Source organism: Bufo gargarizans, chromosome 4 (genome assembly GCF_014858855.1).
Source record: "Bufo gargarizans isolate SCDJY-AF-19 chromosome 4, ASM1485885v1, whole genome shotgun sequence".
Taxonomy (NCBI): domain Eukaryota; kingdom Metazoa; phylum Chordata; class Amphibia; order Anura; family Bufonidae; genus Bufo; species Bufo gargarizans.
Genome location: NC_058083.1, coordinates 206,745,970 through 207,034,327, shown reverse-complemented (window position 1 = coordinate 207,034,327; position 288,358 = coordinate 206,745,970).

Below are 288,358 nucleotides of genomic sequence, written 5' to 3'. Positions count from 1 at the left end.
GGACTTTAATAGCGTCCTGGGTGCCATAGTAACACTGAAAGCATTTTGAAGACTAATCCGTCTTCAAATGCTTTCAGTACACTTGCGTTTTTCCGGATCCGGCGTGTAATTCCGGCAAGTGGAGTGCACGCCGGATCCGGACAATGCAAGTGTGAAAGAGGCCTAACATCTTTTCCACGACCACAAGATGTGTCTTTCGACATGGTTGTTTATGAAATGAGAAGCAACTATTTGCACCAGTTGGGGTTAAATAACTTGTTGCCAGCTGAAAGATAATCGCCCATGCAGTAATTATGCAATAGGAGGCTCATAGCTATTTGCTTAGTTAAATCCAGGTGGCGACTATTTTTTTGGACAGGCAGTGTATTAATAACATGTCATAAAGTAAGCATAGTTCCTTATATACTGAGAAGACAGATATAGTTGTACCATGTTAATGCAACTTACAAGATAACTTTTAATTAGAGTTGAGCGAACACCTGGATGTTCGGGTTCGAGAAGTTCGGCCGAACTTCCCGAAAATGTTCGGGTTCGGGATCCGAACCCGATCCGAACTTCGTCCCGAACCCGAACCCCATTGAAGTCAATGGGGACCCGAACTTTTCGGCACTAAAAAGGCTGTAAAACAGCCCAGGAAAGTGCTAGAGGGCTGCAAAAGGCAGCAACATGTAGGTAAATCCCCTACAAACAAATGTGGATAGGGAAATTAATTAAAATAAAAATTAAATAAATAAAAATTAACCAAAATCAATTGGAGAGAGGTCCCATAGCAGAGAATCTGGCTTCCCGTCACCCACCACTGGAACAGTCCATTCTCAGATATTTAGGCCCCGGAACCCAGGCAGAGGAGAGAGGTCCCGTAACAGAGAATCTGGCTTCATGTCAGCAGAGAATCAGTCTTCATGTCATAGCAGAGAATCTGGCTTCACGTCAGCCACCACTGTAAGAGTCCATTTTCATAAGTTTAGGCCCAGCACCCAGGCAGAGGAGAGAGGTCCCGTAACAGACAATCTGGCTTCATGTCAGCAGAGAATTAGTCTGCATGTCATAGCAGAGAATGAGGCTTCACGTCACCCACCACTGCAACAGTCCATTGGCATATATTTAGGCCCAGCACACAGGCAGAGGAGAGAGGTCCCGTAACAGAGGATCTGGCTTCATGTCAGCAGAGAATCAGTCTGCATGTCATAGCAGAGAATGAGGCTTCACGTCAGCCACCACTGCAACAGTCCATTGGCATATATTTAGGCCCAGCACCCAGGCAGAGGAGAGAGGTCCCGTAACAGAGGATCTGGCTTCATGTCAGCAGAGAATCATTCTGCATGTCATAGCAGAGAATCAGGCTTCACGTCACCCACATAGCAGAGAATCAGGCTTCACGTTCATGTCTAATCTGGACAAGGGACGGACAGATCCTGTGGGATCCATGCCTGGTTCATTTTTATGAACGTCAGCTTGTCCACATTGGCTGTAGACAGGCGGCTGCGTTTGTCTGTAATGACGCCCCCATGCCGTGCTGAATACACGGTCAGACAAAACACTGGCCGCCGGGCAGGCCAGCACCTCCAAGGCATAAAAGGCTAGCTCTGGCCACGTGGACAATTTAGAGACCCAGAAGTTGAATGGGGCCGAACCATCAGTCAGTACGTGGAGGGGAGTGCACATGTACTGTTCCACCATGTTAGTGAAATGTTGCCTCCTGCTAACACGTTGCGTATCAGGTGGTGGTGCAGTTAGCTGTGGCGTGTTGACAAAAGTTTTCCACATCTCTGCCATGCTAACCCTGCCCTCAAAGGAGCTGGCATTGACACAGCTGCCTTGGCGACCTCTTGCTCCTCCTCTGCCTTGGCCTTGGGCTTCCACTTGTTCCCCTGTGACATTTGGGAATGCTCTCAGTAGCGCGTCTACCAACGTGCGCTTGTACTCGCGCATCTTCCTATCACGCTCCAGTGCAGGAAGTAAGGTGGGCACATTGTCTTTGTAGCGTGGATCCAGCAGGGTGGCAACCCAGTAGTCCGCACAGGTTAAAATGTGGGCAACTCTGCTGTCGTTGCGCAGGCACTGCAGCATGTAGTCGCTCATGTGTGCCAGGCTGCCCAGGGGTAAGGACAAGCTGTCCTCTGTGGGAGGCGTATCGTCATCGTCCTGCCTTTCCCCCCAGCCACGCACCAGTGATGGACCCGAGCTGCGTTGGGTGCCACCCCGCTGTGACCATGCTTCATCCTCATCCTCCTCCACCTCCTCCTCATCCTCGTCCTCCTCGTCCTCCAGTAGTGGGCCCTGGCTGGCCACATTTGTACCTGGCCTCTGCTGTTGCCAAAAACCTCCCTCTGAGTCACTTCGAAGAGACTGGCCTGAAAGTGCTAAAAATGACCCCTCTTCCTCCTCCTCCTCCTCCTCCTCCTGGGCCACCTCCTCTTCCATCATCGCCCTAAGTGTTTTCTCAAGGAGACATAGAAGTGGTATTGTAACGCTGATAACGGCGTCATCGCCACTGGCCATGTTGGTGGAGTACTCGAAACAGCGCAACAGGGCACACAGGTCTCGCATGGAGGCCCAGTCATTGGTGGTGAAGTGGTGCTGTTCTGTAGTGCGACTGACCCGTGCGTGCTGCAGCTGAAACTCCACTATGGCCTGCTGCTGCTCGCACAGTCTGTCCAGCATGTGCAAGGTGGAGTTCCACCTGGTGGGCACGTCGCATATGAGGCGGTGAGCGGGAAGGCCGAAGTTACGCTGTAGCGCAGACAGGCGAGCAGCAGCAGGATGTGAACGCCGGAAGCGCGAACAGACGGCCCGCACTTTATGCAGCAGCTCTGACATGTCGGGGTAGTTGTGTATGAACTTCTGCACCACCAAATTCAGCACATGCGCCAAGCAAGGGATGTGCGTCAAATTGGCTAGTCCCAGAGCTGCAACGAGATTTCGCCCATTATCACACACCACCAGGCCGGGCTTGAGGCTCACCGGCAGCAACCACTCGTCGGTCTGTTGTTCTATACCCCGCCACAACTCCTGTGCGGTGTGGGGCCTGTCCCCCAAACATATGAGTTTCAGAATGGCCTGCTGAAGTTTACCCCGGGCTGTGCTGAAGTTGGTGGTGAAGGTGTGTGGCTGACTGGATGAGCAGGTGGAAGAAGAGGAGGAGGAAGCCGAGAAGGAGGAGGTGGCAACAGGAGGCAAAGAATGTTGCCCTGCGATCCTTGGCGGCGGAAGGACGTGCGCCAAACAGCTCTCCACCTGGGGCCCAGCTGCCACTACATTTACCCAGTGTGCAGTTAGGGAGATATAGCGTCCCTGGCCGTGCTTACTGGTCCACGTATCTGTGGTTAGGTGGACCTTGCTACAGATGGCGTTGCGCAGTGCACACTTGATTTTATCGGATACTTGGTTGTGCAGGGAAGGCACGGCTCTCTTGGAGAAGTAGTGGCGGCTGGGAACAACATACTGTGGGACAGCAAGCGACATGAGCTGTTTGAAGCTGTCTGTGTCCACCAGCCTAAATGACAGCATTTCATAGGCCAGTAGTTTAGAAATGCTGGCATTCAGGGCCAGGGATCGAGGGTGGCTAGGTGGGAATTTACGCTTTCTCTCAAATGTTTGTGAGATGGAGAACTGAACGCTGGCGTGTGACATGGTTGAGACGCTTGGTGACGGAGGTGGTGGTGGTGGTGTTGGTGGTACATCCCCTGTTTGCTGGGCGGCAGGTGCCAACGTTCCTCCAGAGGCGGAGGAAGAGGCCGAGGCGGCAGCAGCAGAAGAGGCCGAGGCGGCAGCAGCAGAAGAGGTAGCAGGGGGAGCCTGAGTGACTTCCTTGGTTTTAAGGTGTTTACTCCACTGCAGTTCATGCTTTGCATGCAGGTGCCTGGTCATGCAGGTTGGGCTCAGGTTCAGAACGTTAATGCCTCGCTTCAGGCTCTGATGGCACAGCGTGCAAACCACTCGGGTCTTGTCGTCAGCACATTGTTTGAAGAAGTGCCATGGCAGGGAACTCCTTGAAGCTGCCTTTGGGGTGCTCGGTCCCAGATGGCGGCAGTCAGTAGCAGGCGGAGTCTCTTGGCGGCGGGTGTTCTGCTTTTGCCCACTGCTCCCTCTTTTGCTACGCTGTTGGCTCGGTCTCACCACTGCCTCTTCCTCCGAACTGTGAAAGTCAGTGGCACGACCTTCATTCCATGTGGGGTCTAGGACCTCATCGTCCCCTGCATCGTCTTCCACCCAGTCTTGATCCCTGACCTCCTGTTCAGTCTGCACACTGCAGAAAGACGCAGCAGTTGGCACCTGTGTTTCGTCATCATCAGAGACATGCTGAGGTGGTATTCCCATGTCCTCATCATCAGGAAACATAAGTGGTTGTGCGTCAGTGCATTCTATGTCTTTCACCGCTGGGGAAGGGCTAGGTGGATGCCCTTGGGAAACCCTGCCAGCGGAGTCTTCAAACAGCATAAGAGACTGCTGCATAACTTGAGGCTGAGACAGTTTCCCTGGTATGCATGGGGGTGATGTGACAGACTGATGGGGTTGGTTTTCAGGCGCCATCTGTGCGCTTTCTGCAGAAGACTGGGTGGGAGATAATGTGAACGTGCTGGATCCACTGTCGGCCACCCAATTGACTAATGCCTGTACCTGCTCAGGCCTTACCATTAGGGATGAGCGAACTCGAACTGTATAGTTCGGGTTCGTACCGAATTTTGGGGTGTCCGTGACACGGACCCGAACCCGGACATTTTCGTAAAAGTCCGGGTTCGGGTTCGGTGTTCGTCGCTTTCTTCGCGCTTTTGTGACGCTTTCTTGGCGCTTTTTGAAAGGCTGCTAAGCAGCCAATCAACAAGCGTCATACTACTTGCCCCAAGAGGCCATCACAGCCATGCCTACTATTGGCATGGCTGTGATTGGCCAGAGCACCATGTGACCCAGCCTCTATTTAAACTGGAGTCACATAGCGCCGCCCGTCACTCTGCTCTGATTAGCGTAGGGAGAGGTTGCGGCTGCGACAGTAGGGCGAGATTAGGCAGATTAACTCCTCCAAAGGACTTGATTAACTGATCGATCTGCAGCTGTGGATCATTGAGCTGCTGATCCTCAATTGCTCACTGTTTTTAGGCTGCCCAGACCGTTTGTCAGTCACATTTTTCTGGGGTGATCGGCGGCCATTTTGTGTCTTGTGGTGCGCCAGCACAAGCTGCGACCAAGTGCATTTAACCCTCAATGGTGTGGTTGTTTTTTGGCTAAAGCCTACATCAGGGTGAAGCTGTCACACCAAGTGCATTTAACCCTCAGTAGTGTGGTTGGTCAAGCTATCACACCAAGTGCATTTAACCAGCAATAGTCTGTTCATTTTTTGGCCATATACTAAATCAGGGGCAAGCTGCGCCCGTCACCAAGTGCATTTAACCCTCAGTAGTGTGGTTGGTCAAGCTGTGACACCAAGTGCATTTAACCAGCAATAGTCTGTTCATTTTTTGGCCATATACTACATCAGGGGCAAGCTGTGCCCATCACCAAGTGCATTTAACCAGCAATAGTGTGGTTATTTTTTGGCCATATCCCAGTCTAATTCTGTCACTAAATCCATACCGGTCACTTAGCGCCTAAATACTAGGCCTCAAATTTATATCCCGCTAAATCTCTCGTTACCGCTGTCCTGTTGTGGCTGGGAAAGTTATTTAGTGTCCGTCAAAGCACATTTTTTGTTCTGGGTTGAAATACAATTCCCAATTTAGCAATTTAAAAATTTAGTGGTTTCTGCTGTATCAGATCTATTTGAAATCTATCCCTAAAAGGGTATATAATATTCAAGGTGCACATAGGGTCATTCAGAATAACTTCACACACCCGCTACTGTGCATTTCCAAGTCTAATTCTGTCACTAAACCCATACCTGTCACCCAGCGCCTAAATACTAGGCCTCAAATTTATATCCAGCTAAATCTGTCCTTAGTGCTGTAGCTGGGCGAGTTATTTAGTGTCCGTTCAAGCACATTTCTTGTTCTGGGTTGAAATACAATTCCCAATTTAGCAATTTCATAACTTAGTGGTTTCTGCTATATCAGAGCTATTTGAAATCTATCCCTAAAAGGGTATATAATATTCAAGGTGCACATTGGGTCATTCAGAATAACTTCACACACACCCGCTACTGTGTATTTCCAAGTCTAATTCTGTCACTAAACCCATACCTGTCACCCAGCGCCTAAATACTAGGCCTCAAATTTATATCCTGCTAAATCTCTCGTTAGTGCTGTAGCTGGGCGAGTTATTTAGTGTCCGTTCAAGCACATTTCTTGTTCTGGGTTGAAATACAATTCCCAATTTAGCAATTTCATAATTTAGTGGTTTCTGCTATATCAGAGCTATTTGAAATCTATCCCTAAAAGGGTAGATCATATTGAAGGTGCACATAGGGACATTCAGAATAACTTCACACACACCCGCTACTGTGTATTTCCAAGTCTAATTCTGTCACTAAACCCATACCTGTCACCCAGCGCCTAAATACTAGGCCTCAAATTTATATCCAGCTAAATCTGTCCTTAGTGCTGTAGCTGGGCGAGTTATTTAGTGTCCGTTCAAGCACATTTCTTGTTCTGGGTTGAAATACAATTCCCAATTTAGCAATTTCATAATTTAGTGGTTTCTGCTATATCAGAGCTATTTGAAATCTATCCCTAAAAGGGTATATAATATTCAAGGTGCACATTGGGTCATTCAGAATAACTTCACACACACCCGCTACTGTGTATTTCCAAGTCTAATTCTGTCACTAAACCCATACCTGTCACCCAGCGCCTAAATACTAGGCCTCCAATTTATATCCTGCTAAATCTCTCGTTAGTGCTGTAGCTGGGCGAGTTATTTAGTGTCCGTTCAAGCACATTTCTTGTTCTGGGTTGAAATACAATTCCCAATTTAGCAATTTCATAATTTAGTGGTTTCTGCTATATCAGAGCTATTTGAAATCTATCCCTAAAAGGGTATATAATATTCAAGGTGCACATTGGGTCATTCAGAATAACTTCACACACACCCGCTACTGTGTATTTCCAAGTCTAATTCTGTCACTAAACCCATACCTGTCACCCAGCGCCTAAATACTAGGCCTCAAATTTATATCCTGCTAAATCTCTCGTTAACGCTGTCCTGTTGTGGCTGGGAAAGTTATTTAGTGTCCGTCAAAGCACATTTTTTGTTCTGGGTTGAAATACAATTCCCAATTTAGCAATTTCATAATTTAGTGGTTTCTGCTATATCAGAGCTATTTGAAATCTATCCCTAAAAGGGTATATAATATTCAAGGTGCACATTGGGTCATTCAGAATAACTTCACACACACACGCTTCTGTGCATTTCCAAGTCTAATTCTGTCACTAAATCCATACCGGTCACCCAGCGCCTAAATACTAGGCCTCAAATTTATATCCCGCTGAATTTGAATACAATACATTGGGCCAAATAATATATTTGTTGTTGTGGTGAACCATAACAATGAGAAAAACATCTAGTAAGGGACGCGGACGTGGACATGGTCGTGGTGGTGTTAGTGGACCCTCTGGTGCTGGGAGAGGACGTGGCCGTTCTGCCACATCCACACGTCCTAGTGTACCAACTACCTCAGGTCCCAGTAGCCGCCAGAATTTACAGCGATATATGGTGGGGCCCAATGCCGTTCTAAGGATGGTAAGGCCTGAGCAGGTACAGGCATTAGTCAATTGGGTGGCCGACAGTGGATCCAGCACGTTCACATTATCTCCCACCCAGTCTTCTGCAGAAAGCGCACAGATGGCGCCTGAAAACCAACCCCATCAGTCTGTCACCTCACCCCCATGCATACCAGGGAAACTGTCTCAGCCTCAAGTTATGCAGCAGTCTCTTATGCTGTTTGAAGACTCCGCTGGCAGGGTTTCCCAAGGGCATCCACCTAGCCCTTCCCCAGCGGTGAAAGACATAGAATGCACTGACGCACAACCACTTATGTTTCCTGATGATGAGGACATGGGAATACCACCTCAGCATGTCTCTGATGATGACGAAACACAGGTGCCAACTGCTGCGTCTTTCTGCAGTGTGCAGACTGAACAGGAGGTCAGGGATCAAGACTGGGTGGAAGACGATGCAGGGGACGATGAGGTCCTAGACCCCACATGGAATGAAGGTCGTGCCACTGACTTTCACAGTTCGGAGGAAGAGGCAGTGGTGAGACCGAGCCAACAGCGTAGCAAAAGAGGGAGCAGTGGGCAAAAGCAGAACACCCGCCGCCAAGAGACTCCGCCTGCTACTGACCGCCGCCATCTGGGACCGAGCACCCCAAAGGCAGCTTCAAGGAGTTCCCTGGCATGGCACTTCTTCAAACAATGTGCTGACGACAAGACCCGAGTGGTTTGCACGCTGTGCCATCAGAGCCTGAAGCGAGGCATTAACGTTCTGAACCTGAGCACAACCTGCATGACCAGGCACCTGCATGCAAAGCATGAACTGCAGTGGAGTAAACACCTTAAAACCAAGGAAGTCACTCAGGCTCCCCCTGCTACCTCTTCTGCTGCTGCCGCCTCGGCCTATTCTGCTGCTGCCGCCTCGGCCTCTTCCTCCGCCTCTGGAGGAACGTTGGCACCTGCCGCCCAGCAAACAGGGGATGTACCACCAACACCACCACCACCTCCGTCACCAAGCGTCTCAACCATGTCACACGCCAGCGTTCAGCTCTCCATCTCACAAACATTTGATAGAAAGCGTAAATTCCCACCTAGCCACCCTCGATCCCTGGCCCTGAATGCCAGCATTTCTAAACTACTGGCCTATGAAATGCTGTCATTTAGGCTGGTGGACACAGACAGCTTCAAACAGCTCATGTCGCTTGCTGTCCCACAGTATGTTGTTCCCAGCCGGCACTACTTCTCCAAGAGAGCCGTGCCTTCCCTGCACAACCAAGTATCCCATAAAATCAAGTGTGCACTGCGCAACGCCATCTGTAGCAAGGTCCACCTAACCACAGATACGTGGACCAGTAAGCACGGCCAGGGACGCTATATCTCCCTAACTGCACACTGGGTAAATGTAGTGGCAGCTGGGCCCCAGGCGGAGAGCTGTTTGGCGCACGTCCTTCCGCCGCCAAGGATCGCAGGGCAACATTCTTTGCCTCCTGTTGCCACCTCCTCCTTCTCGGCTTCCTCCTCCTCTTCTTCCACCTGCTCATCCAGTCAGCCACACACCTTCACCACCAACTTCAGCACAGCCCGGGGTAAACGTCAGCAGGCCATTCTGAAACTCATATGTTTGGGGGACAGGCCCCACACCGCACAGGAGTTGTGGCGGGGTATTGAACAACAGACCGACGAGTGGTTGCTGCCGGTGAGCCTCAAGCCCGGCCTGGTGGTGTGTGATAATGGGCGAAATCTCGTTGCAGCTCTGGGACTAGCCAATTTGACGCACATCCCTTGCTTGGCGCATGTGCTGAATTTGGTGGTGCAGAAGTTCATTCACAACTACCCCGACATGTCAGAGCTGCTGCATAAAGTGCGGGCCGTCTGTTCGCGCTTCCAGCGTTCACATCATGCTGCTGCTCGCCTGTCTGCGCTACAGCGTAACTTCGGCCTTCCCGCTCACCGCCTCATATGCGACGTGCCCACCAGGTGGAACTCCACCTTGCACATGCTGGACAGACTGTGCGAGCAGCAGCAGGCCATAGTGGAGTTTCAGCTGCAGCACGCACGGGTCAGTCGCACTAAAGAACAGCACCACTTCACCACCAATGACTGGGCCTCCATGCGAGACCTGTGTGCCCTCTTGCGCTGTTTCGAGTACTCCACCAACATGGCCAGTGGCGATGACACCGTTATCAGCGTTACAATACCACTTCTATGTCTCCTTGAGAAAACACTTAGGGCGATGATGGAAGAGGAGGTGGCCCAGGAGGAGGAGGAGGAGGAGGAAGAGGGGTCATTTTTAGCACTTTCAGGCCAGTCTCTTCGAAGTGACTCAGAGGGAGGTTTTTGGCAACAGCAGAGGCCAGGTACAAATGTGGCCAGCCAGGGCCCACTACTGGAGGACGAGGAGGACGAGGATGAGGAGGAGGTGGAGGAGGATGAGGATGAAGCATGGTCACAGCGGGGTGGCACCCAACGCAGCTCGGGTCCATCACTGGTGCGTGGCTGGGGGGAAAGGCAGGACGATGACGATACGCCTCCCACAGAGGACAGCTTGTCCTTACCCCTGGGCAGCCTGGCACACATGAGCGACTACATGCTGCAGTGCCTGCGCAACGACAGCAGAGTTGCCCACATTTTAACCTGTGCGAACTACTGGGTTGCCACCCTGCTGGATCCACGCTACAAAGACAATGTGCCCACCTTACTTCCTGCACTGGAGCGTGAATAGGAAGATGCGCGAGTACAAGCGCACGTTGGTAGACGCGCTACTGAGAGCATTCCCAAATGTCACAGGGGAACAAGTGGAAGCCCAAGGCCAAGGCAGAGGAGGAGCAAGAGGTCGCCAAGGCAGCTGTGTCACGGCCAGCTCCTCTGAGGGCAGGGTTAGCATGGCAGAGATGTGGAAAACTTTTGTCAACACGCCACAGCTAACTGCACCACCACCTGATACGCAACGTGTTAGCAGGAGGCAACATTTCACTAACATGGTGGAACAGTACGTGTGCACACCCCTCCACGTACTGACTGATGGTTCGGCCCCATTCAACTTCTGGGTCTCTAAATTGTCCACGTGGCCAGAGCTAGCCTTTTATGCCTTGGAGGTGCTGGCCTGCCCGGCAGCCAGCGTTTTGTCTGAACGTGTATTCAGCACGGCAGGGGGCGTCATTACAGACAAACGCAGCCGCCTGTCTACAGCCAATGTGGACAAGCTGACGTTCATAAAAATGAACCAGGCATGGATCCCACAGGACCTGTCCGTCCCTTGTCCAGATTAGACATTAACTACCTCCCCATAACCATATATTATTGGACTCCAGGGCACTTCCTCATTCAATCCTATTTTTATTTTCATTTTACCATTATATTGCGAGGCTACCCAAAGTTGAATGAACCTCTCCTCTGCCTGTGTGCTAGGCCTAAATATATGCCAATGGACTGTTGCAGTGGTGGGTGACGTGAAGCCTCATTCTCTGCTATGACATGCAGACTGATTCTCTGCTGTCATGAAGCCAGATTGTCTGTTACGGGACCTCTCTGCTCTGCCTGTGTGCTAGGCCTAAATATATGCCAATGGACTGTTGCAGTGGTGGGTGACGTGAAGCCTCATTCTCTGCTATGACATGCAGACTGATTCTCTGCTGACATGAAGCCAGATTGTCTGTTACGGGACCTCTCTCCTCTGCCTGTGTGCTAGGCCTAAATATATGCCAATGGACTGTTGCAGTGGTGGCTGACGTGAAGCCTCATTCTCTGCTATGACATGCAGACTAATTCTCTGCTGACATGAAGCCAGATTGTCTGTTACGGGACCTCTCTCCTCTGCCTGGGTGCTGGGCCTAAATTTATGACAATGGACTGTTGCAGTGGTGGCTGACGTGAAGCCTCATTCTCTGCTATGACATGCAGACTGATTCTCTGCTGACATGAAGCCAGATCCTCTGTTACGGGACCTCTCTCCTCTGCCTGTGTGTGTGCTGGGCCTAAATATATGCCAATGGACTGTTGCAGTGGTGGCTGACGTGAAGCCTCATTCTCTGCTATGACATGCAGACTAATTCTCTGCTGACATGAAGCCAGATTGTCTGTTACGGGACCTCTCTCCTCTGCCTGGGTGCTGGGCCTAAATTTATGACAATGGACTGTTGCAGTGGTGGCTGACGTGAAGCCTGATTCTCTGCTATGACATGCAGACTGATTCTCTGCTGACATGAAGCCAGATCCTCTGTTACGGGACCTCTCTCCTCTGCCTGTGTGTGTGCTGGGCCTAAATATATGCCAATGGACTGTTGCAGTGGTGGCTGACGTGAAGCCTCATTCTCTGCTATGACATGCAGACTGATTCTCTGCTGACATGAAGCCAGATTCTCTGTTACGGGACCTCTCTCCTCTGCCTGTGTGTGTGCTGGGCCTAAATATATGCCAATGGACTGTTGCAGTGGTGGCTGACGTGAAGCCTCATTCTCTGCTATGACATGCAGACTAATTCTCTGCTGACATGAAGACAGATTCTCTGTTACGGGACCTCCCTCCTCTGCCTGGGTGCTGGGCCTAAATATATGCCAATGGACTGTTGCAGTGGTGGCTGACGTGAAGCCTCATTCTCTGCTATGACATGCAGACTAATTCTCTGCTGACATGAAGACAGATTCTCTGTTACGGGACCTCTCTCCTCTGCCTGGGTGCCGGGGCCTAAATATCTGAGAATGGACTGTTCCAGTGGTGGTTTCAAAGGAAAGGACCGGCACTTCGCTGATGTAGATCACAATGTAGATTTATTCAGTCACATATTCAAAATGGCATAGTGACGCGTTTCAGCACAGATGTGCTTTCATCAGACTGCATAAAACATCTTACACTCCAGCTATTTATACATAAATGAAACACAAAGGAACTGACATCATCAAAGAAGCTCCGCCTCCCTCATTAAATAAAATTTGCATATCAAATAATCGCAATGAAAAATTCGCATTGAAAAATTCGCAATTGAAAATTCGCAACTGAAAATTCGCAATTGAAAATTGAAAATTCGCAATTGAAAATTCGCAACTAAAAATTCGCAACTGAAAATTCGCAATTGAAAATTCGCAAAAAACATATCCACTCTATACTGGCGAAGATTTTCAGTCACATAGTCCATTCTTGCAGTGATTAATCACGCTGAAGAAAAAAAGAAATATATTTATCAGATTGCATAAGGCCGAATGCCTTATAGGAAGCAGGACACATTGTACTCACGATTGAGGCCCCTGGGCTCCATTGTCTGAAGACGATGGATCCAGTAAGCCTCCCTTTTCAATAACAATTTATTTCTGTCACCCCCTCGACGGGGTAATGATACACCTTCAATAATCTGATACCTCAACTGCGAGATGTTGTGTTTTTTATCATAAAAATGAAGGGGTATTGGGAGTAATAAATTCTGTTTACGGATAGTAGATTTGTGTTTACTTAGTCTGTCCTTCATTCTCATTGAGGTTTCCCCCACATATAGTAATCCACATGGACATTTAAGAATGTAAACCACAAATCTACTATCACAAGTGAACGTGCCCCTTATTGGAATATTTTCACCTGAGTGAGGGTGGGAGAAACATGAACCCTTTATAACGCTGGAACAATTGACACAGTTTAAACAAGGAAAAGTGCCCCGTCTAGGTGTAGATAAAGTACTCTGTCCTCTTTCTATTTTATTACTTCCCACATCCGCCCGGACTATTTTATCCCTAATATTTTCTGCCCGTTTATAGCATATCATGGGTGGCCTCTGGAACTCTCCTATCCGTGGATAGGACTTAGATAATATGTGCCAATGTTGATTAACAATAGTCCTAAGGCGCTGGGACCAGGGATGGTATTTAATCACTAAGGGGATCCTTGTTTCTTTCTTAGTTCTATCTGGTGGTGTAATCTCAGCTTTATTACGCTGTATTTTCAATAGATCAGGGGGGTAGCCTCGCTCTCTAAATTTATTGGTCATATCGTCTAATCTTGTTTGACACATATCCCTATCACTAACGATCCGTCTAACCCTCTGGTATTGCCGCCCTGCTTCTTACTAGAATTGTTCCAGTGGTGGGTGACGGGAAGCCAGATTCTCTGCTATGGAACCTCTCTCCAATTGATTTTGGTTAATTTTTATTTATTTAATTTTTATTTTAATTCATTTCCCTATCCACATTTGTTTGCAGGGGATTTACCTACATGTTGCTGCCTTTTGCAGCCCTCTAGCTCTTTCCTGGGCTGTTTTACAGCCTTTTTAGTGCCGAAAAGTTCGGGTCCCCATTGACTTCAATGGGGTTCGGGTTCGGGACGAAGTTCGGATCGGGTTCGGATCCCGAACCCGAACATTTCCGGGATGTTCGGCCGAACTTCTCGAACCCGAACATCCAGGTGTTCGCTCAACTCTACTTACCATCCTTAGAACGGCATTGGGCCCCACCATATATCGCTGTAAATTCTGGCGGCTACTGGGACCTGAGGTAGTTGGTACACTAGGACGTGTGGATGTGGCAGAACGGCCACGTCCTCTCCCAGCACCAGAGGGTCCACTAACATCACCACGACCATGTCCACGTCCGCGTCCCTTACTAGATGTTTTCCTCATTGTTATGGTTCACCACAACAACAAAAATATTATTTGGCCCAATGTATTGTATTCAAATTCAGCGGGATATAAATTTGAGGCCTAGTATTTAGGCGCTGGGTGACCGGTATGGATTTACTAACAGAATTGGACTTGGAAATGCACAGTAGCGTGTGTGTGAAGTTATTCTGAATGACCCTATGTGCACCTTGAATATTATATACCCTTTTAGGGATAGATTTCAAATAGCTCTGATATAGCAGAAACCACTAAATTATGAAATTGCTAAATTGGGAATTGTATTTCAACCCAGAACAAAAAATGTGCTTTGACAGACACTAAATAACTTTCCCAGCCACAACAGGACAGCGGTAACGAGAGATTTAGCGGGATATAAATTTGAGGCCTAGTATTTAGGTGCTGGGTGACCGGTATGGATTTAGTGACAAAATTAGACTGGGATATGGCCAAAAAATAACCACACTATTGCTGGTTAAATGCACTTGGTGACGGGCGCAGCTTGCCCCTGATGTAGTATATGGCCAAAAAATGAACAGACTATTGCTGGTTAAATGCACTTGGTGTCACAGCTTGACCAACCACACTACTGAGGGTTAAATGCACTTGGTGACGGGCGCAGCTTGCCCTGATGTAGTATATGGCCAAAAAATGAACAGACTATTGCTGGTTAAATGCACTTGGTGTGATAGCTTGACCAACCACACTACTGAGGGTTAAATGCACTTGGTGACGGGCGCAGCTTGCCCCTGATGTAGTATATGGCCAAAAAATGAACAGACTATTGCTGGTTAAATGCACTTGGTGACGGGCGCAGCTTGCCCCTGATTTAGTATATGGCCAAAAAATGAACAGACTATTGCTGGTTAAATGCACTTGGTGTGATAGCTTGACCAACCACACTACTGAGGGTTAAATGCACTTGGTGACGGGCGCAGCTTGCCCCTGATGTAGTATATGGCCAAAAAATGAACAGACTATTGCTGGTTAAATGCACTTGGTGACGGGCGCAGCTTGCCCCTGATTTAGTATATGGCCAAAAAATGAACAGACTATTGCTGATTAAATGCACTTGGTGTGATAGCTTGACCAACCACACTACTGAGGGTTAAATGCACTTGGTGACGGGCGCAGCTTGCCCCTGATTTAGTATATGGCCAAAAAATGAACAGACTATTGCTGGTTAAATGCACTTGGTGTGACAGCTTCACCCTGATGTAGGCTTTAGCCAAAAAACAACCACACCATTGAGGGTTAAATGCACTTGGTGACAGGCGCAGCTTGCCCCTGATGTAGTATATGGCCAAAAAATGAACAGACTATTGCTGGTTAAATGCACTTGGTGTGACAGCTTGACCAACCACACTACTGAGGGTTAAATGCACTTGGTGACGGGCGCAGCTTGCCCCTGATGTAGTATATGGCCAAAAAATGAACAGACTATTGCTGGTTAAATGCACTTGGTGTCACAGCTTGACCAACCACACTACTGAGGGTTAAATGCACTTGGTGACGGGCGCAGCTTGCCCCTGATGTAGTATATGGCCAAAAAATGAACAGACTATTGCTGGTTAAATGCACTTGGTGTAATTGCTTGACCAACCACACTACTGAGGGTTAAATGCACTTGGTGACGGGCGCAGCTTGCCCCTGATGTAGTATATGGCCAAAAAATGAACAGACTATTGCTGGTTAAATGCACTTGGTGACGGGCGCAGCTTGCCCCTGATTTAGTATATGGCCAAAAAATGAACAGACTATTGCTGGTTAAATGCACTTGGTGTGATAGCTTGACCAACCACACTACTGAGGGTTAAATGCACTTGGTGACGGGCGCAGCTTCCCCCTGATGTAGTATATGGCCAAAAAATGAACAGACTATTGCTGGTTAAATGCACTTGGTGACGGGCGCAGCTTGCCCCTGATTTAGTATATGGCCAAAAAATGAACAGACTATTGCTGGTTAAATGCACTTGGTGTGATAGCTTGACCAACCACACTACTGAGGGTTAAATGCACTTGGTGACGGGCGCAGCTTGCCCCTGATTTAGTATATGGCCAAAAAATGAACAGACTATTGCTGGTTAAATGCACTTGGTGTGATAGCTTGACCAACCACACTACTGAGGGTTAAATGCACTTGGTGACGGGCGCAGCTTGCCCCTGATGTAGTATATGGCCAAAAAATAAACAGACTATTGCTGGTTAAATGCACTTGGTGTGACAGCTTCACCCTGATGTAGGCTTTAGCCAAAAAACAACCACACCATTGAGGGTTAAATGCACTTGGTCGCAGCTTGTGCTGGCGCACCACAAGACACAAAATGGCCGCCGATCACCCCAGAAAAATGTGACTGACAAACGGTCTGGGCAGCCTAAAAACAGTGAGCAATTGAGTATCAGCAGCTCAATGATCCACAGCTGCAGATCGATCAATAATCAAGTACTTTGGAGGAGTTAATCTGCCTAATCTCGCCCTACTGTCGCAGCCGCAACCTCTCCCTACGCTAATCAGAGCAGAGTGACGGGCGGCGCTATGTGACTCCAGCTTAAATAGAGGCTGGGTCACATGGTGCTCTGGCCAATCACAGCCATGCCAATAGTAGGCATGGCTGTGATGGCCTCTTGGGGCAAGTAGTATGACGCTTGTTGATTGGCTGCTTTGCAGCCTTTCAAAAAGCGCCAAAAAAGCGTCACAAAAGCGCCAAGAAAGCGACGAACACCGAACCCGAACCCGGACTTTTACGAAAATGTCCGGGTTCGGGTCCGTGTCACGGACACCCCAAAATTCGGTACGAACCCGAACTATACAGTTCGAGTTCGCTCATCCCTACTTGTAATATAAACAGTTACCAATTAATCCAGAGATTGCTTTCTCATGGCCATGTAATGAATGTTCAATCTTAGGGTTTGGCCACACGTTTTCTGAAGCAGTCTTGGAAGCCAAAATCGGGGATGAATTATTTACAGAGAAAAAGTACAAAGAACAGATACTACGCCTTCTCTTTTTTAAATTCACGTCCGATTTTGACTTCCAGGAAGCCTGACAATGTGGCCATACCCTTATAATGTTTGTTTCAATAGGTGTTGAAATTTTGCAGTTCCTTAAGTGACAGAGTGTCTGGAGAAGTAGTGAACGGGGTCTATATGTGCCCAAGGTTCCTCACTTCTGTCATTTAAAAAGCAACCAGGGAAAGGTTCAGCAGAGGTCTACGCAGACCTCTCTGCAATCCGGGTTTTGGGCTGTCAGTTAATCACGACTCAGGTGTGCTAGCCTGATATAAGGCTGGGAATAGAGACACGTCTCTCTCTCTCTCTCTCTCTCTCTGCCTGGGGACAGAACTGCTTGGAGTCTCTGTGAGTATAGCAGGTGGTACAAACAATAGGGGTATGTTTGGTGTCCAGTGTTAGGCTGGCACCAGGTTAGTCAGGAGTTCCTCATTGTATAGTTAGAGCTGGACAGGCATAGAATTTTGTTTGTTTATTTTTATTTTATGTACCACCCGCTGGCAATAAATCTGGACAGTTGATGGAAAACTGAGGTTGCCTGGAATCTGTACTCAAGAGAGCGTGCTCATCGACCACCCCGCTACCTAACTCTTACACTTATTAGTCAAATTGACATTTGCTTTCACATTCAAAGATAGTATGAAATCCTTAGTGGATTAGTGTGTTGCAGCTGCAAGCAAAACAAAACGTTTTTTAGGGCCCATTCACATGACCGTGCAAAACAGACATCACAAGGCCGTTAACCCTTCCTGACATCGGCCTTAATAGTACAACAGATGTTGGGCCTTTAAAGATGGTTCCCACTCTGGAGTGGAGAGAGTGCCATAGCAACCGGGTGCCTGCTGTTTCACACAGAAGACCGCTGAAGTTAATGTCCGCAATTGTCGGCAATGCCGACCATGTATATTTAACCTCTCGGGTGCCATGGTCAAATGTGATCATAGCATCTGAAAGGCCAAAAACCTGGAAGGAGAGGGCATCCAGTTCCAGTGCTGGGATGTAGGCTGGTGAGTGAAAAAGCTTGCCTACCCTATCCCACAAAAGCCAGCTCCGCTCCTACATACCCGAAATTTGGGGGACCCTACTTGAAGGGAACAGTTTTTTGAGACATCCTGCATCCCGGTCAGTGGACCAATATCTCCTACAGAGCGATAGCCATGTAATAACCAGAGGCAAACAACCAGTAGAGGCCAGCATGCATAGCAAGATGGCGGAATCCCACCCTGCTTCACAAACAGACCAAAGATCTCTCAGCTGGATCAGGCTTTCTCAGCTGGAGGAGCTAACTAATGCGTCCGGCATAGACTACAAGTCCTTGGCTATTAAAGTGTTGAAGCGCCTGGCCCCCCGACATTAGAGAGACTTTAATATGTTGTTGTCCTCTCTGCAGCAACTGCATGACAAGGTGGCACAGCATGACACACGCATGAATGAGTTGGAGCAGAGAGTATCTTCCATAGTGATGATCGAGCACCAAAGTATTCGGGTGTTCGGCCTGAACACATTGCTATATTCGTGTGCTCGGAAGTCAATGGGAGACAACCAGGCAGTGTCACTACCAGAGCTTTGAGACGTTCTCACAGCTCTGTGTCTCCACCCCTGTGATGATGTCACTTAGAGTTTGGAGGTGTTCTCACTGTTCTGTTTCTCCGCCCCTGTGATGAGGTCTTTACTCCCAGCTGTTCCTCCTGCGTTTGATTTCCCTGCCTTTAAATCACCCCTCCTCCTATTGCAGGGCGTGGATTATATTTCTCTTTTCAGTTGTAGCTCTGCCTTGAGTATCTTCACTTGTTAAGCTTTTAGTTCTCTGGACCTGTGTTCTGTTGCTGCAAGCACTCCGGATATTGCCAGCGGCCCTTGGATCCGTCTTCTCTGCGGTTGCAGCTCCATCAGCTAAGTGTGCAGACATTGTTGTGTACCTGGTGATTTTCTGACTGGATCTGAGGTGGCCACGGTTCCCTCCATATTCTGAGCAGGGCATCGGTGGCCGTGCCCCTTCCACTATTGTAGGGGTTACAGGGCTCATCAGTCTTAGGCACGCGGGCATGCCTCGTTCCACCACATGGATCCGGGCATGTGCTTTAGCAGCATAGGGAGAGTGTTGAGGGTCTGACAGGGGTCACCCTTTCTCTTCCCTAGTTTGGGTCCGGTCAGTAGCTCTTTTTAATGTGTATGCTCTTGTTACCCTTAAACAGCCGTGACATTATAATCCACCAAAACCGTCCTTGTTGACATGGATCCGCTTTCTGGCTTGGTTGACCGCATGCAGGGTCTTTCTTTGGAAGTAGCGGATCTCCGTCAATCTGTGACTCAGCTACAAGCATTGGGCTCTGCTCCGGCTCATGGAGTCTGTTGCGAGCCAAAGGTCTCACTTCCGGAAACGTTCTCCGGGGGCAGTGAGAATTTTGTTCGCTTCAGAGAGGCATGTAAACTCCATTTTTGTTTGTGTCCCCACTCCTCTGGTAATGAGGAACAGAGGGTGAGGATTGTCATCTCCCTGCTCAGAGGTAATGCTCAGACTTGGGCTTTTTCGCTGCCATCAGGGGATCCTTCCCTTCGATCCGTGGAAAGATTTTTTGTGGCCCTGGGGCAGATATATGATGACCCGGATCGTGTTGCTCTGGCAGAATCGAACTTACGTGTTTTATGCCAGAACAAACTGTCTGCGGAGCTTTATTGTTCTGAATTTCGGAGATGGGCAGCTGATTCAGGCTGGAATGATGCTGCACTCCGAAGTCAGTTCTGTCATGGTCTCTCAGAGGGTTTGAAAGATGCCTTTGCTTTCCATGAGAGACCAACGTCCTTAGAGTCTGCCATGTCGGCCATGGCAGACTCTAATATAAGGAAGTATTACTTTACTGAGAGAGTAGTGGATGCATGGAATAGCCTTCCTGCAGAAGTAGTAGCTGCAAATACAGTGAAGGAGTTTAAGCATGCATGGGATAGGCATAAGGCTATCCTTCATATAAGATAGGGCCAGGGACTATTCATAGGATTCAGATATATTGGGCAGACTAGATGGGCCAAATGGTTCTTATCTGCTGACACATTCTATGTTTCTATGTCATTGGCGGTACGCCTTGACAGGCGTCTAAGGGAAAGATACAAGACCTCTCCGTCCAGCCATTGTCAGTCTAGGGGCAATGGTGCGGACTCATTCAGTATGCAGGGGTCTCATCCTGTCTCGCTCCCCTCTGAGGAGGAGCCCATGCAGCTAGGCCGACTTGCCCCTGATAAAAGAGGATTTAGTCCTCAGAATATGGTGTGTTTTTGTTGTGGGGGCATAGGTCATTTGGCAAATGTTTGTCCGTCTAGGAGATTCCTGAACTGTACTAACAGCGATAATAAGAGAAAAACCTCAAGAGGTAGATCATCAAGTTCTGCTTCATCTGCTACTTTGGGCAAAGTTGATGTGGGAATTGATGCTATTCCTCTGACCTGCAGTTCCCATTTTCTCCTGTCTGCCAGGGTGGCGCTAGAGAGCAAAGTCATTCCTTGTGAGATTTTTGTCGATAGTGGAGCGGCCGTCAATCTTATTGACACTCAATTTGTAGCCTTGCATGGTTTTCAGGTTTGTACATTAGAAAAGGATATACATGTTTTTGCTATTGACTCTGCCCCACTCTCGCAGAGATCTCTGAAAGGCATTGTTCACAATATCCGGCTAGCTGTAGGTGACACTCATGTGGAGGAGATATCTTGTTTTGTCCTTAACGGATTGCCTTCTCCTCTAGTTTTGGGGCTACCCTGGCTCACTAGACATAACCCCACTATTGATTGGCAAGGAAGGCAAATAAATGAGTGGAGTGACTTTTGTAGAGAGAATTGTCTCACAGCGACTTTTGCAGAGGTGTCTACTAAAACTGTGCCATCATTTCTCTCTGATTTCTCGGATGTGTTTTCCGAGAGTGGTGTTCAGGAGCTACCTCCTCACCGGGAGTTTGACTGTCCCATTAACCTCATTCCCGGCGCCAAGCTGCCAAAAGCACGCCTCTACAATCTCTCACAACCGGAAAGACTCGCAATGCGAACCTATATCTCCGAGAGTCTCGAGAAGGGGCATATTCGTCCCTCAAAGTCACCTGTTGCCGCGGGTTTTTTTTTTATTAAAAAAAAAGATGGCTCTCTGAGACCTTGCTTAGATTTTAGGGAGCTGAACCGTATCACGATTCGCGATCCCTATCCCTTTCCTCTAATCCCGGACCTCTTCAACCAAATTGTTGGGGCCAAGGTGTTTTCCAAATTGTATCTGAGAGGTGCGTACAACCTGGTCAGGGTCAGAGAGGGGGATGAATGGAAAACGGCCTTTAATACCCCTAACGGGCATTTCGAGAATCTCGTTATGCCTTTCGGCCTGATGAATGCTCCGGCCGTCTTTCAGCATTTTGTTAATAGTATTTTCTATCATTTAATGGGGAAATTTGTATTGGTGTATCTTGATGATATTTTGATTTTTTCCCCTGATGTTCAGACCCATCAGGATCATCTTTTTCAGGTCCTGCAGATACTGCGGGAAAATAAACGGTATGCCAAGCTGGAGAAATGTCTTTTTATGGTATCGGAGATTCAATTTCTGGGTTTTCTCCTCTCTGCTTCTGGTTTTCGCATGGATCCGGAGAAGGTCCGTGCTGTGCTGGAGTGGGAGCTTCCTGAAAATCAGAAGGCATTGATGCGCTTTCTGGGTTTTGCTAACTACTACAGAAAGTTCATTTTGAATTATTCCTCTATTGTCAAACCCCTTACTGACATGACAAAAAAGGGGACGGATTTTTCCTCTTGGTCGGAGGAGGCGCTTGCAGCCTTTTCTAAGATTAAAGAAAGTTTTGCGTCTGCTCCCATCTTGGTGCATCCCGATGTTTCCTTACCTTTTATTGTTGAGGTGGATGCTTCCGAGGTGGGTGTGGGTGCAATTTTGTCCCAGGGCCCCTCTCCTGCCAAATGGCGACCTTGTGCCTTTTTCTCTAGAAAACTCTCCCCGGCAGAGAGAAACTATGATGTGGGAGATAGGGAGTTGTTGGCCATCAAGTTGGCTTTCGAGGAATGGCGCCATTGGTTGGAGGGGGCCAGGCACCCTATCACCGTTTTTACCGACCATAAGAATCTGGCGTACTTGGAGTCGGCCAGGCGTATGAATCCGAGACAGGCCAGATGGTCTCTGTTCTTCTCCAGATTCAATTTTGTTGTTACTTTCCGCCCTGGGATCAAGAATGTGAAGGCTGATGCTCTCTCTCGCTGTTTTCCGGGAGGAGGAAACTCCGAGGACCCGGGTCCCATTTTGGCAGAGGGGGTAGTTGTTTCTGCTCTATATTCCGATTTGGAGGCCGAGGTCCAGGCTGCCCAGACTGAGGCACCTGCCCGTTGTCCCTCCGGGAAGTTGTTCGTGCCTCCTGAGCTACGTCATAAACTCTTTAAGGAACATCATGATACGGTTCTTGCTGATCACCCTGGGAGTAGAGCCACGGTGGATCTCATTGCTCGGAGATTTTGGTGGCCGGCTCTTCGTAAGTCTGTGGAGGGTTTTGTGGCGGCTTGTGAGACGTGCGCTCGCGCTAAGGTCCCTCGTTCACGACCTTCAGGTTCCCGTTACCCATACCTTCCCGTCCTTGGACACACCTGTCCATGGACTTTATCACGGATCTTCCTCGTTCCTCGGGGAAGTCGGTGATCCTGGTGGTCGTGGACCATTTTAGCAAGATGGCTCATTTCGTTCCTTTCCTTGGTTTACCCAATGCTAAAACGTTGGCGCAAGCTTTTGTCGACCATATTGTTAAATTGCACGGCATTCCCTCTGATATTGTTTCCGATAGAGGCACGCAGTTTGTGTCCAGGTTCTGGAAGGCTTTCTGTTCTCGTCTGGGGGTTTGGCTGTCCTTCTCTTCTGCTTTTCACCCGCAGTTGAATGGTCAGACTGAGCGCCTCAATCAGAATCTGGAGACATATTTGCACTGTTTTGTGGCAGAGAACCAGGAGGATTGGTGTTCATTTCTCCCTCTTGCTGAGTTTGCTTTGAACAACCGTCGTCAGGAATCTTCTGATAAGTCACCATTTTTTGGTGCATACGGGTTCCATCCGCAGTTTGGGACATTCTCGGGAGGGGCTCCTTCTGGTTTACCTGAGGAGGAGAGATTTTCCTCGTCTTTGTCTACCATTTGGCAAAAGATTCAGAGTAATCTCAGAAAGATGAGTGAGAAGCGTGTGGCTGATAAGAGATGTGTGCCTGGTCCGGACCTGAATGTGGGTGATCTGGTGTGGTTGTCTACAAGAAATATTAAACTGAAGGTTCCCTCCTGGAAATTGGGTCCCAAGTTTATTGGGCCTTATAAAATTTTGTCAGTCATCAATCCTGTTGCCTTCCGCCTTGATCTTCCACGGGTTTGGAAGATACATAATGTATTTCACAGATCTCACTTAAAACCATATGTCCAGCCCACGGTACCCTCCTCTTTGCCTCCTCCTCCGATTTTGGTAGATGGCAATCTGGAGTTTGAGGTTTCCAGAATTGTGGACTCTCGCATTGTCCGCGGTTCTCTTCAGTACCTCGTTCATTGGAAGGGTTATGGTCCTGAGGAGAGGATGTGGGTTCCGATGTCGGACATTAAAGCCACTCGCCTTATCAGGGCATTTCATAGGGCTCATCCTGGGAAGGTGGGTCCTGGGTGTCCGGAGTCCACCCGTAGAGGGGGGGTACTGTCACTACCAGAGCTTTGAGACGTTCTCACAGCTCTGTGTCTCCACCCCTGTGATGATGTCACTTAGAGTTTGGAGGTGTTCTCACTGTTCTGTTTCTCCGCCCCTGTGATGAGGTCTTTACTCCCAGCTGTTCCTCCTGCGTTTGATTTCCCTGCCTTTAAATCACCCCTCCTCCTATTGCAGGGCGTGGATTATATTTCTCTTTTCAGTTGTAGCTCTGCCTTGAGTATCTTCACTTGTTAAGCTATTAGTTCTCTGGACCTGTGTTCTGTTGCTGCAAGCACTCCGGATATTGCCAGCGGCCCTTGGATCCGTCTTCTCTGCGGTTGCAGCTCCATCAGCTAAGTGTGCAGACATTGTTGTGTACCTGGTGATTTTCTGACTGGATCTGAGGTGGCCACGGTTCCCTCCATATTCTGAGCAGGGCATCGGTGGCCGTGCCCCTTCCACTATTGTAGGGGTTACAGGGCTCATCAGTCTGAGGCACGCGGGCATGCCTCGTTCCACCACATGGATCCGGGCATGTGCTTTAGCAGCATAGGGAGAGTGTTGAGGGTCTGACAGGGGTCACCCTTTCTCTTCCCTAGTTTGGGTCCGGTCAGTAGCTCTTTTTACTGTGTATGCTCTTGTTACCCTTAAACAGCCGTGACAGGCAGCCCCTGCTCTGAAGAGGGGAGAGTGCCTGGTCCATTGGAAAAGGTCAGAAAATGACAGAAACACCACCAAAATGGATCGGGAACACCATGAGGATGATGTCTGGATGCATCTTGGACTCTTAGGTTGCTGCTGGGAACCATGTTGTTCGAGTTGTATGCCACTTTTACAGATTGACAAAAATACTCACAAAACCCCCCAAAAAATTAATTTTACAGCAAAAATTGTTAGGAAACATTCTTTCCTGTATATTCAATTGCATATAAAGTGCAAGTGCTGCAATAAAATTACAAGGAAGAGATACTCCAATGCAACCTGTATATCACTTAAAGGAGGGCCTCATTCACATTGTGGTACAATTGTTCATGTAGTGGGACTCCTACACTCATAAAGCATATGCACTAAGTGAAAGGGCTGCCAAAAATTACAAGGAACCAGCACTCCAAAACACCCTTTGTTACACATAAAAGAGGGCATCATACACAGCCTTGAAAAATTATGGTTGATGGCCTGCTGGTTACCCTCAAACATTTGGAGCAAGGGCCTGATCTGACTATCTAAAACATTAGGGGTGAGGGCCTGCTGCCACATTGGTGACTCTAGATAACCTCTGGGCGATTGCCCGTGACTGCGACGATCCATTGTCTCCCCTATCAACTTTCCATGTTATTTTTTGCGCCTACCATAGTGATCACAGGTAACGGGGAGCTTGAGAAAAGGATACCACATCCAAGGGAGGTCAATGGCTGAAATCTGATTGGGTGGAGAGAGTGGGTGAAGTTTATTAAGGCAGGAGGCGCACGGCAATTACCCACTCCTGACTCGGGGAGGTAGTGACGATAAATAACAATACAGGACTCTTAAGATGCCCTGTTATTGGAATGAGTAATAAAAAAATTACAGGGATTGTCACTGCTTTGTTGACTATAGATAACTTCTGCCTGATCGCACGTCCCCGTGATGTCCACAATTCATTTGGATATCTTCCCTATCAACTTTCTATGTTCTTTTATGCTCCTACCATGGTGATCATGGGTAACGGGGAATCAGGGTTACATGCCAGAGAGGGAGCTTGAGGAAGGGATACCACATCCAAGGGAGGTCAATGGCTGAAATCTGATTGGCTGTTGTTGCCTTTCCACTTTTTTTTTATGATTGTGAACCACCTAGAGAGGGTGGGTCAAGTTATTAAAACAGAAACATCCAAGGAAGGCATCAGGCGAGCGGCAATTACCCACTACCGACTCGGGGAGGTGGTGACGATAAATAACAATGCAAGACTCTTAAGATGCCCTGTTATTGGAATGAGTAATAAAAAATGTGGATATCTTCCCTATCAACTTTTGATTTTCTTGCTGGATAGTGTACTGGTTAAGGGCTCTGCCTATGACATGGAAGACCAGGGTTTGAATCCTGGCTAGGTAGGTTCAGTACTGATTTAGTAGGAAGTCCTTTGGCAAGATTTCCTAACACTGCAGGGAGCACCTCGAGCACGCCCTTAGTGGCTGAAGCTCTTGAGCGCTTTGCGTCCGACAGGAGAAAAACGCTATACAATGTTAGGATTATTATTATTATTTTATGCGCCTAACATGGTGACGACCGGTAATGGGGAATCATTGTTCGATTTCAGAGAGGGAGCCTGATAAACGGCTATGGCTACTACCTCAAAGCAAGGTAGCATGAGTTGTGGGCCTATAGGTGAGCTGACCCTTCTAAACATTATATGCTAGTTCCTGTGGGTGAGCTGACCCTGTAAAACATTTTATGCGATAGCCGGAAGCTGAGCTGACCCTCTAAAAGGTTCTATGCGAGGGCCTGCATGTGAGCTGACCCTATAAAAGATTCGATTTGCGGGCCAGCAGGGGAGCTGACCCAGTAAAAGATTCAAGTTGCGGGCCTGCAGGTGAGCTGAACCAGTAAAAGATTTTAGGTGTGGGCCTGCTGGTGAGCTGAGGTGAAACCGACAAATCCAACTTGAATTTGATGGCTGCATTAATCTGCAGGTGACCGTGATACAACTCCACAGATTGTTTCCATCTGCATCTTTCTAAGCAATCTGTGGCCTTAGTCTTTTATCCAGACTCAGTCATTGTGCCACTATATGGCCTCCTTATGCTGCCATCTCCACACCATGTCACCTTGCCACTCATTTTTATCACCATGCTGCTGCTTAAAAGGCCTTAAACTGATCACCAGGCCCACAATTTAATTAAGGTTTTATAATCGATAAACCCAACTTGCTTTTGTGGGCTGCATCAGTGGAGTAGCTAGAAATGACTGGGCCCCACAACAAATTTTTGAATGGGGCTCCAACCCACAGTAATTTTTTTGCGACCCCTTCCGTTCATGCTGCCCCCATTCCTGTGGCTAGTAACGATCGCTCTCTCAGACCAGGCTGACAGTTGTTCCATCAGTTTTATACACTGTCTATATTGTCACTGTATATAAATTCATTGTACTGTTGAGGGTGGCCCTAACCAAATCCTTTAATCCTGCTCCTCCTGGATGGCCCCTTCTGGGTCAGGGCCCCAAAGCTGCAGCTTCCCCTGCTTCCCCTATAGCTACAGCCCTGGTCTGCAATAATCTGCAGGTGACTGTGAAACAGCTCCACAGATTGTTTCCATCTGCATCTTTCTAAGCAATATGTGGCCTTAGTCTTTTATCCAGACTCGGTCATTGTGCCTCTATGTGGCCTCCTCATGCTGCCATCTCCACACCATGTTACCTTGCCACTCATTTTTATCACCATGCTGCTGATGCAGCTTAAAAGGGCTTAAAATGATCATCAGGCACACAATCTAAGTAAAAAATATCACATAAAGGAGGGCCTCATTCACATTGAGTTGTGGGCCTGCAGGTGAGCTGACCCTGTAAAAGATTTGAGTTGCTGGTCTGCAGGAGAGCTGAATAAGTAAAACATTTTAGGTGCAGGCCTGCTGGTGAGCTGACCCTGTAAAATATTATATGCAAGGGCCTACTGCTGAGCTGACCCTCTAAAACAGGGGCGAGGGCCTGCTGCTGAGCTGACCCTCTAAAACATTAGGGGCGAGGGCCTGCTGCTGAACTGACCCTCTAAAACATTAGAGGCGAGGGCCTGCTTCTGAACTGACACTCTAAAATATTAGGGGCGAGGGCCTGCTGCTGAGCTGACCCTCTAAAACATTAGGGGCAAGGGCCTGCTGGTGAGCTGACCCTCTAAAAAAAAATTTTGTTGAGGACCTGCAGTTGAGCTGACCCTATTAAAAAAAAATTAGAGTGGAGGAGATATATACAATCTGGATAAGGAGGAGAAAACAAGATTCAACCATATAGTTTTTTTTTGTGGTGGAAAAGGTGCATGGGAATACACTAAATAGTGGCGGCTGGGGACTGCGTACCGAGGGACGGCTGCCGACATCAGGCTGCGAAAGGCCTCAGTGTCCACAAGGGGAAGAGGATTCAGTGGTGTGACCCGCAGACCCATATTGTGGACCAGGGTGGATTTGATTTAAATCAAACTGATTTAAATCACGATTTAAATCACTAGTCAGTAAGCCTTGATTTAAATCATAGTTTTCTACATAAAGACTAACTCTTGCAGGTATAACTTATAATATGCAAGTAGATGAAGATTTTTAGAATAACTTTTCATATTAGTTTGATTTGGTTGATTCTGTATTCATAGGTTTGTAGTTAGGATTAAGGTCTTTTTCTCAACTCTGTTCAGGTTATAACATTTTAGCTGTAAAGAAGAGGCATGTGATCTCTGCTGAGTCAAATTCAGTTTTGAGAACTGGAAAAGTAAACCAAGCATCTGTGATAATATCTTGTAGGCAGAGAAACTGCCCAATAATCTTACAAAAACCTCTGGAAGAGCATGACATTGTGAATGGATTCATGGAATTTATTTATCAAAACAATTAAACATATACAGTGGTCCCTCAAGTTACAATAGTAATTGGTTCCAGGATGACCATTGTATGTTGAAACCATTGTAAGTTGAGTAATAGTGTTGTTCACGAATATTCGAATTTTGAATTTTTATCGCGAATATAGGTACTTCGAAAATTCGCGAATATTTCAAATATAGTGATATATATTCGTAATTTCGAATATTCAATTTTTTTTTAAAATCAGTACACATGATCTGCTTCTAGCTTGTGGGCCAATGAGAAGGCTGCAGTATATTTGACTTTAGGAGTAGTGTTGTTTTGGAATTTTCGAAATACGAATTTACGTAATACAAATTTTTTATTGAAACTTTTTCAATTTACAACTATTAGGCCCCTTTCACACGGGCGAGTATTCCGCGCGGGTGCGATGCGCGAGTTGAACGCATTGCACCCGCACTGAATCCTGACCCATTAATTTCTATGGGGCTGTTCACATGAGCGGTGATTTTCACGCATCACTTATGCGTTGCGTGAAAATCACAGCATGCTCTATATACTGCGTTTTTCACGTAACGCAGGCCCCATAAAAATGAATGGGGTTGCGTGAAAATCGCAAGCATCCGCAAGCAAGTGCGGATGCGGTGCGATTTTCACGCATGGGTTCTAGGTGACAGTCTATTCACTGTATTATTTTCCCTTATAACATGGTTATAAGGGAAAATAATAGCATTCTGAATACAGAATGCATAGTATAATAGTGCTGGAAGGGTTAAAAAAAATAAAAAGTTAACTTACCTTATCCTCTTGATCGCGTAGTTCCCGGTCGGTCTCTTCTTTAGCTGTGGGCTAAATGACCTGTGGTGATGTCAGATCACATGCTCCAATCACATGGTCCATCACCATGGTGATGGAGCATGTGATCTGACATCACCACAGGTCCTTTAGCCCACAGCTAAAGAAGAGACCGACCAGCAACTACGCGATCAAGAGGATAAGGTGAGTTAACTTTTTTTTTTTTTTTTTAACCCTTCCAGCACTATTATACTATGCATTCTGTATTCAGAATGCTATTATTTTCCCTTATAACCATGTTATAAGGGAAAATAATACAATCTTCAGAACATCAATCCCAAGCCCGAACTTCTGTGAAGAAGTTCGGGTTTGGGTACCAAACATGCGCTATTTTTCTCACGCGAGTGCAAAACGCATTACAATGTTTTGCACTCGCGCGGAAAAATCGCGCATTTTCCCGCAACGCACCCGCCTCTTATCCGGGCAAAAAACATGACGCCCGTGTGAAAGAGGCCTTAGACAAAGAAGATTATAGCACTATATTAGCTAAATTGCTCTATATTCGATTTTTTTTCAAATATTCGCTATATTGCTATAACTTAGTTTTTTCGAATATTTGTAATATTCTAAAACAAGAATATATAGCAATATAGCGAATATTCGAAAAAAAATGAATATAGAGCAATTTAGCTATTATAGTGCTATAATCTTCTTTGTCTAATAGTTGTAATTTTTTTCTCATCTGAGGTTCAGATTGGAAAAAAATTACAATTATAAAAAAAAGATTAGCTAAATTGCTCTATATTCGTTTTTTCGAATATTCGCTGTATTGCTATATATTCTTGTTTTAGAATATTATGAATATTCGAAAAAACAAAGTTATAGCAATATAGCGAATATTCGGGAAAAAAAACAAACAGAGAAATTTTGCTAATATAGTGCTATAATCTTTTTTTTATAGTTGTAATTTTTTTCCAATCTGAACTTCAGATGAGAAAAATTACAACTATTAGACAAAGAAGATTATAGCACTATATTAGCTAAATTGCTCTATATTCGTTTTTTATTTTTATATTTGCTATATTGCTATATATTCTTGTTTTAGAATATTACGAATATTCAAAAAAACGAAGTTATGGCAATATAGCGAAAATTTGTAAAAAACGAATATAGAGCAATTTAGCTAATATAGTGCTATAATCTTCTTTGTCTAATAGTTGTAAGTTGAAAAATTCGCTATAAAAAAATTCTTATTACGAAATTTCGAATTACGAAAATTTGCATATTACACAATCATTACCTTGCCGATTTTTTTTTGTAAAAAAAATATAATAGAATATAACGAATATTCGAATTTGCGAATATTCGACAAATATTCTACAAAATATTCGTGAAATATCGCGAATTCGAATATGACCCCTGCCGCTCATCACTATAATCTGTTCCACAGCCCCAAAATGTCATCCAAGATAAGAGAAAATGAAGATTTAAGAAAAATAAGCCAGATAAAACAAGTCTTTACATATAACAGTCTGGAATAGCTGCTAACTAGCTACTAATACAGCTATTTTACCAGAGAAGTGGACAAGATTCGTTGGGTCGGAGTCTGAGACATTGTATGTTGAGTCTGGTTTCAATATTGTATCCTGAGGCCATTGTATCTTGAGGGATCACTGCACAGCCTTATTCTACATAATTAAAAAAACTAATCTTTATTTCATGATGGAATAACCTTTGGATGGTAATATATTTTCCTCAAAAAGCATTTAATATAAAAAAAAATCTGATTTAAATAAAATAAATCTGATTTAAATAAAAATAAATCAAATTTTTTTGATAAAAAAAATCTTAGATTTTTATCCACCCTGTTGTGGACCCAGGCATTCGGACCGCTTGTTAGGGTGCTTGGATGCCATGTGGCGGATCATGCTGGTGGTGGTGAGGTTGCTGGTGTTCACGCCCCGGCTCATTTTGGTACGGCACAGGTTGCAAACTACCACTCTTTTGTCATCTGCACTTTCCTCAAAAAAGCGTCATACCCCATGCAAAGGTAGATTTACACATGGGGGTGCTCGGTGTAGCGGTTGCGGGCCTGTTTGGTGTGGGCCGACATTTCCCTTTTGCAACCCCACTGCCTCTTCCAGCCTGTTGCGGTGCTGTGGATCCCTCCCCCTCTGTACTGCTGTCATCGCTCGGCTTTTCACCTTCCTATATTGGGCTAGTGACCTCATCGTCAACCACCTCCTCTTCCACTTCCTCACTCTGCTCATCCTCCTGACTTGACCTAACTACAACATCAGTGATTGGTACCTGTGTTTCATCATCATCCGCCTCGTGAACGAATGATTGCCGTTCACCACCGTCATCTTCTTGAGAATGTGAAGGCTCAAGAGGTTGTGAATCAGGGCACAATATCTCAGGTCCCTTTTCAAGCGTACTGAGCGCGAGGGCCAAATGTAATAGTGGCGCTGGAAAGAGCTCCTCGGAATATCCGAGTGTGGGTTCACTCATTTGGAAAGCCTCTCCATGGTGGGAGGAAGGATGATCAGAGAGAGGATTTGGTTGACCAGACTCTTGGCTACAGAGACTGGACTTAGTGGTGCTTAACCGACTGGAAGCATTATCTTGAGCAATTTAACTGACCAACTGTTCGCACTGGTCCGACTTGGACAGTGTTGTCCTACGCCGCCCAGCTAAGTTGCAGAGGTAAATAGATAAAATATCCTAGGGCGCAAGAATCCAGTCCAGATAGTAATAGTAAATAGAAACGTATTTATTGCAGAAGTACAACACGTTTCGGGGAGTAGTTCCCCTTCATCAGGTACATAACACTGCATATGAAATTACACAAACACACAGCATTTAAATACACACAAAAAATCCCGCCAAAGTGAAAAGTAGGCGGGGCTAAGAAAAGGGGGAGTGGTTGGTGGGGATGAGTCCCCAGCAGATGTGCATAGGTTTGATGTTCAATATATAAGGATATAGCAACAATGCAGAGGTACCATCATTGGTGGTGTGGTGAGGCCAGAGAAGTAGGAATGTTGTGCTCCGATCAGTTTCTATGCCTCTGATCAAGGAACGCTCGCACTGAAGGGGAAGGTCATGTGATCGGAACCCGGTCACGTGATCGCGGCTTGCCGGCAGCAGATAGTAACCTGGTTGCTGGGTAACCAGGACGCTTAGTGGCCGCACTGGTGTGTTGCGGACACAAGCGCAGCGAGGATGGCAGGGGAGGGAGGTGGAGTAGGTACTGCAGGGAGGGCGGACCTGTGATATGAAATATATTAATAGCAAGGGGGGGACTCTGTCGTTCTGTCCGCATAAGGGACTGAAGGGGGTAAAAAGAAGAGACAGTTATAACAGATAAAATTATGATAATGATGCATAATTGGTGCTAAAAGGATTGGATCAATCAATTCTGATAATGATAAAACCAATGATCGACAATGAAAAAGGGTAAAGGATAAGTGATGCATAATTGGTAATAGATGAATAAACATATAAAATAATTATCACCCATTAAGGGGTAATGGATTAGTGATGCATAATTGGTAATAGATGAATCAACATATAAAATAATTATCATCCATGGATGATAATTATGATTCATCATTATATCTGTTATAACTGTTTAACGTTTCTTTTCTTGTGTATTTAAATGCTGTGTGTTTGTGTAATTTCATATGCAGTGTTATGTACCTGATGAAGGGGAACTACTCCCAAAAACGCGTTGTACTTCTGCAATAAATATGTTTCTATTTACTATCACTATCTGGACTGGATTCTTGCGCCCTGGGATATTTTATCTATTTACCTCTGTATCCTACCACTTCTTGGAGACTTCAGGGATCTCCGACAAGAAGTCATCCCTCCACGGCTGCAGATCCACCAGCGAATCCAATACACGTATTGACAAGCTTTTACTAGAGTTGTGCCTACAGATGGCACAACCACAAAAGGTGAGCCCTGTACTGGAACCATTTATTTCATCTGTCTACCAACGGTATTACCCTATGGTGCGCCCTGCTTTATCTTTAACAGCATAAAGTAAATCCTGTGGATCCTGCGGCTTCTTCATATAAATGGTTTTATCACTAGATGTGTTGCAGATTTTTTTGCAATCCTCTAAAGACACAGTTTTCTGATGCAGGACAGTATATGTCACAGAAACACACAGAATATGGACACTATTTTAGGCCCAGATTATTGGAATCTGCGGTACAGACACTGTTTTCTGATGTAGTTTATATTTAACCACACAATGTATTGAAGCGCAGATCACACAATTCATGGATAACACCGTTGACAGAAAAAATGTGGACAGAATATGGGAGAAAAATTGTTTTCTGTATTATACATTTTTTCCCTATATCTAGGCCTGAAAACCACACAATGCATTGAAGCGCAGATCACACAAATCATGGATTAAACCGTTGACAGCAAAAATGTGAATAGATTATGGGATAAAAAATAGTGTTTTCTGTATTATAATTTTGACATGCTTGGTATTGCTGCACAGATGTCACAAGTCACTGCAGACATCTTCTATATAGCAAAATAATCGCTATTTCAAAAAGTATAAAAAAATAAAAAAATTTGAGTACGACTTTGCACAATTAAATTGCTGCCACCACACACAATAGTCCTTAAAATGACTTTTGCGTCTTTGAAACGTTTTAAAATTGAATAAATTGCGATCACAAACTCCCTACACTATCTGTCCCTTCCTAAGCGCAGCTCTTCCTGATTCGCAATGAGCCGAACCTGCTTCATCGGGTGCTATATAGCACCCGATGACGCGTTCCGGCCAGCCAATCACTGTAATGCCAGCAGCTAACATGGCTACTGGCATTACAGTGATGGCAGTACTTACCTGTACATTTATTGGCTGCTTAGCAGCTGCGAAACGTGCGGGGAGGAGACTCGAGCATGGCGCTCGAGCACATGTGGTACTCGGCCAAATACCACCATGTGCCGAGCATAGCGATGCTCGAGCCGAGCAAGTATTTGGCCGAGCATGCTCACTCATCACTAATCTTCAACTTCCTACCAAGACCCTTCTATAGCGGAGGAGTTCACACATCTTTGGACTGCACAGAGAGGAAGATGCATCGAGCCAGCAGCCCAACAGCGGAGGACCATCCCTGCATTCAACCCAAGAGTCCAGCATGGACGGCTGCTACAAGGAGATCAGAAGACAGATCTGAATCAGCCTGAGGGAATTGCAGCCTCTCTGTGGAAACTGGATCTGCCCAGGGCTGTCAAGTCTGCACATGCTTTTCTTCTTGCTTATTTATTAAGGTAATTTCATGGAATGTTAAGGGACTAGAGTTCCCACATATAAGGTGGATGGTGCTCTGGCACCTTTAAGACATATAAACCTGATATAGCCTATTACAAGAAACTCGCCTAGAGTCTAGTAATTTTGAGAGCATGAAACGGCTCTGGGTTGGTCAAATAATTGGCTCTGTGTCAGTGCAGCACAAAGCAGGGGTCTTAATCTTGACAAATAAACATCTCCTATGTCAGGTTCAGGGCCGTCTTTAATATTGATTGGACCCTGGGCAAAAATTTACTTGGGCCCCCTGGATCCCGCCTTCCCACACCTTAGCAGGCAATCACGCCCTCCACCACAACACACACACACACAAAAAATCCACACATCTGGTAGAGTGCAGTGAATGACTGTAAATACTTCCAGTTCTGAAGACTCCAGCGGCTCAGGATCAGTGCTCTGGGCAGCTGGGCTAAGGCTGGAAGTGGGCACCATTCTGCAGGAAGGAGACCAGGGCTCGGCTCACCCTAGTGTTACAGTGCACCCCAGCACCCCACAGTATGCAATATAGCACCCTATAGTATACAGCACCACACAGTATGCAGTTTAGCACCCCACACTATACAGTACCCCACAGTATATAGTAGAGCAGTATAGCAGCCCACAGTATACAGCACCTCACGGTATACAACACCTCACTGTATACAGCACCCCAAACTATACACGATACAGCCCCCCACACTATACAGTACAGCAGTATAGCACTCCACACTATACCGCACCCACAGTATACAGTATACAGCCCCCCACAGTATGCAGTACAGCAGTATAGCCCCCCCACACTATACAGGCCCCCCACAGTATACAGCCCACCACACAGTATACAGCCCCCCCACAGTATACAGCCCCCCCACAGTATACAGCCCACCACACAATATACAACCCATTACACAATATACAGCCCACCACACAGTATACAGCCCACCACACAGTATACAGGCCACCCCCCCACAGTATACAGCCCACCACACAATATACAGCCCATTACACAGTATACAGCCGACCACACAGTATACAGCACCCCACTATACAGTAGTTTACGGTATATTAACATAACAGCCCCTGTCACCTTTTTCTGATGTAATCTTTACACAAAAAAGCTCCACAGTTAACTTCTGCAACACTCAGTAGGACCTATGATGACCTCATAGCCATGTGACCAGTAATTGCTAGGTTACTGGTCACATGGTAATGATGTCATTAAGGTCCTAGATCATAACTCATTAAGGTCCTAGAATCCCTAGATCATTAACACAGTACGATCATGATGCCTGTGTAGCCGACAGCCTGACACCCGGGGCAGTAGCTAGCAGGGCTCAAGAGGCAGCTGCCTTGGGCCCCCCAGGAGCAACTGGGCCCAGGGCAGCTGCCCCTTTTGCCCCTTGGTAAAGACGGCCCTGGTCAGGTTCTTAGTTCTTCTGCAGATGATCAGGGTACAACTATCTCTGGAAATTCAGGGGACTCAATATAGTATATACAATGTATATGGCCCTCACTCGACCAATGCTTCTTTTATGATGTAAAAAATGCGAGGTGGAGAGGGAGACATTGAGACAGACTGCATTTGAGGCAGGACTACATTAATTTGGGAACTAATTGGGGCGTTTATTGCCCAATGCGGCAAAGGATGAAGATCACCACAATATAGCTCTACTTTTAGAGATCCAGAGGGTAAAGTGGTCACCAACCCAGCTCTTATAAACTCGATCTTAGGATTTTATTATGAGGACCTGTATAGGGATACACGCTGACACGCTATTAGACAAGGTTTTCCTCCCTTAGAAACTATGTGACACTGGCGCTTGTACTAATGACTATATCTATCTGTCGCTGCGGTACTGCTGCAATACCGCTATTGATGCAAATAATGTAAAACATCAAAAAGTACAAATAGCTCCCGTACGACACTAACCTCATACCTATTAAGATAGCTTAGATAGAGGTATACGTGCGTACACAGCATGAAACCAAGTATGTAACTTACTGAGCTCTGCTGTCACTCGCTGCTCGTGTTGCTGCTCTTTTGTTTATTGGTGCTTCTTATCGGGGTGAGATATAAGGTCCTATAAACTAGTGTAAAATAGAGTGTGCCCAGGCCGTTGGCACCACTCTACAGTAGGTCCTATCCGCTTACTCACGCTCAAACTGAGCGCCTAGTGACGTCACTTACTGAGTACGGATGCTTGAGAGTGTCAAAAAATGTGACGCGTTTCGGATACTACGATATCCATCGTCAGGTCTGTACACTGACTCTCCTGCTATTCCTTATATAGGCTCCTCTTCCCATCCTATTTTAATCCTTAATGCACCTTGCACTATCTGATACTTAGAACTACTTTATTTCCTCATTCAAATGCAAATTGTTCAATTTCTGAATTTAACCCTGCTGGTATTAGTGTATTCATGCTGAAAATCCAATCTGTTTCTACTTTGGACATTCTTTTTATATAGTCTCTGCCTCTTTTATCTCCCTTTACTATTTCAAGTCCATTAAACAATGTTCCATTGCTCTGTCCACCATGTTTCTCTTTATAGTAAATAGCACAGCTTATTATTGTAATGTAGCGTTGGAGAACTCGCCAAACTGTGGAATCTTATAGCATTGTTACATACCGCTTTTTCTGATCTGCTAGGACCAATAAAAAGATCCCTGGTTCTCCGAGACACCATAGTTTTTTTTTTTTTTTTTTTTTTTTTTTTTTTTTTCTTCAACAAAAATTTATTAGAAAAACACTACAAAACATTTTTTACAGACATTTTTACAATCTCTCAATTCTTAGTGTCCCAACTAATTATATATAATTATAATTTATTCAATTCATCTTTTCTTTCATTTAGAAAACCCTCCCCTCCCTCCCCCCTAATCCCTAATCTGTGGTGCGTCAAAGCAGGCCCCCCGTAAATAAACCAACTTGACCTCGACTAATCAATCAATCTTCCAGCCATCCCATATCTTATTCCACTGTTCCTCAACCTCCCTCCGTTTATATAAAATTTTCTCGTAGTTTTTAACCTTATCGGTTAGGTTTATCCATGTGTTGATGTCTGGAGTGGAGCGGGCAAACCAGGTCCGGCTGATCAGTACTCTAGCCAGCATCAATATTCTACTCAGGAAGATCTTTTGATACTTATGATTTTTTAATTTGGAAAGATCATTAAGCACGAATACTTGTGGTTCAAAAGGAATTCGAATTTTTAATTTGTAGATAATACAGTTATTGATGTTATTCCAGTAGTTGGTGAGTTCTGGACAAGTCCATATCATATGGAGGAAGTCCGCTCCTACAGTGTCACATTTGGGGCAGTTGGACATATCTCTTAACCCACATTTATTCATCCATAAGGGAGTAATATATAATCTGTGACAAATACAGAATTGTATTAAAACATGGTTGAAGTTCTGGGATACTGAAACCAAATTCCCAAAAATATTCTCCCAACCTTCTACTTGTAAATTCGGACAATCCGCCTCCCACGCTTTTTGTCCTGGTGAGTGTGTATCACTAAACCGTGCCTTAAGTAATAACTTATATATATTTGAAATCTTTATTTTAACAAGTGCACCCCCTACCCACTCATTCAAAAAAGATAAATTATCTATATCCAACAATCGCTTATCATCCAAACTGGATAATACAGATCGCAGTTGAAGGTACCTAAACCATGAAAGATTTGTTATATTATGTGTCATTTCTATAAAGGATTTAATTTCTCTATCTTTAACTACCTGTGAGATATATAAGATTTTATTCTTCTGCCAAAATATGTCAGCTGCAATATCATCTAAGCTTTGTAAATAGAAATTATGCCAAAGAGGCGTAAATGTGAATGAACCCTTAACCTTCAACCATGTCCTAGTTGTATTCCACATTTTCAAAAGTAGATTAATAGTTTCTCTATAGCCGTGCTCATAACTCTTCAATAAACCGGATTCCAACAAAGTAAAAATATTATTGTGAGCATGTCTAGTTACCAGCTTCCTCAAGAGTGCGCTGTTCTCTGATTCATAACACCACAATAGCTGAGCTGCAATAAAGTACCCTTTAAAGTAGGGGAGATTTAAACCCCCAGACTCCACGGATTTATACAAATATTCCAACTTAATTCGAACTCGCTTTCTTCCCCATATTAAATCATTAATTATTCTTTCAATAAGTTTAAAGTGTTTGTCATGTATCCAAATAGGTGTATTCCTGAGCACATAAAGAAATTGTGGTAATATCACCATTTTAACTAGTGAGATTCGATCAGCTCTGGATAGGGGAAGTTTCAGCCAGATTCCTATTTTAGCTCTGGTCTTTACTATTATGGGAATCAAATTAAGTTGTAGAAAATTTTCAACCCGAGGCGATATAGTCAGACCCAAATATTGGAAAGTATCAACAATATCCAACTGTATAACAGGAACCTCCTTCTGTGGCAGAGGGTCTATTGGGAGCAGACTGGTCTTGGCCCAATTTATACAAAGACCAGACACCTCGCCAAATAATTTAACCATATGAATGATCCTAGGAAGAGTAGTTTCCGTATGATCTATAAAAAACAGAACATCATCTGCATATAATGAGATGCGGTCTTGTGTTCCTAACGTACCGAATCCTTTAACCTGATCATCTTGCCTGATGGCCATCGCAAGGGGTTCGATATAAATATCGAATAGCAGGGGAGATAGTGGACAAGCCCTGGCGGGTGCCTCTCTTTAAATCAATACTGCCGCTCAGGATTCCATTAAGACTCAGTTTTGCCCTTGGAGATCTATACAGTAGCTTAAGAGTGCGTATAAATCTTTCTCCAAAGCCCATCCTTACAAGAACCTTCCAGAGGAAGCGCCACTCCACCCTGTCAAAGGCCTTGGAGGCGTCCAATGACAGGATGGAGCGGGCAGTCCCCCCCGGGGCCTGAATATTGGAGAAGAGCCGGTGTAAATTATGATGTGTACCCTTATTTTGGATAAAGCCGCACTGATCCGAATGGACAATGGAGGAGATGACCCTGGAAAGCCTTGTTGCCAGGACCCTCGCAAGGAGCTTTACATCTGCATTGAGCAGTGAAATTGGTCTGTATGATTCTAATTCTAAGGGGTCCTTGTTTTTTTTCGGTATTAGTATTATTATGGCCTCCATCATTGAATCTGGCAGCATCCCATCCTCCACTGATTCAGCAAAGACCTCCAACAGTCTGGGAAGAATGCAGTCCCCATATTTGCTATAAAATTCATATGGAAGCCCATCTGAACCAGGGGTGGAGTTAGCCGAGCATAGTTTAGTAGCTCCCTCAAGTTCCTGCATTGAGACCTCCATTTCTAGTGCTTTCTTTTCCGACTCAGTAATAGTTGGAAACTTGATCCTATCTAAGTAGAGATCTATCTTATCATCTGTGATGTTAGAATCAGCTTTATACAAATCAGTAAAATAATCAAGAAAGGCCTTCTCCACCGGGCCCTGTGTGGTGACTATCCTACCATCACTCAAACGAAGTTTATCTATATGTTTTTTGGGTTGTTGATTGGAGATTACCCTGGAAAGGAGTTTACCAGGTCGGCCTGATTCTGTAAAGTATTTTTGCCCTTTAAAAAAAAGGTTCTGTTGGGCCTTATCCAATAAAAAATTAGCATATATTTGTGTGGCTCTTTGCATATTTTGCCTATTCCTCTCGGTCTTGTTCCTATAGAAGGATTCTGTTGCTAACACTGCGTGTTCTTTTAGATTTTTCTGTTTCTTTCCATATTCCTGTCTAAGGTTCGCAATGTTACTAACCATCAATCCCCTCATGTACGCCTTGAAAGTATCCCATACTACTTGAGTTTTTGCTGAACCGTAGTTAATTTCCCAGAATCGACCTATTTCGTTTTGAATTGTTTCATGTGTCTTTATAACTGATAACCAATAGGGATTTAATCTAAAAGGAGATTTTGGTATATATCTTTCCTGAGATAAACATAATTCAAATAGTATCGGAGAGTGATCAGATACTGACCTTGTTTCGTATTTCATTCGCTTTATCTGATTCACATATTTACTATTTATCAATACAAGATCTATTCTGGACAACGATTTACCTGCTTTACTAAAGCATGAGAAAGCCCTTTTCCCCTGTCCCAGATGTTCCCAAGCGTCCTCAAATCCAGCCTCCAGGCAGAACCGTGCCAGGGGGGACCCCTGGACCGGACTGTCACTCCTAGCACTCGTAGAAATCCTATCACGAAGAGGGTCGATAACACAGTTAAAGTCGCCAATAATCAATGTTGGACATTCTGGCCATTTATCCATAAATAATAAAAGAGAATTAAGAACCGAGAAAGAAAATGGCGGTGGAATGTAGACAAAGGCCAAAATACATATCTTCCCTCCTATCTTACAGTATAAGAAAATAAATCTCCCCTGTTGGTCGACAGAGGATGCCTCACAGACGAAATCAATAAGTCTGTGTATCAACACCGTGACACCTCTCGAATAGTTGGAGAGGGTAGAATGGAACGTGTGCGCAGCCCATCCCCTGTCGAGCACTCTAGTGGTCTCCTCAGTAAGGTGGGTCTCTAGCAGGCATACTATTGCTGGTAAGTGGGCCTGTGTCAAGTCAAAAATCGCTTGTCTCTTGCCTCTATCCCCCAAGCCACGTATATTCCACGCAAAAATTCTAATCAGCGTCATCAGGAAAGGTCAAAATGGAGAAATAGAAGAAAGAAGAAGAAAGAACCAAAAACCAAAAAAAGGGAAACCACACCTACTTTGACGCACCACAGCCCAGCCCCACCTCCCCCCCCCCCACCCCCCGCCTACAAGCAATCCACCACATTTGTAGTAGATTTCTTTCCTATGACCATCCCTCCCACCTTCCCCCCCACTCAGCCATCCTCATTAAGAAGCAAAGGAAAAAATACATTTTGGGGGTATAAGCCCCTTGTAATACTAATTATTCCCACCAAAACATAACCCAATTGAATTATCAATTGTTTCGATCAAGCCAGTCCGCAGCTTCTTCTGGGGTATCAAAAAAAAAGGTTTTATCATTAAAAACAATCCGCAATTTGGCTGGGAATATGAGAGAATATTTAATATCCCTTTCTCTTAGCCTCTTTTTAACGATCATAAATGTGCGTCTCTTTTCTTGTACATCTTTCGAGAAGTCGGGAAAAAAAGCCAGTCTAATCCCGTTATATATAACCGGTGGGGATTCCCTTGCCCTTCTCAGGAGGATATCTCTGTCCCCTGAAGTCAGTAGCTTGGCGAGGAATGTCCGAGGTTGTCTCCCTGGAATTGGTTTTCCCCCTGGGACCCGATGGGCTCGTTCAATCATAAAAAAGGAAGAAAATGACTCCTTCCCGAAATTCTCAAGGATTAACTTCTGTATAAATTGGGTTGGGTTTCTCTCCTCCACACCCTCTGGAATCCCAATTATTCTCACATTATATCTTCGTGACCTATCCTCAAGGTCCACTAGCTTTTTCTTCAAGAGATTATATTCTGATTTAAATGTAGATAGTTCCATATTTGTTTTTTTGGATTCCTTCTGTATAAGGGTGACGGAACTCTCAAGGAGTTTAACTCTATCTCGCATTTTGGACACATCATCTTTTATTAATCCGACGTCGACTTGAATAAACCCAAGTTGGGTTGTAACAGCTTGTATTAGATCCCCATTCTGTTTTACCGCTAACAGTATTTCTTCTAGCGGGGAGGAGTTATCATTAGGGATGACTTCCCCCATTATGCCGTCTTCCTCTTCGGGGTATCTAGAAGCTTTTTGTAATTCTGTTACAATCACCTCAGAATCATCATCATTTTTTTTTGTGGCAAGTTCCTTTTGTCCGCCCCTCGTATTAATCCTCGGAGATCTCAGGAACTGGTCTATTTTAGTTGTTTCATAAGTTTTAGACCCCGATTTCTGACTTGAGTGGTCAGCCGATCGCCTGGGAGCTTTTGGAGCCATGGTCGGTTCCTTGGTATTTTTTTTTTTTTTTTTTTTTTTTTTTCTCCCCTTTTCCTCCTTCTCCCTTCCCGTCTCCCCTCCTTTTCTTTATTCTCTTTTTCTTCTCCTCCTTTTCTTTTCCTCCCCCTTTCCCTGTGTGTTTTTTTTTTTTTTTTTTACCTTTTTTTTTTGTTTTTCTTACTCTCCTTTTATATTTGTATCTCTTCTTCTCTCTTTCTTTGCTCCTTCTCCCTCTTTCGCCCCCTTTTTTTTTTTTTTTTTTTAACCCTTTTTTTTTTTTTTTTTTTTCCTTTTTTATACTTTTTTTTTTATACTTTTTCCACTCTTCCACTTCCACTTTCCACCTGATACTGTATGGTTTACTACTTTTAATATTTGTAGGGACCAAGTGTGTTTTTAGGATGGTGAAGTAGATTTTAGTTAGTAAATATCATCCGCAGGAGAGGACGTATAGGAGACAAAAGGAAGGGGGGTAACAAAAGAAAGGAACAATCTCACCGGGTTTCAACCTTCCCCAGGATCAGAGACTCCTCAGAGACACCAGCAGCCAAAACGGAGAAGCCGAATATCCAGCAGCCTATCAAAAATAAAGTTTTATAGGGTTGATCCCAGTATTACAAAGACACAGTCACAGGGAGGTTAGTCACGGCAGTGACAGGGAAGCAGATCAGTGAGAACAAATGAAGGGAGAAGTCGGCTGTAAGTCGGACGATCAGGTAAGAGAGAGTCCCATAGATATTTCAACAGCCCGGCCTGATTCTTTTCAGCCAAAAACGACACAGCATAATTTAATCAGAACGGCACAGGGAGAGGGACGGGAGATCAGCAGAAATCAGCAGGTCTGAGGACCGATACATACAGTGATGCAGGCAACAGAAGTGAGGATCCAGACCCGTTCAGCGATCCAGCGATCCAGCGATCCAGGCAAATCCAGGCGATACCGACTCCAAGTTTCCACAGCGGGATGGAGAGGAGGGGAGAGGATCGACGAAGACCGGGGGAAGTATAAGCCGAGATGAACTCCTCACAGGTAGAGCAGACGGAGAAATCGTCGGAGCGGCAACATAGAGAAAACACGGCCGAGGAGCGTTACAGAGACGCCGAGAGATCCATGCGACGCCGGAAGCTCAGAGCAGCAGCAGGACAGCTGAGCCACGGGGGAGGCGGAGAGCGTGACGTACTCTGCCTACGTCATCGCGTCAATCTCCTCCGAGACACCATAGTTACCTGGAAAGTGCTGAGAAACAATGGGCAGACAGAGGTGGCAGTACTGAATTGTAATATAGTAATCTCTGCATATGGTAATGGTTAAAATTCCATTACTCCATACAAATTGCAATCTAATGATTGCATGTTGGAGTCTACTTGGGGACCTTAAAATAAAGTTAAAAAAATATATAAAAAATAAAATCGCCCCCCTTGCCCCAAAATAAAAACAAATGAACAATAAAAAAAATCATATGCATCGCCACATACAAAAAACACCTGCACTATTAAAATATTTTAAAAAATCCCATACAGTGAATGGCATAACTATGATGCTTTAAGAATCAGCTAGTACATATGATCTTTTTTTTATATAAATTGGACTGCAAGCTGGCTTCTGCACATTAGAAAAAAAAGGAGTACTATAAATTTAAATATTGATATGCAATGCATAGCCTCAACTGAACTGATGTGATTGGTTGGCTGCAGCAACGTAACGCACAGTACAACACTAACTAAACTGTGTGTCCCTAGCTAAAACTTCTTTATCAATCTATTAAATCAATCTGTCTAACTAAATCCCTAAATGTGGTTTTACACTAGCGGACAATAATCGAGAAGGAAGTGTTCCTTCCTTACAATTGCCTGCTTGTCTGTGGAGGTGAATAGCTGCATTTAGATGCAGTGATTACCTCCATTGTATAGAGATGAGCTATCGCTTGACCTCAAATAAATTAATTGTTTCTGTGCAGCAGATCACTGTTCACAAAGCATGATCAGCTGCCTGGTAATAATAATTGTAGTATCCGCATGTTCGTTAAATTGTTCGTCCCAATAGTTGGCCTGACAATTGGGTTGTGTAAATGCACCTTAAATCTTTACCTATTTAGACCCTGAACTTCATACGAATTGCAATCTAATGATTGCACCTTGGAGTCCACTTGGGGACCTTAAAAAAAAGGTAAAAAAAAGTTTCAAAAATATAAAATAATAAAAAAAAGATGAAAATTCTAATCACCCCCCTTTCCCTAAAGTAAATGAACAATCAAAAAAATCATATGCATCATTAGGTCCAAAAATGCCCATACTATTAACATTTAAAAAAACTTATCCCATAACGGTGAATGACGTAACGGAAAAGAAAATCAAAATGGTCAATTTGCAGTTTTTTTATCACTTCACCTCCCCACAAAAAAAAACTACAGATCATCCTGCAAGAAAATGAGCCCTGACACACCTTCGTAGACTTAACTATAAAAATGTTATGGGGTCAGAATATAGCCAGAAGATGAAAATAAAGTAAAAAAAAATAATTCAGTATTAAAACACAAGAAAAACTATACAAATACGGTATTGCCGTAATTATACTGACCTGGAAAATGAAGAGCACAAGTCAGTTTTACAGCATAGTGAACGCCGTAAACACAAAACCCATAAAACTGTAGCAGAATAAAAAAAAATCCAATTCCACCACATTTGGAATTTTTTTCCAGCTTCCCACTACATTGTATGTAATATTAAATGATGCCATTAGAAATTAAAACATGTCCCGCAAAAAAAGTCCTCGTACAGCTATGTGAATGGAAAAATAAAACAGTTATGGCTCCGGGATTGCAGGGAGTGAAAAATAAAAACACACAAAAATAGAAAATTGGGGGAGGTTTAGCCAGCACAACCCTGTATGCAGGTGCAGATTGCTATGGTGAAATACAGATACAAACGCAAAAACACAAATGCAATCGCACTCTGCAAACCAGCACTCTGCCCTGCCTCTATGCTGAATGTTGAATGAGGCATTGGTGTACATTTTGGCCAAAGCGTAATAAGCCACTCACCACGTCAAGGTCATCTCCATGAGTGGTTTCTAACACTAGTTCCTACCTGTTATGGGCTATGACAGCCACACAAAGTAAGTCCAGGGAGCGCAGGTACAGCATGCACGCCAAGCACACTCTGCTTTTAACCCCGTCCAGTGACATTACAGCTTTCATCGGATCCAGGGATGCAAGTACCAACATGCATGCTGAGCCCACTATATATATGTCAGAAATGGGTAAAGTCTACAGGGCTATTCACATGGCAGTTTTTTTTATAGGTAGTGAATATCGGCTATAAAAAAATAGGACATGTCGGCCAGGTGGACCCCAATAAAATCAATTGGGCCATTTTTAGTGGCCGTTTAGACAAGAGTGCACATATTTTTTTTTTAATGGCCCTTGATGTTAGTATACAAAATAGACAACTGCATATGTATACAGCTGTGTAAAAGTAGGGCACACAGTGAGCAATTTCAAATGATTTTCATAATGCACATAATGTCCACAAGTTTTTACAGAGAAATAACTATGTTGAAGAATCATATCCGAGTCTCTCGTAGACTGTCTGCCTGTTACTTTTATTAAAAACGGTATATATATTTTAAATGATTTTTTTGTTCACCCAATTTTTATTTTTTCAAAAAGTTGAAATTCTCTAAAATAAGTGTGATTTCAGGAAAAACATAAGTAGCAGACTAAAAGGGCAATGGGCACCTATTTCTTGCCTAGAATTCAAACTAGTATTTAATCGTTTGAGAGTGCCAGGAACAAAAAAGTAAAAATAGTTATTAGGGGCTTTATGGAAACTATAAGAATGAACGGAAAGCCAAATAAGAAAAAGACAATTTAGGGTTGGCTAGAAGCCTGAGATCTTGAAATAATAAAACTCAAGTAATGTAATTTGTGATCAACGAAAGCTGTCAGAAACCCTGCTGTTCATTTACTTTTTAAGTGTAGGTTAAGCAGCCTAGAGAGATTTATCACATCTCTTGTTTTTAAACACTTCAACAGCTCATTGTACATGGACAATTTTTTTTCCCACAAGCATAAGCCCATAGTATGTACAACCTATAATTCTTTTTCATAGCTACTAATGGTACCATCACAAAAGGAACCTGGAAATTTGCATGTCAGTACCATGAATATTGAAACAGTACAGCAGTGGTAGTGAGCTTAACATGTCCATATAAGCAGTATTGCAATACCAGGATCTTGGCATTATAATGGGTCCATTTTTAGATGTCCACTTATATTGATTTTAGAGAGTCTAGTCACTTTTTTCCACACTAATGTCATGATAATTGCCAACATTCCCTTTTTTAACTTCGAAACAATGAAACAACCAATCAGATTCCACCTTTGATTTTCCAAAGGAGCGCTGAAAAATGAAAGGTGGAATCTGAGTTTTCCTTTACACTGGTTTTGATAAATCTCCCCCAAAGCTCGATTTTATGCTGTATGTCATAAATGTAGTCAATTAGTTATGCGCACATTTAGAGTAGTGTTTCCCCCTTAGTCCCTCATCTTAAACACTAGTGAAGCCCCTGTAGTGGTAATAAAAAAAAGTAACCCATACTTAGTCCTGTTCCCCCAATGAACAGAGAACATAATGCTGTCTCCAGCAGCAGGCATGAGGCAATTATGTTGTCGAACCTACTGAGCTGGACAGGAAAGCACACAGGCTGGAGAATGATCCAGGGATCATCCTTTAAAATGTTTACTCTCCTGCCAGCTCAGCAGGTGCACAGTCTGGGGAATGTCATAGATGACAGATACAGAAAGTAATGATTAGGCTCCATTAACAAAACCTTGGGGCCACCATGCCCATGTTGTGGACCGCAGGCCATGTGCATTCCACATCGTGTAGCGGACTGATTGAATCAGCAAGATGTGGTGAAAGATAGGACATACAAACTTCAAGGCGGTGGCTCACTCAAGACGAGATTGTGGAACAGGTGCTGCTAACCCAAATTGGAGGGACACCAACCCTCTAGTGGTAATTGTTAGTAAGAAAGCTAAAATTATGGGCAAGCACACTTCATTTGGACTGGAGCTAGGCTGGATCACACACCTGTAAAGAAGCACCTCCGCAGTTACAAGCATGGCCATGCTATAAAATCGGACTGAAGGATTGTTGAAACGATCGGAATTAAGATCATTAAATTGAAAATATATTTACCTTCCTACTGTGTTGGACGATAATAACGTGGACTAAGCAAAACTGAAATCCCGTCCAAACTCCCGCGAGATCTTGGGTAAGTTGGCCGGAGGAGGAAGGCAGTGTCCCGCGCTGCTCGATCCTCGCTGAAACAAGCCGCCAACATTAAGGAAGGTAAGAAGACTCAACTTATGCATATAGTAACCATAATTGACATGGGACTGAAGCAAGTGTAATAGTCATTGGACTGTATTAACACACAAGACCAACACATAATACTTGTGAAGTACTAGTGCTACTGGAAACCTCACATACAGCAAGATCCTCAATATACATTTTTACTTACATGTGGACTCATACCCCCATGGGATCGTAATCATTATAGAGTACTCCGGTATAGTACAGCTAGCCAGATACCGCAACGTACATTGTGCAAATAAGGAATTATTCCCACCAATGTACTTTATCTTCGTGGATTTTCAGATTTTTTAGACTGTTTAAAGTGTATTATATTTTTTTTTGTGCATTTTATTGAATATTGTCTTACTACATTTTTATCATATTATACACATGTCTATTATAAATACTGTGATTTAATTAAATTTTACAAATCCTAAAAGTCCAAATGAAGTGTGCTCGCCCATAATTTTAGCTTTCTTTCTAAAGATAGGACATGTTCTATCTTTTGCGGTGCAGAGGCACAGACCCGAAAGCACACGGAAGGGCTCACGTGGGTTTCTGTGTGCTTCCGCAGTTTGAGGTCCACAAAATGGGTGTATAGGCCCCATGATCATGTGAATGGGGCCTTACTGTGTGTGTGTACTGGCAGATGAGTGCCCGGCCTCACAGCCCAGGCCCCTCTGCAACTGCTGGCCCAGTAACAGCTATTGCTGCTGCTATGGTTGTAGTTCAGCCCCTGTGCTGTCTAGCAATACCCACAACAGAGGACTGTTCAAAAGAGTATCCTTGTACCTGCTGTAGGAAGTTACAAGGGGTCTTCATTGATGGTAGGTATGTGTTACAGAAGTTCCTGGCCTTGGTGAAGTAAGAGCCGGTATTTTCATTTGTCAGCAGCAGCTAATGCTGATTGACAATTTTGCTATTTAGTATGGCTGTAAATAGCTTAAATAGCTGATCACAGCTGGCTCTTATTAGGAGTAGTCAAAGTGCTGGGTGGGTGACTACTCCCCACGTTCCATGCCGGGTTTTGACAGCACCTGGCTATTCCTAAAAAGGCAGCTGGGCTAAGCAGCAGGGAACGCCCTGTGTGTTGTGATCTGAGCCCTGTGCTAGGCTGAAAAGCTGAGACCCGTGCGTTTGGAGAGCAGGCCACCTAAAGCCTGCATTTAGACTGAGGGAGGCAGAACCGCCAACAAGGTGACGTTTTTTGTTATGCATGAACTTTTTACTTGGTGTGAACAAACACCAACCCTGCAAAGAGTGATTTTTGTTTGACCATATGTGTGAATAAAAACAGACATTTGAATAATAAACTTGTACTTTTCCTCTGTACTGCACCCGCTTATCGCAACTACCAGAGTGAATCCCCACACTGCTTACTGCTTCCAAAACTTTGTTTCAATACTGTACGGAGCAGGAGCTCCATACAGTATTAGAATGTGATGGCTCTGATGAGCCAAAGTTATTGCTTTGCGAAGTCTCGCGAGACTTCTCGCAATAACTTCATAAATTAATTTCTACTGTAAAAAAGCATTTCCCAAACTCAGGTTCGGTTCCAAGTGGTACCTTGGAACCGAACCCGAGTTCAGGAAATGTTTTTTTACAGTAAAGATTAAATTATGAAGTTATTGCGCGAAGTCTCACAAGACTTCACAAATCAATAACTTCGGCTCATCGGAGCCAATACATTCTAATACTCCTGCTCCGTACAGTATTGAAACAAAGTTTTATGCGAATCGACTTTAGATGTTTCATCCGAAGTCGATTCGCTCTTCCCTAATTATAAAGGTCTAACAGTTAATGCGTCCACATTTTTCAGAGTTCATAAAATATTAATTAGTCTTATGCACGACAAGTGAAAGGGTCTACAAGCATTTGCATAGTAATCTTCAGTTATGTATAGTGCAAAATCTCTCCAGTGAAACTCAGAGTTTCAAACTTTCATCCCTGAATGAATTCTCATGCTAGATATAGGTGACCTGATGTTTTTAATTTCACAATATAATCACATTGAGCCCAAACAGGTAAAACCATTAAACCAATAAATCCATTCTTAAGGGCCCATGAGTAACTGATATTTTTTTCTGTGGGGCTGTAGGGCTATATGTATGTATTCATAACTTGTTTGAGTTAACATTGTATGATCAAGATTGATTGCTCATTGATATCTTTCAGACTATGCAGTGTGGACCAAAATATCTTTCATAATTTTGTAAAACAGACACATTCATGTTTGTTCTCTGTTTTTTGTGGGGGTTCATCTTCGTTAAAATACATATACGGATCAGCCATAACATTAAATCTACTTGCCTAATATTGTGCACGACCACCTTGTGCTGCCAAAATATCTCTGACCCATTAAGGCATGGAATTTACAACACCTTTGAAGGTATCAGTGACCAAGATGGTAACAGCACATCCTTTAAGTCATGTAAGTTGTGAGGTAGGGCCCACAAGTATTGGACTTGTATTTTCAGTACCTACAGTGGGATGCGAAAGTTTGGGCAAGCTTGTTAATCATCATGATTTTCCTGTATAAATCGTTGGTTGTTACAATAAAAAAATGTCAGTTAAATAAATCATATAGGAGACACACACAGTGATATTTGAAAAGTGAAATGAAGTTTATTGGATTTACAGAAAGTGTGCTATAATTGTTTAAACAAAATTAGGCAGGCAAATTAGGCATAAATTTGGGCACCACAAAAAGTAAATGAAATCAATATTTAGTAGATCCTCCTTTTGCAGAAATTACAGCCTCTAAACGCTTCCTGTAGGTTCCAATGAGAGTCTGGATTCTGGTTGAAGGTATTTTGGACCATTCCTCTTTACAAAACATCTTTAGTTCATTCAGGTTTGATGGCTTCCGAGCATGGACAGCTCTCTTTAAGTCACACCACAGATTTTCAATTATATTCAGGTCTGGGGACAGAGATGGCCATTCCAGAACGTTGTACTTGTTCCTCTGCATAAATGCCTTAGTGGATTTTGAGCAGTGTTTAGGGTAATTGTCTTGTTGAAAGATCCAGCCCCGGCGCAGCTTCAGCTTTGTCACTGATTCCTGGACATTGGTCTCCAGAATCTGCTGATACTGAGTGGAATCCATGCGTTCCTCAACTTTGACAAGATTCCCAGTCCCTGCACTGTCCATACAGCCCCACAGCATGATGGAACCACCACCATATTTTACTGTAGGTAGCAGGTGTTTTTCTTGGAATGCTGTGTTCTTTTTCCTCCATGCATAACGCCCCTTGTTATGGCCAAATAACTCAATTTTAGTTTCATCAGTCCACAGCACCTTATTCCAAAATGAAGCTGGCTTGTCCAAATGTGCTTTAGCCCACCTCAAGCGGCACTTTTTGTGCTGTGGGCAGAGAAAAGGCTTCCTCTGCATCACTCTCGCATACAGCATCTCCTTGTGTAAAGTGCGCCGAATGGTTGAACGATGCACAGTGACTCCATCTGCAGCAAGATGATGTTGTAGGTCTTTGGTGCTGGTCTGTGGGTTGACTCTGACTGTTCTCACCATTCGTCGCTTCTGTCTGTCTGAGATTTTTCTTGGTCTGCCACTTCGAGCCTTAACTTGAACTGAGCCTGTGGTCTTCCATTTCCTCAATATGTTCCTAACTGTGGAAACAGACAGCTGAAGTCTCTGAGACAGCTTTCTGTATCCTTCCCCTAAACCATGATGGTGAACAATCTTTGTCTTCAGGTCATTTGAGAGTTGTTTTGAGACCCCCATGTTGCTACTCTTCAGAGAAAATTTAAAGAGGAGGGTAACTTACAATTGACCCCCTTAAATACTCTTTCTCATAATTGGATTCGCCTGTGTATGTAGGTCAGGGGTCACTGAGCTTACCAAGCCAATTTGAGTTCCAATAATTAGTTCTAAAGGTTTTGCAATCAATAAAATGACAACAGTGCCCAAATTTATGCACCTTCTTAATTTTGTTTAAACAATTATAGCACACTTTCTGCAAATCCAATAAACTTTATTTCACTTCTCAAATATCACTGTGTGTGCCTCTTATATGATATATTTAACTGACATTTTTTTATCATAACAACCAACGATTTATACAGGAAAATCATGACGATTAACAAGGTTGTCCAAACCTTTGCATCCCACTGTAACACAGGTGTTTGATTGTATTGAGATATTGGGAAACTGAAGGCCAAATCAATATCTTGAACCCTTTATCATGGTCGTCAAATCATTTCACACTCCCTTTGCCGTGTTGCTTTCAACCCACAATGCATCCTGAGCCATCTCTTCCCCAGGTAAGTGCAGAAAATGTACCCAGACATCATTTTGGAGATGCTGTGACTGAATCATCTAGCCATCTCAATTTGGATCTTGTAAAAATCAATGAGATCCTTATACATGCACATTTATATAGCCCTTGCTTTCTCACTTGCCATTTCCACTTAGCAGTCAATGTTATTCACTTTACCTGTCAGTGGTTTCTTATGATATTTAGCTGATGTAACAATTGGTTAGAGATATGGACTCACTAGGTCAATAATAGACTTGGCTTAAGTCAAAACCAGGGACTCTTATGTAAGGGATTTGTTCTTCACCTTTAACCCTTTCACGAAGGTATGGACTTTCCATAAGATGCAGGAACAAACACACATAGAAGCAGACTGAAACCAATTAGACCTTTTTGCTCAGGCCGAGAGTGGTGTGGGAAGTGGCCTTAAGAGGCTTTAAGCATGTGGGGATCATGGGGAGGCAGGAACACTTTAGTGTGCACTACACATTTAAGAGACCAGAAGACATTACATGTGCACAGCCCAGGAGCAGAATTGTGTAATGTAGAAGGGGAGAAGCAGCCAAAGCCAGAATGCTGGTCACTGGGAGCGGCAAGTTTCAGGGACAGACCATGGATTTTTTCCTCAGGTTTTCTCTCTTCTAGACCAATTTTTTCATAAAATAGAATTACTTGCTTCTAGATTCCTTACCCTCAAAGATTTAATTGACCTAATATTCAGCATCTGGACGGGTTGCAGAATTCCTGAAAAAAATGTTAGGAACAAGCGGTGAGAGGAGAGAGACATTAAACAAGGTATCCACAAAGATAAGAGAATACAAATTTTACATAACACTGTTTGAAGATGATATATGAACCCAAGAAACAAGAAGTAAGCTTGCAAAAGGGAGGGATATTGAGGTATATGTGCTTGTAAGAAAGCCAAATTCTGTCACCAGGTAAAAACTGAGGAAGAGGAATGCACTTTTGGTCCTTGTTCTTCTTGTAACGAAGGGTGATTTTTTTGACAGATTACCAGATAATCATCTTGAAAGGAATTGTCTGCAGGTAACTCTGAAGTAGCAGAACATGGAAGAGGCACTCTGGATTGTTGTCCAAAAACAATGTAAAGGGTTAATGCTTCTGTATTTTCTCCACAATTATTAAAAGCAGACTCTGTCCAGGAAAGTAAGTTCACCCAGTTGTCTCACTCAGTGGAGAAATTTCTAATATACTCATTCTGTTTGACATATGCCATATGATATGCTAATGAAAGGTATGTCAGTAATTTGCAAACTGCTCAACAGATCTTGAAAGTGAAGTATGATTTCAAATGGGGGAATGCCAAGACTATGGAGGCAAAGATGTGTTTCATGGAAAAGGAAGACAAAGTTGTCATAAAAGGTAGACCACATAGGGAATAAAATTAGACATTTTGGAAATGCTGTTGACAACCATCCATATCCGTAACCAGTCCTGGAAGCCCATGTTTAATTCATGGAAATATGGGTCCAGTGTCTGTCTGGAATAGACAGTGAATTAAGGAATCATGGAAGTTGGTGAGATTGTTTTAAGCGCAGAGTGAAAAAGCTGTCACAGTGTTCTTTACATCCCAAGCCAAGGAACTCACAAGATCCTGATTTATCTACATTCCTGAATGATCTTCAGACTTGGAAGAATGTCTTCAAGAAAGTATTTTTCTTAACCGGTGAGGAACAAAGATTTTAACTGGGGAATATCAGTAATGTTAGTGTAGCTGAGAGAGTGTATTTTGGATGGATGATAAATTGTGGTTTGGGAATTTGATCTTTAGACTCAAAAGATTGAGACAGGTCATCTGCCTTTAACTTCTTAACAGCCAGCAGTAGTTTAAGATGAAATTGAATCAAGAGAAAAATAATGACTAACAAGCTTGTCGATGGTTCAAACTATGTGTGGTCTGTAGATAAAGCATATTTTTATTATTGGTGTAAATCATTATTACATTACAGGCCTTTTCATCAGATGTCTCAATTTTTCTTGGGCAAGATTAATGGCTAGCAGTTCACAATCTTCAGTTCTGCAATATGTTTCTGTCTTGAATGCTGCCTCCTGGATGTGACTAGTGATGGACGAACATCTGACGGGACGGTTCGCGAACCACAAGTTCGCGGCAGGTCCCATTCATTCTAATGGCAGGCAAACCTGAAAAACCTTCAGCTCATATTTGCAGCCAAGAAATAATTACTAGAAGTGCACAAATAGTCCCACAACATGGACAGTGACATACCAGATGTATTATTCGAATTTGTGATCTCCATTCATTATTTTTTTCAATGCGAAATATCAGCAATATAATTTTCGCGTAAGCGCATGCGCAAATGCACTATACAGTACCCAAATGCACTATATAGAAAGTATATTGGTATATAACACCCTGCTTCAATCAGTTTTTGGCGGGGACGACTGGTATATCACACCACTAGAAATTATTTGTTCCAATAACGCTTGTCCCTCTATATACCTGCAGTATCGCAGCAGAACCGCACACAACTGCCGCACAATACATATGCACTATAATATACTTTCTAACATATAAAGTATATTATAACATTGTATAAGGAAGGCAATCCATTAGAAGATACATAAAGATAAAATGTAACCTTTAATAATGTTACTATGAGGGACCATTCACACATCCGTAAGTGTTTTGCGGATCCGCAAAACACGGACACCGGCAATGTGCATTCCGCAATTTTTGCGGACCGCACATCGCCGGCACTATAATAGAAAATGCCTAATCTTGTCTGCAATTACTAAGTTCTATTTTTTTGCGGAAACGGAAGCACGGATGCGGAAGTGCAGATCCGCAAATGCGGATGTGGATTCACAAATGCGGATGCGGACAGCACATTCCGTCCCCATTGAAAATGAATGAGCCTGCACCCGTTCCGCAAAATTGTGGAACGGATGCGGACCCATTTTGCGGATGTGTGAATAGAAAGATTTCCCTCAAAATGAAAATAAATTAAATTATTAAAGGTAAGCAAAAAGCATAGATGTGGTAGGCAATAACAAGTGCTCAGCGGCACTAAATCAGGTGCTTGGCGGCACCAAATCAGAAACCATATGTCATACCACAATCCGGGGGTTCCAGTGCACATCGATGAATCCCGGAGGGAATGCAAAAAACATCTATCCCTGGGCTAGATGATGATGTAGTATTGAAGGACAGGGTGGACAAATGCTATTGCCCTACAGGGGGGTGCTATTCTGGCCCTGATAGCCTAACCACAGACCACCCGCCCTGATAAGAGCGACCCCGTCCGGAACCTTACCCTATATAAAATGGCCCTAGTAAGCCCCGAGGCCCCTGACTTCCAGGTGATCACTATATAGATCTATGTGTTTTTGACTCCTTATAAAAGTATTATTATAAGTATATCGCACCCCTCTGTGTATCACACCTATCGATAGCACACCTATACCAGTCCTTAAAATTACTTTTGTGGCCCTATTAGCTAGCGTTTGGTGTCCCTAACAGCCTGTCCCTGCTCCACACAGCAACCTCTCCCTACACTGGCAAAACACTGAATGTAAAATGGCGGCCAGATCAGGTTTATTTATAAGGTAGGGGGTATGTCCATGTGCTGAAATGTCTCAATTGGCTGTCCTGTACCACCTGATGGATGTGTCATGGGTCAAAGTTCTTCACAATGTAAAAGAATATGGCGGGTGCGAATATCTCTATATGCTCACATGTTCGGCGAATCACGAACACGCAAAGTTCGCCGCAAAACGACCGCCGGGCGAACCGCAAGGCCATCTCTAGATGTGACCCCTTTCCTGATGAGGGCTGTGAGGGGCTTCTTTAGCCAAAAGAAATAACCCATGAACAGTAGTATGGAAATCCCAGGAATCATAGAATAAAAGAAACAAAGGATATGGCACTTAGACTGAATCTCACATCAAACATGCACATTAAGTGATTAACAACACTTTATGTACTGTATGTACAGAAAAAGACTAACATTTGGGCAATCCATGATAAGGTTAAATACACGACAAAGAACCACAAAAAAATTAATGAATGAATACACTTGACCTCCCAACAAAAGTACTCAGTGCCAGAAAAGAAAAATCCAAAGCGGAGATGCTATTAGAAATGAAATGTTAATAAGTTAATGTTAATAATATGACCAACAGCAAGCAAAAATGGACAGTAAATAAAATATCTTGTAAGGGGATTCATAAACCATACCTCCCCCCCCCCCCCCCCCAATTATTTTTGGAACTGACTGGCTTTCTCAGGGGTCTCAGGAATCATTGAATTGTTGACCCTGCAGACAAGGCCATTTGAGTACAGCAGATATTTCTGGATTTATCTTTGAGACCTAATCAGATATGATAAGATGGCGTAGACAGATACAATTGAAAATGTATTTTTCAAGTTTCACAAACAGGTGGTTTTCATGTTGTTGCTGTAGGACAGTTCCAACATGCTTGGAATGAGAGGAACGGAAAGATGATAATACAAGGATGCCATTTAGATAAACCATCATGCAAATATAGAGGAGGTCTCAGAAAATACAAATGTAGCTAATGTTATTGTGACTGGCTCAATGCGTTAACGTAACAAAATCACATTACAGTAATACAAGTCAGGTTAAAGTCATCATTCTGGTGCACCAGAAGTCAAGATAATGATGGCTACATCTGTAACATTAACAAATTATTGGTAAAATTATTACAAAGATCAACAAAGTTGTTAAAAATGCTTATTGCATGTGTGTTCTCTCTAGCGAATGCAGATTAAATTTGGCGAATATTTTGTAATAGGTTGAATAGTTCAGAGACTAGGTTCTCTTTAAACCACTGTCATCTATACAGGGGCACAAAGTCCCATCCTTCTTCTCCACAAAGAAGAATCCTGCTCTTGCAGGAGAGGGAGATTTCTATATGAAGCTTTTGTCCAATTTTTTTTCTGCTATAATGTCCTATGACCACAATTCCTTGAAGGACAAAGGATAGATTCTAGCCTGTCACTTGCTGAGAATGTCACCGTAATCTGCATAAACTAGGCAGGGACATATACTCTTGAAGTGGATAAGGTGGATGGATAACTGGTAGGCAATGTAAGAACTCCTTTCTTTAATCTGTCAAAAACAATCGACATTCCATAAAAGTAAAGAGTACTTCCACATCTTGAGAGGAACTTACTTTTCATTTAGCTGCAAGGCTTGATCTAATGTCCTTCATAGAAGGCAAAAACAGAATATGATATCTAGAGATGAGCGAATTTTTTTTTTTATTCGATTCGGCCGACTCTCCGAATTTTCCGAAACTATTCAATTAGATCGGAATTTATTTGCGGCGAATCGTGTTAAAAAACAGCTATTTCCTGGCTGCAGAGAGCCTGTATAGTGGTGTAGAACACTGGGCCTTGCATAGGGAGTGTGCTGTGGTAGTGAAACAATACTGTGAGTCCGTATGACTTTCACTGCACAATTCACTTATTTGGGCAGTCAAGGGGACAAAACTGACCAAATAACGCAAGTATGAACTCAGCCTTACAGGTCGATGTTAGCGCCAAGAAGATCACTCCTTTTACACCATCATCAGCTGATTCCACATAGATGTCTACAGAACCTGTTCTATTAAACGCTTATACAAGTAGAGCCCCCCGACAGAGTGGAGAGGGTATCAGCAGTAAGTTTGTGTTGACTTCACTGATTATTTTGCCCTTACTCTGATCCGTCAGAACAATAACCCCCTAAAAACAGATCCTGTCTGTTGAGCATTCACCTTCACTAGTTAGCATTTGGTCAGTAATCCATCAGTATTGCTAATAGAAAAACAGGAGTGGATCCAAATTAGAGATGACACGTGAATGGAATATTTGCATGTCTTCTGTATTTTGTACCCACTTATAAGGCCAGTATACCCCTATGTGCTGCTATGCCTACTATACCGGTATGTGGCTGCAGCAGCAGCAGCATGAGGAGGCGACAGAGTGGCACAATGACAGAGTGTGGCGTTTGCAGCAGCAACATGAAGAGGCCACAGAGTGGCCCAGTGACATAGTGATGAGGTAGCAGTAGTAGCATGAGGAGGTCACAGATTGACATAGTGTGGAGGTGGCAGCAGCAGCAGCAGCAGCAGAGTGACCCGGTGACAGAGTGAGGAGGTGGGTTGCAATAACAGTACCCGCTGACGATGGTGGGGGTAAGAAGGAGCACTTGGCATCAAATGTGTGGCATCAGGCGGGTGGCAGCATCAGAATATTAGCTGAGGCAGGTAGCCAGAAGAAACCGGTCTCCTTTGTCAAGGTTTGGGTGAGGCAGCATGGATGATCTAATCTGATGCATCAGGCATTGGTGGGTGGAAATCTTTGCTGATCCACGCCTGATTCATCTTGATAAAGGTCAGTATTTCCACATTTTGGGTGGACAGGCGAGTTCTCCTTGGGGTAACTATGGCCCCCGCCACACTAAACACCCGCTTTGATGCCACACTACTGGCAGGGAAGGACAACTTTCCCAGGGCAAACTTGGCCAGTTGCGGCCACAAATCCAGTTTATCTGCCCAGTAGTCCAGCGGGGGGCAGGGTGCAGTCCAAGTATGCCACCACCTGCTGGTTCAGGTTCTGCTCTATGTCTAGCTGCTGTTGAGTAGTTTCTTCACTATGCGGGTGAGGAAAGCTGCTAATCAGTGACTCTAGACTCGGGCTGCTGCTGATGGAGCTGTTATTGCTCCTGCCACCCCCTTTACCCAGCAGCCATGGCAGTGGAACATGAGCGCAGAGGGCCTACACCGGTCAGACCTGCGAGAGGATGGACGATGGCGCAGATAGGCAGTGGCCAACTGACTACATAGGATTTCTCTATAATAGTTCAGTTTATCCTCCCTCTCAGCAGGTTGTGGTTATGTTAAAATAAGAATATATGGTAAAGTCCTGGAAGGGGTGTATATATCACCCAGGTTCCACAACTAGGTGAGGTAAGTAAGATCCAGGATGGTGCTGGCTTCAGCAAACATAGTTGTTGAAGCTATTTTCTTTAGTAGTTCATGGGCTGGATTTTATTGGACTGGGGAAGGTAGGCTTGGAAATGGGACCTCCGCAGTCCACCCCATTCCAGGGTCTTTTTCCCCCTAAGTCTGAGGGATCTCCAGGTGTGTCATCTGGGATCGTTAAGAGAAAATAAAAAAACCTGTCCCAGGCTGTCAGTCTGGGGAAAGTTACAGTTGCAAGAAAAAGTATGTGAACCATTTGGAATGATATGGATTTCTGCACAAATTGGTCATAAAATGTGATCTGATCTTCATCTAAGTCGCAACAATAGACAATCACAGTCTGCTTAAACTAATAGCACACAAATAATTAAATGTTACCATGTTTTTATTGAACACACCATGTAAACATTTACAGTGCAGGTGGAAAAAGTATGTGAACCCCTAAACTATTGACATCTCCAAGAGCTAATTGGAGTGAGGTGTCAGCCAACTGGAGTCCAATCAATGAGATTGGAGGTGTTGGTTACAGCTGCCCTGCCCTGTAAAAAACACACACCAGTTCTGGGTTTGCTTTTCACAAGAAGCATTGCCTGATGTGAATGATGCCACAAAAGAGCTCTCAGAAGACCTACGATTAAGAATTGTTGACTTGCATAAAGCTGGAAAGGGTTATAAAAGTATCTCCAAAAGTCTTGTCTATAAATAGAGAAAGTTCAGCACTGCTGCTACTCTCACTAGGAGTGGCCGTCCTGTAAAGATGACTGCAAGAGCACAGCACAAACTGCTCAATGAGGTGAAGAAGAATCCTAGAGTGTCAGCTAAAGACTTACAAAAATCTCTGGCATATGCTAACATCCCTGTTAGTGAATCTACGGTACATAAAACACTGAACAACAATGGATTTCATGGGAGGATACCACAGAGGAAGCCACTGCTGTCCAAAAAAAACATTACTGCACGTTTACAGTTTGCGCAAGAGCACCTGGATGTTCCACAGCAGTACTGGCAAAATATTCTGTGGACAGAGGAAACCAAAGTTAAGTTGTTTTGAAGAAACACACAACACTATATGTGGAGAAAAGAGGCACAGCACACTGACATCAAAACCACATCCCAACTGTGAAGTATGGTGGTGGGGGCATCATGGTTTGGGGCTGCTTTGCTGCATCAGGGCCTGGACTGATTGCTATCATCAAAGTAAAAATGAATTCCCAAGTTTATCAAGACATTTTGCAGGAGAACTTAAGGCCATCTGTCCACCAGCGGAAGCCCAACAGAAGATGGGTGTTGCAACAGGACAACAACCCAAAGCATAGAAGTAAATCAACAACAGAATGGCTTAAACAGAAGAAAATACGCCTTCTGGAGTGGCCCAGTCAGATTCCTGACCTCAACCCGATTGAGATGCTGTGGCATGAGCTCAAGAAAGCGATTCACACTAGACATCCCAAGAATATTGCTGAACTGAAAAAGGAATGGTCAAGAATTACTCCTAACCATTGTGCACATCTGATCTGCAACTATAGGAAACGTTTGGTTGAAGTTATTGCTGCCAAAAGAGGTTCAACCAGTTATTAAATCCAAGGGTTCACATACTTTTTCCACCTGCACTGTGAATGTTTACATGGTGTGTTCAATAAAAACATGGTGACATTTAATTCTTTGTGTGTTATTAGTTTAAGCAGACTGTGATTGTCTATTGTTGTGACTTAGATAAAGATCTGATCACATTTTATGACCAATTTGTGCAGAAATCCATATTATTCCAAAGGGTTCACATACTTTTTCTTGTAACTGTATGTCTGGACATAAGTCCAGGAGGCTGAATGCCATTCTGACAAAAGAAAAGCCTGATGCCATGTGTGACCTGGGTTTAATAGGTGAGACATATACTGACCTGTATTAGTTAGTGCTCAGAAGAGCAGGATTTGTTTTGTTTTTGCCGAAAGTGTAAAGGCTCTATATTTTGCGCTTTGTACCACAATAAAGTGGAACCTTATTTGAATTTTATCCTGTTGTCTGCACACAAATCTGTCACCGCCACCCTGCTTGAGCGAGTAATCCCTGACAATTGGTGGAGGATGCGGGTAAAAGCAAGTTGCTAAGGGAAACGGCGTGGCAGTTGGTGCTTTAATGTCCTGGGGGAAAGCTGCAGCTGCTGTGCAACGTTCATCGGATATAATGGAGGAAATGATGAAGATGTTTTTGCAAACTAATGCCCAGCAACAACAGAGGCATGATCAGGTGTCACCGCCAGTTCTGTGAGAAGGTCTGACAGACGTCCTTCTCTACCTCTTGCATGATGTTCTTTGTTTTGGTTTCACTTTCTCATTTCATTTACTTCTCCCAGGTGTCACCTATTTACACTAATCCTCTTTCCTTTATATTCCCTCCCATACTGCCTCACTTTGCGGTTTTTGCTACTTCCTGGATTGAAGTGTTCACTGCTGGAGGCTTTTGCTGCTGCTTGTTCAGATAAGTACTTTCATGTATTGTGTTTCCTTGCTGGCTTGATTCTAAGTGACCCTGACTCCCTCCGTATGAAGTGCAGGGAGCCGGTGGTTGTGTCCCCTCACTATTATAGGGTTTTCAGGTGTCACACAGTCTTAGGTACGTGGGAATACAATCATCTACCTTTGAGACCCTTGTATGTGCTTAGCAGTCAGGGTGAGCTCTTAGGGTTTTATAGGAGTCACCTATATGCTCTTTAGTTTGGGATCAAGTCAGTCGGACGTTTTATTCATAACTTCCAGCTATCTGCAACATCATCCGTGACATCAGGCCATGGAACAGCAACAGAGGAGACATGAAGAGGCCTTACATGCACAACGGCAGGCTCAGGTGGAGGCCCAGGCCCAGCAGCAGGAAACCAATCACTAACTGTTGGAGCAGGTTGCTGTATTGAGAGAGACTGTTATAGCTCCAGCCAAACGAGTGGAGGTAAGCCCCCTAGAGACTTTTAATGTAAAGAGGGCTGTGCAACAGGCCTTGCAAAAACTGATGGCGACATCGAAGCCTACCTGACCGTGTTTGAGAGATTGGAAGAGAGAGAGAGAGAGAGAGAGATTGCCAGTATCAGAGTGGGCAGAGGTCCTTACACCCTTTTTGTCCGGCGAACCACAAAAGGCCTACTATGACCTCAGGATGCAGAATGTTCAGGACTATGCTAAATTAAATATGGAGGTCCTTGCTCGCCTAGGTGTTACACCCCGTGTTCGTGACCGGAGGGTGCACAAGTGGAGCTACACCATGGATAAGCCTGGCTGTTCTCAGATGTTTGACCTCCTCCATCTAGTGTGGAAGTGGCTAGAATCTGAGTCTTCTACACCGGCCCAGATTGTGCGGAGCTGCAATGGTGGGTCGGACATGGAGACCCCAAAACTGCAAATCAGCTCATCAACCAGGTGGAAAGGTTCCTGGCGACTGAGGACTCCCTCCATGATGTCCCTTCCGCACCAATGCCTCCTCGGAGTACCAAACCCGTGTCATCTGTGGGTAAGAGAGTTCCGGCTGTAGGGGGTATGTGGAAGGGTGCAAGAGGAAACAAGGCTCTAGACGTTGGGCGTGGGCCTAAGACTGAGTCCCACGGGCAGTATGGTCCCGGAGAGGTCTCCCCATCAAGGAGACCTGGGATGCTCCAGTGCTGGAGGCGCTGTGAGTGGGGACACATTGCTGCCCATTGCCCTTTACCTTAGAGCCCATGGAGTGTGCAAGTAGCCAGAGACAGTCGCTGTATGCGGTGCCAGTGTGTACAGCCTTACCAGGACTAGAGACTGAGCTGCAGATATGCACCCTGGTGATAAATGACTGCTCAGTAAAGGATTTGTTGGACTCCAGTAGCCTGGTCACCTTAGTGCATGCCAGCTTCGTGGCTGGGAATTATGTGGCGGAGAAAAGTGTTAATGTGCTGTGCATCCATGGTGGCTCAGGTTAAGCTGGAGACTCCGGCTGGGACTGTAACCTATGAATATGGGGTAGTCAAAAGACTTATGCATGACGTAATATTGGGCCGGGACTTCCTATTATTTGGAAATTATGGGGGAAGAAAAACTCTTCTGCAGCCAGTGCAGAAACTACTGCAGAATCTGTGTTTTTTTGCCCTTTAAATAATCATTCCTGTGAGTTGGCCATTGAACACAATGGTTTAAAGGAAGTGACCACTGAAAACAATGGAGCCGATAAGGTGCAAAGAGAATATGTCATGTTAACTGAAATGTCTATTGAAAATGTGGGGTTATGTGACCACGTACCTGATGATAACACTTTTACATTGCAAGTGTTAGCTGGGGAAGAAGAAGCTTCCCCAATCGGGGGAAAATTTGTTGGACTTAGAAGTGTCTCGGGGTAACTTTGGTACAGAGAAATTGAGAGACCCCACTCTCATGAGTGCTCACAGAATTGTTACCGTGATAGATGGTGTACCACAGGAACCAGAAGCTGACCAGAAATGTACGCATTTCAGCATATGTGGAAACATACTGTATCGAGTTACCAAATGCAACAATGAAATTGTGGAGCAGCTTCTGGTGCCTAAACCCTATAGACGTATGGTACTAGACCTCGCACATAACCACTTATTTGGGGGTCATTTGGGTGTTAGAAAAACACAGGAGAGGGTACTACAAAGATTTTACTGGCATGGAGTGTACAAGGAAGTAGAATTATACTGCGAGTCTTGCCCCACCTGCCAGATAAGTACCCCGACCTCATTTTTCTGGAGTCCCTTGATGCCTCTTCCCATCATTGGGGTTCCCTTTGAAAGAATTGCCATGGATTTGGTGGGTCCCATTGTTAAGTCAGCTAGGGGACACCAGTATATCTTGGTTGTGTTGGACTATGCCACACGGTACCCGGAAGCTGTACCCCTACGAAACATTGCATGGAAAAATATTGCCTGAGAGTTATTTTTCATGTCCTCCCGCATGGAGATCCCCAAAGAAATCCTCACAAAATCAGGGTACACCTTTTTATGTCAATGGTTATGAAAGAATTATGCAAATTATTTAAAATCACCCTATTGCGTACATCCGTGTACCACCCCCAGACAGACGGGTTGGTCGAGAGATTCAACAAGACCTTGAAACAAATGTTAAAAAAAGTGGAAGAAAAGGACTGCCATTGCCTCTTACCTTACCTTTTCTGTCATAGAGGTGCCCCAGGCTTCTACAGGGTTTTCGCCGTTTGAGTTACTATATGGCCAAATTACTAAATGTGGCCAAAGGAAACCTGGGATACCGAGGCTACTCCCTATAAAAGCATCATCGAGCATGTGGCTCAAATGCATGACTGGATTGCGACCGTGATGCCCATAGTTAAAGAGCATCTGCAAAAAGCTCAAAAGGCCCAAAGCAGAATATATAACAGGTCAGCCAGGATAAGGGGCTTTAAGCCTGATTAGTGATGAGCGAGCATGCTCGGCCGAATACCTGTTCGGGTCGAGTATCGCTATGCTTGGCTCATGGCGGTACTCGGCCGAGTACCGCATGTGCTCAAGCGCCATGCTTGAGTCTCCTCCCCGCACGTTTTGCGGCTGCTAAGCAGCCAATAAACGTGCAGGTAAGTACTGCCATCACTGTAATGCCAGTAGCCATGTATGCTGCTGGCATTACAGTGATTGCCTGGCTGGAACAAGTCATCGGGTGCTAGATAGTCAGGGAGAGCAGAGCGTAGGAAGGGAAAGGCAGTGTAGGGAGCGAAATTCTCAGTTATTTTTGTAAGAAAGCTTTTCAAAGACCCAAAAGTCCTTTTGGACTACTGTGTGTGTGTGTTTTAGAGTAGCAATATATTTTTACCTGCGCTAAATTGATCAGTCTCAGGGACATCCGTGCTGAGGAAGGGACAGTGCAGGGAAATTAGCTGGTTTTACTACCAAAAGCTTTTTAAAGACCCCAAAGTCCTTTTAAGGACTACTGTGTGTGTGTGTGTGTTTGACAGGAGCAAGATATTTTTCTTTAATACCTATTAGTGACATATACTGTACATGATCCGCAGACTGTCTTTTTGTGTAAATTCAAATAATCAGCGCCACATTTATTGTCTATAGTGTGCTTTAATACACATCCGTGATATATACAGTACGCCATCCGAAAACAGTTTCTTTAGCTAAATTTAAATAATCAGCGGCCAGCCCTCATCTACTGTCTCTGTAGTGTGTGCGTGTAATACACATCCGTGACATATACAGTACTCCATCCGAAAACTTTTTCTTTAGGACAAATTTAACTAATCTGGGCCTAATCTAGTATCTATAGTGTGTGGCTTTCTGTGACATATACAGTACGCCATCCGAAAACTGTTTCTTTAGGGCAAATTCAAATAATCTGGGCTTAATATAGTGTCCATAATCTGTGGTGTTCTGTAACCAATAAAGTACTACATCAGAAAACAGTGTCTGTATTGCAGATTCCAATAATCTGGGCCTAATATAGTGTCCTTATTCTGTGGGTTTATGTTACAATCTGTCCTGCATCCGAAAACCGTGTCTTTAGCGGACTGTAAAACAATCTGCGCCACATCTAGTGACAAAAGCATTAATATGAAGAAGACAAGCACTAAGGGATGGAGAAGTGGGCTTGATGCTGATGGTGCACGCAGAGACTGTGGCGCAATAAAAATGTGCCTGCTGCCAGTGCACCGAAGAAAAAAAAACATCCACTGTACCCAGCTTCATGTCCAACTTAGCTGGGCGGCACAGGACAACATTGTCTAAATCAGACCAGTGCGAACAGTTGGTTAGTTGGATTGCTGAAGATAATGCTTCCAGTCGGTTAAGCACCACCCTCTCTTCCACCAAGTCCAGTCTCTGTAGCCAAGAGTCTCGTCAACCAAATCCTCACTCTGTTCATCCTTTCTCCCACCATGGAGAGGCTTGCCAAATGAGTGAACCCACACTCGGATATTCCGAGCGGCTCTTTCCAGCGCCACTATTACATTTGGCCCAGCACGCTTGAAAAGGGACCTGCGATATTGGGCCCTGATTCCCAACCTCTCCAGCCTTCACAGTCTCAAGAAGTTGTCAATCACTGAGGTTGTGGTTAGGTCAAGTCAGGAGGATGAGCAGAGTGAGGAAGTGCAAGAGGAGGTGGTTTACGATGAGGTCACTGACCCAATATGGGAAGGTGAAAAGCCAAGCAAGGACAGCAGTACAGAGGGGGAGGGATCCGCAGCACCGCAACAGGCTGGAAGAGGCAGTGGGGTTGCAAAAGGGAGAAGTTGGCCCACACCAAACAGGCCCGCAACGGTTACACCGAGCACCCCTATGCGTAAATCTACCTTGACAAGGGGTAGGTGTTCCGCATTATGGCGCTTTTTGAGGAAAGTGCAGATGAAAAAAGAGTGCTAGTTTGCAACCTGTGCCGTACCAAAATGAGCTGGGGCATGAACACTAGCAACCTCACCACCACCAGCATGATCCGCCACATGGCATCCAAGCACCCTAATAAGTGGGCCGACTGCCTGGGTCCACAATCTGGGTCTGCGGGTCACACCACTGCCTCCTCTTCCCCTGTGTTACGCACTGCTGGCTAATCCCCTATCAAATGCACAGGCCCGGATGCCCCTCGCCCTGCACCTGGACCTTCGCATGAACCATCAGCAACAACATCCACTTCTCTGTCCTAGCGCAGCGTCCAAATGTCCATAACACAGTCATAACCCACTCACAGGCCATAGCACTAAATGCGCAACTTTCGAAATCACTGGCCCTTTGAAATGTTGCCATTTAGGCTTGTGGACGTTGAGGCATTCCGCAGCCTAATGTCGGCGGCCGTCCCTCAGTCCGCAGTCCCCAGCCGCCACTATTTTTCACAGTGTGCCGTGCCCGCCTTACACCAGCATGTGTTCCTGAACATCACCCGTGCCCTGACCAAAGCAGTTACAGGGAAGGTCCATTTAACAACGGACACATGGACAAGTGCTGGGGGCAAGGGACGCTACTCAATGGTAAGGTGTGTAAAAGGGTTGATGTTCCTAGAGGGATACACCAAATGTAAAAGGATTTAGGAAAAGTAGAGGAATGGTCAAAAATATGGCAACTAAAATTTAATGTTGATAAGTGCAAGATAATGCACCTGGGGCGTAAAAATTAGAGAGCAGAATATAAAATCAGTGATACAGTCCTAACCTCCATATCTGAGGAAAGGGATTTAGGGGTCATTATTTCAGAAGACTTAAAGGTAGGCAGACAATGTCATAGAGCAGCAGGAAATGCTAGCAGAATGCTTGGGTATATAGGGAGAGGCATTACCAGTAGAAAGAGGGTGGTGCTCATGCCGCTCTACAGACCACTAGTGAGACCTCATTTGGAGTATTGTGCGCAGGACTAGAGACCATATCTCCAGAAGGATATTAATACTTTGGAGAGAGTATAGAGAAGAGCTACTAAAATAGTACATGGATTACAGGATAAAACTTACCAAGAAAGATTAAAGGACCTTAACATGTATAATTTGGAAGAAAGACGAGACAGAGGGAATATGATAGAAACTTTTAAATAAATAAAGGGAATCAACAAGGTAAAAGAGGAGAGAATATTTAAAAGAAGAAAAACTGCTACAAGAGGACATAGTTTTAAATTACAGGGGCAAAGGTTTAAAAGTAATATCAGGAAGTATTACTTTACTGAGAGAGTAGTGGATGCATAGAATAGCCTTCCTGCAGAAGTGGTAGCTGCAAATACAGTGAAGGAGTTTAAGCATGCATGGAATATGCATAAGGCCATCCTTCATATAAGATAGGGCCAGGGGCTATTCATAGTATTCAGTATATTGGGCAGACTAGATGGGCCAAATGGTTCTTATCTGCCGACACATTCTATGTTTCTATGTAATGATTTTCGGAAGCTAAATGAGGTGTCAAAATTTGACGCGTACCCCATGCCCAGAGTAGCTAAACTGATTGAGAGGCTTGAGAAAGCCAGGTACATCACGACCCTTGACCTTAAAACGGGTTATTGGCAGATAAAATTGTCAGATGAGGCTAAAGACAAGAAGACATTCTCCACTCCAGTGGGGCTGTTCCAGTACACAATGATGCCGTTCGGGTTACATGTAGCCCCTGCTACATTTCAGAGGTTGATGGACCTAATCTTGAGGCCACATAGTGACTAAGCTGCTGCTTACCTGGATGATGTGGTCATCTTTTCACCTGATTGGAAAAATCACCTCTGGAAAGTACAGACCGTTATAGACTTCATTAGTGAGGCGGGCCTAACCATAAATCCTGAACAGTGTGCGGTAGGTCAAGAGGAAGCAAAATACCTGGGCTACATTATTGGTAAAGGGCTGGTTAAACCCCAGGTCAATAAAGTAGAGTCAATATGGAACTGGTATAAGCCCTTGGCTTGGCTTTCCTTGGCATAACTGAGTACTATCGTCGGTTCATACTGAATTTTGCCTCAATTGCAGCACATTGACGGACTTAACTAAAGGTCCTAAGTCAGTAATGGTGAAATGGACCCCAGAGGCAGAAAAGGCTTTTCAGGGCCTAAAGTCAGCCCTCTGTCAACAACCAGTGCTCATTTTCCCAGATTTCAGAAAAGAGTTTCTGGTACAGACTGATGCGTCTGATACAGGCTTGGGAGCGGTCCTGTCACGAGTGGTAAATGGGGAGGAGCACCCAGGGATGTACCTAAGCAGAAAACTGACCCCAGCAGAGAAAAATTACGCCATAGTGGAATAAGAATGTCTAGCCATTAAATGGGCACTGTAATCTCTGAAATATTATCTGCTGGGTAGAAAATTTGTCTTGGTGACAGACCATGCTCCTTTGGCCTGAATGAAGAAAAACAAGGAGAGAAATGCAATAGTGACAAGGTGGTTTCTCTCCTTGCACAATTTCAATTTCAACGTAGAACATAGGCCGGGGAAATTGCAGGGGAACTCAGATGCTTTGTCCAGGATATACTGCATGGTTTCTAAAAGTGCCCAAACCTCCGGTCTGGAGAAGAGGGGGGATACGTGGTAATGTGAACATAAGAATATATGGTAAAGTCCTGGAAGGGGTGTATATCTCACCCAGGTTTCTCAACTGGGTGAGGTAAGTAAGATCCAGGATGTTGCTGGCTTCAGCAAACATAGTTGCTGAAGCTATTTTCTTTAGTAGTTCATGAGCTGGATTTTATTGGACTGGGGAAGGTAGGCTTGGTAGAGGGACCTCCCCAGTCCACCCCATTCCAGGGTCTGTTTTCCCCTAAGCCTGAGGGATCCCCAGGTGTGTCATCTGGGATCATTAAGGGGAAATAAAAACCTGTCCCAGGCTGTCAGTCTGGGTAAAGTGATGTCTGGAGATAAGTCCAGGAGGCTGGCTGCCGTCCTGACAAAAAAAAGCCTGATGCCCTGTGTGACCTGGGTTTATTAGGTGAGCCAGATACTGACCTGTATTAGTTAGTACTTAGACAAGCAGGATTTGTTTTAAGTTTTTGCCAAAAGTGTAAAGGCTCTATATTTAGCAGTTTGTACCACAATAAAGTGGAACCTTATTTGAACTTTATCCTCCTGTCTGCACACAAATCTGTCACTGCCGCTCTGCTTGAGAGAGCAATCCCTGACAGGGTGTAAAAAAAGTCCCCCATTTTGGACCGATAGCAAGAGTCTAAAATGGTGAAGAGCCAGTAGTCATCCCTCTGGTGAATGGTGACAATTCAGCTATCACTACGCAAGCAAATGAGCATGCATCGGGCTATTTGCGCAAGTGACTTGGAAGGACTCCCTGCCTCCATCTCCACTGCATACTGCCACAGTGTGCCTGGGTCATCTGCCTCGTCTTCCTCATCTCCCTCTTGTTCTTCTGGCTGCTCCTGCTCCTCTTCCCCTGTCACCTGTGTAGAAAAACCACCCATTTCGCTACACATTGCTTGCGCTCCAATGTCCTCCTCCTCCTCCAGTTCAGCTCCTCCTCCAGGGCTCATGTGGCTGTGAAATGTAGGCCCACATCTCCAGTCCTCTAACCAGCCAGATTTACCAGCATCTTTTCCAGGATATGAATCAGTGGAATGACGTTGTTCATCCCGTAGTCCTGGCGACTGACAAATAAAGAGGCCTCCTCAATGGGCATGAGTAAGCGGCAGGTGTCACGCATGAGCTGCCACTGGCTAACATCAAAGTTACACAGGGGAGTGCCTCTGTCCAATTGGATCATCAAGAAATCGTTTATGGCCTTTTCCTGTTCGTATAGTCGGTTCAACATATGGAGTGTAGAATTACAACAGGTGGAAACGTTGCCTATGCATGGGGGATGCCATTCTGCCGCTGCAGCTCAAGGAGGGTGTGCTTGGCGGTGTACAAGTAAGTGACTGAAGTGCATGCAAAGTTTCCTGGCCATTTTTAGGATGTTTTGCAGATGGGTGGAAGACTTCAGGAACTGCTTTACAACCAGATTGAAAATGTGCGCCATGCAGAGCGCATGGCTCAGCCCTCCTTGACGCAGAGCTGACACCGTTCTTCCCGTTGTCGGTCACCATGGTTCCGATTTTAAGTTGTCGCTGAGAAAGCTAGGATTTGATTTCTTGATGAATGACACAGAGCAGTTCCTCCCCTTTGTGACTCTGTTCGCCCAGGCAAACGAGGTGCAGAACAGCATGACACCGCCATGCCCTGCAAATGTGGTACGCTGGAGGAGCACTGTGAATTGTCCCTGCAGTAGAGGCTGAGGACACGGTGGAGGATGAGGAGGCAGAGGTGGACAGTGTCGCAGGACCAACGGTGTGAGAACATGGAGGTGGAAGCGGCGTCATCTGGCCAAGTTGCTTTTGTGGCTGGGGAGGAACCACATTTACCTAGTGGGCTTTAAAGGACATATATTGTCTTTGACCATAGTTACAGCTACTGACCAATTTTCCCAAAAAAAGGCTGTATCACAAACAAATTTCCCCACTGAATGGCTAATCAATGAATTGTTAGTCCCTACGGAAGATACTCTTCAATCACCCATCAATTTTCTCCAAAAAGGCTGTTTCACAAAATAATTTCACCACCAAATGGCTAATCAACGCAATTACTCAGTCCCTACAGAAGAAAGTCTACATTCACTGACCAATTTTCCCCAAAAAGGCTGTATCACCAAAAAAATTCACCACTGAATGACAATGTAAATTCACAGCAGAATGGCTAATAACACATACTTAATTTTGCTATTAATATAGCACAACAATATCTGTATGACAAAGTAAATTCACCGCAGGACAGCTAATAACACGTACTTATTTTTCCCATTAATACACCCCTACAATGGCTGTATAACAATGTCGGTTCACTGCAAACCGGCTAATAAGACATATTCTTTTTCCTATTCATATACCCAAAAATAAATAAATATAACAATCACAATTCACTGCAGAATGGCTAATAGGACGTACGTATCTATCCTATTAATACACCCCGTAAATGGCTGTAGTAGAATGGAACTTCAATGCTAAATGGCAAATAATATATTTTGTTTGCTACTAATAAACGACAAAAAGGGCTCTTATTTTCTCACTTCACCACACAACAGCTAATAAGCCCTTTTTCTTTTCCCCCACTAATACACACCAAAAAAAAAGCTTTAGAACATATAAATGCGGCTGTGAACAGCAAACAATATTTTTCTTTTCCACTAATACACGCCAAAAAAGGCTATAATTTTCTTACTTCACCACACAACAGCTAGTAAGCCCTTTTTCTTTTTCCCCACTAATATACACCAACAAAAAAAAGACTTTAGAACATATAACTGTGTGTAACGGTCTTTGTTGTGCGCCGTGACACTTTAGCCGTACATGCTGGTTGCCAGGGGCAACGCGTTGTTGTCACAGCATGTATGGGCATTTCTCCCCTTCTCCTGGTTCCCTCCCTGTATGGTGATGAAGGGGTTAACTTCCTGGATGGGTGTGGCAACTAGGGTTTTATCATCTGTGACTTCCAGGCTGGAGTCAGTTGTACTCCAGCCTTTGTTTGTGCTGGAGCTTTGATCTTGCCCTGGGTGTGTTATCTGCCCAGTCCTTGAGGTCCACATAGAAGAACATCGATGTCTCTCTCCGTTCTCATCTATGTCATCCTGTTGTCTACCTTCTTTTCACTACCCTTGCATATGTTTGGTGATGTTTATGTATGGGTAGTTGTTGTCTTGTCTAGTGGTTGTTACATGTCTTGTCTGTTGGTGTCTGTAGTCCAGCATGTTTGCTAGACATGTTCCCTGTGTGTTGTGCCTCCGGAAGGGGGTCTCAGGGTTCCCCAGAGCAGGAACCACAAGTCAGTGTGCAGCTCTGCCAGGGGCCGCCATGCATTCAGTCCACATGGGGCTCCAGTTGTGGTCGTAGCCGTAGCAGGTAAGCGCGCATTGTTTCTGGGCTCTTATCTGCAGATTCTGTAGCTGTTCACTGCCTGTCCCTTTCCTTGCAGCTATGCCGGTGAGACTCCTGTTCATCCGTGTCTGGTACGAACAGGTCGTCTCTGCCCTTTCTCTATTTTGAGGGATTATCAGGGTGATTCAGGGTCCCAGGTTCCTGGGTATGAGATGTCCTACCTTTCAGCTCATACAGTTAGGAGTCAAGGCAAAGATTAGGGAAGCTCTAGGAGGTGACCTGCTCCCTTATACTATCTTCCTGGCCTAGTTGCTATCCCGTCTGCTCCTCATTGTATGGTGGGGGGTTTCCCCCACTCCCCACCATGACACTGTGGCTGTGAACGGAAAATATATATTTTTTTTTTGCCACTAATACACGACAAAAAGGGCTTTAATTTTCTCACTTCACCACACAATGGCTAATAAGCCCTTTTTTTTTCCCTACTAATACACGCCATAAAGAGGCTTTCGAACAGGGATGGCCAACCTGTGGCTCGCCAGCTGTTTCAAAACTACAACTCCCAGCATGCCCAGACAGCCTACTGCTATCAGCCTATAGCAGGGCATGGTGGTAATTGTAGTTTTGCAACAGCTGGAGAGCAGCAAGTGTGCCAGCCCTGCTTTAGAACATATAACTGCGGCAGTGAACGGCAAATAATATATATTTTTTGCCATTAATATACACCAAAAACGGCTGTAATTTTCTCACTTCAACACACAATGGCTAATAAGCCCCTCCCCCCCACTAATACACAACAAAAAAAGGCTCTAGAACATATATATATATATATATATATATATATATATAAAGCGAAGAAGTAGGACTGCACTCCAAATGTGGTAAAATAGCAGTGATTTATTCACCCATAATATGGCAAGTCTTGCGACGTTTCGGCTCACAAGAGCCTTCCTCAAAGTTTGAGGAAGGCTCTTGTGAGCCGAAACGTCGCAAGACTTGCCATATTATGGGTGAATAAATCACTGCTATTTTACCACATTTGGAGTGCAGTCCTACTTCTTCGCTTTGTACAATTTTGGGGTTTGCCGCTGCCCTGCGTTGGACCTGCACCCACACTCTGGTTGGTGCTCCCATTGGACTTTTCTTTTTCTATATATATATATATATATATATATATAACTGCACCGCACAAGGGCTAATAAGACTCCAATAACAAGAACGGTTTGCTGGAATTACAGAGGTAATGCAAAACCTGAAATGAGCAGCAGTATAATGGCAATTTGAATCCGAAGTCAGTGCAGCAAGGTGTAATAGGATTGTTCCTATTACCCAGGCTGTAAACACCCCTATTGAACACTGTTCTTCTTCAAAACTGTGGAATAATTCCTCCCTATCCTTTCCCTACACTTTTAATGCTCTTTCCCTGAACTTCTATTGAGCAAAATATAAGTTTTTAAGTCTTTACTAGCACTGTCCTTAGCGCCTGCTAACGTCTCTCCCTGCACTAAGTACACTGGAAAATGGCTGAATCCAAAATTGCTGAGTTTATTTAAAGGGCTGTGACATCACAGGGCTTGCTGGCTGCTGACTGGCTGCATGCATGGCATTGTGGGTGATCCCTCGTTCCCAGAGTTCTTTGCTCCATGTCCATGTGCAGCAGCCATTTTAGGGAAAAAATCTGATTTCTTACCACGAAGCGTAAGGAAATTCGGATTTGGCACAAATCAAATAATTCCTGAAATTCGGATCGAATACCACTTTGTCAGCTTCGATTTGCTCATCACTAATGATATCATAAAAGCATCGGCAGCCACCATTACCATATTTATACTCTGTCAAGAAATCTGGTCTCTCATACATACTCTTGGCCTTCTCTTCTACAGAATGAACACATTTAAATTCATTACATGTAAATGGCTGTACAGAGGTGCTTTCAATGTTAAGGACTCCACAAAAGGACATTCATTATGTGAGCATTGTGTACATTTGAGATGGCTAGGCACATTCAGCTTCAATATAGCTATGTGCCAGTTTAACCATAGGTTACCAAACGATAAGCTTGGTGCTTATTATGTTATGTGGCCTTTGAAGGCCGCCTGACAAGCTTTTTCTAAGTTATTCACTAAGTGAAGTGTACAATTTGTGGTTAACCTGTGGTGTAAAAGCCAACAGTGTCTCTGCTTTTATCTAACCAAAAACAATTAGACTTGGATATGGTACACTCGGTAATTGAAATATTAAGTGAAAATAATCTGATTCTCATAGTTACAGAATTAGTAACATTAACCTCTGTTTTTTCCATTTATAACCCAAGACAAGTTTAACATAATATTTTGTAACAGTTAACATTTTCCAGGAGCTTTTGAGATCCTTAAAAATATATCAGCTCAGTTATGTGTTCATTTTAAAGTTTCAGCTGTTTCAGATAAATACAGTTGAGAGATGGAGCACAAAAATCCATGTGAATGAGGCCTTACTTTTATTTTCAATAAGCGTTGATTAATTGTCTAAATAACAAGTCTCAATCTAGTCTCATTTTCATAGAAACCTATAAGAGGCCCTGGAGCCAGGAGAGAGCTCAGGTCACTTATTTGCTCTTATGTATTTTTTGGCTTCTATGATTAGTCTGTCTAAGCAGAGCAAGAGACTATTTTCGGGCACTGTGTAACTGTATTATCTGCAAACTGTGTGGCACTAGTATGTGAGCACTAGATTAATTCAGCACTGTAAAAACTCGCAAAGTGTAGCTGCATGTCCTGCCAACGGCTGCTAGGCAGAGGCACCCTGTCCTATCCGCTGGCTGTGTTGGGTTGCTATAACAACTGGTGGCCACCCCATCCAGAAAAAATGATAAGCGCTAATCAATAACTTATGCGACCCAAAATTGTCCTATTAGAAAGTATGAATTGTCCCACGTAAAACAAGCCCTCATAAGGCTACACTGACAGAATAATAAAAAAAATCATGACCCATGGAATGTTGAAACCTAATTTTTTTTTCTCCAGAAAATTGACTTTTATTGTGCAAATGTAGCCAGGGGCATTGCTAGGTTAAAACATTTGGGACCAGGACCCCTGATGTTTTGTCCCAGGCCCCGAATGTACTGCCTGCCTGCTAGATACAACTGTTTTGCCATCCTCAGGACGGCAATACAATTGGATCTAATGCTCTGCAAGAGCTGAAGGACCTGTGATGACATCACAGGTCATGTGATCAGTGCTACATGCAGTACCTGAAAAGGACCTGCGATGATGTCACGGTAATGTGACCAGTGCAGGAGAGGACGGTTCAGCAGTGAAGAGAAGTCCTGGGACTGTATGTTAGGGATGAAGGGAGGGAAGTTATTTACATGGGACAGTAGGGTGGAGTGATGTTATTTACATGGGACTGAAAGTTGAGGGAGTGATGTTATTTACATGGGAATGCATGTTGGAGGTGGCTGGGACAGGGTGATGTTATTTACATGGGACTATATGTTGAAGGCGGCTGTGGAAGGGAGTGATATTATTTACATGGGACTGAATGTTGAGGGGTATTGTGATTTACATGGGACTGCATGTTGGAGGTGGCTGGGGAGGGGGTGATTTTATTTACATGGGAATGTATGTTGAAAGTGACTGGGGAGGAAGTGATGTTATTTACATGGGAATGAATATTGAGGGAGTGATGTTATTTAGATGGAACTGTATGTTGAAGGCGGCTGGGGAGGGGGTTATGTTCTTTACATGAGCCTGTATGTTAAAGGCGGCTGCGGAGGGCGTAATGTTATTTACGTGGGACTGTATATTGAGGGGGGCAGGAGAGATGGTGTGATATTTACATAAGACTGTATTTTAGAGGGGGCTGTAGACAGAAATAATGCTATTTACATGGGACTGTATGGTGGAGGGGCTGAGGAATTATAATTTTTGAGGACACTAAATGGAAGAATATAACTACAGGGGGCACTATAAATACTGGGAGGGCATTAGGGCGAGCATTAGAACAGTAGGGGGTGATATAAATACTGGGGCACCTCAGGGTGAGCATTATAACAATAGGGGGCATTATAAATACTGAGGGCACTGTGAGGGCATTTTAAATCCAGGAGACATTAAGCGTTCTTATTACTACTGGGGGCTCTATAGGAGGGACTAATAGATCCGCATTATTGCTACTAAGAGCACTGTGCGGGTCTTATTACTACTGAGGGGTAAGTAGATAGCTTTATTACCACTAGGGGAACAATAGGGGGGCCTTATTTCTACTAGGGGCTCTAAAAGGCCCCTTTCACACAAGCGAGAATTCCATGTGGGTGCAATGCATGAGGTGAACGCATTGCACCCGCACTGAATCCGGACCCATTTACTTCAATGGGGCTGTGTACATGAGCGGTAATTTTAATGCATTACTGGTGTGTTGCATGAAAATCGCAGCATGCTCTATATTGTGCATTTTTCACGCAACACAGGCCCCATACAAGTGAATGGGGCTGCATGAAAACTGCGGATGCGGTGCGATTTTCACGCATGGTTGCTTGGAGACGATCGGGATGGGGACCCGATCTTTATTATTTTCCCTTATAACATGGTTATAAGGGAAAATAATAGCATTCTTAATACAGAATGCTTAGTAAAATAGTGATATATAAGTAAGCAGGCACACTCTGATTTGGGTCTGTCTAATAATTTATTTCTAGGATAAATATGGAGTGTAAAATATATTAAATTAATGTAACAGTAAAAATGAGGAGAAAACTGTAGCATGTAGTATTAATGGATTATATTCTGCTGAATGTCCTTTAATAGATAGTAGTAATTCAATGTAAAGGTAGGTAGATTGTCACTGAACGGTTGTCAGCTGATGATACTAATAAAAGTAATGCGCTAATTAAAAATGTAATAAAATACAAGATCATGCGCTAATAAAGGAAAAAACAGGAAAAAGTGATTGTTCTGATTCATGTAGTTTTGTATAGAATAGTCTTCTCATGGAGTTGTCATAGAAATAGTAGTCTCAAGGTGGAAGGTATCTGGTGGATAAAATAAGGTAAAATAATGCGTCTTTTATCCTTATCCCCCTATGTATAAGGTAGTCTTTTTGTGGGGTAATGTCCTCTGGAAAGGAGGTGAATGAATAAAGATGGAAAATGCGCCTTATTGTGTAGTCACCGCTATGAGAAGAAATATGGAGTGCCTTATTGCTATATACCGCTCTCAGTTGATTTCCTTGGAGCCACATACATTTGTGATTATATATATAGCAATGTAGTTATGTACTGGGCTGTGGGAAGAAGGGATGCTCTGTGCCTAGGTGCGGCGTCCCGCACTGTCTTTGGCTGCAGAGGTCACTTACCCTTCACCCGGCACTGCTGTGTTCAGTCTTCTCGCGGTGGTCAGCTCTCCCTGGGAGGCTTTCTTGAATCCAGGTCCGTAGTCGGCGGTGTGTCTCACGTTGCCAGGGACGCCGGGGGGCGTGGTTCGCGCGTCTGGAGAGTGACGTATGTTGTCACGTGATCGCGATTTTCTCCCGGCTCGTTCTGAATGTTTCCGGCCTGTTCTGAATGATTCTCTTGCTCTGTAAGATTCTCTTGCTCTATATTACAAAATATCCAATGAGTGAGAGAGAATCTAAATCTCAGTTGGTGTTCCTGAGAGGCTGTGAACAGGTGAGCTCTTTGCACCAGTTCACATGCGGTGTTGGGCGGCGGCCGTCGCTGCTTTTGTGCCGTGCTGGTGGAGTAGTGGGACCCAGGGCCTTGGTGGCTTTTCTGCACAGTGGGTGCTGTGTGGCTACTGGGTCCCATTGCCTGCTGGAGCGGTGTGGGGGCGCGATGGTCGCCGCACTGCGCCGCGCCATAGTTAGAGTAGGTCCCCACTTAAAAGGAGGCGACCTTGTCGTGGTAAGTGGGCCTATGCTCTTTGATCAAACTGTATACTAATGCCTCCTAATAGTGCACAGCAAATTTATGATAAGAAGTGCTGTATAGCCATTGTTTATCTTGCTCAAAATTATAACAGTAGTTGTATCAAAAGCATAGTAATGAGGATGTGCGATTTAGATTCTCTCTCACTCATTGGATATTTTGTATAGTCTTTGCTTTTCTCCCTCTCTGGATCAGCACTCCTCCCCATTCGGCTCAGGTGCTTTTAATCTGCAGAAGTCTGCATAGGGTTTAAAATTCCTACCAAATCTCAGTTGGTGTTCCTGAGAGGCTGTGAACAGGTGAGCTCTTTGCACCAGTTCACATGCGGTGTTGGGCGGCGGCCGTCGCTGCTTTTGTGCCGTGCTGGTGGAGTAGTGGGACCCAGGGCCTTGGTGGCTTTTCTGCACAGTGGGTGCTGTGTGGCTACTGGGTCCCATTGCCTGCTGGAGCGGTGTGGGGGCGCGATGGTCGCCGCACTGCGCCGCGCCATAGTTAGAGTAGGTCCCCACTTAAAAGGAGGCGACCTTGTCGTGGTAAGTGGGCCTATGCTCTTTGATCAAACTGTATACTAATGCCTCCTAATAGTGCATAGCAAATTTATGATAAGAAGTGCTGTATAGCCATTGTTTATCTTGCTCAAAATTATAACAGTAGTTGTATCAAAAGCATAGTAATGAGGATGTGCGATTTAGATTCTCTCTCACTCATTGGATATTCTATATTACAGAGCAAGAGAATCATTCAGAACAGGCCGGAAACATTACCCTACAAAAAGACTACCTTATACATAGGGGGATAAGGATAAAAGACGCATTATTTTACCTTATTTTATTCACCAGATACCTTCCACCTTGAGACTACTATTTCTATGACAACTCCATGAGAAGACTATTCTATACAAAACTACATGAATCAGAACAATCACTTTTTCCAGTTTTTTCCTTTTTTTTCCTTTATTAGCGCATCATCTTGTATTTTATTACATTTTTAATTAGCGCATTATTTTTATTAGTATCATCAGCTGACAACCGTTCAGTGACAATCTACCTACCTTTACATTCAATTACTACTATCTATTAAAGGACATTCAGCAGAATATAATCCATTAATACTACATGCTGCAGTTTTCTCCTAATTTTTACTGTTACATTATTTTAATATATTTTACACTCCATATTTATCCTAGAAATAAATTATTAGACAGACCCAAATCAGAGTGTGCCTGCTTACTTATATACTTTTAATTTATTCCACCTCTGACTGGGTGAGTCAGATCTAGCAGTCCGCACCTCGACCATTTGCTTTAGTCGTAGAGCCGTCTATCCTATTTTCTCCCTTAGTAAAATAGTGATGGAGGGGTTAAAATATAAAAAACAATGAATAAACTCACCTCAATCCACTTGAACGCTCAGCCTGGCATGTCTTCTTTTTTTTTTTTATATAAAAAGGACCTGTGGTGACATCACTACGCTCATCACATGGTCCATCACCATGGTGATGAACCATGTGATGGACCATATGATGAGCGCAGCAACGTCATCAAAGGTCCTTTAGCCAGGACCTGAAGAAAGTAGAAAGAAGAGGAGATCCGCTACACGATCAAGTGGATGAGGTGAGTTAAATTTGTTTATTATTTTTAACCCCTCAATGGACATTTTACTAAGCATTCTGTATTAAGAATGCTATTATTTTCCCTTATAACCATGTTATAAGGGAAAATAATAAAATCTACACAACACCTACCAAACATGACGATTTTTCTCACTCGCATGCAAAACGCATTAAAATGCTTTACACTCGCACGGAAAAATCAATCATTTTCCCGCAACGCACCCGCATCTTGTCTGGCCCTCACACACAACGCCCATGTGAAAGAGGTCTAAGGGCATTATTAATACTGGAGGGCTCTTCAACTAATGGGTCACTCTTGGGGAGCATTATCACAGTAGGGGACACTGTAGGGGGCAGTATTACTAATGAGGGCATTCTAGAAGGGAATTACTATTGGTGGGACTATAAGGAGCACTATTACTATGGGGGGCACAAATTTTTCTTCAGGACAGTATTTGGTGGTACAGAAAAATGAGGAAGCTAAGATGTCTGTGTGTCACACGCTGCAGATACGAGACGCGACAGAGATAAGTTGTCCAGACGGAATAGAGAAGATGATGACAGAGAAGATCTACATCAGAGGAGACGTCACCTGGGAGGAACTGGATGTGAGAGGTACGTGCTGCTGTATAGCTGTATAGCTAGAGAGGGCTTAGGGGTCGGTTGGTCGACTTAGAGAATTGGGCCATATGCATTGGGGCTTGGATCCCTAGCAACGCCCTAGCAACGCCCCTGAATGTAGAAAACATAAAAAACTATACATATTTGGTACTGATTAGAGATGACCAAATAGCTCAAGATTTGATGTTTGATTTAGCCAAACCTGAATCAAAAGTGCTCAGGTTGAATTTGATTAGTTTAAAATTCAACTTGAATCTAATTTGTTTAAAATCGATCTGCTCCCTGCTAGTACTGATGTAATCATACTGACCCACCGAGTAAAGGTAACATATTAGTTATGATTGCAAAGTTTAAAATACTAAAACAATAGACAAATTACAATTGAGAAATTGCTAGTGAAAGCTAAGAAAAACTGATATATCTCCATAGACAGAAAAATAAAAGGTCACGGAAGATGAGGATGGAATAAAAAATATTTTAAATTATGAGAAGGGGTTAAAAGCTAAATGACGTCAATATTCTTTTCAATTTTTATATTTTTAGACCATGATTTTCTTTGCGGTATATTCTGAGTGTAGTTGGAGACGTCAAGAATACCTGGAGAAGCCAAGACAGAATGCCAGCTGGCCAATAGATATCTTGTGCTTTTCAAGATTTCCCTCTTAATGAAGTTTTTTGTTTAGCTATCTCTGCAAAATGCAGGATATTATAGCATGGAAACCCATGGCTGATATAAAATAATCCACTAGTCTTCTTTATATAACTTTATACAGTTTAAATTTCAACACACAAGTCCATGAAATGACATTCTTATAATGTAGCAATTTAAAACTCAAAAATTAGTCATCAGTGGATGGATTTGAAAGGAAAAAGATACTTTCCAAAGTTAGAGACATAGAGAATTACAGGCCCTTACATTCTGACAGAGTTTCAGCTCACAGACAAATGACAAATTCTGTCTTCTAATCTCTCCCACTGACCTACAGTAAAGCTATTTGTTGGATTTTTAATTTAGATAGTGGTTAGTTCAGCATAAACCTACAGATGAACACTAGTAGACTCAAAAATGATGCAAGCAAAGTTGTATGAGTTATGTGTTGCATAACAGTTTTGTTAACTGTCATGTTTTATGTACCAAGGGTTATTATCCTGCAGAATAGGACCAATTGACAGAAAATACCATGATACAGACATGTTTCAAGTTGTTTAAATGCGCACAAATAATCACTTCAGATATGTATTATGCTTTTCTTTTGTTATGAAGAAAAGTTGGGACTGAGTAAGGGTAGTTTCACACTGTATTTGCAATGTATAGTTTCTGTATGTACTGGGAAATCTCAAGGTATATACATGAAACATATAGCCCGTGGAGGTCAAAAGAATGTTCTGTTGGCTTCTGCTAGGCTTGTATACACCATAATACCCTTTTTTGTCAGTATAGACTAGCACAGCAGACTAGTGGAATCCAGTGATTTTTTTTACATTTAAGTCGATGAGTGATGGATGTCACTGTATGCCCATACAATGGCATCCTTTGGAGGTAGATATGCTTCCAACCTATTCCTCCAATAAACAGTGCAAAACCAAGTGTAAAAGTAGCCTTAGACAGGTACCATCACCATTTGAAAGTTTTGCAAATGTTGGACTTGTAGACTTATGTTAATTCTCTCGACAAGCCAACAAAGCAAAGAAGAAATTATATAATTACATTATATCGTATTATACACCAGTCAAGTGAAGTGATTAGCACTGATTATTTCAAGACAATAGCTTTCGCCAAGTGTTAAGACCAACAGCAAGTGAAGAGTTCCTTCTTGAAGTTGATGTGTGTGTTAGAAAAAGGAAAATTGGGTTTAAATGTAGAATATTGGCAGTTTTTACAATTTAAAACTGATGAGAGCACTAAGTAGAGGCTGGAGAGCAGGACCAACACACTTTTGTGCAGTTTTATTACAGAGCCATGAAGAAGGCAATGGCAATACGTTCGGTCCACCACACCACTAACCCCACCTAATCTACCCCCCCAATCCCCATAGAAATAAATACACGACACCACTGCTTGGATTTAATCGGCCACAGCAGCCGTTTATTAAATAAATACATAACATCATTAACATATAAATTAACCCATGACGAGGGAGGTCCTAGAAGCCCCAATAACTTCATAAACACCAACCAAACCTGCGTCTCCATCTTGCCCCCAGCCGTTGAACCCAACTCGGAGGCAGCAACTGATGGACGCGTAGTTAATTACTACCAGCTCCTCAATGAGAGTCCAGCCCCTCCCGCGGGGCCCTCCCATCCTCAGGTACCACCAAATTCTTCCACTTCAAGGACCTCCCCCGCCTCCACGACTGCCGCGACAAACAGAAAAAAGGAACCCAACCCCAGCCCCCAACTCCGCAACACCAAAGGGCCGGGCGGGTGGGCGTTCTCTTGCCCTGGCCGCAATGCTCACTCTCTCCTGCCTCCTCCCCCTCGCTCACGCTAGCCACGCCCCCCGCTCCCCTGACAACTCGCGCCTAAGCTATCCCTACCTCCCCACTTAACCCCTGCCTTACCTGTCCCTTCACTGCCACCGCCTCTTCATGAACGGCCTTCCCCACCGCTGCGCTCCTCGTCCGGCCTGACTGGCACAGCTCATGCAAGTTCCCTGGAGGCAGAGCTTCACTGTAATATGCAACCTGATCTATGCATCAAGCTGTTTCACAGTCCCTTGCCTCTGCTCTGAGTGTCGGCTATAGTGGTCTCCTAGCTGGATGCTACAGTAATCATTCAGATCACAGAAGAAGCTGTGAATCAGCTTTCTGAAAACAGCACTTGACAATGAAGCACTACCATCAGGGTATTTGTAAGAGCAGAGCCTAGCAATATGAAAGTTCATATTTACACTATTCCTTATTAGAAAGCTGCACAAAAAGGTATGTTTGCCCTGCTCTTTCCAGACCCTATCTAGTGCTGTTTGGCATGTTCAAAACAGCTGACACTCCAGACATTTTTTTTAAGAATTAAGAGACTGCGACAAGAGACAAATTGTGAAGGCTAGAAGCCTGGTCAAAGCATCAAAACTGACAGTGATGGGTACTCAAGGGTCATTTATGTATATGGGGAACAAAAGCTAGTTGCTAGTCCAATTCCACTATAGTATAAATTGCTTAAAAAGCTAATGCGGCCTAAGATAGAGTAGAAAGGTGTCAGAACACACAGTGTATATGAGAGTACATAACCTGCAGTGGGCATGTGAGCATCAGAAGTGGACCATGGCGCTGCCAATGTTGGCTAATGGTGGCTGTCATGTTGGTTGCCCTTGCTTGCCATTGCCTCGCTTCCCCAGGCAAGGCCCCCACTTCTCTTACCCTGTTGCCATCAATGCTAGTAGCTGCCAGCAAGGCCTGTCCAGGCCACCCGTATGATGCACACACTCCATGGCTCCTAAAGGGCCAGCACGCGTGCGCTCCAATCTTCCTCAGCCTATAGCTCTCCAATTCAGGGTAACGACTTTTGCCCAATTCTTGATTCTGAATCTCCGCTGCCTGTCCTGAACTTTGGCTTGTTTCTTAGATTCACACATACTCTGCCTGCCATAACCTTAAACTGTTACTGACTACAAGTTTTGACTGTCCCTTTGGTGCTACCAGTGTTTCTAGACCCCTGTACATCTGCAGCCAACTGCATGAAGACTACTCTAAGAGGTAGGGGCCTGGTGCGTTTCCTGCAGCGAAGTCAGGATTCATGTATAGGAGTTAAGGGTTAAAAATCGGGGAACCACCAAGGTAACACTCTATTAGCTCCACAACCAGTGCCATGACAGTTTGCTTATGCCATGGTTTCTGCTGATGGGTGTGCCTGAGGTATTTAAGTAGCTGAACAACAGGATAAACTTCTATTCTATCTGTATAATATATGTGCCTTGATCACTGACTGTCATGAATACAGGGGAGGGGAGGGACACAGAACTAGGCCTCAAGGCTAGGGAGATGGAAAAGGTCACCTCCTAGGAAGCCTCTGAACCTTGCCCTGACTCCTGTCAGTATGTATAGACCCTGAATTTGGGAAAATACATATGCCGGAACCTAGACCCTAGGAGCCCTGAAATGCCCTAGGTAGTGGCAGGGAATGAGACTACTGGTTCCTTCCCAGGTGAACGAACCAGTGTCTCCCTGAGGCCTAGTAACAACAAGCACAGGGGAACAACGAAATACAAAGAGCAGTACAACTTATCATATAGAAAATGGATGAGCAGGAACACAGGTAAGGTCCACACATCAACTCTTCCAAATCCAGGCAGAGAATATCAACCACATGGTATGAAGTGTGAGACCAAATTAAGTAGGGAATGCAGTAATGACCACAGGCTGCATCTGACAAGAGGTATGGTCATTTCCAAACCACAACACTGAGAATCAAGAGACTGTCAGTAAACCTCACATGCAGTCAGTTTCTCTAATCTTCTAACTTCTGTCACAGAAGGTACCATGACACAGACACTGTGGTACCACAACTTCCTGTTGCAGCTTCCTATGGCTATGGATTGAATCTACCACATCCTCCTTGCTATGATTGGGACCCTAAACTATGCTTGGTGTTTTTAAATCAGTTTACTATACACTTTGAGCTGCAATTTCACCAGTTTCCCAATAACTGATCCAAAATAGCCTTCCTGGTATCTCTCCTGTTCGCCTTGGCTACTGCACTCTGGGAAAGAAGTAATCCTCTGACCAGCAACCTGCAGGTGTTCTTAACCACTTTTCACAAAGTCTTTGAGGAACCAGGCCATACTACTTTACCCCCGTCTTTCTTTTAGCACCTTCACCAGGGCAACCTCACAGGCGGCCAATATGCCATACAGTTCCATAAGCTTGCTTCAGAACTGTCCTGGAATAATGAGGCTGTTGTGGCAGCTTTCTGCAAGGGTCTCTCTGATTGTATTAAGGATGAGCTGGAAGGCCGTGACATTCCATCCACATTGAATGACCTGATTTCTTTAGCCACCCACACTGACCTCCAATTCAGGGAACCTGTCAAGGAAGTTGTACTTGAAAGGAGAGCTTCTAGACTGGCACTGACTTCACAGGACACAGGAACCCATGCAGGTGGACTGTAACAGACTGTTGGAAGAGTGCCAGCACAGATGCAGTAACGACCAATGCATGCAATATAAAAAAGTCACTATGTTTGGAACTCCAGAGCATATGGTTGGTGGGAGCGATGACCTTGGGTGATTCAAAATTGACTCTACCCCTGCTTCTATCTTGCGGTGAGACTAGGAGGTTCACTGTGTAGGCCTTCCTTGATTCTGGCTCGGCAAAAAACTTCCTGTATCAATCCTTGGTTAATGAGTACTGCATATCTAACTTGTATCTACATAAGTCCTTGGTGGTGACATTTGTTAATGAGATGGCACTCCCAGAAGCCATACAGTATGTCACCATGCCCACAGAGCTTCAAGTGAGAAAATCTTGTTTTATATTCTACCTGTATCCACAAGTCCTCTCCTACTAGGACTGCCCTGGTTTCATCTGCATTTTCCTATCCTAGATTGGAATTTGGGGAAAATTCTAAGCTGGGACTCTGCCTATCACTCTTGTTGTCTAACATCCATTCATCATGTCCATACTCCACACATTTCACAGAATCTTCAGGGGCTTCCTCCTGTCTACACTAGCTATACTGATATGTTTGATGAGAAAGAGGTACAGACCCTGCTGTCACATCATCCCTATGACCGTCCTATTGACCTGTTGCCAGGAACCATACCACCACATGGCTGTGTCTACTCACCATACATACCTTAAACCTAGGCCATGTCTGATTATATATAGGAGATTCTTGACAAGGGTTTAATCTGCAGGAGCGGGATTCTAGTTAGTTAAAAAGAAAGACTGCTCTCTCTGGCCCCATGGATTTACTATCGTAGCTTACATCCAAGCTTCCACTCATAATGCTCCCACCGTCTCCAGAAAATCATCTATGATATCTTCCGTGACCTGCTGTGCACCTAGGTCGTGGTTTACATGGACAACATCCTAGTCTTTTACCCTGATTTTACATCACACTACAAACATGTTTATACTATGCTGCAGTGGCTCTGGGAGAACAGATTGTACACAAAAATAAAAAAAATGTCTGTTTGAGAAGACTTCCCTTCCCTTCTTGGGATATATAATCTCTGATCATAATATCCAGATGGCCCCAGAAAAGGTTTCTGCAGTTCTGGACTGGCAATGTTCTACAGCCTAAGAGTCATCCAGTGATTATTAGGCTTTGCCAACTATTACAGGCAATTTATCCCACACTTTTTCCACTCTGACTGCCCCCATCTCCACTCTATCCACAAAGGGGCAAATGCTAAGGAGTATGCACCTGAGATGGAATTTGTATTCCAGCCCCTTAAACTAGACTTTACCTCAGCCTTAACACTACATTTTTTTTATGTCTCTAGGCAGCTCCTCCTTGAAGTGAATGTGTCCTTACTCAGAAAAGTTTATTTAGTAAAATGGTCACTTATGGCTTCTCAAATTCTTTCTCTCCTGCAGAACACCATGCACAGCTGTAGCAGCAGGTGTCTGCTGTAATTTACAGCTAACACTTTGCTGCAACAAATGACATTGGTGCTGGCACCTATCCCAGCCATTTAACCCCTTCCATGCCGCGGTCCCTCTCCCAAAGGGCCGCTGCACTGCAATGGCAGCATCCCGATGGTTAAAGGGTTAACAGAGAGAGGCAGCTCCGCCTCTCTCTCATTGGGCCGCTGCACTGCCTTGGCAGTGTCCCGATGATTACCATGGCAACCGGAAGCTTACAACAGTCTCCTGGCTTGCCATGTCCTCTAACCCTGAAATGACCTGCCAGGGACAGGAGTCTAAACAGGCTCAGTGTCAGTAACAGGCTGACAATACACTGCAACACACTATTGCAGCGTATTGTACAGCCATCAGGCCCACTGGATCTTCAAGAACCAAGTGAGACTAAGTACAAAAAGAGTTTAAAAAGTGAAAAAAGTAAATAAAGATTTCAATAAAAAATATATATTTTTTCCTATATTTGCAGATGTATAATTGGTTAAAAATGTAAAAAAAATAAAAATACATTACACTTGTTCGATATTGCCGTGTCCGTAACAACCTGATCTATAAAAGGATCATGTTACTTATCCTGCACGGTGAACACCATGAAAAAAAACAAAAAAAACTATTTTGCCCACCTCATCCCCCCCAAAAACGGTATAAAAAGTGATAAAAAAGTCATATGTACCCCAAAACGGTACCAATAAAAACCTCAGCCCGTCCCGCAAAAAAAAAAAAGACAGCTAAGGCTGGGTTTACATGGGCGAGTTTTCCGCGCAGGTGCAATGCGTGAGGTGAACGCATTTCACCCGCACTGAATTCGGACCTATTTATTTCTATGGGGCTGTGCACATGAGCAGTGATTTTCACGCATCACTTGTGCGTTGTGTGAAAATCGCAGCATGCTCTATACTGTGCGTTTTTCACGCAACACAGGCCCCATAGAAGTAAATGGGCCTGCATGAAAATCGCAAGCAGGTGCGGATGCGGTGCGATTTTCACACATGGTTGCTAAGATGAAAGTCTATTCACTGTATTATTTTCCCTTATAACATGGTTATAAGGGAAAATAATAGCATTCTTTAAAACAGAATGCTTAGAAGAAGGTCAGTTGAGTGTTAAAAAATAAAAATAAATTAACTCACCTCCTCCTCTTGATCGCGTAGTTACCGATCTCTTCTTACTTCTTTAATCATGAGTAGTGATGTCCCGAACTATTCGCCGGCGAACAGTTCCCGGCGAACATAGCTTGTTCGCGTTCGCCGCGGCGGGCGAACATATGCGATGTTCGGTTCGCCCCCTATACATCATCATTGAGTAAACTTTGACCCTGTACCTCACAGTCAGCAGACACATTCCAGCCAATCAGCAGCAGACCCTCCCTCCCAGACCCTCCCACCTCCTGGACAGCATCCATTTCAGATTAATTCGGAAGCTGCATTCTCAGTGAGAGGAGGGACAGTGCTGCTGCTGATCTAATAGGGAAAGCGTTAGCTAGGGCAGTGTTCTGTGTCCACAGACTCATCTGCTGTAAGGACAGCATCCTGACAGCACCCCAAAAAGCCCTTTTCAGGGCTGGTACATGAGTGTGCTTTTTTTTTATATATACAGTACAGACCAAAAGTTTGGACACACCTTCTCATTGAAAAGAGTTTTCTTTATTTTCATGACTATGAAAATTGTAGAGTCACACTGAAGACATCAAAACTACTAATTAACACATGTTGAATTTTATACATAACAAACAAGTGTGAAACAACTGAAAATATGTCATATTCTAGGTTCTTCAAAGTAGCCACCTTTTGCTTTGATTACTGCTTTGCACACTCTTGGCATTCTCTTGATGAGCTTCAAGAGGTAGTCACCTGAAATGGTTTTCACTTCACAGGTGTGCCCTGTCAGGTTTAATAAGTGGGATTTCTTGCCTTATAAATGGGGTTGGGACCATAAGTTGCGTTGTGGAGAAGTCAGGTGGATACACAGCTGATAGTCCTACTGAATAGACTGTTAGAATTTGTATTATGGCAAGAAAAAAGCAGCTAAGTAAAGAAAAACGAGTGGCCATCATTACTTTAAGAAATGAAGGTCAGTCAGTCAGCCGAAAAATTGGGAAAACTTTGAAAGTAAGTGCTATTTGACCATGAAGGAGAGTGATGGGGTGCTGCGCCAGATGACCTGGCCTCCACAGTCACCGGACCTGAACCCAATCGAGATGGTTTGGGGTGAGCTGGACCGCAAAGTGAAGGCTAAAGGGCCAACAAGTGCGAAGCATCTCTGGGAACTCCTTCAAGACTGTTGGAAGACCATTTCAGGTGACTACCTCTTAAAGCTCATCAAGAGAATGCCAAGAGTGTGCAAAGCAGTAATCAAAGCAAAAGGTCGCTACTTTGAAGAACCTAGAATATGACATATTTTCAGTTGTTTCACACTTTTTTGTTATGTATATAATTCCACATGTGTTAATTCATAGTTTTGATGCCTTTATAGTCATGAAAATAAAGAAAACTCTTTGAATGAGAAGGTGTGTCCAAACTTTTGGTCTGTACTGTATTAAGGCTGTTCACAGCCTGTAATTGTGGGAGGGGCGGAGGCTTATAAATCCTCTGAGCCTCCCCCCTCTCATTGCGGGCTCTTGCGGTGCACATCGTTCTTCCGCCCGTCCTGCGTCGTCACTTCCGGTTCCGGGTAAGTCTCCGTGCCACCACCTCCCTACCTGACCGCAGGTCCACGCGCTCCCCGGCATCCCAGCCACCGTCGCCGCTGCGCGCTCCTCACCCTCCGGGACTCCCGCCCACCAACCATCGCCAGGACAGGTACCCGCCGGCTCCACTTCGGCCGGCCACTCTCTGCATCCCGCGGGATCCGTCCTGCTCACTGCGCTCTGCCCCCCCATAGCCCTCCCAGTGCGGCTGCTGCACTCCAGGAACACTCGCAGGGTTCCTCCACCTCCAGTTCCCTTCCTCCTCCTGCCCCAGGCCCCACGCACGGCGATTCGTCTGGGCCAGAGGTTCCTTTTCCGGCAGAAGTAGGAGAGGCCAAAGGAGCATGGTTCTTCACTTTCATTATCCTCTTCACTCATATGTCATTGTTCTTTTACTCCAGTCATTGGTCGCAAGTCCTCCAAACCGCCACCGGATTACAGCCTTTCACCAAAAAAAAAACCCATCTGCTTGAAGTCTGAAAACCGCCACTCCAGGTCCGTATTTGAGTCAGTCAGCATTTATCTTACGTCACGGGCAGAATTCTGAGGAGGGGGAGGGCCAGCCATTTACTTGTCATGATTTTTTCAAGCTCGATCGCGGTCCATTCCTACGGAACAGATTTTCCCCAAGACGGGTTTCAAATCCAGGAGCTCCAAACCATCAGGTAAGTCAATCTCCTAAACCCTGGGCACACGCGGTGACATAGCTCATCTCACCTCCCTTTTCCAGGTCTTTTCTTCCACAATCACCGACTCCACAACCCTCGGACGGTTCCCGGGTCAATCCTTCAGCAGTAACTGTAATCCTTCCAAATTCCAGCATGTCTCATCTGGACAACATGGGGGAGACTTCGTCAATTCCAGAGACCCTTGCCTCAGAGCACGCCAGCGTTACTTCTCTCAGAAACTGGACCATGCCTAAACTAATTGCCGAGCTCAATAGAAGAGGGATACCTTACCCGGCCTCCACCAGAAAGGCGGAATTATTCAGACTTTTGATGTCCGGTTCATCATCCCCACCCAGGGAGATTGTGTCAATGTCTACTATACAACTGTCATTGACTCAGTTACATGCCACTATCAACAGCCTGTCCTCTTCGGTCTTGGACGTCCAAAATAGACTGTCAGCAGTGGAATCCAGGCACCTGGCAGTCGACCCTCCAGAGCGTCCTTCCGTTCCTGCTCCCCCACCTCAGTCTACCTCCCCAGGTAGGGTTTCCAACCTCTCCGAGATAGCTCTAGCTCACTTCATCACAGACAGCATCAAAAAATACATTCTGGAGGGCAAAGATGTTAACTTAGCCGCCATCTTGATAGCCACCCACGATACCGTAGAAAACAAGACAATTGCGTTTGAAACATTTCAATTGTCCTAAAATCCAGGGACGCTCGGCTGAACAAAAAACTCACCGTTCCCGAGTTTGTCCTGGCTTTTAGCCTCTTCAGGGACATAGTTTGCACCGCCCACCCCGAAAGAAGAGAGGAGTTGGACTTGTACATGTATAGAGTCACCGCCCTGGGGTATAAATATGGCTGATTCGCATTTTACGACTACCAACGCTCCTTCTCAGCCAAAGCCGCCGCAGCGCTGGCTCAGTTCCAGCGGGTCACCAACTGGGCGTGTCTGGACATGGAGCTTTTCTGCCGGCACTTCGCCGGTTTAAGAGTTCCAGCCTGCAGCTCCTGCCAGTCCATTCTCCACACCTCCGATTGGTCTCCCTCCGTCGGCTAACCAATGGCTCCCAGCAGACCCATGCCCGGCCCCACCGGCACCCAAGTGAGACACAGCAACACCGACAAATTGGGCCGCCCTATCATTTTCTTAGGCAATAGCCAAATCTGCAATAACTACAACCTAGCCTCCTGCAACTATAACCAGTGCAGGGCTCTACATGTCTGCTCCTCCTGCTTCCGGGCTCACCCCATCTCAGTATGCCCGCAAAGAATGGCCAAGCACAAATGACTAAGCGGGGTCAATGTGGAGCTTCTGGGCAGGCTGCTCCAGGATCACCACAGCCCTGACCTGGTCGAATTTTTGCTTTCAGGTTTCAGTAAGGGTTTCCACACGGGTCTCATTGCCCTTCCCCAGTCCACCTGGGAGGGTCCCAATTTACTGTCCGCAGTTCAGGATGCCAACGCGGTGGATTCCCTCATCCAGTCGGAAGTGGAGAAGGGTTTCTTTATCGGCCCCTTCCCTCACGTTCCTTTCGATTTACGACCTGTCCGCGCCTCATGGTTCATACATCCCCAGCCTAAACTCCCTGATTCCATCGGAAGAATTCTCTATGAAATATTCCTCACTCCAGGAAGCCATTTCCCTCATTCTGTTAGCAGGCAAAGGAGCTTGGTTGTCTAAAGCAGACATAGCCGATGCCTTCAAACTATTGCCTATTGATCCCCAGCTCTGGAAATTCCACGGCATCAAATGGCAGGACAGTTACTATTTTGCTACCCGTTTAACTTTTTGGTTCAAAAAGCAGTTCCTGGCTATTTGACCGGATTGCCCAAGCCCTCCACTGGATCTTGGTCAATCGCTGCAAATGTCCAATGGCACTACACTACCTCGACGATTTCCTCCTGATCGAACCTCCCAGCGTTAAACCATGCAAACTTAATAACTTCCTGTGCATTCTCAAAGATCTCCAGGTTCCAGTAGCCCCATCCAAAATCGAGGGACCCGCCACGGTAGTCACCTTTCTCAGTGTCGTGCTCGACACATAGAAAATGGAAGCTAGACTACCAGCCGACAAGCTTCTCAAAATCAGGTCATTCATCACACAGTTCACGGGCTCCCAAGTCCTCACCAAACGAGAGCTGCACTCCTCGGCATGTTAAACTTCGCCACAAGGATCATGCCCCAAGGGAAAGCTTTCATGTCCGGGCTTCTAGATCTATTACCATCAGCTCCTGAGCAGGACTCCACGGTGTTTTTGGATGCCCAGGCAATGGCTGATTTGACCATGTGGAATTCCTTCATTACCCACTGGAATGGGGTTTCTCTGTTTATTCCCCAATGGAGTCCCGATTTCCCCATGGTCTTTTCAGATGCCGCAGCATCCAGAGGTTTCCGGACATTTACAACACGCAGTGGTTCGCCGCACCTTGGCCCGCCGCAATTTCCTCCTTACCCGAGTTCCTTAGATCTTCTCCTCTGCTGGAAATCTATCCTATCGTGGCGGCTGCTCATTTATGGGGCAACCAATGGGCAGATTCACCAGTTGCTTTCATCACAGATAACCAATCAGTGGTGGATATCCTCAGTAAAGGGCGCTCCAAATGTCCTCACATTATGTCCTTAGTTCGTAGGCTAGTATGGCTATCCTTACCTAACAACATCCCGGGCATTCGTAATACCGCCGCTGATGCATTGTCCCGTTTTAACCTTGATCATTTCTTCCAGATCATGCCAGGGGCGGAACCAATGAGTCTTTCGCCTCCGGATTACCACACCCTTCGCATGGATTAGGACATTTCATTTCCACTGCCAAGTCCCTCATGCTCAGCTCTCTTTCCGCCAACACGGCCAGGAACTACAGGACCGGTTGGAACATCTACAAACAATTTTCCCGTCTCCATCCTAGAACCAACACAGATAAGTCCACATATTTAAGAGCCTTTCTCGCATATTGTCACATGCACCTCAAGCTATCCTACAACTCCATTAAGCTGTATTTGTCAGGGGTTAAGCACCACTCCATGCTGAGGGACCCAGGTAGCAAGTTAGCCTTTACTTCCCCAGTAGTCAAAGCCACCCTCAGGGGCATCCTCAAGAACAGCCGGAGCAGCACGCCCAGCAGGCAACCAGTGTCAGGGGAGCTGTTCAGAAAGCTCTCAGATTCATTAGACGGTAGTCCTTTTGGCCTTTTTCCTTCCATGGTCATTAAAGCCGCCATGTATCTGAGCTCTTATGGCTTCTTGCGCCCAGGAGAATTCACCGTAGTGTCATCCAAAACCAAAGGTTTAACCAAAAGCCAGTTAATCTGTCACCCAGATCACCACATACTAAACCTGCCATCCGGGCCGCCTGTCCAAATCAAATACTTCCGAACCTTCGACAAGTGGTGCCTGGTCCAGGTTCTCAACAAGCTATTGGCCCTGCTGGCTCATTCCTCCAAGAATGAACCACTTCCACTGTTCAAAGGAACATTTCTCACCACAGCCCGGTTCATCCACCACATTCGCATCCTGGCCAAGGGGTTGGGCCACAATCCGAAAACTATATCGAGTCACTCCTTCCGCATAGGTGCCGCTTCAGCAGCTTCAAAACACAACGTCCCGTGCCACATCATCCGAAAAATGGGCCGCTGGCAGTCCTCCTGCTTCACCCGTTACATTCCCAATCCGCACAAGGAAATCTCTAATGCTTTCTGTAACCTCGTGTTGTAACCTCAAATAACACAATAAAACACAAAATTCAACCTAACCGTTTCTTTTGCCCCCTTATAGGCCTACCCTCGGACATGGCTTCGGGCACACCTCAGGCCAGTTATGTCAGGTCACCCGTGGCCACGCAGCCACCACTCGTTCTCTCAATATCCGTAGCCTCGACCACAAATATTAAGGCTGCTCCTTTCAGTTTCACCTGGGTAGGCCCCCTTATAGGCCTACCCTCGGACATGGCTTCAGGCCAGTTACAGTACAGACCAAAAGTTTGGACACACCTTCTCATTCAAAGAGTTTTCTTTATTTTCATGACTATGAAAATTGTAGATTCACACTGAAGGCATCAAAACTATGAATTAACACATGTGGAATTATATACATAACAAAAAAAAGTGTGAAACAACTGAAAATATGTCATATTCTAGGTTCTTTAAAGTAGCCACCTTTTGCTTTGATTGCTTCTTTGCACACTCTTGGCATTCTCTTGATGAGCTTCAAGAGGTAGTCACCTGAAATGGTCTTCCAACAGTCTTGAAGGAGTTCCCAGAGATGCTTAGCACTTGTTGGCCGTTTTGCCTTCACTCTGCGGTCCAGCTCACCCCAAACCATCTCGATTAGGTTCAGGTTGTCACGGAAGGTGTACAGGAAACTAGAAGACACAAAATGAATATCCGACTGACTGGGTCCAAAACTAAGGAACAAAAGGGAGAGCCCTGCATCAGACCTGGCACTCTCCCTGACTGCTCAGCCTATTCGAAAATCCCAATGGTAGATGATCGCATATCCTCGTACCTCGACTGTATAACACATGAACACCCTATAATAGTGAGGGGACACGACCACCGACTCCCTACACTTGATACGGAGGGAGTCAGGGTCACCTGGGATCCAGCAAACAGAAAAACACAAATGAATGAACAAAACTTATCTGTAGAAGACTCAGAAGTAGGATCAGCATGCACACACTCCAGGAAGGAATATAAACCGCAAAGTGAAGCAGTCTGGGAAGGGATTTAAAGGGATGCAATCAGTGCAACTACATGACAGCTGAGAGAGGCTAACGAGATGAGGAACTGAACACCACAACAAAGAAAACTCAAGGAGGAGGTTCTGAAAGGCTTCTGTCAGAGCTTCTCAGCTGTCTGGTGGTGACAGTACCCCTACTTCTACGAGTGGACTCCGGACACTCAGAGCCCACCTTCTCAGGATGGGACCTATAGAAAGCCCTGATGAGACAAGTGGCCTTAATGTCCATCACTGGGACCCACATCCTCTCCTCAGGACCATAACCCTCCCAATGAACGAGGTACTGGAGAGAACCGCGGACAACACAAGAATCCACAATCCTAGAGACCTGAAATTCAAGATTACCATCAACCACAATCGGAGGAGGAGGCAAAGACGAGGGTACAATGGGTTAGACATAAGGTTTTAATAAGGACTTATGAAAAACATTATGGATCTTCCAAGTCTGAGGAAGATCAAGACGGTAGGCAACAGAATTGATGACGGACAAGATTTTGAAAGGCCCAATAAACTTAGGACCCAACTTCCAGGAGGGAACCTTCAATTTGATATTCTTAGTAGACAACCACACCAGATCACCAACATTCAGGTCCAGACCAGGCACACGTCTCTTATCCACCACACGCTTATATCTCTCACTCATGCTCTTTAGATTATCCTGAATCTTTTGCCAAATAGATGACAACGACGAGGAGAATCTGGCCTCATCAGGTCAACCAGAAACCCCCTCTCCAGAGAATATCCCAAACTGCGGTTGAAACCCATATGCACCAAAAAATGGTGACTTATCAGAGGACTCCTGACGACGGTTATTTAAAGCAAACTCAGCAAGGGACAAAAAAGAACACCAATCCTCCTGATTCTCTGCCACAAAACAGCGCAGATATGTCTCCAGATTCTGATTGACGCGCTCTGTCTGGCCATTCGACTGCGAGTGGAAAGCAGAAGAGAATGACAACCGAACCCCCAAGCAAGAACAGAAAGCCTTCCAGAATCTGGAAACAAACTGCGTACCCCTATCAGAGACTATGTCTGAAGGAATACCATGAAATTTGACAATGTGATCAATAAATGCCTGCGCCAGCGTCTTAGCATTGGGCAAGCCAGGAAAAGGGATGAAATGCACCATTTTGCTAAAACGGTCCACCACCACCAGAATCACAGTCTTCCCCGAGGAACGAGGCAGGTCCGTAATGAAGTCCATGGACAGATGTGTCCAAGGACGGGAAGGAATGGGTAAGGGAAGGAGAGGACCTGATGGCCGTGAATGAGGGACATTGGCACGAGCGCAGGTCTCGCAGGCTGCCACACAACCCTCAACCGACTTACGAAGTGCCGGCCACCAGAATCTCCGAGCGATGAGATCCACTGTGGCTCTTGCCCCCGGTGCCCAGCAAGGACAGTATCGTGGTGTTCCTTAAAAATCTTGTGTCTTAAAGCGAGAGGCACAAACAACCTCCCAGGAGGACAAAGATCAGGAGCCTCTGACTGGGCTTCCTGAACCTCTGCCTCCAATTCAGGATAAAGAGCAGAGACCACCACACCTTCAGCCAAAATGGGACCCGGGTCTTCAAAATTCCCACCTCCCGGAAAACAACGTGACAGGGCATCTGCCTTCACATTCTTAACCCCAGGGCGGAACGTGACAACAAAATTAAACCTGGAAAAGAACAAAGACCATCTGGCCTGTCTCGGGTTCAGACGCTTGGCTGACTCCAAGTAGGCCAGATTTTTATGGTCAGTAAACACGGTAATAGGGTGTCTGGCTCCCTCTAGCCAATGGCGCCATTCCTCAAAATCCAACTTGATGGCCAACAACTCCCTATCTCCCACATCGTAATTTCTCTCTGCGGAGGAGAGTTTCATCGAGAAAAAGGCACACGGTCGCCAATTGGCAGGAGAGGGACCCTGAGACAAGACCGCACCCACACCCACCTCAGAAGCATCAACCCCAACTATGAAGGGTAGAGAAATATCAGGTTGTACCAAGATAGGAGCGGAAGCAAAACTCTCCTTGATATTAGAAAAGGCCTTACGCGCCTCTACCGACCAGGAGGAAAAATCTACTCCCTTTCTAGTCATATCAGTGAGTGGTTTAACAACAGAGGAATAATTCAAAATAAACTTCCTGTAATAATTGGCAAAGCCCAAAAAATGCTTCAGCGCCTTCTGATTCTCAGGAAGCTCCCACTCAAGCACAGCGCGGACCTTCTCGGGGTCCATGCGAAAACCAGAAGCGGAGAGAAGAAACCCCAGAAATTGAATTTCTGGAACCGCAAACACACATTTTTCCAGTTTAGCGTACAATTTATTCTCCCGCAGAAATCTAAATGTCATCTAGATACAATAATACAAATTTCCCCATTAAATGATAAAAAATGCTGTTCACAAAATGCTGAAAGACGGCTGGAGCATTCATCAAACCAAAAGGCATAACCAAATTCTCAAAATGGCTCTCAGGGGTATTGAAGGCCATCTTCCATTCCTCTCCTTCTCTGACCCTGACCAGGTTGTATGCCCCTCTTAGATCCAACTTGGAAAAAACTTTAGCCCCAACAATCTGGTTAAACAGGTCTGGGATCAGAGGAAGCGGATAAGGATTACGAATTGTGATACTGTTCAGCTCCCTGAAATCCAGACATGGTCTTAAAGAACCATCTTTTTTCTTAACAAAGAAAAAACAGCGGCAACAAGTGACTTCGAGGGTCGTATGTGTCCTTTTCTCAGACTCTCAGAGATATAAGCACGCATAGCGGCCCTTTCAGGTTGGGAGAGATTGTATAAACGAGATTTAGGCAGCTTGGCGCCTGGGGTGAGATTAATAGGGCAATCGTACTCCCTGTGCGGGGGCAAGTCCTGAACACCACTCTCAGAGAAGACATCCGAAAATTCAGAGAGAAAAGATGGTACAGTCTTAGTAGAAACCTCAGAAACAGATGTCGTGAGGCAATTCTCTCTGCAAAAGTCACTCCAACCATTTATTTGCCTCGCTTGCCAATCAATGGTGGGGTTATGTTTGGTGAGCCAGGGTAACCCCAACACTAGAGGAGTAGGCAACCCGCTAAGGACGAAACATGACACATCCTCAACATGAGCATCACTCACAATCAAACGGATATGGTGAACCATGCCCTTTAACGATTTCTGAGAAAGTGGAACCGAATCAATAGCAAAAACAGGTATAACCTTTCCCAAAGTGCATACCTGGAAACCATGAGTTATAGCAAATTGACTATCAATGAGATTGACAGCTGCTCCACTATCTGCAAAAATCTCACAAAAAATGTTCTTGCTCTCTAGTGCCACCCTGGCAGGTAGGACAAAATGGGAACTACAAGCAAACGGAAAACCTTCACTTTCCGCATCAACCTTGCCAATAGTAACAGATGGAACGTTTTTAGAGGATTTTTTCCTTTTTGTTACTTTATTACTCTCAAAAAACTGCCTGAATCTGCTAGAGGGACAAACATTTGCCAAATGATTTATACCCCCACAACAGAAACAAACCTTCCCATGAGGGCTGAATCTTCTATTGTCAGAGGTAATCAAACCCAGCTGCATGGGCTCTTGCTCAGAAGGGATTGAGAGCTACTGAGACCCCTGTGCACTGAATGAGACAATTTGTCAATACAAACGGCCCGAGACATGGCAGAGTTCAAGGAGGTAGGTCTCTCATAAAAGGCAAATGCATCTTTCAATCCCTCTGAAAGACCATGGCAAAATTGACTTCGGAGTGCAGCATCATTCCAACCAGTATCAGCTGCCCATCTCCGAAATTCTGAGCAGTATATCTCTGCGGATTGTTTACCCTGGCATAACAGACGTAGTCTAGACTCAGCCAAAGCAATACGATCCGGATCATCATATATCTGACCCAGGGCTAAAAAGAATTCATCCACTGAATGGAGGGGCCGTGCCCCCACCGGCAGCGAAAGGGCCCAGGACTGAGCGTTATCCCTGAGCAGCGATATGATGATCCCCACCCTCCGCTCCTCGTCACCAGAGGAATGGGGAAGTAGACGAAAATAGAGTTTGCAAGCCTCCCTAAAACGAACAAAATTCTCACTACCCCCGGAGAACGTATCCGGAAACGAGATTTTAGGCTCAGAACAAACTCCATGAACGTAAGCAGAAACGGTCACCTCAAACTGAGAGACAGTTTTCCGGAGATCTTCTACCTCCAGTGAAAGACCCTGCATGCGGTCAATCAAGGTTGAAACCGGATTCATGCTTAAGACGGTTTTGGCGGTTTATAATGTCACGGAAGGTGTACAGGAAACTAAAAGACACAAAATGAATATCCGACTGACTGGATCCAAAACTAAGGAACAAAAGGGAGAGCCCTGCATCAGACCTGGCTCTCTCCCTAACTGCTCAGCCTATGCGAAAATCCCAATGGTAGATGATCGCATATCCTTGTACCTCGACTGTATAACACCTGAACACCCTATAATAGTGAGGGGACACGACCACCGGCTCCCTACACTTGATACGGAGGGAGTCAGAGTTACCTGGGATCCAGCAAACAGAAAAACACAAATGAATGAACAAAACTTATCTGTAGAAGACTCAGAAGTAGGATCAGCATGCACACACTCCAGGAAGGAATATAAACCGCAAAGTGAAGCAGTCTGGGAAGGGATTTAAAGGGATGCAATCAGTGCAACTACATGACAGCTGAGAGAGGCTAACGAGATGAGAAAATGAAAGCAAAACACAAGGAAGCTCAAGGAGGAGCCAGAAGAGTTTCTGAAAGGCATCTGTCAGAGCTTCTCAGATGTCTGGGGGCGACACAGGTCCGGTGACTGTGGAGGCCAGGTCATCTGGCGCAGCACTCCATCACTCTCCTTCATGGTCAAATTGCCCTTACACAGCCTGGAGGTGTGTTTGGGGTCATTGTCCTGTTGAAAAATAAATGATGTTCCAACTAAACGCAAACCGGATGGAATAGCATGCCGCTGCAAGGTGCTGTGGTAGCCATGCTGGTTCAGTATGCCTTCAATTTTGGATACATCTCCAACAGTGTCACTAGCAAAGCACCCCCACACCATCACACCTCCTCCTCCATGCTTCACGGTGGGAACCAGACATGTAGAGTCCATCCGTTCACCTTTTCTGCGTCGCACAAAGACACGGTGGTTGGAACCAAAGATCTCAAATTTGGACTCATCAGACCAAAGCACAGATTTCCACTGGTCTAATGTCCATTCCTTGTGTTCTTTAGCCCAAACAAGTCTCTTCTGCTTGTTGCCTGTCCTTAGCAGTGGTTTCTTAGCAGATATTCCACCATGAAGGCCTGATTCACACAGTCTCCTCTTAACAGTTGTTCTAGAGATGGGTCTGCTGCTAGAACTCTGTGTGACATTGACCTGGTCTCTAATCTGAGCTGCTGTTAACCTGCGATTTCTGAGGCTGGTGACTCGGATGAACTTATCCTCCGCAGCAGAGGTGACTCTTGGTCTTCCTTTCCTGGGGCGGTCCGCATGTGAGACAATTTCTTTGTAGCGCTTGATGGTTTTTGGGACTGCACTTTGGGACACTTTCAAAGTTTTCCCAACTTTTCGGACTGACTGACCTTCATTTCTTAAAGTAATGATGGCCACAAATTTTTCTTTACTTAGCTGCTTTTTTCTTGCCATAATACAAATTCTAATAGTCTATTCAGTAGGACTATCAGCTGTGTATCCACCTGACTTCTCCACAACGCAACTGATGGTCCCAACCCCATTTATAAGGCAAGAAATCCCACTTATTAAATCTGACAGGGCACACCTGTGAAGTGAAAACCATTTCAGGTGACTACCTCTTAAAGCTCATCAAGAGAATGCCAAGAGTGTGCAAAGCAGTAATCAAATCAAAAGGTGGCTATTTTGAAGAACCCAGAATATGACATATTTTCAGTTGTTTCACACTTTTTTGTTATGTATATAATTCCACATGTGTTAATTCATAGTTTTGATGCCTTCAGTATGAATCTACTATTTTCATAGTCATGAAAATAAAGGAAACTCTTTGGTGTGTCCAAACTTTTGGTCTGTACTGTATATAACTTAATTTAGGGGGATCTAAGAGAGAATATTCACTGCTATATAATGTGAGGATTGAGTCTCGTTTACCTTTTATCACGGACTCCCACACGTGCGCATTCCAGTGCTAGGATTCTGCTTGCCAGTAGTATAGATATCAGTAATTGAACGGGCGCATTCGCAATGGATTACTTATCTTCGTGCGTGTGCACTCTGGCGCAGGCGCCGGCTTGCCAGGACTATAATGCCAGTAGTACGAAGTGCACGGAAGCGCAGTGGGTTCCTTACATGCCCGCTTTTTACATGCATTGACACACAATATATTTTAAAATGTGTGGGAGTAACATTGGGCGCGTATATCAGATTGGACGCATGTGCATCTCATGTCTAGGGACGCGAGTATCTGTGACAGACAGGGTATTTAAACCTGCGACGGGAAGCTGTCAATGCCACAGGTCATTATATCCTTGGGCCTCTACATCGACCATATGCCACCGTGCTTTTTTTTATCAAGTCCCCTGATTAACCAATAATTTGAAAGGGGAAACCCGTTAGGACTGTTCATTTTTTTACAGTTTGAATAGTTTTGAATAGTTTCCCTGATGCCTGAAAGCCGATAAAAAGTATTGATGTGTATGCTCCACCATTATCACTGGAAGACTACAAGTTCCTGCAAATGATATTCAAGTCTTTGCAATTAATCTCTAAGTGATCCCCATCTTGCTATCCGGTGAAAAGTGTCTTGGTGACTAACATCCTTGTACCTCAAGGTTCCTCGGGATCGTGAGTAGCCACTTTGGTGGTGTTATATTATTAACACTATTTTGCATAGTGGTCCCATTTATTTATTAGTGTTTCCATTATCACTGACTCATATTTTTGTTCTTTAATTGTGGGGATAATTATATATGTTTTAATGCATTTCTAATAAATGTGAAGTTTTAAAGATAATTAATATACTCAGTGATAGCCTGTTTGCACTTTACCAGTCTTTGTACCTTATACTATCAGTGAGGAACTAGTTACATACTAGCACTAAACTGTTCCGGCAGAGTATTCCCGCAAAGGAACAGCCTGCCAAAGTTCATTGTATCTGGCATAGCTGGATATTACCTTTTGTCATCGGAGCTCATTAACTGTAATGGGACCTGGAGGGGTTCTGGCCTTTTTTTCGACATTAGTGCTGGGATTTGTTTGGATAAAAAACTCTACAAGCACTGTTTTTTGTCTTGCCAAATCCCAGCACCAATTCCCAATTATAGTCAATGGGGCCTGGTGGTGCTCTGTCCCTTTCCGGATATGCCACATAATAGTCAATGGGGCCTGGTGGTGCTCTGGCCCTTTCCGGCTATGCCACATAATATGAACTCTGGCAGGATGTTCCTCTGGCGACACAGCTTGCTGGAATATTTTAGCGCTAGTGTGAAACCAACATAACAGAGGTGTGAACCTACTCTTATATTTAAAAAATAATAATCAAAGGCCATTTCCGCCTTGGCAACTTTTTTTTTGTTACAAAAAAACCCAAACAATTTGTTCCAGCAATCATGCTCACTTTCATATGTATCCTTGTTCTGTTCTCCTTATGTGTGAGTGGGGCGTAAGTTGATAGGCAGCTAAACTTCCTCCTAGCAACTCATTGAGACAGAAGTAACACCCACTTCAACTTTTATTGCAATGATAGGGTGAAACTAAGGAACAGAATGAAAGATGTACACACTATAGAGAGTGAGCATGTGGCAATATGCTTTATTATGCTTTTACAGTACAAAACTATGCAACATGAGCATTTGCAGGTTACTACAGTACAGCATACAAATATTCATGAATATACAATGTTAACTAATGGTCTAACCCAGGCATGATCAACCTGTGGCCCCCCCCAGCTGTTGTAAAACTACAACTCCCACAATGCCCTACTGTAGGCTGATAGCTGTAGTCTGTTCGGGCATGCTGGGAGTTGTAGTTCTGCAACAGCTGGAGGGTCGCAGGTTGAGCATGCCTCTTCTAACCGTATCAATGATGTCACATTAAGTCTGGCTGATATTGGATACTGTTTTGTCCTTCAGTTGATCTTGGAATGGCTGCTATGATTTGAATTGATGAAGTCACGTCATAGGTAATGAATTACAGTGGTTTGCTTGGGACATACAAGGAAATAAGTGCTGGCTAGTTAGAAAAATACTTGCACAAATAGCCACTAGATGGAGCTTAAACAATATGAATACTAACACACATAATAAAAACTGCTGAAGGCATGACAATCCTAATGTTTCCTATTCTGATTTTTTTTTATTAGGCAGATACTATTAGGCAGATACAGGGTACAGTGAAAAATATGCTTCTGATAGAAAGCATTTTTTTTTTATTTGCAAATTTACTTTATATCATTTTGGAAGCCTTGGCGAAATAAAAGAAATTGGTTATGAAAGTAGATAAATGAGTTTAACCCCTTCCTGACTGCAATCCGTTTATATACGTGATATTTGCACATGTCCCGTGCAGCTACCACGTGTATAAACATCAAGCAAGCTCTTTAATCCAAGCGCTTTGCAGCTTCTGCCCCTGTCCTGCAGCTGTCACGGACAGCATACAGTGCAGTAATGCCGACAAGGGACCAATCAGAGTGGCCCCTTGCCGGCAATCGATCCGATTGGTTAGTCTATGCAGACTAACCAATCAGATTGCGGCTGATAAACGTTGTAAAAATTTATATTTATTTATGGTACCAATGAAAACCTCAACTCTTTCTTCAAAAAACGAGCCCCTGCATAAGCCGACCGGCAGAAAAATTAAAAAAAATATGGCGTTCAGGAAATGGACACACAAAAACATAATTTCTTTTAAAAAAAATGCTTTATTATGTAAAACTGAAACAAACAAAGAAAGTAGACATATTTAATATCATTGCGTCCGTAACAACCTGCTCTATAAAAATAGCACATGATCTACCCTGTCAGATGAATCTTGTAAAAAATAAAAAAAACTGCATCAAAACATCCATTTTTAAGTTACCTTGCCTCACCAAAAACTTAATATAGAGCAATTAAAAATCATATCTCCCCTAAAATAGTACCAATAAAACTGGCACCTTATCCCCTAGTTTCCAAAATAGGGTCATTTTTTGGGAGTTTCTACTGTATGGGTGCATCAGGGGGGCTTTAAATGGGACATGACATCTAAAACCAGTCCAGCAAAATCTGCCTTCCAAAAACCATACGGCGTTCCTTTCCTTCTGCGCCCTGCCATGCTCCCTTACATCAGTTTACGACCACATGTGGGGTGTTTCTGTAAGCCGCAGAATCAGGGTAATAAATATTGAGTTTTGTTTGGCTGTTAACCCTCAATGTGTTAAAGAAAAAAATTTAATAAAATGGAAAATCTGCTCAAAAAGTGAAATTTAGAAATTTAATCTCCATTTTCCTTTAATTCTTGTGGAACACCTAAAGTGTGAACAAAGTTAGCAAAATCAGTTTTGAGTAACTTGAGGGGTGTAGTTTCTACAATGGGGTCATTTATGGGGGGGTTTCCACTTTGTAAGCACCACAAAGTGACTTCAGACCTGAACTGGTCCTTAAAAAGTGGGTTTTGGAAATTTTCGTAAAAATTTAAAGAATTGCTTCTAAATTTCTAAGCCTTCTAACGTCCTAAAAAAAATGACATTTCCAAAATGATGCCAACATAAAGTAGACATATGGGAAATGTTAAGTAATACATATTTTATTAGGTATGACTTTCTGTTTTAGAAGCAGAGAAATTGAAATTGAGAAAATTGTGAATTTTTCAGAATGTTTTGTAAATTTGGGATTTTTTCATAAATAAAGGCGAAATATATTGACTCAAATTTATGACTATCATGAAGTACAATATGTCACGAAAAAAGAGTCTCAGAATGGCTTGGATAAATAAAAGTGTTCCAAAGCAATTACCACATAAAGTGACGCATCTCAGATTTGTAAATTTTGACCTGGACACTGGGGCAATATTATTTGAAGTCAGTTTTTCTTGAATTTGCATTGGCGTACTTTCCATCAAATTTATCAAAGGTGCACATTGTTTGTTAAGTTTGGCCCATCTTTAAACCTAACACTTTTGTCTAGAATTGCTAATCCAGTTTTCTTGCACCTTCTGCAGTGCCTTTAGGACTTTTTTTTTACTTTAAAAAAAAGTTCCAGTCATAAATCTGGAGTGAAACTCATTAACATAGCTAACCACTTTTCCATCGCCTTTAACAAACCGGAGTGAGTGGCGTAAAAATGCAAAAAGTTGCAAAAAGTGCCCTTAAAAAGTCCTTTTTGAAGGCATAATTCTGGAGAGCAGGGCATGATAAATTCCCCCTATAGTCTTGATCCATAACAATTTTTTTTGACTTTTTACAGCACACCTGAATTATAAAATAATCATATTTCACCGTCATACCCCCATATTTTCAGACACTAGAAACCTGCCATATTGTAAAAAATTCCACCTAATACTTTATAATTATGGGCGCATTCATGCTTTTTTTCATTAAATATTTTATATTTATAAATATTTATGTTTCTGCTTAAAATTCTGATCATAACACCTAATAAAATATGCATTCATGTCCTACCTTCACATAAAAATAATAGACCAATAATCATCATCCAGATGCCAACAAATATCATGTAGAGTTTTGAAGTAGGTGTTATGAGCACATAGGTGTGGAGTGGACCCACTACGCCAAGTAACTGGTTTGACTTTGGGCTATTCCTGAGGACATTGTCCTGGCAGTCCTCTGTTTTTTGTCCTTTAACACCTATACAGGGATCTTGTTTTCACAGCAGAGGAGGCACCAGGCTACCACCTATTGGAATAGCACCAGTGTAATTGGTAGCTGATAGTGTTGAGCGAATTGAAGCATCCAAAGTGGAATTCCATCCGAAGTTTAGGAAAAATTGGATTCGCAACAAATTTGAATTTCCACACTTTTTGTGATAACAAAGTTTTTTTCCCCTAAAATGGTGGCTTCATGTGTTACAAAGTGAAAGTAAGAAGCCTGGGAATGCGAGATCACCCATAATGCAGTGCACACAGCCAATCAGCAGCTAGTCAGCCCCTGTGATGTCACAGCTCTTTAAAAGCCTCATCCCGTGTGGTCGGTGCCATTTTATTGTGAGGTGACAATAGGGAGAGACGTGACAAGCGCTAGGAACAGTGTTGCTAAAAGCTTTTAATTGTGGAATATTGGATATGGAGAGTGCAGGAACAGTGTAGGGAGATCGTAGGGAGAGTTTTTACACACTGTAGGGAGCGCATATGGAGACTGCAGGGACAGAGCAAGGACTGTAATTTGAAGCTGAAGGGATCTATAGGAGACAGCACAGTTTGCATCCATCCCTGTGTAGGACACAGAGCTATATAATTAAACAGTGTTTTCCTTTGTTTAATAGATTAGCAATTCTATTAGGCATTGATTCTCAAATTGGGGTGAATAAGCTGTCTAATTTTACTGCTATTAGAGTGTCCACCTTGTTTAATAGATAAGCAATTCTATAAGTCCATGATTTTCAATTTGGGGTGAATAATCTGTTTAATTTTACTGTTATTAGGGTGTCCACCTTGTTTAATAAATAAGTAATTCTATTACACCTTGATTCTCAAATTAGGGAGAATAATCTGTCTAATTCTATTTTTAGAGGGATGTTCACTTTTTTTTATAACATAAAATAATGGTAAAGAGGGAATAGTCACAGTAGATAAGGAAAAGGCAAAGTTTCTAAATAGTATTTTTTAGCTCTGTATATACAAAGGAAGAGAAAAGAGCTGATATCGGTGGTGCTAGGGCTGTTAATTACACCCAGTAAAATACTCAACTGGCTAACTATAGATATCGTAAATCAGGTAAATGTGAAAAAAGCTCTGGGTCCAGATAGATTACACCCAAGAGTTCTTAAACAGCTCAGTTCAGTCAAGCTATGCCCCCTCCTTCAGATTCTCTAGGGACTGGTATAGTGCCAAGTGATTGGCACAAGGCAAATGTTGTGCCCATATTCAAAAAGGGATCTAGGTCCTCTACGTGTAATTATAGACCAGTTACTTTAACTTCTGTTGTGGGAAAAATGACTCTTAAGAGACTATATACATGGGTTTTCGACTATAAATATCATAAGTGATAACCAGCATGGGTTTACCAAGGACAGAAGTTGTGAGATTGACCTAATTTGTTTTTATGAGGAGGTGAGTAGAAGTCTGGACAGAGGGGCAGCTGTGGATGTAGTGTTTCTGGATTTTGCAAAGCCATTTGATATTGTCCCTCATAGATGTTTAATAGGTAAAGTAAGGCTACTTTCACACTAGCGCTTGATCGGATCCGTTCTGAACGGATCCGATCATATTAATGCAGACGGAGGCTCCGTTCAGTACGGATCCGTCTGCATTAATAACTTAGAAAAATTTCTAAGTGCGCAAGATGCCTGAGCGGATCCGTTCAGACTTTCAATGTAAAGTCAATGGGGGACGGATCCGCTTGAAGATTGAGCCATATGGTGTCATCTTCAAGCGGATCCGTTCCCATTGACTTACATTGTAAGTCTGAACGGATCCGCTCGCCTCCGCACGGCCAGGCGGACAGCTGAACGCTGCTTGCAGCGTTCAGCTGTCCGCCTGGCCGTGCGGAGGCGAGCGGAGCGGAGGCTGAACGCCGCCAGACTGATGCAGTCTGAGCAGATCCGCTCCATTCAGACTGCATCAGGGCTGGACGGAGGCGTTCGGGTCCGCTCGTGAGCTCCTTCAAACGGAGCTCACGAGCGGACCGACGAACGCTAGTGTGAAAGTAGCCTTAGGTCTATAGGCTTGGAAAGTATAGTTTGTAATTAGATTGAAATCTGGCTGAAGGACCGTGTCCACAGAGTTGTGGTCAATTATTCCTATTCAGAATGGACCCATGTTATAAGTGGTGTACCCCAATGTTCAGTGCTGGGTCCTGTATTGTTTATTTATTAATGATATTGAGGATGGAATTAATAAGCAACATTTCTATTTTTGCAGATGACACTAAGCTATGTAGTACTGTGCAGTCTATGGAAGATGTCCATAAACTACAAGCTGAATTGGACACTCTGAGTGATTGGGCATGAATGGGTAGTAATAATCTCCATGCATCATATGTCCTGGGAGAGTCACTTATAGAGAAGGAATAAATAATAATAATAATGTGGGTGTCCTTGTAGATCATAGATTAGATAACAGCATACAATGTCAATCAGCTGCTTCTAAGGCTAGCAGGATATTGTCATATATTAAGCAAGGCATGGACTCGCAGGACAAGGTTATAATATTCCCACTTTACAGTGTTTTGGTATGGCCTCATCTGGAATATGCAGTTCAGTTCTATGCACCAATCTATAGAAAAGATGCTTTGGAACTGGAAAAAGTATAAAGGAGAGCACCTAAACTGAAGGGGCATTTAATTATGAAGAGAGATTAAAATAATTAAATGTATTTAGTATTGATCTAAGGGGATCATGATTAACCTATACAAATATAAAAATGGGCCGTACAAAAAATACTGTGAAAATATTCTTTATTATAAGAACTGTGAATCTGTGGAATAGGCTACCTCTGGACGTGGTCACAAGAGGGACAATGGATAGTTTTAAAAAGGGTTTAGATGAATTCTTAAAAGTAAATTACATTAATGCTCAGGATTCGCATTACCACCCATCCCTTGGTTGAACTTGATGGACTTACGTCTTTTTTCAATCAGTCATTTTAGAGCTAACAGAAGTGATTCAAAAGCATGTGTTTGCACTGCCACAACATGGCTTCAAAGAACCTTTGTTTTCCTCCACTACTTTATTGGCACTGCCTCTATTTCCTTCTTTTGTTCCACTAAAGAGTGATAGGGGCGCACAGTGCGTTTTTTTCTTTTACTAAAGACTGCTGTATGCTTTTCTTTTGGTTTAGCTAGGGGTTAGCTTGGACTTTTACTGGCCTGCACAATGATGTGCATGCCCATATACTGTATGATACCTGCTTGTCACCTACTGTTCACTAGCATAAAGGACTAGCTATGCATGTTTCTGCAATGCACAATGATGTACACAGTGATACACTCACCCTGCTGGCCAGAATATAGCTGATTTAACAGGCTTCATGGCAAATTAATTCGGAATTAAGCACCTTTGGGGGAAAAAGTTGGCGAGGCATCCTTATTGAATTTTTGAAAACTTTGCTCATCTCTAGTAGCTGACCTACAGGGGGCAGGAACTATGAAAGGCACAGGGTGAGAAAGAGACTAGTATGCTACTCTGGGTTTCTTAGCAATATACAGTATATGAGTTGTCTGGGGGGTACTCTTTTTCATGATGGAGAGCACCTAGTATGTATAGTACTAATGTGGAGTTTTGTAAGCCAGGCAATGCCCCTCTGTGTTTCTTGGAGAGATATTCAAATTAGCTTTTCTAACCCTATATAATTCCAGCAGATGTAAGGCTGCTTTCACACTAGCGTTCGGTATTCCGTTCGTGAGCTCCGTTTGAAGGAGCTCACGAGCGGACCCGAACGCAGCCGTCCACCCCTGATGCAGTCTGAATGGAGGCGGATCCGCTCAGACTGCATCAGTCTGGTGGCGTTCAGCCTCCGCTCCGCTCGCCTCCGCACGGACAGGCGGACAGCTGAACGCTGCTTGCAGCGTTCGGGTGTCCGCCTGGCCGTGCGGAGGCGTGCGGATCCGTCCAGACTTACAATGTAAGTCAATGGGGACGGATCCGTTTGAAGATGCCACAATGTGGCTCAATCTTCAAGCGGATCCGTCCCCCATTGACTTTACATTGAAAGTCTGGACGGATCCGTCCCAGGCTATTTCCACACTTAGCTTTTTTTTGCTAAAATAATGCAGACGGATCCGTACTGAACGGAGCCTCCGTCTGCATTATTATGGGCGGATCCGTTCTGAACGGATCCGCCCGAACGCTAGTGTGAAAGTAGCCTAAGATGTGCTAATTTTCAGATATTTTTCACAGAAACCCAGAGGGATATTGGGTTACGATACTCCTCATGCATAGACAGCACTCTCCATAAGAAGAAATAGTACTCCAACCAGAGCCTCTCAGGCAGACAAGCAAACTTTATTTGCTCAGCTCTGTTAAAGGGTAGTTACCCAGAAAGAGTGGATTCCTGGTATGAGACAGTTTTTCTTTCCTTTTGGAAAGGACGCTAGTTTGCATGTCTGTTTTCCAGAGAAGCATTACAGTTTGTGGAGACTCCAAACTGGAAAATTGGGACAAATTCTGTATTGATACAATTGATTCACTCTTCCATACTACAGATTCAGCTATCAGAGTTCCTTAAGGGTTCACTGAAAGTGAAAGCTGTAGAGGAAAAGCTGTTGACATTTTTTAATAAAGATCAAATGATTTTAATTATTTTATTGAGGTAAATGCAGTGATTAAAAAAAAAAATGCCCAAAGGGTGTTTATAAACTTTAATGCAAATTAGTAATGTTGTCTTCCGCATTACTGCTACATTTTATCATCTAACACTTCTCTATGCTATAGACCTGAAGTGAACCCAAAATATATAAAGCATATTTATGATGAAACAAGTAGCAAATGCAATAACAGATGCGACATTAACAAATAGTGTATAAACACCTTCCACCACTCTATCCAGGCAGCTAAAAATAAATGGAAAGAAGCTTAAAGAACATGAAGTGAAGATTAAGTGGAATACCACAAAGAAGGACTTGGTTTTATGCAAACTCTGGATATGTATTGCTGACATATGCTCATTAATAAGTCTTGTTTACTCAAGTCACCATGGTACTAGGAGACAAAACAATGGAAAACAGGCTTTCTCTGCATTACTAAATGGGTATATCTTTTGTAACACTAAAATATGTATTACTCACAGTAGCGTTGCTGTGTTTTAAAACATCACAGGAACAAATCATTTACTAAATATCTATTGAAACTGCACACATCTTAATTCTTTAAGCTAAGCTCAGATAGAGGTAATGAATGGCCTCTTTTGAAATATATCCCTAGAAATAACATGAAAAGGTTAATTTAATAAAGAAGTATTTTATACTTCTACAGTTTTTTTCTAATCACATTTTAGATTTGATCATAGATTACTTTCAGATCCTGAATCATGTATTCATTGTATTACAATATTTGACATGGATCTGTCACTATACTATATCTTATTTAAGTATAGCACATTATACAGGGTGGGCCATTTATATGGATACACCTTAATAAAATGGGAATGTTTGGTGATATTAACTTCCTGTTTGTGGCACATTAGTATATGTGAGGGGGGAAACTTTTCAAGATGGGTGGTGATCATGGCGGCCTTTTTGAAGTCGGCCATTTTGAATCCAACTTTTGTTTTTTCAATAGGAAGAGGGTCATGTGACACATCAAACTTATTGTGAATTGCACAAGAAAAACAATAGTGTTCTTGGTTTTAACGTAACTTTATTCTTTCATGAGTTAATTACAAGTTTCTGACCACTTATAAAATGTGTTCAATGTGCTGCCCATTGTGTTGGATTGTCAATGCAACCGTCTTCTCCCACTATTCACACACTGATAGCAACACCGCAGGAGAAATGCTAGCACAGGCTTCTAGTATCCGTAGTTTCAGGTGCTGCACATCTCGTATCTTCACAGCATATGCTACTATAGTTCTACTTTTCTATAAAACCAAATGACATCAAAAGTACACTACTGTTTAGTGAATAGTAGTTAAGACTAGATACAGTAGATTTGTAGTTACGAGGAGAGTACTCCCCCACCTCTCTCGACTTCTCGCCTACTACTCACCATTGACTGATGGCCACTGGGTATTTGCCCCCAAAATGTTGTTTTAATAGGCATTTGGGCCAATCATTTTAGAATCATATTTTAAATATTCTGCAATATATTATCTTGTCCAGGCCGAACTGGATGGACAAATGTCTTTTTTTGGCCTTATGTACTATGTTACTATGTACTATGTTTTTAGAAATAAATTGTATTGTACTCCTTCTGAACTTGATATATGTTAATCCAAATAGCTACTAATGTATATTAATTACTGGATTCTGTATATGTTCAGATCTCTTAGATAGAGATGGCCTTGCAGTTCGCCCAGCGGTCGTTTCACGGCGAACTTTGTTTGTTCGCGATTGGCCGAACATGCGAACTTATGGCGATGTCCTTTTGCATTGTGCCAAACTTTGACCCATTACACATCCATCAGGTGGGACAGAAAAGCCAATTGAGACGTTTTAGCACATGGACACCCCCCCCCCCCACCCTATAACAGAACCCGATCTGGCAGCCATTTTACATTCTGTGTTTTGCCAGTGTAGGGAGAGGTTGCTTTGTGGAGCAGGGACAGACTGTTATGGACACCAAACGCTAGCTAATAGGGACACAAAAGTCATTTTAAGGACTGGTATAGGTGTGCTATCAATAGGTGTGATATACTGAGTGGTGTGATATACCTATAATATACAGTTGTGTGCGGTTTTGCTTTGATACCGCAGGTATATAGAGGGACAAGCGCTATTGGAATGATTAATTGTAACAGGTGTGATATACCTGTTGCCCTCAAAAAAACTGATTGATGGGTGCAATACAAAGTACAGACCAAAAGTTTGACACACCTTCTTTTTCAAAGAGTTTTCTTTATTTTCATGACTATGAAAATTGTAGATTCACACTAAAGGCATCAAAACTATGAATTAACACATGTGGAATTATATACATAACAAAAAAGTGTGAAACAACTGAAAATATGTCATATTCTAGGTTCTTCAAAGTAGCCACCTTTTGCTTTGATTACTGCTTTGCACACTCTTGGCATTCTCTTGTTGAGCTTCAAGAGGTAGTCACCTGAAATGGTTTTCACTTCACAGGTGTGCCCTGTCAGGTTTAATAAGTGGGATTTCTTGCCTTATAAATGGGGTTGGGACCATCAGTTGCCTTGTGGAGAAGTCAGGTGGATGCACAGCTGATAGTCGTACTGAATAGACTGTTAGAATTTGTATTATGGCAAGAAAAAAGCAGCTAAGTAAAGAAAAACGAGTGGCCATCATTACTTTAAGAAATGAAGGTCAGTCAGTCCGAAAAATTGGGAAAACTTTAAAAGTGTCTCCAAGTGCAGTCACAAAAACCATCAAGCGCTACATAGAAACTGGCTTACATGCGGACCGCCCCAGGAAAGGAAGACCAAGAGCAGCTTAGATTAGAGACCAGGTCAATGCCACACAGAGTTCTAGCAGCAGACACATCTCTAGAACAACTGTTAAGAGGAGACTGTGTGAATCAGGCCTTCGTGGTAGAATATCTGCTAGGAAACCACTGCTAAGGACAGACAACAAGCAGAAGAGACTTGTTTGGGTTAAAGAACACAAGGAATGGACATTAGACCAGTGGAAATCTGTGCTTTGGTCTGATGAGTCCAAATTTGAGATCTTTGGTTCCAACCACCGAGTCTTTGTGCGGCGCAGAAAAGGTGAACGGATGGACTCTACATGCCTGGTTCCCACCGTGAAGCATGGAGGAGGAGGTGTGATGGTGTGGGGGTGCTTTGCTGGTGGCACTGTTGGGGATTTATTCAAAATTGAAGGCATACTGAACCAGCATGGCTACCACAGCATCTTGCAGCGGCATGCTATTCCTTCCGGTTTGCGTTTAGTTGGACCATCATTTATTTTTCAACAGGACAATGACCCCAAACACACCTGCAGGCTGTGTAAGGGCTATTTGATCATGAAGGAGAGTGATGGGGTTCCGCGCCAGATGACCTGGCCTCCACAGTCACCGGACCTGAACCCAATCAAGATGGTTTGGGGTGAGCTGGACCGCAGAGTAAAGGCAAAAGGGCCAACAAGTGCTAAGCATCTCTGGGAACTCCTTCAAGACTGTTGGAAGACCATTTTAGGTGACTACCTCTTGAAGCTCATCAAGAGAATGCCAAGAGTGTGCAAAGCAGTAATCAAAGCAAAAGGTGGCTACTTTGAAGAACCTAGAATATGACATATTTTCAGTTGTTTCACACTTTTTTGTTATGTATATAATTCCACATGTGTTAATTCATAGTTTTGATGCCTTCAGTGTGAATCTACAATTTTCATAGTCATGAAAATAAAGAAAACTCTTTGAATGAGAAGGTGTGTCCAAATTTTGGTCTGTACTGTACCTGCTTTCACAAAATACTGATTAAGGAGTTTGATATAACTGCTTCCACAAAATACTGATTAAGGGGGGGCGATATACCTGCTTCCACAAAATATTGATTGAGGCCTGCAATATACCTGCTTCCACAAAATACTGATTGAGGGGTGCAATATACCTGTTTCCACAAAATATTGATTAAGGGGTTCTATATACCTGCTTCCACAAAATACTGATTAACCCGTAGAGGACCCGCGCCGTACATGTACGGCGCAGATGTCCGTGACTTAAGGACCAGCGCTGTACATGTACTGTGATCGGGCGGATGCAGGAGATGCGCCCGCCCGATCCGCAGCAGGGGTCCAGCAGTCACCAATAGCCGGACCCATGCTGCATGCCGGCGCATTAACACTTGATGTGCCACGGTCAGCGCTGGCCAGGGCACATGCAATGTCCTTGCGGGTATCGGAGCTTCACAGCAGCATGGGGACCCGATGGCAGGAAAGGCAGCCCGATGCCTTCCTTAGGCATCGTGGCTGCCTTCTGAGAGAGCCTGTGAGATCCAGCCCCCTGGATCTAATAGGCAAACAGGCTGTAAATGTATTACAGTCTGTAATACACTTACAGCCAATGCATCACAATACAGTAGTAAAGGGGATCAGACTCCCAAAAGTTGAAGTCCCAGAGTGGGACAAAAAATAAAGTGTAAAAAAAAGTTAAAAAATACAAGTTTCAAGTAAAAAACAGGCGTCCTTTTCCCAAAATAAAGTAAAATAAAATTGTAAAAAATAGGGAAAAAAGTAGACAAATTAGGTATCGCCGCATCTGCATCGACCAGCGCTATAAAAATATCACATGACCTAACCCCTCAAATGAACACCGTAAAAAAAAACTAATAAAACCTGTGCTGAAAAAAACATTTTTTGTCACCTTACATCACTAAAAGTGCAACACCAAGAGATCAAAAAGGCGTATGCCCCCCAAAATAGTTCCAATCTAACAGTCACCTCATCCTGCAAAAAATTATACCCTAAGTTAGACAATCACCCCAAAAATATAAAAACTATGGCTCTCATACATATTAGGTATCGCCACATCCATAACAATCTGCTCTATAAAAATACTAATTGACCTAACCCCTCAGGTGAAAAAATAAAAAAATTGTCAAAAAAAAACATTTTTTATCACCTTACATCACAAAAAGTGTAATAGCAAGCGATCAAAAAGTCATATGCACCCCAAAATAGTGCCAATCAAACTGTCATCTCATCCAGCAAAAATGATACCCCCAGCTAAGACAATCGCTCAAAAACTGAAAACAAATATGGACTATGGAGACACTAAAACATCATTTTTTGCTTAAAAAATGATATAATTGTGTGAAATTTATATACATTTTAAAAAATGACATATTATATATCACTACGTCTGTAAGAGCATGATCTATACAAATATCATATGGCCTAACCCCTCAGGTGGACACCGTAAAAAAAAGTGTCAAAAAGGCCATTTTTTGTCACCTTACATCACAAAAAGTTTAATAGCAAGCAATTAAATATTCCTATGCAACCCAAAATAGTGCCAATCAAGCTGTCATCTCATCCCGCAAAAATGATACCCTACCTAAGACAATCATCCAAAAAATGAAAAAAATATGGCTCTCAGACTATGGAGACACTGAAACATAATTTTTTGGTGTAAATCATTGTGTTACATAAATAAAGTGTAATAACAAGCGATCAAAAAGTCATATACATCCTAAAATAATGCCAATCGAACCGTCATCTCACCCCGGAAAAAAATTAGCCCCTACATAAGACAACAATAAAAAAAACTACGGCTTTCAGAATGTGGAGACACTAATTTTTTTTTTCAAAAATGCTTTATTTTGTAAAACTGAAACAAACAATATTTTTGGGGTATTTTCCTGTTCATATCAACCTGTTCTATAAAAATACCACATGATCTAACCTGTCAGATGAACATTGTAAATAACAGAAAATAAAAACCATGCCAAAACAGCTATTTTTTGTTACCTTGCCTCACAAAAAGTGTAATATAGAGTAACCAAAAATCATATGTATCCTAAAATAGTACCAACAAAACTGCCACCTTATCCTGCAGTTTCCAAAATGGGGTCACTTTTTTGGAGTTTCTACTCTAGGGGTGAATCAGGGGGGCTTTAAATGGGATATAGGGTCAAAAAACCAGTCCAGCAAAATCTGCCCCCCTAAAAACCATATGGCATTCCTTTCCTTCTGCGCAATGCCGTGTGCCGTTACAGCAGTTTACGACCACATATGGGGTGTTTCTGTAAACTACAGAATCAGGGCCATAAATATTGAGTTTTGTTTGGCTGTTAACCCTTGCTTTGTTAGTGGGGAAAAAAATGATTAAAATGGAAAATCTGCCCAAAAAGTGAAATTCTGAAATGTCATCTTTATTTTCCATCTATTCTTATGGAACACCTAAATGGTTAACAAAGTTTGTAAAATCAGTTTTATATACCTTGAGGGGTATAGTTTCTAAAATGGGGTCACTTTTTGGGAGTTTCTACTCTAGTGGTGCATCAGGGGGTCTTCAAATGTGACATGGCAACTTAAAATTATCCCAGTGAAATCTGCTTTCAAAAACCATATGGCGTTCCTTTCCCTCTGCGCAATACCGTGTGCCCGTACAGCAGTTTACAACCACATATGGGGTGTTTCTGTAAACTACAGAATCAGGGAAATAAATGTTGAGTTTTGTTTGGCTGTTAACCCTTGCATTGTTAGTGTAAATTTTTTTAAATAAAATAGAAAATCTGCCAAAAAAATATGAAAATCAGAAATTTAATCTCCATATTCCATTAATTCTTGTGGAATACCTAAAGGGTTAACAACGTTTGTAAAAATCAGTTTTGAATACCTTAATGGGTGTAGTTTCTAAAATGGGGTCATTTTTAGGTGGTTTCTATTATGTAAGCCTCACAAAGTGACTTCAGACCTGAACTGATCCTTAAAAAGTGAGTTTTGGAAATTTTCTAAAAAATTTCAAGAATTGCTTCTAAACTTCTAAGCCTTCTAATGTCTGCAAAAAATAAAATGGCATTCACAAAATGATCCAAACATGAAGTAGACATATGAGGAATGTAAATTAATAACTATTTTTGTAGGTATTGCTATGTATTATAAAAGTTGAGAAATTGAAATGTGGAAATTTGCTAATTTTGAATTTTTTTTGTAATTTTGGCATTTTTGTTATAAATAAAAATACATTTATTTATTCAATTTTACCACTGTCATGAAGTACAATATGTGACGGGAAAACAATCTCAGAATGGCCTGGTTAAAGGGATTCTGTCACCAGTTTTTGACCCCCACATTCAAAAATATGGTTATGTGCATGGAGCCCTTGTGATTCCTAATGTGGTCTTATAAGCTAAATCTGTAGGCTCATTTAGTGTAAAAAACGTTTTATCTAACCTGTCATTCATCTCGGTAAGGTGCCCAGGGGGTTGCTCATGTCTTCAAGATGCCGCCCGCCACCGCCGTTCGTGCCCAGCTCCTCCTTTGCTGTTATCAGCGATGTGCCCAGCTCCTCCTTTGCTGTCATCAGCGCCGCCTGAGAATCCTTTGCAACGCCTCCGGCTCTCCCTCACTCCCCCCTCCTTCTTCTCTAAGATCCCGCGCGTGCGCACAGGCCTGTGCCTGATGCGCCCGTGCGGACTTCTCCGTTCAGCTTCATTGAGCGAAGTGCGCATGCGCCGGCACTTCGCTCAACCTCCCGATGACCTGAAGGCTGACGCTGATGCCAGTGTTCAGGTCATCGGGAGGTTGAGCGAAGTGCCGGCGCATGCGCACTTCGCTCAATGAGTATTAGGGAGCAGGTCACCTCCTATCGTGTCCCTAAACTGACCCTGACTCCTAATCATATGAGTCAACCCTGAAGGTGGGAGGACTCATACACCGGATTCCTTGGGGTCCCTGCTAGCCCTCAGGATTGCCCTGGAACAAGGAGCAGGGTAAGACGACCTGTTCTTCCTAGGCACGGAGGAACAGGAGTCTCACTAGCCAAGCTTCAAAGGGAAGAGGACATAAACGGCCTATGGATATGGCAGGAGGCTGAAAAGCACTTCCACACCTACCTGCCACAGACACACAGACTGGATCCCGTACAATACAGCAAGTGTCCACACCCAAACACCAGTGGACACAGCACACACACAAACACACAGGAACCTAGATCCATAGGTGCATAACATCACAAGAAAAACATCAAGTGGACATCACATAAACTTAAGAATGACAATTAGTTTATGACCACAAGGGTGGCCCCCACTGGCAGATGTAAAAACCAGGAGAGTGTCTCCAGCAAAGCATGGCTGAAGCACCCCTCTGACCTGCACTATACACTGAGGCTTTATAGGCCCAAGTAGTGACACCCACATAGAGACACACCCAGTGTTCACACACACAGAAGGGAATTAACCCTTCCAACACCAGGAAAGGGAAAACAGTAACTTAAAGGGGAATACACACAAATAAACCCCGTGCACACCAAACATGGAAAGTGCACACATACAAACCAAGTTGCCAAGTGCAACCGCATGCAGATTGCAGCAAGCTGCCTAGCAACAGCTCAGGCTGCTCTACTGCGACAATACCAAAATAACTTGTTGCCCGCGGCAACCACAAGTGAGGCAGCACACTAGCGGCCCTCACCTGTGGTTGAACACCTAAATACAAACCGCAGGCAACAGCATGCGGTTCAAGAGTCATGACCATGACCATGGCCGTGACAGATATACCTACTTCCACAAAATATTGATTAAGGGGATTTAATATACATGCTTTCACAAAATACACATTAAAGTGTGCAATATACCTGCTTCCACCAAATATTTATTAAGGGGTTTGATATACCTGCTTCCACAAAATACTGTTTGAGGGATGCGATATACCTGCTTCAACAAAAAACTGATTAAGGGGATTGATATACCTGCTTCCACCAAATATTGATTGAGGCCTGTGATACACCTGCTTCCACAAAATAATGATTAAGAGGATTGATATACCTGCTTACACCAAATATTGATTGTGGCCTGCAATACACCTATTTCCACAAAATACTGATTAAGGGGATTGATATACCTGTTTCCACAAAATATTGATTGAAGCCTGCGATACACCTGCTTTCACAAAATACTGAGTAAGGGGTTTGATATATCATCTTCAACCAAATACTGATTGAGGCCTATGATATACCTGCTTCCACAAATTCTGTTATTCTCTAGGGACTTTGCCACAGGGTCATTTTGAAAATGACAGGCAGAGGAACAGGCAGGCCGTTCCGCAGGGGTGGTAGGGGTCGGGCAGGTGCACCAGGCTGGAGCCTAAGTTGGAAGTTGGAGAAGGTGCGTGCCATTACATCAAAGGTGCACCAGAGTTGGTTGAGTGGCTCACTCAGCCTTCTGCTTCTGCACCCTCCTCATCCTCTGCATCTGCACCCTCCTGACTCTCTGCTGTGTGCACCCCCAAAGACACCACCACCACCATAGCCCCTCCACTCCAGTCAGAGGAATTATTTTCCCATCCATTCCCAAACCTTACCGATGTGCAGCCATTCTTGGCATTGGATGAGGAAGAGAAGATAGCAACGGCTGCCACCCAGTGGTCTGACAACAGTACCCAGGTTAATGCCTACTCTGAGATATCTGATGTCAGTGGTGGTGAAGGTGACGATGATGACGTGTCGATGGACGTTCCATGGGTGCCCACAAGAGAGGAAGGGGAGGGGAGTTCAGAGCGAGAGACGGAGCAGCAAATAGGGAGGAGGAGGGGGAGAAGCAGGCAGAACTCGCAGTGCATAGGAGGCAACAAGCAGATGTATCTGGAGCTAGCCATCCACCATGCACGGTCACATCTTGCGCTCCCAGTACGCTGACACATGGCTCCACAGTGTGGGCTTTTTTTTTACGTGATGGCCTCCCATCACCGAGCCCAGTGGGAGTAACGCTGTCAGAACCCACAAAGCAACACTCCCGGCTCTCCACGTCTTGCCTCTTCTCCTTCTCTCTCCTCCCATTTGTCCTCCACTCCACCTTCCACCGTTCATCTGACAGAAGGCAGGCTTCCATAGCCCAAATGTTCAAGCATAAAAAGTTGATGACGCCGGATAACCCTCTTGCCCAACGACTGACCGCTGGCTTGTCGGAACTGCTAGCCCCCAACTACTGCCATATAAACTGGTGCAAATGGTGGCGAATAAAATAGAGAAAGGCGCTCATAGTGTGAGTATGTTCAATAAAAAATAAATTCTACTATAAGAGATGGTTTGCTCACCTATTGAGGTTGCACCAATTGGGCACAACCACAATAAAGGCCAAAAGAAGAGAATTGCAACGGTTGGTGCAGCCTAGATTCGTTCGATCACCTTGGGCAGGAGCCACCCTGCCACTCGAGTAACGGTAGAAGAGAAGAAACGCTGAACTTTACGTCGAGCGTGTGGACCTTAGGGGGCGCACTAACACAACTGGTCGTAGGCAATATTTAGGTTTCAGCTATTTTTCGCTTTATTCATAGAGAATGCGTTTCGGGGTACTGGAAACCCCTTTATCAAGTCTGGGTTGGATCAGCAGGGCGGGCGCCGTGGCTGAATCCGAATGACAACTGGTGGACTCAGAGGCCTTTGGAAAGTTTGTGGCCATTGGCACACCGCAATGGAAAGTCCCTGGAAGGAAATATTTCTCGTAGAAGGGCATCCCGGAGCTATTTAGCCACGTTGACCGGCAAGTAAATGTATCTCTGGCACACAGTGTCGGTGCCAAGATACATCTGACCACAGACATGTGGTCTAGCAAACATAAGCAGGGAAGGTACATAACTTTTACTGTCCACTGGGTGAACCTTATGACGGCTGTCAAGCATGTAACCCGTGGCACCCGGGTGGATTTGGTGTTACCACCACTGATTTCATGCAGGCCTGCCTCTTCTTCTCCTACTCCATACTCCGTCTCCTCCCTGGCTGACTCTTCCTTTTCCACTGCTACCGCCTCTTCCACTGCAGCCCCCAAGGTCACATGCTGTGCTGCGGCTGTTGTGCCTGGAAGCAAAGAGCCACACCGCTCCTGCACTGCTTTCATCTCTGCGATCAGAGGCCGATAAATTGCTAACTAAATTTGACAGTTGGTAAAGTGGTGTGCGACAACGGTGCCAATCTGCTGAGCATGCTGAAACAGGGCAAAATGACACACATGCCGTGCATGGCACACGTCCTGAACTTAGTTGTGCAGCAATTCGTTGCCAAATACCCTGGAGTCCAAGACGTTTTGCAGCAGGCCAGGAAAATCTGTGGCCATTTTAGAAGATCTTACATTGCCATGGCTCGCTTCGCTGATGTTCAGTGGCAACACCACCTGCCCGTCAGATGTCGGATTTGTGACAGCCGTCATGCTGGAACTCCACCTTGTATATGCTTCATAGGCTGCTCCAGCAGCAACGTGCTGTTAACGACTACCTGTACAAACTCTGCAGCAGGACAGGTTCTGGAGAGCTTGGTTTCTTATCACGGAGCCAGTGGCTGCTCATGAGCGACGCATGCAGACTTTTTTGGTCATTTGATGAGATCACCAAACTGGTCAGTCGCAGCAAGTACGCCATCAGTAACTTCACACCTTACGCCTTTTTTCTGGAGCGTGCATTGCGTTGTGTCATTGATCAAGGAGCAGGAGCTGGAAGATGAGGAAGTCGCAATGCTAAATGAATTCCTGGGGGGGGGGGGCTACTCTATCTGAGACAAGTCAGCAGGAGTGTGAAGAGGAGTCAGAGGAGGATGGTGGCTGGGTAGAGGAGGAGGAGCAAGAAGAGCAGGCTTTGAGGGGGACTTTAAACTTTTCGGGGATCCCTGATGTTGTCCGTGGCTGGGGGGAGGAGACCAAGGACGACATTCTCCTGGGCGATGAGCAAGAGCCAGGCCACTCCACTACTTCCAGTTTAGTGCAAATGGGGGCCTTCATGCTCCAGTGTTTTAAGAGGGACCACCTTATAAAAAGCATAAAGGGCAAGGACCAGTACTGGGTGGCAATGTACTTAGACCCCCGGTACAAACAGAAAATGGTGGACATGTTAACAGCATCACAGAGGGCTTGCAGAATGAAGCATTTCTAGGCCTTGCTGCGAGAGATGCTGCATTCTGCTGTTGCGGGCGCTGGCAGAGGAATTTCCACTCACAGCGAAACAGGTGCGGGTGCCAATCCTACTGCGCTGCAAGAAGGGGGCGGTTTGAAGATGTGTTGGTAACTTCAGATATCAGATCATTCTTGCAACCAACCCATCGACAGCCGCCCTCCGGATCCAGCCTCAGGGAACGCCTAGACCGACAGGAGTCCAACTTCATCGGGTTAACGGCCGATGTGGACGCTCTGAGAAGCGAGGAACCCCTTGACTACTGGGTGTGCAGGCTTGACCTGTGGAAAGAGCTGGCACAATTTGCCATGAAACTCTTGGCTTGCCCATCATAGAGTGTCCTGTCCGAAAGGACGTTCAGCGCAGCAGGGGGGATTGTGACCGATAAGTGCACTCACCTAGTCGTGATAAACGAACATAGGCCGGGACGGTTCGCGAACGCGGTCAAATGTTTGCGAACCGCAAATTCGCAGCGGGCCCCATTCACTTTAATGGCAGGCGAACCTGAAAAACCTTCAGCACATATTTGCAGCCTCCAATTACTTAGTAGAAGTGCAAATAGTCCCACAACACCACAACATGGACAGTGACATACTATAGGGGGATCAATGACAAAAATTCCAACAAAAAATATGTATCTTAACCCTTTCATGACCAAGGGTCATTGATGCCCCAATGTCCAGGTCAAAATTTACAAATCTGACATGCGTCACTTTATGTGGTAATAGCTTTGGAACACTTTTACTTATCCACGCCATTCTGAGATTGTTTTCTCGTGACACATTGTACTTCATGACAGTCATAAATTTGAGTCAATATATATCACCTTTATTTATGAAAAAATCCCATATTTACCAAAAAATTGTAAAAATTTGCAATTTTCTAAACTTCAATTTCTCTGCTTCGAAAACAGAAAGTGATACCTCATAAAATATTTATTACATAACATTCCCCATATGTCTACTTTATGTTGGCATCATTTTGGAAATGTTATTTTATTTTTTTAGGACATTACAAGGCTTAGAAGTTTAGAAGCAATTCTTAAAATTTTTAAGAAAATTTCCAAAACCCACTTTTTAAGGACTTGTTCAGGTCTGAAGTCACTTTGTGGGGCTTACATAGTGTATACCCCCATAAATGACCCAATTATGGAAACTACACCCCTCAAGTTACTTAAAACCAATTTTACAAACGTTATTAACCCTTTAGGTGTTCCACAAGAATTAAAGGAAAATGGAGATGAAATTTCTAGATTTCACTTTTTTAGCAGATTTTCTATTTTATTAATTTTTTTTCTTTAACACATTAAGGGTTAACAGCCAAACAAAACTCAATATTTATTACTCTGATTCTGCGGTTTACAGAAACACCCCACATGTGGTCGTAAACTGCTGTACGGGCACACGGCAGGGCGCAGAAGGAAAGGAATGCCATACGGTTTTTGGAAGGCAGATTTTGCTGGATTGGTTTTCTGAACGCCGTATGTTTTTTATTTTTCTACCGATCGTCTTGTGCAGGGGCTCATTTTTTGCAGAAAGAGTTGAGGTTTTTATTGGTACCATTTTTGGGTACATAAATTTTTTTGATCATTCATTATTACACTTTATGGGACAAGGTGGCCAAAAATTGGCTGTTTTGGAATAGTTTTTTTTTTTTTACAGCGTTCATCTGAGGGGTTAGGTCATGTGACAGTTTTATAGAGCAGATCGTTACGGACGTGGCAATACCCAATATGTATACCTTTTCTTATTTATTTAAGTTTTACACAATAATAGCATTTCTAAAACCAAAAAAATGATGTTTTAGTGTCTCCATAGTCTGAGAGCCATAGCTTTTTATTTTTTGGGCGATTGTCTTAAATACGGGCTAATGTTTTGCGGGATTAGGTAACGGTTTGATTGGTACTATTTTGGGGTATATACGCCTTTTTTGATCGCTTGGTGTTGCACTTTTTGTGATGTAAGGTGACAAAAATGGCTTATTTTTTTACACCGTTTTTATTTTTTATGGTGTTTATTGGACGGTGTTGATGATGTGATATATTTATAGAGATGGTCGTTACGGACGCGGTGACACCTAATATGTGTGGTTTTTTTTTTGTTTTGTTTTTTTATAGGAAAAGGAAATTTATTTTTTACATTTTTATTTATTTATTTTTACTTTTATTATTTTCACTTTTTTTTTTTTTTTATCAGTTCCCTCTTGGATCTTGAAGATCCAGTGGGGCTGATGATTGTACTATACTTTGCAATGCTCTTGCATTGCAAAGTATAATACAATCAGATGCCTGTAGGTGGCAGCACTGGACGCCTATACCATGGCAACCGGACGCCTTTGCAAAGCGTCCGGTTGCCATGGCAACCATCGGGCGCTGCGATCGCAGCAGCCCTGATGGTTGAGAGAGAGGGAGCCCTCTCCCTCTATTAACCCTATGGATGCCGCAGTAGCGGCATCTATGGGGTTACAGCAGTGTCAGCATAGAGCTGACACACGCTGCTGATGGCGGCGGCTCAGGAATGGAGCCGCCGCCATCACACACAGAAGGGGGACCGCATCGGGGGCAGGGGACGGGGCATCGCTGGAAACTGGGGAGAGGAGAGGGGGGCAGCATTTCATTATTTACAGGAAGGGGCGGCAGGAAGGGGCGGACCGCATCGGGAGGAAGTAGCAGGAGAAGATGATGGACAAGGGGGCGCAGGTCGGGGCAGGAGGGGGCGGACCGCATCGGGGGGGGGGGCAGGACAAGAACGGGGCACAGATCGGGGGCACGGGGGCTTCAGGACACATTACCGATTTCAGGCTCTGATCTGCAGACCGCAGATCAGAGCCTGAAACCGCCATTTTTTTCACACAGCGATCCGATTAGTTAGTCTGCACAGACTAACCAATCGGATCGATTGTCGGCAAGGGGCCACTCTGATTGGTCCCTTGCCGGCATTACTGCACTGTATGCTGTCCGTGACAGCATACAGGGCAGGGGCAGAAGCTTTAATCCAAGCGCTTTGCAGCGCTTGGATTAAAGAGCTGCCAGAACGTATATATACGTGGTAGCTGCACGGGGTATGTGCAGCTATCACGTATATATACAGATTGCAGTCGTGAAGGGGTTAATCAGGGTACATTTTTATGTGTCTTAAAGAGAATTTTCTTAAATGTGCCCTGTTAGAGCCTAGAAAATGTTTATTTTAGGCAACGGGAGTATGTGCCTTAAAAATTAGGCATTCACCTGACATAAAATAAATTCTTATTATGTGGCTCGAGGTACATTATGAGGTCAATGAATAGAAATTTTATAACATGACAGGAGGCTTCCTATTTTGCATTAACTCTCTTTACTAACTCACAACGTAACTCTCTTTACTAACACAAAACGTAAAGAGTAACAAGTAAATCACTGCGCAGCATAGTATATAAGGGTCATGCTGCGTGTACACTTCCTCTTTCTTTACTGCTCCATCGCAGACAGATCCGACTATCAGACAGGAGATGAATCCCGTCCTACAAAACGCCATGACAAAGGCGAGGACTATGCACCCAAACCATCCAAGGGTAAGGCACCTGCCAAGCGTAAATCTGCCAAACTACACACCCCGGCCCCGCGTCAGAAGTACTCTTCAGATGAAGAGCAGGGCCCTGCCCAGTCCATGTCAGTGCTGGATGAGTGAAAAGCTGACGCTTCTGAGTTGGATTACGACGCATGGGGCTCAGACGAAAAGTCTGTCTCCGCTTTCATGCGGGAGACCCTCTTGGGTGCGGCCCAGGCAGGAGGTATCGAAGACACTGCGGACGCAGAACCTCCTCTTGACTCAGACACCATTGTGGACCCCTCAGGTCAGGCGATGTTTGACCCCCGAAACATACGGCACCCCAGATCAGGTGACTGGTCACCTCCAGAACACCTTTCCAGGTTCATGCACCTGTGGCTCCGCAAACCTCTGGAGAAAGAGGTCCGCAACCGACTCAGGTCTGAATGAGTCGGATAAGGTCGCTCAGACCCCAGAATATGACAAGGTTATGACAACCTTTATGATGCGCAGTGGCAGAGACCCTCGACGGGGGGTAGAGAAAGGCCTATGGGGCGCCCAAGATAACTTGTTGGATTCCGTAGGCCCCCTCGCTCGCATTATGTATCTGGCGGATGACGCTTACGCCAAAGCCAATTCCTTTTCCACCGAAGACATCAGGGAATGGGCACATGACATTCGGGAGTGGGCACAACGGTGTTTTTGTTTCATCAGAAACACCAATGTTACGCTCTCTTTGGAGAGGCGAAAAGCAGCGTTTTACCGTATTTACGGTAAATTGGCAGACCTTGGCACAAAGGAGATTGGGCCCCAGGCACAAGGGAAACTTTTCGGTGAACCATTCCTCAAGGAACTAAACAAACATGTCAACGTGTTCACCTCCCTTAATAAGGCGCAATCCTCAATGCGCAGTGTTTTCAGGAGCAACCATACCAGAGGGGTTTTTGGAAGGGCTGGCCGGCGACGGGGGCCGTGCCGCCAGCCGCTTTTGGCCTTCAGGCCCCCGTACTCAACCAACACCATTTTATCCGACAAGAGACTATCAGCAACGACCCTTTTCCAGAGGCTCGGATAGAGGCCGTGGACCCCGCGGACGCGGATGTTCCCGCTTTGCTGCAGGTAAGGACCCATATTCCTCTGTTGTTACCATGTACCCGCACTGCGGGCCGTATTTCCCTTGCTTTCCACAATTGGGCCGCCCTATGCTCAGACACATGGATTCTACAAACAGTGCAGGGATATATCTTAGACCTAGTGGGGACCCCCTTTCAGGTTCAGCCCCCTTGCCCCATCCACATGTCGTCTTCCGACCACAACCTCGTCAACGCCGAGCTACGCGAGCTTCGAGACAAAGGGGCTATCTTCGGAGCAACGACTGGTTCACCAGGCTCGATCTGAAAGATGCATACCTGTCAGTCCCGGTGCACCCGGACTGTCGAGCACTCCTACGTTTCCTCTGGCGCGGACGCCCTTGGCAATTCACTTGCCTCCTTTTCGGCCGCCGCAGACCTACTTACTACCAACCCGTCCCGGTGACGATGGAGGTTCGCGAAGAGCTGTCATGGTGGCTGGACAGCATGCAAGCCTGGAACGGCAAGGCCATATTCGGAGACACTGATTTAGTTTTGGAATCAGACACCAGCTTGTGGGGATGGGGTGCCACCAACGGAACCATCTCCACGGGAGGAACATGGACGACGCAGGAGCTCTCCATGCACATCAATTGCCTCGAACTCCTGGCGGGATCCTTCGCGATCCGCAGCCTGGCCCGGGAGAGCTCCAATTGTTGCATCCTCCTACGCATGGACAACGTCTCCGCAGTCCAAAAATAAATAAATAGAAACTGTGCTAAAACAACCAATTTTTTGGTCACCTTGCCCCATAAAGTGTTATAATGAATGATCAAAAAATCATATGTACCCAAAAATAGTACTAATAAAACTGGCACCTTATCCCCTAATTTCCAAAATGGGGTCACTTCTTGGGAGTTTCTACTGTAAGGGTGCATCAGGGGGCTTCAAATGGGACATGGCATCTAAAAACCATGTGGAGTTCCTTTTCTTCTGCGCCCTGCCGTGTGCCCATACAGCAGTTTACGACCACATGTGGGGTGTTTCTGTAAACCGCAGAATCTGGGTAATAAATATTGAGTTTTGTTTGGCTGTTAACCATCGATGTGTTAAAGAAAAAATTGGATTAAAATGGAAAATCTGCCCAAAAAGTGCAATTTAAAAATTTGATCTCCATTTTCCTTTAATTCTTGTGGAACGCATAAAGGGTTAACAAAGTTTGTAAAATCAGTTTTGAGTAACTTGAGGGGTGTAGTTTCTACAATGGGGTCATTTATGGGGGTATCTACTATGTAGGCCCCACAAAGTGACTTCAGACCTGAACTGGTCCTTATAAAGTGGGTTTTGGCAATTTTCTTAAAAATTTGAAGAATTTCTTCTAAACTTCTAAGCCTTCTAACGTCCTAAAAAAATAAAATGACATTTCCAAAATGATGCCAACATAAAGTAGACATATGGGGAATGTTAAATAATAAATATTTTATGAGGTATCACTTTCTGTTTTAAAAGCAGAGAAATTGAAATTTAGAAAATTGCGAATTTTTCACATTTTTGGGTAAATTTGGGATGTTTTCATAAATAAAGGTGAAATATTTTGACTCAAATTTATGACGATCATGAAGTACAATGTGTCACGAGAAAACAATCTCTGAATGACTAAATAAAGGCGTTCCAAAGTTATTACCACATGAAGTGAGATATGTCAGTTTTGCAAAATTAGGCCTGGTCAGGAAGGGGGCAAATGGCCCAGATAGGAAGTGGATAAAAGAACTAAAAATATAAAATTGGATTAAAAACATGGCTAACGAAATAACCCCGCTTGAAAAAAAACCCTAATGATAATAGTTGAAACACGTGATCGTCACAGGTGTTGAATTCCTCTGAGGCCAAAAACATTAGGCATTCAATGGACAGAAAAGGCCTTTTATGCTGCTGTATTTACCTAAGACAGGGACCATTATTTGTTCTGGGTGGTGGATGATATTTGTGGGCTGTTATGAGGAAATTCAATTAAACGTGGTCGACTCATCACGTGTTGAATTCCTCTGAGATCCATGCCTCATTCATTTTTAGAAATGTGAGGTAGTCCACACTGTCATAAACTAGGCAAGTGTGCTTATCGGTCATGATTCCCCCTGCTGTGCTGAACGTCCTTACTGACAGGACACTCGACGAGGGGCAAGCCAAGAGTTTCATGGCAAATTGTGCCAGCTCTGGCCACAGTTTAAGCCTGCACACCCAGTAGTCCAGGGGTTCATCACTTCTCAGAGCGCCCACATAGGCCGTTAACCCAGACACCTATCGGTCTAGGTGTTCACTGAGGCTGGATCTGGAGGGCGGCTGTCGATGGGTTGGCTGCAAGAATGAACTCATATCTGAAGTGACCAACACATCTTCAAACCGCCCTCTTCTTACATGCGTTGTTTGATTGGTACCCGCAACTCTTTCTCTGTGAGTGGAAATTTCTCTGCCAGCGCCCGCAAAAGCAGAGGCATTTTGTGTTTGTACCGGGATTCTAAGTATGTTGCCACACAGTACTGGTCCTTGCCCTTTATGATTTTTATACAGGGGCCCCGCTTCAAACACTGGAGCATGATGGCCCTCATTTGCACTAAACTGGAAGCGGTGAAGTGGCCTGGCTCCTGCTCATTGTCCAGGATAATGTCCTCTGTCTCCTCCCCCCAGCCACTGACAACACCAGGGATCTCCGAAAAGATTAAACATGCTCTACTTGCTCTACCTCCGCCCCCGCCACCATCCTCCTCTGACATCTGTTGACATGTCTCACATAGAGTAGGCCCCCCTGGGAATTCATCCAGCATTGCAACTTCCTCATCTTCCTGCTCCTGCTCCTCGATGGCTTGATCAATGATACGACGCAATTCACACTTGAGAAAGAAGGCGTAAGGTACGATGTCACTGATGGCGCCCTGGCTGTGACTGACCAGTTTGATGAGCTCATCAAATGGCCGCAGAAGTCTGCATGCGTTGCGCATGTGCAGCCACTGGCATGGTGAAAAAGTTCCCCAGAACCTGTCCTGCTACAGAGTTCGTACAGGTAGTCATTAACTGAACGTTTCTGCTGGAGCATCCTATAAAGTATATATAAGGTGGAGTTCCATCGCATCGCGCGGTCACAAATCAGACGTCTGACAGGCAGGTGGTGTAGCCGCTGAACGACAACAAGGCGAGCCATGGCCGTATAAGACCTTCTAAAATGGCCAGAGATTTTCCCGGCCTGCCGCAAGACGTCCTGGACCCTGTGGTATTTGGCAACGAATCGACCTCATTCAGGATGTGTGCTATGCACTGCACGTGTGTCATTTTGCCCTGTTTCAGCAAGCTCAGCAGATTGGCACCATTGTCGCACACCACTTTACCAACTGTCAAATTGAGTGGGGTTAGCCACTGATCGGCCTGTGACCGCAAAGCTGAAAGGAGTGCAGGACCAGTGTGGCTCTTGGCTTCCAGGCACAACAGCCGCAGAACAGCATGGCAACGTCTCACCTGGCACGTCAAATAGACCACGTGTCTGTGGTCAGATGTATCTTGGCAACAACACTGTGTGCCAGAGATACTTTCACTTGCCGCTGAACGAGGCCATATAGCGCTTGGATGCCTTTCTGGGAGAAATATTTCCTGGTGTGCCAATGGCCATACATTTTCTAAAGGCCTCTGAGTCCACCAGTTTATATGGCAGTAGTTGGCGGGCTAGCAGTTCCGACAAGCCAGCGGTCAGTCGTTGGGCAAGAGGGTTATCCGGTGTCATCATCTTTTTACGTTCGAACATTTGGGCCACGGAAGCCTGCCTTTTGCCAGATAAATGCGAGGACGGCACGGTGGAAGGTGGAGTGGAGGACAAATGGGAGGAGAGAGAAGGAGAAGAGGCAGTACGTGGAGCGCGCGTAGTGTGGCTTTGTGGGTTCTGACGGTGTTGCTCCCACTGGTCTCAGTGATGGGAGGCCAGGTGCTTTCATAAGGCGGTCGTCCCTAGGTGAGTGTTGGGCTTACCGCGACTTATGAGTTAACAGTACAGGCTGCAGATGGCATCACTATTGTCAGCAGCGAACACGTTAAAAAAAAGCCCACACTGCGGAGCCATGTGCCAGCGTCCTGGGACCGCCAGATGTGACCGTGCATGGTGGATGGATCATTCCAGGTACATTAGCAGACTGCTTTTTGCCTCCTGTGCACTGCAAGTTCTGCCTGCTTCTCCTCCTTCTACTCCCTATCTGCAGCTCCATCTCTCCCTCTGAACTCCCCTCCTCTTCCTCTCTTGTGGGCACCCATGTGACGTCCATCGACACGTCATCATCGTCACCTTCACCACCACTGACATTAGAGATCTCGGAGTAGGCAGCAACAGCATGGACCACCCTCCTTGGGCTGATCTGGGTACTGTTGTCAGACCGCTGGGTGGCGACCGTTGATACCTCCTCTTCCTGATCTGATGCCAAGAATGGCTGCGCATCGGTATGGTCTTGGAATGGATGGGAAAATAATTCCTCTGATTCGAGCGGAGGGGATATGGTGGTGGTGGTGTCTTTGGGGAAGCACACACCAGAGTGAAGAGGGTGCAGATAGAGAGGATGAGGAGGGTGCAGAAGCGGAAGGCTGAGTGAGCCACTCAACCAAGTCTGGTGCGTCCTTTGACGTAATCGCACGCACCTTCTGCAACTTCCCACTTAGGCTCCAGCCTGGTGCACCTGCCCGACCCCTACCATCCCTGCGGAATGGCCTGCCTCTTCCTCTACCTGTCATTTTCAAAATGACCCTATGACAACAGTCCCTATAGAAGAGCAGAAATTGTGGAAGAAGGTATATCACACCCCTGCCTCAATCACTTTTTTGGGCGAGCAACTGGTATATCCCACCAGTAGAAATTACTTGTTCCAATAACGTTTGTCCCTATCTGTAGCTGCGGTAACGCAGCAAAACTGCAAAAATATTCTGCACCACCCAAATGCACTATATAGAAAGAATATTATTGGTATATCACACCCCTGCTTCATTCCGTTTTTTGGGGGGGCAACTGATATATCACACCAGTAGAAATTATTTGTTACAATAGCATTTGACACTCTGTGTAGCTGCAGTATCGCAGCAGAACCGCACACAACTGCTGCACAATAAAAATGCACTATAATATACTTTCAATGTTGGAAAGTATATTATAAGTATATTACACCCCTCAGTAAGTCACACCTATCGATGGTGCAGTACGCAGACCTGCAGGGTATTGCGATATTGAGGTCACGGTTAATGGGCAAACGAGGGTTGCTCTTGGTTACTCACAGTTTATGGGAGACCCTGGGCAGGCGTACAGCAGTGATGGAGAGGCTGGCACTTGGATCCTCTGGGCACTCTCGGTGTATAGGGACCAGGCCTAATGGTAGATGATGTGCCCTGGATGTTGCAGGTGTTTAATGTGCCGGGGGAAAGATCCCTTTAAGATTTGTGATGCCAGTGCCTGTAACGGTGGCACACCGATTTGATAATAGGAATAATGGAGGAACACAATGTTTTGGTGAACCAAAACTTCCTTTACTGGAAACAGTTAACTTTGTACAGTCTAGGTTCAGTTCCACATGGCAGCAGCAATCATAAGCAGGCTTTTACATCAATGGCAGGTACAATGTTCTTTGAAAGATACTCAGAGGATTAAAACACTTACAGGACAGGCTGCACCTTTTCCTCAGAAATCCTGTGCACTATTACTCAGAACTCCTGTCTGTCTTTATCCCAAGGCCCGTATGCTCTAATGCTGGTTTTATCCTTGGTAGAAAACTTCCTCAGGTATATATACTTGCTTCAGTAAAATCCTTCTGCCCTTCAGCTCTCTTGTCTGGCTGGGATACTGGCTCTGCTCTTCTTTGTTATGGGAACTCGGTTTCTCAGGAGGCAAACCCTTCTCCTGGTGGGGCAACTTCTGAATTTGCTTTACTCAGGACCCTCAGGCTGGCTAGTCTGCACTCACTAGCCTCCTGGAACACACTGCCCTGCCTTTTCCTGTCTGGACCTCACTATATATATATTAGGGGTTCCCTAGCTCCCTCTAGTGTTTAGGAGGAGGAACTACACCCTAACAGGCCTGATACAGGAAATACACAGGATAATCGCATAAAACATCATATAGAATACAATGGCCATATTAACCCTTGTGTAGTGCCCACATTTACCTAATGGGACATTACATACCCCGTTGATTTAACGTTGACAGTCCTTGGCGCAACATAAGGGGCCCGCCCAGCTGGAGACTGCAACCTGAAAGACAAAAACAAAAAGCAGGCATATACAACAACCACTACTTTTGCAATATAAAATATATCAGCCAGCTCCGCTGGCAAGTGCAGTGAAAAGGGGCGTTGTTCTCTTCATACAGGATATACTAGGGAACAGGGGCACTGACCTGGTACAGCGTATCAATAACAACCAGGATAGTCCATAATAATGAAAATTTAGGCAATAACATAAGTTCCTGGAGGCTCAAAAGAACAAAATGAGTCCATACCCGGGTCTTGTAGATAGTTAAACAGGGGTTTCCCGGGAGGGGCTACTCTGGCCCACAATGTAGTCTCCAAATCTCACAGGTGGGCGCCCCTTAGTAGACCACGTGGACCTTCTCACTGGCAGAGGCTCTTCTTGCCTTGTTTCATGAGGGCCAGGAGAATCCACTAGCTCTGGAACTTTTTCAGGTGTACTCTGGGACAGGTCATCCTGGGGTTTAGGACTAGCAGGAACTGGAGCTGGTACCACCAAGTTCAACCAGGGTGTGAGGATGAAGCCAATGAAGTGGCTCTTTGTCATGTATCAGGTTCTCAACAGCCTGCATAGGGTCAGCAGGTTGGGCTGGCAACTCGGGCTCAGGAGACTCTGGCTCAATATCTTCTGCTGCAATTTCTCCTTCTATGCAGGGTTTTAAACCGTTCCTGTGTACAATTTGGGAACCTTTATCTTCCCTAAAGATTTGCTAATTATGGGCCTCAGCATTAGGAATAGCAGAAATGACGTGGGGAGTCCTTTCACACTTACTGTCCAGATCGGGTTTATTGATATGTCCATGTGCTGAAACGTCTCAATTGGCTGTCCTGTACCACCTGATGGATGTGTAATGGGTCAAAGTTCTTCACAATGTAAAAGAATATGGCACCGGCGGACATCGCCATATGTTCACCCGTTCGGCGACCGGCAAACTAGCAAAGTTCTCCGCGAAACGACCGCCGAATGAACCGCAAGGCCATCTCTAACCTCCAGCCACATAATAACTGAACTCACTGAAAAAAGAGGCCTAAACGGGTGGAAATTCTCCAAACCCAGACACTGTAGCGTGTCTATAACCGGAGCATAAATAACAGCAAAAAATGCATGAAAATGATACGCAACTGACAATACTAGCTAATTCCTCAAGCCGATATTAAAAGCTGAGTATTTTGCTAATATCTTCCAGTCAGGAACATATCGGAGCCCCTCATGCACCACATCACGGTGTCTTATTCTACTTCTCAGTGCATTGGTGACACCACTATGGAGGCATGTGAGAGTCTAGCTGTTAGTTGGTTTCTAGCACTGTTCAGACCATGTTCACACACCACGGATAGTTAAGTGGTAGGATCCTATGCTTTCTGAGACACCGTGACGTGATGCATGAGGGGCTCCGATATGTTCCTGACTGGAAGATATTGGCAAAGTTCTCAGCTTTTAACATCGGCTTGAGGAATTAGCTAGTATTGTCAGTTGTGTATCATTTTGGTGCATTTTTTGCAGTTATTTGTGCCTGTACTCCACTGGCCTACAGTAAAATTGTTATTCAGTGACCGCCTAATGTACCTCCAGCCACATAATCACTTGTTCTTTTCTGTCAGGTGAATGCCTAATTTTTGGGGCCTATACTCCACTGGTCTACTGTAAAAATTTTATTCAGTGACCGCCTAATGTACCTCCAGCCACAATATCACTTGTTCTTTTCTGTCATGTAAATGCCAAATTTTTGGGGCCTATACTCCACTGGCCTACAGTAAAAACTGTTATTCAGTGACAGCTTAACCTGTTACGGACACAGGGCGTACAGGTACGCCCTGATGTCCTGGTACTTAAGGACACAGGGCGTACCTGTACGCCCTGTGTATTTCCGATCACTGCCGCACTGCGGGAGGTGATCGGAACAAGGTATCTGCTTGAATCATTGAGCAGGCACCTTGGTACAATGCCCAGTGGGGTCCTGTGACCCCCCTCCCGTGTCAGCAATCACAGCAAACGGCAGGTCAATTCAGACCTGCGGTTTTCTGCGTTTCCGGGTTATTCGGGTCTCTGGTGACCCGATAACCCGGAATAGGACGATGATCGGTGGTGTGATAATACGCCACCAATCACCGCCCTGTGATCCTGAGAGGTGGCGGTCACGCACGCACACATACACGCACACACACACACACACTCCCCTATGGCCCGCCAGACGTTCTCAGCCGAGGAGGCATATGCCCTGCTTGCCTCTGACTCTGAGAGCCCCAGTAAGGATGACGATGACCCCACTTTCCTTTTGTCATCCCCATCCACCTCATTATCTAGCGATGATTATGAGCCCCCAAGGCGGCAGAGACGCCGCCAGGCGGAGCAAAGGGGCAGCCGTGCTAGGGACCCTGTGGCCCACACTAGTACGAGCAGTTCTGGGGCTTGTACTAGTTTTCCGGCCCACCAGATAAGTTCACCTGAGCCCCCTACCATTGAACTTGTCTGGTGTACCCCAAAGCATTTTGATCCTGTGATTCCTGATTATGTTTGCCAAGCAGGAATCCAGATTCCCACAGTGAATACTATTTTAGTCATTTTTTAGTGACCACTTTGTGAATCTGATGGTGGAGCAAACAAACCTGTACACCCAACAGTTCATTGCTCAACACCCGGGCTCCTTTTTGGCTAGGGTCGGTGGCTGGACTACGGTCAGTGCAGCCGAGATGAGGACGTTTTGGGGCCTCGTGCTGCACATGGGCCTAGTCAAAAAAAACAGTGTCAGGCATTACTGGAGTGGGGACGTCCTCTACCAGACCCCACTTTACAGTGCAGCCAGGACACGTACCCGGTTTGAGGCCATCCGGAAATGCTTGGATTATGCAGATAATGCAGCATATCCCCCCCAAGGTGATCCTGCCTATGACTGCCTGTACAAAATCAGGCCGGTCATCGATCAGTTTGGGGCCAAATTTTTGGAGGCTTATGTACCTGGAAGGGAGGTCGCGGTTGATGAGTCTCTCATTGCTTTCAAGGGGAGACTCCTTTTCCACCAGTATGTTCCCTCTAAGCGGGCGAGGTATGGCGTAAAGCTGTACAAACTTTGTGAGAGTACCTCAGGGTACACTTACAAGTTCTGTGTGTACGAGGGGCGAGATTCCTGGATTGAACCCCCAGAATGTCCCCCCACTCTGGGTGTTAGCGGGAAACTTGTATGAGACCTTATGCACCCTCTGCAAGATAAAGGTTACCACCTGTACGTGGATAACTTTTATACTAGTAGCCCCTTGCTCCAGTCCCTTGCAACCAGATCCACGTCCGCTTGTGGGACCATGCAGAAAAATCAACGTGGCCTCCCCACCCAACCCCTCCAGGTACCTATCCCCAGGGGTGAGACCCGTGCCCTTACCAGTGGAAACCTGTTGCTGGTCAAATATAAGGACAAGTGGGATGTCCTTGTACTGTCCACAATTCACTGTGCGAGGTACCGCGGCAACGGGCCTCAAGCCCAATTGTATCGTCGACTACAAACGGTATATGGGAGGAGTTGATCTCTCTGATAAATTCCTCAAGCCATATAATGCCATGCGCAAAACCCGGGCATGGTACAAAAAAGTTGCGGTCTGCTGTCCCGGAGCGCTGGCAACACAGGGAAATTCCTGCAGTTCTATGAGGCAGTCCTCAAGGCCCTGATCTTTTCTGACCGGGAAAGAGCAGGCCGGAGTACCTCGGGAACTGGAGGCGCCCGGATCGTCCCTGGCCAACACTTTCCAGGTGTGGTCCCCCATACTGGAAAGAAGTGACGGTCCAAAAAAAAGTGCAGAGTGTGTCACAGGTGGGGGATACGGAAAGACACCACCACTCAGTGTGACGCGTGCCCCGATCATCCGGGCCTCTGCATTGACGGTTGCTTGAGGGAGTACCACACTTCCATGGAGTACTAAATTTATAATCACCTTCCCCAATTTTAATTCCATTTAGCCACTGACAATCGGAAAAAAAACTATGGTTCTCAGACTTGAGAAACTAAAGCAAAAATATTTTTTTCAAAAATATTATTTTGTAAAATGAAAATAAAAAAATAAAAAAAATTTACATTTTAGGTATCGCCACGTCCGTAAGAATCTGCTCTATAAAAATACCCCATGACCTAACCCCTCAGATGAACACGGTCAAATAAATAAAATAAAAATGGTGCACAAAAATGTAATTTTTTTGTCACCTTACATCACAAAAAGTGTCATAGCAAGCGATCAAAAGGTAATATGCCCCCCAAAAAAGCCAATAAAGTTGTCCTCTCATCCCACCAAAATGAGCCCCTACCTAAGATAATCGGCTAAAAACAAAAAAAAATGACTCTTAGACTATGGAGATACTAAAATGTATTTTTTTTTATATAAAAGGATAATATAGTGTAAAACATATTAGGTATCGCCGCGTCCGTAAAAATCTGCTCTATAAAAATACCCCATGACCTAACCCCTCAGATGATCACTGCCAAAAAAAAAACGGTGCCAAAAATGTTATTTTTGGGCAAATTTTCTATTTTTAACAGTTTTTTTTCCAGTAACCAAGCAAGGGTTAACAGCCAAACAAAACTTAATATTTATTACCCTGAGTCTGCAGTTTACAGAAACATGCCATATGTGGTCAGAAACTGCTGTATAACCAAACGGCAGGGCGCAAAAGGAAAGGAATGCCATATGGTTTCTGGAAGGCAGATTTTTTTTTGCACCATGTCCCATTTGAAGAACCCCTGATGCTTCAGCCCTCAAGGTATTCAAAACTGATTTTACAAACTTTATTAACCCTTTAGGTGTTCTTCAACAGTTTATGGCAAATGGAGCTGATATTTCAGAATTTCAATTTTTGGTAACCTTGTCTAATAAAAATGTAATATAGAGCAACCAGAAATCATATGTACCCTAAAAATAGTCCCAACAAAACTGCCAAATTATCCAGTAGTTTTCAAAATGGGGTCACTTTTATGGAGTTTCTACTCTAGGGGTGCATCAGGAGGGCTTCAAATGCGACATGGTGCAAATAAACCAGGCCAGCAAAATCTGCCTTCCAAAAACCACACGGCGCACCTTTCCCTCTATGCCCTACCGTGTGCCCGTACAGTAGTTTACGGCCACATATGGGGTGTTTAGGCAAACTACAGAATCCGAGCAATAAATATTAAGTTTCGTTTGGCTGTTAACCCTTGCTTTGTTACTGGAAAAAAAGGATTTAAATAGAAAATTTGCCCAAAAATTGAAATTCTGAAATTTCATCTCCATTTGCCAATAACTCTTGTGGAACACCAAAAGGGTTAACGACATTTGTAAAATCAGTTTTGAATACCTTAAGGGGTGTGGTTTCTAGAATGGGGTCATTTTGGGTGGTTTCTATTATGTAAGCCTCACAAAGTGACTTCAGACCTGAACTGGTCCTTAAAAAGTGGGTTTTGGAAAATTTCTGAAAAAATTTCAAGATTTGCTTCTAAACTTCTAAGCCTTCTAACGTCCCCACAAAAATAAAATATTATTCCCAAAATGATACGAACATGAAGTAGACATATGGGCAATGTAAAGTAATAGTTATTTTTGTAGGTATTACTATGTATTATAGAAGTATAGAAATTGAAACTTGGAAATTTGCTAATTGTTCCACATTTTTGGCAAATTTGGTATTTTCTTATAAATAAAAATGAATTTTTTTGACTCCATTTTACGAGTGTCATGAAGTACAATATGTGACGAAAAAATTATCTCAGAATGGCCTGGATAAGTCAAAGCGTTTTAAAGTTATCACCACATAAAGTGACACTGGTCAGATTTGCAAAAAATGGCCTGGTCCTTAAGGTGAAGATGAGCCTGGTCCTTAAGCAGTTAAAGCCCTTTTTGGCATGCATTAGTGGCAAAAAAAGCATAATTTGCGGTTTACGGCTGCAGTTATATGTTCTAAAGCCTTTTTTATCGTGTATTAATGGGGGGGGGGAGGGGCTTATTAGCCGTTTTGCGGTGAAGTGAGAAAATTACAGCCCTTTTTGGAGTGTTTTAGTAGAAATTTTTTTTTTTTGCCGTTCAGCGATGAAGTTCCATTGTACTACAGCCATCTACGGGGTGTATTAATAGGATTGATACATACGTCCTTTTAGACGTTCTGCAGTGAATTGTGATTGTTATATATTTTTTTCTTTAGGGTGTATTAATAGGAAAAAGAATACGTCTTATTAGCCGGTCTGCAGTGAACCGAAATTGTTCTACAGCATTTGTTGCACTGTATTAATAGCAAAAATAAGTACGTGTTATTAGCCGTTCTGCAGAGAATTTACATTGTCATACAGTGATTGTTGGTGTTTATTAATAGGAAAAATTAAGTTCTTCTTATTAGCCGTTCTGCAGTGAATTTTTGTGATACACCCTTTTTTGGGAAAATTGGTCGGTAGCTGTAACTACGGTCAAGGACAATATATGTCTTTTACGGCCCACTGGGTAAATGTTCTTTTCGCTCAGCCACACCAGCAACTTGGCCAGGTGGCGCCTGATTTCGCCTCCACGTTCTGACGCCGTTGGTACTGCAACAATGTCTGCCTCTGCCTCCTCATCCTCCACTGTGTCCTGAGCCTCTACTGCAGGAACAATTCACAGTGCTTCTCCAGCATACCACATGTGCAGGGCACGATGGTGTCACACAGTTCTACACCTCGTTCGCCTGGGCAAACAGAGTCAAACAGGAGAGGAACTGCTCTGTGTCCTTCATCAAGAAATCAACTGTGGTGACTGACAACGGGAAGAACATGGTAATGGTGCTGCGTCAAGGAGGACTGCGCCATGTGCCCTGCATTGGGAACGTGTTCAAGCTGGTTGTCAAGCGGTTCCTGAAGTTTTCCACCCATCTGCAAGACATCCTAAAAATGGGCAGGAAACTTTGCATGCATTTCAGCCACTTGTACACCGCCAAGCACACCCTCTTTGAGCTGCAGTGGTAGAACGGCGTCCCCCCAATAAAGGCTGATATGCGTCGTTTTCACCTGTTGGAATTCCACCCTCCATATGTTGGACCGACTATACGAACAGAGAAAGGCCATAAACAATTTCTTGATATTCCAAGCGGACAGAGGTACTCCCCTGCGTAACTTCGATATTAGCCAGTGGCAGCTCATGCGTGACACCTGCAGTTTTCTCGTGCCCTTTGAAGAGGCCACTTTATTTGTCAGTCGCCAGGACTCTTGGGATGAACAACGTCATTCCACTGATTCATATCCTGAAAAAGATGCTGGTAAATTTGGCTTGTCAGGGGACTGGAAAAGTGGTGCCTACATCTCACGGCCACATGAGCCTTGTGGGGGCTGAACTGGAAGAGGAGGAGGACATTGGAGCACAAGCAATGTGTAGCGAAATAGGTGGTTTTTCTACACAGGTAACAGAAGATGAGGAGCAGGAGCAGCCGGAGGAGCAAGAGGGAGATGAGGAAGACGAGGCAGATGACCTAGGCACACCGTGGCAGTATGCAGTGGAGATAGAGGCAGGGAGTCCCCCCGAATCACTTGCGCAAATGGCCGGATGCATGCTCAATTTCTTGCGTAGTGACAGCCAAATTGTCACCATTCGCCAGACTATGTTAGACCCTTGCTACCGGTCCAAAATGGGGGCCTTTTTTTTACTTCCATTGAGAGGTAGGATAAACTGAACTACTATAGAGACATCCTATGTAGTCAGTTTGCTGCTGCCTATCTGCGCCATCGTCCATCCTCTCGCAGGTCTGACTGGTCGGGACCTCTGCGCTCAGCCAGAGGTGTAACTTGACCAGCATGCACTTTCTATAATACTGCTGTTTTCTTATGTGGCACAAGGGTCTTTGGGGCCCCTCAGGCTCCTGGGCCCGGTAGCAACTGCTACCTCTGCACCCCCTATAGCTACGCCCCTGGTGGCATACTTGGAGTGCACCCTGCCACCCATCATTGAAGATACTTGAAGATACGCTGGACTACTGGACAGCCAAACTGGATTTGTGGCTGCAACTAACCGAGTTTGCCCTGGAAAAGCTGTCCTTCCCGGCCAGTAGTGTGGCATCAGAGCGGGTGTTTAGTGCGGTGGGGGCCATAGTAACCCCAAGAAGAACTCGCCTGTCCACTCAAAATGTGAAGAGACTGACCTTTGTCAAGATGAATCAGACGTGGATCAGCCAGGATTTCCACCCACCAATGCCTGATGCATGAGATTAGATCATCCATGCTGCCTCACCCAAACCTTGACAAAGGAGACCGGTTTCTTCTGGCTACCTGCCTCAGCTACTATTCTGATGCTTCCACCTGCCTGATGCCACACATCTAATGCCAAGTGCTCCTTCTTACACCCACCATCGTCAGCTGGTAATGTTATTGCCACCAACCTCCCCACTCTGTCACTCTGTGGTCTCATCATGCTGCTGCTGTGCCCACGTCCACACTATGTCACCTTGCTACTCTGTGGTCTCCTTATGCTGCTGCCACCTCCACAATATGTCACCTTTTCACTCTGTGGCCTCCTCATGCTGCTGCTGCTGCTACTTCAACACTATGTCACCTTGCCACTCGGTGGCCTCGTCATGCTGCTGCTATTTCAACACTATGTCACTGGGCCACTCTGTGGCCTCCTCATGCTGCTGCTGTCACCTCCAAACTCTGTAATTGTGCCACTCTATGGGCTCTCATGCTGCTGCTGCTGCTACCTTAACACTATGTCACCTTGCCACTCTGTGGCCTCCTCATGCTGCTGCTATTTCAGCACTATGTCACTGGGCCACTCTGTGGCCTCCTCATGCTGCTGCTGTCTCCTCCAAACTCTGTTATTGTGCCACTCTGTGGGCTCTCATGCTGCTGCTGCTACCTTAACACTATGTCACCTTGCCACTCTGTGGCCTCCTCATGCTGCTGATGCTGCCACCTCACTACTATGTAACTGGGCCACTCTGTGGTCTCCTCATGCTGCTTCCACCTCACCACTATGTCATCAGGCCACTCTGTGTACTTCTCAAGCTGTTCTCCCACCCTCCCCACTCCATGACTGGGCCACTATTTTTCCTTTTTGGCCTCCATGACATCACCATTTATTTGACCCTTCTTCTGATTTGTCAGAAGGAAGGAAAAATGAGACGCACAACGTAGCAGCTGTAGTGAACCGGCCGAATCAAATTTTTTTAAAATTTGCTTATCTCTAATAGATAACAAAAGGGAATCCGTGATCATTTTATCCAACAACTCGTCATTCAGACAGCATGCAGTACATGGCAAGCATAACTTCAGTTTCACCATTAGAAAGTTAGAAAGTAACATATTAAAGTACACTATATTTTGTCTAGTCAGTTTGCCAGTCAGTCTGCTTTGCCACATACGTACTTTGAAAGTAATGTAGCAAGGTCATTATTTGTGCTAATAGTTCATTTTATATTGCTACTAAAATTTTAATAGTAAAAACGACTTTACAACTCACAAAGTATCTGAATAAAACATTTTTTCTTCGGATATGCAAAACATTTTTGTTTTATTTTGTTCAATCTGTTGTCAAATGTAAAAAATTTTAAACATACAATAAAACTAATGTTTAGTTCCAAATCTTTGGTACTCAGTTTTCCATTAGAGATGTTTATTGAAACAAATGTAAATCATTTCTCATAAATTATAAGACTATTAAAACTTGGATTGGGAAGACTGTTAGAAGCTATGTTTTTATGTTATGCTCTTCAGATTTCCCAGGGTTGGTGAGTAATGGGACTGATTGTAAAAGACCATTGGTTAAATATACTTCATTTCCAATTCTCATTAGGTTCATAAAACAGTTCCCTGCCAAGCATCTAACACTAATACTACTGAAATAAATTATATTTTATGTTTTATAACATTCACTCTAAAGTCAAATTATCACGTTTACTGAATTTCAAAATAACTGACATTGATTAAAATTTTCCGAGTTTATTTTTATTTTTTTACTGATGATCTATCAGTACCTGATTGGTGTGGATCCGGCAACCTGGACCTCCACCGATTAGCTGTTTTGATAAGGCACCGGTTCTCCTGTGAGTGCCCCTGCCTTCTCCTAGCTTACCAAGCATGGGGCTGAGCTGCTCCTAGGCCATGTGACACATGAATGTGTCATCACTAGGCCTAGGAAAAGCAGAGAGAAGACCGCTTTGCTACTGCTAGTGCTGCTGCCTTCTCAAACATATGATCAGAGGATAGGTCATCAGTAAAAAAAAATCTCAGATAACTTCTTTAACGATCTTTATTTGATGTAAAAGTGCATTTACTACACTGCAATTTTTATGAATTTTTGAACATTGTGCCTGGTGACTAGTCTCATAGATTAAGGTTGATGCAGAAGATTTTAGAACAAGAAATGAAGGTTACTGTATTATGGGAGATTATATAGTGACAGCGAGTCCCATTCACTAGAACAGTCCAGTGTTGTGCTGTCCTACCCTGGATAAAGGTGGTGTCACGGACGGTGTACAGGAAACAAGGCAAAGCAACATGTATAAATGACTCGCTGGATCCAAAAGCTAAGGAACCAAGGGAGACCCCTGCAGAAGACCTGGCACTTTCCCTGGCTGCTCAGCCTATGCAAAGATCCTAATGGTGGAGGTTTGCATATCCACGAACCTTGACTATAAAGCCCTGAGCACCCTACAATAGTGAGGGGACACGACCACCGACTCCCTACACAAGATACGGAGGGAGTCAGGGTCACCTGGGATCCAGCAAACAGAAAATAACAGATAAAGGTACAACACTTAGCTTTGTAGCAGACAGGAGAACAAGGTCAGCATGCACACACACTCCAGGAAGAAGTATAAGCCGCCCAGAAAAGCATTCTGGGGAGGAATTTAAAGGGAAGCAATTAGTCCAACACATGACAGCTGAGAGAGGCTAACGAGAGGAGGAACTGAATACCACAACACAGAAACTCAAGGAGGAGGTTCTGAAAAGCCTCTGTCAGAGCTTCTCAGCTGTCTGGTTGTGACAGGTGGCATTGCTTCAGGAAAAAAGAAATGTTTTCTAATATCAAATAAAACCTTTAAATACATTTCCTCAACTGAAACCAGGTCTTGGCCAGTCTGTCTATTTCAAGCCTGAAGAAGGGTAAAATTCCTGAAATTTTCTAATCTTCCTGTTGACTCAATAATTTCCTGTTGACCCACACATCTGCAATACTGTTCATTATTCTACTCTACATGAAGTGAGGTTTACTTGGTAGGTGAACCAGATTGTTACTCTAATCTCCATCGTCCAGCAATGATCTTCCATTCACACCTGTGATTTCACTGCCTACAGCCACTAGCTGCATTGCTTGCCGTATCATCTGGCCTGCACTGATGACATTGAGTACTGCAGCATATCTAACAGCTTCTTGGCATCCAATCCACCACTTGTTTATGGTGGAAGCAGGTGCCAGCTCTGGTAAACAGATGACACCAGTCTGCATTGGCCATGATTAGAGATAACGCCAACCCTAACTGTTTAACTCCTATAAATAAAATCTGTTAGAGGGAGGGGACTGCCTCTGTTGCCTTTTCATTCCCGTGATCCCACACACGCATGCAGTGTGATTTCTGGTTGCTATGAGTGTTTTATAGCAGCTGAGAGCTCCCAGGTATTCCATCTTACTATACCAATTGCAGGGTATAATAGGATGATGCTTCAGGACCATGCTGTTTTTCAGTAGAGATGAGCAAATCAATAGTAAAATTGAGAAATTCAAACAAATTTATCAAACACTACTGATTCTAACTAATCCAAATGTTGTGTGATTTGATTTAGAAGAATCAAGGAAAGAGAGAAGGGAGAGAGAACATTTTTCTAACCAATCAGAGCACTTTTGATTTGGGTACAATTCATTTGGACCCAAATAGAATCAGGGCAGATGATTCAGTTAAATTGCAGGACCAAAATTGAACTTTAATAAATTTGCTTATCTCTAGTCAGTATTCATCCTAAAAATGGAATAAAAAATGATCCACAAATTGGTCATGAACTTCATTAAATTTAGAGTTTGTGGGTGTGGCCTGAGCATGCTACCCTGAGGATATACTCTGCTGAGTTCCCAGACCCTGGGCCTTCTAATTTCACCCCTGGACGCAATCACCTAGATTTTTTAACCGGAGGGAGGATGGTCAGATGTTGTGGACGCAGGGGCTCCTCTTTGCTGTCTTCTGCCCGCCCTATGATGGATCCCAAGATGGCGCTGACTGAAGAGCGCCCCACCACACCGCCATCAAACTCCGCTCTACACAGCAGCTCCTCAACTCCAGAGCTGACGACATCTTGACTCCCAGCATCCGTTGCACCGGCGATCGGGCCCCTCTCATGCACACCCCATGCAGACACAATGACGGAGGCCGTAGCCTTGCTAGACATGGTGAGTGACACGCCACATGCAGATCTCTTAAATCCTCCCGTGCCCAAATCCTCCATACCAGCGGCTCATAAGCATACTGCTAGGGATACTGCTAGGGACATAACCGCATCGCCTAAGGACAGGCCGCCCGTACAGTCATCCCAACAGGGCACCCTCTCCCCTACTGCAGGGGACTTTGTACCTGATACTTATCGCAGGCCCCATACTGTGCCCGAAACCATCTTGGACCCCCCGTCTACCCCTGCAATCTTCCAGACCCCTGCTTATTCTGATGGCTCTGCTACCTCGTCCTCAGCCTCCTTAGGCAGGAGGCGCTCCAAAAGCCTGAAATTAAAGGACATCTGGTCCCTCCTTAGTAACCTTCCTACCAACCAAGACATGGAAGCTATTATTTTATGGGTTAAATTCAAGCAAGACCAGGCCATTGCAGCCATCAAATCGGACCTGAGCAACGTTTCTACTCAGCTATCTGCAAAAGTACAGGCCATCTCTGCTCTACACTCTCGCCTTAACGCAGTTGAAGAAAATATAGTGACACAGAGGGAGTTGAACAGACACATACTTCAACAAGTTGATGATCAAGAAAATAGAGGTCACCGTAACAATGTCAAAGTACGTGAGATACAAGAGGAAGTGCCTGCTTCTGGCCTATGTAAAGCTGTTACCTGTATTATCAATACCCTACTCTCCAGACCACCAGATGCAGTGGTAGAATTAGAGTACATAGAGTGCTAGGTCCTAGACACCAAGAGAACCAGGCTTCTAGAGATGTCTTATGCAGGGTTCACTTCTTCAGGGAGGGGATCTTACAATGGGCATGGAGACATGGTCCTACAATGTTTGCGGGGGCCCAAATCCAACTCCTACCGGATATCTCGAGGGACACCTTGATGATAAGACGTACCCTCAAACCTATCCTACAATTTATCACTGAAGCTGGAGCCACCTATTGATAAGGACACCCGTTTCACCTGATCATCTGCAAAAATGGACCATCCTTTGCTTTACATTCTCCTGACCAATCAGAGGATTTGGCTTGGTTATTGGAACTTACCACTCTCTCTCTACCGAACTGGCTGGATGTCCCTGTTCTCATGCCTCAGATGTCTGTCCCTCCCACATGACCCATGGACAGGTCTCCACACAGACTATCTCCATGGAGACAGTCACCTAACCAAAATTCCCACGTGGAGCAGGCACCGGCGACCGGGGACTGTGGCTGATTATTTTAGCCTTGACCCAAGATGTCCCCCCCAGAAAAGATCCCAGTCAACCTTACATTTATCTAGCAAAGTGGGAAACTATCGGTCCCCCATTTCGTCTTGTTGGAATCCATCCTCATAGGCATCTTGGCCTTTCAAAAATTATAGGCCTTAAATATTTCGCTGTCTAGCTCCTTGGAATCCAACTTAAAGGGAACCTGTAACCGGGATTTTGTGTATAGAGCTGAGGACATGGGTTGCTAGATGGCCTTTAGTACAATATCCAGTGCCCATAACTCTGCGTGATTTTATTGTGTAAAAAAAAGACATTTGATACATATGCAAATTAACCTGAGATGAGTCCTGTCCCTGAGATGAGTCAGGGACAGGACTCATCTCAGATTAATTTGCATATGTATCAAATCGCTATTTTTACACAATAAAAGCACACAGAGCTATGGGGACTGGATATTGCGGATCTGCAAGCGGCCATCTAGCAACCCATGTCCTCAGCTCTATACACAAAATCCCGGTGACAGGTTCCCTTTAAGGACCTCTTTCCCGTTCCGATGGTCAGCTGGAGCGGCAAAATATTTAGGAACTTGGATTCCAAAATAATTTTGTGGAATCTACAGTAGAAACTATACCCCCTTGCTAGGTCGGATTAAAGGAGAACTTACAAAATGGGCAAAGGGTATGTACACATGGTTTGGCCACTGCGCCATTTTTAAAATAAATTTCCTCCCGCGCCTACTGTACCTATTCCAGACTTTCCCAATTAAACTACCTCCCAATTTCTTTGTAAAAATACACAGAGACCTATTCAACTTTATTTGGTCAGGCAAGAGTCCGAGGCTGGCCCGCTCTCTGCTTCATATCCCGAAGGAACGGGGGGGGGACTGGGGATCCCAGATCTTAGAAAATAATATGCAGCTACCAAGCTTCAGCGCATGATGGACGTGTCGTCATGCTCCCTTTAAGCAATGGGCCACCATTGAACAGCACCCTGAACCCCTCTAGCGCTCTTGCCCTTGGCAATGGTGCGGACAACTGCTCTTTCCGCTCACCCCACCATAGGTCCCACCCTATTCCAATTCCACAAGTATGCTGCCGTGAACACACTATCCCCTTTACCCTCCCCATTGTTCCCAATCCTGGGTCACCTGGATTTCCTAGTTAGCTGCTGTTCCTCAGGGCCATACGTACAATGGCGTCTGAGTGGTAAGTACAGGGCCCCTTTCTTCAGAACTGCAGGGTGATGGCTCACACATTACGAATTACAAAACCTATCAGACCCTTGTGCCCTGGGCATTGGAGGGCTAGACAAATATTTCACTTCATCTCCTTGATCCCCTCGTTTTCGGGCTTCGACAGATCCTTGACTTCATTCAAAAAGGTCTGTATCGTCTCAGGAGTCTACCGACACTCTCTTTCAGAGTTTTATAGAGCGCTGGTAGCTCCAGATCCGGACTTCCGCCCTCCATATATTGATAAATGGAGCTCTGATGTTGGGACAGACATTCCCCCCCGACCAATGGCCAAAGCTATTCTACATAACGCATAAATCATCCATCGCCTGTAAATTCCAAGAAGCAGATTTCAAGATACTCTCTACTGTCCTGATCCGCCTACAGAAAATGTTCCCCTCAGTATCTACACTAGGTTGGACATGTGAGTCAGCACCAGGCACACTGATTCATATCTTTTGGCAATGTAGTAGAATCAAACAATTTTGGTAGTCGGTACATAAAACCATGACACAGATCTTCTCCTTTCCCATTCTGAATTCTCTGAGCTTCTTTTTATTACTCCTTTTGGACTTACCTAACCACCTACTATACAAATCAATATTGTGTCACCTAGTAAACGCCGTGAGGGCCTGCATCCCAGCTAGATGGAAATCACCTTCCCCACCTGCTATACACCTTTGGGTCAACAAGGTAGAGGACATTCAGAGAATGGAGGCACTAACAGCCACCTTGAAAAACACTCATGAGGCATTTGTCTTGGCATGAACTATGTGGTTCACCTTCCAGGATACACCATAATACCATGCTCTGTTAACATAATGGAGACCTTCTTTCTTACTTTACTCATCCCTCTTCCGCTCCCCCCCTTTTTTTTTCTTTCTCTCCTCCCCCTTTCCCTACAAGCCTCCCCTTATATTGCTGTTTGTCTCCCTCCTACTGTCTGTCTGATTATGCAGTATTTAAGATAAGATTAATAGTTTGAAGCACTGTTAGACTATATCATATAGACAATGCACAATAGCGCTGAAACTGATTTGTCACAGAGAGCTCTTCTCACAGGTCTATATCTGACATGTTTTATTTCAATGACGATGAAGATATTGAATTACTGACGACTCGCCTTACAGATATATGTCTGATATGTATTATTGTAATGAAGAAACTCTTGTTCTTGTCTTTATTGAAATTGCATAAATAAAGAATTTAAAATAAATCTAGAGTTCACCACACTAAAAACAAGTCATCTCAGCATCATCAAAAGAAAAGTAAAACAAAGCAAGGTTTCTTTTTCACATTTTATATTGTAAAAGTAGTATAATATAACAAAAAAAAAAAAAAAATATAACCCAAAAAATTAGTATTGCCGTAATTGTACTGCTCTGCAAAATAAAGTTAACTCAGGGCAACTCATGCATTTTACGTACATACATGACTCCTGGTCACGTGACAGGTACTATCCAATACTTCTTACAATGACATGACGGTCCATTTGCCGATCACATGAGCTACACTCAAAGTGTCCCGAGGTGGGGCTTAGTATTAATTGTTGGAAACTGTGAGCTACTAGTCAAGGTGTTAGATATTGATGAGAAACAAAAATGATAGAAGACTGGAAAAAACACAAACTAATAATTCAACATGAATGACAACTTTACTATATTAATTTCAGCAATTTAGTACAGTGTAACTAGGAAGAAAATAGTTTTGTTCTTTCTTTTCAAAGATTTCTTTTTTTGCTGCCATGATTTTCTTGAGCCATGGGAGTGTAGGAGACTTTGCTCAAAAAGGTTCTATGTGCCTAAGGTATAAACTGTTTTTCTACATTGTGTCCTTTTGGATCAATTATAGTAAACTTAAACTGTGTAACTTGATTTTGCACATCAGGCAATATTTAGATATATATACTGTGGGGTTATGCTCTGGTAGACAGGCTAGCGGACGCAGTATAGAGGCAATAACAAAAGTTTTTAACTTAAACAGTTCAGTGTTTATTCACACATAGGGAAACACAAAATGACCGTTCACAGTCTTGGTGTTTGTTCACACCATGCAATGTCCATAGAACAAAATCTTCACCTGGTTAGCAATCTCTCCCCCAGCCGTCCACAGGAGGCTTTAGGTGCCTGTCTTCCAGCATGCGGCTTTCAAGCCTTTAGCACGGCACAAATTAACAGATTCCAAAATAGAGTCTCCACAGCTTCCCTGTCTGATGGAGGATCATCCACACCCAGCTGAGACTGCTGGCTGGGTTTTATATAGGCCAATAAAGACCTGGCCTGGAGCGTGGGGAGCAGCCACCCACCCAGCACTTTGGCTACTCCCAGTAAGAGCTGGCCCGGATAGGCTTTACAGCCATACTAACAACAAACAGTGTCAATCAGCACTAGCTGTCGCTTACACTTAAAACTATCGGCTCTTACCTCCCCGAGGCCAGGAACCTCGGGGACACATACCTTCCATCAATGACAGCCCCTTGCGCCTTCCTACAATATATAGCATTAAATGTTCAAAATGGTTTTGTTCTTTATATCTAAACAGTATTTATTCTTCTTTATTCCGTAGAGCTGCTTAATACTCTCTAATTGGGTGTTTGAATTTATATTTATAAAAAAATCCTTTCAATTTTTTTTTACTCTCTACCTGTTCTTCGGAGGTTACCTGTGCAAACTCCTCCTCTTAGGTTTCCCATTAATTTCAATGGAGATTACAGCGTGAATCAGTGGCTACAAAATGTGCCATATAATGCTTTAATTGTACTGTACTGTAGTAGTATAGTCCACCTTGCTTATGAGCTAAATCGGCAGCCTGTTTCTTCTCCTTAAACTGAGGATATCTTTCATCCATCACCAAGATATCTTAATTTCTGGATACCTCCATACATTGCTTTTATTATTATGTAAAACATGGAATAGTTATTACCCTAATGTGAGCGGAGACAGAATGACAAAGAACAAATCCCTTCTGTCTGTGTTTGTATTCAGAAAAAAAAGACATTTCCTATTTTTTTATTAGTCATTTCCTAAGGCTCCCACAGGTGCCACTTAGTTCTTGTGAGGGAAATTCTGTCCGCACATTTATAAAGAACTATTTAAGAGAACAGAGTAAGAAACTAGAAAAGAAAATATTGACCAAGAGTAGAAAAATAAACCTGAAGATAAAGCTATTAGATTTCACTTTTCCTAGACAGCTCTAACAGGATCAGCTAATATAAAAGTTAGATTGTATCTTTCTTTTTTTTTTTTTTTAACTTTTCATATTACTATTAAACTAAGTCTTCACTGAACCAATGGATTATAATTGCTGTAGCAGAATGTTGCACATCGATTTCAGCAGAGCTTATAAAACATCTGGTAGAAGGTCTCCCTTCAGCAATGAATTTTTGTTTCTGGGCAAGACATTCCATGAAAATCTAAAAACAAAATCCTCAGGTGTTAACTAAAGGGCAAATAATATGAGTCACATTAATGCATGTGCTTTATTGTGTATGTCTGTCACCTAAGTGAAAAACAGACACCGGAATTAACCTGTTAAGGACCTGGGCTTTAAACCCAGATGTATGGAGAAGGTTTTAAACCTCTGATCCTGCAATCTTAAAGGAGCACAACAGGTGCCCAGCTGTTGTCAGAGACTGGCTCTTTTGAACCCAGCTATCACATGATTGCCAATCACTGCAGAGAAGATGTACAGGAACTTTGCAGACCGTAGTCTGCTTAGCCAATAAGAGCTTTCTCCTTCAAATGCTTTCAGTTCACTCGCGTTTTTCCGGATCCGGCGTGTAATTCCAGCAAGTGGAGTACACGCCGGATCCGGACAACGCAAGTGTGAAAGAGGCCTAACCTCTATATATCTCTGACCATATATTGTAATACTTTCCCACATGTAACCTCTAGTCCTCATAAGACTTTCTTATTTGTTTAACCTACAATAACCCTGCTGCCCCCAGACTATCATCTGAACAGCTTCTACCCTCACTTTTTCCCTTCCGCTTGTAGATTGTAAGCTCCCATGGGCAGGCCCCTTTTTGCCTGCCTGTCACTCATTCAATCTGTCCAGTTTGATGCTCATTTGATCATGTTTATTGTATTTGTTTTTTCTTATGCTAATTACTAAAACCTTTTAAACTCCATCAGCTCCTGTGATTTTCCATTTTTGTGGTTTAATTTTTGTTTACTCCCTGCCTTCCCAGAGCCATACCTTTTTATTTTAAAGTTCACACAGCTGTATGAGGCCTTTTTTAATTTTTTTGCAGAACAAGTTGTACTTTCTAATGGCACCATTAAATAAGATGTAGTGAGAAGCTGGAAAAAATTTCCAAATGGGGTGGAATAAAAAAAAAAAACGCTATTCCACCACAGTTTTATGGGTTTTGTTATTACAGAGTTCCCTATTCAGTAAAACTGACACATGCCCTTCATTCTATGGGTCAGTACAATTACAACAATACCACATTTATATAATTTTATATATTTAAACTTAAATTATTTTTTTTCATCACCATATTCTGAACCCCCCTCCAACTTCTTTATAGTTATGTCTACAGAGCTGTGTGGGGGCCCATTATTTGCAGGATCTTTAGTGTTATCAATACCATTTTGTAGTGTGTATGACAGGCATGTCAAACTCGCGGCCCTCCAGCTGTTGCAAAACTACAACTCCCAGCATGCTCGGACAGCCTACAGGTATCAGCCTACAGCAGGGCATTGTGGGAGTTGTAGTTTTACAACAGCTGGAGGGCCGCAGTTTGACATGCCTGGTGTATGACCTGTAGATCACTTTTTCATTCATTTTTTTTGGGGGGGGGGGGGGGGTGAAGAAATGAAAAAATGACAAATTGGCCATTGTTGTATTTTAATAGTACAGATATATTGGAATGCGGTGATGCCTATGATGTTAATTTTTATTTTTAAAAACTTTTTTTTAATTTTTTAGATTTTTGTAAGTCACCCTAGATAACTATTTTAAGCAATTATTAGATTGCTTTTACAATACATTGCATTGAATTGCTATTGCAATTCATTGCAAGATTACTATGTTCTGCAGGTGGCAGAGCTCCATAGAAACTACAGCTCTAAAAGCTCTGGTTTCACCACAGGGACCAAGCCTTTCCGACACAATGAATGGCTCCCCAGATTGGCATTTGGTGGAGCTGTTAAGATCCCAGTAGTGCATCGCTTCTGAGTTTTTCGCTCTCAAAGGCCACGGTCACATTTAACCACAGCATCTGATCGGTGAAATGTCTGCAATCAACGTTATTGCTGATCACAGAAATTAGCCTTGGTGTCTGCTGTATGTAATAGTGGACAACCTTTTTAAAATTGGACTTCTGTCGTACATCTACAGTGGCAGTCTGAAAATGGTCAATGGAATTAACAGTGCTTTAAAAGAGATACTAAGTCACACAGACACACAGAATAGCAAAGGACACTAAATTCAATTCTCCAAAAAGATGTAGTGTGTCAAGCCAGCAAATTATCACTTCATTGCCCATGACAGACTAGACAGAACATTCTTACAAAGTGGGAGGCTCTAATAAGAGTGCGTAAAAGCAGGGGTATGCATAAATCACTCCACTGCTTACGCCTCCCATCGGCACGGACACACCTGCCATTGACTCATTCTTGATGGTGTTCCCGTCTGCTAGGCTTGCTGTGTACCTCCACACTGGTGGAGGCCTGCTTGCCAAAAAGCACTCTCCTCTTTGTCTGTAGGGTGTATATGTTGGCCCTTTAAGAAGTGGCAACTCTGGAATACATAAGGCACCTTCCTCTTTGGGAAGGTGCCTGAGCAATAGATTCCTAGCTTTCTAGTTCCTACAAAGGTGTGCAGATTTAATTTGTCTGTTTGTTTTATATCATCTGCCAGTTTGGTTTGTAAGGAGTTACCATTTTGTAATGGGATCCCGACACCTGGGGCAGGAAGTGAGGTGATTTTAAAGGGAATATGTCATAATAAAAAAAGACCTATTTTTAAACTAGGTTTTTATGTTTAACATATTTTTAAAGAATGTTTGATGATCTTATTTTTAATTTTCCATGTCAATATCTATACTGTGTTTTAACAAAAACCATACAATCCTGCAGTTTACGCACTGGCCACTAAGCCTAATAATAGGCATCACTTCTTGGACTATACATATCACTTTACTGCAATTACCTGCTTATCTGTCACTCTAATCCTGCCTGTAATGATATTGCCTCTGTGTATAGATAAGTTTACTTTCACACTGGCGTTTTGGTTTCCGCTTGTGAGATCCGTTCAGGGCTCTCACGAGCGGTCCCAAACGGATCAGTTTGCATTCTAATACATTCTGAATGGTAAAGGATCCGCTCAGAATGCATCAGTTTGCATCAGTTCAGTCTCCATTCTGATCTGGAGGCGGACACCAAAACACTGCTTGCATCTGCTTTGGTGTCCGTCTGATGAAACTGAGCCAGTCCTGGCACACAATGTAAGTCAATTGGGACAGATCCGTTTTCACTAACACAATCTGGCACAATAGAAAACGTATCCGTCCTCCATTGACTTTCAATGGTGTTCAAGACGGATCAGTCTTGGCTATGTTAAAGATAATACATCTGAATGGATGCAGACGGTTGTATTATCTGAACGGATCAATCCATGATGGATCCGCACAAAACGAGAGTGTGAAAGTAGCCTAAGACAGGATCCACCATTCACAGTAGGTGATTGTCAAATCGTATCTATTCTTTCCTTGTACAATGGCCTCTGCACAGAGCATGCCTAGAAAACCCTCCCATAGAAGTCGGTAGGATCAGCTCCAGACCCTCGTGTCTTTGGCCCATGTATTTGATCAATAAACATTATTTTTATTGAGTGCTGCAGGAGGTTTCCAACAATAAACATTGCATGATCCTGTTCCCAATCCAGGTTTTGTCTCCGTGCACCAAGGAAACAGTCTCGCTGTGTTCTACTAGTGGTGAGCTGATGCGAACTTTGCTTTCTCCATTTACCAAAATGTTGTCAATGACCCAAATCAGGCTACTTTCACACTAGCGTTTTTTGCAGATTTGTCATGGATCCGTTACAATAATAAAACCATGTGCATCTGTCATAAACGGATCCGGTTGTATTATGTCTGATATAGCCATGACGGATCCATCATGAACACCACTGAAAGTCAATGGGGATGAATCCGTTTTCTATTGTGTCAGAGTAAATGGATCCGTCCCCATTGACTTACATTGTGGGTCAGGATGGATTGCGCGCACCACATCGCGGACAGAAAAACGCTGATTGCAGCGTTATTCTGTCCGCGATGGGAGCGCCACCAAATGGAACGGAATGCATTTCACTTCTAGGCTGTGAAAGGACTCAGATTAGAGATTTTCACTGTATGCCATTTGAGTGTAGAACTGACTAATTCAATTCTTATTCCTGATTCCTGAGATTTTCACTGTATGCCATTTGAGTGTAGAACTGACTAATTCAATTCTTATTCCTGATTTTCTTCACTGAACCATGTAGAGAAATCATAGTATGCCCTATTTTGGTCTGATTTTCAGGCTAGACTTGCCCATTCTTGTTCATGGGACTGTGAAAAAAAGACAGCACACAGAGACCATTCATGTGCAGTCTATTTTCATGGATGGTTGCTAAGAAAAATGCTGATTGAACATTTTTTCTTTTTTTTCTTTTTTTTTAACAATGTGCAAACAGATGACTTACTGGTACCATATGGATGGAAGAAAATGGACAAAGCAGGCAGAGACCAAACTTATTCAACAAAAATGAAAAATGCGTTTTACAGCGCTCATCTGCTTAAGACCTAAGAGGGAGATTTATAATGAAATGAATTGTTAAGGTCTGTTTTGCAGAAGTCTTTGTTGCCTTAATGTTTAAAGGGGTTGTCTCAGTCCAGAAAATGACATTTATCATGTAGCTAAAGTTAATACAAGTCGCTTACAAATGTATTGTGATTGTCCACATTGCCTCCTTTGCTGCTTTGCCTCCTTTTCCATCACATTATACACTGTTCATATCCAGGGGTTATGACCACCCTGTAATCTAGCAGCAGTGGCAATGCTTGCACAATATAGGAAAAAAGTGGCAGCCTTTCTGGTGGCTGGGACTGTGGAAGTACCCATAGGCTGGTGCTTTTTCCTATAGTGTGCAAGCACGACCGCCACAGATGGGTTGCAGGGTGGTCGTAATCATGGAAACGAGCAGTGTATAATGTGATGGAATAATGCATTAAGCCAGAAAAGGAGGCAACATGGACACTCACAATACATTAGCAATTGCCTTATATTAACTTTCTCTATTGTACATGATAAATGCTATTTGTTGAAGTGAGACAACTCCTTTAAGTCTAACACTTCTGTCTCAACAAGTTTCTCCACTTTCTAGGCCACCATTTTGCTGGAATAAGGTTGCAACTTTTTTTGAAACTTTTTAAAACGTTGCTGTTAATAAATCAAGCTTAAATCAGCTTGACAGGCTAACTATGCCCACTTTCCTACTGCTGTTTTCAAAACTGGACTCAGTGGTGTAAAAATGGTACAAAATATTTGTGTGTAACGCCTGTATGTGGGGACAGACAAGGACAGTGAGGCCTAACCTAGAACCTAGCCTGCTTTTTCTACCTACTTTCAGTATGAGCCCTACTTGGCAGAACCGCAACTGGACAATGGTTCCTTCTCTAAATACGTAAGAGCAGAGATGGAAAAACAGCAACAGACAACAAACTCAGAAACAGAGTTATATGGCAATGGGTCAGAACCAGGCAGGCTATGCAGTACCTAACAAGAGACAGAGAGTGGTCAGAAAACAAGCCTAGATCAGAACCAGACAGACTGCACAATACCAAACATGTGAGACAGCGAGTGGTCAGAAGACAAGCCAGGGTCAGAAGCACAGAGGAATCAGTATGCAAATTCAGGAACAGGGACCATGGAAGCTAGCTAGTGAGCCAAACAAGACTATCACTGGCAATGGTGTAGGCCAGGAAGAGATTTAAATAGAGCGCCGAATCCCTGGATCAGAACCTGATAGGTCCACGACTCAGCTCTCCATTAGTCAGAAACACTAGTACACAGTAATAGATCAACTGAGCTAATCATCCCACTACTAATCTCACCCACTGCAGAGAGAAACAGAGCATTGCATTCTGTTACTAAGCAGGGATGAGCGAACCCGAACTGTATTTTCGTAAAAGTCCAGGTTCGGGTTCGGTGTTTCCTGGCGCTTTTTGAAAGGCTGCAAAGCAGCCAATAAACAAGCGTCATACTACTTGCCCCAAGAGGCCATCACAGCCATGCCTACTATTGGCATGGCTGTGATTGGCCAGTGCAGCATGTGACCCAGCCTCTATTTAAGCGCCGCACGTCACTCTGCTCTGATCAGTGTAGGGAGAGGATGCAGCTGCTGCTGTTAGGGCGAGATTAGGCACTAGACAGGGATTTACTCAGCAAAAACACTTAATGAAGTGATCAATCTAAAGCTGTGAATCATTCATCTTCTGCTATTCAATTGCTCACTGTTTTTAGGCTGCCCAGAGCGTTTTTCAGTCACTTTTTTCTGGGGTGATCAGCGGCCATTTTGTGTCTTGTGGTGCGCCAGCACAAGCTGCCACCAAGTCCATTTAACCATCAATAGTGTGTTTTTTTTTTTTTTTTTGCTATATCCTACATCAGGGGCTTGGCTGTGCTTGCTATTTTATTGAGGGGTGAAATACAATTGCCAAAATAGCAGTACCCTAAATCTGGTGTTTCAGCTGTGGCTAGCCAATTGTAATACTGTCTGCTGTTTGGCAAAGGATATATTTTTGTTCTGGGTTGAAATACAATTTCCAACTTAGCAATTCCCTAAATCAGTGGTTTCTGCTGTATCAGGCCAAGTTTAAATCGATCCATAAAAGGGTATATTAGATTGAAGGTGCTGATAGGGTCATCCTCAATAACTTCACACGCTACCGTGCATTTCCAAGTCTAATTCTGTCCGTAAAAGGGATACCTGTCATCCAGGGCCTAAATACTAGGCCTACAATTTATATTCAGCTAAATCTGTTGCTACTGCTGTGGCTGGTCAATTTATTTAGTGTCCGCCAAAGCACAGTTTTTGTTCTGGGTTGAAATACAATTCCCAACTTAGCAATTCCCTAAATCAGTGATTTCTGCTGTATCAGGCCAAGTTTAAATCGATCCATAAAAAGGTATATTAGATTGAAGGTGCTGATAGGGTCATCCTCAATAACTTCACACGCTACCGTGCATTTCCAAGTCTAATTCTGTCTGTAAAAGGGATACCTGTCATCCAGGGCCTAAATACTAGGCCTACAATTTATATTCAGCTAAATCTGTTGCTACTGCTGTGGCTGGTCAATTTATTTAGTGTCCGCCAAAGCACAGTTTTTGTTCTGGGTTGAAATACAATTCCCAACTTAGCAATTCCCTAAATCAGTGATTTCTGCTGTATCAGGCCAAGTTTAAATCGATCCATAAAAAGGTATATTAGATTGAAGGTGCTGATAGGGTCATCCTCAATAACTTCACACGCTACCGTGCATTTCCAAGTCTAATTCTGTCCGTAAAAGGGATACCTGTCATCCAGGGCCTAAATACTAGGCCTACAATTTATATTCAGCGAAATCTGTCGTTACTGCTGTGCCTGTATTAGTGTAATACGGTACCTAAATAGATAGCCAGATAGTGTTAGGTGTCTGTAAAAAAAGGCCTGAATTTGAATTCAATACATTGGGCCAAATAATTTTTTTCTTATTGTGGTGAACGGTAACAATGAGGAAAACATCTAGTAAGGGACGCGGACATGGTCGTGGTGGTGTTAGTGGACGCTCTGGTGCTGGGAGAGGACGTGGCCGTTCTGCCACAGCCACACGTCCTAGTGAACCAACTACCTCAGGTCCCAGTAGCCGCCAGAATTTACAGCGATATTTAGTGGGGCCCAAAGCCGTTCTAAGGATGGTAAGGCCTGAGCAGGTACAGGCATTAGTCAATTGGGTGGCCGACAGTGGTGGGTGACGTGAAGCCTGATTCTCTGCTATGACATGAAGCCTGATTCTCTGCAATGGGACCTCTCTCCTTTGTCTGGGTGCCGGGGTCTAAATATCTGACAGTGGCCTGTTCCAGTGGTGGGTGACATGAAGCCTGATTCTCTGCTATGGGACCACTCTCCAATTGATATTGGTTAATTTTTATTTATTTTATTTTTATTTTTATTCATTTCCCTATCCACATTTGTTTGCAGGGGATTTAACTACATTTTGCTGCCTTTTTTTTAGCCCTCTAGCCCTTTCCTGGGCTGTTTTACAGCCTTTTTAGTGCCGAAAAGTTCGGGTCCCCATTGACTTCAATGGGGTTCGGGTTCGGGACGAAGTTCGGGTCGGGTTCGGATCCCGAACCCGAACATTTCCGGGAAGTTCGGCCGAACTTCTCGAACCCGAACATCCAGGTGTTCGCTCAACTCTATTACTAAGGATTCAGTTTCATTACCAGGGGACGTGGCTCAAAAGTGCATCGCTCCCGACACGGCCATGCCAAGGTTGAGGATTGCACAGCTGAAGCCCAGACAGGTAAGCCAGGGCAGTGAGGGCTGTTCATAACTTCATGTGTTGCACTGACTGCACAGAGATAATTTAAAGAGACAGTACTTTTTCTGTGCATGAACCAGCCTTTTTGTTCAAAAACTTGTTTCAATTTTGTTTGTCATTTATAAGTGTGCAATTAAGCCCATTTTAGTTTGACAATAGCAGTTTATACTGTAGTTACAGCAAGAGCAGTTTCTAAATTAAAATAATATATATTAAATAATATTCTAAAATAATGTGATACACTACACTAGATTTGAGCCCCTCAAGAACTGGGAAAGCTAAGTGACAACCCATAAGATCATCGGACCTGTTGTAAGCACTAATCTTCCTGTTATAAAGACAGACACTACATTAGGACCCATGATGGATGACTATTACTATTAAAATTACATTCTACAATACCAAACATACAAGCGAATATACACCACATACCTATTTCATCTAGTGATATCTCCTCTGATATAGATGTCATCTTTCCTCATCTTCTCCATTTGGACCAGACGGCCACAATGACTTCTTTCAGCCATCTCTTGTCTATGCAGAGTTTGACAAACAGATATCTGAGTTTCCAACTTTTGCATCATCCTCCCCACTTTCTGAACACCCCATCCTGCCATCCCTAATACTTTTCCCACTGTGCTCCCCAAAACTATACTGCAGAAATAATCCCCCTGGAAACACCAGTACCACACATATAGTACCCCCTTTAATAATTTACACACAGTGCCCTGTACAATTTTGCCCAGCAAATCTGACAGTAATAATGCCGCAAACATTGTGTCTTCCAAAATAGTTGTTGAAAGCTGATACTGTGCCAGGGTGCCTCACAGTAATAGTGCTCCCAAAAGTTCCACCAATAGTAATAATTCTCTACCAGAGTGCACTTAGTGGTACCAGTGTCTCTACAGTGCCCCATTAGCAATAATGTCCCGCATTGTGCCCTAGAAGTAATAATGCTCCCCATAGTGACCCCAGTAGTAATAATTTCCCTTATAATGTGTACTGATGGAGAAAAACATCCCATTATAATGTGTGCCAGTACGAAAGTATCCCCTTGTGATGTATGTCCCCTTACAATGTGTGTTAGTACAAAAATGCCCACTGATAATATATGCCAGTAGAAAAATGTTCTCTTATGTGTGCCAGTACAAGAAATGCCCCCATTAAGTGTGCCAGTACAATAATGCCCTGTATAACATTCACAAGTATAAAACATGCCCCCTTTTTGTGTCCCCAGTAGAACCAATGTCCCCACAGTGCCACCTCTTATGTGCGTCAGTACAAAAATTACCTTTTTTTGTTCCAGTACAAAAGGCCCCTTATAACTTGTAGTATATTGCAGTATATTTTTAAACAGGCTGTTTTATTTAACACCATCAACCCTGAGTTTACACATAATTCAATGTCACTCGGACACTATTTACTATTTAACGTCCATAGTAATATTCCAGCTCACCTCTTGTAGATTCAATCAACCCCTGGTGCACGGAACAGGTAAAAGAGTCCCTTGGTAGCAAAACAATAATAAATGAAGTTCCAGCACTGCAAAGTAATTGTCGTGTCGCTTGTCTTTTTATTCGTGGTAGCAAAATTACAGCATGTGGATCAAACCTTACACTCCAACACCAGTTGACGTATTTCAGACACTTAGTCCTTATAACTAATGACTAAGTGTCTGAAACGCGTCAACTGGTTTTGGAGCGTGAGGTTTGATCCACATGCTGTAATTTTGCTACCACGAATAAAGAGACAAGCGACACAATTACTTTGCAGTGCTGGAACTTCATTTATTATTATTATTTACTATTGTTGACTTTCCATTAAAGAACTTAAAGTGGGGGTGGGGGGCGGAAGACAGAAACATAAAAAAAAAAAAGAAAGACTGACAACAGAAAAAAGACACTATTCACAAAAAGTAAGGGATATTTGGCTTTCGGGTGAAATTTATGGAAAACATAAAAAGTTCACACTACAGTGATACTGTATCATGAAAGCAGGGCATTTAAGTAGAAACAGCAGTAGTGGGTATACTCCCACAAAAATGTCAATGTCTCAAAAACTTGTCATGTGGCCTTAAGCATCAATTACAGCTTGACAACGATGTCTCATGCTGTTCATGCTTTATTGTCTGCTGAGGCATGGCATCCCACTCTTGAAGGGCGGCCTGCAGGTCATTGAGGTTCTGGGGTACAGAGTTACGAACCTTTACATGGCAACTCATCTGATCCCATATGTTTTCAATGGGATTAAGGTCTGGATAAGGTGCAGGCCACTTCATTTGAGGTACCCCAAACTCTAGCAGCTTTTCCCTAATGATGAAACCCCGATGAGCTGGCGCATTGTTGTCCATGAAGATCAAATTAGGCCTGTGTTGTTCATGCAGAGGCATACTGACTGGATTAATTATGTTATTTAAGTAGTATGGGCTTGTCACTGTACTATTCACAAAGTGTAGGGCAGTTCTGTATTGACTAGACACACCTGCCCACACTGTAACACACTCTACCACCACCAAAGGCTCCTCTGGTGACAACAGTGGAAGATGCATAGTGCTCTCCTTGATGTCTCCAACATTATTAGCATCCATCATTTCTGCTCAGAGTGAATCAACTTTCATCAGTGAACAGCTCTGAGGCCCAATGGTCCCTCATCCAGCGTTGACGCCCCATGCAAGACGACGATGCCTGTGGTCAGGTACCGTTTCAGTTCGTCAAGCATGCTGATGTTAACTGTTTTGAATTGTCTGATGTGACACTTTGGTGCCTCTCACCTCCCTTAAGTGAACCTGGAGTTGTGTGGCATTCATCATCCAGTTCCTTAGGGCATTGTTCACAATGACCTAGTCAATCGTGTGGGATGTGGCCAAAGGACGTCCACTTCTATGCCTTTCTGTGACTCTTCCAGTCTCTCTGTATCTCTGTTAGAACCTGCTGATGACATTCTGTGACACTCTAAGCTCAGTGGCTACTTCTATCTGAGAACATCCTGCTTGTAGACTCGCAATGGCGAGGTAGTGTCGTCTTAGTCTCGTGATGTCGAAATGTGAACAGTGTGATGAGGAGCACTGTTTACATACCAATTCTAATTGAACCAGGAAATTTATTGGGCGATTCATGGATCAAACACCTGTTGTGAATTTTGCCATTAAGCTCCTTGTTAGAGAACAGCAAGCTGTGCAAAAAGTACTGAAACATTGAACAGTTGGACATGTGCATTAAAAAGTTTATAGAAGGTCACATTAAGTTCACTTGTAAAAGTTATAGTGCATTTTAGGTTCAGCCTGAACTTTCACCCACAAGCCAAATATGCCTAACTTTCTGTGCATAGTGTATGTGTCCTAGGAGACCTCAGAGTGTCATACACCAATTTTAAGGCCAATTGGAGCGGTTTTGATTCCCGCAGAATCGATTCAGACTTGAATTGATTGACAGATTGGACAGAATCAGACCTGAATTGAATTTATTGACAGATTCATTAGAATCAGACCTCAAACAAATTTAAATACGTTGGCTCATTTTTAGTCTGTCACCTTAAAGGCAAGAAGAGCGCTGTTTACAGTCAAATATCAAAGGACTGCCAATATACAGTAGGCCTCAAACCAAGAATGATATCTTACTTAGATTTAACAGTCTTAAATATGATTATATTGGAAAAAAAACAGACACACCTGCTGGCGTCTTCGTAGTAGCTGGAAAACAAAGTCTAAAAAAAATATTTTTAAATAATCTTCATTACTGTTTGATCCTTTCCACACATAGAAACTGATTGGGCTAACTTGCACTTTTCTATTTCTTATGCTCTACAGCAGTGGTCCCCATCCACTGGTCCACGGCCCTGGATGATTGTTTGCCGGGCCGCGGCAATACAAACAAGGAGAAATGCAGGAGCTGGCAATCTCCATACCAGTTTGACAATCCCTGAGGCAGCTGTTCCCAGCCAATCCCAGTGCTTCTTTCATGTACATCTGATGTGAGAGCAGTTATAATAGGCCTGCTGATTGGTTATTGGTAAGACAAATGCTGATTGGCTATAAATGGATTGGGAGCGGGGCTTAGCACAGCCAGAAGTGTAATGTTTTCAGGTTAGTGTGGCTTGCTGTACATTACTCGGCTGGTGACTACCTGCAGTGCATGACCCTGTGTGCTGTGTGGGCCCTAGCTGCTGTCATGGGGTTGTCACTGCTACTGCCTGAGGTAGGTTATGCTTTGTGTTTGCATCATACAATAAGTTAGTTAAATAAGCAACCTATGGCCTTACGTGCACTACAAAGCCCAGCAAGCCCTCAGCTATTTATGCCATGCAGACACTGAATAGATATTGTATGGGGGGATTGTTGGCCCATGCAGTATAATGTCACCATTTGGCCCACCCCATGCAGTATAATGTCACCTTGTCCCCAGCCGCCTCATACAGTATAATGTCTTTGTGGCCCCATGCAATATAATGTCACCTTGTGGCCCCACACAGTATAATGTCACCTTGGCCCTAGCCGCCTCATACATAGTGTTGTACTTTATATTTTAATATGCACCTTGTGTTTTGTTATGTGTGTGAATCAATCAGTGCCAACCAGATCCCCCCAAGCCCCCCTTCCCCCAGTCCCTGGGAAAATTGTCTTGCATGAAACCGGTTCTTAGTGCAAAAAATGTTGGGGACCACTGCTCTACAGAACCTTTTACTAATCAACACAGACTTTCTGCCAGACAGAACAGCAGAGGGTTCCTTACAATAATTACAGATCCAGGTTGATTGGTTAAAATTTAAACTTTCCAAAAGTTAATTTGAGATTTCTACAGGAAAATATACAAAGGAACTGAAGTATACCCATTGGACTATTAGCAAGGTATAATTTAACTCAGGCCTTCCGATGATGTCAGAGATTATCTTGATAAAATGTCAGCCATCCACTAGCCTTTTGCGTTCAAGTTAGTCCTACTAAAACAATTATTTTCTTGTTCCTTTTTATTTTTACATTGTCTGCTTCTCTGAAAGACGGTCTCTTTTTTTTCTGTGAACATTTCATTATTGTAAAGTGATTAAATTCTAAGGTTTGTTTAGGCATTCCTGCCAAAGACCACATAAAGAGGTGATTTATTAAACTATAGATGTGCCAAATGAGCCTGTATCACAGATGAAACCGTCACATTCTCGTCATGTGCGCTGCTCTTTATCCATGGAAAGTTTTGTTAATCTACCAATGCGTATTAGCAATTATAAACAGCTTGCTTGTCTCCAGAGAAGAGAATACTTTGTACTCCTGAAAATCTGAATGAACGTTCATTACTTCATTGTCTGATTTAACACGTTCAATTTAAGCATTGTTTTTTTATTAAATAGAAGCAAGTGAAACTCTAATAGCAGGCCCGTGTAATGATGGGGTGGGACTAGGGTCACTGAGACAGAGAATTTGGAATGAGGTGTTAGATGTGGAATAATGGTAATGACATGGCTCAGGTGCAATGCAGCATCTAAGTCTTTACTGAATGACGCTAGAAGAGAGAAGTTTATCCACTCATCCCACAGAAAAGTATAACATTACAAAAGTGGAACAATCTCTGAATTGTCTCACTTAAGCAGTCGGCCCTGTGGTTCTCCCGTGCTCCATTTCTTACCTGGTGTCTCTTCTCCTGAGCATACAGGGGATCATTTATTAAGACCGGCGTAGAAAAAAAACACAATTTGTCTACACTATCTGAATGTATCCTAAGAGGTTAATACTTCTGGATTTTAATCTTGTTTTAGTAGTAATACAATTACTGCTTTATTCTTTGGAGTAGGTATATATTAGAGATGAGCGAACTTCTTGAAATTAGTTTCACATCCGATTCTTCGAATTTTCAAACAATTTTATTTGTGTCTGAATCGATTTTACACAAATTAAATACCGGTATGCTCCAAACTGGTAAATGACACTCTAAGGTTTCGTATTCATTATCTCTTTAAGCTTATCCCCTTAAGCTCTTTAATTTGATGATTTTAATAGTGAATAATGTCAGAGTGCAGAATGACACTGACAGATAAAACTATAGCTAAATGCATGGTTGACGGTGTAACAATCAGAGTATTTAAAAACACACTATGCTGCCGCACTTGTTATGATTTTTCATATTAGAAACATTACAAAAATTGTCCCTTATCAGTGTGATTGTTAAAAAAAAAACTGTAACTCGTTGGGTCCAAAAATTATGCCTTAACAGGGGTAGACTGCATAGTAACATAGTTTATAAGGCTGAAAAAAGACATTTGTCCATCCAGTTCGGCCTGTCATCCTGCAAGTTATTCCAGAGGAAGGCAAAAAAAAAAAACTGTGAGGTAGAAGCCAAATTTACTCATTTTAGGGGAAACAATTCCTTCCTGACTCCAATCAGAATAAGTCCCTGGATCAACGACCCCTCTCTAGTAGCTATAGCCTGTAAAATTATTATGCTCCAGAAATACATCCAGGCCCATCTTGAATTCCTTTATTGTACTCACCATCACCACCTCCTCAGGCAGAGAGTTCCATAGTCTCACTGCTCTTACCGTAAAGAATCCTCTTCTATGTTTGTGTACAAACCTTCTTTCCTCCAGACGCAGAGGATGTCCCCTCGTCACAGTCACAGTCCTGGGGATAAATAGATGATGGGATAGATCTCTGTACTGACACCAGATATATTTATACATAGTTATTAGATCTCCCCTTAGGCATCTTTTTTCTAAAGTGAATAAAAGAGATGTCGCAAACATAAAATTTTCCGTTCGCGATCGGCGAACGCGAATTTCCGCAAATGTTCGCGAACGTGCAAACCTGGCAAACCGCAATAGACTTCAATAGGAAGGCGAATTTGAAAACCCACAGGGACTCTTTATGGCCACAATAGTGATGGAAAAGTTGTTTCAAGGGGACTAACACCTGGATTGAGGCATGCCGGATGGGGACCCATGGCAAAACTCCCATGGAAAATTACGTAGTTGACCCAGAGTGTGGCAAGTTGAAATCGCGATGCGATTTATAGAACTTGAATTAATCGCATAGCGATTTCAACTTTCTCAAATCCGACAGTACATTCTAGCATGGAGCCATTCCCATGGTGATGGGGACACTCCATGAGCACGGAAGTCGGCAGAAGTTCTAAGTTGAAATCGCAATGCGATTTATAGAACTTGAATTAATCGCATTGCAATTTCAACTTAGAGCTTCTGCCGACTTCCGTGCTCATGGAGCGTCCCCATCACCATGGGAACAACTCCATGCTAGAATGTACTGTCAGATTTGAGAAAGTTGTAATCGCAATGCGATTAATGCAGATTATATTAATCGCATTGCGAATTCAACTTAGAGCTGCTGGGCTCCTAATGGTTGTATTGCTAGAATATAACGAAGATTGGGAATATAGTGCTATATTCGTTATATACAATACAACCATTAGGAACTTAGCTCTAAGTTGAATTCGCAATGCGATTAATATAACCTGCATTATTCGCATTGCGATTACAACTTAGATCTGAGTTCCTAATGGTTGTATTGCTAAAATTGACAACGAATATAGCACTATATTCTCAATCTTCGTTATATTCTAGCAATATAACCATTAGGAACCCAGCTCTAAATTGTAATCGCAATGCAATTAATATAACCTGTATTAATTGCATTGCGATTACAACTTTGTGACACTGCAGCTTCAGAATGAATCTAAGATGGATGCTGTCCTTGCTTTTTGATAGGCGGTGGAAGGGTCTGGGAGGGAGGGTATGCCGATTGGCTGGAATGTGTCTGCTGACTGTGAGGTACAGGGTCAAAGTTTGCTCAATGATGACGTATAGGAGGTGGACCGAACATCGCATATGTTCGCCCGCAGTGGCGAACGCGAACAAGCTATGTTCGCCGGGAACTATTCGCCGGCGAATAGTTCGGGACATCTCTAGTGAATAACCCTAATCTTGATAATCTTTCAGGGTACTGCAGTCCACACATTCCAGTGATTACTTTAGTTGCCCTCCTCTGAACCCTCTCCAGCTCTGCTATGTCTGCTTTGTTCACAGGAGCCCAGAACTGTACACATTACTCCATGTGTGGTCTGACTAGTGATTTGTAAAGTGTCAGGACTATGTTCTCATCACGGGCATCTATGCCCCTTTTGATGCAACCCATCATCTTACAGCTGCCTGATACTGGTTTTACAGCTTAGTTTGCTGTCCACTAAAATTCCTAGGTCCTTTTCCATGTCAGTGTTACCCAGTGTTTTACCATTTAGTATGTACTGGTGATTTGCATTATTCCTTCCCATGTGCATAACCTTACATTTGTCAGTGTTAAACCTCACCTCCCACTTCTCTTCCCAAGCTGACAATCTATCCAGATCCATCGGTAGCAGTATACTATCCTCTTCTGTGTCAATTACTTTACACAGTTTAGTGTCATCAGCAAAAAGTGATATTTTACTGGGAAAGTCCTTCTACAAGATCAGTAATAAATATGTTGAAGAGAATAGGGCCCAATACTGACCCCTGAGGTACCCCACTAGTGACAGTGACCCAATCTGAGTGTACCGTTAATAACCACCCTCTGTTTTCTATCACTGAGCCAGTTACGTACCCACATACAGACATTTTTCCCCAGTCCAAGCATTCTCATTTTATATACTAAACTTTTATGTGGTACAGTGTCAAATGCTTTGGAGAAGTCCAGATATTCGACATCCATAGAAACTCCTCATAGAAACTGATTAAATTATGGTGATATGGTGATATGGCGTTATTGTAGATTGTAAGCCCTCACTGGCAGGGCCCTCTCTCCTTCTGTACCAGTTTGTAACTCATTTTGTTTATGATCAGTGCAATTGTCTGTATTATGTATGTGCACCCCTTATCATATGTACAGCGCTATGGAATGAATGGCGCTTTAATAATAAATAATAATAATTTGCTTATTTTCATTGAGGTACTCCAAGATAGCATCTCTTAGAAAGCCTTCAGTTTACCCGCATTAGATGTTAAACCTTCCGGCCTACAGTTTCCGGGATCTTTTTTTGGACCCTTTTTGAATATTGGCACCATATTTGCTATGCGCTAATCTTGTGGAACACTCCCTGTCATTATAGAGTCCTTAACTATCAGAAATAAGGGTCTGGCTATGACATTACTTAATTATCTTAGGATACAGGGGTGTATGCCATCTGGTCCGGGCAATTTGTCTATTTTAATCTTTTTAAGACGCCGCTGTACTCCTTCCTGGGTCAGACAGGGCACTTTTAATGGGGAATTTACTTTTTCATTCTGCATTTCATCTGACAGTTTATTTTCTTAAGTGAATCCTCATCGCTCTCTGCAACTCCCCCCTCATTACTCTGTAATGAGCCGACACCTTCAGATTTATACTTTTTACCATTTACATAATTGAAGAACATTTTAGGGTTAGTTTTACTCTCTTTGGCTATTAATCTCTTGGTCTCTAGTTTGGCTGCTTTTCTTTGTCTTTTACATATTCTATTTTTTTCTGTGCTTAGTTTTCAGTGCTTCCTCGCTACCTTACTGTTTTAGTGATTTAAATTATTTTTGTCATTTATTGCTTTCTTTACAGTTCTATTTATCCACATAGTTTTTTTCTTGTTCCTTAACCTTTTATTCCTATAAGGTATGTACCTCTCACAATTATATTTTAGGATGCTTTTAAAAATATCCCATTTTGTGGCTGTATTTTTACTTTTGAGGACTTTGTCCCAGTTAGTTAGGCCTATGGCCTCTCTTAGTTGGCTAAATTTAGCTTTTTGAAGTTTGGTATTTTTGTTCCTCCCTGAAGAAACACTCTTTTGAATGATAATTGGAAGGTTATTACTTTATGCTCACCATTTCCCAGGTGTCCTCCAACCTGCACATCTGTTGTTCTGTCAGGTCTATTGGTTAATACTAAGTCCAGTATGACCATCTCTCTAGTAGGGTCCTGAACCAGTTTGGAAAGGTAATTGTCTTTGGTTATTGCCAAGAACCTGTTTCCTTTATGAGATATACAAGTTTCAGTTTCCCAGTCTATATCTGGGTAGTTGAAGTCCCTACTAATAACCACCTCATTATGATTTGCCGCCTCATCTTTCTCGTTTAGTAGCAGATTTTCTGTGGACTCTGGTATATTAGGTGGTTTATAATAAACTCCTATTAGTAATTTATAGTTTTTGCCTCCATGTATTTCTACCCACAGTGATTCCACATGTTCATGTCGCTCACTTATATCTTCCCGGAGTGTGGGCTTTAGATAGGACTTTACATAAAGGCAGACCCCTCCCCCCTCTCCGGTTTTGGCAATCCTTTCTAAACAGACTGTAACCCTGTACATTAACTGCCCAGTCATAGCTACCATCCAGCCATGTCTCAGTTATTCCCACTATGTTATAGTCCTCCTCACACATCACTAATTTCAGTTCCCCAGTTTTATTAATCAGGCTTCTGGCATTAGCATATGGTACATACATTTAAGAGGTTTATGTATATTTTGTACCCTACACTTTACCTTCTGAGCTGTTCTAGTCCCTCCTTCCATTTCTTCCCCAGCCCCATTACCTTGCCCTCGGTTTCTATCTTATCATCCTATAACGTAATTACCCTCCCCCCAGTCCACAGTTTAAGCACTTCTCCAACCTTCTATCCATCATCTCCACCAACACAGCTGCCCCTTCCCCATTAAGATGCAGCCCATCCCTACGATACAGCCTGTAGCCAACAGAGAAGTCGGCCCAGTTCTCCAGGAACCCAAACCCCTCCTTCCTACACCAGTTCTTGAGCCACTTGTTAACCTCCCTAATCTCCCGCTGCCTTTCTTGTGTGGCTCGTGGTACAGGTAGAATTTAAAAAAAATACTACCTTTGAGGTCCTTGCCCTAAGCTTTTCACCTAAATCCCTAAAATCATTTTTAAGGAAGCTCCACCTACCTCTAACTTTGTCATTGGTTCCGATATGGACCATGACTGCTGGATCTTCTCCAGCCCTTCACAGTAATCTGTCAACCCGATCCGTGATGTGTCCAACTCGAGACACAAGACAACACACCGTTCGACGATCCCGGTCTTTGTGACAGATTGCTTTATCTGTACCCCTAATAATTGAGTCATCAGGAAAAACTGTAATTCTGGTGGTTGTTAATCGCTTCAGCAAGATGTCACACTTTAAAGCATTATCAGGTCTACTTAATGCTTAAACTCTCGCACAAGTGTTTGTTGATAACACTGTGAAGCTACATGGTATTCCATCTGATGTGGTGTTTCCAGATTCTGGAAGGCTTTCTGTACTCACCTGGGAGTACAATTGTCCTTCTCTTCGGCCTTTCATCCTCAGTCGAACAGACAGACTGAACAGACTAACCAGAATCCGGAGACTTATGGAGGCAGGAGTCCACTGATAAGTCACCATTTTTGGGGGCATATGGGTTCCATCCACAGTTTGGCACTTTTTCTGGTGCTGAGACTTCTGGTGCTGAGACTTCTGGTATACCTGAAGAGGAAAGATTTTCTTCTTCTTTGTCATCTATTTGGCAGAAAATTCAAAATAATAATAAAAAAATAATGGGCAACAAGTATAAACGTATGGCTGACAAGAGACGTATGAGTGGTCCGGACCTGAGAGTGGGTGATTCTGGGTGGTTGTCCACAAGAAACATTAAGTTGAAGGTACCTTCTTGGAAGTTGGGTCCAAGATTTATTGGTCCATGTAAGATCTCTGCCATTATTAACCCGGTAGCCTTTCGTCTTGAACTTCCACAGGCTTTACTAATTCAGAATGTTTCCACAAATCATTGCTGAAGAGATATGTCGAACCTGCTGAACCGTCCTCCTTGCCTCCCGCTCCTGTCATGGTGGACAGTAATCTTGAATTCCAGATCACCAGGATAGTGGACTTACGAATTTTCCATAGATCCCTTAAAAGTATCTCGTTCACTGGAATGGTTACGGTCCAGAGGAGAGAATGTGGCTTCCAGCGGCCGACGTCAATGCTAGTCGCTTTTCACAGGGCTCATCCGGATAAGGTCGGTCCTGGGTGTCCAGAGGTCACCCGTAGAAGGGGGGATACTGTCAAGATCCATCCCGTGACAAAGGTTAGAAGATATGAGAGACTGGCTGCATGTGAGTTATCTGACAGGCTCTCGGTTTTCACTTGTTGCAGTGTTGTCATCTCAGGTGTAGCTTGTGGTCATTACTGCTTCTCTATTTATTCTGGACTCACATTTCTTACCATGCAGTTGATATTATCTGGCTGGAGTTGGAAGAGCTGGTGTGTGGTTCTCATCTGAGTTCCTGCTCATCCATTTGCTATTGAAGATAAGTGTACTTCTCTTTGTACTTTGTTATTACCATTTGCTTGTTGTTTACTAGGCCTCAGGGAGACGCTGGTTTGTTCATCTGGGAAGGAACCAGTAGTCTCAGACCCAGTCACTACTCCTAGGGATATTCAGGGTTACTAGCGCCTAGGTTTATGGTGTATTAATATTCCCAACTGCAGGGTCTATTCATACTGATAGGAGTCAGGGCTAGGTTTAGGGTTTCCTAGCTGGTTACCGTTTCCCTTTTCCTAGCCTTGAGGACTAGTTTCTGGTCATTTCCCTTCTGTTTTCATTCTGGTGTTCCTCCCCTTCCCCTACATTGTGATGCTAGGTACCTTGCAGCAAGCCTGAGCGCATCCCATCAGTTCCCTATTACCACCAGCACCAGCAATGTAGCTATACATAGGGTTTCCCATCTCTCCCTAAACCTCCTCCTCATTGCAGTACTCACATAAATTATCAACAGTGAGACTCTTTTGAGTATCTTTTATAGAGTATGGAGTTTTGTTGCTAGGGAAAAGGTAATTGCTCCACTTGGAGGAGGCAGTGAAGACAAACACAATGCAACTGAAAGGCTTCTCTGGGGTTGCAAGGAGGAGGGGCAGGGGGAATGCTGTGACCCCTGTCTCCACGGCACTGTAAGACTGTCACCACCGGCTCTTGGAGAGAACTTACAAGTTCAGATAGACAGAAGACTCAGGAGTCGATCTGACAGATCTCTATTCTTTTCATTGTTGCTGAGAGGTTCCCACCCCTTAACAGGTGTTGCTCATTATCAGTCAGGTGGCCCCTTTATATGTTCCGCCTTTCACTGGTTTCCCTGCGGCTAATAGTTCTTCTGAGGAGTGTTCTGCTTGTGTGGCGATTCTGCTATTCCAGTTGCTTCTCAAGCTACAGTGCTGCCCAGAATTTTTCATACCCCTGGCAAATTTTGACTTAAAGTTACTTTTATTCAACCAGCAAGTAAGTTTTTGATGCGAAATGACATAGGTGTCTCCCAAAAGATAATAAGACGATGTACAAGAGGCATTATTGTGGTAAAAAAAAAAAACATTTCTCAGCTTTTATTTACATTTGAGCAAAAAGTGTCCAGTCCAAAATTATTCCTACCCTTCTCAATAATCAATAGAAAAGCCTTTATTGGCTATTACAGCAATCAAATGATTCCTATAATTGCAGACCAGCTTTTTGCATGTCTCCACAGGTATTTTTGCCCATTCATCTTTAGCAATGAGCTCCAAATCTTTCAGGTTAGAGGGTCTTCTTGCCTTCTTGACAGCATCTTATTATCTTTTGGGAGACACCTATGTAATTTCCCATCAAAAACTTACTTGCTGGCTGAATAAAAGTAACTTTAAGTCAAAATTTGCCAGGGGTATGAATAATTATGGCAGCACTGTAAGTCCTTTCCCCTTTCTTGTTGTGTCTGTCCTGACTAGGCCTCAGGGAGACACTGGTTACTTCATGTTGGAAGGAGCCGGTTTCCTCTTTCCCTGTTCCCTAAGCTGAGGGTTTGGTGCAGTGTGTCAGCAGTCTTAGGTTCCCGTGCATGTGCATTTCTACCTTTGAGACTTGCACGTGTGGTTAGCAGCTTAGGGAGTGAATCAGGGTTTGCTAGGAGGTGACCACTTTATTCCCTAGGCATGGGGCCTAGTCTGTAGTTGTTTTGTTGTTGTTCCCTTTGGTTGTCTTTCCTTCCCGGTACTACCCATGACAAAGACTCAGAGGAGACATCCACATCATCCTCATGTGACTGAGAGGAGGAGTAACCCATCCAGTCCACAATCTCATCCTCTTTTTTCTCAATAATAAAGTGGCACTTATCGGAAGCAAGGGAGAACTGTGTCCTACTACAACTACTGGTCACATGTCTGCTGTTTGCCCTACTACTTACATTCTGACTCGGATGAAGAGGCACAGGATTATCGTTTCCCACTCTTCTGTTTACCAGACATTTTATTATGAGTAGGGATGAGCGAACCCGGAGCTCCCTGTTCGGGTCTGTACCGAACATCACGGTGTCTGGGAACCGAGACCCAAACACAGACATTGGCACCAAAATCTGTGTTCATGTTCGTTGTTAAAATAAAGTTTGTTGAAAGGCTGCAGAACAGCCAATCAACAGGCATTTTAGCTGTGGGCACTTGGAAGCCATCACAGTCAGTCATGGCTAGTATTGGCATGGCTGTGATTGGCCGGCGCACCATGTGACTCTGCATGCATAAATGCTGGATCACATGGTGCACTGACATTCTGCTCTGACTACTGTAGGGACAGGACACTGCTGTACTGAGGGACAGTTATTATTTTGGATAACTCTGTGGGTGACCTGTAGACATTTATGCGGGTGCAATCCAACATCTTTGCACCAGTGACAGGGAAATCCAATAGATAATAAGTCTGTTAATTGTGTTTGTGACACATAACTGTTTTTTTGGGTGCAAAATCCTTTACTTGCCACAGTCACAGGGAAAACAAATAGTTAATCACTCTGTTAATTGTGTTATTGAGACATACCTATTTTTTGTGGTCCAAAAACTCTTTACTTGCCACTGTCACAAAGCATTATAATAGTTAATCAGTCTGTTAATTGTGACAGTGAGACATACCTATTTTTCCAGTGCAAAAACTTATAGTTGCCACAGTCACAGGGAAATATAATAGCTGATCAGTCTGTTAATTGTGTCGGTGAGACATACCTATTTTTTGCGGGGCAAAAACCTTTAGTTCCCACCGTCAAAAGGGAAATATAATAGTTAATCAGCCTGTTAATTGTGACACATATCGTTTTTTTTGGGGTGCAAAACCGTTTAGTTGCCACCATCGCAGGAAAATATATTAGTTGATTAGTCTGTTAATTGTGTCGGTGAGACATACCTATTTTTTGTGGTGCTAAACACCTCCTTTGGATCCGTGACACAGAAATACAATAGCTAATCTGTCTGTTAATTCTGTGGGTGACATAAAACAATTTTTTGGGGTGAGAAACACACCTCATTTGCATCAGTTACACAGAAATAAAATTGTTGGCCTGTCAGACAATTTTGTGGGTGACCGTTAGAAAATGAGGAGAGCATCAAATAAGGGAAGTGGCCGTGGTCGTGTTGCTGCTGGTGTTGGTGGAGCTTCTGGTGGAGAGGACATTGTCGATCCATGCCAGCTACGTGCCCAAGTGAAACACCTTCCTCTGGTGCACGCAGGCAACTGGACGCTCTGTGTCATTTTGTAGGCCCGAATACCGCTAAGAATGATGAGGCCAGAGCTAGTAAAGGCAGTAGTAGATTGGATGGCTGAGAGTGCCTTCAGTTCCTTTATATTGTCTTACACCCGGTCCACTGAATCCGGGCATCCGTCTTCCAGCCAAGCAGTCTGAGCTCCAAGTCATGCAGCAGTCACTTATGCTTTTTTGATGACTCTGCTGGAAGGGTTTTCGTGAGTCATCCACCAGAAGTGACAAAGATTGAGTGCACTGATACCCAACTACTTATTTTTGAGGATGAGGACATGGGAAAACCACCGCAGCACATCTCTGATGACGATGACAAAACACAGGTGTCAACTGCTGCGGCTTTCTGCAGTGTGCAGACCAGCTAGGAGGGCAGGGGTGAGGAGTTGGTGGAAGATGATGGGGAGGATGATGAGGTCCTAGACCTCACATGGCATCCAGGTCATGCCAGTAACATGTTCAGTTCAGGGGAAGAGGTGGGGGTCACGCAGTGCCAGTCACACAGCAAAAGAGGGAGAAGGGTGCAAAAGCAGAGCGGCCAGCCCCCAGCCAGTATGCCTGCTACTGCCCAATAAGCTAAGAGAGATAGGAAACCAAAGCCAGCGCAAATGAGTTCCCTGGCATGGCAGTTCTTCAGGCAGTGTGCTGATGACAGGACACGGGTCTAAACCTGAGCACCATCTGCATGACCCGGCATCTTACTGCAAAGTACAAGCTGCAATGGAGTAGCAACCTGAAGAACCACAAAAGATCTGAGGTTCCACCTGCTCGCTCTTCTGCTGCGGTCTTGGCCTCTTCCTCCCCCTCTGGAGAGACAGGGGCACCTGCCACCCTGAAAAGAGAGGATTTCACATTCACACAATCACCACCACCACCACCGAGCATCTCCACACTGTCCCATGGAAGTATTCAGCTGTCCATCCCGCAAACACTGGAGAGAAAGAGGAGGTACCTCCCCTACCGACCCACCAGCCCTTGCCCTGAATGCCAGCATGTCAAAATTCCTGGCCTTTGAAATGCTGCCATTCCATCTGGTGGTACATGGTTCCCAGCTGCCACTACTTTTCCAGGTGGCCATCCCTGCTCTGCACGAACAAGTGGTGGAAAAAAAATCAGGTATGCGCTGCGCAACACAATCAGTGGCAAGGTCCACATAACCACTGATACATGGACCAGTAAGTACGGGAATGGACGTTATATCTCCCTAACTGCCCACTGGGTAAATGTAGGGGATGGTGGGCCTGAGGCGAAAAGCGATTTGGCGCATGTCCTAATGTCCTACCGCCACCGAGGATTGCTGGATGTTTCTCTTTGCCTCTTGTTGCCTCCTCCACTTCTTCCTCCTGTTCCTCCTCTACCGCCTACTCATCACGTCAATATGTGTATATCATTAGACAGCACTCCATAGACCGATATTGTGATAATCAGTGACTTTTATTCAGCCGGACATGATATTTATAACAGTAGTTTCAGGCAACGTTTCGTGCTATAAGTAGCCCTTCACCAGGCCTGTTCTGGGGCGAAAGACATGTGGACGCTGGAGTGTGGATATCCCAAAACGTTGCCTGAAACTACTGTTATAAATATCATGTCCAGCTGAATAAACTCCTACTAATAAACTACTCCTCATCACGTCAGTGCAACACATGCACCACGAGCTTCAGCACAGCCAGGGGGAAACAACAGCAGGCTGTTATGAAACTCATGTGTTTTGGGGAAAAAACCCACATCACGCCGGAGTTATGGGCAGGCATGGAAGAACAGTCCGATGAGTGGCTGGTGCCGCTGAGCCTCAAGCCCAGCCTGGTGGTGTGCGTCAGTAGGCAAAATCTCGTAACAGCTCTGGGCCTAGCTGGTTTGACGCAGATACCTTGCCTGGCGCAGTGAGGGCCATCTGTACATGCTTTCGGCATTCTCACCCTGCTGCTTGCCTGTCTGCACTGCAGCGTCACTTCTGCCTTCCGGCTCACTGCCTCATATGTGACGTACCCATAAAGGTGGAACTCCACCTTGCACATGCTGGAAAGACTGTGGAAAAAGCAGCAGGTGATAGTGGAGTTTCAGCTGCAGCACACACGGGTGAGTCTCTCTGCGGAACAGTACCACTTCACCACCAACGAGTAGGCCTCCATGCGGGATGTGAGTACAGTGTTGCTCTGTTTCGAGTACTCCACCAACATGGCAAGCGGTGATGACACTGTCATCAGCTTTACTATCCCACTTCTATGTATCCTTGAAAAAACGCTTCCAGTGCTGATGGATGAGGATGTGGCACAGGAGAAAGAGGAGGAGGAACCAGGATCATTCCCACGGTTATCAGGCCAGTCATGCACAGGTGGCTCAGAGGGTGGGTTCCTGCACCAACAGTGGCTAGGTACACAACTGTCCAGCCAGTGCACAGTTTTTAGGATGAGCAGGATAATGATGATGAGGAGGAGGATCCGCGTTCACAGCAGGGTGGCACCCAAATCAGCTCACGGGCATCACTGGTGCATGGCTGGGGGTATATAGAGGACACAGACGATACACCTCGCACTGAGGCCAGCTTGTCATTGCCTCTGGACAGCCTAGCACTAGTGATGGATGAACATCGGCCGGGACGATTCACGAACGCACGAACGCGATCAAATGTTCGCAAACCGCAAGTTTGCGGCGGACCCCATTCACTTTAATGGCAGGCGAACCTGAAAAACCTTCAGCTCATATTTGCAGCCACCAAATACTTAGAAAAAGTGCACAAATAGTCCCACAACATGGACAGTGACATACTAGAGGGGATCAATGACAAAAATTCCAACAAAAAATATGCATCTTAATCAGGGGACATTTTTATGCGTCTTAAAGGGAAATTTATGCGTCTTAAAGGGATTTTCCTGGCCTGCTGCAAGACGTCCCAGCCCCCGTGATATTTGTTAACGAATCGCTGCACGACTAAGTTCAGAACGTGTGCCATGCACGGCATGTGTGTCATTTTGCCCTGTTTCAGCGCACTCAGCAGATTGGCACCGTTGTCGCACACCACTTTACCAACTGTCAAATTTAGCGGGGTTAGCCACTGATCGGCCTGTGACCGCAAAGCTGAAAGGAGTTCAGGACCGGTGTGGCTCTTGGCATCCAGGCACAACAGCCGCAGCACATCATGGCAACGTCTCACCTGGCACATCTAATAGGTTCTGTGGAGCTTGGGGGCGCAGCGGAAGAGGCGGTAGCAGTGGAAAAGGAGAAATCAGCCGAGGAGGAGACGGAGGAAGGCGTAGGATGAGAAGAAGAGGCAGGACTGCATGAAATCCATGGTGGTAACACCAAATCCACATGGGTGCCACGGGTTGCATGCTTGACGGCCGTCAGAAGGTTCACCCAGTGGGCAGTAAAATTTATATACCTTCCCTGTGTTTGCTAGACCATGGGTCTATGGTCAGATGTATCTTGGCACCGACACTATGTGCCAGAGATACATTCACTTGCTGCAGAACATGGCCATATAGCTCCGGGATGCCCTTCTGGCAGAAATATTTGCTTCCAGGGACCTTCCATTGCGGTGTGCCAATGGCCACAATTTTTCCAAAGGTCTCTGAGTCCACCAGTTTATATGGCAGTAGTTGCTAGCAGTTCTGACAAGCCGGCAGTCAGCCATTGGGCAAGAGGGTTATCCAGCTTCATCATCTTTTTACGCTCGAACATTTAGGCCACAGAAGCCCGCGACGATGGCACGATGCAAGGTGGAGTGGAAGACAAATGAGAGAAGAGAGGAGAAGGAGAAGAGGCAGAACGTGGAGCACCGGGAGTGTGGCTTTGTGGGTTCTGATGGTGTTGCTCCCACTGGGCTCTGTGATGGGAGGCCACATGCCTTCTTAAGGCAGTCGTCCCTAGGTGAGTGTTGGACTTACTGCGACTTATGCGTTGACAGCTCAGGCTGAAGATTGCAACACTATTGTGAGCAGCGGACACGTAAAAAAAAAGCCCACACTGCGGAACCATGTGCCTGCGTCCTGGGAGCGCCAGATGTGACTGTGCATGGTGGATGGTTCGTTCCAGATACATTGGCAGTCTGCTTTTTGCCTCCTGTACACTGTAAGTTCTGCCTGCTTCTCCTCCTTCTTCTCCCTATCTGCTGCTCTGTCTCTTCCTCTGAACTCCCCTCCTCTTCCTCTCTTGTGGGCACCCACGTGATGTCCATCGACACATTATCATCGTCACCTTCACCACCACTGACATTAGAGATCTTGGAGTAGGCAGCACTATATTATTGTTATATAACACCCCTGCCTCAATCAATTTAATTTCTTCCAATAGCGTTTGTCACTGTGTGTAGCTGCAGTACCGCAGCAGAACCACTAACAAATGCTGCACTACCCAAATGCACTATATAGAAAGTATATTATTGGTATTTAACACCCCTGCCTCCATCAATTTTTTTTGGGGGGGCAACTGGTATGTCACACCAGTTGAAATGATTTGTTCCAAGAGCGGTTGCCCCTCTGTATAGCTGCAGTATCGAAGCAGAAACACACACAACTGCTGCACAATACAAATGGACTATAATATACTTTCTATGTTAGAAAGTATATTATAAGTATATCCCATCCCTCTGTAAGTCACACCTATCGATAGCACACCTATACCAGTCCTTAAAAGGATTTTTGTGGCCCTATTAGCTAGCGTTTGGTGTCCCTAACAGTCTATCCCTGCTCCACACAGCAACCTTTCCCTACACTGGCAAAAGACTGAATGTAAAATGGCGGCCAGATCGGGTTTATTTATAAGGTAGGTATGCTATCGATAGGTGTGATATACTGAGGGGTGTGATATACTTATAATATACTTTCTAACATAGAAAGAATATTATAGTGCATTTGTATTGTGCAGCAGTTGTGTGCTGTTCTGCTGCGATACCGCAGCTATACAGAGGGACAAACGCTATTGGAACAACTAAATGCAATGGGTGTGATATGCCTGTTGCCCCCCAAAAAACTGACCTAGGGTTGTGATATACCTATAATATACTTTCGAACATAGAAAGTATATAGTGTATTTGTATTGTGCAGCAGTTGTGTGCGGTTCTGCTGTGATAGCACAGCTATATAGAGGGACAAGCACTATTGGAAAAAACTATTTGCAATGGGTGTGATTTACCTGTTGCCCCCCCAAAACAAAAAAACTGATTAAGGGGTGTGATATACCTTCTTCCACAAAATACTGATTGAGGGCTGCAATATACCTGTTGCCCCATATACACAGGGTGGTGTGCCAACTGTTGTGGCAAAAATAATTGAGGGGTGTGATATACCTGCTTCCACAAAATACTGATTAAGGGGTTTAATATACCTGTTTCCACCAAATATTGATTGAGGGCTGCGATATCCCTGCTTCCACAAAATACTGATTAAGGCCTCCTGCACACGAACGTTTTTTTACACGGTCCGCAAAAACGGGGTCCGTAGGTCCGTGATCCGTGCCCGTTTTTTCTTCCGTGGGTCTTCCGTGATTCTTGGAGGATCCACGGACATGAAAAATGAAAAAAAAATCTAAGTCAAGTTTGCCATTGAAATGATAGGAAAAAACGGACACGGATCACGGACACGGATCACGGACACGGATGACAATCTCGTGTGCATCCGTGATTTTCACGGACCCATTGACTTGAATGGGCCCGTGAACCGTTGGCCGTGAAAAAAATAGGACAGGTCATATTTTTTTCACGGCCAGGAAACACGGCTCACGGATGCGGCTGCCAAACGGTGCAGTTTCCGATTTTTCCACGGACCCATTGAAAGTGAATGGGTCCGCAAAAAAAACGGAAAACGGCACAACGGCCACGGGTGCACACAACGGTCGTGTGCAGGAGGCCTAAGGGGTTTGATATACTGTATTTTTCGCCCTATAAGATGCATCTAGGTTTTAGAGGGGGACAATAAGAAAAAAAAATATTTCATTACACCTCAGGTCCACTAATCAGACCCCCAATGTTAATGAGACCTCAGCTGACAGCCCCAATCAGACCCCCAATGTTACTACCCTAAAAAGACCTTAAATCAGACCCCTAATCAGACCTCAGCTCAGACCCCAATGTAAATTACCCCCAATCAGACCTCAGATAAGAGCCCCATGCCTCTCATCAGGCCTTATGCCTGTCAGCCCCCTTTAGGTCTCTCTGCCCCCATTATCAGCTATTATACCTCTCAGCCCCCATTATCAGCCCCCATGATCAGCTTTTAAGCCCCCATTATGCCTTCCCATTATCAGCCCCCATTATCAGCTTTTATGCCCCCATTATGCCCCCAACAGCCTCCAGCTCCTGGAAGCTGCCGCTCCTCACCACCCGCGATCCTCTTCATCAAGCCGACAGCCGAGGACCAGGAAGTGGTGAGTACAAAGCCTTTATCGCTTCCTGGTCCTCTGGTACTAATGAAGCGCTTCCATAATGGCCACAAATAGAGTTGAGCGAACACCTGGATGTTCGGGTTCGAGAAGTTCGGCCGAACATCCCGGAAATGTTCGGGTTCGGGATCCGAACCCGATCCGAACTTCGTCCCGAACCCGAACCCCATTGAAGTCAATGGGGACCCGAACTTTTCGGCACTAAAACGGCTGTAAAACAGCCCAGGAAAGGGCTAGAGGGCTGCAAAAGGCAGCAACATGTAGGTAAATCCCCTGCAAACAAATGTGGATAGGGAAATTAATTAAAATAAAAATTAAATAAATAAAAATTAACCAAAATCAATTGGAGAGAGGTTCCATAGCAGAGAATCTGGCTTCCCGTCACCCACCACTGGAACAGTCCATTCTCAGATATTTAGGCCCCGGCACCCAGGCAGAGGAGAGAGGTCCCGTAACAGACAATCTGGCTTCATGTCAGCAGAGAATCAGTCTTCATGTCATAGCAGAGAATCAGGCTTCACGTCACCCACCACTGTAAGAGTCCATTTTCATAAATTTAGGCCCAGCACCCAGGCAGAGGAGAGAGGTCCCGTAACAGAGGATCTGGCTTCATGTCAGCAGAGAATCAGTCTGCATGTCATAGCAGAGAATCAGGCTTCACGTCAGCCACCACTGCAACAGTCCATTGTCATAAATTTAGGCCCAGCACCCAGGCAGAGGAGAGAGGTCCCGTAACAGAGGATCTGGCTTCATGTCAGCAGAGAATCAGTCTGCATGTCATAGCAGAGAATCAGGCTTCACGTCAGCCACCACTGCAACACTCCATTGTCATAAATTTAGACCCAGCACCCAGGCAGAGGAGAGAGGTCCCGTAACAGACAATCTGGCTTCATGTCAGCAGAGAATTAGTCTGCATGTCATAGCAGAGAATGAGGCTTCACGTCACCCACCACTGCAACAGTCCATTGGCATATATTTAGGCCTAGCACACAGGCAGAGGAGAGAGGTCCCGTAACAGACAATCTGGCTTCATGTCAGCAGAGAATCAGTCTGCATGTCATAGCAGAGAATGAGGCTTCACGTCACCCACCACTGCAACAGTCCATTGGCATATATTTAGGCCTAGCACACAGGCAGAGCAGAGAGGTCCCGTAACAGACAATCTGGCTTCATGACAGCAGAGAATCAGTCTGCATGTCATAGCAGAGAATGAGGCTTCACGTCACCCACCACTGCAACAGTCCATTGGCATATATTTAGGCCTAGCACACAGGCAGAGCAGAGAGGTCCCGTAACAGACAATCTGGCTTCATGTCAGCAGAGAATCAGTCTGCATGTCATAGCAGAGAATGAGGCTTCACGTCACCCACCACTGCAACAGTCCATTGGCATATATTTAGGCCTAGCACACAGGCAGAGCAGAGAGGTCCCGTAACAGACGATCTGGCTTCATGTCAGCAGAGAATCAGTCTGCATGTCATAGCAGAGAATGAGGCTTCACGTCACCCACCACTGCAACAGTCCATTGGCATATATTTAGGCCTAGCACACAGGCAGAGCAGAGAGGTCCCGTAACAGACAATCTGGCTTCATGTCAGCAGAGAATCAGTCTGCATGTCATAGCAGAGAATCAGGCTTCACGTCAGCCACCACTGCAACAGTCCATTGTCATAAATTTAGGCCCAGCACCCAGGCAGAGGAGAGAGGTCCCGTAACAGACAATCTGGCTTCATGTCAGCAGAGAATTAGTCTGCATGTCATAGCAGAGAATCAGGCTTCATGTCAGCCACCACTGCAACAGTCCATTGGCATATATTTAGGCCTAGCACACAGGCAGAGGAGAGGTTCATTCAACTTTGGGTAGCCTCGCAATATAATGGTAAAATGAAAATAAAAATAGGATTGAATGAGGAAGTGCCCTGGAGTCCAATAATATATGGTTATGGGGAGGTAGTTAATGTCTAATCTGGACAAGGGACGGACAGGTCCTGTGGGATCCATGCCTGGTTCATTTTTATGAACGTCAGCTTGTCCACATTGGCTGTAGACAGGCGGCTGCGTTTGTCTGTAATGACGCCCCCTGCCGTGCTGAATACACGTTCAGACAAAACGCTGGCTGCCGGGCAGGCCAGCACCTCCAAGGCATAAAAGGCTAGCTCTGGCCACGTGGACAATTTAGAGACCCAGAAGTTGAATGGGGCCGAACCATCAGTCAGTACGTGGAGGGGTGTGCACACTAGGGATGAGCGAACTCGAACTGTATAGTTCGGGTTCGTACCGAATTTTGGGGTGTCCGTGACACGGACCCGAACCCGGACATTTTCGTAAAAGTCCGGGTTCGGGTTCGGTGTTCGTCGCTTTCTTGGCGCTTTTGTGACGCTTTCTTGGCGCTTTTTGAAAGGCTGCAAAGCAGCCAATCAACAAGCGTCATACTACTTGCCCCAAGAGGCCATCACAGCCATGCCTACTATTGGCATGGCTGTGATTGGCCAGAGCACCATGTGACCCAGCCTCTATTTAAGCTGGAGTCACATAGCGCCGCCCGTCACTCTGCTCTGATTAGCGTAGGGAGAGGTTGCGGCTGCGACAGTAGGGCGAGATTAGGCAGATTAACTCCTCCAAAGGACTTGATTAACTGATCGATCTGCAGCTGTGGATCATTGAGCTGCTGATCCTCAATTGCTCACTGTTTTTAGGCTGCCCAGACCGTTTGTCAGTCACATTTTTCTGGGGTGATCGGCGGCCATTTTGTGTCTTGTGGTGCGCCAGCACAAGCTGCGACCAAGTGCATTTAACCCTCAATGGTGTGGTTGTTTTTTGGCTAAAGCCTACATCAGGGTGAAGCTGTCACACCAAGTGCATTTAACCAGCAATAGTCTGTTCATTTTTTGGCCATATACAAAATCAGGGGCAAGCTGCGCCTGTCACCAAGTGCATTTAACCCTCAATGGTGTGGTTGTTTTTTGGCTAAAGCCTACATCAGGGTGAAGCTGTCACACCAAGTGCATTTAACCAGCAATAGTCTGTTCATTTTTTGGCCATATACAAAATCAGGGGCAAGCTGCGCCTGTCACCAAGTGCATTTAACCCTCAATGGTGTGGTTGTTTTTTGGCTAAAGCCTACATCAGGGTGAAGCTGTCACACCAAGTGCATTTAACCAGCAATAGTCTGTTCACTTTTTTGGCCATATACAAAATCAGGGCAAGCTGCGCCTGTCACCAATGTGCATTTAACCCTCAATGGTGTGGTTGTTTTGTGTTTATTTTTTGGCCATATACTACATCAGGGGCAAGCTGCGCCCGTCACCAAGTGCATTTAACCCTCAGTAGTGTGGTTGGTCAAGCTGTGACACCAAGTGCATTTAACCAGCAATAGTCTGTTCATTTTTTGGCCATATACTACATCAGGGGCAAGCTGCGCCCGTCACCAAGTGCATTTAACCAGCAATAGTGTGGTTATTTTTTGGCCATATCCCAGTCTAATTCTGTCACTAAATCCATACCGGTCACCCAGCGCCTAAATACTAGGCCTCAAATTTATATCCCGCTAAATCTCTCGTTACCGCTGTCCTGTTGTAGCTGGGAAAGTTATTTAGTGTCCGTCAAAGCACATTTTTTGTTCTGGGTTGAAGTACAATTCCCAATTTAGCAATTTCATAATTTAGTGGTTTCTGCTATATCAGAGCTATTTGAAATCTATCCCTAAAAGGGTATATAATATTCAAGGTGCACATTGGTCATTCAGAATAACTTCACACACACCCGCTACTGTGTATTTTCAAGTCTAATTCTGTCACTAAACCCATACCTGTCACCCAGCGCCTAAATACTAGGCCTCAAATTTATATCCTGCTAAATCTCTCGTTACCGCTGTCCTGTTGTAGCTGGGAAAGTTATTTAGTGTCCGTCAAAGCACATTTTTTGTTCTGGGTTGAAGTACAATTCCCAATTTAGCAATTTCATAATTTAGTGGTTTCTGCTATATCAGAGCTATTTGAAATCTATCCCTAAAAGGGTATATAATATTCAAGGTGCACATTGGGTCATTCAGAATAACTTCACACACACCCGCTACTGTGTATTTTCAAGTCTAATTCTGTCACTAAACCCATACCTGTCACCCAGCGCCTAAATACTAGGCCTCAAATTTATATCCTGCTAAATCTCTCGTTACCGCTGTCCTGTTGTAGCTGGGAAAGTTATTTAGTGTCCGTCAAAGCACATTTTTTGTTCTAAGTTGAAATACAATTCCCAATTTAGCAATTTCATAATTTAGTGGTTTCTGCTATATCAGAGCTATTTGAAATCTATCCCTAAAAGGGTAGATCATATTGAAGGTGCACATAGGGTCATTCAGAATAACTTCACACACACCCGCTACTGTGTATTTCCAAGTCTAATTCTGTCACTAAACCCATACCTGTCACCCAGCGCCTAAATACTAGGCCTCAAATTTATATCCCGCTAAATCTCTCGTTACCGCTGTCCTGTTGTAGCTGGGAAAGTTATTTAGTGTCCGTCAAAGCACATTTTTTGTTCTGGGTTGAAGTACAATTCCCAATTTAGCAATTTCATAATTTAGTGGTTTCTGCTATATCAGAGCTATTTGAAATCTATCCCTAAAAGGGTATATAATATTCAAGGTGCACATTGGGTCATTCAGAATAACTTCACACACACCCGCTACTGTGTATTTCCAAGTCTAATTCTGTCACTAAACCCATACCTGTCACCCAGCGCCTAAATACTAGGCCTCAAATTTATATCCTGCTAAATCTCTCGTTACCGCTGTACTGTTGTTGCTTGGAAAGATATTTAGTGTCCGTCAAAGCACATTTTTTGTTCTGGGTTGAAGTACAATTCCCAATTTAGCAATTTCATAATTTAGTGGTTTCTGCTATATCAGAGCTATTTGAAATCTATCCCTAAAAGGGTATATAATATTCAAGGTGCACATTGGGTCATTCAGAATAACTTCACACACACCCGCTACTGTGTATTTTCAAGTCTAATTCTGTCACTAAACCCATACCTGTCACCCAGCGCCTAAATACTAGGCCTCAAATTTATATCCTGCTAAATCTCTCGTTACCGCTGTCCTGTTGTAGCTGGGAAAGTTATTTAGTGTCCGTCAAAGCACATTTTTTGTTCTGGGTTGAAATACAATTCCCAATTTAGCAATTTCATAATTTAGTGGTTTCTGCTATATCAGAGCTATTTGAAATCTATCCCTAAAAGGGTAGATCATATTGAAGGTGCACATAGGGTCATTCAGAATAACTTCACACACACCCGCTACTGTGTATTTCCAAGTCTAATTCTGTCACTAAACCCATACCTGTCACCCAGCGCCTAAATACTAGGCCTCAAATTTATATCCCGCTAAATCTCTCGTTACCGCTGTCCTGTTGTAGCTGGGAAAGTTATTTAGTGTCCGTCAAAGCACATTTTTTGTTCTGGGTTGAAGTACAATTCCCAATTTAGCAATTTCATAATTTAGTGGTTTCTGCTATATCAGAGCTATTTGAAATCTATCCCTAAAAGGGTATATAATATTCAAGGTGCACATTGGGTCATTCAGAATAACTTCACACACACCCGCTACTGTGTATTTCCAAGTCTAATTCTGTCACTAAACCCATACCTGTCACCCAGCGCCTAAATACTAGGCCTCAAATTTATATCCTGCTAAATCTCTCGTTACCGCTGTACTGTTGTTGCTTGGAAAGATATTTAGTGTCCGTCAAAGCACATTTTTTGTTCTGGGTTGAAGTACAATTCCCAATTTAGCAATTTCATAATTTAGTGGTTTCTGCTATATCAGAGCTATTTGAAATCTATCCCTAAAAGGGTATATAATATTCAAGGTGCACATTGGGTCATTCAGAATAACTTCACACACACCCGCTACTGTGTATTTTCAAGTCTAATTCTGTCACTAAACCCATACCTGTCACCCAGCGCCTAAATACTAGGCCTCAAATTTATATCCTGCTAAATCTCTCGTTACCGCTGTACTGTTGTTGCTGGGCAAGATATTTAGTGTCCGTCAAAGCACATTTTTTGTTCTGGGTTGAAATACAATTCCCAATTTAGCAATTTCATAATTTAGTGGTTTCTGCTATATCAGAGCTATTTGAAATCTATCCCTAAAAGGGTATATAATATTCAAGGTGCACATTGGGTCATTCAGAATAACTTCACACACACCCGCTACTGTGTATTTCCAAGTCTAATTCTGTCACTAAACCCATACCTGTCACCCAGCGCCTAAATACTAGGCCTCAAATTTATATCCTGCTAAATCTCTCGTTACCGCTGTACTGTTGTTGCTGGGCAAGATATTTAGTGTCCGTCAAAGCACATTTCTTGTTCTGGGTTGAAATACAATTCCCAATTTAGCAATTTCATAATTTAGTGGTTTCTTCTATATCAGAGCTATTTGAAATCTATCCCTAAAAGGGTAGATCATATTGAAGGTGCACATAGGGTCATTCAGAATAACTTCACACACACGCTTCTGTGCATTTCCAAGTCTAATTCTGTCACTAAATCCATACCGGTCACCCAGCGCCTAAATACTAGGCCTCAAATTTATATCCCGCTGAATTTGAATACAATACATTGGGCCAAATAATATATTTGTTGTTGTGGTGAACCATAACAATGAGAAAAACATCTAGTAAGGGACGCGGACGTGGACATGGTCGTGGTGGTGTTAGTGGACCCTCTGGTGCTGGGAGAGGACGTGGCCGTTCTGCCACATCCACACGTCCTAGTGTACAAACTACCTCAGGTCCCAGTAGCCGCCAGAATTTACAGCGATATATGGTGGGGCCCAATGCCGTTCTAAGGATGGTAAGGCCTGAGCAGGTACAGGCATTAGTCAATTGGGTGGCCGACAGTGGATCCAGCACGTTCACATTATCTCCCACCCAGTCTTCTGCAGAAAGCGCACAGATGGCGCCTGAAAACCAACCCCATCAGTCTGTCACATCACCCCCATGCATACCAGGGAAACTGTCTCAGCCTCAAGTTATGCAGCAGTCTCTTATGCTGTTTGAAGACTCCGCTGGCAGGGTTTCCCAAGGGCATCCACCTAGCCCTTCCCCAGCGGTGAAAGACATAGAATGCACTGACGCACAACCACTTATGTTTCCTGATGATGAGGACATGGGAATACCACCTCAGCATGTCTCTGATGATGACGAAACACAGGTGCCAACTGCTGCGTCTTTCTGCAGTGTGCAGACTGAACAGGAGGTCAGGGATCAAGACTGGGTGGAAGACGATGCAGGGGACGATGAGGTCCTAGACCCCACATGGAATGAAGGTCGTGCCACTGACTTTCACAGTTCGGAGGAAGAGGCAGTGGTGAGACCGAGCCAACAGCGTAGCAAAAGAGGGAGCAGTGGGCAAAAGCAGAACACCCGCCGCCAAGAGACTCCGCCTGCTACTGACCGCCGCCATCTGGGACCGAGCACCCCAAAGGCAGCTTCAAGGAGTTCCCTGGCATGGCACTTCTTCAAACAATGTGCTGACGACAAGACCCGAGTGGTTTGCACGCTGTGCCATCAGAGCCTGAAGCGAGGCATTAACGTTCTGAACCTGAGCACAACCTGCATGACCAGGCACCTGCATGCAAAGCATGAACTGCAGTGGAGTAAACACCTTAAAACCAAGGAAGTCACTCAGGCTCCCCCTGCTACCTCTTCTGCTGCTGCCGCCTCGGCCTATTCTGCTGCTGCCGCCTCGGCCTCTTCCTCCGCCTCTGGAGGAACGTTGGCACCTGCCGCCCAGCAAACAGGGGATGTACCACCAACACCACCACCACCACCTCCGTCACCAAGCGTCTCAACCATGTCACACGCCAGCGTTCAGCTCTCCATCTCACAAACATTTGATAGAAAGCGTAAATTCCCACCTAGCCACCCTCGATCCCTGGCCCTGAATGCCAGCATTTCTAAACTACTGGCCTATGAAATGCTGTCATTTAGGCTGGTGGACACAGACAGCTTCAAACAGCTCATGTCGCTTGCTGTCCCACAGTATGTTGTTCCCAGCCGGCACTACTTCTCCAAGAGAGCCGTGCCTTCCCTGCACAACCAAGTATCCGATAAAATCAAGTGTGCACTGCGCAACGCCATCTGTAGCAAGGTCCACCTAACCACAGATACGTGGACCAGTAAGCACGGCCAGGGACGCTATATCTCCCTAACTGCACACTGGGTAAATGTAGTGGCAGCTGGGCCCCAGGCGGAGAGCTGTTTGGCGCACGTCCTTCCGCCGCCAAGGATCGCAGGGCAACATTCTTTGCCTCCTGTTGCCACCTCCTCCTTCTCGGCTTCCTCCTCCTCTTCTTCCACCTGCTCATCCAGTCAGCCACACACCTTCACCACCAACTTCAGCACAGCCCGGGGTAAACGTCAGCAGGCCATTCTGAAACTCATATGTTTGGGGGACAGGCCCCACACCGCACAGGAGTTGTGGCGGGGTATTGAACAACAGACCGACGAGTGGTTGCTGCCGGTGAGCCTCAAGCCCGGCCTGGTGGTGTGTGATAATGGGCGAAATCTCGTTGCAGCTCTGGGACTAGCCAATTTGACGCACATCCCTTGCTTGGCGCATGTGCTGAATTTGGTGGTGCAGAAGTTCATTCACAACTACCCCGACATGTCAGAGCTGCTGCATAAAGTGCGGGCCGTCTGTTCGCGCTTCCGGCGTTCACATCCTGCCGCTGCTCGCCTGTCTGCGCTACAGCGTAACTTCGGCCTTCCCGCTCACCGCCTCATATGCGACGTGCCCACCAGGTGGAACTCCACCTTGCACATGCTGGACAGACTGTGCGAGCAGCAGCAGGCCATAGTGGAGTTTCAGCTGCAGCACGCACGGGTCAGTCGCACTACAGAACAGCACCACTTCACCACCAATGACTGGGCCTCCATGCGAGACCTGTGTGCCCTGTTGCGCTGTTTCGAGTACTCCACCAACATGGCCAGTGGCGATGACACCGTTATCAGCGTTACAATACCACTTCTATGTCTCCTTGAGAAAACACTTAGGGCGATGATGGAAGAGGAGGTGGCCCAGGAGGAGGAGGAGGAGGAGGAAGAGGGGTCATTTTTAGCACTTTCAGGCCAGTCTCTTCGAAGTGACTCAGAGGGAGGTTTTTGGCAACAGCAGAGGCCAGGTACAAATGTGGCCAGCCAGGGCCCACTACTGGAGGACGAGGAGGACGAGGATGAGGAGGAGGTGGAGGAGGATGAGGATGAAGCATGGTCACAGCGGGGTGGCACCCAACGCAGCTCGGGTCCATCACTGGTGCGTGGCTGGGGGGAAAGGCAGGACGATGACGATACGCCTCCCACAGAGGACAGCTTGTCCTTACCCCTGGGCAGCCTGGCACACATGAGCGACTACATGCTGCAGTGCCTGCGCAACGACAGCAGAGTTGCCCACATTTTAACCTGTGCGGACTACTGGGTTGCCACCCTGCTGGATCCACGCTACAAAGACAATGTGCCCACCTTACTTCCTGCACTGGAGCGTGATAGGAAGATGCGCGAGTACAAGCGCACGTTGGTAGACGCGCTACTGAGAGCATTCCCAAATGTCACAGGGGAACAAGTGGAAGCCCAAGGCCAAGGCAGAGGAGGAGCAAGAGGTCGCCAAGGCAGCTGTGTCACGGCCAGCTCCTCTGAGGGCAGGGTTAGCATGGCAGAGATGTGGAAAACTTTTGTCAACACGCCACAGCTAACTGCACCACCACCTGATACGCAACGTGTTAGCAGGAGGCAACATTTCACTAACATGGTGGAACAGTACGTGTGCACACCCCTCCACGTACTGACTGATGGTTCGGCCCCATTCAACTTCTGGGTCTCTAAATTGTCCACGTGGCCAGAGCTAGCCTTTTATGCCTTGGAGGTGCTGGCCTGCCCGGCAGCCAGCGTTTTGTCTGAACGTGTATTCAGCACGGCAGGGTGCGTCATTACAGACAAACGCAGCCGCCTGTCTACAGCCAATGTGGACAAGCTGACGTTCATAAAAATGAACCAGGCATGGATCCCACAGGACCTGTCCGTCCCTTGTCCAGATTAGACATTAACTACCTCCCCATAACCATATATTATTGGACTCCAGGGCACTTCCTCATTCAATCCTATTTTTATTTTCATTTTACCATTATATTGCGATGCTACCCAAAGTTGAATGAACCTCTCCTCTGCCTGTGTGCTAGGCCTAAATATATGCCAATGGACTGTTGCAGTGGTGGCTGACATGAAGCCTGATTCTCTGCTATGACATGCAGACTAATTCTCTGCTGACATGAAGCCAGATTGTCTGTTACGGGACCTCCCTCCTCTGCCTGGGTGCTGGGCCTAAATTTATGACAATGGACTGTTGCAGTGGTGGCTGACGTGAAGCCTCATTCTCTGCTATGACATGCAGACTGATTCTCTGCTGACATGAAGCCAGATTGTCTGTTACGGGACCTCTCTCCTCTGCCTGTGTGCTAGGCCTAAATATATGCCAATGGACTGTTGCAGTGGTGGCTGACGTGAAGCCTGATTCTCTGCTATGACATGCAGACTGATTCTCTGCTGACATGAAGCCAGATCCTCTGTTACGGGACCTCTCTCCTCTGCCTGTGTGTGTGCTGGGCCTAAATATATGCCAATGGACTGTTGCAGTGGTGGCTGACGTGAAGCCTCATTCTCTGCTATGACATGCAGACTAATTCTCTGCTGACATGAAGACAGATTCTCTGTTACGGGACCTCCCTCCTCTGCCTGGGTGCTGGGCCTAAATATATGCCAATGGACTGTTGCAGTGGTGGGTGACGTGAAGCCTCATTCTCTGCTATGACATGCAGACTAATTCTCTGCTGACATGAAGCCAGATTGTCTGTTACGGGACCTCTCTCCTCTGCCTGTGTGTGTGCTGGGCCTAAATATATGCCAATGGACTGTTGCAGTGGTGGCTGACGTGAAGCCTCATTCTCTGCTATGACATGCAGACTAATTCTCTGCTGACATGAAGACAGATTCTCTGTTACGGGACCTCTCTCCTCTGCCTGTGTGTGTGCTGGGCCTAAATATATGCCAATGGACTGTTGCAGTGGTGGCTGACGTGAAGCCTCATTCTCTGCTATGACATGCAGACTAATTCTCTGCTGACATGAAGACAGATTCTCTGTTACGGGACCTCTCTCCTCTGCCTGTGTGTGTGCTGGGCCTAAATATATGCCAATGGACTGTTGCAGTGGTGGCTGACGTGAAGCCTCATTCTCTGCTATGACATGCAGACTAATTCTCTGCTGACATGAAGACAGATTCTCTGTTACGGGACCTCTCTCCTCTGCCTGGGTGCTGGGCCTAAATATATGCCAATGGACTGTTGCAGTGGTGGGTGACGTGAAGCCTGATTCTCTGCTATGACATGCAGACTAATTCTCTGCTGACATGAAGACAGATTCTCTGTTACGGGACCTCCCTCCTCTGCCTGGGTGCTGGGCCTAAATATATGCCAATGGACTGTTGCAGTGGTGGCTGACGTGAAGCCTCATTCTCTGCTACGACATGCAGACTGATTCTCTGCTGACATGAAGCCAGATCGTCTGTTACGGGACCTCTCTGCTCTGCCTGTGTGCTAGGCCTAAATATATGCCAATGGACTGTTGCAGTGGTGGGTGACGTGAAGCCTGATTCTCTGCTATGACATGCAGACTGATTCTCTGCTGTCATGAAGCCAGATTGTCTGTTACGGGACCTCTCTGCTCTGCCTGTGTGCTAGGCCTAAATATATGCCAATGGACTGTTGCAGTGGTGGGTGACGTGAAGCCTCATTCTCTGCTATGACATGCAGACTGATTCTCTGCTGTCATGAAGCCAGATTGTCTGTTACGGGACCTCTCTGCTCTGCCTGTGTGCTAGGCCTAAATATATGCCAATGGACTGTTGCAGTGGTGGGTGACGTGAAGCCTCATTCTCTGCTATGACATGCAGACTGATTCTCTGCTGACATGAAGCCAGATTGTCTGTTACGGGACCTCTCTCCTCTGCCTGTGTGCTAGGCCTAAATATATGCCAATGGACTGTTGCAGTGGTGGCTGACGTGAAGCCTCATTCTCTGCTATGACATGCAGACTAATTCTCTGCTGACATGAAGCCAGATTGTCTGTTACGGGACCTCTCTCCTCTGCCTGGGTGCTGGGCCTAAATTTATGACAATGGACTGTTGCAGTGGTGGCTGACGTGAAGCCTGATTCTCTGCTATGACATGCAGACTGATTCTCTGCTGACATGAAGCCAGATCCTCTGTTACGGGACCTCTCTCCTCTGCCTGTGTGTGTGCTGGGCCTAAATATATGCCAATGGACTGTTGCAGTGGTGGCTGACGTGAAGCCTCATTCTCTGCTATGACATGCAGACTAATTCTCTGCTGACATGAAGACAGATTCTCTGTTACGGGACCTCTCTCCTCTGCCTGGGTGCCGGGGCCTAAATATCTGAGAATGGACTGTTCCAGTGGTGGGTGACGGGAAGCCAGATTCTCTGCTATGGAACCTCTCTCCAATTGATTTTGGTTAATTTTTATTTATTTAATTTTTAATTTAATTCATTTCCCTATCCACATTTGTTTGCAGGGGATTTACCTACATGTTGCTGCCTTTTGCAGCCCTCTAGCTCTTTCCTGGGCTGTTTTACAGCCTTTTTAGTGCCGAAAAGTTCGGGTCCCCATTGACTTCAATGGGGTTCGGGTTCGGGACGAAGTTCGGATCGGGTTCGGATCCCGAACCCGAACATTTCCGGGATGTTCGGCCGAACTTCTCGAACCCGAACATCCAGGTGTTCGCTCAACTCTAGTGCACACGTACTGTTCCACCATGTTAGTGAAATGTTGCCTCCTGCTAACACGTTGCGTATCAGGTGGTGGTGCAGTTAGCTGTGGCGTGTTGACAAAAGTTTTCCACATCTCTGCCATGCTAACCCTGCCCTCAGAGGAGCTGGCCGTGACACAGCTGCCTTGGCGACCTCTTGCTCCTCCTCTGCCTTGGCCTTGGGCTTCCACTTGTTCCCCTGTGACATTTGGGAATGCTCTCAGTAGCGCGTCTACCAACGTGCGCTTGTACTCGCGCATCTTCCTATCACGCTCCAGTGCAGGAAGTAAGGTGGGCACATTGTCTTTGTAGCGTGGATCCAGCAGGGTGGCAACCCAGTAGTCCGCACAGGTTAAAATGTGGGCAACTCTGCTGTCGTTGCGCAGGCACTGCAGCATGTAGTCGCTCATGTGTGCCAGGCTGCCCAGGGGTAAGGACAAGCTGTCCTCTGTGGGAGGCGTATCGTCATCGTCCTGCCTTTCCCCCCAGCCACGCACCAGTGATGGACCCGAGCTGCGTTGGGTGCCACCCCGCTGTGACCATGCTTCATCCTCATCCTCCTCCACCTCCTCCTCATCCTCGTCCTCCTCGTCCTCCAGTAGTGGGCCCTGGCTGGCCACATTTGTACCTGGCCTCTGCTGTTGCCAAAAACCTCCCTCTGAGTCACTTCGAAGAGACTGGCCTGAAAGTGCTAAAAATGACCCCTCTTCCTCCTCCTCCTCCTCCTCCTCCTGGGCCACCTCCTCTTCCATCATCGCCCTAAGTGTTTTCTCAAGGAGACATAGAAGTGGTATTGTAACGCTGATAACGGTGTCATCGCCACTGGCCATGTTGGTGGAGTACTCGAAACAGCGCAACAGGGCACACAGGTCTCGCATGGAGGCCCAGTCATTGGTGGTGAAGTGGTGCTGTTCTGTAGTGCGACTGACCCGTGCGTGCTGCAGCTGAAACTCCACTATGGCCTGCTGCTGCTCGCACAGTCTGTCCAGCATGTGCAAGGTGGAGTTCCACCTGGTGGGCACGTCGCATATGAGGCGGTGAGCGGGAAGGCCGAAGTTACGCTGTAGCGCAGACAGGCGAGCAGCAGCAGGATGTGAACGCCGGAAGCGCGAACAGACGGCCCGCACTTTATGCAGCAGCTCTGACATGTCGGGGTAGTTGTGAATGAACTTCTGCACCACCAAATTCAGCACATGCGCCAAGCAAGGGATGTGCGTCAAATTGGCTAGTCCCAGAGCTGCAACGAGATTTCGCCCATTATCACACACCACCAGGCCGGGCTTGAGGCTCACCGGCAGCAACCACTCGTCGGTCTGTTGTTCAATACCCCGCCACAACTCCTGTGCGGTGTGGGGCCTGTCCCCCAAACATATGAGTTTCAGAATGGCCTGCTGACGTTTACCCCGGGCTGTGCTGAAGTTGGTGGTGAAGGTGTGTGGCTGACTGGATGAGCAGGTGGAAGAAGAGGAGGAGGAAGCCGAGAAGGAGGAGGTGGCAACAGGAGGCAAAGAATGTTGCCCTGCGATCCTTGGCGGCGGAAGGACGTGCGCCAAACAGCTCTCCGCCTGGGGCCCAGCTGCCACTACATTTACCCAGTGTGCAGTTAGGGAGATATAGCGTCCCTGGCCGTGCTTACTGGTCCACGTATCTGTGGTTAGGTGGACCTTGCTACAGATGGCGTTGCGCAGTGCACACTTGATTTTATGGGATACTTGGTTGTGCAGGGAAGGCACGGCTCTCTTGGAGAAGTAGTGCCGGCTGGGAACAACATACTGTGGGACAGCAAGCGACATGAGCTGTTTGAAGCTGTCTGTGTCCACCAGCCTAAATGACAGCATTTCATAGGCCAGTAGTTTAGAAATGCTGGCATTCAGGGCCAGGGATCGAGGGTGGCTAGGTGGGAATTTACGCTTTCTATCAAATGTTTGTGAGATGGAGAGCTGAACGCTGGCGTGTGACATGGTTGAGACGCTTGGTGACGGAGGTGGTGGTGGTGGTGTTGGTGGTACATCCCCTGTTTGCTGGGCGGCAGGTGCCAACGTTCCTCCAGAGGCGGAGGAAGAGGCCGAGGCGGCAGCAGCAGAATAGGCCGAGGCGGCAGCAGCAGAAGAGGTAGCAGGGGGAGCCTGAGTGACTTCCTTGGTTTTAAGGTGTTTACTCCACTGCAGTTCATGCTTTGCATGCAGGTGCCTGGTCATGCAGGTTGTGCTCAGGTTCAGAACGTTAATGCCTCGCTTCAGGCTCTGATGGCACAGCGTGCAAACCACTCGGGTCTTGTCGTCAGCACATTGTTTGAAGAAGTGCCATGCCAGGGAACTCCTTGAAGCTGCCTTTGGGGTGCTCGGTCCCAGATGGCGGCGGTCAGTAGCAGGCGGAGTCTCTTGGCGGCGGGTGTTCTGCTTTTGCCCACTGCTCCCTCTTTTGCTACGCTGTTGGCTCGGTCTCACCACTGCCTCTTCCTCCGAACTGTGAAAGTCAGTGGCACGACCTTCATTCCATGTGGGGTCTAGGACCTCATCGTCCCCTGCATCGTCTTCCACCCAGTCTTGATCCCTGACCTCCTGTTCAGTCTGCACACTGCAGAAAGACGCAGCAGTTGGCACCTGTGTTTCGTCATCATCAGAGACATGCTGAGGTGGTATTCCCATGTCCTCATCATCAGGAAACATAAGTGGTTGTGCGTCAGTGCATTCTATGTCTTTCACCGCTGGGGAAGGGCTAGGTGGATGCCCTTGGGAAACCCTGCCAGCGGAGTCTTCAAACAGCATAAGAGACTGCTGCATAACTTGAGGCTGAGACAGTTTCCCTGGTATGCATGGGGGTGATGTGACAGACTGATGGGGTTGGTTTTCAGGCGCCATCTGTGCGCTTTCTGCAGAAGACTGGGTGGGAGATAATGTGAACGTGCTGGATCCACTGTCGGCCACCCAATTGACTAATGCCTGTACCTGCTCAGGCCTTACCATCCTTAGAACGGCATTGGGCCCCACCATATATCGCTGTAAATTCTGGCGGCTACTGGGACCTGAGGTAGTTGGTACACTAGGACGTGTGGATGTGGCAGAACGGCCACGTCCTCTCCCAGCACCAGAGGGTCCACTAACACCACCACGACCATGTCCACGTCCGCGTCCCTTACTAGATGTTTTTCTCATTGTTATGGTTCACCACAACAACAAATATATTATTTGGCCCAATGTATTGTATTCAAATTCAGCGGGATATAAATTTGAGGCCTAGTATTTAGGCGCTGGGTGACCGGTATGGATTTAGTGACAGAATTAGACTTGGAAATGCACAGAAGCGTGTGTGTGTGAAGTTATTCTGAATGACCCAATGTGCACCTTGAATATTATATACCCTTTTAGGGATAGATTTCAAATAGCTCTGATATAGCAGAAACCACTAAATTATGAAATTGCTAAATTGGGAATTGTATTTCAACCCAGAACAAAAAATGTGCTTTGACGGACACTAAATAACTTTCCCAGCCACAACAGGACAGCGTTAACCAGAGATTTAGCAGGATATAAATTTGAGGCCTAGTATTTAGGCGCTGGGTGACAGGTATGGGTTTAGTGACAGAATTAGACTTGGAAATACACAGTAGCGGGTGTGTGTGAAGTTATTCTGAATGACCCAATGTGCACCTTGAATATTATATACCCTTTTAGGGATAGATTTCAAATAGCTCTGATATAGCAGAAACCACTAAATTATGAAATTGTTAAATTGGGAATTGTATTTAAACCCAGAACAAAAAATGTGCTTTGACGGACACTAAATAACTTTCCCAGCCACAACAGGACAGCGTTAACGAGAGATTTAGCAGGATATAAATTTGAGGCCTAGTATTTAGGCGCTGGGTGACAGGTATGGGTTTAGTGACAGAATTAGACTTAGAAATACACAGTAGCGGGTGTGTGTGAAGTTATTCTGAATGACCCAATGTGCACCTTGAATATTATATACCCTTTTAGGGATAGATTTCAAATAGCTCTGATATAGCAGAAACCACTAAATTATGAAATTGCTAAATTGGGAATTGTATTTCAACCCAGAACAAAAAATGTGCTTTGACGGACACTAAATAACTTTCCCAGCCACAACAGGACAGCGTTAACCAGAGATTTAGCAGGATATAAATTTGAGGCCTAGTATTTAGGCGCTGGGTGACAGGTATGGGTTTAGTGACAGAATTAGACTTGGAAATACACAGTAGCGGGTGTGTGTGAAGTTATTCTGAATGACCCAATGTGCACCTTGAATATTATATACCCTTTTAGGGATAGATTTCAAATAGCTCTGATATAGCAGAAACCACTAAATTATGAAATTGTTAAATTGGGAATTGTATTTAAACCCAGAACAAAAAATGTGCTTTGACGGACACTAAATAACTTTCCCAGCCACAACAGGACAGCGTTAACGAGAGATTTAGCAGGATATAAATTTGAGGCCTAGTATTTAGGCGCTGGGTGACAGGTATGGGTTTAGTGACAGAATTAGACTTAGAAATACACAGTAGCGGGTGTGTGTGAAGTTATTCTGAATGACCCAATGTGCACCTTGAATATTATATACCCTTTTAGGGATAGATTTCAAATAGCTCTGATATAGCAGAAACCACTAAATTATGAAATTGCTAAATTGGGAATTGTATTTCAACCCAGAACAAAAAATGTGCTTTGACGGACACTAAATAACTTTCCCAGCCACAACAGGACAGCGTTAACGAGAGATTTAGCAGGATATAAATTTGAGGCCTAGTATTTAGGCGCTGGGTGACAGGTATGGGTTTAGTGACAGAATTAGACTTGGAAATACACAGTAGCGGGTGTGTGTGAAGTTATTCTGAATGACCCAATGTGCACCTTGAATATTATATACCCTTTTAGGGATAGATTTCAAATAGCTCTGATATAGCAGAAACCACTAAATTATGAAATTGTTAAATTGGGAATTGTATTTAAACCCAGAACAAAAAATGTGCTTTGACGGACACTAAATAACTTTCCCAGCCACAACAGGACAGCGTTAACGAGAGATTTAGCAGGATATAAATTTGAGGCCTAGTATTTAGGCGCTGGGTGACAGGTATGGGTTTAGTGACAGAATTAGACTTGGAAATACACAGTAGCGGGTGTGTGTGAAGTTATTCTGAATGACCCAATGTGCACCTTGAATATTATATACCCTTTTAGGGATAGATTTCAAATAGCTCTGATATAGCAGAAACCACTAAATTATGAAATTGCTAAATTGGGAATTGTATTTCAACCCAGAACAAAAAATGTGCTTTGACGGACACTAAATAACTTTCCCAGCCACAACAGGACAGCGGTAACGAGAGATTTAGCAGGATATAAATTTGAGGCCTAGTATTTAGGCGCTGGGTGACAGGTATGGGTTTAGTGACAGAATTAGACTTGGAAATACACAGTAGCGGGTGTGTGTGAAGTTATTCTGAATGACCCAATGTGCACCTTGAATATTATATACCCTTTTAGGGATAGATTTCAAATAGCTCTGATATAGCAGGAACCACTAAATTATGAAATTGCTAAATTGGGAATTGTACTTCAACCCAGAACAAAAAATGTGCTTTGACGGACACTAAATAACTTTCCCAGCCACAACAGGACAGCGGTAACGAGAGATTTAGCGGGATATAAATTTGAGGCCTAGTATTTAGGCGCTGGGTGACCGGTATGGATTTAGTGACAGAATTAGACTGGGATATGGCCAAAAAATAACCACACTATTGCTGGTTAAATGCACTTGGTGACGGGCGCAGCTTGCCCCTGATTTAGTATATGGCCAAAAAATGAACAGACTATTGCTGGTTAAATGCACTTGGTGTCACAGCTTGACGCACCACACTACTGAGGGTTAAATGCACTTGGTGACGGGCGCAGCTTGCCCCTGATGTAGTATATGGCCAAAAAATGAACAGACTATTGCTGGTTAAATGCACTTGGTGTGACAGCTTCACCCTGATGTAGGCTTTAGCCAAAAAACAACCACACCATTGAGGGTTAAATGCACTTGGTCGCAGCACCGCACAAGACACAAAATGGCCGCCGATCACCCCAGAAAAAAGTGACTGACAAACGGTCTGGGCAGCCTAAAAACAGTGAGTGAGCATTTGAATTTCAGCAGCTCAATGATGCACAGCTGCAGATCGATCGATTAATCAAGTGAAGTCCTTTGGAGGAGTTAATCTGCCTAATCTCGCCCTACTGTCGCATCCGCAACCTCTCCCTACGCTAATCAGAGCAGAGTGACGGGCGGCGCTATGTGACTCCAGCTTAAATAGAGGCTGGGTCACATGGTGCTCTGGCCAATCACAGCCATGCCAATAGTAGGCATGGCTGTGACGGCCTCTTGGGGCAAGTAGTATGACGCTTGTTGATTGGCTGCTTTGCAGCCTTTCAAAAAGCGCCAAGAAAGCGTCACAAAAGCGCCAAGAAAGCGACGAACACCGAACCCGAACCCGGACTTTTACGAAAATGTCCGGGTTCGGGTCCGTGTCACGGACACCCCAAAATTCGGTACGAACCCGAACTATACAGTTCGAGTTCGCTCATCCCTAGCCACAAAGCCACACTCCTGGCGCTCCATTTCCTGCCTCTTCTCCTTCTCCTCCCATTTGTCCTCCACTCCATCTTCCACTGTGCCGTAGTTGCGTTCCTCTGGCAGAAGGCAGGGTTCCGTGGCCCAAATATTCGAGCGTAAAAAGTTGATGACGCCGGATAATCCATTTGCTCAATGGCTGACCATTGGCTTGTTGGAACTGCTAGCCCTGCAACTACTACCTTCTGATCAGGTCTCCAGGGTAAATAGTTAGGATTGATGAGAGGACATCTCCCCTCAGGGTAGCGGCTAGTTCCCATCCCGCAGATTGCCCTGTGACTAGTGATGTCCGGATCATGAACGAATCGTTCTTTTGAACCGATTCAGTTCACTGATCCGGAAGAGTCGGTTCCTCTGACTGAGCCGATCCGAATGAAACGGCTCAGTCAGAACAGCAGCAGGCAGTGTAATAGGAGCCTCCAGTGGACGCTAGCCCCGCCCCTCCCTGCCCTCCAACCAATCAGAGGCAGCCAGCACTGACTCCCAGCACAGGGGGAGTTGCAGGGACTCAGAGAATCGTCTGAGTCTATTAGTTAAAAGAATCAAATGAGTCAGAGACTCATTTGATTCTTTTGAGTTAAAAGAACCGTGAGTCACCGAGTCCCTGCCAGGCTCCCTGCACTGCGGCTCCCTGTAAGTCCGTCCGTCCGGGGGGAAGGAGGGGGCATTAATCTAGCATGTAGCAGAGCTGTGTGTGTACAGGGTGCATGCAGCAGTGTAGCATCATGCTACACTGCTACATGCACCCTGTACACACACACACAGCTCTGCTACATGCTGTAGCAGAGCAGGAAGTCTGGAAGGGACTCGGTGACACGATTCTTTTAACTAAAACTCTCAGACAATTATCACAGTCTGCTTCACTGCAGCAGAGCTGTGTTTGCCAGAAGCCAGTCCCTCCTGACCTTCGGTTCACTTGAGAGCCGACTCAGCAAGTGAACCGAAGATTCGATGAGCTGAGCATGCACATTGATCTTGCCTCTGCCGGCTCATGAAGTGAACCGAAGATCCGATTCATGAATCGGTTCATTTGAATGAGCTGATTCAAATGAACCGATTCATCTGAAAGATCCGAACTTCCCATCACTACCTGTGACGTCACAGGAAACATGTGGCTCTCTTCCCCACTTCCTCCGTCCTGACTGCTGCACTTGGATTACATAACAGCAGAGGAGGGCTCTGTGCCAGCACAGGGAAGCAGTGGGGGAGGGGAGCACTGGGGAGGCTTCTGATGGCAGCAGCACATCTTGCTGTAGCTGCTGAAAAATGGACCTCTCCTCAGCAGTGCAGCCCCTCAGGGCATATGCGGGTTGCTGCCTGATGCCTGGAGGCATCTCCTCATGGTAGGATCCAGCCCTTACTGGGGGGGGGGGGGCGAGGGGGGATGCTGGGGAAGCTGGGGCACATCGTGCACAGGAGAAACAGTGAGAGGAGCTGAAAGGACTCTGGACAGAGTTGTTTTGCTAATTTTAGTAAGGGGGTGGCGTCTTTCCTCCACGGCTGGGCCCCCTTCCCCTACGGGCCCCATAGCAGTTGCATGGTCTGCCTCTATTAGAGGTACACCATTGCTGGTGCTTATTCAGACACTAGGGCTGGGTTCACATCCTATTTTTGCCATCCATTTAATGCATACCAAAAATGTATGCGTTAACAGATGCCTCAGACTGATGCCGTACAGTGGCGTCCGTTCACCATACAGTTCCATGTCAGAAACAAAAATTACGTGAACGTATGCGTTTTTTTATGGACTCTGCAGGATACAAAAAAATGTGGAGTGCTGCACATTTCTATGCGTCAAACTGATAGGAAATAAAACATTTCTAGGCTCCAGCAGGGCACATTTTTGAGAGTTTCCCTTTAAGCCGCATAAAAATGGCCCCTGATTAAAGTACGGTACATATTTTTAGTGGGAAATTTTGCCAATGATCCCCCTCTGTTATATCACTGTCCATGTTGTGGGACTAATTGTGAACTTCTAGTAAGTGTTTGCTGGCTGCAGGTTCGTCTGCCATTAAAGTGAATGGGGCCCGCCGCGAACACGCAGTTTGCAAACATTTGATCGCGATTGCGTGTTTGCGAATCGTCCCGTCTGATGTTCGTCCATCACTAAACGTAACGTCACATGGCCTGCGGAAAGCTGCGAGAAGGCAGCAGCGCTACTGAGAGTTCCCAAGCCTTCTCAAACAGCAGATCAGCAGGGGTCCTGGGTATCCAGAGGATAGGTCATCAGTAAAAAAACACTTGGAAATCTTATTTAACACTGACTATCGTTCATTTACCCATAGTGTCAGTGTCACTCTAACAGCATTGCTTTCATTGCAGCTAGTGTTGAGCGAATCGAAGTGTTCGAATTCAGGAAAAAAATCGTTTTGCCGCAAAGCCGAATTTCTTTCTGCTTCTTGGTAACAAATCGATTTTACCTGAAATGGGATAAAAAAAAAAGAGCCCGCCACCATCTTGGTTGAAAATACTGCACAAAATCTGCACGGTGACATATGATGTCACCACACTGGCTGGCGTGATGAAGTCTTCACGCGCTCTTCTCGATCAAATGGATGACTTAAAGGGGGTTTTGCCACTTCAGCAAATAGCATTTATTATGCAGAGAAAGTTTCCATAGTTACGACCACCCGGCAATCCAGCAGCATGGCCGTGCTTGCACACTATAGCAAAAAGCACTAGCCCACTTGAGCTCCCATGGTCCTGGCCACCAGAGAGGTTGGTATTTTTTCTTATAGAGTGCAAGCACGAGCACCACTGCTGGATTACAAGGTGGTTGTAACCATGGAAGCGAACAGGGTAAAATGTGATCGAAAAATGAACCAAGCTAGCAAAGGAAGCAATATGGACAATCACAATACATTAGTAAGTGCCTTGTATTCACTTTCTCTACATGCTAAATGGATGCAGACACCACACATATAACATCCGTGTGCTGTCCATATGTTTTTGCGGGCCAATAGAAATGAATGGGTCCACATTTGATCCATTAAAAAAATGCAACCACACTTAATGCCGAATCCGGCACTAATGCATTTCAATGTAAATTAATGCCGGCATTCCAGCAAGTGTTCAGTATTTTTTGCCGGAGAGAAGACAGCAGCATACTGCGTTTTTTTCTCTGTCAAAAAAAAAAACGTAAGAGGGACTGAACTGATGAATCCTGATGCATCCTGAACGGAATGCTCTCCATTCAGAATGCATTAGGATAAAACTGATCTTTTTTTTTTCAGTATCGAGCTCCTGTGACTAAACTCAATATGGAAAACAAAAACACTAGTGTGAAAGTACCCTAAGTATGATTTTATTTTTTTATTATAGACCTTAATATTAACACCTTAAGGACCTTTGCCATTTTTCACCTTAAGGACCAGGCCCTTTTTTAGAAACGTAACATGTGTAACATTATGTGGTAATAACTTCGGAACGCTTTTACTTATCCAAAACATTCTGAGACTGTTTTCTCGTGACACATTGTACATCATGATAGGGAAAAAATGTTGTCGATATAAGACACCTTTATTAATTAAAAAATCAAAAATTTACAGAAAATTATTTTTTTTTTGCCATTTTCTAAATTTGAATTTCTCGGCTTTTAAGGCAGATAGTGATACATCATAATAGAGTTATTACCTTACATTCCCCATATGTCCACTTTCATATTTGCATCTTTTAATAAAAAAAAATATTTTTATTTTAAGGATCTTAGAATTAGAATTAGGCTTAGAATTTTAGAAGCAAATTTTAAAGAAAATTTCCAAAACCCACTATAAGGACCACTTCAGTTCTAAAGTCACTTTGTGGGGCATTTATAGTGGACAACACCCATAAATGACCCCATTGTAGAAACTACACCTCTCAAATTATTCAAAACTGATTTTAAAAACTTTTTTAACCCTTTAGGTGTTACACAAGAATTAAAGGAAAAGGAGATGACATTTTTAAATTTAACTTTTTGGCAGATTCTCAATTTTTATAATTTTTTTCCTGTAACACACAAGGGTTAACAGCCAAATAAAACTCAATATTTATTACCCTGGATTCTGCAGTATACAGAATCACCCCATATGTGATCGTAAACTGCTGTACGGGAACACGGCAGAGCGCACAATTTTTTAAATAAAAACAATCATGTTTTTATGTCTCTGTTTTCAGAAAGCCAAATCTTTTTTATTTTTTGGGCGATTATCTTAGTTAGGATCTAATTTTTTGCGGGATGAGATGACGGTTTGATTGGTACTATTTTGGGGTACATACTACTTTTCGATCGTTTGGTATTACACTTTTTGTGATGTATGGTGATAAATAATTTATTTTTTGGCACGGTTTTTATTTTTTATTTTTTTTACGGTGTTCACCAGACGGATTAGCTCATGTGATATATGTATCAAATATGAACACATCAAATGTACATGCTTCTTATGTATTATGCATGTATATTATATGTATGTTCATTCAGTTAGGCTGTTCACTATAAATATTTCTGGATAGTTTTCAGAAAGTATATGCCATTATGAATTCACCCTATACAACTCATTTGCTGTCTTAAGTCCTTATAGAAACCATGAAATCCATTTACTAAAGCAAATACGATGAGTTACTGTTACGCCATGGTGCATATTTTATAGTTAATGATTAACAAATATGTCAGTGGGAAACAGAAGTAAAACTCAGAAATAGAGCAATGTTTTGCCACTAGGGGGAGATGTTGGCATAGTAAAGACATCAGTTCCAGGTTACAATTTTCAGTTTTAATAGGTACATTAGTTTTTGACAAAGCAGTAACAACATACAAAGTCTGAATAATACATTTATAAGTGAATACTAATTCAGAATAGAAGTACTGTGGAAACACGACATAAATATTGCAACACTGTTGTACGTACAAATGCCATGTATAGCACACAAATGCTCAATCTTTAAATATTCTCTTTTCATCTGTAAATGTAAAAATAAATAAATCAGACCCAGAACAGACCCATAATCTATAAGCCCAGATCCCATAAATTAATACAGACTAGACCATAAAATTAATTCCAGCCCCTAACCCCAAAATAAATAGGAGGTTGTGTGTACACATATACAAACACACCTATAATGTGTTGGACTCAGTGGGGAAGATTTATTAAACTGGTGTAAAGTAGAATGGGCTTAGTTGCCCATAGCAACCAGATTCCACCTTTAATTTTTCACAGCTTCTTTAGAAAATAATATGTGGAATCGGATTGGTAGCTATGGGCAACTAAGCCAGTTCTACTTTACACCAGTTTGATAAATCTCCCCCAGTGTGCCTATTCCACAAGACCGAGGAGCTATGAGAAAACCAGGGTTATGTATTGGATTTGATTAACCCCTTCAGGGCCCTGCCATTTTTCACCTTAAGGACCAGGCTGTTTTTTGGAAATTTGACATGTGTCACTTTATGCAGTAATAACTTTGGAACGCTTTTACTTATCCAAGACATTCTGAGACTGTTTTCTTGTGACACAGTGTACTTTGTGATAGTGGTAAATTTCAGTCAATATTTTTAATTTGCAACTTTCAAAATTTCAATTTCTCTGCTTTTAAAACAGATATTGATACCTCATATAATAGTTATTACTTTACATTTCCCATATGTCTACTTTATGTTTGGATAATTTTGTGAATGCCATTTTATTTTTTGGGGACGTTAGAAGGCTTAGAAGTTTAGAAGCAAATCGTGAAATTTTTCAGAACATTTCCAAAGCCCACTTTTTAAGGACAAGTTCTTGTGAGGCTTACAAAATAGAAATCACCTATCACCCCATTTTAGAAACTACACCCCTCAAGGTATTCAAAACTGATTTTTACAAACGTTGTTAACCCTTTAGGTGTTCCTCAAGAATTAAAGGAAAATGTAGCTGAAATTTCAATATTTCACTTTTTTGGCAGATTTTCCATTTTAATCAATTTTTTCCAGTAACAAAGTAAGGGTTAACAGCCAAACAAAACTCAATATGTATTGCCCTGATTCTGTAGTTTACAGTAACACTCCATATGTGGTCGTAAACTGCTGTATGGACACACGGCAGGGCGCAGAAGGAAAGGAGCACCATGTGGTTTTTGAAGGATAGATTTCACTGGGATATTTTTAAGTTGCCATGCCACATTTGAAGATTCCCTGATGCACCCCTAGAGTAGAAACTCCAAAAAATGACCCCATTTTGGAAGCTACAGGATAAGGTGGCAGTTTTGTTACTATTGTAGGGTACATATGATTTTTGTTTGCTCTATATTACACTTTTTGTGAGGCAAGGTAACACAAAATAGCTGTTTTGGCGCTGTTTTTATTTTTTGTTATTTACAACGTTCATCCCACAGGTTAGATCATGTGCTTTTTTTATAGAGAAGGTTGTTATGGACACGACAATACCAAATACATATTAAGAATTTTTTTAATGATTTTTTTGTGTCTGTGTATTCTGAAAGCCATAGTTTTTATTTATTTATTTAGGCGACTGTCTTATGTAGGGGCCTATTTTTTTCAGGATGAGATGATGGTTTGATGTGTAGTATTTTAGGGTGCAAATGACTTTTTGATCACTTGGTTTTATACTTTTTGCGATGTAAGGTGACAAAAAATGGCTTTTTTAACACAGTTTTTCTATTTAATTTTTTTTTACAGTGTCCACCTGAGGGGTTAGGTCATGTGATATTTTTATACAGCAGGTTGTTACAGACGTGGCAATACCTAATATGTATACTTTTTTTTATTTATTTAAGTGTAACACAGTAAAAGCATTTAAAAAAAAAAAAAAACATGTTTTAGTGTCTCCATAGTCTGAGAGCCATAGTATTTTTTCTTTTTTAGGCAATTGTCTTAGGTAGGGTATCATTTTTGAGGGATGAGATGACGATTTGATTGGAACTATTTTGGGGTGCATATGACTTTTTGATTGCTTGCTATTACAGTTTTTGTGATATAAGGTGACAAAAAGTTGCTTTTTGACACCATTTTTATTTTTATTTTTTTACGGTATTCATCTGAGGGGTTAGGTCATGTGACATTTTTATAGAGCAGGTTGTTACGGATGAGGCAATACCTAATATGTCTGTTTTTAAATTATTATTTTTTTTACAATTTTATGTGTTTTATTTTGGGAAAGGGGCGTTTCTTTTTTACTTGAAACTTTTTTATTTTGGAAAACACAGGTTTTTTAAAACTTTTTTTTTACTTTTTATTTTTGTCCCACTCTGGGACTTCAACATCTGGGGGTCTGATCCCCTCTGCAATGCATTACAATACTGCCTGTGAGACCCAACTTAAGGGCTGGATCTCACAAGCTTCTGCAGAAGGCAAGCCCCGATGCCTATAAAAGGCTGCCTTCTCTGCCATCGGGTCCCTGTCACTGCAGTGCGGGGACCCCATAGGGAAGCTGTAGTCATCTTTGACCGTGACATAAAAGGGTTTAATACGCCTGCATCAGTGTTTTCACTGATGCCGGCATATGCAGCAGGGGTCCGGCTGTTAGTGACTGCCGGACCCCTGCCGCTGATCGGGTGGGTGCAGGTCAGCCCGCCGTACATGTATAGCGCTGGTCCTTAAGTCACGTCCACCAGCGCCGTATATGTACGGCACGGGTCCTTAAGGGGTTAAACTTGTGCACATCACTCCTGATACATTTTTGTGCCTGTGTAAACAATAAAAGGAAGATGGCACTGGTAAGAGTTCTTCAGCCCCTTCGTTTCCCAGAGTTTAAACTCCAACTGATGAAGTAATGAGGGCTATCATTGTTTAAATTGTCACTGTCCTTTCACACAACTTTGCATTAGTCAATAGTACAGATACATTTAGGAAACTTTCTATTATCTCTTATCATAGAAAATACTTTCTAGAGTCATCAATTATTTTTTACTCCCTCCTTTTCCAAACCAAAGATCCATTTATACTGTACAGATGAGCAAACGATTGTCGTGAAGGAACACTTCCTCCCGACAATTGCCTGCTCATTAATGGAGGTAAAAACTGCATTTGCATGCAGCGATCACCTCCACAGCAGGAAGACGAGCAATGTCTACAGCTATCACTTATCATCATACAACTGCATTGTTTCTGGACTGCAGAGTGCAGTTTAGATAGCACGATCTGCTGCACAGAAATGATGATTGAGGTGTCCCCACCAGCAATCATTTCACCAGATGAATGGACATTTCACCAGTTCATCAGATGATTTGAAGAACCTTTAGATGGACAATTGGGCAGTCTGAGCGAGGCATAACTTTATTTGAAATTTCAGAGAAATCCATCTTGTGAGCCCAAAATGGGCTGCCTGCTTACTGAAGTAACACAAAAGAGGAAAAAACTGGAAGCAAATAGAGTGAGAGACATTATTCAGCAGCTACTAGTGTAAATGTATATCCCACCCAAAGTGCTTTATTCACATCTATACTGCTCTGTACTTTTCTATACGGTCCTATGACGGTCCTATGTGGTGCTTCTAAGTGATTCTGAGAGTGGAAGAGAAAGTTAGGAAGCAGAATCTCCTGTCTCTATATGTAATCTGACAGACATTAGAGGTTTCCCTGGTCTCCATCTTTGAGGAACTGCCAATCAGACTGTGTCAAGACCTGAAAATAAATCTCTGGAAAAGAGCAAGGAAATGTATGAACAGGTCTATAAAGTATTTTCAGATTCCTATTTCACAGTGAAAGAGGGCCAGGGATGCTGTAATTTTTAGCCTCATAATTGCAGCCAAACTAACAGAAAGGAAGCCCAAACCCAGTGGCATGCCTAGGGTATTTGGCACCCGGGGCGGGTACTTTCTCTTGCAACCCCCTCCTTCCCACCACCAATACAACAAAACATTTTTTTTTACATTTAAAGAGGACCTCTTAGGTCCTTTGACATATTACATGAAATACACTGTTAGAAAGATGTCACAGCACTGAATTTAGCCCCCAATGCCATTATTTTTAGGCAGAGAGGCAGTGATTACAGCCCAGGATCACTGCTGGGCAGAGTGCAACACCCCTTTCACTATAGAAGTGTACAGTCAGGGGGGGGTGTTCCTCACTGCCCAGTGATAACGTGGTCCACCACACAGTACAATGCCCCTGTGGCCTCCACATAGGGGCATTGTACTATCTAATACATAGACATTCTAATAGAACCATGCTTACTACAGAGCTATGATAATGGTATATGTACAGTGTATGTGTGAGTATACAGATGTAAGTACAGTGTATATTTGAGTATATAGATATATGTACAGTGTGTGTGGATGTGTACTGTACAATGTATGTGAGACTATATAAATATTTGTCTATGTTTTAAAGATCATAAAACCTATAAAATCCAGTTGCTGGGCCTTAGTGCATATAAGGACCATTCAGTCCTTTAAATATAGATATGTATTTATAACATGAACACTGACATCTACAGTGGATATTAAAGACAAAGATAAATCATTTCAGAACTTGTTCCACCTTAAATGTGACCTATAAACTGTACCACTCAATTGAAAAACAAACTGAAATATTTTAGGTGGAGGGAAGAAAACAAAAAATACTAAATGTGGTTGCAAAAGTGTGCACACTTATAACTGGGGTTGTGGCTGTGTTCAGAATTAAGCAATCACATTCAAAATCATGTTAAATAGGAGTCAGCATACACCTGCCATCATTTAAAGTGCCTCTGATTAAGGCCCCACTCACACGTCCGCAATTTCGTTCCGCATTTTGCGGAACGGAATTGCGGACCCATTTATTTCCAGGTCCAAAATTTTGTTCCCGAAAAAAATAGAACATGTCCTATTCTTGTCCGCAATTGCGGACAAGAATAGGCATATTCTATTAGTGCCGGCGATGTGCGGTCCGCAAAATGCGGAACACACATTGCCGTGTCCATGTTTTGCGAATCTGCAGATCCGTGGATCCGCAAAACACGTTACGGAAGTGTGAATGGAGCCTAACCCTAAATAAAGTTCAGCTGCTCTAGTTGGTCTTTCCTGAAATTTTCTTAGTCGCATCCCACAGCAAAAGTCATGGTCCACAGAGAGCTTCCAAACATCAGAGGGATCTTATTGTTAAACTGTATCAGTCAGGAGAAGAGTACAAAATAATTTCCAAGGCATTAGATATACTATGGAACACAGTGAAGGCAGTCATCATCAAGTGGAGAAAATATGGCTGTCATGCTCTGCTCAAGTTATGTGCAGAGGTCTGCCAGGTTAGCAGCACGTGTGTAGCATTTTTTTTTTGTTTTGGAGTTGAGCTGGATCCGCCTCCCTTCAGGTGGGGTCGTTGGTATTAGTTTAAATTACGCCCACTCCCAGTGTCCTGTGCGGGTTATAGCTTCTGTTTTGCTCAGTGGAAGGAAGGAAGGATTTGCTGTTCCTGCTCAGTAACAAGATAAGTTTGTTTTGTTTTTTCTTGTGGTTGTCTGTCTAGGCGGTTAGAGAGACGCCTGCCCCCTCTAGGTCCTGGGGGAGCAGGCTGCCTCTTTCCCCCTTTCACCATCTTAGGGATTTTAGGGAATCTTCAGCCTAGGCATGGGGACACGTTCATTCTCACCTTCAGGGTCTGAACGTGGGCATAGAAGTCTAGGTAGAGCTGGTAGGGATTTGTCAGGAGGTGACCTTTATCCCCAGCTTCTTGCCTAGACACTTGTTTGGTAGTATTCTGTTTATCTTGTATCCTGTCCAGCGTGACAATGGCACAACAGTGACATTACCAAGAACTGGACGTCCCTCCAAAATTGATGAAAAGACGAGAAGAAAACTGGTCTGGAATGCTACCAAGAGGCCTACAGCAACATTAAAGGAGCTGCAGGAATATCTGGCAAGTACTGGCTGTGAGGTACATGTGACAACATTCTCCCGTATTTTTCATATGTTTGGGCTATGGGGTAGAGTGGCAAGACGAAGAAAAACATCCAAGCCAGGCTATATTTTGAAAAACACATCTGAAGTCTCCCAAAAGCATGTGGGAAAAGGTGTTATGGTCTGATGAAACCAAGGTTTAACTTTTTGACCATAATTCCAAAAGATATGTTTGGCGCAAAAACAACACTGCACATCCCCAAAAGAACACCATACCCACAGTGAAGCATGGTGGTGGCAGCATCATGCTTTGGGGCTGTTTTTCTTTAGCTGGAGCTGGGGCCTTAGTTAACCTAGAGGGAATTATGAACAATTCCAAATACCAGTCAATATTGGCACAAAACCTTCAGGCTTCTGCTAGAAAGATGAACATGAAGAGGAACTTCATCTTTCAGCATGAGAACGACCCAAAGCATACATCCAAACCAACAAAGAAATGGCTTCACCAGAAGAAGATTAAAGTCGCAAAAAAATGCGCAATTTCATTCCAGTGAGGACTATTATAATCTTATGCGACTTTTTAATAGAACATGCGACTTTTTCATAAAGACGTGCGACTTTTGTAAAGCTGCTTACTGACGAATAAACTGCTACTGTCAAACGACATTTATTATAGTCTTAAAGGGACAATCTTAAACTGACTTTAGCCATATGTGAAAGTAGAATGAGCTGTCAAAGTAATGATAAATCTGGCCCTATAGCTATACACTTAAACCTGGCAATACACATTCACAAATAAAAATGTCCCCATGCTTACAAGCTGGGGCCAGGATCCTGGGGGTTCATTTGGTTTCTTCTCCACTTCTGCTGATGGATCTTCCTTGTGTCAGAGGGCAGAGTGAGGTTGTTTGCTGGATGTGCAGCAGAGTGTGACAAGCTGAGGGAAACTACACAGAGCCAGAGGTACACAAGCAGAGAGTAGCAGCAGCCTGGTATGAAGGAGCAGGCAGCTTCAGGTCACGCTCCTCACAGAACGTCCTGACAATAGTGTCAGAGTACATTATGTCAACATTCTACGTTTTCCCTTTTAAGTTCAGGGTTAAGGTATGTTGGACTAACAACTGACTACTACCTAATGTCCTTTAGGACTTTATAAACCTATTTTTCCCTGCACCTACCAATAGTCTAAGACTTAACTTTTAATATCTCTTAAGTAAAAATAAAATGGTAGTGTACCGACATAACAATTGTATTTTAAAATTTTCAGTGTCACTGGCCTTTATTGATCACTTAGATATCTAGATACACTATTGCCATAGCAGGCTACGCGTTTGCCTGGCTTTATTAGCGGCACTGTATCTAGGGTTCCTTTGTATACTGTGACTCCAGTGATTGCTGTTTAAAATTAGAGCCTCACGCTGCCCCCCGACATGTTTCACCGAGTCACGGCGTCCTCAGGGGTTCGGGCGAAACATGTCGGGGGGCAGCGTGAGGCTCTAATTTTAAACAGCAATCACTGGAGTCACAGTATACAAAGGAACCCTAGATACAGTGCCGCTAATAAAGCCAGGCAAACGCGTAGCCTGCTATGGCAATAGTGTATCTAGATATCTAAGTGATCAATAAAGGCCAGTGACACTGAAAATTTTAAAATACAATTGTTATGTCGGTACACTACCATTTTATTTTTACTTAAGAGATATTAAAAGTTAAGTCTTAGACTATTGGTAGGTGCAGGGAAAAATAGGTTTATAGAGTACATTATGGACACTAATCTGAGGCGGGGTTTTCGGCGGTGTGGGGGCATATTGAGGCCCTGCGCAAGGTACTAAAGAAGCTGCATGGCTGCAGCTTAAAAGGAATGGTGGCCAGCTCCTTGGAGCTCTAGCACTGAGTTATTCCATCTGAATTAATGGAAGCACTCATAGAGGTTGGCACCCATCTGAGAGCAGCCACTTGTTTCAAATGAATCGGAGAGAGAGAGAGAGAGAGAGAGAGAGAGAGAGAGAGAGAGAGAGCGAGCGAGCGAGCGAGCGAGCGAGCGAGCGAGAGATACCCACTCATAATACTTGTCTGAGTGAGACATGCAAGCCAGTTCTCCTTCCAAAAGGACAAGAATTGGGATTGTCTTAAGAGAAAATTGTCCTTGTTAGCTGATTGGCCTTGGAGTGCTCTTGAATGGTCTTTCTCTTTAGGGAGAGCATACTGCTGTGAGTTTCTGGGAAATATATATGCAAGTATCTTAAATATGTTGGCATCAGATAGGCTTAATGTTCTTTTCTTTTTGGAAGGAATGCTAATTTGAATATCTCTACTAGAAACCCAAAGTTATGTCAATTAGCTTCCCTTCCAAAAAGAAAAGAACACTAAGCCTATGTGAGGCCAACAGATGTAAGATATGCTAATTTTCATATATGTTTCCCAGAAACTCAGAGCACTGTTGGCTGGGTTACAATTCTCCACATGCATACTAGATTTGTCTCCCTAATGAGAAAGAGCACCTCCCAAGGCCACAAGGCAATTTTCTCTTCAGACTGGCTTGTATGTCTCACTCAAAGAAGTATTACATATGGGTCGCTCTCTCATCCTCTTGGACTTATATTTTAGAGTGTTATATACCAATTTTAGGGGCAAATGGACCCTATTTGATTTGGGTCGAGTCAATTCAGACCTGAATTGAGCACTTTGAAGAATCGGAGACTAAACAAGTTTAAAGTAATTCACTAATCTCTAATTTATATTCTATGGGCAGTCAACAACTGGTAGACATAATTTGAATTGTCAGCTTGGGCATATGAGCAGTATTATGCCAGGTGAGTAGGTGGCCACCTTCACGCCATTAGGGGGAGGGGATGCAATTCATGGATTAATTAAATCAGCCTGGTAGTCACTTCTCAGTGTACAGAGATCTGTAAAAGACTCGTAGGAGGGAAGTCCTGCTCAAAAATCTTCCTTATCAGAGTTTATCCAGTCGGCCACCGAGATAAGGCGATCAAGGTATATGTAATCTTAGATGATCAAATAAACAGGTCTTTAGCTAAATCCACCTTCTTCAACACCTTCAATATCGTAGGGCCCAGTTCTTTCTACTCCTTTAGGACATGTGCTGGTACTGTTGAGACGATGGGGAGAAAAGTAACTGGGTACAAGGTAGAGTCCATGAATGGTCAGACCTGCTTGTCCCTGCCAACCATACTGGAGTGCAACCACATTCCTGACAACGGTTCTGAGATACCTACACCAGAGGTAGCAGCATACCACCCTCACCTGATAACAGAACTGCATCCAGAAGCCCCTATAGTCTTACTTCTTGAAAGACACATACTACGAGTTCACAAGGCTAGAGGACAGATTAACGGTCCCCAGAACGCTCCATACACCCAGAGACTTGACCTAGAATGGGTCATCATAGGAGACATCTGTTTAGGAGGAACACACAAGCCAACCTCAGTCAACAGTATGCTCACAACACACTTGAAAATAGACATCCTTCCCTATTCCAGCCATGTCACAGCAGTTTCCTGATAAAAGAATTGCCACACAGCGCTCCTATGCCTTGTCCTTTCGCAGATGCCTCCTGTGAAGACCACGCCTGCGATGGTGAGCAAGCTCACATAGGGTGCACAGTTTTCCATAGGACAAGAGAAGACAACAGGGTTGCAATGTCAATAGAAGACAGGCTGTTCTTGGCTATCATGGATAAAGGAATAGTAAAAGACGAGTAAAAATGCTGGGTTGCACCTTTATCGTTTAAACTCCAGAGACAACGCTTACCTAACAACAAAGAACGTCTACAGTCGATTCATCTCCCTCAAACGCAAACTTTAGAGGACACCAGAGACGAGAGAACATTTATTTACCTTCATGGAAAGAATATTCCAGAACAACAATGCAGAAATGGCACCCACTCTCCAAGACTCCGAGGAAACAATCCTTCCCCTGCAGTCACTATCTATGGTCTCATGCATTCAGCCCAAGAGGGTGAAGCAAAGTATGGGTCAGATGTCAGATCCTTTGTGGAAAAAGATTTCTACGTGAATGAATGTTTGAAATCCACACCCACAAACGAGACCGCAATCAGTCTCCTGAAAAGGGCCCAGAAAATGCTTACTCTATCTAATTTGAGGTTGCACAAAATCTCCTCCAACAGCTATGAGTTAATGGAGGCCTTCTCACCCCAAGACCATTCAAGTGATCTAAAGGACTTGGATCTTAGCACCGACTCCCTTCCCATGCAGCGGAGCCTTGGTTTGCTCTGGGATTTAAAGGCAGACACATTCACCTTCCAAATAGGCAAGGAAGAAAATCCCTTCACACATAGAGGAGTTCTGTCCACCATAAACAGCTTATATGATCTGGGATTCGTAGCACCTGTTACTATCCAAGGCAAAATGATGTTAAGAGACTTCACCATAGAGACGTCTGATTGGGATGACCTGCTTCATGCGGGAAAAAAGGACCTGTGGACAAGTTGGAAGAAGTCTCTCAAAGTTTTGACCAGCCTTCACGTGGCATGACCCTATGCTCCCGTGACATCAACTGAAGTCAAGATGCAAAGACTGTATATCTTCTGCGATGCTTCCTTCAAGGCAATTGCAGCCATGGCATACTTAAAGACCAAAAACGTCAAAGAACAATGCCATATAGGATTTCTCATGAGCGGGACCAAACTGGCGCCACTCCGTGAACACACTTTTCCCAGACTTGAGCTCTGCGCTGCTGTGCTTGCAGTGGAGTTGACTGCACTAATAACAAAAGGAATGTACCTGCAAATCGAGGAAGTCGACTTTTACACGGACAACAAGGTATTCCTAGGACATATTTGCAACAAAACCAGACGCTTTTACGTCTATGTGAGCAATTGGGTAATAAGGATCAGGACATCCACTTGTCCTAAACAGTGGCATACACAGTATAATCCTGCATACCATGCGACTAGATCTGTCGCAGCGAGCCACCTTAAGGACACAACATCGTTTATGAGTCCTGCATTCCTGTATCGTTCAATGTCTTGCAGTACCAGAGCTGACATGTTTGAATTGGTATATCCAGATGAAGAAATCTGACCTGAAGTATATTTTCTATGTACGATGACTTCGGACCACTAACTCAAATCTCATCGTTTCGACAAGTTCCCCACCTGGATGTCGCTCGTTCGTGCTATAGCCTGTCTAGTTCATATATCTCAGTCTTACAAATCGACATTACCTGTGAGCCAGAAGCCCTGCAAACATTGGCATCACTGCAAACACGCCTTTACTACTGCTAATTTAATGACAAAGACCTCTATAGATGACAATGGAGGCGGGTGCAAAATCTTTCTAATGTCTTCTGGGACAGGTGGAGAAAGCAGTATCTCTACCTTACAATCAAGAAGGAAGTGGCAAACTAACAAGCCGAACATCAGACCTGGGGATGTAATGCTCATGAAAGACAGCCAGTCGCATCGGAATGAGTGGCCATTGGGTCTCATCACCAACACATTCCCAAGCAAGGATAGGAACGTACGCAAGGCCGAGTCAAGGTTTGGAAGCTTGGCAAGTGTAAGCTTCCAAAGTGTCAGGCCAGTAGCGGAACTTGTTTTGTTGTTTTCACCTGAGGGACCTAGTGGTGGCATCTGTTGATGCTAGACGGGGAGTGTTCTGCCCAGCAGAGTTTGAGAATCATTACAGATCACGTCTGCCTCAGTTTTGGTATTTCTGTAGTGATTAATGTGATTATATCACCATGTAGCGGTGTTAAGTTGTATTGCACGTTGTTATTTCTTATTACAAAGACTGCTGCATTGTGGGTGGTGCAAAGTATTGTGGGAGTGCAAAACATCCTGGGAACAAGAAGTTTCCAGTCACCAGGACACATCAGCAGAGCTGTCCTTCTGCATATCTCCTTCTCAAACTCTACCAACCTTGTAAAATCATATCTGGTTAGAGATCTACCTTTGTTTCAGGGATATTATGTTATGCAGAGCTGTTCAGTCACTTGTAATTGTTACTCTGGGAGTTGTTACTACTGTTAGTTAGACATGTAGTCCTATATGCTTCAGTGTTATGCAAATGTTATAGTACATGCTATTCTATACGTTATATTTATACATGTTATTTGTATTCTTGTAGTTTTACCGCACACTTGTACAATCTCTCACTCACGCGCATCGCGCATAGAGTACAACCTGTTGACCAATAAACAAGTGAGGCTACAAAGAACAGTCCTCTTATTTAGAAGACAGGAATGGTTTACGCTGAATGTCAGACTGCACACATGCTGAACATGTATGAAGATAGAACAATATACTTAATGTGACTTTATTGGCGATATCACAGTGTTGCAACCAGAGCAAGGAGAGTAGATTAAAGGGGTTATCCAAAACTATAAACTGCCGCCCATGTGCCGCCCCCTTACATGGAATATACTTACCCCACTACCTGCGCTGCTCCTGGTCCCTGGGTAAGTATATTCTGTGTGAGGGGGGGCAGTTTATAGTTTCTAATAACCCCTTTAAGACATAACAGTAATTTTCAATGATCAATGTAATCCATTTAATCTAAAGTAAATTGTATAGATCTTTAAGTGACCCATAACTTGTAAACACACAAGGTGACAGACAGAATGTTCCTTAGCTAAATCACACATAGGAAATGCAACATACAATCCCAGTGAGTGAGACTTAGTATCCGTCCTCCAGTCACACCAGACAATGAATAGCACAGCATTACATCATGCCTTGAAAAAAAGAGGATGAAAATGAACTGGCAGACTCTTCCTCTTTATTTATTTAATTTTCATGGGGTGATTTCTCCCTCCAGCTGAGGGTAACATGAGTGCATAATGATGAAAAAGGGTTTTATACAAGATGTCTGGAGGAAACGTGAGTTCAAATACAAAGTCCATGGTTTCAGCCTGGGAGATCTAACGGATTCAGAATACAGACAAGTTGAGCAATCTAAGCCCTTTCAGGATTCTGGAAGGAAATTATTGTTTTGCATCCAAGCAGAAGAAAAAGCCATTCTCATAGAGTGGCAAAGGAAAATTTAGTAAAGAGGATGACAAACCGTTCACGCACTGACTACTATACAGCCAGAATAAGGAAGAACTCTCATTTCACATTTTCATTAGACATTTTTCTTTATACTAACATTAAACACCTATAGCTACTGAATAATGTACAACATGCATATAGAAAATAAACGTAAATTATCCTAAATATAACATGTTACTTTACTAATATAAGAATGCACGAAGATTTGCTTTCTTTAAAGGCTATGGACATCTTTGGGGAAATGTTTTTCAAGTATTGCATTCTACTCGTTTTGGGCTGAATTTTTTTTTTTCAATTGTCAACTTTGTTCTTTCTATTCAGCTTTCACTCTCAGTGTATCTGCAGACTATTACTTCCCCATTTTCAGTGATTTAGCTGCTCTGATAGTTCAGTCTGTAGCACTTATCTCTGCTCTGGTCTCCTGACAGCTCATAAAGATTAATTTAAGCAAAATAATTAAAGGGGTTCTCCAGGCTTTTAATATTGATGACCTATCCTCTGGATAGGTCATCAATATCAGATCGCTAGGGGTCCGACACCCGACTCCCCCGCCAATCAGCTGTTTGAAGAGGAGGCGCGCGCCTTGCTGGCACTGTCTCCTCTTCACTGTTTACCTTCTCACCGTCGCCTTTGCAGTGGTGAGCAGGTGTAATTACACCTAAGATGTCCCATTAATTTCAATGGTACGGATTGCTCCCGTACACTTGTATAGGAACGATCCGTCCTATTGAAATGAATGGGACGGCTTGGGTGTAATTACACCTGCTCACCGCTGCAGAGGTGACAGCAAGAAGGTAAACAGTGAAGAGGAGGCAGCGCTGGCACAGCGCGCACCTCCTCTTCAAGCAGCTGATCGGCAGGGGTTCCGGGTGTCGGACCCCCACCGATCTGATATTGATGACCTATCCTGAGGATAGGTCATCAATATTAAAAGCCCAGAGAACCCCTTCAAGCTATAATAAGGGCTGTAGATTGAGCTGTCAGAGAAGCTCTCGGATGGATTCACTGTGAAACAGAAAGTAACCATCTGCAGCTACACTGAAAGTGAAAGCTGTAGAGAAAAAAACTGTTGAAAAAAGACCATTTGAAAAAATGATTCTTAGGCTACTTTCACATCTGCGTTTTTCCTTTCTGGTATTGAGATCTGTCATAGGATCTCAATACCGGAGGAAAACGCTTTCGTTTTGTCCCCATTCATTGTCAATAGAACAGAACAGAGTGGACCAGAATGCATTCTGTTCTGTTTGGTTGCGTTCCCATACCGGACAGAAAAATACTGTAAGCAGCATTTTTCTGCCCGGCATGGGATGCGGAGCAAGACGGATCCGGCATGAAACACAAAGTAAGTCAATGGTGCCGGATCCATTTTCTAGGAAAAAAAGAAAACGGATTCAGCTCCCATTATCTGATAAATAATGGTTTTAGTGCTGGATCCGTAATGGCCAATTTAAAGATAATACAAGCAGATCCGTTCAGAACCGATGCAGCCGGTTGTATTATCAAAACTCAAGCGTTTTTGCTGATCCCTGCTGGATCAGGCAAAAACGCAGATGTGAAAGTAGCCTTAAACCAAAATGAGTAGACTGAAATAATAAACATGACTCGCAAAGGTGTATAAAGTCTTTAAGATTCTTTAACACCATTCCTTTTTGCTACATCGAGAAATATTCTCATAGATATTGTTTCAATGACAATTATACAATGTCGGATCTGGTTGACCAAGTGCATACATTTTACCCATCTACTGTATATGCTCATACATTAATTGTAAACTACTTAGGCTACTTTCACATCTGCATTTTTGCTGGATCCAGGAGGGATCATCAAAAAAAGCTTTGGTTAGGATAATACAACCGGCTGCATCTATTATGAACGGTTGGATTATCTCTAAGATGACCATGATGGATCCGGCACTAAAGCCATTGTAAGTCAGTGGGCACTGTTTTTTTTTGTGTGTTAGAGAAAACAGATCTGGCACCATTAGCTTACATTGTGTTTCATGCCAGATCCGTCATGCTCCGCATCCCATTCTTCTTGCAGCATTTTTCAGTCCGGGATGGGAACGCAACCAAATGGAATGGAATACGTTCTGGTACATTCTGTTCCGTTTAGTTCAGTTTTGTCCCCATTGACAATAAATAGGGACAAAACTTAAGAGTTTTCCTCCGGTATTGAGATCTTATGACAGATCTCAATACCAGAAAGTTGTACCAAAGGTGGCCACTAAATAAGAGAAATGGGAAAAGAAGAGTCTTGTATGATATGCCAAGGACGTAACTTGAAGCTTGTGGGCCACAATGCTAAATCTATTGTATTCCTTTATAAAAACCGGTACCTTCTTATGTGGTGGAGGAGCCTTTAGTTCCCCCAAGCACATGGGCCAGGGTGCGACTATTCCCTCCCGTCCCCCCTCCAATAGCTACACCTAACTACACTACAACTAGACAAATGTCCTCAGCACCTAGGTACAGATGTAGTAGGGTTAACACACAAACTTTTAACTCAAATTTCTTAATTCATTGTGTTATCTTGAAACAAAAGCCATTGCAAAGCAATTGAAGGTGTTTGCTTAGTGCATTTAGTTTAGATAACACATCTCATAAAGCATGTGTGTTAACTCTACTACATCCGTATTTATACCTAACTTGATTTTGTGTTGAAATAGTGGGGTTTTAAGAACAGAATTTGGAACATATTGAGGGAGATTCATCAAGGTGTTTCCTAAACCACTCTCTATCACCTATGTGCTGGAGTGAGATGAGCTTAGTTTATGAAGATGCATCTTAATACATTGGGTGCATCTCTGGCTCTCTGTGTGCTAAGGAGGAGCTGGCACCAATTTAAGAGATACTTTATGGCAGTTTCGGTTGCAAATTATAGCAAATTTGTCAAGCCGCAAGAGGTCTAGTCAAGTTTGTCAAAGTGATTTAATGGAATGAAAAGTCTTGCTGTGCTGCACTATGTCACATTTACTTTAGAAAGTGAATGAATACTAGACAAGGCAGTGTAAATTCAGCGGGGAGTACATACCAGACAGAACTACAAGTCCCAGACTAAGAATGTACAGCAACAAAAGAATGTGTCTCTTCTCCCACTACATGGTGTTGGAAAAAAGGAAACCTCTGAGATTTGGACTGTGAGTCTATGACTGCCTGAGCTATGAATTTGCTTTGAATGGTATTCTCATACAGACATTCATGGCATATCTATAATATATTGATTTTATCTTGGGTCACCGTAGGACTGCCCTGATATTCCACAATCATCTGGCGCAAAAATGCTCCAAATTCTATTATACATTTACAATTTTTATGTTACCTGCTATACTTCCTTTAAATTCTTGATATCACTAGACAAATACTCCCTCCCAACCCCTTAACTCTCTCTACTTGATGACTTGTCATTAGAACCAGATCAAGCATGCATGGAATATTGAGCAGTTCATTTATAGGGACCACCCAAATAACAAGGGGCCCTCCACCACACGTTGTCAAAAGCTGACATACTAGACAGCTGAAGGAGGAGCATTAGCTTCTGTAGACCTTGGATTTGAACAGCTCTGGTGTATGATAGTGGGTACACCATTCGAAAATATTATTTGGATTATCTGTATGGGATTGTGGTCTAGGTATATCACTCATTAGTGATGGACGAACATCTGCCAGGACGGTTCATGAACGCAATCAAATGTTCACGAACCGCAAGTTCGCGACGTGTCCTATTCATTTTAATGGCAGGTGAACCTGAAAAACCTTCAGCTCATATTTGCAGCCAAGAAATAATTACTAGAAGTGCACAAATAGTCCCACAACATGGACAGTGACATACCAGATGTATTATTCAAATTTGCGATCTCCATTCACAATTTTTTTCAATGCGAAATCTCGGCAATATAATTTTCGCGTACGCGCATACGCACACCGGTTATAATTATTTTTTCCAATACTGTTTGTCACTCTGTCTAGCAGAGGGAACGCAGCAAAACCACAAACAAATGCTGCAGTACCCAAATGCACTATATAGAAAGTATATTATTAGTATATAACACCTCGCTTCTATCAGTTTTTTTGAGGGGTGACTGGTATATCACACCAGTTATAATTATTTTTTCCAATACCGTTTGTCATTCTGTGTAGCTGCAGTATCGCTCACCACTGCTGCACAATACAAATCCACTATAATACAGTTGCAAGAAAAAGTATGTGAACCCTTTGGAATGATATGGATTTCTGCACAAATTAGTCATAAAATGTGATCTGATCTTCATCTAAGGCTACTTTCACACCTGCGTTTAGGTGTCCGCTCGTGAGCTCCGTTTGAAGGGGCTCACAAGCGGCCCTGAACGCAGCCGTCTGGCCCTAATGCATTCTCAGTGGAGGCGGATCCACTGAGAATGCATCCGCCTGCCAGCGCTCAGCCTCCGCTCAGTGAGCGGACACCTGAATGCTGCAAGCAGCGTTCGGGTGTCCGCCTGGCCGTGCGGAGGCGAGCGGATCCGTCCAGACTTATAATGGAAGTCAATGGGGACGGATCCGCTTGAAGATGACACCATATGGCTCAATCTTCAAGCGGATCCGTCCCCCATTGACTTTCAATGTAAAGTCTGAACGGATCCGCTCAGGCTACTTTCACACTTAGAAATTTTTCTAAGTTATAATGCAGATGGATCCGTTCTGAACGGATGCAAACGTCTGCATTATAGGAGCGGATCCATCTGATGAAACATCAGACGGACCCGCTCCGAACGCTAGTGTGAAAGTAGCCTAAGTCACAACAATAGACAGTCACAGTCTGCTTAAACTAATAACACACAAAGAATTAAATGTTACCATGTTTTTATTGAACACACCATGTAAACATTCACAGTGCAGGTGGAAAAAGTATGTGAACCCTTGGATTTAATAACTGGTTGAACCACCTTTGGCAGCAATAACTTCAACCAAACATCTCCTGTAGTTGCAGATCAGACTTGCACAACGGTCAGGAGTAATTCATGACCATTCCTCTTTACAGAACTGTTTCAGTTCAGCAATATTCTTGGGATGTCTGGTGTGAATCGCTTTCTTGAGGTCATGCCACAGCATCTCAATCGGGTTGAGGTCAGGACTCTGACTAGGCCATTCCAGAAGGCGTATTTTCTTCTGTTTAAGCCATTCTGTTGTTGATTTACTTCTATGCTTTGGGTCGTTGTCCTGTTGCAACACCCATCTTCTGTTGAGCTTCAGCTGCTGGACAGATGGCCTTAAGTTCTCCTGCAAAATGTCCAGGCCCTGACGCAGCAAAGCAGCCCCAAACTATGAAAAATAAATAAATCAGAACATCAAAGAGTAAATTCACACATGATTCTTCTATTCACCGAAGTGGGGTTTGCAGATATCCATGCATATGCTGCAGAAACTACTCCATTCAGATGTATGGGATTAATTTTCAGTTGCAGAAATTTCTGCAACACATCTGCCGTGTATTCATAAACTTTTGTCCACACCGGCACTTCAATGGGGCCGCAAAAGATGCGGACAGCACTCCGTGTGCTGTCTGCATCCGTTGCTCCATTCCATAGCCCCGCAAAAATGATAGATCATATCCTATTCTTTTCCGTTTTGCTGACAAGAATATGCATTTCTATAATGGGCCGTCCATTCTGTTCCGCAAATGTGTGGAAGACACATGAGCGGAATCCGTGTTTTGCGGACTGCAAAACCCGGCAAGGTCATGTGAATGAGCCCTTAAAGAGGTCTTTCTAAGGGCGCCTTTGCATGGGTCAATACACTTAGACAATGATCGGGAACAAATAGTTTGTCCTGGATCATTGCCAACTCGTTCAGTTGCATTTATATGCAGCAATTATCTCTGTATGAGAACGATCATTACTGCGATCATTTCTCCCTATACAGATTCATTATTTGTTTTCAGCACATTCATGTTTATACAGGATGATGTGCTGCCGGCAAACAATGTTTTTTTGTACCTCATAAATGTTCACATCAGCCAACAAATGACTTGGTAATCGGCAGCAAATGTTCCTGAATTGTCCTGAAAATCTGTTCATATGAATGGGCTCATAGTGACAAGTTCTCTTTAATGCATTATGATGCAAATTTCCTTTAGTAAACAGGTTTAATATACCGTCTTTATTTTTACTGAGCCATATTTAACACCAGCAGATTACCCATCATGCAAACTTGGAATAAAATATATTTAGCTAAGTTTTATATTTTCTTTCTACTGTTTTACATAAAACTAATCAAAAAGGTTAACCACAAGCAAATAGATTAGTTGTGTTATTCTATAAAGCATTCTCAACAATGATTTCTTTCACTTATAGCTTAATCTGAATGTTATCAGATATTGCAGATTATTTAACGGTTGAACTGGGCCTTGAAAGAACATTCCAAATGCTTAAAAATATCTGTGGAATTTCAGCAGCTATTGTACCTTATAAATATGATATGTCTGATAAGAATTGACAGCTACAATAGTAAATAATGTTTAACATAATAGTAGGGTCCTGAAATTGGATAAGTACTGAGCTAACAGTTTTAATTCATTTATATTGCATGCATACGGCAGCATTGTCAGGTTAAGAGGACAGAATAGAAAACAAAACTGATATTCTCAAGCGTAAAGTTATTGTTTATCTGACGAATTCAAAAACCTTCAGGTACTATTACACCAGCAGATGTCATACAGATCACGATAAATGATTGAAGACGTAGCGACTTGTTAACAACGAAAATTTTGCTTATTATACACATAGCTAATCGTTCTTACTTGCGGTCATTCGTCTGCTTTTAAATAGTTCCTTGTTATTAGATGTAAAGATGGAGACAGATGTTTGGCCAAAAGGCATGTATGAGATCGTTAGTGAGTAGACGACTCCATATTATATGAACGGATATATTAACGAGGAGCGATAATTTTATAGCGTGCTGAAAGATCCCTATGGACGAAAAACTAGCCATTTGTAATACGCCTTTGAATCACTCATACTTATTACATCACACGATTCTCGTTCATTTTCGCTCATGTGCACGAGAATCTGTATGATATTTGCTCCGTGTAATAGGGCCTTTACCCTGGACACTTAGGGCCATTTACACAGGCTAATAATCCCAAAGATAATCGCTAACGAGCGTTCATAAAAATGCTCATTAGTGATTATGTGGCTGTGTAAAGGTGCCACCGATGAATGAGCAAAATGCTTGTTCATAGAGTAAAATATCATTCATGCAGTAACAAAATTATTCAGTAGAGTAAAATATCATTCATGCGGTCACAAAAATGATTCTTTGCCAGCAATAGATTATGCTGAGTAAACAGTAGAGATAAGCAAAGTTTGGCAATATTCGATTTGGGCTATATGCTGAAGTTCTTCAAAAAATGTGATTCATTCTGAATTAATTTGTCACATTATCGTGATAAATCAGGTATAACCAGGCCACTCTGCCTATGCATTCCACATGGTGGCCCCATCTCAGTGTGCAGGCTTGGAAGTTAAACTGCAGGGATAGTGCAGGGAGAGGGTATTGCCATGTGCATTACGTTCTAGTGCACCCACATTCATAGTTAATCCGTTCTGTAGGTACTGTGTCATCAGTATTACAGGCAGGTATAATTTATCACCGTCTATATCACTGTGCAGGGCATCAAGAATCAGAGCTAATCCTTTCTGTTAGTTGTGCAATTACTGTGCGTCAGTGTTACAGGTCAATAGAAGCGTCAGGTCTAATTTATTGCCATACACTTAACCATGTAGTGCCCCAATTCAAGTAGTGGCCATGACAGAGTGAGGATGGTGGCAGCAGCAGCAGCAGGGCAGTAGTGACCCCATGACAGAGTAAAAACAGTGGCGGCGGCAGCAGCAGTGGCAGAAACTGTGACAATAGTGGCCCCATGACAGAGTGGGGATAGTGGCAGCAACAGCAGCAGTCTCAGTAACCCTGACAATAGTGGCCCCATGATAGAGTGGGAATGGTCGCGCTTGCAGTAGCAGTGGCAGTAACTGTGACAAAAGTGGCACCATGACAGAGTGGGGAGGCGGAGGCAGCAGCAGTGGAATTAAGGCTGTGTTAACATCACTGGTTATGTTTCTGTTCTTCTGATCCTGGATTTTGAGCATCCATAGAGATAAAATGTAATAGAATTATTTCATCTCATTTGTGTTTTGGCCCCACTCCTGCTTTTGGCTTACAAATTCTGATCAAATATGGATGCAAAACACTGACTAAAAGAACTTACTAAGGGCTCATGCACACGGCCATTGCCGGCCGTGGCCATATTGCAGTCCGCAATATGCGGGAACCGGCCGTGTGCCCCGACATCACAGATGAAGATCCATTCACTTGAATGGGTCCGTTAACCGGAGCTGCGGTGCGGAACGGAGGCACGGAATCACTACAGAGTGCTTCCGTGGTGTTTCTGTCTGTGCCTCCGCAACGCAAAAAAATAGTCCAATTTTTTTATGGTGCGGACGGATCACGGACACATTCAAGTTGAATGGGTCTCGACAGGGGCTGACCGGCAACTTTTGGCCCAGGGGGCAAGTAACACCCAGAGGCCCACTGAGCCCCCCTCCTGCTTTCCCATTTCCCCTGCCTCCTCCTGACCCCCCCCCCTTGCCACTTTTGTCAGCCATGTAAATTCCAACACAGGAAAACAAAATAAACTAGGAATGCTCCGATATATCGGTCGCCGAAACATATCAGCCGAAAATAGAATTTTTGGTATAATGCCGAAAGTGTCATTTTCTGGCTGATACAGTGTTGCATCCGTGTATTCTCTCCTCCCCGCTGGGCGCTGCTCTGTGTCCCCCCCGCCATGACACTTGATGACTTTTGCAGGAGAAACTGTATATTGTGGGGCACAGTGTAGGCTATATGTGTATAACAAACATATTTCATATGAAAACTTGCAATTACTTGGCTTGACCCTTGGGGATCTCAGACACCTCCACACTTTGGCAGGGGGTTCGGCGCAGCTGATGTGTTTTATCCTAATGAGAAAAATGTCATAATAAGGATTTGGAGAAGAGGCAGAGGGATAGCAGAGCAGAGAGAGGATGGTGCTGCTACTAGGGGACTCAGACCATGGGGGAGTAATAAAGCCCACCATAATGCCCCCCCCCCCCCAGTAGAAATAATTCTCCATATAATAGTGCAAAAAATACTCCCTTGTAATGTCCCCAATTGAGCTAATGTCCCCATAGTGCCCCCTATAATGTGCCAGTAGCCAATAGCCCCCCTATAATGTGCCAGTAGCTATAGGCCCCCCTATAATGTGCCAGTAGCCATAGGCCCAGCACTATAATGTGCCAGTAGCCAGATAGTGCCCCCCTATAATGTGCCAGTAGCCAGATAGTGCCCCCCTATAATGTGCCAGTAGCCATAGGCCCCCTATAATGTGCCAGTAACCATAGGCCCCCCTATAATGTGCCAGTAGCCATAGCCCACCATATAATGTGCCAGTAGCCAGATAGTGCCCCCCTATAATCTGCCAGTAGCCATAGGCCCCCCTATAATCTGCCAGTAGCCATAGCCCGCCCTATAATCTGCCAGTAGCCATAGCCCCCCCTATAATCTGCCAGTAGCCATAGCCCCCCCTATAATCTGCCAGTAGCCATATCCCCCCCTATAATCTGCCAGTAGCCATAGGTCCCCCTATAATGTGCCAGTAGCCATAGGTCCCCCATAATGTGCCAGTAGCCATAGGTCCCCCATAATGTGCCATAATGTACCAGTAGCCACTAGCCAGATTGTGCCCCCCTGCCCCCCACCCCCCTCATAAAGTGCCAGCCCAGTAGCCAGATAGGGGGGGGGCCCTATAATGTGCCAGGAGTAGCCACTAGCCAGATTGTGCCCCTATGCCCACCTGCCCCCCACCCCCCTCATAAAGTGCCAGCCCAGTAGTAGCCAGATTAGGGGGGGGGCCCTATAATGTGCCAGGAGTAGCCACTAGCCAGATTGTGCCCCCCTGCCCCCCACCCCCCTCATAAAGTGTCAGCCCAGTAGCCAGATAGGGACAGAAATAAAGGAAAAAAAAAAATGTCAGTCAGACTTATACTTACCTCCCTGCTTCTCTGGAATACTCCGGTCCCGCCTCCAGCCAGCACAGATGCAATCACTTTACGGCAGCGCAGCGGCTCAGTTAGGGCGCAGGTGGCGCGATGACGTCATCGCGCCGCCTGCGCCGGTCCGGCGGCCTGTCTGATAGGCTGCCGGCAACACGCCTCCCCTGCTCCCCGTCTCCCTGGCATAAAGTGGCTGTTTATTCCGGCCCGGCCGGCCGGCCGGGACAGCAAGCCAGGGAGGCCCGGGGGGCAATTGCCCCCCTGCCCCCCGGCCCAGTCCACCCCTGGGTCTCGATCCGCTGCCGCACAGATGTTTAGCATGCATTGGGGACCGGAAATTGCCCTACAATCTCCCTACACTGTCCCCGCACTGCCCCTGCTTTGTCCCTATCAAATATTCTACAATTCAAAGCTTTCTAACACACTGCCCTTAGCTAAGTTCACAGTGAAATGGCGACGACCGTCGTGATGAGGCTTTTATAGGGCTGTGACATCACAGGGGATGGCTATTTGCTGATCTGGCTGCACTATGGGCCATATCGCATTCACAGGCTTCTTACTTTCACTTTGTAACATGTGTAACTACCATTTTAGAAAAAAAATTCTATTTTTTGGCGAATCCAATTTTTCCTGAAATTTGGATTGAAGTAAACTAGTTTCTCTTCAATTTGCTTAACACCAATAAACAGTAGTGTTGATCCCGAATATTCGAATTGCAAATTTTTATCGCGAATATAGGTACTTCGATAATTTGCGAATATTTAGAATATAGTGATATATATTCGTAATTTCGAATATTCAAGATTTTTTTATTGCAAATTTTCATAATGCGAATTTCCGTAATGCGAATTTTTGTAATGCGATTTTTCAATTGCCGAGTAAAAACATGACTCATTGGCCCACAATCAAGAAGCAGGGGGGAATCATGACTTTAAATGGGATAAATGATGAATATTCAAAAAAACTAATATATAGCACTATATCGAATATATTAGTTTTTTTGAATATTCGTAATATTCTAAAACAAGAATATATAGCAATATAGCGAATATTCGAAAAAACGAATATAGAGCAAAATAGCTAATATAGTGCTATAATCTTGTTTGTCTAATAGTTGTAATTTTTTTTCTCTTCTGAAGTTTAGATTGGAAAAAAATTTCAGCTATTGAAAAAAAATATTATAGTACTATATTAGCTAACTTGCTCTATATTCGTTTTTTTTCGAATATTTTCTATATTGCTATATATTCTTGCTTTAGAATATGACGAATATTCGTAATATTCTAAAACAAGAATATATAGCAATACAGCGAATATTCGAAAAAAACTAATGTAGAGCAATTTAGCTAATATAGTGCTATAATATTTTTTTTCAATAGTTTACATTTTTTTCCAATCTGTACTTCAGATAAGAAAAAAATTACAACTATTAGACAAACAGGATTATAGCACTATATTAGCTAAATTGCTCTACATTTTTTTTTTTTTCGAATATTCGCTGTATTGCTATATATTCTTGTTTTAGAATATTACGAATATTTGAAAAAAACTAATATATTCGATATAGTGCTATGACTCATTGGCCCACAAGCATGAAGCAGGGAGGAATCATGTTTTTGCTCGGCAATTGAAAAATTTGCCCAAAAAATTTGCATTACGAAAATTTGCATATTACGCAATTATTACCTTGTTGATTTTTTAAGTAAAAAAAAGTAGAATATAACTCATTCGAATTCATGAATATTTGGTGAATATTCTACTAAATATATCATGCATACACACTGCGCATCCACAAAGTTGCCCACAGACAGAAACAGTGCTGCCAGACAATAGTGCCCATTCACTGTTCCCCCAGAAAATAGTACCCACAAATAATGGTGGCTATACACCAGACAGTAGTACCCACACACTGTACTTTTGGTGCTGTCATTGGGAGATAAAAAATTATCATGTAATAATTTTTTTCTAAGGAGGATTTCATTAGTGTGAACAATGCATTTCAAGGGCAGGGCACCCATCAATTAGTTGTGTGTTTGATTTGTTTTTTTGCGTTACAAAAATCAAGCACTGATGTATATGCTGGTGTTTCTAAAGTTATTTCAGCCATTTAGGTTAATCTCTTAGGCCCCTTTCACACGGGCGAGTATTCCGTGCGGATGCGATGCATGAGTTGAACGCATTGCACCCACACTGAATCCCGACCCATTCATTTCTATAGGGCTGTTCACATGAAAGGTAATTTTCACGCATCACTTGTGCATTGCGTGAAAATCACAGCATGCTCTATTTTGTGTGTTATTCACGTAACGCAGGCCCCATAGAAATTAATGGGGTTGGTGAAAATCGCAAGCATCCGCAAGCAAGTGCGGATGCGATGCGATTTTCACACACGGTTGCTAGGAGACGATCGGGATGGAGACCTGATCATTCTTATTTTCCCTTATAGCGTCGTTATAAGGGAAAATAATAGCATTCTGAATACAGAATGCAGAGTAAAATAGAGCTGGAGGGGTTAAAAAAAATAAAAAATAATTTAACTCACCTTAATCCACTTGATCGCGCAGCAGGCATCTCTTCTGTCTTCTTTCTTTGCTGTGTGCAGGAACAGGACCTGTGGTGACGTCACTCTGGTCATCACATGATCCATCACATGACCTTTTACAATGGTGATGGATCATGTGATGACCGGAGTGACGTCACCACAGGTCCTGTTCCTGCACAGCAAAGACAGAAGAGATGCCGGGCTGCGCGATCAAGTGGATTAAGGTGAGTTAAATAATCTTTTATTTTTTTTAACCCCTCCAGCGCTATTTTACTATGCATTCTGTATTCAGAATGCTATTATTTTCCCTTATAATTATGTTATAAGGGAAAATAATACAATTTACAGAACACCGATCCCAAGCCCAAACTTCTGTGAAGAAGTTCGGGTTTGGCTACCAAACATGCCAATTTTTCTCACGTGAGTGCAAAACACATTACAATGTTTTGCACTCGTGCGGAAAAATTGCACATGTTCCCGCAACGCACCCGCACATTTTCCCGCAACGCCCGTGTGAAAGAGGCCTTAAGCGTTAACAGTGCTGATTGTTTTTAGAGACAAGCCAATTTCTTAAAATTCGGTCTGATTCAAGTGAATCAACTGTCCAATTCAATTGGGGTCCTAATATAAATTCTTTGATTGCGTGGAAATCTCTATCTCTCTCTGCCTTTCTCTAACACTCAAAGACCAGCATTCAGCTTGTGCTGAGACTGCTCAATACTGTTTTAGCAAAATGACTGGGTCAATTCAAGTAAGTGACCAAGTGATTGAAATGTCTGTTTTAATAACTACCTGCTTTCCCCAGGTAATAATAAGAAATGATGCTCAAGAGTTATTATTAAATGAGGAATTCAAGGAGTTACTAAACAGACGTCAGGAGAGGTGACAGGTTTTCTTTAAAGGGATTATCTCACAGCATTTATTATGTTGAGAAAGTTAATACAAGGCACTTACTAACAGTGGCATGCATAGAGAAGTAAAGGCCCTATAGCAAGAATCAAACCAGGCCCCCCATACAGGACAGAAGGGTTTTCACCTAAATCCCATTTTCCACTGCCTCATTTCCTAAAAGTGTCACGGACGGTGTACAGGAAACAAGACAATGCAACATGCATATATGGCTCACTGGATCCAAAGCTAAGGAACCAAAATGGAGACCCCTGCACAAAACCTGGCACTTTCCCTGGCTGCTCAGCCTATGCAAAAATCCCAGAGGTGGATGGTTGCATATCCACGTACCTCGACTATATAACACCTGAACACCCTACAATAGTGAGGGGACACGACCACCGGCTCCCTACACCAGACACGGAGGGAGCCAGGGTCACCTGGGATCCAGCAAACAGAAAATAACAGATAAATGTACAGCACTTAACTTAGTAGGAGACTGGGAAATAGGATCAGCATGCACACACACTCCAGGAAGAAGTATAAGCCGCCCAGTAATGCATTATGGGGAGGAATTTAAAGGGAAGCAATCAGTCCAACTACATGACAGCTGAGAGAGGCTAACGAGATGAGGAACTGAACACTACAACAAAGAAAACTCAAGGAGGAGGTTCTGAAAGGCTTCTGTCAGAGCTTCTCAGCTGTCTGGTTGTGACAAAAAGTTGTTCCTTTAGAGTCCTGACCACCCCCCTTTCACCCCCAGCAGAATAGGAGATAATCCAAACTGGTCCCCCTCTTTCCCTGGGCCCCATAGCAGTCGCATGGTCTGCCACTATGGCAGTTATGCCCCTGCTTACTAATGTATTGTGTAGGGCTGCAACGATTAATCGATGTAATCGATAATAATCGATAACTGGATTAGTTGCCGACAAATCCAGTTATCGAATAATTATCCGATTCGTTGCTATTCGGGCGGGCGGTTTACTTTAAATCACTGCATCTTTATTTTACCTTACAATGAAGCTCCAGTAACAGGCAGAGTGGACGGCGGCGTAACATCACTTACTCATGTGATGCGCCTGCTCCGCCTCCTTCATTCATAAAGTGGGCGGAGCAGGTGCATCACGTGAGTGAGTGAGTGACGTTACGCTGCCGCCCGCTTTGCCTGTTGCCTGAGCTTCTTTGTAAGGTAATAAAGATGCGCTGACGCTGAGTAAAAGTTACTGCCGGATTAGTCTGCTGTGAGCAGCGGGGCCAGGGCTGTTATGGGGAGAGGGATCTGTGTATGGCACTGCTATGGGGAGGGGGGATCTGTGTATGGCACTGCTATGGGGAGGGGGATCTGTGCACTGTATGGGGAAAGGGATCTGTGCACTGTTATGGGAGGGGGATCTGTGCACTGTTATGCCCATAACAGTGCACATATCCCCTTCCCCATAACAGTGCACTGATCCCCCTCCCATAACAGTGGACAGATCCCCCTCTCCATAACAGTGCCACCCACAGATCCCCTTCATAACAGTGCCACCCACAGATCCCCTCCATAACAGTGCCACCCACAGATCCCTCCATAACAGTGCCACCCACAGGACCCCTCCATAACAGTGCCACCCACAGGACCCCTCCATAACAGTGCCACCCACAGATCCCCTCCATAACAGTGCCACCCACAGATCCCCCATAACAGCGTCATCCACGGATCCCCCATAACAGTGGCATCCACAGATTCCCCCCATAAGAGTGCCATCCACAGACCCCCCCATAACAGCACCATCCACAGATCTCCCATAACAGCGCCATCCACAGATCTCCCCATAACAGCGCCATCCACAGATCCCCATAACAGTGCCATCCACAGATCCCCCATAACAGCGCCACCCACAGATTTCCTCATAACAGCGCCATCCACAGATTTCCCCATAAGAGCGCCATCCACAGATTTCCCCATAAGAGCGCCATCCACAGATTTCCCCATAAGAGCGCCATCCACAGATTTCCCCATAACAGCGCCATCCACAGATTTCCCCATAACAGCGCCATCCACAGATCTCCCCATAACAGCGCCATCCACAGATCCCCCATAATAGTGTCATCCACAGATCCCCCATAACAGCGCCATCCATAGATCCCCCCATAACAGCGCCATCCACAGATCTCCCCATAACAGCGCCATCCACAGATTCCCCATAACAGTGCCATCCTCAGATCCCCCATAACAGCGCCATCCACAGATCTCCCCATAACAGCGCCATCCACAGATCTCCCCATAACAGCGCCATCCACAGATCTCCCCATAACAGCGCCATCCACAGATCCTCCATAATAGTGTCATCCACAGATCCCCCCATAACAGCGCCATCCACAGATCTCCCCATAACAGCGCCATCCACAGATCTCCCCATAACAGCGCCATCCACAGATCCCCCATAATAGTGTCATCCACAGATCCCCCCCATAACAGCGCATCCACAGATCTCCCCATAACAGCGCCATCCACAGATCCCCCATAATAGTGTAATCCACAGATCCCCCCCATAATAGTGCCGTCTACAGATCCCCCATAATAGTGTCGTCCATAGATCCCCCATAATAGTGTCATCCACAGATCCCCCATAACAGCGCCATCCACAGATCTCCCCATAACAGCGCCATCCACAGATCTCCCCATAACAGCGCCATCCACAGATCTCCCCATAACAGCGCCATCCACAGATCCCCCATAATAGTGTCATCCACAGATCCCCCCCATAACAGCGCCATCCACAGATCTCCCCATAACAGCGCCATCCACAGATCTCCCCATAACAGCGCCATCCACAGATCCCCCATAATAGTGTAATCCACAGATCCCCCCCATAATAGTGCCGTCTACAGATCCCCCATAATAGTGTCGTCCATAGATCCCCCATAATAGTGTCATCCACAGATCCCCCATAATAGTGTCATCCACAGATCCCCCATAACAGTGCCATCCACAATTTGTTTTAATATGGCCTTTGAACATAATTTTTCAAGTAAAATCATATAAACCTCTTTGTTTTGTAATTTTGGTGGTTTTTCCCGATTAATCGATTAAATTATCGACAACTAATCAATTATTCAAATAATCGTTAGCTGCAGCCCTAGTTTTGTGATTGTCCATATTGCTTCCTTTGCTGGCTTGATTCATTTTTCCATCACATTATAAACTAGGGATCAGCAACCTCTGGCACTCCAGGTGTTCTGAAACTACAACTCCCAGAATCCTCCTTTCACTTCTGTGGGAGTTACAAGAACAACCAAGTAAGTTTTCATGCTGGGAGTTGTAGTTTCACACCAACTAGAGTACGGAAGGTTGCTGATCCCTGTTATACACTGTTTAGATCCAGGGGTTACGTCATCCCTGAAGTGCAGATATGGGGAGGCCGGGAAGTGAGCTGCTGTGCATGTGTGCCTATGTGTGCTTCCAGGGTCCCAACCACAGAGAGGCCGGCACTTTTTAATATAGTGTGCAAGCACGGCCACCGCTGCTGGATTGCAGGGTGGTCATAACCCTTGGATATGAGCAGTGTATAATGTGATGGAAAAATGAATGAAGCCAGCAAAGGAAGCAACATGGACAATCACAATACATTAGTAAGTGCATTGTATCAACTTTATCTACATGATAAATAATATTTACTGAAGTGAGACAATCCTTTAAGTTTCTGAAATAGTAGACATTTTGGCTAAGGCTACTTTCAAATCTGCTTATTTGCTGGATCCGGCAGGAGATCAGCAAAAACGTTTCTGTTATAATAATACAACCGGCTGCATTAGTTCTGAAGGGATCTGGTTGTATTTATCTGTAGAATTAACAAGACGGATCAGTCACTAAAACCATTGTCAACGGGGAGCGGATCTGGGATTTTTTTGTGTCCGAAAAAATAAATCTGTCACCATTGACTTAGATTGTGTTTCATGCCAGATCCGTCTTGATCAGTGTCTCATGACGCACATAAAAACGCTGCTTTCAACTGTTTTGTGTCCGGCATGGGATCGCAACCAAATGGAATGGAACGCATTCTGGTCCACTCCGTTCTGTTTAGTTCAGTTTTGTCCCCATTGACAATGAATGGGGACAAAACTGAGGCGTTTTCTTCCGGTTTTCACATCCTTTGACGAATCTCAATACCGGAAAGAAAAACGTTGAAGTGAAAGTAGCCTTAGTATTTCTGCAATTGAAACAAAAGATCTTCTTTATTCTCTCTGGAAACATAAACATTATTTATAGATTTAGGTTTGATATCGAGAGTTTCTGAATTATCTTCTAAATCTGCATTACATGCATGCATAATGTTAGTAAGTGTATATATATATATATATATATATTTATATATCAGAGAGAACTCCTTGGTTGGCGCTTGTATAAAACCAGACCTGTGGCCTTTAGCTACCACTAGCCGATATTACAGCTACATCTGTCAGTGGAAATAACAGCATCTTTCTGCGGTTTGTGTGATTTTGATCCCAGCTGGAAACTCCCCTGTTTGCCAGTTTTCTCTGGTAATATGAGTGACAGGAGGAGACCACAACCTGCTGGTCTGCCATTAATCATGGCAGTTTAACAATAATTTCACCTCATCATTGCCACAACGATCAGGCTGCTCGGCAAGGCTCCTTTTATCAGTGTGATTTCTGCCCCTGGGCTTGTGTCAATGTGTACAAGCTCCAAGTGAGTGACTGGCCCTGTGTCAGCAGGAATTGATTTCACTTCCCTCCACCACTTGAGGTCCCCATGCCATGGTTATTAATCACAGTCACTGACAGCATAGGGCAGGGACAAGTAAAACATATGAACATTTGCATTCCTTGACGTTGCTTGATTTTCATTTTGGAATGGAATTTGTTTAATCTTCAACATAATCAAGCTTTATGTGCAAACAGAATGGTTGGAGTAAATGAATTAAAGTTAAACCCCTACCCATTTGCTAATAAGAAACTCCTGCCACACTTAATTAAATCTGTCTTAATTGTACTAATCCAGCAAAATACCCACAAATATTCTTTAAGTATTATGATAATCATCATCTGATATTTTTTATTTGCAATTATTATTTAGTGGACAGGTGTAAAAGGTGGGCTCAGATGGAGAATTAAAGTGAGGGGCAACAGCAAGAGGCATTAGAATTCGATCCCTGGACTTGCAACTATCCTAACCTTATGTGGCATGAGTTTTGTGTAAAACTAATTTTGATGCTGCACTCCATTGTACGCAGTAGGTTGATTAATCGGTAGGCCTTGTGCAGAGAGCCCCTGAGGAGAGGGAGTGGAGGATGGGAGTGCTAGTGGTTCTGGCTGTTACAGTCAATCACAGTGGATTACAGCACCTTACATATTTGCTCCCTAGGAGCAGCGAAAGGAGGGTGCACCCTTTCTACGCTCAGGGCACGCCCTGGTTCTGGGACTCCTCCCTAGTGGTAGTTGGAGAGCTGTGATGGTAAGTGCCTGTATGGGTGCAAGGCAGGGTGTGTAGAGTGCGAAAACCAGGTCAGAGGTAGAATAACAAATGCCTCTCTTCACCTAAAGAGGACCATTCATCTGTTTTACTTATATGAGCTAAATACCTACGCACCGCTGCGCCCGCCTGAAGCTCTTGCGTTCAGTATGTAAATACTGATCATTGGAACAGGGAGGAGGAGACGCCAAGGTTTCTCAATTGGCGTCGCCTTCTCCCTGGATGTGCCGCGATCCAATCACAATGGAGAGTGTCACAGCCAGGGGTCTCCCCCTCCCTGTTCCGATGCTCAGTATTTACATACTGAGGGTACCCCGTAAGTACAGGTATTTAGCTCCTATAAGTAAAACAGATGAAAGGTCCTCTTTAAGTCCTCTTTAAGTGCAAAATGGGAGTAGTTGTACTTCCAAAAACAATGAAGCACAGATGCGTCCTTCCTACTCTGTAAAGAAGTTCAATAGCCAAAGGCTATCCAGGTCCTGTTTATGGCCTGTATTTAAAACATAACCTTTATTCTGTAACATAAGAGATTAAATCTAAGGATATATATATCTCTGATAGATATTCTATATTCAATCCTAAATCCAGAAACATGCAAAATATACTTAAAATAACAATCGGCAATGAGACTAAGTCTCATGTCATGTGTAAAAGATTTTTGAGAATTAGAAACATGAAGATGAAGTCCCAAGACATGTGCTGTAAGGGTGAGTGGTGCGATCTTAGAAGAGAAGTTACATTGCATGTGTAAGAGGCAGCCCTGATCATCCAGCAACATTTCCAACACATATATATATATAGCAGACTGTCATGTTTCCCTCCAGCCACCAGAGGCCACTGTGGCTGAGTAGGACAGTGTGAGGAGTTGTTTCCAGAGGACAAGGAGTTAAGTGTTTTTGCCGGGCTGAGCAGAGAGCCTGGGGTGCAGGTGTCTGAGTACACAGGAAGAAGGACGCTGTGCACTGAGAGGGAGATCCACAGGGAAGATTAGAGTGATTTCTCCCTGCCTGCTGTGATATGGTATCTGGAACATTAGAGTGTGTTTGCTCTCTGACTGACCTGATGTGTCCTGGTGTAGAAGAGAGACTGCTGTAGTGTGAGGCACTTACCAGAGGAACTGTGAGTGAATTCCAGGCCCTGCCTGATTACACGTCCAGAGCTGCTGATTATCTCTAACCAGAGTTACAGAGACTACAAAGAGAGGCCAGAGCTGAGCCACGCTGAAGCGAGCAAGCAAGCAAGCAAGCAAACAGATCGGGACCCAGACTGTACCTGCCTGCATGTGCCGGACACCGAACTGTGAGTGCACTGATGCTAACCGGAGCTAGGACATAGTGGAATAGGATTTAGTTTAGTGCACCGTAGAGGTGCACCCCGGGTAGCGGGGACAGATAGGACTACCTAGAAGAGAGTAGCCTGCTATTGTCTGTACTTGTGTTTGTGAGTCATTTGTGTTCTTTATGCAAATTTCCATTATCTTTGTTGTGAATTCTCAAGCTGTTCATATTGTAAATCTGCTTCTCCGGCAGTTAGAGTTCTCCTTTAATAAAGCCGGTTTCTACTTCAGCCTCCTTGTCTGCTGCACTGTACTTGAGTCCTGCTCTACGGTCTCTTCCTCTGCTGACCGTTACAAGTGGCGCTGCGAGCAGGGTACAGTCACAGAGATGGAGGCGGCTGAAGGCAATGTGCATGATGTTAATGTGAGTACCTCAGGCAATGGTGGAACCCTTGCAAGGGCCCTTCCTATTGGCACGTTGTTCAACTTGCTACCCAAATTTGATGGCCAGAACATGACACTGTCAGACTGGGTGACAAGGTTACAGAGTGCTGTTAGGATTTACAATGTCAGCCCAGAACTACAAGTAGAAATTGCTTTGGCCGCTCTCGAGGGTGAGGCCCGAAGAAATGTTCTCCTACAACCAGAAGCCACGCGCAATACATTGCAAGAGATGGTGAGATTCCTGGAAGAAATATATGGGGAAACAGCCAGTGCAGGGCACCTCCGGGCGAAGTTTTTTTACCGGATTCAACGGGAAGACGAAGGTGTCTCTCAGTACGCTACAGCCCTACAGGAAGTGTTGGCCGAGGTACAAAAAAAAGAGGCAGATGGGGTTACTGGCATGGGACCCATAGACCGGATACTGCGGGAACAATTTATTCTGGGGCTCTACAGCAATCCCCTGAAACAGGCTCTGCGGGAACGAGTCAGAGTAGACCCTACCCTAACCTTTCGACAAATTTTGGCAGAGGCCGTGACGCGAAACAAAGAAGACGGCTATGCTTCTGGAGTAATACGGACCCAGACCGTTACACCCCCCGGGGTTACAAGAAATGAGGAAGCCCTGGTCAGAGTGGTACAAGACTTGCAGAGCTCCCTGAGTGCCATGCACGAAAAGTTGACACACCTGGAGAAACGGATAGAGTCGCGCCATACTACTGAGGCTGCCTATCCAGCCCGACAACAAACCTATCAGGCGACTCCGTGGGTTCCTACACCCGAATGCCCTTATGCTAGTTTACCATACCATCAAGCCCCTCATTACCCTTCAGTGGGGCCATCCAGCCAAGCTCTGAGGGCACCTCCCACTCGCAGGCAAAAAGTGGGCCGTCAAGGGGCACAGTGTTGGCGGTGTGGAGATCTAGGACATTTCGCCAGAGAGTGTCGGAATAATCCAGCTGGACGCCAAGAGCCGCCGTTAAACTACCGACCCCTGCAGTAGTGGGGCGTACTGCAGGGGAGGTGGAGAGCCAAGTTACCCAGCAAAGCTCCGAACACCTGGTCGCAGGGTGCCCCACTATACGAGCTGAGTTCGAAGGTGTTCCTGTCGACTGCTTAGTGGATACTGGGTCTCAAGTGACAACTATGCCCGAGTCATTCTTCTACCGTTACTTTCAAGCGCTGGCCAAGCCAGAACGAGAGACACTGGTCCGGGTTACAGCGGCTAACCAACAACAGATTCCTGTCACAGGGGTCGTGTGGATGAATGTACGGCTATGTGGACAGGAAGTGGGGCGGAAAGGTATCTTGTTGGTCCCCGAAACGTTCAAAGAAGATGTGCCGGTGATAATGGGCATGAATATCCTGCGAGAATTGGATCAGATCATGTTCACCAAACGGGGGCCGGGTTACTGGAAACAAGCCACCCCGCACAAACCTACCCAGAAAGCATTTCAACGGGTAATCCGTTTTTGTGGAACACAGAAAAGTGTACCAGCACACCAGGCGGTGGGAACGATCCGAGCGCCAGGAAAGGCTACCTTCACCCTTCCCCCTGGTCGGGAGACCGTGCTGACGTTACCCGTGGGAACTTTCCGTAATCTTGAAGGCATGGAGGTGTTCGTTGAACCAACAGGCCTAGGAGAGCTGGGTCAGGACGTCCTGGTGGCCCGGACACTGGGAGTGGTCCAGAATGGACGAGTACCCATAAGAGCTGTGAATGTGGGATATCTAGAAGTTCCCTTGACGCCAGGGGTGGAACTGGCTCGTGTGTACCTACATCAGGGAGAAATCCTGAGTCAGAGAGAAGTGACTCTAGCTCCGGTAGGGGATGCTGGTTGGACCCTGGCAGTTACTGCCAGTGCAGAAGAGGCGCCGACCCCAGAATGGAATGGGGGAACCATCTTGGATCAAATGGAGATAGATGTTAAGGCTCTCAGTTTAGACCAACAGCGAGCAGTTGAAACCATGCTGTGGGAGAATCAGGCTGCGTTTGCCCGCCACGCCGATGACTTTGGCTGCACGAATGCTATCACACATGATATACCGACGGGGGACACTCCACCAATTCGGGAGAGATATCGACAGATTCCGCCCAAGTTGTACCAGGAAGTGAAGACGCTATTGAAACAGATGATAGATTCCGGAGTGGTGCGGGGAAGCCAGAGCCCTTGGGCAGCCCCAGTGGTGCTTGTCAAGAAGAAGGACGGCACTATTCGATTTTGTGTGGATTACCGGCTGTTGAATGCTTGCACTGCGCGAGACTCATATCCTCTGCCACGCATCGAGGAGTCTCTGACGGCTCTAGGACGAGCCAAATACTTCTCCACCCTGGATCTAGCAAGTGGGTACTGGCAAGTACCAGTGGCTGAGCAGGACAAGGCAAAGACAGCATTCATACTCCCCATGGGGTTATTTGAATTCAACAGGATGCCATTCGGACTGACTAATGCCCCTGGAACCTTCCAGCGGCTGATGGAGAGATGCCTGGGAGACCTGAATTTTGAAGCCACTCTGATATACCTAGACGATATCATCGTATACTCTGCTACTTTTCAAGAACACTTGAATCGGCTAGGGCAGGTACTCGAGCGACTGCGATCCCATGGCCTGAAGGTAAAGCCAAAGAAGTGTCATCTCTTCAAGAGGGAGATCGAGTACCTGGGCCATAGGGTGTCCCAAGACGGAGTGCTACCGTCCCAAGACAAAGTGGCTGCAATACGACAATGGCTAGTGCCGAGAACACTGCGTGAGTTGAAGGCCTTCCTGGGACTGACTGGGTACTACCGGCGGTTCATCAAAGACTACGCAAAAATAGCGGGCCCTCTGAATGAGTTGTTGAGAGGAACGGCTGGGCAACCCAAGGGCCAAAGTATCCCCTGGGGACAGAAACAGGAAGAGGCCTTCCAGGCCCTGAAAGAAGCCCTGACATCGGCCCCCATCTTGGCTTATGCCGATTTTGATAAACCATTCATCTTAGCTACTGATGGCAGCCTCTACGGACTTGGGGCAGTCCTGTCGCAGGTACAAGATGGACATGAGAGAGTGATCGCTTATGCCAGTAGATCCTTGCGAGATACGGAGCGAAACCCCCATAACTACAGTTCCTTCCGGCTGGAACTCCTTGCCCTGGTGTGGGCTATGACGGAGAAATTTGCAGGATATCTGACAGGAGCTAAGATCTTCGTACGGACGGATAACAATCCCCTGGCCCATCTGGGTACTGCCAAGTTGGGAGCCCTGGAGCAACGCTGGGCGGCTCGCCTCGCAAAGTATGACTTCTCAATTCGCTACCGCTCCGCTACAGAGAACACTAATGCTGATGGTCTTTCGAGGGTTACTTTTGAAACTCCAGTAGGGGATATGGATGAACAAAAGGAAGAAGATGAAACTCCTGACTTCCGCAAGTTCGCTCCCCCAACAGTCGCGGCCCAGACAAGTGGGGAGGCCCGTAAGCTACCCAAAGCATTGGGGAGAACTAATGAAGAATGGGGCAGATTGCAAGATGAAGACATTGGACTGCAGCAAATGAAAAGCTGGGTAACCCAGTGCAGGAAACCCAACAAAGAAGAAAGGACTGATCTGGATGCCGAGATGAAGTCCGTTCTACATCAATGGGACAGACTGGAAGTGCATGGAGCTGTTTTGTTCCGCAAGTGGCAACAGCCTGCCGACCTAGAGGCGAGGTGGCAGGTAGTGATACCCAGAAGAATGGCACGGGAGATAGCCAAAGAGGCTCATGAGTTTGGGGCTCACTTCGGGCCAGTCAAGACATACCAGTGGCTGCAGCGTTATGTGTATTGTCCGCGACTGGAGGCCACAGTTGAAGAAGTTTGCCGACAGTGTCGAGTGTGTGAACTCACGAAGAGTACAGAACAGAGAGCACCCCTACAGTCCATCCAGACCACAGAACCGCTGGAAGTGTTGATGATAGACTATCTTCTTGTGGGACAATCGTCAAGAGGTCCACAGTATTGCCTGGTCATGATCGACCACTTCTCCAAGTTTGCAGTAGTCACCCCAACTCGGGACCAGACGGCCGAGTCCGCGGCACGAGGCATTTGTCAAGACTTCATTCGGGTCTATGGGTGTCCAAAGCGGATCCATTCAGATCAAGGGGCGTGCTTTCAAGGAAAAGTGATGGAAGAGCTACATCGACTGTACGGCATTGAAAAATCCAGGACAACTCCTTATCATCCCCAAGGAAACGGAGCCTGTGAGCGCTTTAACCGCACATTGTTGCAAATGCTGAGGACGCTAGAGGAAGACAAGAGGGCACACTGGCCTGATTACCTGCCAGAATTAGTCTGGGCTTACAATAATCGTGTCCACACCACCACCGGTTACACCCCATACATGTTACTGTTCGGTAGGGCTGGTCGAGAGATCGTGGAATTAAACCTAGAACAGCCAGAAGACCTAATAGAGCGATCAACCACCTCATGGGTGAAAGAACACCGTCGGCGTCTCCAGACCATTCGCCGGTTGGCAGGTCAGCGGTTACAGGAGAGAGCTCATACAGACCGTCCTCCAGTTCAGGAGGTTCCATTGCAGCCTGGGGATCGGGTACTGGTACGAGAGAAACGTCCCAGAGGCAAGTTGAGTGAGCGTTGGGAAGTACAGCCATACAAAGTGATCAAGAGAGTGTACCCTAATGGTCCGGTCTACGAAGTGCAGGTTGAGAATGAGGAATTTGCTTCACGGACTCTACATAGGAATATGTTACGGCCATGCCGGTCCAAAGATCCCGCACCTGTTCAGAGGACACCTCCTCCTGCCCCATACTCAGAACTTGTTATCTCTGATGGAGATTATGGTGAAGACTGGTGGACTGCTCCCAACACTGAAGGAGCCTCCCAGGTTACAGGTGATGAAGGCACTGTCACAGAACCATTGCCAGCCCGTAATGGAGAGGGGCCCTCGGACACACCCGAACCTCCTATTGTGGTGGATGAATCCAGACTGGCAGTTCCTAGTGGAGAGAGTCAGGTCGTAACAGATAGCCAGGACCTCCGGAGATCCAGTAGGCTTACTGCAGGGGTTCCACCAAACAGGTACGCTGCTGATGAGTTCATTTGGTCCACCTGTATGTATTGTGGACAATGTTGTACTGCTGTATAAAAAGTTACATTAACCATTATTTCTATGGACTATATAGCAAGGCCGAGGACGGCCACCTTTAAGTGGGGAGGCATGTAAGAGGCAGCCCTGATCATCCAGCAACATTTCCAACACATATATAAATAGCAGACTGTCATGTTTCCCTCCAGCCACCAGAGGCCACTGTGGCTGAGTAGGACAGTGTGAGGAGTTGTTTCCAGAGGACAAGGAGTTAAGTGTTTTTGCCGGGCTGAGCAGAGAGCCTGGGGTGCAGGTGTCTGAGTACACAGGAAGAAGGACGCTGTGCACTGAGAGGGAGATCCACAGGGAAGATTAGAGTGATTTCTCCCTGCCTGCTGTGATATGGTATCTGGAACATTAGAGTGTGTTTGCTCTCTGACTGACCTGATGTGTCCTGGTGTAGAAGAGAGACTGCTGTAGTGTGAGGCACTTACCAGAGGAACTGTGAGTGAATTCCAGGCCCTGCCTGATTACACGTCCAGAGCTGCTGATTATCTCTAACCAGAGTTACAGAGACTACAAAGAGAGGCCAGAGCTGAGCCACGCTGAAGCGAGCAAGCAAGCAAGCAAGCAAACAGATCGGGACCCAGACTGTACCTGCCTGCATGTGCCGGACACCGAACTGTGAGTGCACTGATGCTAACCGGAGCTAGGACATAGTGGAATAGGATTTAGTTTAGTGCACCGTAGAGGTGCACCCCGGGTAGCGGGGACAGATAGGACTACCTAGAAGAGAGTAGCCTGCTATTGTCTGTACTTGTGTTTGTGAGTCATTTGTGTTCTTTATGCAAATTTCCATTATCTTTGTTGTGAATTCTCAAGCTGTTCATATTGTAAATCTGCTTCTCCAGCAGTTAGAGTTCTCCTTTAATAAAGCCGGTTTCTACTTCAGCCTCCTTGTCTGCTGCACTGTACTTGAGTCCTGCTCTACGGTCTCTTCCTCTGCTGACCGTTACACATGCACAGTGGACCTTTTCTGGGATACCTACTTATGAGACTTAAGTCCCAAGAGATCAACTTTTAATAGTAATTACACAACAAAAAGAGGTCCACTGATGTCCTGATGTACATGGATCCACCAGGAATATAGCATGCTCATTAACTCGATGGGGGAACTTTCCCTAGATGCATGCCCTATGGCTAAGCCCTCTGCCTAGGGACGACTCCTTGTGGTGGGGACCCCCTGCCCTCGATCCTAGGCTAGCAACTCCTGGATTGCCCTATTATATATGGGCTAGTAGTTATCAATCTAACGGTGGACTCATATACATCCAGACAGAAAGGACCAAACGAACAATAGAGAATGCACAATGTATACAACCCTAATGGTATAAACCACCAAGAGGTACAAGGTGCATCAGACTGACTATTTTTAAAAACCACACCCTAATCTGATAATATCTGATCTTACAGACTAATTATGTGGCTAACCCCCTAATGGTGTAAACCACCAAGAGGTACAAGGTGCATCAGACTGACTATTTTTAAAAACGACACCCTAATCTGATAATATCTGATCTTACAGACTAATTATGTGGCTAACCCCCATGCATAGTGGGCTTTCCTTTGGATACTTACCTGTGATTCCGCCTCCAATCATCGATCATCAAATATCAAGTGACAACATCGTGGGTAAGCCGCCCTTTCAATCACACTAGTAGGGGACAAGTATAGGCTAAAGAATACCGGATGACCCGCCCCTTCTGCTTTAATAACAAACCCCCAATACACTTGCGTTGATAGCAGCTCCGTTACCCCTGAGGATGCCATGTCAGGAGAGCTCTATTTTGTTGTTTCTTAAAAAGTCCAATAGCTGACTTAGTTGTGCGGATCAGCGGAGTGCACTGCAGGCGCTCCGGTTAGCTGATCTAGGCAGGAAAGCGATATATGAGATTAGTATCTACTGTGCAGAGTGGAGGTATAGACTTTATGATAGATAGCAGGCGTAGCCGATCAGGAGATGATGACTCTACAAAGTAACAATTCTATTAATCAGTGATGAGCGGCAGGGGCAATATTCAAATTCGTGATATTTCGCTAATATTTGGGCGAATATTCCTCATATATTCAAAAATGTTAGAATTCATGATCTTCAGTTATTATTTTCTTAAGTGCAAAAATCTGCAATCAGAAAATTTGCGATAAAAATTTGCAATACGAAAATTCGCAATCAACACTGCTCCTAAAGTCATTGGCCCAAAAGCAAGAAGAAATTTGGGATTATGGGTTCAGATGAAAAAAATGTAGAATATTTGCGAATACGAATATATAGCACTATATTCTAGATATTCGTAAATTCTCGAAATGCCAATATTTGCGATAAATATTCACGATTAGAATATTCGTGATCAACACTACTCATAATTAGGGATGAGCGAACCCGAACTGTATAGTTGGGGGTTTTGGGGTGTCCGTGACACGGACCCGAACCCGAACATTTTTGTAAAAGTCCGGGTTCGGTGTTCGTCGCTTTCTTGGCGCTTTTTGAAAGGCTGCAAAGCAGCCAATCAACAAGCGTCATACTACTTGCCCCAAGAGGCCGTCACAGCCATGCCTACTATTGGCATGGTTGTGATTGGCCAGTGCAGCATGTGACCCAGCCTCTATTTAAGCTGGAGTCACGTAGCGCCGCACGTCACTCTGCTCTGATCAGTGTAGGGAAAGGTTGCAGCTGCGACGTTAGGGCGAGATTAGACAGTGATTAACTCCTCCAAAAGACTTCATTCAGTGATCAAGCTGCAGCTGTGGATCATTGAACTGCTGCTATTCAATTGCTCACTGTTTTTAGGCTGCCCAGAATGTTTTTCATTCACTTTTTTCTGGGGTGATCGGCAGCCATATAGTGTCTTAAGTACATTTAACCCTCAATAGTGTGGTTATTTTTTGGCTATATCCTACATCAGGGTGAAGCTGTCACACCAAGTGCATTTAACCATCAATAGTGTGGTTATTTTTTGGCCATATACTACATCAGGGGCAAGCTGTCACCAAGTGCATTTAACCCTCAATAATGTGGTTGTTTTTTGGCTATATCCTACATCAGGGTCAAGCTGTCACACCAAGTGCATTTAACCATCAATAGTGTGGTTATTTTTTGGCCATATCCCAGTCTAATTCTGTCTGTAAACGTATACCTGTCACCCAGCGCCTAAATAATAGGCCTCAAATTTATAGTCAGCTAAATCTGTGGTTATTGCTGTGGCTGGGCAAGTTATTTAATGTCCGTCAAAGCACAGTTTTTGTTCTGGGTTGAAATACAATTCCCAATTTAGCAATTCTCTAAATTAGTGGTTTCTGCTGTATCAGGCCTACTTTAAATCTATCCCTAAAAGGGTATATTAGATTCAAGGTGCTGATAGGGTCATTCTCAATAACTTCACACACACGCTACTGTGCATATCCCAGTCTAATTCTGTCCGTAAACGTATACCTGTCACCCAACGCCTAAATAATAGGCCTCAAATTTATAGTCAGCTAAATCTGTGGTTATTGCTGTAGCTGGTCAAGTTATTTAGTGTCCGTCAAAGCACAGTTTTTGTTCTGGGTTGAAATACAATTCCCAATTTAGGCTACTTTCACACTTGCGTTAGGAGCGGATCCGTCTGGTGTCTGCACAGACGGATCCGCTCCTATAATGCAAACGCTTGCATCCTTTCAGAACAGATCCGTTTGCATAACTGTTTATTTCAGATCAGATTTTTCACTTCGGAAAACTCAGATCTGACAGTATATTCTAAACACAGAAGCGTTCCCATGGTGATGGGGACGCTTCAAGTTAGAATATACTGAGAACTGTGTACATGACTGCCCCCTGCTGCCTGACAGATGCTGCCAGGCAGCAGGGGGCAGACCCCCCCCTCCTGTATTTAACTTATTGGTGGCCAGTGCGGCCCCCCCTCCCTCCCCAGTATTAATTGTAACCAGTGCGGCCCCCTCCCTCTATATTCATCGGTGGCCAGTGCGGATTCCCAGTATTAAATATGACCAGTGCGGCCTCCCCCTCCCTCCCTCCCCAGTATTAAATATGACCAGTGCGGCCCCCTCCCTCTATATTCATTGGTGGCCGGCCAGTGCGGATTCCAAGTATTGTGACCAGTGCGACCTCCCCTCCCCCCCCCCTAATTAAAATCACCCCCCCCATCATTGGTGGCAGCGGAGAGTACCGATCGGAGTCCCAGTTTAAATCGCTGGGGCTCCGATCGGTTAACATGGCAGCCAAGACGCTATTGCAGTCTTGGCTGCCATGGTTACTTGGCAATAAATACAAGCATTATACTTACCTAAAGAGCTGCGATGTCTGTGTCCGGCCGGGAGCTCCTCCTACTGGTAAGTGAAAGGTCTGTGCGGCGCACTGCCTATAGCACAGACCTATAGCACTGGTCATATTTAATACTGGGAATCCGCACTGACCACCGATGAATATAGAGGGAGGGGGGCCGCACTGGTTACAATTAATACTGGCAATGGAGGGAGGGCCGCACTGGCCACCAATAAGTTAATTACAGGAGGAGGGGGGGTCTGCCCCCTGCTGCCTGGCAGCATCTGCCAGGCAGCAGGGGGCAGTCATGTACACAGTTCTCAGTATATTCTAACATGAAGCGTCCCCATCACCATGGGGACGCCTCTGTGTTAGAATATACTGTCGGATCTGAGTTTTACGATGTAACTCAAATGCGATGGTATATTCTAACATAGAGGCGTTCCCATGGTGATGGGGACGCTTCAAGTTAAAATATACCATCGGATCGGAGAAAACTCCGATCTGATGGTATATTAATAGGGACTCCTGACTTTACATTGAAAGTCAATGGGGGACGGATCAGTTTTAAATTGCACCATATTGTGTCAACGTCAAACGGATCCGTCCCCATTGACTTGCATTGTAAGTCTGGACAGATCCGTTTGGCTCCGCACGGCCAGGCGGACACGAAAACGCTGCAAGCTGCGTTCGGGTGTCCGCCTGCTGATCCGCATCCACTCAGAATGCATTGGGGCTGTACGGATCCGTTCCGGGCCGCTTGTGAGAGCCTTCAAACGGAACTCACAAGCGGAGCCCCGAACGCTAGTGTGAAAGTAGCCTTAGCAATTCTCTAAATTAGTGGTTTCTGCTATATCAGGCCTACTTTAAATCTATCCCTAAAAGGGTATATTAGATTCAAGGTGCTGATAGGGTCATTCTCAATAATTTCACACACACGCTACTGTGCATTTCCAAGTCTAATTCTGTCCGTAAACGTATACCTGTCACCCAGTGCCTAAATAATAGGCCTCAAATTTATATTCATCCAAATCTGTCATTATTGCTGTAGCTGGTCAAGTTATTTAGTGTCCGTCAAAGCACAGTTTTTGTTCTGGGTTGAAATACAATTCCCAACTTTGCAATTTCCTAATTTAGTGGTTTCTGCTGTATCAGACCTACTTTAAATCTATCCCTAAAAGGGTATATAAGATTCAAGGTGCACATAGGGTCATTCTCAATAACTTCACACACATGCTGCTGTGCATTTCCAAGTCTAATTCTGTCTGTAAACGTATACCTTTCACCCAGCGCCTAAATACTAGGCCTCAAATTTATATTAAGCTAAATCTGTCGTTACTGCTGTGCCTTTATTAGTGTAATACGGTACCTAAATAGATAGCCAGATAGAGTTAGGTGTCTGTAAAAAAAGGCCTGAATTTGAATTCAATACATTGGGCCAAATAATATTTTTCCTATTGTGGTGAACGGTAACAATGAGGAAAACATCTAGTAAGGGACGCGGACGCGGACATGGTCGTGGTGGTGTTAGTGGACCCTCTGGTGCTGGGAGAGGGCGTGGCCGTTCTGCCACAGCCACACGTCCTAGTGTACCAACTACCTCAGGTCCCAGTAGCCGCCAGAATTTACAGCGATATTTGGTGGGGCCCAATGCCGTTCTAAGGATGGTAAGGCCTGAGCAGGTACAGGCATTAGTCAATTGGGTGGCCGACAGTGGATCCAGCACGTTCACATTATCTCCCACCCAGTCTTCTGCAGAAAGCGCACAGATGGCGCCTGAAAACCAACCCCATCAGTCTGTCACATCACCCCCATGCATACCAGGGAAACTGTCTGAGCCTCAAGTTATGCAGCAGTCTCTTATGCTGTTTGAAGACTCCGCTGGCAGGGTTTCCCAAGGGCATCCACCTAGCCCTTCCCCAGCGGTGGAAGACATAGAATGCACTGACGCACAACCACTTATATTTCCTGATGATGAGGACATGGGAATACCACCTCAGCACGTCTCTGATAATGACGAAACACAGGTGACAACTGCTGCGTCTTTCTGCAGTGTGCAGACTGAACAGGAGGTCAGGGATCAAGACTGGGTAGAAGACGATGCAGGGGACGATGAAGTCCTAGACCCCACATGGAATGAAGGTCGTGCCACTGACTTTCACAGTTCGGAGGAAGAGGCAGTGGTGAGACCGAGCCAACAGCGTAGCAAAAGAGGGAGCAGTGGGCAAAAGCAGAACACCCGCCGCCAAGAGACTCCGTCTGCTACTGACCGCCGCCATCTGGGACCGAGCACCCCAAAGGCAGCTTCAAACATGGCATGGCACTTCTTCAAACAATGTGCTGACAACAAGACCCGAGTGGTTTGCACGCTGTGCCATCAGAGCCTGAAGCGAGGCATTAACGTTCTGAACCTTAGCACAACCTGCATGACCAGGCACCTGCATGCAAAGCATGAACTGCAGTGGAGTAAACACCTTAAAAACAAGGAAGTCACTCAGGCTCCCCCTGCTACCTCTTCTGCCGCCTCGGCCACTTCTGCTGCTGCCGCCTCGGCCTCTTCCTCCGCCTCTGGAGGAACGTTGGCACCTGCCGCCCAGCAAACAGGGGATGTACCACCAACACCACCACCTCCGTCACCAAGCATCTCAACCATGTCACACGGCAGCGTTCAGCTCTCCATCTCACAAACATTTGAGAGAAAGCGTAAATTCCCACCTAGCCACCCTCGATCCCTGGCCCTGAATGCCAGCATTTCTAAACTACTGGCCTATGAAATGCTGTCATTTAGGCTGGTGGACACAGACAGCTTCAAACAGCTCATGTCGCTTGCTGTCCCACAGTATGTTGTTCCCAGCCGGCACTACTTCTCCAAGAGAGCCGTGCCCTCCCTGCACAACCAAGTATCCGATAAAATCAAGTGTGCACTGCGCAACGCCATCTGTGGCAAGGTCCACCTGACCACAGATACGTGGACTAGTAAGCACGGCCAGGGACGCTATATCTCCCTAACTGCACACTGGATAAATGTAGTGGCAGCTGGGCCCCAGGCGGAGATCTGTTTGGCGCACGTCCTTCCGCCGCCAAGGATCGCAGGGCAACATTCTTTGCCTCCTGTTGCCACCTCCTCCTACTCAGCTTCCTCCTCCTCTTCTTCCACCTGCTCATCCAGTCAACCACACACCTTCACCACCAACTTCAGCACAGCCCGGGGTAAACGTCAGCAGGCCATTCTGAAACTCATATGTTTAGGGGACAGGCCCCACACCGCACAGGAGTTGTGGCGGGGTATAGAACAACAGACCGACGAGTGGTTGCTGCCGGTGAGCCTCAAGCCCGGCCTGGTGGTGTGCGATAATGGGTGAAATCTCGTTGCAGCTCTGGGACTAGCCGGTTTGACGCACATCCCTTGCCTGGCGCATGTGCTGAATTTGGTGGTGCAGAAGTTCATTCACAACTACCCCGACATGTCAGAGCTGCTGCATAAAGTGCGGGCCGTCTGTTCGTGCTTCCGGCGTTCACATCCTGCCGCTGCTCGCCTGTCTGCGCTACAGCGTAACTTCGGCCTTCCCGCTCACCGCCTCATATGCGACGTGCCCACCAGGTACTCCACCTTGCACATGCTGGACAGACTGTGCGAGCAGCAGCAGGCCATAGTGGAGTTTCAGCTGCCGCACGCACGGGTCAGTCGCACTGCGGAACGGCACCACTTCACCACCAATGACTGGGCCTCTATGCGAGACCTGTGTGCCCTGTTGCGCTGTTTCGAGTACTCCACCAACATGGCCAGTGGCGATGACGCCGTTATCACCGTTACAATACCACTTCTATGTCTCCTTGAGAAAACACTTAGGGCGATGATGGAAGAGGAGGTGGCCCAGGAGGAGGAGGAGGAGGAAGAGGGGTCATTTTTAGCACTTTCAGGCCAGTATCTTCGAAGTGACTCAGAGGGAGGTTTTTTGCTACAGCAGAGGCCAGGTACAAATGTGGCCAGCCAGGGCCCACTACTGGAGGACAGGGAGGACGAGGATGAGGAGGAGGTGGAGGAGGATGAGGATGAAGCATGGTCACAGCGGGGTGGCACCCAACGCAGCTCGGGCCCATCACTGGTGCGTGGCTGGGGGGAAACGCAGGACGATGACGATACGCCTCCCACAGAGGACAGCTTGTCCTTACCTCTGGGCAGCCTGGCACACATGAGCGACTACATGCTGCAGTGCCTGCGCAACGACAGCAGAGTTGCCCACATTTTAATGTGTGCGGACTACTGGGTTGCCACCCTGCTGGATCCACGGTACAAAGACAATGTGCCCACCTTACTTCCTGCACTGGAGCGTGATAGGAAGATGCGCGAGTACAAGCGCACGTTGGTAGACGCGCTACTGAGAGCATTCCCAAATGTCACAGGGGAACAAGTGGAAGCCCAAGGCCAAGGCAGAGGAGGAGCAAGAGGTCGCCAAGGCAGCTGTGTCACGGCCAGCTCCTCTGAGGGCAGGGTTAGCATGGCAGAGATGTGGAAAAGTTTTGTCAACACGTCACAGCTAACTGCACCACCACCTGATACGCAACGTGTTAGCATGAGGCAACATTTCACTAACATGGTGGAACAGTACGTGTGCACACCCCTCCACGTACTGACTGATGGTTCGGCCCCATTCAACTTCTGGGTCTCTAAATAATTGTCCATGTGGCCAGAGCTAGCCTTTTATGCCTTGGAGGTGCTGGCCTGCCCGGCGACCAGCGTTTTGTCTGTACGTGTATTCAGCACGGCAGGGGGCGTCATTACAGACAAACGCAGCCACCTGTCTACAGCCAATGTGGACAAGCTGACGTTCATAAAAATGAACCAGGCATGGATCCCACAGGACCTGTCCATCCCTTGTGCAGATTAGACATTAACTACCTCCCCTTAACCATATATTATTGTACTCCAGGGCACTTCCTCATTCAATCCTATTTTTATTTTCATTTTACCATTATATTGCGGGGCAACCCAAAGTTGAATGAACCTCTTTGGGTGCCGGGGCCTAAATATCTGACAAAGGACTGTTACAGTGGTTGGTGACGTGAAGCCTGATTCTCTGCTATGACATGAAGACTGATTCTCTGCTGACATGAAGCCAGATTCTATGTTACGGGACCTCTCTCCTCTGACTGGGTGTCGGGGCCTAAATTTATGACAATGGACTGTTACAGTGGTGGCTGACGTGAAGCATGATTCTCTGCTATGATATGAAGACTGATTCTCTGGTGACGTGAAGCCAGATTCTCTGTTATGGGACCTCTCTCCTCTGCCTGGTGCCTGGGCCTAAATATCTGACAATGGACTGTTACAGTGTTGGGTGATGTGAAGCCTGATTCTCTGCTATGACATGAAGACTGATTCTCTGCTGACATGAAGCCAGATTCTCTGTTACGGGACCTCTCTCCTCTACCTGGGTGCCGGGGCCTAAATTTATGACAATGGACTGTTACAGTGGTGGCTGATTTGAAGCCTGTTTCTCTGCTATGACATGCAGACTGATTCTCTGCTGACATGAAGCCAGATTCTCTGTTACGGGACCTCTCTCCTCTGCCTGGATGTCGGGGCCTAAATTTATGACAATGGACTGTTACAGTGGTGGGTGACGTGAAGAATGATTCTCTGCTATGATATGAAGACTGATTCTCTGCTGACATGAAGCCAGATTCTCTGTTACGGGACCTCTCTCCTCTGCCTGAGTGCTTGGGCCTAAATATCTGACAATGGACTGTACCAGTGTTGGGTGACGTGAAGCCTGATTCTCTGCTATGACATGCAGACTGATTCTCTGCTGACATGAAGCCAGATTCTCTGTTACGGGACCTCTCTCCTCTGCCTGGGTGCCGGGGCCTAAATTTATGATAGTGGACTGTTACAGTGGTGGCTGACGTGAAGCATGATTCTCTGCTGACATGAAGCCAGATTCTCTGTTACGGGACCTCTCTCCTCTGCCTGCGTGCCTGGGCCTAAATATCTGACAATGGACTGTTACAGTGTTGGGTGACATGAAGCATGATTCTCTGCTATGATATGAAGACTGATTCTCTGCTGACATGAAGCCAGATTCTCTGTTACAGGACCTCTCTCCTCTGCCCGGGTGCCGGGGCCTAAATTTATGACAATGGACTGTTACAGTGGTGGGTGACGTGAAGCCTGATTCTCTGCTATGACATGCAGACTGATTCTCTGCTGACATGAAGCCAGATTCTCTGTTACGGAACCTCTCTCCTCTGCCTGGGTGCCTGGGCCTAAATATCTAAAAATGGACTGTTCCAGTGTTGGGTGATGTGAAGCATGATTCTCTGCTATGATATGAAGACTGATTCTCTGCTGACATGAAGCCAGATTCTCTGTTACGGGACCTCTCTCTCTGCCTGGGTGCCTGGGCCTAAATATCTGACAATGGACTGTTCCAGTGTTGGGTGACGTGAAGCATGATTCTCTGCTATGATATGAAGACTGATTCTCTGCTGACATGAATCCAGATTCTCTGTTACGGGACCTCTCTCATCTGCCTGGGTGCCTGGGCCTAAATATCTGACAATGGACTGTTACAGTGTTGGGTGACGTAAAGCATGATTCTCTGCTATGATATGAAGACTGATTCTCTGCTGACATGAAGCCATATTCTCTGTTACGGGACCTCTCTCCTCTGCCTGGGTGCCTGGGCCTAAATATCTGACAATGGACTGTTACAGTGTTGGGTGACGTGAAGCCTGATTCTCTGCTATGACATGAAGACTGATTCTCTGCTGACATGAAGCCAGATTCTCTGTTACGGGACCTCTCTCCTCTGCCTGGGTGCCGAGGCCTAAATATATGACAATGGACTGTTACAGTGGTGGGTGACGTGAAGCCAGATTCTCTGCTATGGGACCTCTCTCCAATTGATATTGGTTAATTTTTATTTATTTTATTTTTATTTTAATTAATTTCCCTATCCACATTTGTTTGCAGGGGATTTACCTACATGTTGCTGCCTTTTGCAGCCCTCTAGCCCTTTCCTGGGCTGTTTTTCAGCCTTTTTAGTGCCGAAAAGTTCGGGTCCCCATCGACTTCAATGGGGTTCGGGTTCGGGACGAAGTTCGGGTCGGGTTCGGATCACGAACCCGAACATTTCCGGGAATTTCGGCCGAACTTCTCGAACCCGAACATCCAGGTGGTCGCTCAACTCTACTCATAATGTGTCATATGCTAAATTAATGACACATTTTGAGTTAAGAGAAATGAAACATCTAAGCAAGTAGAGCAAATTTTTTGCTACAAGGACTTCACATTGAAACTAACACTAGGAAAACAGTGAATGAGGGAATACCCCCAGTAACTGTTACCTATATACATATACATATATGAATATCAAAATTTATGACGATTCCGATTCACAACTAAGCGGCTATTTATTTTTAATGGGAAATTGGGCTATTTATCTCTTATGTTAAATAATAAAGGTTACGTTTTAAATATCGGTAATAAACAGGATCTGGAAAGCCTTTGCCTATTGAACCTCTTTACTTTAGAATTTTCCTTTAGCTAAATTTTGATATTCTTCTGTAGCTCAACAGGAACTCTCCCTCCTGGCAAGAAGCTGGGCAAGCCCACTCCTAACAAAGGTCAGATACAGAGTAGTGTTGAGCACAAATATTCGAATAGCAAATTTTTATTGTGAATATTGCCACTTCGAGAATTTGCGAATATTTAGAATATAGTGCTATGTATTCGTTATATCGAATATTCAGCATTTTTTTTCCATCTGAACACATGATTCCTCTCTGCTTCTTGCTTGTGGGCCAATGAGAAGTAAGCAATGTCAAGTTCACAACAATACTTAGTGCACCAATCAGTAATCTGTAGTCAGACCTGCTAAAATTTGAAGTTGCATGTATTCTAATCACTGCTGATTAGCGCAATCGCAAATATATTGGAGCACAGTGACCCACCTCTATATTTTGCATTTACGAATTCGCATTATGTGATTTTTACATTGCCGATTTTTCACATTCAGAAAAATAATCTCGAATTCGCAAATATATGACAAATATTCTAAAAAATATTTGTGAAATATTGCGAATTCGAATATAGCCCATGCCGCTCATCACTAGTACAGAGTGGTTAGTCCTGTTTCTATCAACCATTGCCATCCACTCCTTACTAGTAGATAGGGTCATATGTAGTGTTGGGCGAGCATGCTTGACCAAACATCATTTTCACTCGAGCATCGCGATGTTCAGCCTCCTCCCTGCTCGTTTGTTGGCTGCTACGCAGCCAATAAACGTGTGGGGAAGTACTGGCCCTCACTGTAATGCCGTAGCCATGTTGGTTACTGGCATTACAGTGATTGGCTGGCCAGAACAGGTGCTATATAGCACCAGATGACACGTGGTTCGGCTCAGTCTTAGTCAGGGAGAGCTGCAGCAGAAGGGACAGATAGTGTAGGGATAGGAATTGTATAGTGTTGAAAGGTGTTAGAGACCCAAAAGTCCTTTTAAGGACTATTGTTTTTTCTGGCTGCAATATATATTATTAGTGCAACCTGCACTATATTGCGTGCAATTGTTTGGCCACTGCTAACAGTGACACAACCTCTGCTATATCTGTTGTGTTACATTAGTGCATCCTTAATATCTGTGACATTCAGCGCAATTGTTTGGCCTCTGGTGACAGTGACATTACCTGCGCTACATCTCCTGTATAACGTTTGTACATCCTAAATATCTGTGACATTCAGTGTAATTTTTTCACTGTTGGTGACAGCGAAGTTACGTGCACAACATCTCCTGTATAACGTTTGCGCATCCTAAATATCTGTGACATTCAGTCAAATTTTTTCGCCGTTGATGACAGTGACATTATCTGCGCTACATCTCCTGTATAACGTTTGTGCATTCTAAATATCTGTGACATTCAGTCCAATTTATTTGCACATACACTTACAAAACCTGTGCTACTGTATGTGTGACGTACTTGCAAGCATACACACCATTTAATATGCTCATGGCGAGCAGTAAGGGACATGGAAGTGGCCGTGCTGCTGAGGGTGCACCCAGAGGCGGTGGCCCTGGGCGCGGTGAAACTGTGCCTGCTGCCAAAGCACAAGAAACACACTCATCCACGATACCTAGCTTCAAGTCCAGTTTACAGGGCGATGCAGGACACCACTCTCGAAGTCACACCAGTGTGACCAGGTAGTCGGTTGGATTGCAGCAGATAATGCTTCCAGGCGGTTAACCACCACCCTGTCTTCCACAAAGTCCAGTCTCAGTAGCCAAGAGTCTTGTCAACAGAATCCTCACCCTGATCCTCCTTCCTCACACCATGGAGAGTCTTGAGAAACTAGTGATCCCACACTCAGATATTCCGAGGAGCTCTTTTCCTCGCCATTCCTTGATTTGGCCTGCTCGCCAAGCCTACTTGAAGAAGGACATAAGGAGACCTTGTGCATTGATTCCCAAACTCTTGAGCATCCACAGTCAGAAAACGATGACGGTGGGGAACGGCAATTAGTGTTTCACGAGGTGGATGATGATGATGAGACACAGTTGCCAATAAGTCAACCGCAATTAGTGTCTCAAGAGGTTCATGATGAGTATGAGACACAGTTGTCAATAAGTGAGGTTTTTGTTAGGTCAACAAGTCTGGAGGATGACCAGAGTGAAAAAGTGGAAGAGGAGGTGGTGGACGATGAAATCACTGACCCAACCTGGGACGATGGCAAGCTGAGCCAGGACAGTAGTACAGGGGGGGAGAGATCCGCAGCACCGCAACAGGCTGGAAGAGGCAGTGGGGTGAAAAAAGGGAGAAGGCGGGCCACACCAAACAGGTCCTCAACTGTTTCCTGGAGAACTTTCTTGCGGCAATCCCCCTTGCCAAAGGGTAGGTGTTCCGCAGTCTGGCTGTTTTTTGAGGAAAGTGCGGATGATAAAAGAATTGTCATTTGCAACCTGTGCAGTAAAAAAATTAGCAGGGGCATGAACAGTAGCAACCTCACCACCACCAGCATGATCCGCCACATGGCATCAAAGCACCCTAATAGGTGGGCTGAACGCCTGGGTCCACAATCAGTGTCTGCGGGCCACACAACTGCCTCCTCTTCCCCTGTCTAACGTGCTGGCCAATCCCCTGTCCAAGACGCAGGCCCAGATGCCTCCCGCCCTGCACCTGGACCTTTGCAAGCACCATCAGCTAGCACATCCACTTCTGTGTCCCAGCACAGCGTACAGATGTCCATACCACAGGCCTTTGAACTCAAGCGCAAATACCCAGCCATCCACCCACAGGACATAGCACTAAATGCGCACCTTTCCAAATGTTGCCATTTAGGCTTGTGAACACTGAGGCTTTCCGCAGCCTGATGGCGGCAGCCGTCTTTTGTTACTTAGTCCCCAGCCGCCCCGCCACTATTTTTCCCGGTGTGCCGCCCCCGCTTTACACCAGCATGTGTCCCGTAACATCACCCGTGCTCTGACCAACACAGTTATTGGGAAGGTCCACTTAACGACTGACACATGGACAAGTGCTTTTGGCCAGGAACGGTATATTTCATTGGGTGAACGTTGTGGAGGCCGGGAGCGAGTCATACCCTGGGATGGCACAGGTGCTACCGACACCAAGGATTGCGGGCCCTACTTACATCAGGAATTCCCCCACCACCTACATTAGTGGCTGCAACCCCCCCTTCACCTCCTCCACCTCCTCCTCCACTTCCACCTCTGAATTCTCATCTTGCAGCACCAGTCAGCCATCAGTCAGTAGCTGGAAGCAGTGTAGCACTGCAGTGGGGAAGCGGCAACAGGCCACACTGAAACTAATTTGCTTAGGTGACAAAAAGCACACCACTGCAGAGCTGTGGCAGGGTATAAGGGACCAGACTGAGCTTTGGCTCTCGCCACTCAACCTAGAACCAGGCATGGTTGTGTCTGATAATGGCCGTAACTTGGTTTCAACTTAGTGGTTTAGCGGTTCCTCAAAACCTTCCCCAATTTCCGAAAGCCATCTACAGCTGCCGCCGGTCTGGCAACGCTGCAGCAGCGCTTGCAATTGTCAGCCCACCGACTGTTGTGTGATGTAAGCACGCGCTGGAACTCGAAGTTCCACATGTTGGCCAGGCTTTGTGAGCAGCAGAGGGCAGTAGTGGAATACCAGCTGCAACATGGTTGTCGCCCTTCCAGTCAGCTTCCACTCTTCACAAGCGATGAGTGGGCATGGATTTCTGACCTCTGGGAGGTTTTACACAACTTTGAGGAATCAACAAAGATGGTGAGCCGTGATGCTGCTATTATCAGCGTAACCATACCACTTCTGTGTCTACTGAAACGCTTGCTGCCAAAGGCGGATGCTTTGCATATGGAAGAGGTGGAAATGAGGGAAGATAGTACACAGCCTCCGTTCATCTTCTCAGCGCAAATTGGATGATGAGGAGGAGGAGCAGGAGATGGTTGCCTCCGCTACAGAGGGTAGTACCCATAGCAGGTTTATTCCATCTGTTCAGCGTGGATGGGCCGAAGAGGAGGAAGAGAATGAGGAGATTGAGAGTCATCCTCCTGATGAGGACAGCAAAGTCTTGGCTGTTGGGACTCTGGCACACATGGCTTACTTTATGTTATGCTGCCTTTCCTGTGACCCTCGTGTTATACGCATTTTGATCGACACTGATTACTAGTTGTTCACCCTTCTCAACTCCCGCTACAAAGAGAACTTCTCATCTATAATTCCTGGAGAGGACATTTTGGAGAGGACAAGCAAACTGGTGCAATACCAGAAGGTCCTTGTGGAAAAATTGCTTAAAAAATTTCCATCTGACAACGCTGGCGGCAAAGTATGTAGTTCCTTGGGCAACCGAGCAGGGGAGACAATAGGAACACACAGCATTTGCAACTGAGGCAGGGCAACACTCTCCAAGGCCTGGGACAGTTTCATGACACCCTGCCAGCACCCTCACCCTGATGCGCGACTTAGTGTCACAAAAAGGGAAACGTTTTGGAAGACAGTGAAAGAGTACATAGCATACCGTGTCAGCATCCTCAGTGATCCGTCTGTGCCTTACAACTATTGGGTGTCCAAGCTGGACAAGTGTCACGAACTGGCGCTCTACGCCTTAGAGTTGATGGCCTGCCCTTCCGCCAGCGTTTTGTCAGAGCGGGTATTTAGTGCTGATGGGGGCATAATAACTGATAAGTACATCTGACTGTCAACTAAAAATGCTGACAGGTTGACTTATCAAAATGAACAAGGCCTGGATTGCCCCTGACTTCATTACTCCACCAGAGGAAAGCGGCTGAACATAAAGGCACTTTAAATGTGGCTTTTATGGTGTATTGAATACACTGTATTCCCATGCACCCCTTCCACCACAAAATAGGGTATATGGTTCAATCTTTCTTTTCTCGTCCTCCTCCTCCATCATATCAACATGCTTATTAGGCTGCCCTCGCTCCTAATGTTTTAGAGGGTCAGCTCAGCAGCAGACCCTCACCCCTAATGTTTTAGATGGTCAGATCAGCAGCAGGCCCTCACCCCTTATGTTTTAGAGGGTCAGCTCAACAGCAAACCCTCACTACTAATGTTTTAGATGGTCAGATCAGCAGCAGGCCCTCGCCCCTAATGTTTTAGAGGGTCACCAGCAGGCCCTTGCTCCTAATGTTTTTGAGGGTCACCAGCAGGCCATCAATCATAATTTTTCAAGGGTCTGTATGATGCCCTCCTTTATGTGTAACAAAGGGTGTATTGGAGTGCTGGTTCCTTGTAATTTTTGGCAGCCCTTTCACTAAGTGCATAGGCTTTATGAGTGTAGGAGTCCCACTACCTGAACAATTGTACCACAATGTGAATGAGGTCCTCCTTTATGTGATATACAGGTTGTAATGGAGTGCCTCTTCCTTGTAATTTTTGGCAGCACTTGCACTTTATATACAAGTAAATATACAGGAAAGAATGTTACCTAACAATTTTTCTTCTAAAATCGATTCCGTATTATTGTCAGTCTGTAAAAGTGGCGTAATACTGAGACACAATTCTTCACAGCTGTGACCTGGGAGTCCAAGATGCATCCAGACGTCCTCCCCATGCTTTTCCTGAACCATTTTAGTGGTGTTTCCAACAATTTCTGACCTTTTCCTGTGACCAAGACACCCTCCCCTCTTCAGAGCAGGTGGTGCCTGGTTTAATGCTCGGGTTCTCCCATTGACTTCCATTGTGCTCGGGTGCTCTGTGTTTTACTCGATCAGCACTAGTCATATGTACAAAATATTTACCAACATAATATAAAACTATATACAACATTGTAGTACTCCCAGGTCTGGGGTACTACATATGGATTTAGGCAAGAATTGGAGTTATGGCCCTCTTTGTACACATCTTGCTAAAGTTCCTCTCTCAGTAGAATCTATTGCAGATGACTGTACTTTTGAAATGATGCCTATAATGTGCACAGTGCCAAACAAGTTGAATCATTCCTTAAAGGGTTTCTGTCATCAGAAATAACGTTATGTAGCTGACTGACATTAGCGATGTGCTAATGTCAACACTACATAATAATATGCTTTATAACTCCCTGCCTGCCGCCGTTCTCTTAAAATAAAGAAAATTAAAATATGCTAATGAGCCTCTAGGTGCTACTGGGGCATTGCTTCAGCGCCTAGAGGCTCGGTCTACTCACCCTTTGGCACGCCCAGGTCCCGTTGATTGACTGATCATGTAAATCCCGTGCCTGCGCCTTCCCGTTTAGTATTCGGCACCGGCACAGTGAGTGAAGGATGCGCTCCGGGTGCTGGCTTCCTCAAATTAATCAAGTAAAAAAAAATAATTAAGGCGCCCCTTTCCCCTTATTTTATAATAAAAAACAGAAAAGATAAAAACACACAAATTAGGTATCACCGCGTCCGTAATGACCGGCTCTATAAATATATCACATGATCCACCCTGTACGATAAATACCATAAAAAAATAAAAACGGTGTAAAAAAAAGCCATTTTTGTCATCTTACATCGACCAAGTGATCAAAAAGGCGTATGCCCCCCAAAATAGTACCAATCTAACCTGATCCCACAAAAAAAAACTTTGGCTCAGCATATGTAGACACTAAAACATAATTTTTGGGGTTTAAAAAATGCTAGTATTGTGTAAAACTTAAGTAAATAAAAAATATATATATATTAGGTATCGCTGCGTCCATAAGAACCTGCTCTATAAAAATATCACATGATCTAACCCCTCAAATGAACACCATAAAAAAAAGTGTAAAAAAAGCTATTTTTTGTCACCTTACATCACAAAAAGTGTAATAGCAAGCGATCAAAAATTCATACACACCCCAAAATAGAGCCAATCAAACCGTCATCTCATCGCCAAAAAAATGAGCCCCTACACAAGACAGACGCCCAAAAAATAAATAAAACTATGGCTTTCATAATGTGGAGACACTAAATAATCTTTTTTTTTTATGTTGTGTAAAACTGAAACAAATAACCAAAAAATGTCATATTTGGTATTGTCGCGTCCGTGGCAACCTGCTCTATAAAAATACCACATGATCTAACCTGTCAGATGAATGTTGTAAATAACAAAAAATAAAAACGGTGCCAAAACAACTATTTCTTGTTACCTTGCCTCACAAAAAGTATAAAATAGAGCATCCAAAAACCATATGTACCCTAAAATAGTACCAACAAAACTGCCACCCTATCCCATAGTTTCCAAAATGGGGTCACTTTTTTTGAGTTTCTACTCTAGAGGTGCAGAAGGGGGGCTTCAAATGGGACATGGTATCAAAAAACCAGTCCAGCTAAATCTGCCTTCCAAAAACTGTATGGCATTCCTTTCCATCTGCGCCCTGCCGTGTGCCCGTACAAAAGATTAAAACCACATATGGGGTGTTTCTGTAAACTACAGAATCAGAGCCATAAATATTGAGTTTTGTTTCGCTGTTAAATCTTTTCATTTGTAACTGGAAAAAATTGATTCAAATGGAAAATCTGCCAAAAAAGTGAGATTTTGAAATTTTATTTCTATTTTCCATTAATTCTTGTGGAACATCTAAAGGGTTAACAAAGTTTGTAAAATCAGTTTTGAATACCTTGAGGGGTGTAGTTTGTAAAATGTTGTAATTTTTGGGTGGTTTCTATTATGTAAGCCTCACAAAGTGACTTCAGACCTGAAATGATCCTGAAAAAGTGGGTTTTAGAAATTTTCTTAAAAATTTGAAGATTTGCTTCTAAACTTCTAAGTCTTGTAACGTTCCCCAAAAATAAAATGGCATTCCCAAAATGAATTTTTTGACTCCATTTTATCAGTGTCATGAAGTACAATATGTGACAAAAAAAACAATCTCAGAATGGCCTGGATCTGTAAAAGCATTTTAAAGTTATTCACACATAAAGTAACACTGGTCAGATTTACAAAAGATGGCCTGGTCCTTAAGGTTAAATATGGCCGTGTCCTTAAGGGATTATGTGTGTAGGGTCTCTTAACAGTAATTCATCCAAAGCTGTAAAGTCTGTATTGCCGTGAACAGTGGTTACCTTACTGACTGACTTTGTTAAGCCATGCAGATTTCAAGTTCTCTTTTCTCTTTTTCTCTTTATTGATGTAGATCTTGCAGGAATCACACAGAGATCTGTCTCTGGAACTTGAGGCCTGAGAAGAAGGAGCATGTCAGAACAATCTTCTCTCTGAACTCCCTTGTCAGACTCCCGTAGAACACTCTAGAGCTAGGTGTGGAGACAGCCACCACGTAGAAACTTGCTACAAAGGGCTGTGTTAGAATTAGGTAACTCAATCACTACCATACAGAGCTATTCTGGGAGTATACAAGGCAGTAGTGATGGATGAACATCATCCGGGACGTTTCGCGAACGCGCGTTCGGGATCAAATGTTCGCGAACTACGCGTTCACGGAGGGCCCCATTAACTTTAATGGTAGGCTAACCTGAAAAACCTTCAGGTCATATTTGCAGCCACCAAATACTTACTAGAAGTGCACAAATAATCCCACAACATGGACAGTGACATACCAGAGGGGGATCAATGGCAAACATTCCCACAAAAAATATGTATTTTAATCAGGGGCCATTTTTATGCATATTAAAGGGATATTTCCAAAAACGTGCCCTGCTGCATTCAACTGACAGAAAAGAAAAGGTGATTATGTGGCTGGAGGTATATTAGACGGTCAAGGGATAACAATGTTATTGTAGGCCAGTACAGGCCCCAAAATCTAGGCATTCACCTGATATAAAAAGCCATTTATGCCACTGTATATACATAAGGCAAGGACCATTCTTTGTTCTGGGTTGTGGCAGATATGTGTGGGCTGGCATGAGGAAATTCAATTTCAGGTGACCATCACAGGTGTTGAATTCCTCAGAGATCCATGCCTCATTCATTTTAAAAAATGTGAGGTAGTCCACACTGTCGTGAGCTAGGCGGTCACGACCGCCCCTGCTGCGCTGAGCGTCCTTTAGGACAGGACACATTTGACGAAGGGCAAGCCAAGAGTTCCATAGCAAATTATGCCAGCTCTAGCCATAGTTCAAGCCTGGACACCCAGTAGTCAAGGGGTTCCTCGCTTCTCAGAGCGGCCCTAAAATTTAGGCATTCACCTGACAGAAAAGAACTTGTGATAATGTGGCTGGAGGTACAATAAGCGATCACCGGCTAAAAATTTTACTGTAGACTAGTACAAGCACCAAAAATTAGGCATTCACCTGACAGAAAAGAACAAGTGATTATGTGTCTTGAGGTACATTAGGCGGTCACAGGATAAGCATTTTACTGTAGGCCACTGGAGTAGAGGCCCCAAAAATTAGGCATTCACCTGACAGAAAAGGCATTTTATGCCGCTGTATATACATAAGTCAAGGACCATTCTTTGTTCTAGGTGGTGAATATGTGTGGGCTGGCATGAGGAAATTCAATTACATGTGGTCATCACAGGTGTTAAATTCCTCCGAGATCCATGACTCATTCATTTTTAGAAATGTGAGGTAGTCAGCACTGTCATGAGGTAGGCGAGTGTGCTTATCGGTCACGATTTCCCCTGCTACGCTGAACGTCCTTTCGGACAGGACACTCGACGAGGGGCAAGCCAAGAGTTCCATGGCAAATTGTGCCAGCTCTGGCCACAGGTCAAGTACCCAGTAGTCCATAGGTTCCTCGCTTCTCAGAGCATCCACTTCGGCCGTTAACCCGATGTAGTCGAACACCTGTCGGTCTAGGCATTCCCTAAAGCTGGATCCGGAGGGCACTCTCGATGGGTTGGTTGCAAGAATGATCTCATATCCGAAGTGACCAACACATCTTCAAACCACCCTCTTCTTGCAGGCGCGGTAGGATTTTTACCCACACCTGTTTAGCTATGGGTGGAAATTCCTCTGCCAGCACTCGCAACAGCAGAATGCAGCATCTCTCGCAGCAAGGCCTGGAAATGCTGCAGTCTGACAGCCCTCTGTGATGCTGGTAACATGTTTGCTATTTTGTGTTTGTACCAGGGGTCTAAGTAGGTTGCCACCCAGTACTGGCCCTTGCCCTTTATGCTTTTTATATGGGGGTCCCTCTTCAAACACTGGAGCATGAAGGCCCCCATTTGCACTAAATTGGAAGCGGTGGAGCACCCTGGCTCCTGCTCATCGCCCAGGATAATGTTGTCCTTGGTCTCCTCCCCCCAGCAACAGACAACACCAGGGATCCCCGAAAAGTTTAAAGTCCCTCTCAAAGCCTGCTCTTCTTGCTCCTCCTCCTCCCCCAAGCCACCATCCTCCTCTGACTCCTCTTCAGATATCTGCTGACTTGTCTCAGATGGAGTAGTCCCCCCTGGGAATTCATTCAGCATTGCAACATCTTCCAGCTCCTGCTCCTCGATGGCCTAATCAATGACACAACGCAATGCACACTCCATAAAGAAGGCGTAAGGTACGATGTCACTGATGGTGCCCTGGCTGCGACTGACCAGTTTGGTAATCTCATCCAATGGCTGCAGAAGTCTGCATGCGTCGCACATGAGCAGCCACTGGTGTGGTGAAAAGAAACCAAGCTCCCCAGAATATGTCCTGCTGCAGAGTTCGTAACGGTAAGTCGTTAACTACACATTGCTGATGGAGCAGCCTATCAAGCATATACAAGGTGGAGTTCCAGCGCGTCGGGCTGTCACAAATCAGACGTCTGACGGGCAGGTGGTACCGCCGCTGAACGTCAGCAACGCTAGCCATGGCCGTGTAAGATCTAAAATGGCCAGAGCTTTTCCTGGCCTGCCGCAAGACGTCCTGGACCCCCGGGTATTTGGCAACGAATCATTGCACGACTAAGTTCAGGATGTGTGCCATGCACGGCACATGTGTTATTTTCAGCTGTTTCAGCATGCTCAGCAGATTGGTACCGTTGTCGCACACCACTTTACCAACTGTCAAATTGAGCGTGGTTAGCCACTGATCGGCCTGTGACCGCAGAACTGAAAGCAGTGCAGGACCAGTGTGGCTCTTGGCTTCCAGGCACAACAGCCGCAGCACATCAAATAGGTTCTGGGGAGGTTGGGTGGTACAGCGAAAGAGGCGGTAGCAGTAGAAAAGGAGGAGTCAGCCGATAAGGAGACAGAGGATGGAGTAGGAGGAGAAGAAGAGGCAGGCCTGCAAGCAATCAGTGGCAGTAACACCAAATCCACACGGGTGTCACGGTTTACATGCTTGATGGCAATCAGAGCGTTCACCCAGTTATTTACATTCCCTGCCTGTGTTTTCTAGACCACGTGTCTGTGGTCAGATGTATCTTGGAACTGACACTGTGTGCCAGAGATATAATCAATTGCAGCTGAACGTGGCCATATAGCTCTGGGATGCCCTTCTGGGAGAAACATTTTCTTCCGGGGACCTTCCATTGCGTTGTGCCAATGGCCACAAATTTTCTAAAGGCCTCTGAGTCCACCAATTTATATGGCAGTAGTTGGCTGGCTACCAGTCCCGACAAGCCAGCGGTCAGCCATTGGGAAAGAGGGTTATTCGGTGTCATCAACTTTTTATGCTCCGTGTCTGCCTGCCTTCTGCCAGATGAACGCGACGATGGCACGGAGGAAGGTGGGGTGGAGGACAAATGGGAGGAGAGAGGAGAAGGAGAAGAGGCAAAACGTGTAGCATCAGTAGTGTGGCTTTGTGGGTTCTGACGGCGTTGCTCCCACTGTGCTCGGTGATGGGAGGCCAGGTGCCTTCTTAAGGCAGTCGTCCCTAGGTGAGTGTTGGGCTTACCGCGACTTATGCGTTGACAGCATAGGCTGAAAATGGCAACACTATTGTCAGCAGCGGACACATAAAAAAAAAGCCCACACTGCGGAGGCATGTACCGGCGTCCTGGGAGCGCAAGATGTGACCGTGCATGGTGGATGGCTCCCTCAAGATACATTTGCAGTATGCTTTTTGCCTCCTGTGCACTGCGAGTTCTGCCTGCTTCTCCTCCTTCTATTCCCTATCTGCTGCTCCGTCTCTCCCTCTGAACTCCCCTCTTCTTCCTCTCTTGTGGGCACCCACGTGACGTCCATCGACACGTCATCATCGTCACCTTCACCACCACTGACATTAGAGATGTCTGAGTAGGCAGTAACAACGGCGACCACCCTCCTTGGGCTGATCTCAATACTTTCATCAGACTGCTGAGTGGCTACTTCCTCTTCCTCATCCGATGTCAAGAATGGCTGCGCAACCGAAAGGTCTGGGAATGGATTGGAAAATTATTCCTCTGACTCGAGTGGTGGTGGTGGTGTCTTTGGGGTGCACACAGCAGAGAGTGAGAAGGGAGCAGATACAGAAGATAAGGAGGGTGCAAAAGCGGAAGGCTGAGTGAGCCACTCAACCAACTCTGGTGCATCCTTTGACGTAATCGCACACACCTTCTTCAACTTCCCACTTAGGCTCCGGCCTGGTGCACCTGCCTGACCCCTACCACCCCTGCGGAATGGCCTGCCTCTTCCACTGCCTGTCATTTTCAAAATTACCGTGTGCCAAAGTCCCTAGAGAAGAGCAGTATTTGTGGAAGCAGTTATATCTCAGGCCTCAATCAGTATTTGGTAGAAGCTGGTATATCGCACCCCTCAATCAGTATTTTGTGGAAACAGGTATATAGAACACCTGAATCAATATTTGGTGGAAGCAGGTATATCGCACCCCTGAATCAGTATTTTATGGAAGCAGGTGGATCGCAGGCCTCAATCAATATTTGGTGGAAGCAGGTATATTTCACCCCTCAATCAGTATTTTGTGGAAGCAGGTACATAGAACCCCTTAACTCCTTAAGGACACAGCCTTATTTCACCTTAAGGACCAGGCCATTTTTTGCAAATTTTGAATTTTTTCAGAAATTTTCAAAAACCCAATTTTTAGGGACCAGTTCAGGTCTGAAGTCACTTTGTGAGGCTTAGATAATAGAAACCACCCAAAAATGACCCCATTCTAGGAACTACACCCCTTAAGCTATTCGAAGCTGATTTTTCAAACGTTGTTAACCCTTTAGGTGTTTCACAAGAGTTAATGGCAAATGGAGATAAAAGTTCAGAATTTAGATTTTTTGGCAAATTTGACATTTTAATCTATTTTTTCCAGTAACAAAGCAAGGGTTAGCAGCCAAACAAAACTCAATATTTATTGTCCCGATTCTTTAGTTTGCAGAAACACCCCATATGTGGCCGTAAACTACTGTACGGGGACACAGTAGGGCGTAGAAGGAAAGGTGCGCCATATGGTTTTTTGAAGGCAGATTTTGCTGGACTGGTTTATTTACACCATTTCCCATTTGAAGAGTTAACAGCCAAACAAGATTGTATCTTTATTGCCCTGACTCTGCCGTTTACAGAAACACCCCATATGTGGTCGCACACTACTGTACGGCCACACGGCGGGGCGTAGAGGGAAAGGAGCGCTGTGTGGTTTTTGGAGGGCTGATTTTTATGGACCGGTTTATTTACACTGTGTCCTGTTTCAACCTCCCTGATGCACCCCTGGAGTAGAAACTCCCTAAAAGTGACCACATTTTGGAAACTACGGGATAAGGTGGCGGTTTTGTTGGGACTATTTTTAGGGTACATATAATTTTTGGTTCCTCTATATTACATTTTTGTCAGGTAAGGTTACCAAAAATGGAAATTCAGAAATTTCATCTCCATTTGCCATTAACTGTTGAGGAACACCTAAAGGGTTAATAAAGTTTGTAAATCAGTTTTGAATACCTTGAGGGGTGTTCTTTCTTAGATAGGCTCACTTTTAGGGAGTTTCTACTCTTGGGGTGCATCAGGGAGGCTTCAAAAGGGACATGGTGTCAATAAAAAAGCCCATCAAAATAGGCCTTCCAGAAACCATGTCGGTCCTTACCTTTTGCGCCCTGCCTTTTAGTGATACAGCAGTTTACAACCACAAATGTGGCGTTTCTGTAAACTGCAGTATCAGGGTAATAAATATTAAGTTTTGTTTGGTTGTTAACCCTTGCTTTGTTACCGGAAAAAACTGATTGAAATGGAAAAGTGCCCAAAATTGCTGTTTTTGCACCGTCTTTTTATTTTTATTTTTTATTACCGTGTTAATCTGGGGGGTTAGGTCATGGGGTATTTTTATAGAGGAGATTCTTACGGACGCGGCAATACCTAATTTGTATACTTTTTTTAAAATTATTTTAGTTTTCACAATTTTATGGGGTGTCTCAAGTCTGAGAACCATTTTTTTTTTTAAATCCGATTGTCAGTGGCTAAATATAAATTTAGTACTCCATGGAAGTGTGGTACTCCCTAAAGCAACCATCAATGCAGAGGCCCGGATGATCGGGGGCACGTGTCGCACTGAGTAGTGGTGTCCTTCCGTATCCCCCTCTTGCGACACACTCTGCACTTTTTTTTAGTTTGTCCCTTCTTTCCAGTATGGGGGACCACCCCTGGAAAGTGTTGGCCAGGGACGATCCTGGCGCCTCCAGTTCCCGAGGTACTCCGGCCTGCTCTTTCCTGTTCCGAAAAGATCAGGGCCACCGTAAGGTCTGGCAATGGATCGGAAAATAATTCCTCTGACTCGAGTGGTGGTGGTGGTGTCTTTGGGGGTGCACACAGCAGAGAGTGAGGAGGGTGCAGATACAGAAGATAAGGAGGGTGCAAAAGCGGAAGGCTGAGTGAGCCACTCAACCAACTCTGGTGCATCCTTTGACGTAATCGCACACACCTTCTCCAACTTCCCACTTAGGCTCTGGCCTGGTGCACCTGCCCGACCCCTACCACCCCTGCGGAATGGCCTGCCTCTTCCACTGCCTGTCATTTTCAAAATGACCCTGTGCCAAAGTCCCTAGAGAAGAGCAGTATTTGTGGAAGCAGTTATATCTCAGGCCTCAATCAGTATTTGGTAGAAGCTGGTATTTCGTACCCCTCAATCAGCATTTTGTGGAAACAGGTATATAGAACACCTGAATCAATATTTGGTGGAAGCAGGTATATTTCACCCCTCAATCAGTATTTTGTGGAAGCAGGTACAAAGAACCCCCATGGAAGTGCGGTACTCCCTAATGGAACTATCAATGCAGAGGCCCGGATGATCGGGGGCACGTGTTGTACTGAGTAGTGGTGTCCTTCCGTATCCCCCTCCTACGACACACTCTGCACTTTTTTTGAGTTTGTCCCTTCTTTCCAATATGGGGGACCACACCTGGAAAGTGTTGGCCATAGACGATCCTGGCGCCTCCAGTTCCCGAGGTACTCCGGCCTGCTCTTTCCCGGTCCGAAAAGATCAGGGCCTTGAGGACTGTCTCATAGAACTGAAGGAATGTCCCTGTGTTGCCAGCGCTCCGGGACAGCACAAAAGAGTTGTAGAAGGCAACCTGTACCAAGTAGACCGCAACTTTTTTGTACCATGCCTGGGTTTTGCGCATGGCGCTATATGGCTTGGGGATTTGATCAGAGAGATCAACTCCTCCAATATATCGATTGTAGTTGACGATACAATCGGGCTTGAGGACCGTTGCCACGGTACCTTGCATAGGGACAGGGGTAATGCCGTTACCATGAATTGTGGACAGTACAAGGACATACAGACGTGGACAAAATTGTTGGTACCCTTTGGTCAATGAAAGAAAAAGTCACAATGGTCACAGAAATAACTTTAATCTGACAAAAGTAATAATAAATTAAAATTCTATAAATGTTAACCAATGAAAGTCAGACATTGTTTTTCAACCATGCTTCAACAGAATTATGTAAAAAAATAAACTCATGAAACAGGCATGGACAAAAATGATGGTACCCCTAACTTAATATTTTGTTGCGCAACCTTTTGAGGCAATCACTGCAATCAAACGCTTCCTGTAACTGTCAATGAGACATCTGCACCTCTCAGCAGGTATTTTGGCCCACTCCTCATGAGCAAACTGCTCCAGTTGTGTCCGGTTTGAAGGGTGCCTTTTCCAGACTGCATGTTTCAGCTCCTTCCAAAGATGCTCAATAGGATTGAGGTCAGGGCTCATAGAAGGCCACTTTAGAATAGTCCAATTTTTTCCTCTTAGCCATTCTTGGGTGTTTTTAGCGGTGTGTTTTGGGTCATTGTCCTGTTGCAAGACCCATGACCTGCGACTGAGACCAAGCTTTCTGACACTGGCTAGTACATTTCTCTCTAGAATTCCTTGATAGTCTTGAGATTTCATTGTACCCTGCACAGATTCAAGACACCCTGTGCCAGACGCAGCAAAGCAGCCCCAGAACATAACAGAGCCTCCTCCATGTTTCACAGTAGGGACAGTGTTCTTTTCTTGATATGCTTCATTTTTTCGTCTGTGAACATACAGCTGATGTGCCTTGGCAAAAACTTCGATTTTTGTCTCATCTGTCCACAGGACATTCTCCCAGAAGCTTTGTGGCTTGTCAACATGTAGTTTGGCATATTCCAGTCTTGCTTTTTTATGATTCGTTTTCAACAATGGTGTCCTCCTTGGTCGTCTCCCATGTAGTCCACTTTGGCTCAAACAACGACGGATGGTGCGATCTGACACTGATGTTCCTTGAGCATGAAGTTCACCTTGAATCTCTTTAGAAGTCTTTCTAGGCTCTTTTGTTACCATTCGGATTATCCGTCTCTTAGATTTGTCATCAATTTTCCTCCTGCGGCCACGTCCAGGGAGGTTGGCTACAGTCCCATGGATCTTAAACTTATGAATAATATGTGCAACTGTACTCACAGGAACATCTAGTTGCTTGGAGATGGTCTTATAGCCTTTACCTTTAACATGCTTGTCTATAATTTTCTTTCTGATCTCTTGAGACAGCTCTTTCCTTTGCTTCCTCTGGTCCATGTCGAGTGTGGTACACACCATATCACCAAACAACACAGTGATTACCTGGAGCCATATATATAGGCCCAATGGCTGATTACAAGGTTGTAGACACCTGTGATGCTAATTAGTGGACACACCTTGAATTAACATGTCCCTTTGGTCACATTATGTTCTGTGTTTTCTAGGGGTACCATCATTTTTGTCCATGCCTGTTTCATGAGTTTATTTTTTTACATAATTCTGTTGAAGCATGGTTGAAAAACAATGTCTGACTTTCATTGGTTAACATTTATAGAATTTTAATTTATTATTACTTTTGTCAGATTAAAGTTATTTCTGTGACCATTGTGACTTTTTCTTTCATTGACCAAAGGGTACCAACAATTTTGTCCACGTCTGTACCTCTTGTTCTTATATCTGACCAGCAACAGGTTTTCACTGGTAAGGGCACGGGTCTCACCCCTGGGGATAGGTACCTGGAGGGGGTGGGCAGGGAGGCCACATTGGTTTTTCCACACGGTCCCACAAGCGGACGTGGATCTGGCGGCGAGGGACTGGAACAAGGGGATACTAGTATAACGTTATACACGTACAGGTAATAACCTTTATAACCTTTATCTAGCAGTGGGTGCATAAGGTCCCACACAAGTTTCCCGCTAACACCCAGAGTGGTGGGACATTCTGGGGGTTGAATACGGGAACCTCGCCCCTCGTACACACGAAACTTGTAAGTGTACCCTGAGGTACTCTCACAAAGTTTGTATAGCTTCACGCCATACCTTGCCCGCTTTGAGGGAACATACTGGTGGAAAATGAGTCTCCCCTTGAACTCATCAACCGCGACCTCCCTTCCAGGTACATAGGCCTGTATAAATTTGGCCCCAAAGTGATCGATGACCGGCCGTATCTTATACAGACGGTCATAGGCAGGATCACCTTGGGGGGACATGCTGTATTATCTGAATAATGCAGGCATTTCCGGATGGCCTCCCACCGGGTACGTGTCATGGCCGTACTGTAAAGTAAGGTCTGGTAGAGGACGTCCCCACTCCAGTAATGCCTGACACTAGGTTTCTTGACCAGGCCCATGTGCAGCACAAGGCTCCAAAATGTCCTCATCTCGGCTGCACTGACCGGGGTCCAGCCGCCGGGCCTAGCCAAAAAGGAGCCCGGGTGTTGAGCAACGAACTGTTGGGCGTACAGGTTCGTCTGCTCCACCATTAGATTTACCAGTTGGTCACTGAAAAAAAGACTAAAAAAGTCATATTCAGTGAAGCCCACTGTGGAAATCTGGATGCCTGATTGGCCTACAAATTTAGGAATCACAGGCTCAAATCGCTCTGGGGTACGCCAGACAAGTTCAACGGCAGGGGGCTCCGGTGGATTTAACTGGTGGGCCGGAAAACTAGTATGAGCCCCAGAGCTGCTCGTACTAGGGTGGGCCACAGGGTCCCTAGCATGGTGGTCCCTTTGCTCCACCTGGTGGTGTCTCCGCCGCCTTGGGGGCTCATCATCATCGCTAGATGATGAGGAGGACATGGATGACAACAGGAAAGTGGGGTCATCCTCGTCCTCACTAGGACTCTCGGACTCAGAGGCAAGCTGAGCGTATGCCTCAGAGGCAAGCCGGCGGGCCATAGAGTGTGTGTCTGCGTGTAAATCTTTATTTGGTGTGCGTGTGTGTCTTTTGAATCGATTCAGTTCACTGAACCGGAAGAGTCGATTCCTCTGACTGAGCTGATCCGTGTGAAACAGCTCAGTCAGATTAGCATAGAGGCAGCAGCAGGCAGTGTAATAGGAGCCTACAGTGGAAGCTAGCCCCGCCCCTCCCCGCCCTCCAACCAATCAGAGGCAGTCAGCACTGACTCCCAGCACAGGGGGAGTCGTGCAGGGACTCAGAGAATCGTCTGAGAGTTTATTAGTTAAAAGAATCAAATGAGTCAGAGACTCATTTGATTCTTTGAGTTAAAAGAATCGTGTCACCGTCCGAGTCCCTGCCAGGCGTCCTGCTCTGCGGCTCCCTGTCTCCCGACAAGTCCGTCCGGGGCATTAGTATAGCATGTAGCAGAGCTGTGTGTGTACAGGGTGCTTGCAGCAATGTAGCAGAGCTGTGTGTGTACAGGGTGCTTGCAGCAATGTAGCAGAGCTGTGTGTGTACAGGGTGCTTGCAGCAATGTAGCAGAGCTGTGTGTGTACAGGGTGCTTGCAGCAATGTAGCAGAGCTGTGTGTGTACAGGGTGCTTGCAGCAATGTAGCAGAGCTGTGTGTGTACAGGGTGCTTGCAGCAATGTAGCAGAGCAGGAAGCCTGGCAGGGACTCGGTGACACGATTCTTTTAACTCATTTGATTCTTTTAACTAATAAACTCTTAGACAATTATCTAAATCCCTGTAATAACAATACAGTGTAATTACATCCTAGTCTGCTCCACTGCATTCACTGCAGCAGAGCTGTGTTTGCCAGGAGCGAGTCCCTCCTGACCTTCGGTTCACTTGAGAGCCGACTCAGCAAGTGAACCGAAGATTCGATGAGCTGAGCATGCGCATTGATCTTCAGTTCACTTGCTTCTGTCGGCTCAGGAAGTGAACCGAAGATCTGAATCATGAATCAAATGAATCGATTCATGAAAAAGATCCAAACTTCCCATCTCTACTGCAGTCATTCTGCTGGTAACTTCCTGGTTTTCTGCAGATAAGGCTGGGCGGGCTTAGGCAGCTAGAGTGAAGGCCGGCCACACCTCCTTATGACATCACACTGAGATCTGAGTTCTTACGTGCTAGTTCATGTGAACACTATGACTCATCAGTCTAGCAGCCTGCAGTGTCTGAGCCCCCCCCCCCCCCCCCCCTGCTGGGGAATCCTTAGAGAGCTGTGATAAGGGAGCTCAGTGTACAGTAACATGTGGCTGTTCTGCAGTTTTACACACAAAATCTCTGTCTGATCTCTTACTCTTACAAACCCATTTTGTTTGTCAAAAACTATAATTCCATATTATAAATTAGCTCAAAAGCTTGTCAGCTAGTAAACGTATAATCTGTGCTTTTGTCTCCCATAAAACAGGACCATCCCCCACCCCCCAGCACTGATGCAGATTTGTTTCCATTACAGCTGTACTCCGGTTGTATACAAACCTTACACTATGTATCTGTATAGATGCATATACAGATCAGCTACATCTGTCTGTTTATCTCTTCAACCAGCACTGTGGCTGAACAGCAGCTTATTCAGCTCTGCTACATCTGATTGTATCTTTTACCCGCATTGATTCTAAACCGCCACATACACATCACTGCTAAATCCATCTATTTCCTTCACCATTAGTACTGTGGCTGAACAGCAGCTTATTCAGCTCTGCTACATCTGATTCTATCTTTCACCCGCATTGATTCTAAACCGCCACATACACATCTCTGCTAAATCCGTCTATTTCCTTCACCTTTAGTACTGTGGCTGAACAGCGCTTATTCAGCTCTGCTACATCTGATTCTATATTTCACATGCATTGATTCTAAACCGCCACATACACATCACTGCTAAATCCATCTATTTCCTTCACCATTAGTACTGTGGCTGAACAGCAGCTTATTCAGCTCTGCTACATCTGATTCTATCTTTCACCTGCATTGATTCTAAACCGCCACATACACATCTCTGCATATGTGCCCCCATAAGTGCCTCCTCCATCTGCCCCCATAAGTGCCTCCTCCATCTGCCCCCATAAGTGCTTCCCTACCTTCCATATAGTTGCCCCCAGTGTACATCCATTTCATATAGTTGCCCCCAGTGTCCATCCATTTCATATAGTTGCCCCCAGTGTCCATACAATTCATATAGTTGCCCCCAGTGTCAATACAATTCATATAGTTGCCCCCAGTGTCCATACAATTCATATAGTTGCCCCCAGTGTCCATCCATTTCATATAGTTGCCCCCAGTGTCCATCCATTTCATATAGTTGCCCCCAGTGTCCATCCATTTCATATAGTTGCCCCCAGTGTCCATCCATTTCATATAGTTGCCCCCAGTGTCCATCCATTTCATATAGTTGCCCCCAGTGTCCATCCATTTCATATAGTTGCCCCCAGTGTCCATCCAATTCATATAGTTGCCCCCAGTGTCCATCCATTTCATATAGTTGCCCCCAGTGTCCATCCATTTCATATAGTTGCCCCCAGTGTCCATCCAATTCATATAGTTGCCCCCAGTGTCCATCCATTTCATATAGTTGCCCCCAGTGTCCATCCATTTCATATAGTTGCCCCCAGTGTCCATACAATTCATATATTTGTTCCCCCAGTGTCCATACAATTCATACAGTTGCCCCCAGTGTCCATACAATTCATACTGTTGCCCCCAGTGTCCATACAATTCATACAGTTGCCCCCAGTGTCCATACAATTCATACAGTTGCCCCCTTTAAATTCAGGATGAACCCTCTTTATTGGCACATATTCAATAATCGTTGGTGGATTAGTGGGGCAGTAGAAATTATGCTTACCTATTAGGTCCTCCGACGTCCGTCCGCTCACTCCGCTGACTCGCCCGAACTGTTCCCTATCTCAGACGCGATGGATATTCTGCGCATGCGCGGAAGCCCAGAGATAAGACGTGCACGTTCACAAGAGGCCGGCCGCAGGATCGCAGAGTATGAAGTGCGCAGGCGCGGCCCATGGATGCGGCCGGCAATAGGTGGCCATATCCATGGGCAGCGAGTATAAACAATAAAATATGATTTTTCATTTTTATTAAAAACTATAAGATTTAGAAAAAGCATTATATTTAGGAAAAGCCTCTGGGGGGGGGGGGGGTGAAAGATCATTATAAATATGATAATACCCCTTTAAAGGGGTTCTCCGGCCTAAACCTTTTTTTGGCTCATAACTTCATACTGTGGAGTAAAGTTTATTGGTGACATACTTACCTTTTACAGTGTAGTCGTTCCTGAGATCTGTCTCCTGGTCACATGGTCCCTTCCGGGCGAAGTCTGTCTCCTTGTCTTCCAGTCTCATCTTCCTACCTTGAGCAGGAGACGGACGCCACCGCCTCCTGCAAAAGAAAGCTCCGCCCGACCGTCCTCAATCACCACGCAAGCGCACTATGCTGAATGCTAGTGCGCATGCGCGGAATTGCTGTCTGTATCGTACAGGCTTCTATGTGAAGCCTGTACTGATTCCTGCACAGTGCAATGTAAGCGCTGTGCAGGAGTGACAGAGGCTGATCGCTATGCTGTGCATGTCCCAGGGGACACTTTGGATGGCAAACAGGGGGCACTGGATGGCAAACATTGGACACTGGATGTCACAAGGGGGCAATGGATGGCACAAAGGGGCACTAGATGGCAAACAGGGGGCACTAGAGGGCACAATGGGAGCAATGGATGTCACAAGGGGGCAATGGATATCACAAGGGGGACTGGATGGCAGGGGCACTGGGTGGCACAATGAGGGCACTGGATGGCACAATGGGGGCAATGGATGTCACAAGGGGGCAATGGATGTCACAAGGGGGCAATGGATGTCACAAGGGGGCAATGAATGGCACAAAGGGGCACTGGATGGCAAACAGTGGGCACTGGATAGCACAATGGGGCAATGTATGTCATGAGGGGGCAATGGATGGCAAACAGGGGGCACTGGATAGCACAATGGGAGCAATGGTTGTCACAAATGGGGCAAGGGATGGCACAAAGAGGCACTGCGTGGCACAAAAGGGGCACTGGATGGCAGGGGGCAATAGATGTCACAAGGGGGCACTGGATGGCAAATAGGGGCACTGGATGGCAAACAAGGGGGCCCTCTACGGCACAAGGGGCACTGGATGGCACAAGAGGGGCAATGGATGGCACAAGGGGTACTGTGGATGGCACTGTTATGGACGCACTGTGGATGGCACTGTTATGGGGCAGTGTGGATGGCACTGTTATGGGGGCTCTGTGGATGTCACTGTTTTGGGGGCGCTGTGGGTGTCACTGTTATGGGGGCGCTGTGGATGTCACTGTTATGGGAATACTGTGGATGTCACTGTTATGGGAATACTGTGGACGTCACTGTTATGGGAATACTTTGGATTACACTGTTATGGGAATACTGTGGACGTCACTGTTATGGGGGCAGTGTGGATGACACTTATGGGAGCACTGTGGACATCACTGTTATGGGGGCACCGTGGACGTCACTGTTATGGGGGCGCTGTGGACGTCACTGTAATGGGGGCGCTGTGGATGTCATTGTTATGGGTGCTGAGTATAAGTGATAGGGCTCGTGCACAGAACCGTTTCGGTTTTGTGGTCTGCAAGTTGCGGATCAACTAAATAAGGATACTGTCCGTGTGTGATTCACTTTTTTTTTGCAGTCCCATTGAGTTCTATGGGTTTTAGATCTGCATTATGAGGACCAGAATAGGACATGTATGTTCTATCTTTCGCAGTGTGTTTTTTACATCGGTATGTCAGTTCCAGTAAAGACAGAACATCTCCTATTCTGGTCCTCAAAATGAGGACCTCAAATCCATAGAACTCAGTGGGACTGCAAAAAATGTGGATCGCAAAATGGATACGGTCGTGTGCATAAGGGTTTAAATACACAGCTCAGCAGGTTGTACAATACAAAATAGAATTAGATACACAGCTCAGCAGGCTGTATCATAGAAGATGGGATTAGATACACACTTCAGGCTCTGTATCAGGCACACATACATGTTAGGATTAGATACAGATGTGTTTGGACGTGCTTGCCGATTCCAGCTGTTTATTACACTCTGGAGATGGTGAGGGAAGAGCCTGCAGACGGTCAGTGATGAGTTTAGATACACAGCTCAGAAGGCTGTATCACACAGGATAGGATTAGATACACATAAGGGCAAAGCCTTTGGACAGTCAGTAATTGGATTTAGACACTGAGTGAGAAGTAGAATCATGTCTGTGTGCAGAAAGATGGACACAGGAGTTGTAGTGGGTGTGGTAGCTGCATGCAGAGCAGAGCAGAGTGTGTGTGTGTTGGGGGGGCGGGGGGGGGGGGCGTGTCCAGCGTGTGACTCATCACTGTGCAGTGCAGCCAGGCTTGTGTGTCAATAAAGTTATGTATTCAACAAAACAAGAAGGGGAGAAAGTAAACAGATCTGCCAGGATAGTCTGATGTCTTCCAGGAAAGAAGGAAAGCTCGGACATGAAAAACAGGTATTTGGGGTATATGTATGCACGGTGAGGGGTGTTAGTAGCGCATAAAAATAATTTTGATTTTGGGACCGGACAACCTCTTTAACCCCTTAGGGACACAGCCTTTTTACACCTTAGGACCAGGCCATTTTTTGCAAATCTGACCAGTGTCACTTTAAGTGCTCATAACTTTAAAACGCTTTGACTTATCCAGGCCGTTCTGAGATTGTTTTTTCGTCACATATTGTACTTCATGACACTGGTGAAATGAAGTCAAAAAAATATTTTTTTTTGCACCAAAAAATACCTAATTTAACAAATTTTTGGAAAAATTAGCAAATTTCAAAGTTTCAGTTTCTCTACTTCTGTAATACATAGTAATACCCCCAAAAATTGTGATGACTTTACATTCCCCATATGTCTACTTTATGTTTGAATTGTTTTGGGAATGATATTTTATTTTTTGGGGATGTTATAAGGCTTAGAAGTTTAGAAGCAAATCTTGAAATTTTTCAGCAATTTACAAAAACGACATTTTTAGGGACCAGTTCAGGTCTGAAGTCACTTTGCGAGGCTTACATAATAGAAACCACCCAAAAATGACCCCATCTAAGAAACTACACCCCTCAAGGTATTCAAAACTGATTTTACATACGTTGTTAACCCTTTAGGTGTTGCACAAGAGTTATTGGCAAATGGGGATGAAATTTGAGAATTTCTTTTTTTGTCAAATTTTTTATTTTAACCCATTTTTTCCACTAACAAAGCAAGGGTTAACAGCCAAACAAGACTGTATCTTTATTACCCTGACTCTGCCGTTTACAGAAACACCCAATATTTGGCCGTAAACTACTGTACGGCCACACAGCGGGGCATAGAGTGAAAGGTGCGCCGTTTGGTTTTTGGAGGGCTGATTTTTATGGACTGGTTTATTTACACCATGTCCCATTTGAAGCCCCCTGATGCACCCCTCGAGTAGAAACTCCCTAAAAGTGACCCCATCTAAGAAACTACACCCCTCAAGGTATTCAAAACTGGTTTTACATACGTCGTTAACCCTTTAGGTGTTGCACAAGAGTTATTGGCAAATGGGGATGAAATTTGAAAATTTCATTTTTTTGCCTTATTTTCCATTTTAACCCATGTTTTCCACTAACAAAGCAAGGGTTAACAGCCAAACAAGACTGTATCTTTATTACCCTGACTCTGCCGTTTACAGAAACACCCAATATGTGGCCGTACACTACTGTACGGCCACACAGCGGGGCGTAGAGTGAAAGGTGCGCCGTTTGGTTTTTGGAGGGCTGATTTTTATGGACCGGTTTATTTACACCGTGTCCTGTTTCAACCCCCCTGATGCACCCCTGGAGTCGAAACTCCCTAAAAGTGACCCCATCTAAGAAACTACACCCCTCAAGGTATTCAAAACTGATTTTACATACGTCGTTAACCCTTTAGGTGTTGCACAAGAGTTATTGGCAAATGGGGATGAAATTGGAAAATTTCATTTTTTTGCCTTATTTTCCATTTTAACCCATGTTTTCTACTAACAAAGCAAGGGTTAACAGCCAAACAAGACTGTATCTTTATTACCCTGACTCTGCCGTTTACAGAAACACCCAATATGTGGCCGTACACTACTGTACGGCCACACAGCGGGGCGTAGATTGAAAGGTGCGCCGTTTGGTTTTTGGAGGGCTGATTTTTATGGACCGGTTTATTTACACCGTGTCCTGTTTCAACCCCCCTGATGCACCCCTGGAGTCGAAACTCCCTAAAAGTGACCCCATTTTGGAAACTACGGCATAAGGTGGCATTTTTTGGGGGAGTATTTTTAGGGTAAATATAATTTTTGGTTGCTCTATATTACATTTTTGTAAGGTAAGGTTACCAAAAATTGAAATTCTGATATTTCATCTCCATTTGCCATTAACTGTTGAGGAACACCTAAAGGGTTAATAAAGTTTGTATAATCATTTTTGAATACCTTGAGGGGTGTAGTTTCTTAGATGGGGTCAATTTTAGGGAGTTTTTACTCTAGGGGGGCATCAGGGGGGCTTCAAAAGGGATATGGTGTCAATAAAAAAGGCCATCAAAATCGGCCTTCCAGAAACCATGTCGGTCCTTTCCTTTTGCAGCCTCCCTTTTACGGATACAGCAGTTTACGACCACAAATGTGGCGTTTCTGTAAACTGCAGTATCAGGGTAATAAATTTTAACTTTTGTTTGGTTGTTAACCCTTGTTTTGTTACCGGAAAAAACGGACTGAAATGGAAAAGTGCCAAAAATAGCGGTTTTGGCACCGTTTTTTTGTTTTTTTTTTAACCGTGTTAATCTGGGTAGTTAGGTCATGGGATATTGTTATAGAGGAGATTCTTACGGACGCGGCAATATCTAAGTCTACTTTTTTTTACAATTATTTAGGTTTTTGACTATATTATCTTTTTTGATACAACTTTTTTTTTTGGGTATCTCTAAAGTCTAAGTGTCATTTTTTTTATTTTCTTTTAGCCAATTATCTTATGTGGGGGCTCATTTTTTGCGGGATGAGCGGACGGTTTTATTGGCACTATTTTGGGGGCTATATGACTTTTTGATCGCTTGCTACTAAACTTTTTGTTATGTAAGGTGACAAAAAAAATAAATTTTTGCACCTATTATTTTTTTTTTTTTTACTGTGTTAATCTGGGGGGTTGGGTCATGGGGTATTTTTAGAGGAGATTCTTACGGACGTGGCGATACCTAATAAGTCAACTTTTTTTTTACAATTATTTAGGTTTTAGACTATATTATCCTTTTTGATACCCTAAAAAATTTTTTGTATCTCTAAAGTCTAAGAGTCATTTTCTATATTTTTTTTTATCTGATTATCTTATGTGGGGGCTCATTTTTTGCGGGATGAGATGACGGTTTTATTGGCACTAATTTGGGGGCTATATGACTTTTTGATCGCTTGCTATTAAACTTTTTATTATGTAAGGTGACAAAAAAAACCTTTTTTTGCACCTTTTTTTTTTTTTCTGGACCGTGTTAATCTGGGGGGTTAGGTCATGGGGCATTTTTATAGAGGAGATTATTACAGACGCGGCAATACCTATGTCTACTTTTAATAAATTATTTTAGTTTTTTTGGGTGTCTCAAGTCTGAGAACCATTTTTTTTTATCCGATGTCAGTGCTAAATTGGGATATAAATTTAGTACTCCATGGAAGTGTGATACTCCCTGAAGCAACCGTCAATGCAGAGGCCCGGATGATCGGGGCATGTGTCGCACTGAGTAGTCGTGTCCTTCCGTATCCCCCTCCTGCGACACACTCTGCACTTTTTTGGGGTTCGTCCCTTCTTTCCAGTATGGGGGACCACACCTGGAAAGTGTTGGCCAGGGACGATCCGGGCGCCTACAGTTCCCGAGGTACTCCGGCCTGCTCTTTCCCGGTCCGAAAAGATCAGGGCCTTGAGGACTGCCTCATAGAACTGGAGGAATGTCCCTGTGCTGCCAGCGCTTCGGGATAGTACAAAAGAGTTGTACGTGGCAACCTGTACCAAGTAGACCGCAACTTTTTTGTACCATGCCCGGGTTTTGCGCATGGCGTTATATGGCTTGAGGACTTGATCCGAGAGATCAACTCCTCCCATATACCGATTGTAGGCGACGATACAATCGGGCTTGAGGACCGTTGCCGCGGTACCTCGCACAGGGACAGGGGTGATGCCGTTACCATGAATTGTGGACAGCATAAGGACATCCCTCTTGTCCTTATACCTGACCAGCAACAGGTTTCCAGTGGTAAGGGCACGGGTCTCACCCCTGGGGATAGGTACCTGGAGGGGGTGGGCAGGGAGGCCGCTTTGATTTTTCCGCACGGTCCCACAAGCGGACGTGGATCTGGCGGCAAGGGACTGGAACAAGGGGATACTGGTATAAAAGTTATCCACGTACAAGTGGTAACCCTTATCCAGCAGTGGGTGCATAAGGTCCCACACAAGTTTCCCGGTAACACCCAGAGTGGGGGGACATTCTGGGGGTTGAATCCGGGAATCTCGCCCCTCGTATACACGAAATTTGTAAGTGTACCCTGAGGTACTCTCACAAATTTTGTATAGCTTCACGCCATACCTCGCCCGCTTGGAAGGCACATACTGGCGGAAAATGAGTCTCCCCTTGAACGCAATGAGAGACTCATCAACCACGACCTCCCTTCCAGGTACATAGGCCTCCATGAATTTGGCCCCAAAGTGATCGATGACCGGCCGTATCTTGTACAGACGGTCATGGGCAGGATCAACTCGGGGTGGACATGCTGCATTATCGGAATAATGCAGACATTTCCTGATGGCCTCAAACCGGGAGCGTGTCATAACCGTACTGTAAAGTGGGGTCTGATATAGGACGTCCCCACTCCAGTACAGCCTGGCACTGGGTTTCTTGACCAGGCCCATATGCAGCACGAGGCCCCAAAATGTCCTCATTTCGGCTGCACTGACCGGCGCCCAGCCACCGGGCCTGGCCAAAAAGGAGCCCGGGTGTTGAGCGACAAACTGTTGGGCGTACAGATTCGTCTGCTCCACCATCAGATTTACCAGTGGGTCACTGAAAAAATGACAAAAAAAGTCATATTCAGTGTAGCCCACTGTGGAAATCTGGATTCCTGATTGGCCTACGAAATCAGGAATCACGGGCTCGTATCGCTCTGGGCTACACCAGACAAGTTCACCGGCAGGGTGCTCCGGTGGATTTAACTGGTGGGCCGGGAAACCAGTACGAGCCCCAGAGCTGCTTGTACTAGTGTGGGCCACAGGGTCCCTAACATGGCGGTCCCCTTGCTCCGCCTGGCGGCGTCTCCGCCGCCTTGGGGGCTCATCATCATCGCTAGATGATGAGGAGGATGCGGATGACAACAGGAATGTGGGGTCATCCTCATCCTCACTGGGACTCTCGGACTCGGAGGCAAGCTGGGCGTATGCCTCCTCGGCCGAGAACGTCCGGCGGGCCATAGGGGAGTGTGTGTCTGCGTGTATATGTGCGTGTGTGTAACTCTTTATTTGGTGTGCGTGTGTGAGGGGGCACGGGTGTTCACGAACTCACCCTAAAACTAACAGAAAAAAATAAATAAAACTAACTAAAAAAAGGGCAAAAAAGTGAGGAAAAAAAATTCAAAACTGCTGATCAACCGTCCGAAGTTGATCAGCGGTGGGGTGTGCGATGCGCTAACAGTGGCCGGACGCTAAGTGCCGGTCACAGTCAGCGAACTCAAAAAAAAAAAAAAAAAAAAAGCACCCAAAAAAGGTGGGGGGGGGGGGGCAAGTGGCAGGGGGAGGGGGGCAAATGGCAGCTGTGCTGTGGACCCCAGACACCCTAACTGGGGTGATGCAATAAAAAGTCAAAAAAACTACCTTTCCCTTTTTTTTCCCTGCCTATCCCAAACTTTCCCTAGCTGTCCCTATGTACCTGATGGGGTGCTGGGGGCAGAGATCGGGTCCTGGGGGGCACAGATCGGGGTGCAGGCAGCGGTGGCAGACACGTGCAGGCAGCTCCTCTCTCCTCCGGCGCCGGAACACAAAAGGAGGAGGAGAGGGGCGCCTGCCTCTTTTGAATCTGCCGCCGGACCGCCCACAGACCAATCAGAAAGCGATCCTGAGTGGTGATGTCACCATCACCACTCAGGATCGCTGGATGGTGATTGGTGGAGTGAAATCACACCACCATCACCCTCCTGTTCCGGGTTATCGGGTCTTCAGAGACCCGAATAACCCGGAAACGCAGAAAACCGCAGGTCTGAATTGACCTGCGGTTTTCTGCGATCGCATACATGGGGGGGTCACCGGACCCCCCGACGCATTTGCCCCAAGTGCCTGCTCAATGATTTGAGCAGGCACGGGGTTCCGATCGCCGCCGGCTGCGCGGCGGTGATTGAAAATGCACAGGGCGTACATGTACGCCCTGTGTCCTTAAGTACCAGGGCACAAGGGCGTACCTGTACGCCCTGTGTCCTTAAGGGGTTAAAAGGGTGGGGCACTGCAGAGGTCACTGTTAAAGGGAAGGGGTTCTGTGGAGGTCACTATTAAGGGGTAGGAGTGCTGTAGAGGTCACTGTTAGGCCTCGTTCACACTTCAGTGTTTAGTCAGTGATTTCCATCAGTGATTTGTGAGCCAAAACCAGGTGCAGCTCTAAACATAGAACAGGAGCAGATCTTTCCCGTCTACCTCATGTCTGTGGAGGCTCCACTTCTGGTTTTGGCTCACAAATCACTGATGGAAATCACTGACCAAACACTGAAGTGTGAACTAGGCCTTATGGGGAATACTGTGGATATCTATTTACCTCACAAACAAACATTAAATGAAACTGTTGAAATATACCCATGCAAAGCTGGGTAATCCTGCTATTAAATACAGTATCTCACAAAAGTGAGTAGACCCCTCGCATTTTTTGTAAATATTTTATTATATCTTTTCATGGGACAACACTGAAGATATGACACATTGATACAACGTAAAGTGTACAACTTGTATAATAGTGAAAATCTGGTGTGCCCTCAAACTAACTCAACACACAGCCATTAAAGGGCTTCTGTCACCCCACTAAAGTGATTTTTTTTTTTGGGCTAGTGAAATTAGTTATATTGCGATATATGACAATATAATTGTGTTACTTACTTTGATCCAGCAGTTTCTGCAAAAAACTAAGTTTTATAATATGTAAATTCGGTCTCTACCAGCAAGTAGGGCGGCTACTTGCTGCTAGCTGCTGCAGAAATCCGCCCCCTCGTCGTGTTGATTGACAGGGCCAGCCGGGATCTCCTCCTCCGGCCAGCCCTGTCGGCATTTCAAAAATCGCGCGCCTGTGTTGATTCGGCGCAGGCGCTCTGAGATGAGGAGGCTCGTCTCCTCAGCACTCCCTCAGTGCGCCTGCGCCAATGACGTCTTCTATTTCGGTGATGTCATCGGCGCAGGCGCACTGAGGGAGTTCTGAGGAGACGAGTCTCCTCATCTCAGAGCGCCTGCGCCGAATCAACACAGGCGCGCGATTTTTGAAATGCCGACAGGGCTGGCCGGAGGAGGAGATCCCGGCTGGCCCTGTCAATCAACACGACGAGGGGGCGGATTTCTGCAGCAGCTAGCAGCAAGTAGCCGCCCTACTTGCTGGTAGAGACCGAATTTACATATATTAAAACTTCGTTTTTGGCAGAAACTGCTGGATCAAAGTAAGTAACACAATTATATTGTCATATATCGCAATATAACTAATTTCACTAGCCCAAAAAAAAAAAAATCACTTTAGTGGGGTGACAGAAGCCCTTTAATGTCTAAGCCTCAAGCAACAAAAGCGAGCACACCCCTAAGTGAAAATGGCTAAATTGTACCCAATTTGCCATTTTCCCTCCCAGTGTAATGTGACTCATTAGTGTTAAGTAGGGATAAGCGAATCAACTTCAGATGGTACTTCCAAAGTCGATTTTCAAAAACGTTGTTTTAATACTGTACGGAGTTCCCGCTCCATACAGTATTAGAATGTATTGGCTCCGATGAGCCAAAATTATTACTTTGCAAAGTCATGCGAGACTTTGTGTAATAACTTCGGGAATTAATTAGTACTGTAAAAAAACCTTGGTACCAAACTCGGGTTCAGTTCCAAGGTACCAGCTAGGATGCTGTCTTACATTTAGAACTGGCGCTGGATGCGCCGAAGTTATGGATCCATTGCCACTACAGGGCCTTTATTAAGACCGGAGTCTAAAACGCCAATCTTAATAAATGTGCCCCATAGTCTTTAACATTGCAAACTCTGAGGTTTTGACTTTAACCTGTGAAGGGAAGCCATATGCAACTGATAAAACTTGGATTAGGTTCGGTGAGACTGGCAACACGTGG